At 41.2% G+C, this 288,358-nt stretch overlaps 9 protein-coding genes, 1 long non-coding RNA gene and 2 pseudogenes across 18 annotated transcripts; 7 read left to right on the top strand and 5 right to left on the bottom strand.

Moving 5' to 3' along the window:
• Positions 1–106,413: 106,413 nt before the first annotated feature.
• LOC144378035 (uncharacterized) lies at positions 106,414–115,135 on the bottom strand. The gene is made up of 2 exons (XR_013439497.1): positions 111,759–115,135; positions 106,414–107,695 (listed from the first exon to the last, which is right to left on the bottom strand). It is a non-coding gene; the product is annotated as an uncharacterized LOC144378035 (long non-coding RNA).
• Positions 115,136–115,159: 24 nt separating this feature from the next.
• Nxt1 (nuclear transport factor 2 like export factor 1) lies at positions 115,160–118,247 on the top strand. The gene is made up of 2 exons (XM_005334603.5): positions 115,160–115,434; positions 117,477–118,247. The coding sequence occupies exon 2, from the start codon at positions 117,539–117,541 to the stop codon at positions 117,959–117,961; it is 423 nt and encodes a 140-aa protein (XP_005334660.1). The 5' UTR covers positions 115,160–115,434; positions 117,477–117,538; the 3' UTR covers positions 117,962–118,247.
• A 7,136-nt stretch (positions 118,248–125,383) lies between these two features.
• Positions 125,384–127,454, bottom strand: LOC120886444 (heterogeneous nuclear ribonucleoprotein A1-like; annotated as a pseudogene).
• A 10,815-nt stretch (positions 127,455–138,269) lies between these two features.
• On the top strand, positions 138,270–151,969 carry Gzf1 (GDNF inducible zinc finger protein 1). Of its 5 annotated transcripts, none has more exons than XM_021732731.3 (6): positions 138,270–142,555; positions 145,213–146,596; positions 147,966–148,060; positions 149,650–149,817; positions 150,659–150,816; positions 151,156–151,969. In XM_021732731.3, exons 2-6 carry the CDS (start codon positions 145,227–145,229, stop codon positions 151,504–151,506), a joined length of 2,142 nt encoding a protein of 713 aa, XP_021588406.1. In that variant the 5' UTR covers positions 138,270–142,555; positions 145,213–145,226; the 3' UTR covers positions 151,507–151,969. The 5 variants fall into 5 exon arrangements, with proteins under 5 accessions (XP_021588406.1, XP_021588407.1, XP_040130069.1 ...); XM_021732732.3 differs by lacking the exon at positions 138,270–142,555 and adding an exon at positions 142,726–142,793; XM_040274135.2 differs by lacking the exon at positions 138,270–142,555 and adding an exon at positions 142,821–142,979 and having other exon boundaries at positions 151,202–151,969.
• A 3,889-nt stretch (positions 151,970–155,858) lies between these two features.
• Napb (NSF attachment protein beta) lies at positions 155,859–202,969 on the bottom strand. Of its 2 annotated transcripts, XM_005334600.5 has the most exons (11): positions 202,778–202,969; positions 183,936–184,015; positions 179,941–180,057; positions 178,040–178,086; positions 177,812–177,889; positions 171,677–171,732; positions 171,418–171,502; positions 161,884–161,988; positions 160,860–160,928; positions 160,422–160,472; positions 155,859–158,763 (listed from the first exon to the last, which is right to left on the bottom strand). In XM_005334600.5, exons 1-11 carry the CDS (start codon positions 202,873–202,875, stop codon positions 158,653–158,655), a joined length of 897 nt encoding a protein of 298 aa, XP_005334657.1. In that variant the 5' UTR covers positions 202,876–202,969; the 3' UTR covers positions 155,859–158,652. The 2 variants fall into 2 exon arrangements, with proteins under 2 accessions (XP_005334657.1, XP_077907445.1); XM_078051319.1 differs by lacking the exons at positions 178,040–178,086; positions 183,936–184,015; positions 202,778–202,969.
• LOC101960800 (small ribosomal subunit protein uS8 pseudogene) lies at positions 190,298–190,717 on the top strand (annotated as a pseudogene).
• Cstl1 (cystatin like 1) lies at positions 201,493–251,255 on the top strand. Of its 4 annotated transcripts, XM_078051322.1 has the most exons (7): positions 202,747–203,633; positions 204,845–205,414; positions 208,005–208,472; positions 209,677–209,725; positions 231,520–231,855; positions 234,813–234,923; positions 251,138–251,255. In XM_078051322.1, exons 5-7 carry the CDS (start codon positions 231,637–231,639, stop codon positions 251,225–251,227), a joined length of 420 nt encoding a protein of 139 aa, XP_077907448.1. In that variant the 5' UTR covers positions 202,747–203,633; positions 204,845–205,414; positions 208,005–208,472; positions 209,677–209,725; positions 231,520–231,636; the 3' UTR covers positions 251,228–251,255. The 4 variants fall into 4 exon arrangements, with proteins under 4 accessions (XP_077907447.1, XP_077907448.1, XP_077907450.1 ...); XM_078051321.1 differs by lacking the exon at positions 202,747–203,633 and adding an exon at positions 201,493–201,941 and having other exon boundaries at positions 204,845–208,472; XM_078051324.1 differs by lacking the exon at positions 251,138–251,255 and adding an exon at positions 236,280–238,125 and having other exon boundaries at positions 202,754–203,633; positions 204,845–208,472.
• Cst11 (cystatin 11) lies at positions 241,153–244,977 on the bottom strand. Its single transcript, XM_005334599.4, has 3 exons — positions 244,744–244,977; positions 243,731–243,835; positions 241,153–241,336 (listed from the first exon to the last, which is right to left on the bottom strand). Exons 1-3 carry the CDS (start codon positions 244,963–244,965, stop codon positions 241,253–241,255), a joined length of 411 nt encoding a protein of 136 aa, XP_005334656.1. The 5' UTR covers positions 244,966–244,977; the 3' UTR covers positions 241,153–241,252.
• A 5,462-nt stretch (positions 251,256–256,717) lies between the features above and the next one.
• Positions 256,718–260,292, top strand: LOC101964213 (cystatin domain-containing protein 1). The gene is made up of 3 exons (XM_078051320.1): positions 256,718–257,838; positions 259,058–259,168; positions 260,157–260,292. The coding sequence occupies exons 1-3, from the start codon at positions 257,638–257,640 to the stop codon at positions 260,289–260,291; spliced, it is 447 nt and encodes a 148-aa protein (XP_077907446.1). The 5' UTR covers positions 256,718–257,637; the 3' UTR covers position 260,292.
• A 2,375-nt stretch (positions 260,293–262,667) lies between these two features.
• LOC101956586 (cystatin-12) lies at positions 262,668–268,719 on the top strand. Its single transcript, XM_005334598.4, has 3 exons — positions 262,668–263,094; positions 266,348–266,458; positions 267,428–268,719. The coding sequence occupies exons 1-3, from the start codon at positions 262,678–262,680 to the stop codon at positions 267,506–267,508; spliced, it is 609 nt and encodes a 202-aa protein (XP_005334655.2). The 5' UTR covers positions 262,668–262,677; the 3' UTR covers positions 267,509–268,719.
• A 2,606-nt stretch (positions 268,720–271,325) lies between these two features.
• Positions 271,326–278,139, top strand: LOC101963932 (cystatin-8). The gene is made up of 3 exons (XM_040276227.2): positions 271,326–271,779; positions 276,727–276,840; positions 277,832–278,139. The coding sequence occupies exons 1-3, from the start codon at positions 271,549–271,551 to the stop codon at positions 277,913–277,915; spliced, it is 429 nt and encodes a 142-aa protein (XP_040132161.1). The 5' UTR covers positions 271,326–271,548; the 3' UTR covers positions 277,916–278,139.
• Positions 278,140–280,338: 2,199 nt separating this feature from the next.
• LOC101956296 (ribonuclease P protein subunit p25-like protein) lies at positions 280,339–281,209 on the bottom strand. The gene has a single exon (XM_005334597.5). The coding sequence runs from the start codon at positions 281,126–281,128 to the stop codon at positions 280,637–280,639; it is 492 nt and encodes a 163-aa protein (XP_005334654.1). The 5' UTR covers positions 281,129–281,209; the 3' UTR covers positions 280,339–280,636.
• Between the last annotated feature and the right edge of the window lie 7,149 nt (positions 281,210–288,358).

Genomic DNA, 288,358 nt, shown 5'->3' with positions numbered 1-288,358 from the left:
AAGCAGCTGAAGGTGACTCAGGGCTTGCTGGGAAGAGCCACCATCCTGCCCATGTGGGTGCTGAGGTGTCACACACAACCGTCTTGTATCTAATCAGCTCAGAGCTCACCAAAGCCTGTCTTCTTCCCATTGGTATCAGGAGCCTCAGGAGTATCCCAGAAATTCAGTATCCCAGTGTCATCCAGTCACAGACTGCATCCCTTTGCTGCAAGAGGCTCTGTACTAAAGTCAGCGTCGGGGAGGGGAGTATCTTGACCATGGAACTGAACTGCCTAGAACAATTGCAGGGTCCTCTTAATCCCCTGGGAAGAGCAGAGCACGCATCTCCCAGCCTTAGGCTGCAATTCCTTGGTGGAAACTTTCATGCTTCAGTTTCCCTCTTGTGAAATGGTAATAACAACAAATGATACAATAACAGCACCTCATGGCGTTTTGTGTAGATTAAATAACACATGGAAAATCCTTAGACCAGTCCTAGGTTATATAATAAATCATTAGCTATTGTTTGATTAGCTATTGTCACTCAAAATAAATGCATATTTCTCCAAATAAAGAAGGAAGAATGGAAGAAAGAAGGATGGAAGGGAGGGAGGGAGGGAGAAAAAGAGGCAGTGCTTTAATAAATCGATAAAACCACAGATGCCATATAATGATAAGGAGTTTGATGAGGAATACTTGGTGAACATATCTAGTTTTTTAAGGTTGAAAACACAGAAGGCAAGTCACTTCCTGTGACTAGGAATAGGCCGTCCTACCCTGGAACCCAACATCCTATCTCTGGGAGTCTGGACCATAAACTTAACATTCAGAGATGGGACCATATCCTGGCCACCATGGCTGCCTAGATGAGAGGTCCCAGAACTGCCTACTCAACTTTTTCTCAAATTCCTTCTCTCCCATAAGTTCCCTTTCTGTTTTAACTGCCTTATGCGGGTATTTTTTTTTTCATAGAAACAAAGAATAACCTGATGTGAATCCTTAACATTCCTTTATATTTTTAAGTGCTTTCTCCTTCCACTTGCATCAGTGGATGTGCAACAGAAATGTGGTAGTAATCCACAGGCTGGGAGCCAAGTTCACACTTTAGCAAAATCGTCCCTTCTCCAGATGCCCCTTTCTGAGGCTTCCAGCCCCGCTCTTACAGGATGGATTATAAGACTGAAACCAAGTTTTCTCAACAGCAAACAATAGTCCTATGGGAGACTAGAACATGGAGAATGTTTTTATCAGCATGCCAGCCTCAAAAATAGCATTTAGATGACATAATTAACTACTAAAAAATAAAATAAAATAATGAGGTCCAATCATTTTTCCAGATATTTTCCCACTCAGCAAGAATCCAGGATGCACTTTCCAAGCCCCTTTCCTCTGAAATGTGTATATTTTTGAAGGAAATGCAGCCCACTTCTTGCTTATTCATGATTCACACAAAATTCTCTTAGGGAATATTTACTTGAGGTCCAAAACAACCTTCATTTGTTTATGATTTTAAAGAAACTCCCAGAACTTAAAAACAGGAAGTCCTAGTTGGCCCAGTAGATATGGATTTGTGTTCTACGTGTTTTTGGTGATTCGGGAATTCAGCACCCGTGGTGAGATAAGAAGGGCTTTTCCAATTCACAGAGGTGTGTTGACCACCTTGGACCTGGGAGACAAGCTCTGAATTTATTCAAGTTAGGGACAGCTCCATGAGAGCAGCAGTCTGTGCTTCCGAGGACAGTTATCTGCAGGAGGGTAAGGAAGGACCAAAGCCTTCTTAAAATATCAGCGTTGATCCAGTGTCCCTACCAAGGTTTTTCCTGCAATTCCAATATCCCCTCCCCTGAGCTTGAGTAGGAAGGCATAGGACATTTGGGGATCAGCTCTTGCAAGACTAGGGAAATGTTTCATTACAGCAAAGCAGGAGATTATTCTATGCTGGCAGGATGTCCTGTCCCACTGCCAAGTAAAATGTGCAGACCAGAGAAGAGGTAACAAGATGGCCATGTGGGACTCGTGGGAAGGGAGGGGCAATTAGAGGCAGCGAGTTTGATCTTCTGCTTCTGCCATTTCCTAGCCTAAGATCCCAAACCTTTCAAAGTTCATTTCCATTATCTGTAAAATGGGAATAATTCATCTTTCTTATAAAGAGATAAAAATCAGAAACATACATCTAAGAAACCAAGCTCAGTACCTGGTGACCCTTAAATGGGTACCTTTGGCAGAGGAAAAGTCTGAAAGCAACTTCCTTGTCAATGTGACAATGGAAGCCATAACTTCTGTGGTGGTCTGAATGTTTATGTTCCCTCAAAATCATATGTTAAAACCTAGTCCCCAAAATGATGGTATTTGGAGGTGGGACATTTGGAAACCCATTAGATCATGAAGGTGGGGTGCTTGTGTTTGGGATTAGTGCCTGCTATGGTTTGAATATAGTGCGTCCTTGTGAAACTCATGTTGAAATTTGTTTGGAATTGTGGCAGTGTTAGGAGGTGGGGGCCTTTCAGAGGTAACTAGATCACTAAGAGGAATTAATGTCTTTCTCAAAGGACTAGGTTAATTCTCAGAGGACGGGAGGAGTCCTCTGACACAGGCTGCCCATTATATCTGTGTCTCCTCTACACATGCCCTTTTTCCCTCCCAATTTCCAACATGTTATAGAGCAAGATGAACCATCACCAGTAGCCAGGCTGATGCTTGCACCATGCTCTTGGATTTCTCATCCTTTAGAAATATGAGTCAAAATAAACTTCTATTTTTAATAAGCTACCCAGTTTTTAGATATACTAAATGGAACAGAAAATGGACTAAGAAAATGCCCTTATAAAAGAGACTCCAGAGATACTCTTTACCCTTTCCACCATGTAAGGAAATGCCGTGTATAAACCGGGAAGTGGGCCTTCACCAGACACCAAATCTGCCAGCACCTTGATCTTAAAATTTCCAGCCTTCCGAACTGTGAGGAATAAATTTCTGTTGTTTATAAGCCAGTCCATGACATTTTGTTAGAGAAGCCCACAAGGACTAAGACATCTGCCCTGAGAGTGTTATGGAGTTTCTGGATTAGTTTTCAGAAGATACTAGTGTGCAGGTGGGGCCTCAGGCCATAAAGACAGCCCAAGGTATATTCCTATAAGCCCTAAGCTTGTCTCGGTGCTCTCCAAGTTGGGTGCATGATCCCAAGATGGTGCAAGACAATCCAACAAGGTATGGGAAGGATATGCAGACTGTTCTCTATGTTCATTTCACTGGAATATAATAAAGACTGTTTTCTGATAATGGGTGTAAGCATGAGCTCTCTCCAGTCCAGTGTTGCAGTTTTGGAAGTCCATATACTATCGTGAGGTAAGAGAGGGAATTCCCCAGCAACTACAGGAAACCCTGAGACCCCTGCCTACAACTTGCATGCACCTGGGTGCATGAATCGACTTACATAAAAGAATCTTTGCATCGCTCTGCTAATGACTCCCTATGTATCTGATGTACTCAGGCCACTAGGTGCATGGTTATATTTTACAAAAATACGGCTACTTCTTTGGTTGATCTGTTTCCTGCAAACAAGGGCTAGTCATGATATGTAACTCAACAGAATTTCTAAAACTGCTATCTCAAGATAAAGGAAACTTTTAGTATTGCATGAGAAAGGAGCAACTTTTCAAAGTAACTTACCCTAAATAGAAATTGAAAATTTATTTTGGGGGCTTTGATAAACCTTATGCAATTTTGTCACCAACAAAAATATGTCATGTATTTAAAAAAAAAAAAAAAAAAAAAAAAACCTCTGTTCATATACTGAAGAAACTTGCAAACAGAATATTCTAACCTGTTTTAAATGCTCCCAGAGTGCTTTGGTGCATATTGAAGGTGATTGTTTTAAAATATTTTTAATGTATATTTTTTAGTTGTTGATAAACTTTTATTTTTGTTTATATGCAGTGCTGAGAATAAAACCTATTACCTCACACGTGCAAGGCAAGTGCACTACTGCTGAGTCATGGCCCCAGCCCTGTTTTTAAATATTTGTTTAAATATATAAGATGTGAGAAAAAGTGACGTCAAAAACAGTTGAAAGTTTAATAGGCACTTTTTTTGGGGGGGGGGGCAGGGCTGGGAATGGAACCACGGCCTCTGGCATGATAGACAAGTGCTCTGCCACTGAGTTATATCACTAGTCCCTAATAGTTTCAATTAAATAGTGTAAATTAATAGTTTCATTTAGTCCTTAAATGTTTCAACTCAATACTGCATTGTTGGTGAATGGGACCAAAAACATGGGTGTTGATTTAGAAAGTATGGCCAACATGTTCCCCCTTGGGTCCCTTGGGAGCCTCTTGTGTCAGATGGGGTCCTCTCCAGCCAAGGAAGCCTTTAAATTTAGGTCCCAAACTTGGTAGCTCAGACTGCTTCAGGTGTGGACCAAGATTTACAAAACCAATGAAGTAAGGTCAACCATATTACTAATACTCTAATACTATTTTAGTAAAGGAAAAAGATTGCATCTGTAATTAAACCAATTTAAATATTATTTATTTCAACTCTTTTATTTTTCTTTATTAGTTTGATGTATATTCTATTATCAGAATATCATACTTCAGTGTCATGGGTATAGAATACGTACAGATGGTTCTCCACCTACAGGATGGTTACACACCAATAACCCCGGCAGAAGTTGAAATATTGAGCAGGGTGTGGTGGTGTACACCTGTAATCCCAGCAATTCAGGAGGCTGAGGCAGGACCATAAATTCAAGACCAGCCTCAACATTTAATTTAAGGATGATTTAAGGATGATTCAAAGTGTAGAGGAGGCTGTGGGTAGGTTACATATGAGTCCTATTTTATATAAGGGACTTGAGCATCCATAGATTACATAGCCAAGCGGGATCCTAGAACTAATCCCTGGAGACAGCAAAGGACAACAGTAAAACAAATGTTCCACTTAGTAAAACATGTGTGGTCCACTTAGGCATCCTCAGATGAGTAGATGAGTGAACTAGCGAATGACTGAGGGTGAATAGATGCCCAGGCTCCCTGTCCCACTGTGGGACAGCTCGAGAGTGGGTGTTGTCTAGCTCTGTTCACAAACACCCCATCCCACGTTGTCTGTTCCTCCCCATCTCACTCCCCCAGCCCCCACCTCCCAAAGGCCATGTGGGGGGTCTGTTTCAGAATGACCAAATAGACACATGCCACCAGGTTCCAGGGGCACAGTCTTCCAACCCATGGTGCACCATGGTGTGGTCTGTGCAGACTGGGTGCTTGCTTGTTCTCCTAAAAACTGCAGAATGTGCTGTGTTATACTACAGTTCTTTGCATCATATTTTTTGGAAGCATGTGTTCCAGAGCTGGGAGAGTGAGATTTCCATTGGCGCAAGGCCAGGTACCATTTCAGAATTATCCACCTGGGTTCCCTGCATCCAAGCCACCAGTTCCAGAATGTGCTGGGCAGGAAGGACTTGTCTGACCCCCTCAGGAAATGTCTCCACCTCATCCAGGAGATGGAACTTCCTGCCACCCAACCCCACAGACTGTGGCACCAATGTGTTTTCAACTTTGTTCCTTTGGGACTTGCTACAACAGTATTGCCATAGAACAGCCCTCACTCCAAAGGAAGGAAGGATTTGGGCATGCTCTTAAGATTTCTGATCCAAGACATTGGCCTATTCATACCCTGGACCACCTGGGACTTGTTTAGTCAACTGCCCAAACACCCTTCCTGGTTCAACTCCCAGACGAGGTGTCTTCTCCTTTCCTGTAAATAAAGAAGGTCTTGGGAATTTAGGGTGAGATACCAGTCATGCCAACCTGCTCTGACCAGCACTTCCTGCCTCTGCCATCTTTCCCACCTCTGTCCTTCCTGTTACATGCCAGTCAGCCCAGATGTTAGACCAATGCTGACTCCAGTATCTCCTTCAAAGCTTCCACTACATCCCTTTCACCACAATCTTCCTTCAGGTTTCATGGCCAACCTGTACACTTGGACTCCCTGCCTCCCTATGCCTACTCCCAATCAGCCCAGTCCTCTACAACTACAAGATCCTCCTAAAACACCTGTCCAGTGGACCAGCTGTGGGACTTGCTCAGGTGCTCAGAGTCCCCACTGGGAGCCACAGAACAGAGATTCAGCATGGCATGGTGCACAGGGCTCCATTAGCCTGCCCAGTATCCTCTGGCCATATCTCTTTTCTCCTCCTGTCCAGCCCCACTGGATTCCTGGCATCCACCAAACACATCTTCATTACAAAAAGTTGTCTAAACCATGCCTGCCTGAAGCTCCTTAGGTCCTTTAGAGGGGAAGCAATGTGATGATCCTCAAAAACAATGTCCACATACTCTTCATTAATTAAGAGTATGGAAGCTAATGCACCTCCCCTTGAGCGGACTGTACTAGGGACTCAACTTGGAACACAGAACATGGCAGAAGAGATGACGTGTCATCTCTGAGACTATGACTTCCACCCCAGGTACTCCTTCTCCTCCTCTTCCTCTCTTTCCCCTCCCCATCTCCTTTCTCTTTATCACTCACTGGGGGAAAACAGCTGCCATGTCTTATGAACACCCCTAAGAAGAGTCTCCATTCATATAAAGAGGAACCAGACCTTCTCCCATGGCCACCTAAATAAGCTTGAAAGTGGATCCCAGGGTCTTTGGATGGTTTCAGCCCAGGCTTACAGTGTGAGTCCAGCCTCATCCAAGACCCTGATCTAGGACCACCCAACCATGCTGCTTCCAAATTCCTGGTACTCAGAAACTGTTATAAGATAATAAATGTTGGTTGGCTTAAGCTAGTAAGTTTTGGGGGGATTTGTTACACAACATTAGAAAACTAATTTGTTTGTCTCACATTTACTGTTGATGAAGGACCAGGCTCTATAAGGCCAGGTGCTAACTTGTTGAATGTTGATAACTTAAAAAAGGTTTCTGCTAGTAGAGCTGATAAACTCAAAGATAGGTTTTTATTGACCTATGTTATCCAGTTTTATAGCTAATTTTATCGTCTTGTCCCATCATTCTGCTATCCGCTAACTAGTTTTCACATCTTTGAAACCAGTGTTATCGGCTTGGTTCCCTCATGAATGAGCTAAACAGATATTTGACACTAAAATATTTGAGCAAGAATCATGCCCTTCTGACTTTTTACAGTTACCCTTCACATCCTGTATCTTGCACTTTGGTAGTGTAGCACCTGCAGACAAAACACCCTTCCTGGTTTCAATCTTACTTACCATACAAAATCCACTCTGTTCCTATCTAGGGAGGCCTTCCCTGAGTCCTCAAAGAAACCGCCTTTCCTTCCCCAAGTTCCCATAGCACTTTGCTCATGATGTTTCTAGAAAATTCATCCGATGATGTGCATCATGCCCATGGCCAACCCCAGCATTTGACTTCCCTTCAGGCCTTTGCTTAGGATATGAGAGCAGGTGTTTTAGTCAGCTTGTTCACTGCTGGGACTAAATGACCCAATCAGCCCAGCCGTAGAGGAGGAAGAGTTTATTTGAGGGGCTCATGGTTTCAGAGATCTTAGTCCATCGAAGGCTGCCTCCATTCCTCGGGGCTCCAGGTGAGACAGAACATCATGGCAGAAGAGTGTGGCAGAGGGAAGCAGCTCACATGTTGATCCAAAGCAGAGAGAGGGTCCACTCGCCAGATACAAATACAGACCCAAAGCCATGCCCTAATTCCCATCTCTTCCAGCCATACCCTGCCACTTCAGTTACCACGCGATTAATCCCTAGCAGGAGATTAAATCGCTGATTGGGTTAAGACTCTTATAACCCAATCATTTCTCCTCTGAACCTTCTTGCAAAATCTCACATGTGAGTTTTGGGGGGACACCTCACATTCAAACCATAACAGCAGGTGGAAGAAGCCACTTCCTCAGAAGAGGCTGGGAGTGGTCCTGAGACCTTTTAATATAAGAGGAGTCGTTTTCCCAGGAGTCATCCACCCACATGCTGAACCAAAGAGGAAAAATGAAGGTGCAGCTTAGGAGGAAGATGTGGCTGAAAAACTGGAGATAGGAGAGTGTGTTTAAAAAAAAAAATTAAGGAGGAAGAAAAATGCCCCAGTCACAGAGGCAGAGAGAGGAGCAGCTATGAAGAGAGGCAGGGGCAAAGAGGTGAGGCCAGGCCAATCAGGAAGGCCCCTGCCTGTGACCCTATCATATCTGCCTCTTAAATATCTCTGGGTGGAACCAACATGATTTTAATGAGGCATTATGTTAGTCAGGCTTCCAATGCTGAAAAAATAACTGAGAAAATCAACTTAAAAAGTAGGAAAGATCTGTTTTGACTCATGGTTTCAGCCCATGGTTGCTTGGCTATGTTGCTTTAGGCTTGTGGTAAGGCAGCACACCACGGCAGAGAGCATGTAGCAGAGAAATCTGTTCACTTCATGGTGACCCAGAAGCAAACACAGAGACAGGAAGGGGCCAAGGGTCTCAATGTCCCCTCAAGGGCATACCTCATGACCTAACTTTCTTCCCCTGAGCCCCATCTTCTAAAGTTCCCACCACCTCCCTAGTGCCACATGCTGAGCATCAAGCCTTCAACACGTACACCTTGTAAAACATTTTCCTTAAAATGTCAAATAAAGCATTACTTTTACCCTTTGACTCATCTAAACACATGCCCTTCCATTTCAGTCAGTTTTTCGCCACTATGACCAAAAGACCTGACAAGAACACTTTTAGAGAAGGTAAAGTTTATTTGGGTCTCAGTTTGCATAGATGACTGACTTCATTGCTCAGGGCCCAAGGTCAGACAGAACCTCATGGAGGAAAAATGTAGAAGAAGAAAGCTGCTCAGGACATGACAATATGGAAGCAAAGAGAGGGAGTCCTGTTCCACAAAGACAAAAATATATACCCCCAAAGGCACACTCCCAGGGACAACCCCATCAACCACACCCTACCTGCCTACAGTTACCACCCAGGTAATCCCTATCTGCAGATTAATGTACTGATTAGATTAAGGCTCCCATAATCCAATTATTTTACCTCTAAACTTTCTTGCATTGTCTCTCACATGAGCTTCTGGGGGACAACTCATATATAAACCATAACACCACCTGCTATCAATTTTATTGTCCTAAAGTTTGCACAAAGCTACAAGAACATATGTATCAGTTAACTTTTGCTGCACAATAGAACACCCCAAAGCTTACTGGCTATATAAGCTTCCCATCACTATTAAAACAAATTGACTGACTAAAGAGACCACAAATTTATTCTTTCATAGCTTCAAAAGTCCTAAGTCCAAAATGAGTCTTGCAGGGCTCAAGCCAAGGTGTTTTCAGGCTGGTTTCTTTTGAGACTCCAGGGGAAAACCCATCCCTGACCTTTTTCAGCTTCTAGAGCCTTCTGGAACTCATTGGTAGCACCACTCCAATCTCTGTTTCATCCCAATTACTCCTTGTCTTCTGTCTGACCTGCCTGTGTTTCTCATGCTTACATTGGGCCCACATAGATATTCCAGAATACCTTCTCCAGCTTGAAATCCTTAATCACTTTTACAAAATTCCCTTCACCATGTAAGTAGATTCAGGGGGTATGCATTATTCAGTCCACAATCTAGTTTAGAACATGGCTATCTATTCCTCTTGTGATTTGAGCATTTTTTTAATCCCAGGACTAACTCATGGGTCTGCTGTCAGCTGCTGGGTCAGCTGGGGCTGGCTGATCTTGGGTGGCCTCAGTGTGAACAGTCCCTCTCTACTGTTGGGGTCTCATCCTCTAACAGGCTAGGACAGGGAGGTCAGTTCAGATTCAAGGCGAGAGAAAATGAGCTGAACTGCAAGTCACATTGCAAAAGTCATGAAACAGGGAGGAGTGAAGCATTGCAGCCATTTTGCAATATTACCACAGAAAATGCCAAGATACTGCAAAATCATTAATCTATTGAACATGAAGATGTGTCATGGGCTTAGCTTACAAATAGGCAAACAAGCCCAGGAACATAAACTATCAAAGACCCCCCAAATGAGCCCCCACCCTCTCTGTAAGAACTCTCTGTTCCTGGCCACCACATGTCACATTCAGTCTACAGTCAATACCTGGTATCAGGCAGGACCGTGAACCGGCAGGTGGTTTCTGCTCCTCTCCTCCTAATCCAGCCTATCTCACCATCAAGGTCCAAACTAAACCAACATCAGGAAACCCAATCAAATCCCCCCAAGGATGCTAATCACCCTCTCCTCTATACAGGGATGTGTACCTGCATATTAACCACTGTCCAGATCCAAAGTAGCTTTTACAGGAGCCTGAGCTCAGTGCAGCTCAGAGGAATCTGCACACTCCATCTCCAACAGCGACACCGTGTGGCAGGAACAGGAATGGCAGTTATGATATGAGCAGATTTAGGTCTTTGTGTACTGGGGTGTAGAATGAAGACTTGCTCTCTTTTGTCATAAGGCTTATGATGGCTCAAGGAAGACAAATATATTCAGACATCACGCAAATAATGACAATATAATGTAGTAGGTGGAAGATAAATGGCAAGACCATATTTGATTACCCTGATAATATACCTTATATTGTGTGAACTGGTTACCCTGATAATATACCTTATAATTGCTTCCTGCACAGCACCCAAGGGTGCTCTTCCACTGAGCTATATCCCAGGTCCTTTTTATTTTATTTTGAGACAAGGTCTCTTTAAGTTGCCTAGACTGACTTTGAATTCCTGCCTCAACCTCCTAAGTCCCTGGGATTAAAAATCTGTTGTTATCTTTTTACGTTGATGTAATTTCAAGCATGAAAGATTATTAGAATAGAACAAGATAGTACAAGTACATATATATTTGTATATATACATAATCATGTATACATATATCAATTCAAGATAGTATAATAATGTGTGAGTATATTAATCTTGAAATGTTTGAGATAGTATGTTGAAAAATGTCCCCTAATTTACCTCAGTATATAGTTCCTAAGAACAAAAACAAGTATTATTATCAAAATTAGAAAATTTACATTGAGGCAATATCATTACCTAATCCACAGTCTGTATTTAAATTCTACCAATTGTCCCCTTTAATGTCCTTTTTTGGCAATATTTTTCCAATAAATATAACTTTTTAAATTATTTAATGACCAAATACATAAGTCCAGTTGACAGAATATGATAAGCCACAAATTAACAAATCAAACCTGTACAGAAATGCAAAGGAATGAGGAATTGTATGAATTGTGTAATCTGTGGGAAAGGATATGAGAATTAGAATGAAAATGTCCAGGAATTTGACCTGTGGTGAATTCTATGGTGAACCGCTAATAAACCACTAATAAACACCTCTTCAGTACCAAACCTTTCTTGTAAGTATGAAGTGTCTCCAGGCAATAAAGCAGGATTCCAGGCAAACTTACAGCAGACGCCATTCCAGAAGAGCCACACCTATCCATGTTAACCACAGGACACGAACAAGTAGAGACCAAGACAACCAAATAGCACATCAGCATCACGTGCCATTGCCCGTGTTTGCTCCAATGCAAAAGCAAGCTTCCAGCACTTTTCTGCTGCTGTCAAGAGAAAGCCAGCAGAGAATGGAGGTGAGGAGGTGGCCTGGCTGTTTCTAGGGTGCCCCAGGGGAAGGAGAGTGTGTCTCTCACTCTACACAGAAAACATGTTCTTTCTTGATTTGCCACCTACAGCATATCTCACTATGTGCCTTGTGAATATGATGTCATTACTCAAAGATAAAAATGGGATATGCGGGGATGGCTGTCTTTGCCCAGGAACAGTGTTGGTGCCAGATTATGTAACCCCTCCCATGACATTCCATCAAATATAGAAAAAAATTCACTCATAAATATGTCCACCAAGGGTTAGAGAGATTGCAACTTAAAATCATGCTGATTTGGTGGGAGAACCCATTAGGCCCAAGATGTCTCTATTGTTCCTGATATATGATTTCTGTCTTCCTGTAAATTCCCCAACCGAGACATTGTAATTAAAATCCCCTGTTACTAAACTACTGTTTGTAAAATTCAGAGCATGGGTTGTAATCATCAGTGAATTGTATAGAGCCCTTTGGTCAAATTTTAATAGATCTGAAACAAAATAGCATCATTGGTGACCCTGTACTTTCAAGAAATTTTAGAATCTCACTGGATTAAAATCACTTGTGAGTCACACTACAACTCCAGGGTCTGACACAGTAGGTATTTTTATTAATGTGCTTAATGTGTACTAATTCCAGAAAAGAAAAAAAAAATGTATACACTGAGTCACATACTTCCAAAATCTCTGATCAAAAATTACTATTTTGTCTTAGGAATTCATGTCACTCTGTAAGAATCAGGTCTGTCTATTGATATAATGTTAGTGTGATGAGAAATATATGAAGTCTCTCAGCAGTTGCAAAAGGAGAGGTATGCACAATGACTTCTTCTGGAAGTCAAAAAACAAAGTGTTGTGATTTGTAGGTCCGAGTGAGCATATTTGCCAAACCTAGATGTTATGTTTCCAGCGAGTCTGAATGTGGGTTGGTCAAGGTTCCCAGAGAACAACAAATAGGATGTATGTATTCACAGATTCATGACAAGGAATTGGCTCATATGATTATGGAAGCTGACAAATCCCAAGATCTGCAGAGAAAATGGCAGGATGGAGACCCAGGGGAGCCAAAGGTGTACTTCCAGTCCAAAAGCCTGCAGGCTTGAAATCCAGAAAGAGCCAATGCTTCCGTCTGAGTTCTGAGACAGTGAAAAGTTGTTGTTCACATTTGAAGAGCATCAGATAAGAAGAATTCTCTTGCTTGGGGGAGGGTCAGCCTTTTTTTTGCCCACTCAGGCCTTGAACTGATTGGACAAAGCTCACCCACACTAGAAAAGGCAGTCTGCTTTACTCCGTGCACTCTCATCTGAAAAGCCCTCACAGAAGCATTCAGAACAATACTTGACCAAACATCTGGATATCTTTTATCCCAGTTAAGTTAATATGCAAAATTAAACATCCCAGAGTAGAATCAATACTTTGTTTAATCTTAATCAACTTGAGGTAGTCAGCTTTTCGTTGCTGTGACAAATACTTGAGAAAAACAACTTAGAGGAGGAAAGATTTTTGTTGGCTTATTTTTTCTTAGGTTCAGTCCATGGTCAGCCTGCTCCATTGCTCTGGGCCTGAGTGAGGCAAAACATAATGGCAAAAAAGTTGAGAGAAGGAAAGCTTTTCAGCTAATAGCAGCTAGGAAGCAAAAAGAGTGAAAGGAAGAAGAAATACCCTTCCAGTGCATAATCCCAGTGACCTCCTTCCAACTAGGTCCAAACTTCTATAGCTTCCAACCTCCCAACAGTCCATTTAAGTGGACTATTTAATTATTAATCCATCAAATGCATTAATACACTGATGAGGTTAAGAGCCCTCATGGTCTAATAATTTCCTAAAGCCCTACCTCTGCATTGGAGCCCCATCTTCCTATTGCTGTATTGGAGACCAAGGCTTTAGAACATGAGACTTTGGGGGACATTCCAGATCCAAACAGAACACAAGTAATGATTGATCATTTAATTTACACAACATGTACCCAATTGTCTCCAGAAAGCATGACTGTCCTACCAAAATGAGATCAAAGAGAAGTGGGGCCAACACCTCAGAAAGTTATTTCAGAACACTGTGCAAAAGGTAACCACATCCTGGAGTCTTAAGGTCCTATAAAGGGTCTTTGGTGAGAAGCAGCACACATTCAGTGTCCAAATGGAGGAAAAATGCCAGTGGTGTCTGCTTACCTGTGTCCTGCCTAGAGAGAACTGAACTTGGGCAAGCACATAAAATTCCTATCTACATACTCAGAAAAAGGATCTAGGAGTTCTTCCTCATCAATTACTCTTATTCTTATCATTATCATATCCATTCTTTTTGTTACTATTGGCACTGAGAAGAACACTGTGCATTTTCCCATTTTCTCCCTGAAATATCATCTTGTTTACTCCTTGAAAAATATCCCTGTGGGGTAGGTATTATTGACACACCACTTATTGGGAGCTTTCAGAACTTGGGTTTCCTATCCAAAGACATGGTGGCAGTTCCAGAATTCCAATGTATTCTGGTCAACAAGAATAACCCCACAGGACTGCAAGTCAGTACGATCACTTTAGAAAGCAGTATGGAGAGTCCTTAAAAGATTAGGAATGGACCCACCATATGACCCAGCTATCCACTCCTTGGTATTTATACAAAAGATCTAAAATCAGTATACAGTAGTGATATAGGCACATCAATATTTATAATGGCACAAATTGCAATAGAGAAGATATGACCCAGTTTTGGTGCCTATCAGCAGTCAACTGGATAAGGAAAATGTGGTGGTTCATTGAGTAGAACACAACGGAGTTTTATTCAGCCCTAAAGAAGAATGGAAGTATGTCATTTGATAGTAAGTAGATGGAACTGAAGAACATTGTTCTAAATGAAATAAGCCAGACTCAGAAAGTCAAGGGTGGAATGGAAGAAAGAGACACAGAGACAGAGACAGAAATAAAAAATAGAATCTCATGGAAATAAAAGAGTGACCAAGAGAATAGAGGAAGGGGGTCAAGACAGGAAGAGCAAAGGAAGACCTTGGAAAGAAATGGAGAACAAAATCTACCAAATTACACTATGTCCACGTATGAATATACCACAATGAATCATGCTTATATGTAAGCATAATGCACTAACCAAAATAATATAATAATGATAATAATAATAATAATAGAAGGGAGAGCAATACAGTAGAGCAAGTAGATTGGGGGAAGCAAAGAGGACAGAAGAAAGGGAAAGTACAGTGGAATGAGCTAGATCAAATTACATGCATGTACAAATATGGCATAAAGAATCCCACTATTATATACAATTATAATGCACCAACAAAAAAAATTCAAAAGAAAGCACCCCCAAGCAACTCCTGCTTTCCCACCTAAAATACTGCCTAGAATAGGAAGAAAAATCACTCTATTTTATTTTTCCAGTTGAACATGGATCAGTGATGTGGTCTGTGAGATAACTAACTAGTCTTGGCAGTTGGTGCCTGTAGTTCTCTGCTCCCCTCTCAGAGCTGAGTATCCAAGGTGACTCAGAAGACATCAGCTCATTGCAAAATGAGCCAAGTTCTTTCCTTAAGCTGGTTTGAGCGAAAGCCAAAGTTGTGTTTCAAATCATTTTCTTCAATAACAAACCTTATTTATCCTCAAGTCGAGGTGTTTATTGTGAGGAAATAAGCTATGTGGGTGAAAACAGGAGCTATTGTGTTCTCACATCAAATTCTTTTTTTTTTTTGCATTCATTATAATTATTTATGCATTTCTTTATTGTTGGAAATTTTAGCCATGTCCCATTTTTCCATTAAAAATTAACACAGTGGTGAACAATTCCATATATATTTTGGGTTGCACTTTTTTTTTTTAATTTTTTTTTATTGGTTGTTCACAACATTACAAAGCTCTTGACATATCATATTTCATACATTAGATTGAAGTGGGTTATGAACTCCCAATTTTACCCCAAATGCAGATTGCAGAATCACGTCGGTTACACATCCACAATTTTACATAATGCCCAATTAGTAATTGTTGTATTCTGCTACCTTTCCTATCCCCTACTATCCCCCCTCCCCTCCCCTCCCATCTTCTCTCTCTACCCCATCTACTGTAATTCATTACTCTCCTTGTTTATTTTCCCATTCCCCTCATCAAATTCTAATTACACCTCTTTATGCGGTTGGCCTTGGCCAGGGGTTCCACAAGCCTGGGCCAGCACAGCCCAGCCAGAGCTGCTTGGAGGAAACCTTCTGAGTAAGTTCATTGGAGTCAGGTATTCCTGTGCTTATGGTCTGAAGGATTCTAACAGACCTCCCTGTCTTTTTTTTTTTTTTTTAATGTGGTACTGAGGATGGAACCCAGGGCCTTGCACATGCTAGGTGAGCGCTCTCCCACTGAGCCACAACCCCAGCCCCCAGACCTCCCCATCTTTACACTTTTCTTATTTTGTTTTGTTTTTGTTTTCATTTGTTTCCTGTTGTAATGCATTACCTGGGTCTTCTCGACATCTAGACAAATCACAATGATAATGCTATTATCAAACCACAAAGTAGCTGCCCCTCTTTTGCCTCCAACTTTCAAAAACAAAAACAACATAAGAGAATGCCCCAAACTGGGAGCAAATTAAATATTTCTAAAGCAAATTCAATATTATTAATGCAATTTAAAAGATTAAAAAGTCCAGGTCTTATCAGGGTGCTTTGGTTTCATTTCTGATTCTGATTCTATTGGATCTGGGTCCTGGCATTTAAACCTAACCTTTCTCTAATCTCTGAAATAGTTTATCTCTCTCACTTAATTTTTATACCTTCACCATATCCTTCAAAAAGCTTCTGAGAGTTCACACTAAAAAAAAATATATCGAAATGGTGAAATATACAAAAGTATAATCTTGTCCCTTGTCCCAGCATAAATAAACACACAAAAAGTAGATAATCAAAAATATTGAAAACATGGTTATTCTTTCTAATAAGAATTCTTAATTGCTCTATTAATTACTTAATATGACATTTCAAGACTTAGGAGAAGAAATCTACCAAGTTCCACACTAAAAATGTTGGAGATATGGTAGGCAAGTTTGAGTTTTCATATACTTCTGGAAGCACACCTCTGAAATGCAAGCCGGGAATGTCTAGTAAAAATGAAAACTGAGCTTACCCCAGGACCCAGCAACCCTATTCTGGAACTCTAAAAACGCAGTCTCTGAGATGCATGCACAAAGACATAAGCCTCTGGTGTGTTTTTCTAAAGCACTACTTGGAACAAGTGAAAACCTGAAATGACCTAAATATCCACCAATAGTGAAATGGACAATGTGTGATATATCCATAGAGTAGAATGCTATATATTAGTTAAAATCAACATGTTATTCACATGTTATCAACAAGGATAAATCTTAAAAAGCAAATGGAGTTTGGGGGAGAGAAGATGGAGACTTTTTGTTTAACGGGCATAAAGTTTCAGTTTGAGAAGAAAAGTTCTGAAGATGGTCGGTGGTAATGGTTGTACAACAATGTGAATTATAGAATACTACAGAACTAGACAGTCAAAGGTGCTGGAATGGTAAATTATATATTATTCCAAGACATATATTTATCATACGTATGTATATTTTACTCCAAGATGGAAATGCTAATTAACCTGATTTGATCATACACATTGTATACATTGATTAAATTTTAATACTTTACCCCATAAATAAATATACATATGGCAATTAAAATTAAAAATTTAAAAAAAGATTTAAGAATTTTTGAAACACAAAATTTTATTTATTGATAATTTAATATATTTTTCTGTATATTTTAAATATTTCACTCAATCAATTAAAGAGAAATTGACTTTTCCCTACAAAATAAAACAAAAATCAGGCAAGCAGACATCTTTTAAACTAAGGGTTGTCTGAGAATTGGACCCATTTGCTTACTTGACTGCAATATACATGGTCCCTCACTGGTTCTTGCCTTCACCAGATGGAGCCCTGTGTGGGAGGAAATACACAACAGAAGTTGAGTCCACCAGGCATTGCCCAGAGGGCAAACAGAACCTTGACAGGATGTGAGGGAAGCACAACAGGCTAAAGGAGAAGGAGGAACTGATGAGCCCAGGCAGCTGACTCCTCTGTGCCTGGCCATCCTGGGGGCAGCCTGTCCTCCTCAGCAGAGCTGAAATGGAGCTGTGACTCTTTGCTGTTTTCCCTGCTCACCTTCAGTCACTCAAGGACCACATGCATGATTCACCAGCCACCAAAGGACCTGGATTTCAGTGAAGGTAGCCAGGAAACCATCTAAAAATGAAGCCATGATGAATTAAAGATGCAAGTGGCCATTCCTCTTATTGGAAAGATCCTTCTTTAGTTGCTGTCAGATAAACATCTACATTGGGCTAGAGAAGGCAAAGAGAAGTCCTCAGTGCCCATCAGGACACCAGACCTAATATTTCCCAGTCTGAGAGCTGCCACAGCATTCCACAGCACCCAGTGACCTCCCCGTCTTCCCTCTGCAGCCCTCCACCCTCAGCTTCCAGACCTTTTCTCATTCCTGGCTGTAGAAGCAGGTGACTGAGTGACTGCAGAAGTCCCCTATCTACCAGTGAAACAGGCACAGAGGCCAGCCTGCACTCTCTCTTTTCCACTTGGGTTAATCTGGCATCCTTGTTAGACAGCTCACAACCTGATCCAGGGTCAGCTAATTTCTATAATAAGCAGATACTTCAGGCTTTGCAAGCCATTTAGTCTGTCTCAGTTGCTCAGCTCTACTGCTGTAGCATTATAGCAGTCTTATGCAATTTACAAATGGTTATCACTGTGTTCCAATTATACTCACTAAACTTGGAACCTCATAATTTTTGTGTCATATGATATTAATCTTTTGATTTATTTCCCCAATTTTTTTAAACCTATACAAAAACAAGTAGCCAGATTTTCTCCAAAAGCCACAAGTTTGCCACCTCTGGTCTAAATACCCAAAAGGATAATTGAAGCCAACCCCACAAGATGCCATGAGCTTTGATAGGAGTGACTCTGCCACAAGAAAGAGGAAAGTAGAAAGAAAAGAAATGTTAACTTTTCTACTCCTCTATGTCCAGGCTACTGGCTCATGTTCCATACAAGAGCAGCAACTAAAGCAGAAATCCCCATATTAACAACTCACTTTGCCGATGCTTCCCAGAGCCCTCATTGAAGTTATTCATTTGGTTCTGCCCACAGGTGACAAGATGGGTACTGAAGAGAAGACAGGCAGAGACATGATAATGAACTTGTCCAAGACCACAGACAGCACTTGAACACAGCCAGTCTGGTCTCAGGCTCTGCCCTCCTCACTGCCAGGTAGATATTTCAGGAAGCTCCTGTTTAGGAATATGGTATTGTCCTCAGTGACCATATATGTGCCAAGCTGAGTCACATTGTCTCTTTTCCCCTCCTGTCCTCAAGCCTCTAGTTAAGTATCACTTCTGCCCTGGACCTTATGACCCTGTACAGAAGGGGACTGATATTTCTCTCCTGAAAAGGACCAGGGACCCCCACCCCACTGCCTGCTTGGCCTTTTACCTCTGCACTATGACATCTTTATAAGAACAAACCTCAAAACAGGCCCGGCAGAACAGGTGTTACAGAACCACATGACCAAGAGGCCTTTGTCCTAGATTTATGAAGAACCAAGCAGATCTGTGTGAACAGTGAACATGACGCAGGACCACAAGACCTTTCTTGAAGACTGACGAGAATGACCAGAACAACAACCCTCTTTCTCTTATAATGCATTTCCCTGGAAATTGGAATCCCGATTTTTTTTTAAATATTTATTTTGCTGAACTTGGCCTTGACTATCCAGATGATATGTCACTGTTTATTCTTCTCAAAAATAAGACTTTAAAGCTTCATGGAACTGTCCAGGGTGAGACAATAAAGTGTGGTCCAGCCAGGACTGCAGCCCAGAGGCCCCTGGTCATCCTTGTGCAGCCAGGCTCCTGCCTTAAAGAAGACGCCTACCTGGCCCCAGCACTCTAGGCCCACACCTGGAGGGCCGATAGGGGACAGGATTTAAAGCAGCCTTCTGCCACCGGGAGGAACACCAGGTCCTTGAAAAAAGGAAGAAGGAGCTGGAGCCATGCTGAGTTTCAGGGGGTCTCATCGTAATGGCACCCCTTCTCCCAGCCTTTTATGTATGGACAAGAAGATGACCCTCTAAGTCTCCCTTGCTGTCACCTCCCATGTCAAGTCAGCTGCTAAGGCCTACCAATGTTCACTCCTAGATATGCCTCAAATCCACCCACATTTCCCTTCTCCCTCAGCTATCATTCTGCCCAGACCAACGCAGCAGCCTCCTAACCAGACCTTTCATGTCCCCTCCTGCCTCCAGGCTCCACTTGGAGACCAGAGCCATCTTAACACATAAATGGGGGGACAGTGACACCTCCCTTAAAAACTCAAGAAAAATGAAAATGTCCTTGCCTTTTCTCCAGGTGTTTGTATAGGGTGAGACCCTACCTGGGACACTGCCCTGTCTCCTGCTGGCTCCTCCTTCTCCCCAAGTCTCCAGTGGCCACTTCCCTCAGGGAAGCTCTTTCCATCCCTCAATCCCTCGGTCTTTACAGACTTTACAGACTTTCCACTTTCCTGTATAGCACTTATCCCTTCCTGTCGCCCTTAGGGTCCAGCCTCGAGAGGAGGAAAATGTCAGTGCTCAACTTGGTCCTCTGGCCCGTTCAGGTGGCTCCTGGCCTCAAGTCTGCATTTCCATGCCTGGCAGTTTTCTCCAGAATGGCAGATCTGCACCCCCACGTGCACGCACACAGCCGCCACCTGGAAGCACTCAGAAATTGCTGTAGTGAGCCGCAGCCCTCTCCAGTGTAAGTGCACAAACCCTGGGCTCCCTCGCCCTTGAAAGGACAGTGCTAACTCGTGTGTGTGTGTGTGTGTGTGTGTGTGTGTGTGTGTGTGCATTTTCCAAAAGTTTCCTCCCAGGACTGAGCTATAGTTGCCACAGAGCCACATGCTAAGTAACACACCAGTGACTCACCATCTCCTCCCCCGTCCCCACCCACCCCACCCCACGCTTCCCCTGTTCTTACCTGTGCTTTCTGGCATCACCTCCCAGGTAAATGGCTTAGTGCTAATTCAAAATCAGATTCTCAGAGTACACTCGCACCCTGGTGCCTAGCTCAGTGACAGGCACAGAAGGCCAGAGGGAGGGCTTTTGAGTTGCCTCAACACCAGCCTCTGGTCACTGCTAGTGAGAGTTGGTGGAGTGTCCCTTCTTCCCATTGGTCCCTCAGTGACCAACCTCAGGCCCTGGAGAAATGACCACAAGCCTCTGTTCACTGAAATGGTCTGTCTCCCATCCTACTCTCTTTTGATTGCCCCTTCTCATTTCCTCTTCGAAATCAAATCTCTATGCTGGTTATAAATAAACAGGCTCATACAGTCTGCTCATCAGCCATGAGCAGTCTTGTTTGGAAGGAATTCTAATTGCTCTTGAATTAATCAAATGAAGGCCAATGAAATTTTCACAACAGTTGTGTAAAGGAGAAATTCTAAAATAATGAATATGAATAAAAGCCCAATTTATGTGTGTCATCACCTCCGGTGATAGTGCTATTGTTCCATTCTACAGGTTGGGAGACAGGATTCCAGCAAAGCTGGGGCATCTGTCCAGGTCCCTCACAGAGATTTGGCCCATGTCCCTTACCACCATGCTCATGTCTCTTGTTTTCTATGTCATCATTCACTAAGAATCAGGGTGTTATGGTTTATATATGACGTGTCCCCACTCATGCATGAGGCAGTGCAGAGGTAAAATGGATAGATTATGAGAGCTGAAAAAATCAGTGGCCTCATTCACTGATATGGATTCGCTGGGTAATAACTGTAAGCTGGAGGTAGGAGGTGACTGACTCGTGCCTTTGGAGTTTCTATTTTGTCCCTGGTGAGCATAGCTCTTTCTCTCTGCTTCCTGATTGTCATGTCCTGAGCTGCTTTCCACCACCATGCCCTTCCACCACGAGGCTCTGCCTCACCTCAAGCCCAGAGCTATGGATTCAGCTGAGGTTCTTCTGAAACTATGAGTGAAAATAAACCTCTCCTGAACTGAACAAGCACTTCACTGAAGAAGAAATACAAATGGTCAAAAATATATGAAAAAATGTTCAACTTCCCTAGCAATTAGAGAAATGCAAATTAAAATTACACTGAGATTTCATCTAACTCTAGTCAGAATGGCAATTATAAAGAATACGAGTAACAATAAATGTTGACAAGGATGTGGGGAGAAAGGTATTCTTATACATTGCTGGTGGGACTGCAAATTGGTGCAACCACTCTGAAAGCAATATGGAGATTCCCCAGAAAACTTGAAATAGAACCACCATTTGATCCAATTATCCTAATCTTCAGTATATACCCACAGGATTTAAAATCAACATACTATAGTGGTACAGCCACATCATTGTTTATAGTAGCTCAATTCACAATAGCCAAGCTATGAAACCAGCCTAGGTATCCTTCAACAGGATATGAATAGATAAAGAAAATGTGGTATATATACACACAATGGAATATTACTCAGTCATAAAGAATGAAATTATGGCATTTGCTGATAAATGAATGGAACTAGAGATTATCACACTAAGTGAAATAATCCAGTCCCCAAAGACCAAAAGCCAAATGTTCTCTCTGATATATGAATGCTAACCCATAAAAAGGGAGGGTGGGGAGGGGAAGTTCAATAGAAGTCCATTGGATTAGACAAAGGGAAACAAAGAGAATAGAGGGGGAGGGAAATAGGAAAGATAGTAGAATTATTCAGACATTACTTTCCTAGTCTTGTATTTTCATACACAACCAGCATAAATCTTCATCATGTACAACCATAAGAATAGGATCCTAATTATAATGTCATACTCCACACATGTATATGCTAAAACACATTCTACTGTCATGTATACCTAAAAAGAACAAATAAAATAGAAAATTCAAAAGAACTAATTTACTTTAAGTGTAAAGAGTCCTAAAATCTTAAATCATTTCATATCCCAACATTAATTTTCCTTTTGACATGAATAAATGTACCTGAATTTCTTCATTCTGGTATAGGTATTGAAATGACAGAAATAGTTCTAACAAAAATAACAATGGCATTGTATTTAGTAAAAACATCTTTGTTGATGGCTCGAAAACAGACAAATAAATAAATAAATAACCTTTCTTACTCTTAAATTCTCGTTGGGTTTTTTGATCACAGCAACACAAAGCTGACTAAGACGTGGGGGATAAAAATGTTTTCTACAAGACTGCTAGAAGCATGAAGTTATGTGTCTAGCAGAATGTTGGAGGAGGTTGAGAGTGTCTCTGTATAACAAAATCATCAATTCATTACCCAGAACAATTGGAGGATGGGGACTCAGCACAGTGAACTACAAGCCCAAATGAAAAAGCATTCAGAAGTCACATGCAGCCACATGGTTGCTCCAAGCTGGGAATGTTTGCTGATTAAGGATTTCAGAAATGGCCCATCCTTTAAATCTCCACTCACTGATAACACTGAGCACACTGCCTTCTGCAACTCTGGGAGCTTCTACCTCCTGCTGCTCCTTCCAGGCCTTCCCCTTTTAAAAAGATTTTGGTTGTCATTTGCAGAATTAGTCCCAGGGTCAGGACTTCCAATTCAGTCAGGAATGTTTGGGCTCCACCCCTTGGCAAAGGACAATGGAAGTGGCCTCTGGTCCACCCAACCCTGAGCTGTTCAGGGGGATCTGCTGATTCTGCAGTTGCTCTCTCAGGGCTGGCAGAGGCTGGGTGTGCACGGATGACACTTAGCACAGCAGATCACATTTTATGGGACACATGCACATTTTTAATTTATCCACAGCACATTTTCCAATTTTTTTCTAATGCTTATGAGTAAAATTTTCTCTGTAAAGTTTTCATTTCAAAAGTTGTTTTTTTTTTCCTTAGTCCCTGAAATGGATGGAATTTTCACTGATAGTCAGCACTTCTCATGGTGCAGAGTGATGGGCAGTGACCCTTTTAATGGAAATATCAAGTTTTGTTCCTGCTCAGGCACTAAGAATGTGGTTCTGGTTTCCAGAACATCTTGATCATAGAAACAAAAACAGATGTATTGTTAGGAAACACAGAAGGATGACTATAATCTGCAATTTATATAGTTTTCAACTATATGTGTACAGCAAACAATATATATACATACATATATATGCAGTATATATAGGATTTTTTTCTTTTTTTTTCTTTCTTTTTTTTTGAGACAAGGATTCTCTACATTATAAAAGTTAATCTTAAAGTACTGAGCTTAAGTGATCCTCTTGCCTTAGTAACTAGGATAACAGCTGTTCATCACCATGCCCATCTATATATTTTATAGAAGGGAGGGACTAGAAAGTTCCCAACACAAAGAAGTGATAAACGTTTAAGGAGATGGTAAACTGATTATCCTGATTTGAGCATTTATTTATTTATTTTAGGCAGTGCTGGGGATCAAACCCAGAGTATGCAAGGCAAACACTCTACCACTACTCCCCCAGTCCTGAATTGAGCATTATACATTATATGCATTATGGAATCATCAAACTATAACCCATCGTATACGATTTAAATAATAATAATTTTGAATAAAAATTTTAAATATCAAAAATTATTTTTAAAAATAACAAGTAGATGTACCACCAGCATTTCTAACACAGCCTGCCTATGTAAAATCTATAGAGGTCAGGGGTCTAAAATTGTTTTTTGAAACCATAATAGTTCCCATAATTTAAAGACTGACCCCTCCCCCCACCGAAAAGGTCCATTTATTAATACTTTGTGGTGATTTCTGACTTTCATGAAAGCTGAAGTCACGAGACCTGTGCTTCTTCAGTCTCAGTCAGTTAAGCAACATCTGGGGGGTCCTGAGCTTCACAGTCTCTTGCCTCACAGGGAGGATGAGTGGACATATGTCTGACAGCTGTGGATGTTCAGAGAAGATTCTGATCTATCAGAAGAGAGAGCTGCTTAACATTGTCAGATGGATCTGGAAGGCCCTAACTCCAGGTTCATGCTCTGAGTTCCAGGCCCCATGGTGAAGGAATGAGGGGATTTCCCTAACCTCAGAAGTGATAGAGGAGCCTCTGGGCAGGGATACTAGTTCCAGATGCCCCCCAGGACCCTGTGAGCGTCCTCTCCTTGTGCCTGGGCTCTGCCCTTCCCTTGTAGTCTAGGCCATGCACAGCACTCCTCACTCAAAGGCCCAAGGTGCTGTGTCATCAGCCTAGATGGCTAGGGCTAGCCATGGATGATGACACCTTTTAAAAAGGATAGTGCAGCCTGCCATGGTAGCACATGCTTCTAATCCTAGCAAATCAGGAGGCTGTGGCAGGAGGATTGCAATAAAGCCAGCCTCAGTAACTTAGCAAGACTCTGCCTCAAAATAAAAAGGGATAGGGATGTAGCTCCAGTGTTAAAGCAACCCTGGGCCCAATCCCCAGTACTGAATACATGTGTATATAAGTATGTAACTTCTCAAAACTAGCTTCCAGAAATATTAATTATATTACAAAGGGAGGTATTTTTCTCCCCAAAGATATATCCAAGTATTACCATTGAATCCAAATATCATTACTGAAAATACCAACATTCCCATTTCTTTGAAAGGCTGTGTCATTCATTGTCTTAGGTGTGTATAGGCTCAAGCCACATTCTCTTTGCTCTCTCTCCTCCAGTGTCATTTCCACTTTTTGAATCAACACCTGTCTTTCATGGTGCTGATTTGTTCGTCTTGGTCCTTTGAGAATGCTATCCATCTGCTGGCTGTGCTTGCCTAGGCTGATGTCAGGACTCACAACAGAGGTGCAGGGTGAACCTCCCAGACACAGGCTTTCCTGGTGTTCTGCCCTCCTGGCTGCTGTACATGCAACCTTGAATCCAGTCCTCAGCTTCTCCCTGCTCTGAGATTCCACTTCAACTCCTTGAAGGATGTTTTGGGACTTCCGCTGGCTCCCTATACCCATACCCTCTGGGCTTAAAACGGATACCTCTTACTTCCAGCAAGTTCAGGGCTTCTACTTCTTCATCTTCTGCTTCTTTGTAGAGAACCTCTATGCATGCTCCCCCCTCCCTTCTCTCTCTCTCTCTCTCTCTCTCTCTCTCTCTCTCTCTCTCTCTCTCTCTCTCTCTCTCTCTGAAATCCTCCAGAACTTTTGACCCATAATAGCTTCCTATATGGAAGTTTTATGCTTATCTGACATTGTACTAGATTTTGGATGACCCAAATTCTCATCACCAATTTAGAGTATATAGCTCTACATTTTGCGAGTGGTGGAGATCTCCTGTGCATATTCTATAGTGTTTAATGACACTTCTAATTCTTAATATTATAAATAGTCTCAATAAACAACACTTTGTTATACCCTATATCATTTGTTATTTGTCAGGATAGGTCCTCAAAAAGTGATTCACTGAGTCAAACTGCCTGGCCATCTGAATTGTACGTGATGGTGGATGTCACCAACTCATCACCCGGAAAAGAGTCATCTACTTATATCCTCCATCTGGAGTGAACACATCTTCACCACCCAGTTAGGGCAACTGCTGCTCCTTGTTTTATTCTGTCTAATGGATTTGACTTTGAAATCTAATCAAAGTCACGTAGACTTAACTTGAGCTTGTTTATGATGAACCTTACGAGTCCCAGTTCTATCATCAAATGGGCCCTGAACAAATGACTGCCCCTCAGCACCCATCACCAAGTTCTTGATTCTGGCCTCTGCTGAATTCCTAGCTTGTTCTAAAACCCCTGGCCCTAGCTCTGTTAGTCTTCCAGCCTGCTAATCTGCCCTCTGCCAATCCATTGTGAACTCAGCACTCACTTCTAGTCATGCCTTCATGATCATCTGTTTACCTTCATTTTCTTATTAAAAATCTCACCTACTCTAAGAAGCATTACCACTCCAAATGTGAGAAAATCATATCTTCAGGAAGTTTGGCGACTCACTTGAAGCAAATACAGGATTTACACTCCACCCCAGCAACCTGCAAAGTCTGAACCACTGTGAAAGCTGCCAGAAAGATACCAACCTTTGCACATTGACAATTCCCATTACGGAAGAGACATGTAAATTAAGGGGCATACCAAAATATGAGTTAGATGTCAAAAACAGCCTCATAGCTAACTACTACTTCCCATTAGGTATTAGCTCTCCAGAAAATCATTATAAATGGTACAAGGACAGGATTGCTAACTGTGCGTTTGGTGATGACTCCCCAGGGCCCAGAACAATGCCTCGCACGTACTGGGGAGATGGTGGTCAAATGATACAAACTTTCAGCTGTAAAATGGTTAAGTTCTGAGAATCTAATTATAACATGGTGACTAGAGTTAACAATATTTTATTATTTGCCTGATATTTGATAAGGGAGCAGATTTTGACTGCCTGTCCAACACACACACACACAAAATAACTATGAATGATGATAGAAACATCATTTGATTTGACCGTAGTAAACAGTATATGACATATACACATATTAAATCATCACATTGTACTCCTTGAATATATACTTATTTTGTCAAATATTTTAAAATAAAAGAGCATATTCCAGCACTTCATGTGTATGTGTAGGTGGTCTAGCCAGTGTTATTCCACTGGTTGTTGAGCAAGAGTGAGCTCCCTGTATGTGGAGATATTAAAGCACCAACTGGAAATGGCTCAACAGAAATCCCAGCTCTTTATGAGTGGGTAGGCTGATCAGCATTCCTAAGCCCATTCCATAGACTTTGCCTGTCTGGTCCAATCAACATCCTTTGGGAAACTTTGCAAAAGTACAAAGGTCCATGCCCAGTCTCAGAAAGGCTGATGCATAGTTTTGGGGAAGAGCCAGTAGTGCTGACAAATGCAAACAGAAAAATCCAGACATGTAGTGTCTGCTTATTTCCATGGTGTAAATGTTCCACTGTAGCCAACTACAGGCTACCAGTAAAATGCTATCATTATATAGTAACCTACAGCATAGACATGATAGGTGACATTAACCTTAAGAGCATAGATGTAGAAAATATAAAATTGTCTGAAAACAATACTTTGTATAGTTATTACCTGTGCTCTAATAGGATTCATTTCTTTGTAAGTTTGTTTAATTGATCTTCTCATAATGGCTATGTTTAACCACTGGCTTTCATGCACAGGTCTGTGCTGGCTCCCCCATCTCCCAGATGAGCCTCAAAACTGGCTTCAAACACAGCCCACCCCACTCTACACTTTGGACACTGAATCTGAGTTTGACAGGCCCTTTCAACTTTGAGATGTAGGGCTTCTGTATTCCACAAAAAAAGGGACAAAAAAGTCTAGGTTTAAAGTAGTGTGTCACCTCCTCCCTTGGCCATTTGGGAATTTTGAGCTCCATAGGACAGTTTCCCTGTAACCAAGGCTGCCTCTTGAAGCATGCATTTCTTTGCATTGTTCCTGGTAGCTTTCATATCTTTCCCTGATCATGAAAGGAAGAGTCTAAAAATAAATCACACATCAAGAAAGTAAGTTTAAATTCCTGTGGGCAAAGGGAAAGCTAAAAGGGAATCTGGAGTAAGACTGTATGAAATCATGGGCTCTGATTTACAAACTGCCCTGTCCCAGCAGGGAGACAAGTGACTGCAGGAGGTCTGTGATTTAATGAAGGAAAGAGAGACATCCCAACCAGAAAGTCAGGGGACAGAAGGGAGAAAAGCAAGAAAGAAGGGAGGGAGGAAGGAAGTCAGACAGAAGGGAAGGAAGTCAGGAAGGAAGGGAGGAAGGGCGGCAGGCAGGCAGGAAGTCAGTCAGTCAGGAAGAACTTCCTTAGGAGCTTCAGTACATTCTGAGAAATAATACTAGATCAGTTGAGAAATAATAACTAGATCAGTTTTGCCCTACACAAACAAAAAAAGAACCTTTTTTAAAAATGATCCCACAGTTTCTTGGTTCTGAGCACTTTCATGTATTCTCCTTAATCTCTCACAACATCCCCACTGGCCAGGCCTCCTGATTCCAATTTTTTTTTTCAGCCTGAGCTCAGAAATACCTCACAGGTTGCCCAAGATCACACAGCTGACAGTTGGCCAAGACAAACCTCAAGTGAGTGCCTCTTTCTCTTCCTCTGCACTTCCTTCCCACTCCTGCTCACACCCCAGCTCTGCTGGAACTGAGGTCCTAGTGGAGAAAAAGGGGAAACCCCATAAATAGGCAGCACATCCCCGTACGCTAAGTGCTGAGGACAAAATTCATCAACGGGAATGGAGATGGGAGTCGGGATGGAAAAGTAGGGGACACAAACTCACATAGGTAGACATGTCCCCCTCGGGATGGGGAGTTCGTTTCCCTCCTACCCCTTGAAGGGGAGCTGGACTCTGTGAGTCACTTACAAAGAACGGAATATGAGGAGGGAAAACTGGTGGCTTTGCCAGGGGAGAAACATAGCAGATGCCACCTGTACCCAGTGATGCTGGTGATCAAGCTCAGTGAAGTGGGACGGGTGTCAACGTGTCCCTGAGTCTGGGATGAGAAGACACTAAACCTCCATGCTGTTCTCACCAAACCTACAATTACAAGGAAATCTCAGAGGACCCAGATGGGGGTACTCTGGGGATGCCTGCTAAGGAAACTAGTTAGGGCCTCCAGCTGGCTCTTGAGGTCACTGATAAACCCTCCTTGCAGTTAGGTATTCTCAGATTTTAAATCACAGCCACTGGTGATAGGGTTTCAGCCCAGCCTGGTTACGCTGTGTGAGCCTAAAGGCCTGAGTCCTTCAGAGAATGGGTCCGTGGGCACAGGCTGGAAGTGTAGCATTCCTGTCACTTTTCCAGGGCTGTGGAATCAGCCCATTTAGGTCCCCTCCAGGGCCCAAACTCTGCAGAGAGAACTGCTTGGCTTGGAGCCCAGGATCCTGCTTCTCCAAGGCTTGCTCTCTTCATTCTGCCTATGCAGAGAGCCCTGTGATGCTCCTCTGAGCCTCTGATAACTCCCAAATCCAGGCAGCTTACTCTGTTCTGTAGAGGGAAGTGGTTGAATGTTGCTAAAGTTTGAATCTGAAATGTCCCCAAAGACTCCTGTGATAAAGACTTGGTCCCCAGCTTGGTACCACTAGGAAGAACCTTTAAGAAAGAGGTGTGGCCTAATGGGAGATCTTTGGGTGTGCCCTAAAAAAGAATAGCAGGTTGCCAGTTCCATGTATTCTTTCTATCTTCCTTCCAGCCATTAGGTGACTGCTTTTGCTCCACCATGTGCCTGCACCCTGACACACTGCCTCACCACTGGTGCAGAAGAGATGGGGCCAAGAGAACATGGACTGAAGCCTCCAAAACTGTGAGTCATAATAAACCTTTCTTCTTTATAAACTGATAATTTCAGGGTTTTGTTACAAAAGTAGGGAGCTGACTAAAAAGTGCTTCTTATTTATGAACTTCCCAGTACATAGGAAGGGCAATGAGATAGATTAGTAGCAACTTGCAATATCAACTCTGGACTAGGCCAAATAGCAAGTGCTATCATAATGCAGCTGTTAAGAAGGAAAGTTTATGTCTGAGGTATCCAAACAGTCCTAGCACTCAGACAAGGTGGTTTCCAGTGTTTGCTATATGTGTTCATTGTCACTGCCACAACAAATTATCACAAATTTAGATGGCTCAAGACAACAGAAATGTATTCTTTCACAGTTTTGGAAAACCCCAAAGTCCAAAATTGAGAGGTCCATGCTCTCTCCAAAAGTTCTAGGGAGGATATTCCCTTGCCTCCTCTAGCTCCTGGTGATCCCAGGTATTCCTTAGTTAGTGGTGGCATTATTCTAGTCTCTGCCTTCATCTTCATAGGATGTTCTTCTGTGTGTGGGTGTCACTTTTCCTCTTATAAACACAACATTACTACTGCATTAGGGGCCCAACCTACTCCATTTTGACTTTACCTTAACTGTTTACATCTGCAATGACTCTATGTGAATGTGGTCTTGTTTGGTCACATTGTGAACTCCAAAACATGAGTTTTGGAAGGTTGCTCCTGAATCTAATAGAGTGCGGGATTTTCATCTGTTGTAAGAGCAGCTTGCTCCTAGCAGGGAAGTGATGAGATGCCCCAGTACAAAGTGACACAACCACAAGGACTTTGGGGTCAGATCCCCAGGCTCCAACCTAAGTCCTGACACTCAGTATTATTTAACATGTCCCACTTACCTAAGTAAACCTCTAAACCTCAGTAACTGCCTCTTAAGATATAGGATATCATAATGCTTAGGAAATGATGATCCTTTTAAATGCTCAATTCATGGAAAACCTGGTTCCAATCCTATCCTATCACAAGCTAGGAAAAAAAAAAAAACCCTAAGTAAAAATGTCCAGGAGCCCATGTCCTCATACAATTCATTCTGCATTTGCCATTAATAACAAGAGCAACTCAGGAAAATAAATTCAACAGTTCAGCCCCAGAAGGTTTATTTTAGACCTTTCCATCCTTTCTTTCCAACAGCTCATCTTTCCCATTTGCAGCAGGTCCTGCAATGTCACTCATCGTTGATAAGATTCTGGATGGCCTCACTGACCCTGGGAGCATTGACACAATGGACACAGAAACAGATGCTTTCATCACCTCTGAAACCTGACAAAGGTCCAGAGGAGATGGGCGCAGTCCTTTCTGCTTCCTCCAGACCCTTCCCTCCCTCCTGGCTGAAGTTCCATGAGCACCACACCTACCAAAAAGGAAGAAGCTCCATTTCCATTCAGGGCTCTGAGAGATGCCCTTTCTCACCCACCTGGAGGCAAGTGTCCCAGTGTCAGTCCAAGGAAATACAGGTCACTCTTCTCTTGAATAGCAAAAGTGTCATGTAGACAGAAACCCAGTCAGTTGCCTAAATGCACAGCATCCTCTATATGAACTGGTATTTCCTAGTGTCTACATTAAGGATACTCCACATAAGGAGTCACAAGTTTAACATTTTCTAATACTTTTTAGCAGATACCTTGCTCATCTGGGTCTGCCAGCATTTCCATTCCCATCCTGCAGGTAAGAAACTTCAGGCGCAGAGCAGTTACCCAACTAAGGTTGAAGCCAAGACTGATCCAGGCTCAGGGCCCCTATAAAGATCCTATGCTACCTAAAAAGAATTTTTTTTCCTGCCTAGTTTGTTCTGAAGGCAATGCAGCCACCCCCCCCCCAGGAGATGGGCTTTAGTTTCCGGCTGACCTCACAGGATCACTCCACAGGTTGCCACAACTTTTTATGACTATCCATGAACATATATTTGCATTTGAGGACCAAGGAACAGTGTAGTCCAGAACAGGAAGAACTGGAAACTTGGAGCAGAAAGACCAAACGTGAAGCTAATCAGTGCTGTCTTGGGTAAAATCCCAAAGTTTTTTTTTTTTTTTAACAACAGAATTGTCTTCTTTAATATATCATGAATATGTCCTATATTTTTACATGCAGCACCAGTTTAATGTTTGGAGATCTTCTGCTTTTTTTTTTAATTGGTTGTTCAAAACATTACAAAGCTCTTGACATATCATATTTCATACATTTGCAAAATCTCAAAGTTTTTAGTCTCAATCCTTTCATTGTCATACCTGCTTGGCACCATGGTGCAAAGACAAAAGTAGCATTTATATAGTCCACAGTCATACCTCCCACTGTGAACCATATAAGCAGTACTGTTATTTTCCCATTAAACACTCCAAAAGCTTCTTTTAGAGGAGAAAAGATCACATCACTAATTAGACTGAGGCTGATCTGAATTTAAGCAATTTCTGTTGGTTTCAAGGCTCAGTATCTGATAACTGCCCACCCCTGAGTTACTGAAGTTCAAAAAGAGGGAAATGACCTTCCTTTTGGGGATGAACCCAAAACGGAATTCTGAATAGACCATATATCTTTCAGTAACTCACAATAGATTGGACGTTTCTCTTCAAGTCCTACAATTTATTTTCAATGAAGCCTCAGTGCTTTTAAAGCTCCTTGTTAAACCAGTATTACTTTAGATATATGGAAAATTCACTTGCAAGCAGAGCAGTTTCGACAGTTTGTCATTTGCATCAGGAAGTGACTCAACTTCCTCTAGACCCCAGGCAGTCTCAGCTGGGAAGAGGAAAATGATTTGCTAGGATCAGGGGAACCAGCCAGATGTAGTATAATTCACTCCCTAATGGAATATATACTGATGGCTACAGGATAGGAATTTCCAGGGCAAGGGATTCCTATAAGAGCCCAGCACAATGAATGACCCAGACCAAAGATCCCTATGTATTCTAGAGTAAAATCACAAAATATTTACATCAAAGACCAAGGGTCATGTGACATCAGACTTCTCCTTAGCCACAGTGGAAGCCATAGACATACATCAGTATCTTCTCATTAAGTAATTTCCAACCTAGAATTCTATACCCAGCTGTCTTACTCCATTTGGGCTGCAATAAAAAAAAATATCTTAAAGTAGGTAATTTATAAACAACAGTAATTTATTTTTCACAGTTCTGGAGGCTGTGAAGTTCAAGCCAATAGATTAGGTCCCTGGTGAGGCTGCCTAGTTATCCATCTCCTCATTGTGTCCTTGTATAACAGACAAGATGAATGAGCTCCCTCAAGTCTCTTTTTATAAGAGTACTAATCTCATTTATGAGGACAGAGTCCTCATGACCTAATCACCTCCCAAAGTCCACCCATCTTAATAGCACTGAAGTAGAGAATTCAACAACTGAATTTTGGGAGAACATTCAAAGTGTAGCATCATCCAGAGAAATATGGGAATAGACTATAGTCACTTTCAACTGTGCAAGATATCAGAAATTTTCCTTCCTTTCTCTCATTCTCAAGAAGGTACTTGAGTTTGTACTCCATAAGACTGAGAGAATTAATCAAAGAATGTGGAAACATAGAATTTCAGAAGCAGAGAATTCCCTGCAGGAACTCCAGGTAAAGGTGCCAGGATGGCAGTGATACAGGGGAACTGGACTTTGGTCGTCAGTGGAAGAGTCAAAATTAAAAGACCATCTGGAGACTGCAGTTGTAGCTCAGTGGTAGAGCGCTTGCCTAGTATGTGTGTGAGGCACTGGATTCAATCCTCAGTACTACATTAAAAAATAAAATAAAGGTTTAAAAAAAAGACAATCTGGTATAAATATCTTAAGTAACTAGAGAAGAATTTGAAAATACATTATCAGTTTGAAAAGTCCTAAGCGAAATAAAGCAATCCCACAAAACCAAAGGCCAAATGTTTTCTCTAATATGTGGATGCTAATTCACAATAAGGCAAGGGGCACTAGGGAAGAATAGTGTTACCTTAGATTAGGTAGAGGGAAGTGATGGGAGGAGAGAGGAGAAGGTGTGGGGATAGGAAAGATAGTAGAATGAAACAGACATTATTATGCATATATGTGACTACATGACCAATATGATTCTGCAACATGTACACTCAGAAAAGTGAGAAATTATGTCCCATCTATGTTTGACATATCAAAGTGCATAAATGCATTCTACTGTCACATATAACTAATTAAAACAAATAAAATTTTAAAAAAGTAACCCCCCCCAAAAAAAAAGTACAAACAAAAACAATTATGAACTCCAAGAAAAACAAAAAGTTATATTGGGGTGGGGAAAGCAATCATTGTACACTGTGGACTCACAGAATACAGGACTTAACTGTTGTGACACAGTCATAAAACATAAACCCTGAATAGGGACTTCACCAAAACCGCAATATGACTATGCTGAGAAGAAAGTATGATGAAAATGTAGGCACATATCATCCCTGTGCGCCTTTGTGTGTGATATATGTGTGGGTGCAAATGTGTATTTATGTGTAAGAGAAAGAGAGAGAGAGAGAAGGAGGAGGAGGAGGAGGAGGAGGAGGAGGAAGAGGAGGAAGAGGAGGAGAAGGCGGCAGAGGAGGATAGAATCAAAGGTTAACATCAGCCCTGGGTTGATAAAAGTTCACCTCAGAAAAAGACCTCAGATCGTCTCTTGTTGATGACAAAAGTCTGGTTAGTAAGGATACAGTATCCACCTGGTTTGCTCAGGAATCCCTGATCTCTAGGGCTGACCTGAAGAGGAGAGGCTGTGACCTGACCCTCAACTTGGGACCTGTGATACCAGGCTGATATAAAAGATTGAGGGGAAACCAGATACGTGGCCTTTCTGTCCAGGAAACCCTACTCACTATGACTCTTCTCTGTGACAGCTATACGAATCTCATGTGGAGAGAAAGCTACTGGACTCCTAAAGGTGAAGATGCTGGACGTGCTGTTTTCCCCATCCTGCATTCTGGGAGTAAGGCAATGTGGTCAGAGATAAAAGAAGCCTATTGCTTATGGTGAGTTGAGCACCAGCTCCACTCCATCACCACTGCCATCCTGGTAAGCATCGGGTCAAGTCCCCGTCTTTATAAAGAAACTCAATGACAATGCCTAAGACAGAAAAAAAATTAAGATGTAAATCAGCATATAAATACATAATTGAAATGAAGAACCAGTTGGAAGTGAGGGGATTTGCCATGGCCAAGGAGCTAGAAATGGGGCACAGGCAGGAAGAGGGAGGGCTGGCTCACAGGTCATGCCTTGAGAGGAATTTGATTTTTAAAATAATATGTATCATAATCTTGACAAATGCAAATAGAACATTTTTAAAGACTTTTTTGAAAGACAAAAAAAAAAGAGTTATGTAAAAATATTGCAACTTTGAGTTCATGAGGCTTCAAGTGGCTTTTTAATCTCCTCTAATTTTCAGTGATTATTTGGCATTTTCTAATAAATGCTTTTCATTCTTCAGCAATTCAAATTAAAGCTGTAGAACTGAAGAGAAAAAAAAAACAGAGATAGGTCTTTGTCAACATTCTTCATTAGGCAAATGTTCCAAACAAATTTCAAAGCCTCTTTGTAACTAGATTTATCTTTCTAAATACACTTAATTCTGCAGTGTGCCATGGTGAATTTCTAAAATGACTATGCCTTTTTTGATTACCATTATAATTATTATTGGAAGACGATTCTATAATAGCCAGCTCTGTATTCTGTCAGTTACTGTGCTAAATTCTTAAATCATTTTACACAAACTTTAGCAGCAGCCTTTTGAGAATGATACCTTTTTTACCCCCATTTTACACTGAGATATTTAAAACCCAAAGAGATGAGTTCATTTGTGAAGCCCCATAAGCTGGAGACAGCAGGCCAGGACACAGAGGGGACACAGACTGCCTCTTGGTTTATGCTCCTCTGCCTCTACTTTGATATTTTTAAGTATCAGTTCATTTAACTAAACATGCTAAGAATGAATGCCGGTCATCACTATTTCCATCCTTACATGCTTTTTGAGGCCAAATCATAACCCAGAACTGAGCTACATGCTATGAGTAATGCAAGGTTTTTAATGGGTTGCCTCTCCCTGAAGGTTTGAAGATAGGTATATTGGTGTACTTGGGCTTCCAAAATAAAGTACTCATAGACTGAACGGTTTAAAATAGAAATTTATTCTCTCTCTGTTCTGGAGGCTGGAAGTCTTATATAAAGGTGCCAGCAGGATTGGTTTCTCCTAAAGTCTTTTCTGTTGGCTTGAAGATAACCATCTTCTCCTTGTGTGTTCATATGGTCTTCTCTTTTCTGAATCTGTGACCTAAGCTCCTCTTTTTAGGATACCAGTTACATTGGATTAAGGCCCACCTGTATGATCTCATTTTAATATCTTCATCATCTCTTTCAAGGATCTATTTCCAAATATAATCACATACTAAGCTACTAGGGCTCTAACACATGAGCTTTAGGGGACACAATTCAACCTGTAACACGAGAGCTTTTTCACAGTAAAAAATGTATGTTGTGTGGGAACCTCAAATGGGCTCATAAACTACAATGGAAACATACAGAAACTGAGACTCATGCCTGCTAGTTGTCAGCTCCTGATCCCAACTGCCTGGAGATCCATGTAGTCTCGGACATTCAAGCATTTTTCAAGTTGAATCAGGGCACATGATCTCAGGAAGTGCATATAACCTTATCCCTTGTCACTGAGCACCTAGCAAGTGCAGCAAGTGGATGAGGCTCCAATCTGCCCATGTGCATAGTCAGAAGTGACTAGAAAAGTTGGCTTGAGGGTGGCTTCCAAGCCAGGTACTTAGGTCTGAGTTCTGTGGCCCATCAGGTCTCCTATAGGAGCTGACAATATCTCAGACCCTTGCTGGAGTGAAAAAACTTGCACAGCCTCAGACCCCATGCCAAGGCAATCTTTCACCTGCCAATCTAACCCTTCCTCACCATGGCTTAATAGCCCATCCCTGTTCCTCTTGTCATTATGGTCCATGTAGACCTTGAGTAGGTTGTAAAAGAACAGTACTCTTAGCCCAAATTCTTATTTTCAACTCAAAAAGGCAGCTGGGACGGGGTTGAAGATCCACTAGAACCTTATGAATTTGCTCTGGATTCCTAAGTACCAAGAAGCAAAGGGCAGTTGCCCCTGAGGCCAGGATTTAAGCACTTTCCTCAGCATCCACACCAGTGCCTTTTTAATGAGATAAAAGTGAGATCACCCCAGCCACACTGACATCCCCTGGGAAGTTGTTAAATATGTGAACTCTGGGTCACCCTAACCCTCTGTATCTGACACTGGGTGTGGCACAGCCATCTGTGCTTAACAAACACTCCAGGGCTCTGAAATAACTAACATTTGAGAAATGATGTTGAACTGAGAAGAGTTTGGAAGATCTGAATTTCTCTGTTTTGCAACAACACAGCCATAGATGCCTCCCATGGTAGAACTTCACACAGAGGGCAGAAACCAAAATTTGCAGGGTTCAGTGCTTACAAAGCACAGAGAAACAGCATTTTATTTATTTCTAACAGTAAACACAGAGGTAGCTCTCTTGGCCCTTGAAAATGCAGAGACTCAAACTAGTTTGCCAGAGGCCATGCCCAAAGGAGGTTGAACTCAGGAAAAGGGAGGCTAACCACCAGGCTTCTCCTGTTGCACCGTCCTATGGAGACCAGTGCACCCAAAACTTTAATACTCACACAAACATTACCTGCGGAGCTTATTGAGGGGGGGATTCTGAGGCAGTGGGTCTGACCAGTTCCCATGTAGCCCAGGCTGCCATCTGCAGACCTAGATAGCAGCCATTCTCCACTGGATTGTGCCAGGGCAGAGCACCCCTCAGCTTAGGCTACACCCCGATCAACTAAATCAGAAATTCCAAAGAAAATTCTACTCTCCTTATTTGAGTTTGAACATCTGAATGACAGTAAGATCTTTGGGTGCCCCAGAAAGCAGGAACAAGGAATTTATCATGGGAACCATTCAGGAGGCCCACTGGGAAGGCCCAGACAAAGGATTTGGAAAATAATTGAGAGAGGAGAGGAAGCACTCTGATGAGGGCGGCCCCTGGCAAAAGGTCCCTCCACAGGGGACCCAGAGGAATCAGGAATATTGGGCCCCAGAAATCTCTGCTGAGCTCTGGAGTGGGACAAGGGGCTATGGCAGGAAGACAGCACTTCCTCAGCACTCACTGCTGCAGCTCCACTGCATTAATGTGTCAACCTAGAATGAGCTTCAGTCATCATCTTGTCTCACCCTATCCCCACCCATGATCAGGGAGTGCAGTAGGGTGGACAGGTGGAATAGGCAGTAGGTAGAGTAGGTAGTCCCGCTCCTGACTTTTAGATGCTAAGCCACAGCAAGTGCACCCAGCCTGCACGTAGGGAAGTCAGGATGTAAACTCTGCTTCCCTGAGTCTTGGATGGGGTTTTTGCAGACCTTAAACTTAGGATAGATTCCCCAAAGGCATCCTGTCCACCCACCAATGTTTTGTATAAAGAAAAAATATAATCTTTTCCTCTGTTATATTTTATCAGCAGGAGTTGCTCAACAGGAAGCTCATTGTCCCCTGACGTTGGGTTACTTGTACTTCTATTCCGGCACCCAGGGTGTTAATTCAACATCATGTCATTCAAGATCATTGGCCTGCCCTCCGTGACTTCCTTCTGGCTGCAGGGAATGTGTCACACACTGTCACTCCCAACAAGCCTCTTGCTAGAGCTAGACTGAGCTTTCTCTGAGCAGGACTGTAGTTTACTTAGAAACTCTGGCCCTAAAATTCAGGGCCATTCTAAAAAATGTGAGAGGGCTCAGCATATCCCTGGACATACAGCAGGCAAAGTGGTTGTGAAGACATTGGCCTGGAAAGAAGAGTACTAAGACATCACCTCCAGTCATTCACCAGTCGGCCAACTTAGCTTAGGCCAGCAGCTGTCTATATATTCATTCATTCAAATAGTCGTCTCTTGGTGTCCAATGGAGGTTTGTTCTAGAAGTCCCTGCCTGTGCTCAAATCCCTTATATAAAATGATATAGTATTTGCATATAACCCATGCACAACCTACCAAATCCTTTTAAAATCTCTAGCTTACTTATAATACCTAATCCCATGTAAATGCTGTATAAATAGTCAATGTACTATAATATGTAGGAAATAATGACAAGAATACCATGTAGGAAATGACATAGGGTTGGAGATGAGTGCTGAAGACAGTCAGCATTTAGCATTTTACCAATAGGAAGGTCCTTCTCAATAACAACAACTGCATTTAACTAACTCTCAAAGCAACTGTGCCTTATTAGTAAGATTGAGGTCTTATCCTTAATCAAGGCACTGTACTGCCTTTCTTTCTTACTTTCTTTCTTTTTTTTAAATTAAGGATTTTTTAACAATGTTTTTTTAGATATCGATGAACCTTTATTTAATTCATTTATTTATATGCAGTGCTGAGAATCGAACCCAGTGCCTCACACATACTAGGCAAGCGCTCTACCACAGAGCCACAACCCCAGCCCACTGCACTGCCTTTCTGAGACTCAGTTTCCTCACTTACAATCTGTAAAGAGGAGCGATATTCAACTTAAAGGGTTTGTGGTAAGAATCAAACATATCCCACCATTAAGTACAGCTATAATTCACCAATCAAAAAACATGGAAAGAAAAAAAAAGGTTAATTTTGTATAACAATTTCAATCAATAAAAAATTTTTAAATAAAAAAAGAAAATCTCAAACATAAAGAAGACATTATGAAGGTCTGAGGGGCAGAGGGCCTCTGCTCAGCATGGAAGTTGGGGGGTGAGGATTAGAAGGTAAATTCACCCGTGCTGCACTGCTCCGGTCCTGGCTGTGTCGTCCCCGCTGAGTTCTTACTCTACTGAACGCACCCTAAGTTGGCCCTGGGTATGACCATGACAACCCAGAGCAGGAACACACCTTCAGGTCATTCAGGTGGGAGTCCTCATCTGTCCCACAAGGGTCTCCAGCCACTACTCAACCCTGTGTTCCTGGAAACCATAAACAAAGGGCACAGCATCCCCAAGGAGGCCACTGAATGACTGTGTTTAAAATCACCTTTCTTAAAATACATTCTTAAGTATTTATAAGAGAAGGGGGATAGAGGCCTTTTAAGAAAGTGGTATGTATGTGAAAACAAAGGTCAAGGGGAACCTGTCTCAGGAAAGGAAATCCTTTCAGAACTGGAAAGCATTCATTAGGAAGGAGGGGTTGGAGCTCCAGGGACAGGACTAGGAGGGCCTGCAGCTCTGGGAATCAGAAGCGGCTGGAGGATGTGCGGGAGTCTGGGGGGTGGTGCACAGGAGGGACGGTCAAGCAAGGCCGTGTGTGGCACTAACATCCTGCCTATGTGCCTCAGGAAGCCCCTCGGGAGGCAGTGTTTGAGTGTAAGGGAGGCTTTTTGTCTCTTCTTTCTTTGTTTTCTTTTTCTTCCTAAGGAGGATTGAGAAAACATTTCCCTGGTCTCCAGCTGTGCAGTTATGGCTGATGTGAGAGTGAACAGGAATTAGGGACGATGTTTATTCTGCTCAGCTCTACACCATTTCCCAGCCTATAAACCTTGTGCCATGCAATCAAGAGGAAAACAAAATACACCAGCCTCAAATCCTATAGGCAGACAGAGTCCCCAAGGTCCAGAGACAAACAGTTCTTAGCCCCAGTGCCTCTATTCTGCAAAACTCATGATCTGTCCCTGGTATTTCCTCAGCAGTATGGTTCTGCCCTTTAACAACTATTTGGGGAAAGGACTTGAAGTAAGTGTGAACCATCAAAGTCTCATTCAGGGGCTTGTTTTGCAGTGTCATGTGTTTTCTGCTATCAGGACTGAATACCATTTATATCAGTAGCAAAACACTGCTGGAATAACAACATGGTTGAGTTATCATCATGTCTCCATTCCAAAGACCTGAAGTATCATGCTTGAGCCACCACTGGGGGGTGTGAACTGGGTTTACTCTCCAGGCTGCCTGCACACTGAAAATCACTGCTGTTTAGGCTGTTTTATGGTTTGAATTGTCCCCCACCAAAGTTCATGTGCTGTGAATCTCCAATGGAACAGTGTTGGGAGGCAAGGTCTGTTAAGAGTTAATTAAGTCATGAGGGCAGCTGCCCTTGTGAATAAAGTCATTATCACAGAACTGAGTTATCATGAGAATGAATTTGTTATGAAGGGGAGTTTGGCCACTGTGTTAGTCAGCTTTCTGTTACTGTAGCAAACACCTAAACTAAATTGACTTAAAGGAGGAAATGTTTATTTTTTGTTCACAATTTTGGAGGTTTGGGTCCATGGTCAGTTGGCATGTTGCCTTTGGGCCTGTAGCAAGGCAACACATTACAACAGGAGCACTCAAATAAGAGAACTACTCACCTCCAGACGGTTGGGATGCTAAGAGAGAGAGGAAGAGACCCCAGTCCCACAATCCCCTTCAAGGGCACACCCCCAGCAACTGAACTTCCTCCCACTAGGCTCCACCTCTTAAAGGTCCCACTACCTCCCAACAGCACCACAGACCAGGGCTTAAGGCCTTTGACGGTTAATAAGTGAGTCTTCTGGGATTGAAGCCAGGTCATTCTTGGTCCAGTGACAGGATTAGGCCCTTCCAAGTACCATAAGGGGTATCTTCTAAAGGCGTGAAAAGAAATCACAGGCAAACATGAGCAAAAAGAAGAACAGTGCAGAGAAAATGCATGCCCTCACATACACATATACCTGACACACCCCATCTGCCAACCAGGTCTATAATCTACTGGGGTCACTCAACCATTCTGAGACTTTATTAAAATCCAGTCAACTTCTCTTGATGGTTCTTGATGGAGTTTTAATGAATGCCCTAGGGTAATTCTTACCACCATGTGAGTTTGAAAAATACAGCCTTAGAGTCTCTAAAATTCTATGGATTACAACTAAACACCCATGGTAACCCATAGTTTCAGGTGAAAATAGATTCCTCTTAGATATTGTGTACTAAGATTTTGTACCCTGTTTCATACAGGGCAATGCTAAAGGTTAAGGACAATGCTAAAGCCTGAGGGTTCTTACCCTTTAATGTACACAGGTATTACCTAGAGATATTCCAAAATGCAGATTCTGATTCAGAGGTTCTTGGGAAGTCTGACATTCTGCATTTCTTACATGCTTCTGTGTGATGTCAGTGCTGCTGTTCCAGAGACCCCATCTTGCATGATGAGGATGTAAAGAACCCCTTTTCCCTTTCCTTGTGTGTGGCACACAGGTGAGCTGAGACATTGATCCCCTTTGTCCTTGAGGCATCAAGGCAGCTAGCCCAAGGGTGCCAGGGCAAACACCTTCATTTGCCCCAGTCATCACCATTATTTAGGCCATAAATATCTTTTTCTTTGTGTATCATGACATAATAAGGGGTTAGAAGCTCTGCAAAGACCTGTAATTTTTAACACTAATAGATACAGACTCCAGTGAAAGCAGTGGGATCCCTTGCCCTAGAAATATGATGCACATGCTCAGAAGGTCTTTCCTTTCATTTGAAGAAGTCTTTGACTGTCATTCATGGGTTATTCAGATAAAGGTTAGTACTAGGCCTATAATGTGTTTTCAACTAGATTATTTTTTGGGAAACCCTATGAGCACATTCACTCATGGCCCACTACATCCCAAGCCTCATTTTTTTAGAGGTAACACACCTCCATATTTTCAGGGATAATACCATTTCAGCAAAAAAGAATGGAAAGAAACTAAAAGTGATGCAAATTTTGGTTGTATCATGTTTCTATATATGTAGTTTATAAATGTGGGTTGTTTTATAGTCTTTTAAGGCATATAAGCACCAAGAATTTAAATCTACTTTGAGGTTTGTATACATTCAAATAAAATAGCTTAAGACAAAACCAGAAAAAAACAAAGACTCTCTCTTTTTTTTTCCTTTAAAGAGGATTTGAAGAAAATCTAAATTTGAGAAACATAGACCTACAAGCCTAGTATATACACAGGCTACCTCAAATATTCTCCTACAGCTGACTCACTGCAGGGTCAACTGCCACATAGCAGATTCCACTTCTACTTACACCAAGGTGTTGAGCCTTTCCAGGGGCCAGACCTAGAAGCTGGATCTTGTCACCACATGTTCCATCTATTTGAGCATAGAGGGCTAGCTATGTGATGTTGCCTGAGAGTTGTGATGTAAAGGGTCCAGCTGTAGCTGTCCCCCACATCTCTCCTATTGGCCTCTGGTTTCACCAGATGTTTCCAACATTAGTATCTCTTCTGTAGCAGAGAAAATCACCATGCTCAAGGAAACATGGAGGACAAGGAGCAAAGAGAACGGAGAATGGAATTCACTCTGTACGCCAAACACATGCAATCCTCCAATTACCACTAAGATTCCCATTTTATAGTCTTGAAGGCTGAGACTCAGGCAAGTTAAATTTTTCTACCAGTGAATAGAGAGCTGGAATTAGAACTCACCACTCACAGCTCCTTCTATGGTGTCACTGCAACAATGTCCATTGACACTCCAGAGCACTGTTTCCTAGAAAAATCCTGACCCGCTGGAGAGAGGAGAAGATGTTTTGAGGGGAAAGAAAGAATACTAGGAATATGAGGGAGGAAATTCTTAGAACACAGAAATGTCTCAAAGAGGGGGACAGAGGGGACAGAGCAGAAGGATGATGTGTGAAACACAGAGTAACTTGTTCATTGAGAGGACTCAGGGAGGGTTTCTCAGGATAACTTCCACAAACATTATTGTTTGATAATTATTTAGGCACTTAAACTGAGATCCATAACAGGCATAATGTAGTGCTCAGCTATATATGCAAGCCTGTTCATCCATCCATGATTTCTCCTGATACCTGCCATAGACATTGGTAACATTTGCTAATTATTTAGGCACTTATACTGAGGTCCCTAAAAGGCTTAATGTGGTGCTCAACTGTATATGTTTTCTATTCTCCCATTCATCCATCTATCCACCTATGAAGCCTCAGGAGGATAGAGAATTTGTCCGTTTTGCTTCCTGCTATATCCTAGTATCTAAACCAGGGCTTAGAGTGGGGCAGTAATCATCAGCCTTTAAGACTGTCTATTCTGCTGGGATCTTCAAGCAAACTATAAAACTTCTCATGAAATGATCATCATCCCCCACTTGAGTGAACATTGGATTTCCCCGAATGTCGGTGTTTTAAGACTCAAGACTGAGCACTTGGAATGGGCAGGAGGAGCCAAATGTGGCAGCTCCCAGGTTTCTGTCAGATTGCCAACTAGGCCTATGCTGGTATTTGTTGCTTGCAGGGTACTCCTCTGGCAAGACCCATTCAGATTTCTGTCTGTTGTAAGCAAGCTATGCCATTAACACAGACTGGACATGCTTTCCCCAGCTGGTCTTTTCCCAATGTGAGAACAACAATAAATTCACCAACTTCATCACTTTCATTGGCATTAAACTGCCAAATGCTCATGAGCAGGACAATCACAGGTTCTTTTATTCCATTTGAATCTTAATTTCTAATATCAATAATACTCAAGTCATATATCATACTTTACACAAGGATATTTGGCTACAGAACAGCTAAAAAGGGGTTAACAGTGGCTACAGGGTTTCAAGAGCCCACACTGAAAGCAAAAGCAGAGAGCAGACACAAATGCAGAAGAATGGTCAGATAAGATTACAAGCCAGTTGAAGAACTAATTCAGGGTGCAGAACTTAAGGTCCAGGTCTGGAGGGCAATTTTGAAGCAGTCTGCCACAAGCAGGGAGATAAAGCTGAGCTAAAGCCCTAAGGACAGAGTCAGGAATTTGTCACCTGAAGACTTTTTTTTTTTTTGTGACTCCTTTACCATATAATCTGATAAGAGGACAGGTCCCTATGTGCTGCCCTACCATCCTTTTAGCTGACTGTCATCTTTTTAGTTGAGCGGGTTGCATGATTTGGTGGTCTGACATGTCTAATAAGCTCACAGGCCTGAGTTCTCTGATGTGTTTCTGATTGAATTTGTTAAGTTCACAGGTGGTCATTTTGTATTAGCATGATTGATTTATTTTTCAGGTTGTGCCTTGTGATTGTGCTATGCAGCTGGGATTATTCTTTTTCAATAAATTCTGTATGTCCAACACCTGGTGGTTATTCACTTGCTCAGACAAATTACCAAGTTTTCTGTCTTAGCACTTGCATTCAAAGTGGAGTAGCTCTGGGTAAATTGCTGACTTATAAAATAGAGTAACCCAGGGCTAGGTACTACTGTTTTATACAATACAAAGTAACTGAGTGACCCAGCTCTGGCTGCTGTGATATCTTATTTCAGTTTGAACACAGCTGGCTTCCAGCTTCTCACTGTTGGCATCATCCAGTATGATGCTGTGAAACATATTTGGTATTTGTCCTCATTTCCTGGCATATATCTAAAATTTCTAGACTCTCTGAAGTGATAAGTGTCTGTTTGTATGCTAATAAGTTGGTGGGCCGATGGCAGCCCCTAGGTAGCTTCAGGAATGGGGCTTGTCTCAAAGTCCCCTCCCCAACCTCTGAGGAACCAATGACCAAGGACATCATCATGAATATGTAATGAAATCTTCATAAAAACCCAAAGGACAGGGTTCAGACAGCTGCTAGACAGCTGAACCTATGGAGACTCTGGAAGGTGAATGAGAACTCATCCACTTTCCAGCAGTGAGGTGAACCCCAACTCCATGGGGACAGAAGCCCCTGTGCTCAGGATTCTTACAGACCTTTCCCTATGTGTCTCTTCATCTGGCTTCATATTTGTATCCTTACAAATGCAGATTTTTGTGAGTTTCTTTAGCAAATTAATCAAACCTGAAGAGGGGGTGATGGGAACCACAACTGTAGCTATTTGCAGATAAACAGTGACAGAAGTGTTTGCTTGCTGCTAGGGAGAAATAACATGCCTTTTGGGATCACAGAAATCTTTTATGTTGATTGTGGTGTAGAGGCAGAAGGAGAACAGGTGCACTGTTTTTCCCAGCATGTCCTGCCCTGTTATTGAGATCTGTCAATATCTGGTTTCTTTCCAAGTTCAGCTTTGCTCTTACTTGAAGCCCCGAGTGTTAGTTAGCTTTTCATTGCTGTGACTAAAATACCTAACAAGCACTACTTAGAGGAGGAAAAGTTTATTTTGGCTCACAGTTTTAGAAGTTCAGTAATGGGCTTACTCCATTGCTCTGGGCTCAAGATAAAGCAGAACGCCCTGGTGAAAGGGTGTGTCAGAGAGAAGCTTCTCCATTCATGGCAGCCAGGAAGCAGAAAGAGAAGAGGAAAGGGTCATAAAGATGAACCCATTCAGAGAATGCCACCAGTGACCCAATTCCTCCAGCCATGCTCACCTGCCTGCAATTATCATCCACTTAAATCTATTCAAACTAGGTGGACTGGTTAGGATAGACTGATCACAGTCCAATAATTTCCCCTCCAAACACTCCTGCATTAATACAGGAGCTTTTAGGAGACACCTTATATCCAAACCATAACACCCTGCAAGTCCCCAACTTGGGATCAGCCTCCCTAGCTTTAGACATGTTAAAAATGTAGGCAAACCCCCTTCCATCTCTACACCCAGCCAGGACAATGGAATGGGAGTGAACGGGCTCCCATTCACTGAGATACTTTTTAATATATTTCCTTACTTATGCATTCTTTCTGTCTTCTCCCTTACCTCCAGACCTGTCATTTTTGTTACTGTCCCTGTTTTCTGTTTAGCTGCTTCAAGGAGTCTACTGTGGACCTAGAAACCAAACTATTGGATCTGTGACAACTGTATGTAAAACAAGAGTCAGTGGGGTCTGAGGGACAGCCTGGCAGGCTCTTCTAGAATGAATATGGATGCTGCTCCATGTACAATGGGCTGATGTCCTGATAAACTCATTATATGTTGAAAATATCATTAAGTGGAAAATGCATTTAAGATACTTAACATATCAATCATCATAGCTTAGCCACACAGTGCACTGTAGAGTGACAGTTGATTCCCCTTGTGAACCCGTGGCTGACTCCTGTACTGTTACTGCTCAGCACTACAACAGAGGATTGATTGGACCCCATATCACCAGCCTGGAAAAAGATCAAATACTTTAAAAAGCACAGATCCTACTGAATGCATGCTGTTTTACAGCATTGTAAAGTCAAAAAAATCCTAAGTCAAACCATCCTAAGTTAGGGACCATCTGTACATTAATGCCTGAAATTGAGACAACTATCTGGTAATCCAAAAGACTTTTTTACTGACTTCTTAGGTCTCAGCCTTGCTCAGGATACCAAAGGTTTACCAGTAAGTGCCCAGCAGTAAAATGGAACTTCCACGACTATTTCTCCTGATATTCAAACAAGCACTTGACACCATTTCTATGTTAGCTTGAAAAGAATAGATAATGGAATAGTATTCTCTTAAGAGAAAAAAATTCCAACACTGTATTAAGGGAAAATTATATAAAAGATAATTGGCATTTCTGATTTATATTTTTATTGAAATCATTCTCTCCTAAAGAAACTAATGGCGGTGGCTCAGAGGTAGAGTGCTTGCCTAGCATATATGAGGCACTGGCTTCAATCCTCAGCACTACATAAAAATAAAATAAAGGTATTGTGTTACCTACAACTAAAAAGTAAATGTTAAAAAAAAAAAGAAAGAAACTAATGGCGGACTGGGGTTGTGGCTCAGTGGTAGAGAACTAGACTTGCATGTGTGAAGCTCTGGGTTCGATCCTCGGCATCACATAAAATAAATAAATAATGGTATTGTGTCCATCTACAACTAAATATATATATATATGTATATATATATATATATTTAAAAAAGGAAGAAACTAATTGCATTTTATTTTTCCATTTACCACTTTTGCAACTGTATTCTCTGCATCTGCAGTGCCTATCATCTTGTATAAGTCCCAAAAGTATAATTAATTAGAATTAATTAGATGAATCCTCTCTAATTCAAATTATATTTGCAGAAGGTATTTTGTTTAGTTTGGTTTTATTTTGCTTGGTTTTTGTCAGAGTTGAGCCAAATCTCAAGAATAGGTGGCAAAACTCCAAAGCCAAAAAATACCTGAAAGATAATATTAAATTTAAAACAAAAAAAAATGTGCTGTGATGCTTTAAACACAATTTTGCTAATAGCTCCCATTCCGATTTCATTATCTTTTACCTTAATTACCCAAGGAGCTATAGAATCTATTAAAGTTCGACAAATTTCTCATTTGCGACAGTGTCCAGTTTGATCTAACTCCTAGGCAAACACCAAAATCATTTTGTTCTAAGGAATATTTAATAAGTATATGCTTAAAATGGAAATAAAGTAACATTTCCCAGATAATATTCTTCAGTTTTCTGATAAGGGAAAAGAGCCCTTTCATTTGAACTGGTCTTGAGTATCTTGGTTTGGTCAGAAAATGAGGTGCACCAGTAGATCTGAATCCCTGACCTGCACCTGACTCACCAGCTCATATCTTTGTCTTTTCCCAAAGAGATGAAGCTTCCAGATCAGGATTCAGTGGCCTATTTAAAAGAATGGCCTGTGAAATTTTGTTTTGAAACTATCAAAAGAGTTGTGAGTCTACATGGGACCCATCTCCTTAGATCCCAGACAAATCCTAAACTGAAACTGGGTTGAAGAAAGGGCTAGAAAACAACTCCATAGCCACAGAGAAATAGAAGGAAGGTACAAAGGAAAGAAGGAAGGGAGGGAGGTGGAAGGGAGGAGAAAAAACATCTACCTTGTCTCTCTTGAACTTTATCACTGAGAATTCATATTGGAAAAAGAAAGAAATTCCTGTTGATTCTCTAGGACTTAAATATCCTAGGTATTCAGGTACTGGATATGCATACAATGGATTTGAGTTTGGGTTTTAATTATGGGGGCAGCAGTGAACTGTGAAAAGAAAACTATAATAAATGTGATAAAATTTTTGTTATGAAATTTTGGAAGGAAATACCTTAAGCTGTATTCTCACAGAACAGATGTTGAGACAAGAATTGAGGCAAGTTGGTGAGTTGGGAGGCCTTCCCCAGAAGCAGAAGGGATCCCAAGCAGGGAGGATTGACCTCCAACACAAGGTGCCTGGGTGTAGAGGTAACACTGTGGACAGCCAGGACGGGTCCACCAGGACTACCTAGAAGCAGACACCCAGGTGTCTACTCACCAGCTCCCACCCCTCCCTCACTGCAATGAAAACAAGCAAATCAGACAGGGCCTCCAGGCTGAGCGCTGTTGGAAGCCATTATTGTGTTGGCAACTGCTGGGGATTTTCAGGATGGGTCAGGGATCTGGGCATGACAGCATCTGCCTGACAAGTAACTTGGACATTGCTTCTGAACCCAAAATTCTCAAATTTTGGCCCTGTTTTTCTCCTGGAATCCTCTATGTTCAGTTCGGTGTTGGATGTACAGAATTTCTTAGTAACATCGATAATGTGTTAAAGTGGAACTAATCCTGACCTGTGCCTGGTGGTCTTTAATAACCATCATTTCCTTTCCCCACTTCATGACTGGCCCTATTGCAGATGTGTGCTGGAATCAGGGTCTTCTGGGAGGACAGGAACCTCTGCCCATTCCTCCTTTCTCCCTCCCCTATCCACCCTGTTCTTAGGGGGAGTCTATGGCACATGCAGCATCACTGGATTTTTTAAATTCTTCCAAAGAAATGAGAGGGCATGGTACCTGTTTTCAGAGGGTTTAGACCTCTGGAGAGAAACGGAGCTGAGGGAGAGCGGGGGAAAGGGTCTGCTCTTCCAAGGGGACTAGGAATCTTCATGAAGGCCAGAGTTTGGGAAAACCAGGGAGAGATTTCTATGGCTGTGTTAGACCACACTAACCCTTCAGAAGTTAGAAATCAATGACAATATCATGCTGATAACCTGGTTTTCACTGAGTTGCCTGCTATTCCAGGTCTTTGGTCATGGGAGGGCAGGTGGGGTCCTCCACATGCTTTTTCTTCCTGGGCTTTGTGAATAAGATGGCTTCCTGGGGGATTTCTTTGATATCCCCTCTCAGTATCTCCCAGGGCCTGAAAGACTTGACTCGGATCTCTAACTCAGGACCCCCACTTTAGGCACCTCAGGTCCAAAGAAGAAAGTTCAGGATGGCTCACCTGAGCCTCTACAACACCCTAGCCCTAAAATAGCTGAGGGGTCCCCCAGAGTGGCCATGTGCTGGTTAATAGGCCAGGCTTAAGTGACCTGTGAGTGGGTAGGTGACTGGCCCACATTCCTCTATGCTGGGCTAAGGCTTCAAACCTAAGATCAGGGAGCTGCTGGGGAATCCCCTGCCCATCCCTGACCTGGGCTGGTTTTCCTTCCACTGGCTGTTCAATGTCTCCCTCCAACCCCAATGGCCCACTCTTGTTCTTTAGTGATAATCTTTCTACACAAGAAAGAGAAAGCCCTCTCTTTCTCTTCCTTCCTCCACAGGTTCCATGGACGACCTCTCACCTGGGACTTACCATAAAGATGCCAGACATCAGACACTTACATTCTCCCTGGGGTCCCCAAGTACTCGGAAAGTTAGCTGCCACCATCACATCCACTAGTGTACCCTTTACTGGAACCAAATACCTTTCCACTCCTAGTACAATGGTGCTTCCTCTTCTCTCCAACTCACAGAGCAGGTAGTGGTGGAACAAGAGCTCTTAGCTCCCTGGCAATCTTTGAAGACTCTACAGGTACAGAGAGATTCTGACCAGCCTTATTCTATGTTATGGTCTGGATATGAGGTTTCCCAGGAAAAACTCATATGTGAGATAATATAGGATTGTTCAGAGATGCGATGATTAGATTATGAGAGCTGTAACTTAATCATCAAATGGATTAACCCATTTGATGGATTAATAATTTGACTGAATTAATGATGCTAACTATGGGAAGGCAGGGTGTAACTAGAGGAACCAAGTCACTGGGGGTATGTCTTTGGCTAGCAGACTCCCCCACCCCCTCTCCCTCTCCCTCTTCTTCCTAGCTGTCATGAACTAAGTAACTTTCCTTCACCATACACTTCCAACATGATATTCTGCCTCAGCCTGGGCCCAGAGTTAAGGAGTTAGCCTACCATAGATAATAGGCTCTGAAACCACAAACCAAAATAAATTTTGCCTTCTCTTAGTTGTTCTTGTCAGATATATTGGTTACAGCAACACAAAACTGACTAAAACACTCTATAATGACCAAGAGTCCTTTAGTTCTCACAAGACAAAAAGTCAATCTCCTAGCAGAAAGGAAGAGACACATTGGTATGTTCCCTAGCACACAGTGTCTTGCACACATACATCCAAAATGCATATTTCTTAATAATGTATGAATAAAGAAATTAATTTGATTTAGTAGCTGTTAATAACAAATAACCTTTAACCAGCCTCATTAATTTGTAACTGTGTGTTCTATCTTTAGATCTTTCTCTAAAATGATACTTTCCTTAAATGTATCTGAGAAATCATTGTGTCTTATGAATTTTATTTCACTCATAAAAGGTATGAGTAAGTGGAAATTAGGATTCTTTAAGATAAAAATGGCACAAGATCAATAAAAATTTAGAGGAAAAAATGTATTGGCTCTCCCAATGGCAAGTCCACAGTTTGAAAAATAGGGCTCATTAGGATGCCTCCGTCCCTACAAATTGATCCCTCCCAAAGATCCCTGAGGGAAGGAGACTATTATCAGATTGGCAGTGTTAGTCACATGCCCTGTCGTGGTGAGGGCAGGCTCCTTGGTTGATCATCCCCATATGGAATCAGGAGAGGGACAACAAAGCACAAATGTCCACCCCTGGTGAAAACCTGACCCAAAGTGTATGTGTGTGTATGTTTGTGTGTCCTTGTCAGGCTCCATGTTTATTTGATAGCAAAATAATTATTCCTTTCAAATCATTTTGATGTGTTTCTAAAGGGAAAAAAAAAGATTCAAAGGTTTTTGAAAGGACCAATGTCCAAAGTGATGTCAGCAAAATAACACATGGATGGGCAATAAGAGTTTTCCTAAGTGCAAAGAAGACTAATGAGTCCCTATCTTTTAGCACTCATCCTAGCCAGCTGCTAAAATGGAGAGGGTGGTCTGTCACTCCACAAGAAACAGAGAGCTGAAGAAAACCAGGGATAATGTTGGCATCACTGGAATAAATTTCTAGACATTAATCACCTCCAATTTCAGCACACATCCACACAGCATCCTTATCTCAAGGAAAATCCTCACACCAGCTCTCTCTCTCTCTCTTTAGGGACACAGTCAACCAGAAAAATCAGCTGTGGCCATTACTAAAGGTCTAACAGTAAATAAAGCCTAGCTAGCACTTTGTATCAGAAAACAGGAATTTATTTTACCAACTAGATTCATGGCTTGAGTATGTCTCCTGAGAGGCTGTTTGGTTTAGGAAATTGAGAAGAAAACCAGAGAGAGAACAAGAAGTAGAGAAATACAGGAAATACATTGCTAGGTGTTACTGAACCTTGTGACTACTCCAATGACTGTCTCTAGATACAGCTTTTATTAGTAAAAGAATAGTTTTTCCTGCCTCATTCGCACAGAATAAATACCAAGCAACATTTATAAAGAATACCATATTAAAGGGGCACAAAGTTATTAACATCCTCCAACCACCAGGACCCCACGTATCTCAATCCTTCCATTGGAACAGTGGTTTTTCTACCAAGAGGACAATGTTAAAGGGGCAACAATGATGCTATGGTTTGAGTGTATCCCCCAGAGTTTATGTGTTGGAAACTTTATTCCTCGATACAGCTGTGTTGGGAGCTGGGGCTTAGTGGGAGGTGTTTGGATCATGGATTGGAGCCCTTGTGGATGGTTTTCTCTCAGGACTGGATTGGTTACCTGGAGAGTGGATAGTTACTCTCTCAAGCTTCCTTTCTTACCATGAATCCCTACCATTCTCTGGCATAAGTTGAAACAACATAAGGCCCTCACCAGCTGTAGCCACCTGACCTCGTATTTGTCAGCAATCAGAACAATGAGCCAAAATAAGTCTCCTTATAAATTACCAGCCTCAGGTAGTCTGATATAGCAACAGAAAACAAAGACAATGGTACAAATTAAGAGATATTTGCTGAGGTAAGATTCCATAGAAGTCATACCCAAGACAAAGGATGGTGAATAATGAAGGGACTTCCAATGGGGAAAGCAGAACAGATCATTTCAGATGATGTCACACAAACCATGGCTGCAGCCTCGTCCTACAAGGCTCTGAACAGGGAGTTTCATTTCAGACTTCTCTGAACTCCAGGCCCAGGGGCTGGGCTGTGCTCCCATAGTCAGGCTTTGCTCGGGGACTCGGGAGGATGGAGGCCAGGGAGCAGAAATACTCAGATATGAGCTCTGTGCTGGGCAGAAAAGAGTAGCTTGGTATAGATAGGGATGTCAAAAGCAAGTGAAGCCAGCAGTGGGGACCTGGAAACACTAAGGGAATCAGAAGGCTGGAGGCTGAAGGCCAGAACTACCCACAAGTGGAACTCAGCAGCTTAGTGCAGACCCTGGCCTCCAGGAGGAGTTTTGGTGAATCGAAAGACCAGTAAATAAGTTCTCCTCCAGCCTGCACTGTGGTCACACTGGTCAGTAGGAGATGAACAAAGAGGAAGGCAACCCCACAGCCTCAGATCCTGCTCTGAAGTCCCAGTCAAGGAACCCCAGTGGGGAAAGAGCTCCTGGCCTAGGATCCCAGAGTTGAGAGCTTCTCAGCAGGATACCGTCCTGACTCCCCAGCAAATCTACATGCCCCAAGAGAATTCCCCTTTCAGCTTTACTGGGGTCTTTCTTTGGAAAAGCAGCTGGTGAGGACTGGGGCTGGGCAGGGTAATACATGTTTGTAATCCCAGCAGCTTGGGAGAATGAGGCAAGAGGAACACAAGTTTGAGGTCAGCCTCAGCAATTTGGTGAGGCCCTAAGTGACTCAATAAAATCGTGTCTCCAAATTAAAAAAAAAAAAAAATTAAAGGGCTCAGGATGTAGCTCAGTGGTAATGTGCCTCTGGGTTCAATCCCCGGTACCAAAGAGAGCAGCGAGGGAGAAAGGATGAGAGCCTTGGCATCAAATTTGCATTGAATTAAACCATTTAATCTCTCTGAACTGTATTTCTGTAGTGAGCGAATAGGGACCCTGCATTTCAGGACGTGGCTGCAAATAAAAATGCATCTGTGCAGGTCATAGAAGGATTATTACAATTCTTAGTCCTTATATTATTCCCTGGGCCTGACCTGAGAGAGGAAGTCCCATATGTCGACTCTGACATCCTGGATCTCTGATATAAGGAAACCATACTGGGTACCTCTTGGAAGGAGTTTGTTCTCTTGGATTCTAGCAGAGAGCTGCTGACTGCCTTCCATGTCCAAGACACTATCCCTGCCACCAGGCTGCTCTGCAAAGCCAGACCTCAAAACCTCCCCTCACAGACTCTGCATACTCTTCACACTCCCAAGTGCCTTTAGCTGAGACTGGTCTGGTCATCCTCCAGACCTTGAAAGCCCTCTCAGTCTTTTGTTCTGGTCTCCTTAGATCAGTGGCATTGTGTTGCCTACATAGCCCTGGTCTGTCTCCAATTTACAACCAAAGAAGAGAAAACTCCATACATGGATGGAAAGGTAGAACTGTATAGGTTCCTAGAGTTTGAACTGACTGTTGGCAAAGAAAAAAAAATGCTTTTGACAGTCTTAATAATAGGAATCAGTTAAGCTGTGCTGCAGACACAAATAACTGCAATATCTCAGGGACTTAAAATAAAGAGGGGTTATTTTCTTCCCACTCAGAGACTGCTGCACACTCAGTCAGCTCTTTGGGACAGCTGTCCTCTAGGCAGCAACCCAGCAATTCAGGGGCATTAATGCAATGGCTCTGCAATGTCCACATGAGGACTTCTCTAAGGCTGCCATGATTGGAGAAAGAAACAGAAAAGCCTAAGCAAAGTCATGCCTTTGTATGACTTCCCTCCACATTTACATGCTTTCATTCATACAGAGGGGCTTCCTGCTTTGTTTCCTTATGCCCAGGAAGAAAAAGGAGAATTGGATACGAGAAGCACTTGTAAAATCTATATTCCACATATATTAGTCCATTTTTGTGTTGCTTCAACAAAATACTGGATGCTGGGAAGCTTATCAAGAAAAGAGGTTCATTTATCTCACAACTTTGAAAGTCATGAGCATGCCATGAGCATCTTCTTGGCTTCTGATAAGGGCTGCATGCTAAATCAACTCATGGCAGATGGCATTACATAATGTAAGAGTAAGAAAAGTAAGAAGATTCATGCAGAAGAATCCATACCACCAGGGGTAACCTTGCATTACAACAGACTATTCTCGTGGCACCTCATCTAGTCTTTGAGACCAACTCACTTCCATGAGGTCGAACTCAATTCCTTGAGAAAGGCATTAATCCAGTCATGAAGGTGCAGCCTGTATGACCACATTATCTCTTGAAACACCTATCTCTTATCAATATTCTTACATTAGAATTCAAATTTAAACATAAGTTTTGGCAGGGAAAAAAATGCCTAAACCATTATACCCAGAAAGAAATGGAGAATTCAATTATCCATGAGCATTTGAAAGACTGGTATGTTTGTTTTCCTCAAATAAAACTCAAATACAACTGGTATGTTTGTTTTCCTCAAATACAACACCAAAGTGGGTGGGTTTTATTTATTTATTTATTTATTTATTTATTTATTTATTTATTTATTTACCAGGGATTGAACCCAAGGGGGCTTTGCCACTGAGCCACATTTCTGGCCCTTTTTAATATTCTATATAGAGACAGGCTCTCTCTGAGTTGCTTAGGGCTTGGCTAAGTTGCTGAGGCTGGCTTGAACTCGAGATCCTCCTGTCTCAGCCTCCCTAGCCACTGGGATTACAGTCATGCACCACTGCACCTGGTGCTTCTGTTTCAGGCAGGGGGGAACCTCCTTATAGCTGCTTTTTCATCCATCCTTAAAAGAACATCCTCAGCCCTTTGTCTCTACAGAGCAGAGGGCTCAGTCCAAGGACACAGCTGAAACCCATCCCCACTATATACATTCAGAACAGACCAGCAAAGCTCAGGGGCCCCTGGCCATGGCACAGTGCCTCACTGGCAAGAGAAGGCTTGGAACCATTCCAAAATATTCACATGCTCTAGGATTGATGGTAATATTTTTAAAAGGATAACAAAGTTGATGAAATCATCCCCCATCGAATACTTCAGACAGCACACCATGCAATGTGATCACCCAATTCTATTTAGATTTTGATGCAGAGCAAGGAAAGAGAATACTGCAATACATCCATATCTTGAAAGGCCTTTGAAGTCCTCATTAGTACCCAAAAAAAGTTTCAAATTCGATTGATCTTCGAAAATGTCAAAAGGAAGTGCTTGATAACAAGGGTCAGGGTGTTAAGTAAAGAGAAAGGAATTAATCTCCATTCATTAAGAGGATGCCAAAGTGACCTTTAAACTACATCAAAGTCATCTCATTGAAGAAAAGGAGTTTGTTTTGAAGGTCCCTCACACCCACAGCTTTCCCCACACTCCCCCTTACTGGCTCCAGCCTAAGGAACATTCCCTCCTCCCTTTGTCCCTTCTCTGAGGACAAGGCATATATCCAGAGAACGTCAAACTTCTGGCCAGACTAGGTCACTCGCAATAAATGCTCCTCTCTATCTCCTACCCAGCCCTCCTCTTGCTGGGAAAGCTTAGGTCTTGTGGATTCCACTAGCTGTACTCTCCTTCCATTGCCTTAATCCCTAACTGGCCTCTGGACTCCTGGTCCTACTATGTGGAGAGAAGAAATGTCCAACTTGAGTTTCCTCATCTCTCTCCTACCATTTATTACACTACACCCCCCTCAATCCCACCTGTCCTGATCCCTCCTCCCATCCTCTCCTGGACCTCTCCTGCAATTCCCTAACACACAGCCTCATTTCTTGCAATAGTAGGTACTAGAGCCTTTCTCCAAAGCACTGTGCACCTAGATCTCTTCCCTTCTAAGCCCTCTATCTGGGTCCCAAACAGCCTTAAGCATCTTGAGGTATGTCCTGAACTTTTCTACCTTCACAGATGCTTCTGCTTCATCCTGTCCTGAGAAGGGCATGGTGCACTGTGAGCGCCTACCATCCTTCTGACTTCTAGCTAAGGTTCCCTCTCCTCTGCAGGTCCCACCACAGCACATCTGTCCACCCTCCCTGCTGGCACCATGCCTTATACTATGTTTGGTAACTGTTCCTTCTCTCCTCTGTCCTATTGGACTGAATGTGCGTCTTCATCATCTTACCTCCCACAGAGGATGAGTTTGCTTAACAAACACACAAACACATACATATATATATATACTTATACATGCACATACAGACATATGAATACACACATACATATGTAGCCTATGTGTGTACACCTGTGAGCATGAGAAAATCCATGTGTACATGCATATATAAATAGATGTATGCACACCTACACCTAAAATACATGCATACACATTCTTATAATGCACACACACATAAGCACATGTACAAATACATACATGCATATACATAAATACACACCTGCACACATATAATCCTACTCTCCCCCACTGTCCTAGCTCTTCATGTGGAAAAGTCTCAAGCAATGTGTTTTCAAAAAAGCAATTGAAAAATTACTCAGCCATAAAATACATATTTAACACTGTTTGCAAAATACATTCACGAGATTTTCTGTCTACAGCTAGCATGCTAGACACATGTTTTATTGAGCTACTCCAAAGTGAGATTACTATATGTGAAAAATAGTTACTAGATTTGGAGACTATTACAAAAAAAGAACATAAAATGTGTCATTTTTCTTGACTGTATGTTGAATGATATTTTACATGTATTAGATCAAAGAAAATATAAAGATTAATGTCATATCTTTATGTTTTTCTTTTTTAATGTGGCTACTAAAGAAATATAAAGTTACACATATGGTTCATGTGATATTTCTTTTAAATAGCACTGCTGTTATAAGCAGGAACCAGTAAACTATGGTCCCCTGCCCGGAGGCTTTCTGGAACCCAGCCATGCCCCTTCGTTTGCACGTTGACTAAGGATGCATTGAGTAGGTGCAACTGAGACCATCTGGCTGCAAAGCCAAAAATATTTACTCGTTGGCTTTTTATGAAACAGCTGACCCTAGCCCTGGAGTTATACAGTGTGACTGAGTGTGTGGATGTGCTGCTTCTTGGAACAAAATAGAAATTCATCTCTCTAATCCAGGAAGCTGTGAGAAATTCAATTCTAGTTGAACAGAAAACTCCCTGTTGAAAATTTGTGTTAAATTTGTTAGTTACCTTTAGTAGTTCAAAAGTACATTTCCTTGATAACTCAATTATCAAATGCAATGTTACTAAACAGTCAATAATTTGATCATTAGATTAGCATTGTTAGAAAATATAGGATCCTGGGCAGACTCCAACTCTCTTACTGGTAGTGTTTAACTTTATTTTTCACAGCATTTTGGTAGCAGGAGAGAAGGAACTTTCAGTGGCACCTACCACATGCTGGGGCCCCGATTGTGGAGTTGGGGATATGGTCATGTATTCTGCCACTTCATCTCATCCCTATTTTTTTTGAAATTGAGTAGATTTGAAAAATCTAGATTTTTTTTGTTTCAATTGTAGAACATAACTCTGTTGCACTGTTATTAAACAAGATTCTAGAACGAGTTTTGTGTGAGTGGAGGAAAACATGCAGGAGCTTTTCTTAGACTTCTCAGTAAAGATCCCCTGGAATCAGCCAACATAGACATTCTCCTGGAAGACTGGATGTCTCACCTTCCAGAGGTTCTTCCCCACAAGGCAGCTTCTCTACCTTCATAAACTAAGGGCATGCAGCTTGCTGTTGACCCTCCCAGCTCCTACTAAGCTGAGTGAGTGTTGCCAGGAGCTCAGAAAAGGACAGAAGGGGGAAGGAAAAGGGCTTTGCTATAGATTCTCTCTGCACTATAAGAGGGAATACAATTTGATCAGGGAAGGGAGGGCCAGAGATGCATGACCTAAAGTGAACAAGAGGTCACCCAGTTCCAGAAAGTCCTTGGCAAGAGGCAGAGCAGCTTGCTAAACCCCGCTGCAAACTATTGTTCAGCTGAGGAAACCATCTGTTGCTAACTTGGGAACAAGCTCTAACATGAAAGTACACTGTAGCCCATCCAAACAATCTGGGCCACTCTGGAAACACACTACCGTGTTTAACCCAGCCACTTGACCTCCCGTCTTCTGAATTATGGGAGGGAAGTGCTTGTCATGGTCTTTTATTGCATCTTCAGCACATTTCTCTTCCATGGAACTTGCTTCCAAACCACAGATAGAGTTAGCTGAGATTTACCCCCACAAAAGTGAGACTGTCACATGACCAGCATCCAGGGAGTCTGGGATTGGAGGAATGGACGGGTGTGCCAGGAGCCAAGCATCCTCAGGCCGTATGTTCAAGTGTCCTACCAGTGAATACCTAATACTGGATTTGAAGCTAACATTCCAAGCTCCTGCTTGATTTCTGGTGCTCCTCTTTCTCCTCCCCCTTCCAGCCTACACTTGTTCCTTTGGGAAGCAAAACTGATCCACTGGGTGGCAATGCAAGGCACCCTCATTCCTCTTTGAATATCCAGTTAAATCCCCAGGACTAGAGCTACAATTGGGGACTCCATGGAACATGTTGGAAAGCAAAAGGATATTTCTGAACCATAAACAAACGGCTTGACTTTTTGGAGAAAAGAAACCTGCAATATGATGGAAATGGCCCCTGTTCCTTGAAAACTCCATTCCTTTCCCTAGGTTAAGAGGTAAAGACTTGTGCCCTGGCCAGTAGATTTATATGTTCCCCAGCAAGTCCATTTATGTTACCAAGGAAAAATCTAAACAAACCTTCCCCCTTGGGCTGGGGTTGTGGCTCAAGCGGTAGCGCGCTCGCCTGGCATGCGTGCGGCCCGGGTTCGATCCTCAGCACCACGTACAAACAAAGATGTTGTGTCCTCCGAGAACTGAAAAATAAATATTAAAAAAAAAATTCTCTCTCTCTTTAAAAAAAAAAAAAAAAAAAAACCTTCCCCCTTCACTTGCTCTTAGTTGACTTAAGGAAATCATGCATTTTTGAGGTCACACAGCTGGGCAATACTTATTAATCTCCCACTAACTTTGCTGTAACTACTACCTCTAATGTGTGTGGGGATTATGATGGTAACAGTTGTTTAGGTGACTTTTCAGGGACTTGTAGGCCAGTTTTGTTGAAAGAAATGACTCTTCGTTAGGCCTACAGATGTCCAATGGGTGAATGAAATGGAACAAAAAGGCTTTTGGCGGGCTGGGGTTGTGGCTCAGAGGTAGAGTGCTTGCCTAGCATGCATGAGGCACTAGGTTTGATCCTCAGTACCACATAAAAATAAAATAAAGGGTTGTGTCCACCTACAACTAAAATAAATAAATGAATAAATAAGCCTTTGGCATCTCTGCCTTCATATTATTCTTTCTCATTGGCTACCTCAAGCTCTGGGTAAGATTTTTACTCATTCTGCTTGTAGACACATTCAACATTTGAGAAATGTTTTAAATGGAGCTATAATACAGGGTTAACCTGGCCTAGGCTTTTCTAGGCTCTCTCTCCTCCCACCATGACCAGAAATCCAGATGAAAGGAGGTCAGAGGTGGCACTTGAGTTCCTAGATCAGGTCATGTATTCCAAGAAGTTCTCTAATAGTGAATCACTGAATAAACTCAGGTTGTCAGCATTCAGCATTCAATTCATTTCTTACTTTGCAACAACCAATGAAAAAAGTTCCAGCTTTGGAGGTCTCTTCTGCCAAGGGAGATGGACAAATTTTTGGTAACATTTCCAGTGTGCTTCGGTTGGTTCTCAACTGAGGGCCTGGAACACATGCTTGACGCAGTATTTATCCTCCATGGCTGCAGGCCAGCAGTGTCCCCACTCTGCCCACTGTCCTCCCTTATGCTCCCCTGGCTCAGTTCATGGGCCTCTCTGCTGTCCACTACAGCCCCTTGGCTTCATATACTTTCTGTATGCCTATGACTCCCAATTGTACCTTTACCCTGCTCACCCAGAACTCTGCACAAGTGCATCTACCTGCCTGCTCAGAGACCTCTCTCAGGGATCTGTTAGCAATTCAGACTCAAACAGGAGGCTGAACTCTCCTGACTTTTCCTCATACCACTAACTTGGTCTCCCTACAACTCTCCCTAACCCAGAGTAAATGGCAACTCCAGAGTCACCAAAGGTTTGAAACCATCTTACAACAACTTTGCCCACTGTTATAGCCCGGCTGCCTACGGCCAGGCCTGGCAGATGTGTTTGTGAATGAAAGTAGAGATGAACTTTTAACAAGATATTCCCCTAGGGGCTCTGCACTGGAGTAACTTAAAGACACTCTGATTGTGAGCACAGAATCCACAAGAGAAGCATGATTTGCCTTCTTAAATGTTATTTCTTTAAAGCAAACAAAAAACTGCCTCATCTTAAATTGAGGCCAATATAGTTTAAGTGGATTTCCACAACTATTGATTGGACACTGTTTGTTATGTATGAGGCAGTGTGCCATGTGTTGAAAATACAAATAAAAAAGGAAAAGAAAGGATTTCCTAAACTGTCTCCTGGTGGCCTCTTGCTGTAGCATCCAACACATCTGAAGCGAAAGCTTGATGTGGTTAGTTTGCTATGTAACACCCAGAAACTTAGATGTGGGGGGGGGAAGTCTTATTTATTTTTTTTTCTTCTAAATTTTAACTTCATTTGTCTTCTAATGGGTGATGCATTTATGTGGTAGAACATTCATAAAGTTCAAAGAGTACACAGTGAAAATAAAGACCCTCTCAGTCTCCCAATCATCCAGTGATCTTCCCTGGAGGCAGCCCAGTGCAACCTTTTCCTTATCAATCCTTCCAGATATTTCTATTCAAGTATAAGCCAATCTATATTTTTTATTTTCCTAAATATTTATAAGTCTGACTTCAATCTCCCATCTCACTTAGCTAGCAAAAAAGTCATTGTCATTGGTATTGGGGCTGACCCATCACCTTGTGGTCACAGAAAAGACGATGGTGGGTGATCGTCACACTGGTTCCCAGGTGGGTGATCTCTGACCTTTAGCACAACATGGTCTTCCTCACCACCAAGACTCCCTCCAGTGCCTTGACACCTCCAGAGCCCCGGCCTCCAGCTTGAACCATGGCCACCTTTCCCCATGCTGGGACCCTAGTCCTCAGGGCTAACTTCTTCAGGATGCCAAAGCCACCTTCCTTTCTGAGTAGGGTGCCCATATGCTTTTTCCTCCAAACTGTACGAGGTTTTGGGAGTGATCAAGGTGCTACCAATAATCACTGTCAGGATTAGGACCAGGGTGATGCAGGACAGATGCCTGAGGTACAACATTTAGGCAGATATCAATTCTCTGGGTAGCACACAAAAGCACATTGGCATTTTCACAGCCTGGAGAGGGAGTGCCTTCCTAAGTGTGGTGCCCTGGGTATCTGTTGCCTCACCCCAGTCCTGTCCTAAGATGTGGCCTGCCTTGGCCATTCTAAGAGTAAACCCCTCCACATCTCAAACCCTTGACAGGAATGACAGCCTGATCTTAGCACTCCCAAGACCCCTCCCCGGACAGGTAGAAGCAGCGATTCTCCTCTTTCTGACCATCAACAACTCTGTACTCTCCCTAACAGAAGCCACATCAGAAAGGAGATGGCCTTCAAGTCCCTGACCTGATGGAGCAAAACTCAGCCTCCCTGTGGATCTGGGAGAGGGATGATCAGAAAGTGGAGGCAGAAATTAATATCCATGTGTATTAGCTGCCCTGTCCACTCTGGAAGTGAGGGAGGTCTGGGTCTTTATACCATGAAGATGGCAAGCACCAACCCCAGCATAGAGTACGTGACATCTTGGGTGTAGGGGACACTCACAGGGAAACCAAGCAGGAAGCAGATATGGTGCTGAGGCCCCCTTCTGGAGTGAAGGCAGTTCCCAGCCCACTTCCCTGTCTCTCACCGAAAAGTGGTCCCTCTGGGACACCCTGCTGTTTTGTCCAGTTGGAGTGGTTTGGCCCAGTTCTGTCACCTTAGAGTGGAGAGTATTTTTGTGAAACGGGTTCATGGTGCACTAGTTTGTGTGAGTCCAGTGAGACAGGACACACCTACACATGGTAGAGTTCATGAAGTGGGCTCATATCTTCCGTGAGATGAGCAGACAGGGAAAACAGAAACCTAGAATCCATTTCAAGCCAGTCCCCAAGGCTTAGGAAGCCTTCCCAGAAAGGCTGGAGCCTTGATTGTATGTGTTCCGCTTGCACCCCACAGGTGAGGGACCCCAGAAAGCAGCCCATGAGGGTTTCCTACCTTAGGAGTCACAGGCCCACAGGCCTGAACCATTGAACCACATGCTACTTCTAGGGGGAACTGAACAGAACCTGGACTGTCCTGGTCAGTTGCTCCCTATTCCCAATGGTGTGTTCCTAGAATGCTTTATGGTTTTCTTGAGAACTTCAAGTGAGAACGTGGGAAAAACTTCGTGGGTCCAAGGCCACCTAGCAAATTGTCCTACAAATTCCCTCCCTCACTTTTCTAAAAGGAGTTGTGATTCTTCTCCAAAGATGTAAACAAGATAACTCTTTGGTGACTTCCGGTGACTAATAGCACGAAACACTATCATGACATAAATCTATTCCCCAGATTCTCCTACAGGAGAGCTCTAGGGGACTTAAGAGCCCTTGGTAGCCTAGTTTACCTGGAAAGTATCTTTCCTTGATGGTCTGACCACCCTAGAACCCCAGACTTCTTCCACTCTTGCTTTCAAGAGGCTCTACCCTCCCATCTGTAGAAAGTCCCCAAACTCATCATTTCTTGTTAACTCCCATGAATCTTTTGGGCTCAGCATAAATAAACTTCTTTCCTCCAGGAAATCTTCCCTGTGTTGAAGGGCTATTGTTATAGCTGTGGCTATTCTAGCCAGCTCTTGGCCCCTGTTTTGGCATGTCCTTCAAACTTCATGGCTCCTCCAGACATACACTAAGGGTATGATATTGTGCCACAGGCTCCAAACATGCACATCACCTAATCAGGGTTATTGCCTTTTATGGCTCACTCAGAATATTGGGGGTAGGGGCAGATCAAGCCACCTACATGTCTTCAACAAAACGACAAAATCATAGAATTCGGAGGGAAATGGATGGCATTAGAGCAGATTATGCTAAGTGAAGCTAGTCAATCGTTAAAAAACAAATACCAAATGACCCCTTTGATATAAGGGGAGTAAACAAGGACAGGGTAGGGACGAAGAGCTTGAGAAGAAGATTTACATTAAACAGGGATGAGAGGTGGGAGGGAAAGGGAGTGAGAATGATATATAAGAGGAAAGGAGGGGTAAGACAAGATAATACAAATGGAAGAAATGATTTACAGTAGAAGGGGTAGAGAGAGAAAAGGGGAGGGGAGGGGAGGGGGGATAGTAGAGAATAGGACTGACAGCAGAATACATCAGACACTAGAAAAGCAATATGTCAATCAATGGAAGGGTAACTGATGTGATACAGCAATCTGTATACGGGGTAAATTTGGGAGTTCATAACCCACTTGAATCAAACTGTGAAAGATGATGTATTAAGAACTGTGTAATGTTTTGAACGACCAACAATAAAAAAAAAAAAAAAAAAAGTCACAGCAAGCTAGGCACCATGGTGCATGCCTATAATCCCTGCATCTTGGAAGTTTGAGGCAGAAGGATTGCAAATTCAAAGGCAGCCTCAGCAACTTAGTGAGATCCTAAGGACTTAATGAGGTCCTGTCTCAAATAAAAAATAAAAATGGGCTGGATATGTGGCTTAGTGGTCAAGTGCCCCGGGGTTCAATACCTGGTACCAAAAAAAAAAAAATAGCAAACATAGCCAGTTCCTTTGAAGTGTGGTTACCAGCATGTATAGCATGTATATCCCTGCTGTTGCGCTCAGTTGTGATGGATTTGAATAAGAAGCTTCTGGTTGGTTAGACAGGATGTTGTGACATGAGTTTATCATTTGTTGGCCCCAGTGCTGCCAACATGGGAAGTAGGGCCTAGTGGGTGGTATCATGGTCAGGAGGCTCCCCATTAATGCCTTGTGGGAGTGAGATTTGTTCATCACAAAGGCAAAGTTACCATGAGAGTGAATTGAAACAAATTGATACTACCTCAGTTTTTTGTCTTTTCTTGGGCTCCTGCTTGCCCTTCCATTTTCTGCTATAAACTAGAGCAGCACAGGGCCTTCATCAGAAGCCAACAAGATGCCAGTGACATGATCTTGGACTTCCTATCCTCCAGAACCATGAACCAAAATAAACCTCTAGGCCAGGCATGGTGGCACATAGTTGTAATCCCAGCAACTTGCGGGGCTTAGAGAGAAAGACTGAAAGTTCCAGGCCAGCTTGGGAAACTTAGTAGGACTCTGTTTCAAAAGAAAAAATAAAAGGGGTAGGAATGTAGCTCCATGGTAAAGTACCCATGGATTCAATTCCTAGCATCTAAATAAATAAATAAACCTCAATTCATTAAAAATCCCCGAGTCTCAAGTATTCTGCTATAGTAACCGAAAACAGACTAAAACACAAAGTAACCACTGAATGCTGGGGTCACTGGACAAAGAAGCCACACCCTGAGGCTGGGGTTGTGGCTCAGTGATGGAGCACTTGCCTTGCACGTGTGAGGCACTGGGTTTGATCCTCAGCACCACATAAAATACAAATAAAATAAAGGTACTGTGTCCATCTGCAAATTAAAAAAACAGAAGCCACATGCTGCCCAACCACAGAATGTCTTTAGCTATGTTGCCATCTGTATCAAAGTATTGCTTTCATTATTAACAATGGAGACTTCACTATCCCCAGATAATATGATAGAATTGGTCTTTTTTGGATGCCTTTCCCATGAGCATGTGCCTGTGAAAACTGATATTCCCAAGGACTGGGCAAAACATGAGAATAGAAAACTTGCATACAAGAAATAATACATCCTTTAGCTAGCATAGAGCAAAAGAAGCAGAGGCAATAAAACAAGCCCACCTACCAGAAGTTTAGAACAATCTTACCAGACCAACCAGGTGCTAAAAAGTGCCTCCCAACCTGTCATACCTGGTTTCATCCACAGCATCATTTATGTTTTAGCTTCTGTTTGACTTTGGCTGGGAGATAATGAAATGTTTGCTAATCCAGTGACAGAGAACCTCAGAGGAAAAATTTTCAAAAGAATGAAGGGTACACTAGATAAGGGAATTCCAAGGAGAACAGACACATGCAACTAACAGGAGCAGACACTAAAGACCCATCCTGTCTGTGTTTAATGAAGGCCTTTTCCTGATGCAAACAAATATGGGTGGCTTAAAAGGCTTTAATTTGAGAGCTAATGAGTTGGCATCCCTGAAAATGCTAAGGTGACCATGCACACATTGGATGAAGCCGAGGTGAGGCTGAGAAAGGCACACATTCCCTGCTCGCTGTTACACATAGACTTTGGGGATGATGGTTGGGAAGGTAGGCAGCACATCTGAAAGGATTCAGTGCCAAATGCCCATGTATTTGATGTCACCCCAGAGACTTTTGGAAAGGTCGAGATGCTTGCAGAAAAGGAACATGAAGCAGATGAAATGCCTTTTCTGCTTGGAGAGGGAGAGAAAGATTGGGGCTTAAGAGAGGTTGCCTGGCTCTAAGATGAGCCAGAGGAAGGCTGGTGTGAGCTAGGAGTCCACCTAGTAACATGATCTGGGAGAGACTATGTCAGAGCTCACTGAGAACATAAAGCCATTTCTACAATGCTGGGCTGAAAAGGCTGGGAAGCCAGCACCACCTGACCCCAAATTTATCCCATAGGTCACTGATCATGGTTTATCTGCTGTCACTGAGGCAGCACAGTGCAAGGGACAAAAGCACATATGGAAACAAGGTTGGCTGAATCTGGTCAGAAATCTTAGCACTAGCAGACCCTTGAACATCTAGAGGAGTGGGTCCGAGGTGGGCTCCGCCTTGATTCCAAGCACTTTCTCCGCAAGTAAAGTTCTCTTGCCCAAAGAGAGAAGAGATTCTGATGCCAACTTTCACCCAAAAAGCGAAGACATACAGAGGCAGGGATCTGGGAGGGAAGCTGTTCACTCTTGGCAGCTAATACAAAGCCACATGTGACAAATGTTCACCTGTGCCAGAAGGGCAGGCTCAGGTCATCCCTCGGCACTCTTCATTCTCACAGGTGTGGTTCCAAATTCCCTTGGATTTGGACCCCCACCCCAGAGAATTAGCACAACTGTGTCACAGAAAACACCAGGCAAACTCAACGTGCTGGAAGCAGGACTAATGAAGAGTGGCCAAGGGGATCAAGAGAACCTGAGTAGGCCCTCAGCTTTCAGTCTCTTCCCCATGATGCTGGGCATGGTGATGTAGTCAGAAGACCTGTGCCCAGAACAAAACTGGATTTCTTCACTCCCAGGCACCCTCCCTGAAACTGTCCTGGAGAAGTTTGGGGTAAAGCCCCTGGCAAGGTGAAATTGAGCCTCTGTGATGGAGGTGACATTGAGCCTCTGTGATGGAGCCTTCATGGTAGAAGGTAGGTAGAAGGGTTCCCCCACTTCTCTTGGAATGGTCATCTCTTTGGTGTGGCCATCCCCAGGGATTAATATCACTCATGCCCCCAAGCTGGTTCCCCACAGCCCCCACCCATCTGGATAAACTAATCAGGTTGAAGAGTCCAGAACCCAATGCTCAGGGCAGGTGTTAGGTGTGGTGGAGTGTGACACTAGGACTGATGACTTGGAAGGGAAGGGCACTTATATTCTGAGAATCTGGAAGCAGGGAGAGAGCAGCTAGCCAAGGTGCCCTGAGGACAGGCTAGTCCCACCCAGACCTTAGTCCCAGCTATTCCCAGCCAGGAGGTATTATATCACTAGGGCCCCAGATGGGGGTGGGGGGCTGGGTTCCTGGGGAAGACCTAAGGAAGAGGTAGATCATGTGACAACTTAGGAAGGAGCCAGACGTTGGGACTGTTCTCTTGGCACTAAATTGGAGCGATGGTAATGGCGTCCAGAGACCAGTGAGGTTGCAGGAAATAATGATTTCTTCCTTCATGAGCAGGTAGCTTTTAGAAGCACATGCTGAGGAAAATTAATAACAATAATCTACAGTGATAGATTACTAACTCCCTGAGAAATGAGGTATGTTTTAGTATAATATAAAAAGAGCTCCACTGGGCTGGGGATGTGGCTCAAGCGGTAGCGCACTCGCCTGGCATGCGTGTGGCCCGGGTTCGATCCTCAGCACCACATACCAACAAAGATGTTGTGTCTGCCGAGAACTTAAAAATAATAAATATTTTTTTTAAAAAATTCTCTCTCTCTCTCTCTCTCTCCTCTCTCACTCTCTCTTTAAAAAAAAAAAAAAAGAGCTCCACTGAGTTTCAAGGCAGACATGGAAGGCTTCAGTGGGTGGCACTTCTGTGGACCACATAAATCACAGTGTAGAGAGCAGGTGCTTATGTGCATATGGAAGTATGTGCATGTGCACACTCATATGAGCACATGGATAAACACATGTGTTCTGTGAGCAGGTGCAAACCTCATAGGATTTGCCAAAGTGGCTCCCTGTTCTCATGAAGAGAACCCAATGTTACATCAAGTGCTCCCAATCACTATGACTACTAAGGGCCTAGTCACAACTGAGAGGATGGGGAGGGGTGAAGGGCCTATCATCACTTTGTGTTTTTACTTTGAAAAAGTAATATGTCTGTGAATCAAAAAATCTCTCCCAGATTTGGGAGGTATAGTTCAATGGTAGGGTGCTTACCTAACATGAGTGAGGCCCTGAGTTCAGTTCCCTATGCTAAAAACAAACAAAAACCTCCTGGGTCATCATTTCAAATGGTGTCTATCCTTTTCTCAGACATGTTTCCATGGCAAGAGCACTGTCTTGGATGCCAGCTGCCTCTCATTTAACTAATATAAAATTATACCTAAATTAGCCATTATGCTTAAAAATACTTTATAACCTACTTGAGTCATAACTGCCAGTCCTTTTTTTTTTCTTTTTGTACCAAGGATTGAAACCATGGGTGCTTAATCACTGAGCCACATCCCAGCCCTTTTTTTATATTTTATTTAGAGACAGGGTCTCACTAGTTTGCTAAGTGCTTTGCTAAGTTGCTGAGGCTGGCCTTGAGCTCTCAATGCTCCTGCCTAAGCTTCCCAAGTCTCTGGGATCGCATGTCTGAGAAGTTAGTATTGATAATATGCAGAATTGGCAATCATGGCCACCCATGCTTTGCCATGAAAGGCATGGACAGATTCAGTGCAAAACTTTCCCTACTGCCACACTGTGGGACCTGGAGTTTCACCATCAAGATTGGCTTCCTAACATTTACACTGTTGGTATGATTGTAAATTAGTACAACTACTATGGAAATCAGCCTCAAAAGACTAGGCATGTAACCACCATTCAACCCAGCTATACCACTCCTCTGTATTTATCCTGAAGAATTAAAGTTATTATACTACAGCCACAGGTGCATACTCATGTTCATAGCAGCATAATTCACAACAGCCAAATCATGGAGCCAGCCTAGGTGTTCATCAGTAGATAAACAGATAAAGAATATGTGGTAAATATACACAATGGAGCTGTATATATTTATGAGTTAATGGAGTTTATGGAGTTTGCAGGAAAATAAATGGAACTAGAGGCCATTGTGTTAAGCAAAATAAACCAAACTCAGAAGGTCAAGGGTCATATGTTTTCTCTCATATCTGGAAGCTAGAAAGAAAAAAGGAAAAGAAAGGTGGAACTCATGAAAATCAAAGGGAGATCAGTAGAGGAAAGGGACCAAGGGGTGGGGGCGGGAGGTGCTAGGAGTGGCATTGGCCAAATTATATTGTTTTATTGTGTGCATGTACAAATATATCACAACAAATCCAATCATTATATACAATTCCCATCATTATATAAAAAATGGAAGAGAAAAATGGGCTGGGGATGTACACAGTGGTGAAGTACCCCTGGGTTCAATCCCCAGTACAAAAAAAAAAAAAACTGTTTCCTAAAAAGCTCAAAGGATTGGGGCTGGGGATGTGGCTCAAGCGGTAGCGCGCTCGCCTGGCATGCGTGCGGCCCAGGTTCGATCCTCAGCACCACAAACAAACAAAGATGTTGTGTCCGCTGAAAACTAAAAAATAAATATTAAAAAAATTCTCTCTCTCTTTTTAAGGAAAAAAAAAAAAAGCTCAAAGGATGAACTTTATAACCATAGTCAATCCTACTCAATGCCACATGAAGGTACTTCCTCACCCCCAGTGTGTGTGGGGGGGGGGGGGGAGGCTTCAGAGACAAACAAAGCAAAACAAGAGACCACTTTCCACCTCTGTATTCAGGAGGGCTCCACATTTGGTTAAGAGAGAAGAAAAAGGATCACCAGGACCTATAACACATGACTTTTCATATTTAAACAGAAGCTAAAGATTATAACTGACTTAATTTTGGTTCTCTTTAGGACACAAAAACACTCCTTATATTGTTTTCTGGGCCTTCATTCTTAGTCTTTATACACACACAGCATATACAAAAACATGTGTAAAGATATGTAAGCAGTTATGTGCATACACGCTGTAGCATATTCATAAGTACATGTGTGTATATATAGTTATAAAATATCATATACACATAGACAAGTATATATATGTGTGTGAACATACTATGAACATATGTATATGGTCACACACACTCATGAGCATATACGTATACACATACACAAGCATATATAAATATGTGTGTTATACATACATGTAAGTTTATACTGGTATATGCACTATAGCATATTAGGTATATAAGTGCACACACATGCACACACATACACATACATGTACATAATTTTAAAAGATCATAAAGATAAGAAACCTAAAATTCAGGGAGGGTTAGCCAGCCCAAAGACATACCACCGTGAGTGGCAGGGTCTAGATTCAGGCCCCTGGGGCCAATCCCAGGACAGAACCCATGGGAGTCACCCAGCTCCATGGACCAAACTCTCTGGTGCTGGCTGTCTTTGGAGAGGGCAATGTGGTGGCTCTCTTCACTTGACATTCTTCTGTGACATCAGATGCTGAAGGCTTTAGGGTCTCCTAAGGTGCATAAGCAGGTGCTGACAGCCCTATGAGGGTGCAAAACATATTCTAGGAATCAGAGATAGGGGCAGGTGGCAGAGATAAAGGTCCCATGTACTCTAAAGTATCCCCCCAGAGCCACAATTTGCAAGCTGTTATGGACCACACACATTTTAGTAGAAGAATAGAAGAACTTGTCATTCTGAAAGCCCCAGGCCCGACTCAGGAAGAATGTGAGCCAGGCAATGATGCGGCTTACACTTACATAGGAAGTGACCCTGTGTATCACCAGATGCCCGAAACCATGTGGGCTAGAACTGAGACTGCCCAATCATTAACACTGAAAAGGGTTGGGGAGGATCTAAGCACTGTAGCCCCCAGAACTGCCTTAGGATGAGAATTGCTAAAAATATGATTTATTGCTAATATTGTCTAAAACACAAAAAGAAAGCAGATCCCCAGGCCCAGCTGGACCTACCAGGATTCCAAGGGGAGAGAAGCCCTGTGACCTGTATGTTGAACAATCCAGATACTGTCATCCCAAGAGAAGTATGGAAAACACGACTTGGCTCAACCCTCATTGTCCTTCCTCCCCACCTGCCCTGTTTTGTTTCCAGTCCAGAAGTACTACTGGCCCCATAAGTGGGGGAGTCTAGTCCAAAGCCTGGGACCTCTGTGTACACATCGGGTGGCCTCAGTTACATTTCACCTCATTAAGCCTCAATTTCTATATCTGTGAAACAGAAAGAGCAAGGCTGACCCAGGCCTGGTTTTTAGATGCCCCATGGGAAGCAGTTAATATAAACAGTAGTGATGCTATTGCTAATGGTGTTAGTCAGTTCCAACAGGCTGAAAAGAGAAAGCATTAACACCCAGCCTGTGGTCCATGCCTGGGCCAATCTCCACTTGACTGGGGGACTTGCCAGACCACTTGTGCAGCACAAATGCCATCAAGCTGACAAATGATAATGGGAAATACCAGGACTACCAGCAATGTGCAGTTCTGCTGTTCTCAAAATTAACAGTATCAGGGGCTGAGGATATAGCTCAGCTGGTCAAGTGCTTGCCCCTCATGCACAAGGCTCTGGGTTCAATCCCCAGCATCACACACACAAAAAAAAAAACACATGGGGGCTAGTCCACCCTGATCTTAGCATCTTTAAAAATTTAGAGTATACTCAGCCTCATTTTCAACTGTTCTCTGAAAACCAGGATGGGTCACACCTACTCCTGGGTAAACATTACTCCAAACATAGTGACTGATATTGTTTATTATTACCTCTCAGTTCTGAACTGGCGGGGCTCAGCTGAACAGTTCTTACTCAGGGCCTCTTTAGAGACTTTAGTCCGGTGATGCCTGGGGCTGGAGGTACAACCAGGCTGAATGCCCAAGATGGTTATTATGGGCAGAATTGTGTCTGAAATTTGAATGTCTGAGCACCTTAGATTGTGACTTCATTTGGAAATTGGGTCTTTGCAACTGTAATTAGTTAAGATGGGGTCATCCTAGAGTAGGGAAGGCCCTAATCCAATGATTGGTGTCCTCATAAAAAGGGGGAAAATTGGACACAGAGACCCACTCAGGGAGAAGATCACATAAGATGAAGGCATAGGTTAAGGTAATGCAGCAAAAGCCAAGAAACACCAGATTCCAAAAATCCAAAGCTGGAGGAGGGACCTGTACTCTTCCTCAGAATCCTCAGAAGGAGCCAACTCTGCAGCAGCTGTCCTGGATTTCTAGCCTCTGAAGCTCTGAGGCCATACATTTCTCTCTCTTGAGCCAACCAGCCTGAGGCACTTTTTAACAGCCTCCCTAGCACACTATCACAGTGGCTCACTCCTAGGCTGACAGCTGATGCTGAAGCTCAGACAGGGCTGCTGACACAGGTGCCCACGCGTGGCCTTTCCATGTGACTCAGTCTTGCAGCCTGAGGGCTGGGCTGTGGGAGTGAGTATCCCAGGAGGAAAAGCACTGAGTGTGAGCTGGCTGGAAACCGTGAGGCTTCTCGTGGTTGCCTCAGAAGTCCTGCAGCATCTCCCTGCTGCAACTCGCTGAACCGTGAGTCCCGTGAGTCCCCAAGGCCAGACCAGATTGGAGAGAAAAGGATTAGACACCACCTCTCAGTGGTCAGAATAGCAAGGGACTTTCATCCCCCTTGAACCCACCATGACAAGCTGGTAACAAAAAAGCCATACATTTATGTGTGCATCTGTGGTGTGAAATAAGTGTTCTTATTGGCAGAAAACAGGAGAGAGATCAAAGGGGACAGCAGGAATCTACTCCTCCCATGAGGAGAGTCCACATGTGGGATTTAAACAAGTCTGTCCCCAAGGGGGAACAGAGCAACAAGGGCAACTATTTTAAGAAAAACATCCAGAGACATGAACTACAATAGAAGAAACTCCATGAACTAAAATGCAGCCTCATAGGAATAGCACTAAATAGGAATTAACCATAGAAACAGTGAAAGAGACAAAATTCTCCACAGCATTAGCATGCATTAGGGACTGCTATATAGAACACTAACAAATTGGGGGGTACGTCTTGAGATTCCAATGTTTTCATTCAATTCCTGAGTCTTGCACACTCACATCTCTATGGAGACCAGAAGGAAGAGGAACATATGGCTGCTCACCCACACCTACTGTTCCTGAGCTGGCCCATCATAAAACACAGGTGACATGCAGATCCTGTTGCCTTGGGGTTGATGTGCTAGGGGTGGAGGGATAATTTGCAGTCTCAGAGATTCCACGATGTGCTTCAGCAAGACACAAATCTGGAGCTCAGTCTTCCAGTGAATATTAAAAGACCTCTTTGTCTCCACTTATAGGGCAGAGGAGGAAAGCATGCTCCAAAGAACTTACCCACCACAGCAGTGGCATTCAACAGTGGCAAGATAAAATGCCTGAAAAACCTCCAATTCATCATCCTACTTACCCTAAAAGAGCAAAATAGGGCTAGGGTTGTGGCTCAGCGGTAGAGTGCTTATCTAGCATGTGCAAAGCCCTGGGTTCAATCATCAGCACCACATAAAAATAAATAAATAAAATAAAAGTATTGTGTCCAACTATAAATTTTTTTAAAAAATAGCAAAACATTACGTTCCATGTGGGATGGTGGAGAGGGAGCTTAAGGAAAAATGGACTGAGAATAGTTTCCCCAAGATGCTTCAGCAAGTCAAAACAGGAAGTCACTGCTAAACCCACAAAATCACTGCAAAGAGCACTATCCACCACAGGACCATGCCTCTGGTCCAAATGTAGAAAAAGGTACTGTATTTACAGCTCTGGCAAGAAGCAGGTTTCTAGAACTAATCAAGGGAAAGAGTAACTATCCCTTTCCACTTTGCAAAGCAGTGATTTGGGTAGAATCTTTCTCTGGAGATGCATCTCTCAAAGAGTACTCTTTGCTTTTTGTTCTACAGATTTTCCTGGTCAAGGCTCAGGTTTAGAAAGTCATACAGGAGCTTTGAGACCCAGATCCTCACTTATTTTATTTGTTTGTTTATTTATTTATTTATTTATTTATTTAGATTAACATTATTTCCTATATGGATTGATGGGTTTCACTGTGACATTTCCACACATGCATATATCATCTATCCCTATGCCCTCTTTGGTCTTTCCTTCTCTCCTTCCTGCCAGTTCCCTTATCCTTCCCTAACAGTTCCTCTTCTACTTTCAGGTTATATTTTATTGTTTTGGTTTTCTTTTAGTTTCCACCTATGAGAGGAAACATATAATACTTGTCTCTCTGTTTCTTATTTCACTAAGCATGATGACCTCTAGTTCCACCCATTTTCCTGTAAATGACATAATTCATCCTTTTAATGGCTGAATAATACTCCATTGTGTATACATACCATATTTTCTTTATCCATTTATCTGTTGATTGGCATTTAGTCTTGTTTATATCATACCTTGGTTACCATGAATAGTGCTGCAATAAGCACAGGTATGCAGGTATCTCTTTTGGATGCTGACTCTATATTCTCTATCTGTAAGATTTGTGATATTGAGTTGGTTGTTTACCTTCTCTGAGGAGAGACAATGGCATCTATCTCATAAATTGTTAAAAGAATAAAAAATAACAAAAACCCTTCACACATCTCATATTAAGTAGCTAACAATAATTTTTAGATGTTCTGAGGCTTCTTGTATTATAAAACTGAGCATGTCAAAGTCAATTAACTGGATACATACATCAAAGACTATACATGAAATTAGGGGATATAAATAAGCCCCATTGTACAACACATCGAAAGGGGATAGCCTCCAGGTCCACATAAGCAGATTTTCTAAACCTCAGATCCAAAATCTTCAGAAAAAAAAATTACATCTGCACTGAATACATACAGTTTTCTTGACATTATTCCCTAAACAATATAGTATGACATCTATTTGCACATCATTTACATTTTATGATATGTATTATATTAATCTAGAGATGGTTTAAAGTATGGAGGACTACATAGGTTATACGCAAATACTACATCATTTTATATAAGGGACTTAGGCATCTGAAGATTTTGGTATCTGAAGGGGTCCTAGAACCAGTTTCCTGAGGATACCAGGAGACCACAGAATACATATTTTTACACATATCTGACTTGTTTTACCGTCTTTTTTTACAAAGTCACTGACAGGTAAAGGCAAGAGATAGAAGATATAGAAGCCCTTTAAACCTTGGACATACCTAGATGAAAGACATAGGACACCAAGGCCCAGGTCTCAGATCATCTCATCGGACATCCAGGGATTCTTAAAAAAAAAAAAAAAAAAAAAACACCTGGCAGCTCAACGTCTCCACTTCAAAATATTTTTCCAGGGACCTACTTGTATCTTCACTCTCAAAAATATTAACTACATGTGAATGACATAGAACATTCAGTAACCGATTAGAAATATATTTCCTTTTCTTCAGCAGTGACCAGTGATGGGGAAGCTGATATGGACAAATTTAATCCAGGAAGGGAGCAATGGGGAAGCCCATACCTGACCCAATTGAGCTCAAAAACATACCCAGAGCTTGGAGGTTCAGCTTGTCTGGGACCCCTTAGCTCTAAGACATGACCAAAATGTGGTAGCCACGGAGATATGCTGCTCAAATCTCTCTCCAAGAGAAATGATGTTCATCCCTAGCTGTTACACCTTCAGATCCACAGAAACATTCCATGACCTTGCGCACCCCAAGTTGCTCCTATATCATGCCTGAGCATGGCAGGGTACCATAGCCAGGCCCTCCTTCCCCCATCTAGTGACCAACTGTATTCCAGGACTCCCTGCAGGAACGGCTAAATATTTCTCTTAGTCTGAAAAGCTTCCTCCTCAACCTTCTCTTACTCTCTCTTTTCACAGAAGTCAAACTGCAAGCAGCTTGCTCCCTCAATCGCTTCTCCTTGACAGGCAAGCAGTTCCCCAGCAAATCTCCCACAAGTCAGATTTGTCATCTGCTTCTCAAATTGACATCATCCAGATTCGCCTTGAGCAAGAGCCATTTTATGATGTATTATATTAATCTAGAGATGGTTTAAAGTATGAGGACTGCATAGGTCCTCCCAAGAGACTCCCAAGGAAGTCTGTTCTGCTTCAGTGTGATTAAAAGTTTCTTTATTGGATCATCACGATGCTGACAGAAAATGAATTTCTACTCAGATGATTCCAAATAGGAGAGAGAGACTTTCAGGTTTGAGGAAACAGACCTGAATGACAAGGGACTCTGGTTCCTGGTGCTAGAGGAACAGGGCTGCTTGGTGGTGTTGCAGTCCAGTGAGACGGGTGCCATGCAGGGTGCAGCCACTTTCAGGCAGGATGCTGAGATAGGGAAAGAAGTGTCACATACCTCTCCCTTCCTGCTCCCTGGCCTCTCCCTGGCCTTTCTACTGACTGAACCCAGCAGGAGGCCAGAGGCATGGAAGTACAATCTGCAGAAGGAGGACAGCAGCAGTCGGGACAGCATCTCATTCACCAGACATTTTCTGTCCCTTCCCTTGGTACCACTAGTGAGATACTGGTTATGTCCCTCATTGCTATTCTCATTTTATACCCTTGCATGACTCTCTCTAGTCCTGACTTTTACATTTCAGCTTCAGTATTTTCCCAGTCCCCTCTGGATTCAGAAAGGATCTAAACCTCCCCCTCCAACACTCCTCTCAGGATACACCCTAACTAAAGCCAGAATAAGCCACTGCCCGCACTAAGGGTGTGCCAGGGACCTGGACCCTAAAATCACCCTTCTGCATGCATACGGTACCTTGGGTGAAAATACTTGGGCAACTCAACATGTTTACCAACTCCAGAACTCTATGAACCTCACGTGCATAGCTACTGATCCTAAAAAATCCAGGACTACCAGAGCCCACCTATTTCCGTAGTGGTTTCTGGTATACAGGTCAGCCTGTGCTGGGAGCCCCGGTTCCCCCCAGAAATCTCTGAGTCAGTTATCTGGCTTCTGTATATCAGAAACCATAAAACTATTCTTCTGTTCCCTATACCAAATTGACACATAGCACTATCTGTCCAATTCAGTGCTTTGAAACCATAATAGGGTCCAAAAATATTCACCATTAAATTTTAAGACACCAAATATATGAAATATACCAAGATTCAAATTTATCCCAACGAGTCTCCAGGAAGTTGATCGCCTAACCATTGTATTCCTATGGAATGGCCACATGCCACCTAAGGCCTGGGTTTTTATCGGCAGTAGCAGCTTCACTGATGCACAGGTGCAAACATGCTGCCACGGCTCACTCACATGAAAGCTAGGGCGCTCCTGACAGAATGGGAATAAAGGACAACTGGCCCTCCACCGTTTCCTCCTCAGTGCCCTTAGTCAGAAGTGCGACATCCCAGACACTGTGACACTTACACAGGAGAATTAGGGGCTTAAAGTAACAGCAAGTTTTTTATTCTGAAAGATATATTACAACATGAGAGGAAACCTTAAAAAAAATGATGAACAGAATTCTCTGAAAGTTATTTTCCAGATATATATGTGCCACAAAAGGAAAGAACACCTCCAATCAGTTATTTAATCCCACACAGAGATATATTGATTTTCCAGGAGCCATGAGTAGGGTGAGGAGGAACCAGAACTTCCCCCACTCAACTGGCAAAAGATATATCAACCTCCCCATGGATACTGCAGGGAGAAATAACTGACTCAGAGATTTCTGGGGAGTACCAGGGCTTCCAGCACAGGCTGACCTGTATACCAGAAACCACTGTAAGAATGGTCCAGCCTGCATTTGATGCCTGCCAGGACGGGGAACTCAGTCTTCCTGTGTTGTTGAGCAGAGGGACTACAGAGTACCTTCTCAAGCCTGGCCTTACCCTGTGTGGGTGTTGAGCTGTGGACTCTGTGGCTGCCCTTCTTTGGAACTACATGGCAAGGTTGAATATAGCATAAGCCTTACAATCTTGGGAAACACAAAGGGTAAGAAAAAAAACTCTTCTTAGAACTCCTATAAGACTTAGATGAGATGCCCCCATTTACCTAGCATAAGGTCAGACCCAGCCCCTCCAATTCCCATTCCTTACCTCAGAAACCATGAGCTGATTAATCAAACAACAGGCCTGTTAACCAAACTTTGACTGAGTGTCTCTCCCTCTGAGCCAGCTCACAGCCCCTCCTGAGGACATTCTCGGACCTACCACCTGCTCACAATCATGCCAGCTCCACCCCTTGTCCCACTTCCCACCTGGCTCTTCCAGGCTGTGTTCACTCCTCCCAATAAAGGAAATTCTTTCCTAACCCTGGTGACACCCACAGACCTTAGGGTTGGAGTGTTCGATACTGCTTCTCCCCCTGCGATGAACTTTTCCAATGATGTCTCTCCTTAACAAGGCCAGATTTTCTCCACATGGCACTGCCAGTACTGGCAGTAATGACACCCTCGTGGCTACTGTGAACAAACACCTGTCATGAGCAGACCCTCCTGTGAGAACTAGCTACATTACCTCTTCGATCTGCACAGTATTTTTACCAAAGAGAAAGACGGAGAAAGAGAGAGAGAGAGAGAGAGAGAGAGAGAGAGAGAGAGAGAGAGAGAGAGAGACTCCAAGGCACCAAGTCACAGACAAGTAAATGAGGAAGCATAGAAGCCAACTCAAGTCCCTAGGAGACAAAATCTCCCCATCTTCCAGCTGTAGTTCACAACCCTCTCTCCTGAGTTTCACACCTTGTTCCTCATCACTGTTTCCCCACCCCCCCCCACACACACACTCAAAACCCCATAGCTAAGGGTAGAGCCTCCACTGGGCTTGCAGAAGATTCTGCCCAAGCGACTCCTGGAAGACTCCTCTTGCTGGAACTCAGATGTAGTCTCCTGAATCAGACAGAAGGTGTAGAGTTTCCTTCCATTTAGGAACTTCAGTTTTAAAACTCTGAGAGGAAATTGGGTGAATAAACACAGTCAAGAGGGGCATGGTTCTGTGGAGCTGAGAGGATGAAGGAAACCGGGTTCCCAGGATGATCGTTGTGATTTCACCTTGACCACTCCCCCCGCCTAGAAGTGGGTCTGCTTCCTACCTCTGACAATGGGGACACTTGATGTCCTCAACAATGGACTCAATTCTGCCTAACTTCTCAAATGAACAAGGAAATAAAAGGAATCAGCTACCACCAGTGGGCTCTCTCCCCTCCCCCACCTTCTCTTTTCCCTCTTCCTCTCCCAAATCCTCCTTTCTTTCCCCTCTTTCTCTGTCCCGTCTCAATCTCCCTTTCTTTCTTTCTCTCCCTTCTTCCTCTCTAAGCTTGCCCATGGAACCCAGCCTCCATATTATAAGGAAGCCCAGGCAACCTAGGGAGGTGCATGTGATGTCCCAGCTGAGAGCCAGTCTTCCCACAGGCCCAGGGGTAATGATGATTTCAGTCTCTAGCCTTCACATCTTCTAGCTGAGGCCTGTCGTGCAGCAAACACAGCCATCCCACAGAGCTGTATCTGATCTCCTGACTCAGGGAAAATATGGGGATTACCGTTGTCTGCAGTTCCAAGTTTTGAGGACAGGTGTTATGCAGCAGTGGACCACTGATTTAGGTATGGAAAGATGATCATCCCATTCATCAAAGCTCCAAGGCCCCTCCCACTCAAGGTTCAGCCTTTTACGCTGTGGCCAGGCTACCAGTTGCCTTATCACCTCTCAGTCTGACTCTCCTACTCTCTCTCCACCTGAATACCCCACCCCTCATGACTACCAATGACTCTCTTCTGTTTCTGGTGCCAGACCTATAGTTTTACTGAAGCCATCAATGCCCACATACCTGCCTTATTCAACCCTGCAAGGCCACAGGCCCAAAAGCAAGGAACCAAGGGCAGCCCAGTCATCGGAGATGACACTTCCCAGTCACAAATGATAAGCTGTGGATAATTATGATGACAACCAAGTGACTTCTAGAAAAATATCATTGAGTAGGATCTACTTTGAGCCCAGGAATACATAGGAATACAACATTCAACCACACTTAAGGTCTGATTTCACTTGTTCCTCCTTGTCCTCACCATGGACTCCAACTTCTTCCACTCAGGTGGTTCCAGGCAAAAAATCCTTTCACTTACCCATGTTAGTTGCCTGTTTTGCAATCTCCAAAATGCATTCCACTCACTGCCCATCTTCTCTATTCTTCATTCCCACTGATTTCCCCCAACAGATGTGACCCTCTTTTCTGAACTACTTCAAATGCTCCAAATTGCACCCTCTACCCATCATCATCACCCCTCCTGCCCTCCCACTCCACTCTCCAACACATTTCCCACAGAACTGCAGAGGAGATGACCATGCCACTTTTTCATGCCAACATCTTACACCAGTTATCAAGACTGTCCTTCTGTAAAATATGAACACACCAGAATTTTGTCCACCTTAGGGCCTTTGCACTAGCCTAAAAAGTTCCTTTTGTCTAAAAGGAACTTTCTCTACTTAAGGACCTGGCTTAAATATCTGTTCTTTGAGGGGCCTCCTCTTGACAATTCTTGACAAGTTGGGCTTTACTGTCTTACTCTCTAGTCACTTGCTTAATCTTTATGATTCATTTATTTACAAACTAGTTTGAAAGGATTCTAGGTTCTATCTAGTTCTCTTGTTTATTTCCTTCATAATATACAAGTGCATCCTAACCTTCCTCATCAATTCCTGTGTTGTGTGTATGCTGTTTGTGTCTGTTTTCTGTTTCCATCACTCAAGGGCAAGCCCATGACAGTTATTATTGTTGCCTCTCAAATGCCAAAGTACCCATGACAGTAAGTCAACGTTCAGTTATCACCTGTAGAATGAATGAGTGAACAAAAGAGTGAGTGAGTGAGTGACCAGGCATCACTGAGCAATACCAAAGATGCTGCAGAGCTTTCATTTGTAATCCTCAATTCCAGAAGATGAGCAATGAAGCAAAGTGTTGTCATCTGAATGTTTTCTATTGTGTGTGATCTCTTGGGGGACATTGACTAACGGGACAAAAATTCAGAGCATGCTACTCACAGGATAAGAGGCACCTTTCCTCCAGACTCAAGGAAGGAGGCATTGTCCTGAGTGTGCACTCTGAACACTTCCGATAGAGTGCTGACACATAGAGTCAATTCGGACTGCTGCCAGCTTATATTTTAGGGGTCTGCAGGGACAGCTGCTTCAGTCCTAGGAGTGATAAGACAAAGAGGAAGCTGACAGCCTCTTTCCTACACTGGAGACTAAGTGGCTTTGACCATGTCAAATAAACACCTTATTATGGCTGTCGTAGGCGTTACTGGACTAATAGTCAACTGCAGTGACCTGGTCACCAGGTCTCGGAGCTAATAGCTTCATTGCTTTGGCTCATGAAGCTCAGGAAAGTTAAGTGTTTTTCTTTGTGTTTGTCTCTGGGGTTATAAGGCGAGTTGGAAAAAAGAGATCAGAAAGTTCTTTCCAAAACATCATTAGGTTCTCAAAATAATCCTTGGGAAAAATAATACAGTCTTATCTGTCTTCATTTTTAGAAACAGAAATATTGACAAACACAGGCTATTTCAGAGCCCCTACATTTCGTCCATGAAAGACAGGTGATGAAACTGATTGTTTCTTCAAAGGCTGCCTTATTCATTTATTCCGAAAACACACTTGGAACATATATCCTGCATCAAGCACCAAGTCAGAGCCCAAGATGCAGGAATGACCAAAACACAGCCCTGCCCTCCACAAATTTGCTGGCAAGAAGAAGTCAAAGAAGAAAAATGAACTATCCCAAAATGGAAGAGTGGAGAGTGATAGAGGTGGCCAAGTGGTCAGATGGGCATGTTGAGGACTGAGTAAGGGTCAGCGAGAAGCAAACTCTAGAGAGGATGAATGATTGGAGGGGCTTCATTTGGGGTGGAGGTTTAGGATGTCAGGGCGGAAGGATGATGAGATTCACTAGGCTGGCCTACCCTTCTTGCTCAAGGTTTGACATCTAACATGGTTAGATGAAGAGTTCTTCCCACAGAAGCCTGGACAACAGAATGCTGCTGCTAGGAACACTCACCTTCTATAGGAACTTGGTGGACAGAGGATCTCTGACTGTCCCTCTGGAGAACATTCAATGAAGACGTCTTTTATCTTGTCATTATTTCCATATTTCCAAAGTCACAGGAAGCTCTTTCCTTCCCCTACCCATCACCACTGGCAAACATCTGGGGAGAAACCCAGACTGAGCCCAGGGCCAAGTGTTGAGGATGCAAAGGTGAATAAGATACAATCCTCTCTCTCCAGGTGCTACAGAGAAGCTGTCCTTGAAAGCCAAGCCAAGGACTCCTTTACATCCTTAAACCTTCCAGGCATAAGGCCTAACAGAACTCCAAAAGTTGTTGGTTGAGTTTCTTCCCCAGTACTGCCTTTCCTTCCCCCCTGAACTCCAGCCAACGGCATATTCACTGGGAACACACTTGCAGTAAAAGGAGAACACATCTGGGGGATGTGGGCAAATGTTAGCAAAGTTTAAACTTTTCACTATAGATAGCAGGTCATAAACTCTTTAGAAATGATTGTAACAACTTTAGAATATGGGTTGAAATTTTTTCTTTTAATAATTGCTAAATATGTAAAAAAAAACATATCATGTTAGGACATGAATGAAATTTTCAAAAGCATTTCTGGTAAATTCATGTCTTCAGAATGATAATCTTTTACTCAGAAAGAACATAAAAGCATTTGGGTTTTTTTGTCCAGAGCATAGCAATAACAATCGAATATTCCTCACAATTCTGTGGGTTACTGCAGAGGGGTATGTGTGTGTGTGTGTGTGTGTGTGTGTGTGTGTGTGTGTGTCCTTCAAGTTTTGATATAAAGAGTGAATTTGAGGAATTGGATAAATAAAATTAAATATAGACTGTCATTTTATTTACCTACTAGCAATACAGAGCAGTTGATGCTGTGTTCAAAGTACAAAACAAATGGCCACAAAACACCTTTCAGGCATTGTTATAGTGTGGATCTTAAATATCTCCCAAAGGCCCATATGTTCAAGATTTGGTCCCTAGAGAGGTGCTACTGGGAAGTGCCAGGACTTTTAAGAGGTGGGACCTTATAGGAGGTATTTAGATCAGTGGAGTTGTGCCTTTGAAGGCTATAGAACAACCCCACCCTGCCCCTTCTCCTCCTTCTTCCTTTTTTTTCTTCTTTCTGGCCATGAAGTGAGCAGTTTTGCTGTTCCTTGTCCTCCTTGCCATTGCTATCTGCCTTGTCCATCAGAGGCCTAAAAACAATGGGTTTCCCTTATCATGGACTGAAACTTCTAAGGCCATAAGCTAAAACAAATATTTTTTTCTTTATAAGCTGATTATCTCAGGTACTTAGAAATGAAAGGCTAACTAACACTACTCCAAAAAAAACTTAGTCAAGTATGTGTCTGTCTCAGTTATCTATTACTGTCTAACAAATCAACATAATAGTTTGTGGCTTCACATAACAATCAAATATTCCTCACAATTCTGTGGGTTACTGCATTCCACTAACTGATGGCTGGGCTGGGCTGGGTAGTCCAACATGGTGTTATTCACATGCATAGCTGGCAGTCAGTGATGGCTGCTAGTTGAGGAAGCTCAGTGCCCTGTAGGCTGCACCAGACTTCCACCCACCATGGAGGTCTCAGGCCCTGAGGAAGGAAGAGTGGGAGCTGAGAAGGCACTTGAGGTTCCGTATCTTGAACGTCATCACTTCCTCCATACTGTGCTGATCAAAGAAATTCATAGACCAGTCCAAATGTGAGGGTGGAGAAGCAGGCTCCATTATTTGATGGAAAAAGTAGCAATATCACATGTTAAAGAAGTCACAGGGAGATGGAATGCACTGGGGCTATTATTATATCTTCTATTACAGTGTCAGGCAAAGCATAAATGAACTTCAGAATGGAAACATTGAAACCTGCTAAAGATTTAAAGAAAGGTAGATGTTCCCCTCTAACACTAAAGACCCACTAATACCAAGGAGGTGGGCTATCAGACCCAGAGGGGCCTCTGGCACTGCTGTCAAAGCTGCACCTTTGCCACATATGTCTCAGGCTATTAAGGTGCTGACTTCAAACTCTGGAGAAAATGATCATTGGGAGCATCTCCCTGTGACCTTCATCTAAGGGGCTTTCTTACTCAGAAATGCAATTGCAAACAAACATTCATCCAGGGATTCCAAACCCCACCCTTATGGGTCAGCTGCTCATTTAGCAAAAAACAACTATGAAAAAACGTATTTTCCTGGCCTCGTTTTGGGCCAAAGGTATGATCATTCAGTCCTATTCCAAGAGAGAATCAAGTCATCCAAGGCTTCTCCAGATTCTGGCTGACCCAAACAAACATGCTGTTCTTTGCAAAGCAAAAACTCCTGTCTCTATAAGACTTTTATCTGGAGTTGCAGCATTTCATACTCCATTTCAGTTATGTGAGGAAACCTGCAGAAGATCCAAAGGTCTGAAAACCATGTCATGATTTTATAGCACAAAATATAGCCCTCCTAAGAACGTGAGCTCACCTGGAAAAGTCTGTGCAGCATGTTGGGAAGCAGCTTCAGTCTCCTGATAGTCAGGCCCTCTCTGGACAACCAGCACTTCAGCTTAGGGACATTATCCCTTATCTAAACAAGCCCACCAAATCCACCAATATTCTGGCAAGTCACAAAGAGCAGATGTTTCAGTCATCCTGAATCACCATTACTGGCAAGATTTCCATGCATGCCAACCAGGCACAGATCCAAACAACAGCAAGATAATTTCTATGTGTCTTCCCCATAATCACAACCCCATGTAATCCCCATCCCCTTATGGATCATTCCAGTCCACATGGGACAGATGGCTATCTTGCTCATAAGCATCAGAATATGAAGCCAGATAACTTGAGCAAGAAGAAAGGGAGAGAGAGAGAGAGAGAGAGAGAGAGAGAAAGAGAGAGAGAGAGAGAGAATATGAATGAGAATGAAAGGAAGGAAGGAAGGAAGGAAGGAAGGAAGGAAGGCAGGCAGGAAGGAAGGAAGGAAGAAGGAAATTTGATAGAAAGCTCTCAGAGCTAAGAGAACTGATTGGAAGTCTGATAACCACATTTTTATCATGCTTCTCTGGGTATACCACATGCCTCTGATACTGTGATGAGAGGCTTGAGGAGGTCTTTCCAGTTATATGGTATCTAAACTGAAACTTGAGGAAGAACAAGAATCTTTAGGTACAGGAGTTCAGGAAGATCACATAGATATTCTCCTTTTCTTCCTCTGTCTCCTTCAATTCTAACCAGCTCTCTTGTACTAGACTTTTAAAACCATAGAAACCAGTCTTCCAGACCCAAATGTACTTGGGTTTGTCCCAGTCTGGTCTGGTAGAAAGAGCACTCCTTTGGTAGTCGGGAAATGGAAATTTTTGTTCTGGCCCAGGACCTCAGGAATGACATGATCCAGCTTTGGATTTTAGTTCTTTCCAGATAAGGAGAGCATTCAAGTCTGTAACATTGAAAGCTACCCATTCTTATGTTCTATTTAGCAGCAAAGAATCCCAGTTCCTCCATGTACTAATTCCAGTTTTATAAAATCATGACATGGTTTGCAGAGTATTCTTAAGGAAGCCACAATTTACTGAGCATCTATCTATTCAGCCCTAGACCTTGTCCCAATGAACTTCACAATGAGACTCCTCAATCCCCACAGCAGCCCTGACCCAGAGACCCTAGACTCCTGCTTAATGTTCTAGGCTTCAAAACTTTTAGGTACAAGTTTTACCTGTGCTCCAACAAAATGACTCCAACCCTAACCCCAGAGGATAACCTTACAAGGGCCCATAGGCCACTGTAAGTAGCAGCTATGTCCCTCATCCCCTGAGGCTGTTCCCTGCTAGTTATAAACCATCTGCTACTCAGGAAAGTTCTTGCCACAGGTATACCATAATCAACATCCCAGGCTCCATCGCTATTTGGATGCCAGAGTAGGACTGGTCCCTCTCTCCAATTCCAGCACGCACATGATCCCTCCATCCCAGGCAGCCTGGCCTTTACTGAGAAGATTCCACTTGGTTCCCCCACCCCACACACTGCTGCCCTTTGACTTCTGGCTTTGTCCAGTCCCCATCCAGTAAACAGAGTTCAGATGTCATATCCTCTTCTCTAAGGACCAATAAGCCCAGTCTGTCTTCCTTCCTCCCCTGGTTGGAAAACTCAAGTCCCAGGCAGAATGAATTATATAATCTGCAGGGCCCAGTGCAAAATAAAATGCAAGGTTTCTTGTTCAAAATTATCAAAAATTTCAAGACAATGAAATTATTAAAGCTAGTTCAGGGGCTTTCTAAGCCCTGTGTGACTATATAGGCCAACACCCCAAAAAGCTGGACTCAGACCTGAGCCCCTGAATGGGCATCCATGGGTGGTAAAGAGACTCTCAAGGGCAATTCTGGGACAAAAGACTTGAGACACATAAAGGGGAAAGCTGAGAAGCTCTATGTCTATGCAGCTTACCCACAGCTTTCTTCCCTTCACACCTCTCAAAAGTGAATGGATAAAGAAAATGGAAGAGAGACACACAATGGAACATTACTCAACCATAAAAGAAGATGAAATTTTATCATTCACAACAATGCATGAACCTGAAGGACATTACATTAAATGAAATAAGCCAAGTGTAAAAAAGACAAATAGAGTGTGTTGGCCCTCATGTGTAGAATCTGAAAACATTGATCTCAGAAGTACGGAGTAGAGCAATCGTTACCAGAGGCTGGGAAGAGGGGGTAGGGGAAGAGGTTAGTCGATGGCTACAAAGTCAGATTGGAGGAATAGTTCCAGTGTTCTAGAGCACAGTCAGGTACTGAAGTTAACAATAATATATTATAAATTTCAAATAGCTAAGAGAATTTTGAATTGTATCACTACAAAGAAACATGATAAATGTTTGAGATGATAGATATGCTAATTATTCTTATTTGGTTATTACACATTTGCTCATACCTACGTCAAAATTTCTCATTGTTCCCCATTAACTTGTACAATTATTATGATTCCATTTAAAAATAAAGGGGCTGGGGAGGTGGCTCAAGCGGTAGCGCGCTCGCCTAGCATGCGTGCGGCCCGGGTTCGATCCTCAGCAGCACCACATACCAACAAAGATGTTGTGTCCGCCGAGAACTAAGAAAAAATAAATAAATGTTAAAATTCTCTCTCTCTCTCTGTCCCCCTCTCTCTCACTCTCTCTTTAAAAAAAAAATAAAATAAAATAAAATAAAATTAGAATGAAATCACCACATGATCCAGCTACACCACTTCTCAGTACTTATCCTAAAGAATTAAAGTCAGAGCAGGGCACAGTGGTACATGCCTATAATCCCAGTGGCTCGGGAGGCTGAGGCAGGAGGATCATAAGTTCAAAGCCAGCTTCAGCAATTTAGCAAGGCCCTAAGCAACTTAGTGAGATGCTGACTCTAAATAAAACATAAAAAGGGCTGTGGATATGGCTCAGAGTTTAAGCGCCCCTGGGTTCAATCCCTGGTACTAAAAAAAAAAAAAAAAAAAAAAAAAGAGTTAAAGTTGAAGCTGGCATACTTCAGCAATATATGCATATCCATGTTTATAACAGCACAATTTGTAATCATCCAATTATTGAGCCACTCTGGTGTCTGTCAACAGATAAATGGATAAAGAAAATGTTATATATACATATATATATATATATACACACTCACACACACACACACACATATATACATACACACACACACACACACACACATATACATATACATACACATATACATATACATACACACAATGGAGTGTTATTCAGCCATAGAAAAACAATGGAATTATCTCATTTGCAGGAAAACGGATGGAACTTGAGAGCAGTATGTTAGGCAAAATAAACCAAACTCAGAAAGTCAAGAGTCATATGTTTTCTTTTACATGTTGAAGCTAGAAAGGAAAAAAAGGGGGGGGAAGTGTATGGAGGTGGGGGTGGAGAGAATCTCAAGAAAATAGAAGAGAGAGCAGCAGAGTAGAGGAAGGGAACTAGGGGGTAAGGAGGAGGGAAGGAAAGGAGGAAGTACAGGGGAACAAAACTGACCAAATTGCATTGTTATATTCTGTGCATGTACAAATATGCAACAATGAATTTCACTATTACATATAATTATAATGCACTAATGTCATTTTAAAAGATTTTTTTAAAAAATAATATTTTTAAGTGCTCAGCACATGAATTTGACAATTGCTGAAGGAAGGAAGGGAAAAACTAATAAGGCAGCAGAATCAGGATGGGTGCGGGGGTTTTCTGGCTCCTTCTTCACTGTTTCCACCCTTCCCAACGGCCAAATCCGGGCTGTGGGAGTTGTTTGCTTGAGGAAACGGCATCATGTTCATTTTATAATTAGGGCAGAGTGACTATCTTTCACCCTTGCTAGGGAACTCAGGCCCCACCCTGCTCACTGAGCTTCTCTCAAATATTTTTGCAAATATCCTCACCAGGCTCCAGACCTCTCTGTACTCAACTGAAAATCAGAAGAAAAAAAAAAATCCCCAGAAAGTCTGGAACCAGAACTCAGACTCTCAGATTTGAAAGCACAGTTTAAAAGTGAGACCAACAGAAATGAACATTAAAGCCAAACTACCCACCATCCATCCTTCCCACCCCCATAGGAAGGATATTTTTGGAAGGATGCCAGTGATTTCCCTACAACATTTCTACTTGTGTGACTGTGTCCCATCAAAACCAAGGCCTTTATGAGAAGCTTTTGTGTGTGTGTCATTTATTTGGTATCCTGTTTGTTGCTGTTGTTGTGAGAAGTCTTGAGAGCAAATCACACTGGAACAGGAGGGAACCCCTCATTGATAGGCTTGGTTTACAAACTGCTCCTATTTGAGTAAATTCCATCTCTGTTTGTTTGTCTGCTCTATTCTTCTAAATAAACAATTAAGCTAACATTAGTGAGAGGATAAAATCAAAATAATCTCTCTTACGTTCTTGTTGCATCCAGATCTTGCCAGCATGGCGCCTGGGAGACGGTGCTTCATTCTGTCCCTTAACTTTGCCAACTGCACACTCAATCCCCCAAGGTGGGGACCCACTGTCTAAAAGGGCCAAAGGCGATATGCAAAGCCCACACAAGGAGTTGCGTGGAAGGCAGCAGTCAGCACCAGATGGATTCTGGTTTTTATTAAGTTTAGGCACACTTAAAAACATATATTCTTTCCTGCTAATTTCAGACACTCTCCTCTTTAAAGGAGTACAGAGTTGCATTATGTATCTAGAAGTAACTGGAAGGAGGAAGAAGGGATGAAATAGTTTGTCATAAAAATTCAGTATTCAGCCTTAAAGAAGAATGAAACTATGGCATTTGCTGGTAAATGAATGGAGCTAGAGAATATCATATAAGCAAAATAAGCCAATTCCCAAAATCCAAAGACCAAATGTTTTCTCTGATATATAGATCCTAATTCACAATAAGAGGAGGCAGCTACAGAAGAATAGGGGTACTTTGGATTAGGCAGAGGGGGTGAAAGGAGAGGAAGGGGTTTGGTGGTAGGAAGAATAGTAGAATGAATCAGACATTATTACACTATGTGCATATATGACTACATGACCAATGGGATTCTACATCACGTACAACCAGAAGAATGAGAAGTTATACACCATTTATGTATGAGGTGTCAAAAATGTGTTCTACTGTCATATATAACTAATTAGAACAATTTTTTTAAAAAAGAAAAGTAAAATAATAAAAAATAAATCCAGTAGTTGTACTGGAATTTCATCTCACAACAGTCAGAACGGCAGTCACCAGGATTACAAACAATAATCAATGCTGGAGAGGATGTGGAATAAAAGGAATATTTTTACACTGTTGATAGAACTATAAATTAGTACAACCACTATAAAAATCAGTATGGAGGTTCCTCAGGAGATTAGGAATATAACCATCATATATATATATACATATATATATATATATATATATACACACACACACATACACATATATATATATACACATACCACTATAACACTCTTTGGTGCTTATCTAAAGAATTAAAGTCATCATATTATAGCAATGCTGCATACCCATGCTTATGCTAGCACAATTCACAATAGCCAAATTATGGAACAAGCCTAGGTGTCCACCAACAGATGAATGTGCAAAGAAAATGTGGTATATATATATATACAATGGAGATCTACTCAGTCACATAGAAGAATTAAATTGTGTCTTTTGCCAGAAAATGGATGGAACTAGAGACCATCACGTTAAGCAAAATAAACCAAACTCAGGAGTTGGGGCTGGGGGTGTGGCTCAAGCAGAAGTGCGCTCACCTGGCATGCATGTGGTCTGGGTTTGATCCTCAGCACCACATACAAACAAAGGTGTTGTGTCCACCGAAAACTAAAAAAATAAATATTAAAAAATTCTCTCTCTCTCTCTCTCTCTCTCTCTCTCTCTCTCTCTCTCTCTCTCTCTCTTTAAAAAAATAGTTTTAAAAAAAGAGTCAGGAGTTGTATGTTTTCTTTCATATACAGAAATTAGAGGGGAAAAAAGGGAGCAAATGTGATTGAGATCTCTTGACACTAGAAGGGAGACTAGTAGAGTAAAAGAAAGGGACCAGGCGGAGGGAGGAAGGGGAGAAAGGGGAAGACATTGGAGAACAGTATTCACCAAACCATATTGTTATATTGTGTGCATGTATGACTCTGTAATAAACAAATTCCACATCATTTCTAATTATAAAACACCAATAAAAAACATGGGGAAAATCCAGTAATTGGCTTACTCCAAGAGCACATGAAAATCAGTTGTGGCAAACTGGTTTACTCATGGGGTGCTGGAGATGGTGACCTTTAAAGCAATCCCACTAGGAATCACAATGTGTTTAAGGAAATCCCCCAGCCTCCATTCTCCACACCACTCCTGGCAATTTGGGTTTTGTAATTCTTGATTTTCATATGATCTAAGACCTTTGTTCATCAGAACCAAAGAAGTCACAATTTTCAAACAATTATATTCTTCTTCAGTACTCATCATTTAGGGTTAAAGTCCAACAGAAGAAGAGAAGTTGATATCTGAGATTAACTGGGAGCAACTCATGTTTGGGTTTTCCCCCATAAAATAAGAGAATGGAGTGTTAACTAAATAAACTCTCATGGCATGGTGGCAGTTGTGCCCGAAGGTGCCTTCCTTCCTCGGCAGCCCATGCTGGCTGCCAAGGGTCTCTGCTGAACCCTCCTAGGTCTTTTTCTCCTTCCCTTTTTCTTTTCTTTTTTTCTTCTTTTTTTCCTTCCTTCCTTTTCTTTTCTTTCCTTCCTTCCTCCTTTCTTTTCCTCCCTCCCTCTCCTTTGCTTTTCTCTTTGTCTTCCTTCCTGTTCCTTCTTCCCTCCCTCCCTCTCTCTCCTTCCTTTTTTTTTCTTTTTTTTTCCCCTTTCATTCAAGAGATTCCATTGTATAGTAAAAATACAAAATTCAATGACAAGGGGCAAGGTCAGGTAATGGAAGGAAACAAAGGTGGGAAGGAAAGAATTAAGAATGTAATTATCCAGAGCATTCCACACATGGAGTATTCACTAAGTGGGTTTCTGATCTACTGGTGGAAACCTTTGTAAGGAACTGAGGATTGACTATCCTGGAAGCAAAAGAGTTCCCCCTCAGGTCTCCTAAACTTGAAGTGTCTCACAGAAAAAAAAAAAAAATTCGGTATCCATGACCATCAGAATATAATGTGACATGAATGCTGCTGTCCCACAAGGTATGTTTAAATCAAGGTTACTCAATCTCAATACCCTTGACATTGGGGCTGGATATACTTTGCAGGGGAGGGGGGATGCTGTCCTGTGTAGTATAGGTTGTTTCAGTAACATCCCTGACCTCACCCAACTTGCTGCCAGTAGCACCACCAACCCCAGGTGTAACAAGCAAAGACATATCTCCAGACACTGCCAAACATAGTCTGGGGGCAGAATCAACCATCTTGAGAACCTCTCATTTAAAGTGATGACCTAAAAGAACTATTTCTTTGGTGGGGATAACCCTGATTTATCTGACTCTGCTCTCCAAGATCCTATTTCAGTAAGAATTGACCACCTTTTGTTTCTTGTAAGCAGAAAACAAAATCCTAGATTCTACAGCAATCTGTTTCAAGCACCCTGGGTCTCCAGTTTGTTGCATCAAGTTTGTATCCTTTCCTGCCTTAGAAAAGCCAAGAACTCCCTCCAACACAGCTTAATCCGTTTGTTAATTCATACAACTGAGCACCTATTGCATGCAGACACTGGTCTAATAATGAGAATAAAACTAAACAGCAGAGAAACAAGCCTATCAATCTAGTGGCCAGGAAGGGAAATAGCACACAAGTAAATTAGGTGTATTCATACGACTACAATGGAAAGAACATGAAGAGATAATGGGGTACCCAGAGGAATGGGTGAAGCATGAGCTATTTTCACTAGAAGGGTCCTTTACATAGAAGTTCTCTCATCTGAGCAGAGAGCAGGATGAGGAGAGAAAATCAGCCCTGCTATTGTCTAGAGGAGAGCCTTCAAAATGCAAGAGCAGCACATGCTCTTGATCCCGAAGCAAAAACAAACACAGCAATTCTGGCTGCCACTGTGGCTGGATAGCAATGAATGAGGTACAAGAGGAAAGAGATGAGGTAGAAGAGGTAGAAGGTGTATACCACTTGCTATAATTTAAATATGAGATGTTGTCCAAACGCTCCTGTATTAATACAGAAGATGAAAATAGATTATAAGAGTTTCAACATAATCAGTGGATTAATCCACTTGATGAGTTAATAATTTGAATGGAGTTCTGGGTGGTAACCAGGCAGGTGAGGTGTGGCTGGAGGAAGTGGAACAGCATTGGGGATTATATATTTTGTCCCTGGATTATTCTACTCTGTCTTTAGGTTTCCTGGCTGCCATGAACTGAGAGTTTTCCTCTGCCATGCCCTTCTGCCATGATGTTCCAACTCACCTTAGGCCCAGAGTGATGGAGTCTGCCAACCATAGAAACTATGAACTCAAAATAAACTTTTCATCCTCTAAGTTGTTCTGGTTAGGTATTTTGGTCACACTGATGAAAACCTAACACATCATTCAAGATTTTAACTGATTCAATTTTGGCTTTTGATTGTAGGCAGGTTTGTTAGGAATAAGCAGTGAGGGATTTGGAGCAGGGGCAAGAGCAGCAAAATCTTATAGAAGGTGTGTGTTAGTTATAATCACCTGCACATGGCCAGAGTTCCCAAATAACAGTGATTTCAGTAACATAGACATTCTTCTCTCCCATGTAAACCAAATAGAGATAGGGAGATAAGGGTGACATGACCACTCCAAATTCCCTTGTAGCTTGCTCCCCTGCCATTCTAAGTTGCTGCCTCATGATCCCAGGTGGTGTTTCAGCTCCATCCAGCACATCTGCAATCCAGCCAGCCACTGGGAGGGAAGGATGCAGGGCCTCTGCAGTCTCTTCAAGCATACTTCCTTTAAGTCGTATAGGATATTCTTCTTATTTCCTATTGACCTGAAGTATATATGGAAGAGCCTGGCAGGTGCAGGTCTTTACACTGGAGGATCACAAGTTCAAAGCCAACCTCAGCAATTTAGTGAGGCTCTAAGCAATTTAGTGACACCCTGTCTCAAAATAAAAACATAAAAAAAAAGGCTAAGGATGAGACTCAGTTTTTCAGTGCCCCTGGATTCAATTCAAAAAGAAAAAAAAATTGGGGGAAATGACGATGGAGGAGGGGAACCTCTAGTCATTTTCACCTTGGGGGTTCCCACTCCTGTCCAGGAATGGGGGAGTGGGGGTAGTAATTGAGAAGTGATCAATTCTGGAAATACTTTGGAGGCGTAACTGACAGGTTTCATGGATGGATTAGTGTGGGCATAAGAATACAGAAGGCTTCAGGATTTTATTAGTTTCCTATTGCTACGTGATGAATTACCAAAAACTAGTGGCTAAAAACAACACAAATGTATCACCTTACAGTTCTTCTGAAGGTCAGAAGTCTGGCTTAGATCTCATGAAGCTAGCATCAGCTGTCAACAGGGCTGTGATCTTTCTGTGTTCCCTCAGGAAGATCTGCTTCTTGATTGTTCCAGTTTCTAGAGGCACCTGCATCCCTCGACTCATGGCCCCATCCTTGTAGCCTGTGCTTTTATCTCCCCACATCCTTCTCTGACTCTCACCTTTCTACCTGCCTCCTATAAGGACCTTTGTGATTGCTCCTGGTCACCTGTGTGGACAACCCCAGAAATCATCCCATCTCCAAACCATATCTTGATCACAACTATAAACTTTCACCACTTAAGGTGACATATTCACAAGTTTCATAGATTGAGTCCTGGATTTGGGGGGTAAGTGGTAGAAACAGAAGTTTTGGTTGAGTAACAAGGAGACTATACTTGTCCTCTGGTGAGATGGAGGAGAAAGTTTCTAGAGCGGGGTGAAAATCAAGCATTGGTTTTGGCCATATTGAGTTGAGATATCCTACTCCACACCCCATAAGAAGTGGAGATGGCTGGTCAGGTGGTTAAATCTGAAATTCTGGAATCTGAGGAGAAAATGCAAATTGGAGCTTTAGCAATGATTGAACGGAAGGTGCAACCATGGGACTGGCACTGATGACATCAGGTACAGGAAGTAAGGAAGTGCATGCAGTGCTGAGAAGACAGAAGAGAGAGGGTATGAACCGGCACAGGAGAGCCGGGAAGGACTTCTGGGGAGGGAAGCAGGCCCAGAGTGTTTCTTGTTTCTGAGTTTCACTGAAGCCTGTGAGAAGGTCTCCCTTTCTAACTTTGGCATTTCTTGTTAGGGAGCAATGCCCTTGGGTAAAGCAGAGGGAGCAGCACAGGGTGGCACCTGGGAGGGCAGATCAATCCAAAGAGTGAGCAAGAATAGCAGGATGCTCTGGGAACACCTCTTACTTTCCAGAAAAGAAGAGCACATTCACTGCACCAGGTCCCTCACTTCTCTTCAGAGTCTCTCTCTGTCTGATGTCATGTTTTCTGCAACCCCTACTGGGCAGATTTGAAAAAGATATGCTAATGCTTGGGAACTAACCTGGAAATTCCAAATGTAATCAATGTGGAGTGAGGCCTGGACAGAGCAAGCTTAAAAAGCTTTCCTGGTAATACCAAGATTGTATCCTTCCCTCCACTTCCAGCAAACTCTCCACTAAACACAGCCAAGCACAAGGCTATTTTACTATTTTCATACCTTGCTGGCTAGATCTCCTGTGCTTTCACTTTTCTTACCACATGCTAGTGAGAAAGAACAAGAATCCTCACACTGTGCTGGTGAGATGTAAAATGGTGCAACCACTTTGGGAATCAGTGGTGTTGTTCCTTATGAAATAAAATATATACTCAGTTATGAGACAGTGATTCTATTCCTAGGGGGAATTTTACTTGTTATGTTTTGGATGGGAGGTGTTCCCCAAAAGCTCACGTGAGACAATGTAAGAAGGTTTAGAAGGTAAATGATTGGGTCATAGCCTTAACCTAATCAGTGTATTAAAACCTGATGGGATTAACTGGGTGCTAGCTGGAGGCAGGTGGGGTGTGGCTGGAGGAAATGGCTCATTGGGGGTATATATTTTGTATCTGGAGAGTGGAGACTCTCTTTTTGCTTTGTGTTCATCATGTGAGCTGGATCCCTCTGCCACACTCTTCTGCCGTGATGTCCTGCCTCACCTCAAGCCCCAAGGAATGGAGCCAGCCTTCTATGGACTAAAACCTCTGAAATCATGAGTCCTAAAATAAACTTTTCCTCCCCTAAAATTGTTCTGGTCAGATCTTTTACTCATAACAGCAAAAAAGCTAATACATTTCTCAAGAGAAATGAACAGGTTGTGCCACAAAAAGACTTCTAGACAATTGTTCCCTACAAGCTTTATATGTAATGGAACAACATTGAAAATAGCCTACAGTTATATGGGCAGAGAGACCGTGGACCATCAACACCATGGGAAAACACTATTCAAAAAAAAATGGGATAAACCATGAATGCACCCAACAGTTTCATATATCTCAAAGATGTTAAGTAGAACAAATGAAACTAGATCAAAGGATGTCATGCAGTATGATTCCATTCCTGGAAAGATTGGAAAGAGATTCATCTCATCCATAGGGACAAAAACAGGTCAGGGTTGTCTGGAGCTGTTTGGTGAAAGAATGAACCAGGAAGGGTCCAGGGAACTTTTGTAGGTGAAAGAACTATTTTCCATCTGAGTGAGTGTGATGTCCATGTAGGTTCTTTTAAAGGTGAAAGAGAGACCTGAATCAGGGCTACTCTCTCCATAGTTTCCTCTACCGGTCCCATCTCTTGACCCCCTTATTTCTCACTGCATACAACCTCCAGCCTCTCTCTCCCTCACTCCCTCCCTCCCTCCCCCCCACCCCCCCTCTCCCCCCCCTCCCCCCCCCACCCTGCTCAGCCTCCCAAGCCTTTCATTTTTCTCCTCTCACTCAGCACCACAGAGGTTCCCATCCACATGAGCATAGGGCCCTACCTACCTACAACACTGCTCTGATGCCCCAACCTAAATAGTGCTTAGCTTCATACATGCTGTCCTGTTAAAGGCCTGGTGATCAGTTTGGCACCATTGGACTGATTGGGGCATAAGTCAAAATGAGATCTGGACTCCTGAAAACTGATCCTCTGACCTCTATGCAGGTGAGATCCATGGATCCCTGGCAAAGCTCCTACACTGAAAGGGTTAGGCCAAAACCAGGATTATTTCTTATTCTGCAGAAACTTGGCAAAATGTATAGAGAATATAAGGAATTGGCAGAGAGGCTATGCGTGGGAGGTAGACCAGAGGGCCTTCATTTCCAGACTCCAAGGTCCACCAAGGTAACTGGTGGAAGTCCAGAGCTTGCCCATCCCACATGCAAGAGAAATGGATAGCATCCTCTCAGCAGAACCAGGCTTTTCTTATACTGATGACGGTAGCAGCATGGATGCTCTGAGGACTCAGGGCTTTGTTTGTATATCCACTGCTCCACACAGGGTTCACAGGAGACTCAATGTTTATACCAAAAAGAAATGAAGTGGAAGCAGAGAGACACCAGGCTGGTGCCAGCCATTGGACCTCTATGAATGTTGGAGATTTTGTTTTCTCCTTTTTGGCAAAAGGACAGAGTTATGGCCACAACCTATAGACCAAAGAGTTCTTCATGTGATTATCCACTTCTTATATCAGACAGTCGGGGTCAAAACAAAATGCCTTTCTAATCAGCAGATAGCCTTCAACTGTTTAGTGTTCAAATGGCCCCTCAGAGGTACCACAACCAAGCCCGGGCGGCTGCTAGTCAACAGAGCTGGTTGTCAGGAGGATGGACCAATGCTAAATGGAGGAAGAAGAGGCCACACTGGAGCAAGCCAAACACCTCTGCACCAGTTCATCACTGTATTTGATGAAAGGATGCTCAAGAGTGATGACTGGCCTCGCTGTGTTCTCTGGAATCTGAGGCAAGTTCCTCTTGGGCCAATTCTAACCTTGAGACAGAAGTAAATGGAGTTCAGGTCTCAGGATTTAGTCAGGTCTATGTGTACCACCCAAGCCCAGCAGAGACTCACTGTACAACTAGCTGGTGTATCAGACATGAGTGACCTCTCGACTGGAGTCCTGCTCCCATTGCACTGCTCTACACAGGGACCCAAACTCACTCCTCACCCTGATTTCCTCATCTGTGCAATGAAATCATAAAACCTTCTTCATAGGACTATTGTGAAGATTTCTGCAAATTACAAAGCCATATAGTCGTCACCATTTAAGACAATAAAACAAGCTTTTCACTCAAAATCTGGAGCAACAATGTTCAGTTTGAAGCATCAATTTTCTTTTCAACAACAAAATATCTCTAATTTGGGAACTGCTGCCAGTCATAAATTCTGATAGTGCATAATGGTAAGTTTGCAATTGTTTTATACAAGTTCTTTAAAGTAAAACATCATCTGATCTGATTTCCAAATTACAGGGTTTGTTCCTAAGCAACATGCACAGGCTTTAAGAAATATTGACAAGAACAGAGAAAATCCAGGCTTCTTTTTTTAGCAGCAGTTGTGTTGGCTGAGAATAAGCTGTGATGATGAGTATGTCTGCCCCTCCATTACCATGTGCCCCCCAGCCTCAGGGGTCTCATGGAGAAAGTGATCTCCTCCTCCTTAGTGGGGACAGGGGGCCCCTGAGGTAGGCCCCAGTCCTGATGGATCATTTGCTTAATATCCAAGCTACCGTAGGAATTCATATCATGTTCACAATGTGCTAAGTCCACAGGTCACCCCAGCTGTCCTGCTCTAGGCCCAACATAACCCTATAGCTACCAGTCACTGTTTCTGCTACAAATCCCCAAGGTTCAAACACCACATTGTTACTCAGGGCCAGGATCACAGTCTCTGTAGATCCCTACCAAGTATAAATGGTCAACCTCTGCTTTGCCCAGGCCTCTTCCACACACATCCATGAGGGAGCTGCCCACCCACCCCTTCCCTGTGTGTTTCCTCAATCCAGAGGCTGAAGGCTCCATCATTACCAAGGCTCATCACCCTCCCAAACCAAGCTGACATCTTGATACGTAGAAGCAATGGGCCTTGATCCACCTGAGGTGATTCCTGTTCCTTCTTCATGCCCTGAGGATCCCAGCCTTTCCCAATCCCTTATAGATGCCAACTCAGCTTTCATCCATCCTATCTCAGGAGACACAGGCAAATCTCATCAGTCCTCTTCCTCCCTGCATCGCCCAGCTAATGACACCTGAAGCCAAACAGACCCCCATTGAGGCTCCTTAGTGCTGGTCAAGAGTGTTTTGTATCCATTTTTTTAAATTAGATGAAATCTAATTTCAGTTTCCTTGAGTTAAACTAATATCCTCTCTTTTGCTGACCCACCACCTACACCAATGTATTTATTTACGACCTTCTAAAAAGCTTAGGTCCTTGAGAGCCGAAATTACTACCTTTGCTGAATAGTTTTATCTAAAAAAATTTAAGATGCTGTTCTTGGCTCCATGACACATCTTGGATTTATTATTTGTTGCTACCATCAATGGTTTGAAATTGAGAAAATTTTTTTCCATCAAAAAAATCTGAGATGACGCCTGCTTTCACATGGCTGTACCCTATTCTCAATAGTCTGATACATACAGATCAAGGATACAGTAAAACATCATCTTATGTGATGGTCACTTTATGGTCAACATGACTGGATCTCAGGGTGCCCAGATAGCAAGGAGTAGTAGTAGTAGTAGTAGCAGTAGTAGTCGTAGTAGCAGCAATTATTATTATTATTTCCAAGTGTGTCTGTGTTTCTGAAAGGTATTAGCATTTGAACTGGTATACTGATTAGCCCACATGACCCTCCCCATTGTGTCATCCAATCTGTTGAAGGCCTCGAATTCATTTCACCTGACTGCCCAAGCCAGGACACTGAGATGACCACAGTGCTCCTGGTTTTCTGGACTTCAAAATAAAATGCGCTTTCCATCATCAGATCATGTTTTAGGCAGTGACTAACTGGGAAGATAAAGTATGTGTGTTAGTCAGCTTTTTGCTTCTGTAATAAAATACATCAGAAAATCAACTTAATGGAGGAAATATTTGTTTTGGCTCCTGGTTTCAGAGGTTTCAGTCCACAGTTGACTCTATTCCTTGAGCCTGAGATAAATATTCTGAGACAGAATATCACAGAAGGGTGTGGTAGAAAAAACTGCTCACCTCATGGCAGATGGGAAACAGAAAAAAAGAGATGAAGAAGCAGAGGACAAGATAGTTCCCAAGAGCACACCCCGTAAGGACCCACTTCCTTCAATGGGGTCCCACCTTCGAAAGTTTCAACTACCTCCCAATAGTAGTATGAATCAATGGTCTAATCCACTGATGATATCAAAGCCCTCCTGATCCAATCACTTCCAAAATCCCCACCTCTGAATATGGTTGCACTGGGGACCAAGCCTTCAATACATGAGCCTTTGGTGGGCATTCCAGATCTATACCATACTAGTATGATTAAGAGAAATGAACCCCCTCATATATTTTTATGTATCTCAGATGCTCTATAAAATCATATGTGATCAACCAAGTCCTTCTCCAGGAACCCAACCCCTGGACTATCAATTCATGTTTCCCTCCCAACTGCTTCATTAAAAGCCATCACAATAGAATTCTGGTGAATCCCCATTACCTTCCAGCATAAATCTTAAACCTGCAAGATTCAACCTGTTCATTTCTCCATAGAATCTTCCATCTTCTTTGGGTAAGGGTGAGGTACTTGTTAACATTTGCACAATAGTTCCCTTGGTTAACAAAAAAAAAAAAAAAAAAAAAAACTTGGAAATAATTTCGAAAAAATCATTCTCATTCTTAAATAAAACACCAGACCTAGGGTGAAAGAATCATTTCCCCCACCAATATCAAGTATCTCCCTCAACCATTCATCTATGCACAGTCAGGCATATTCCTTTTTGGTTTGAAACTGTTCATACAATGCAATATGAAGGAGATATGACAGCTTGTTTGAGGTGCCTACAAACCAGATATATAGCCTGGGAACTCAGATCTTTCTCTCAGGTATATCACGGAGCGCAAAAATTGGCAGTTCATCATGTAAGTGGTTTCGGCTTGTTTTGATAAATGATGCTTCATAGGCATTAGTCGTCTCTGGGAATTCCTCTCCTGCATTGCCTATTTGCAAACAAAGTCCTGACTGGTTGGTAGTTGGTAGTCATTAAGAGAAGTATCAACTCCATCACCATCTAGTTAATCCTTAAAATTTTTTTAATTATTAATTTCTGCCTACTTTGGCAAAACAACACTTTTCTTAAATATATGCTATTTTATGTCCTTGGTTTCCACTTTATATTTTTTGTACATTTTTTGAATCTTCCTAATATGTACTTTCTAATATGTACTTATAAGAGCTTTGATCAATGAAAAAGAACCAAAACAACCAACACATGAATAGACAAATAAATAATTCAGAACCTGATATCATTTGCCTTTGCCTCCCTCTAATGCCAGCTGGGTCCCATTTTTCTTGTCTTCATTCCTCTACCAAATAAGCCTTTTCAGTCTGTTCCAGAGAGGTAAATAAAAATGAATAATTCAGCCTTCCTTCTCATTTGACCTCCCCCTCACAGAACCAGAGTTCTCTTTTGTTTTCCATCAATCCCTGGTTAATAACATTACCACCCAAAACACATTCTTTCCTCAGTCTCCACCTTGCAATGGCCTACTGCTCTCATGAACTTACACTGAAGGGCACAGGGTCCTAGAGGTGACCAGCTTGCCTTTCTGTGCATCTCTGTCCATCACTTAAGGAAAATTGACTGATGGGCCTGGAAAGAAATGCTTCAGAAAATATTCTGGATGAATAATTACCAAGGGCTGAGAAATCTCTGGAGCTGGAGGCTAAAGGGGACACTTCCAGCCTAGGAAACCTGATGGCACCACTGGGTTCCTCCCGAGTCCCACACTGAAGTTGCTATAGTAACTGGATCAGTGCTTCTTCCCATCTCTGGGAAGAAGATGCTATAGTAACTGGATCAGTGCTTCTTCCCATCTCTGAGTGGTTTGAGTTCTCAGTTCTTGGAGTGTAGGGAGTCTACGGAGGGAAAGATCCTGACCACTGCCCTTCCCTGGAACTTCAACTAAAGGCCCCAACAACCCTTGATCTTTCATAGTGTCCCCTTAAATCTCCCTGACAATTTTGCTTCAGGAATCAGCCACATGTTTTGTATTTCCAGGTACTTAAGTCATTTAAGTATCCCCAGTGATTGTGTAAGCTCTGATTCACTGCATCCTTGCAATCTTTCCCGAGCTCAATTTAGCCCTGAAAATAGCTCTATTTTTCCATGCAACTTTTCATTTCCATTTTCCCCTCCTATAGAAGTATAATAAATTTCAATATTCAACAGACACATAAGAAACTATAAAACAAGGAAAATATGGCTAATTTGGCACAAAGACACCTCAGAAAAATATACAATATCATTATGATAGCTACCATTTATTAAAAACCTCTTCTAAGTTAGGCATATAAAAAATTAGTGTCGGGCTGGGGTTGTGGCTCAGTGGTAGAATGCTCAGCTAGCATAAGTGAGGGCACTGGGTTCGATCCTCAGCACCACATATAAATAAATAAATAAATAAAGGTATTATGTCCAACTACAACTAAAAATATTTTTTTTAAAGAGAGAGTGAGAGAGGGAGAGACAGAGAATTTTAATATTTATTTTTTAGTTACTGGTGGACACAACATCTTTGTTGGTATGTGGTGCCGAGGATCGAACCCGGGCCGCACGCATGACAGGCGAGCGCGCTACCGCTTGAGCCACATCCCCAGCCCTAAAAATAATTTTTTTAATTGAGGTCCTGTGCTTCTGGTTGTATCCATAGGACAAAGTAAGAACAATGGGTCAGCAGTTACTGTGGCTTTGTCTTCCATCTTCAATGAGACCTATAAATCTATATCTTCAGCCCAAATGTAATCCATGCTCAGCCTCAAGCCATGCATCACTGCCCCCAATAAGATTTCAAAGTGGCATCCATCTCTCCCCAAGTCCACCGCTTCTATATTTCCCATGTGATCAAGTAGAATCACTGTGCATGAGGTTATCAAAGTAAAAACTTTAGCTTTTTCCTCATTCTTCTCTCTCACCACCACCTGAAATCAGTCCCCAAGTCTCACATGTTTCTCTTCCAATCATATGTAATCTGTGTTATATACCCTCAAGTGTTAAACGTTCAAAAGAGCCCTGGTCTTTGATTTGTCCTCCTGCCTCCTGTAGCATCCCCAAAGTACCCTCCACAGTGTTGGCCTTGACACTGGCCTGAGCCAGCAATACTAAGGCCTCGTAACTTACTGCAGACTACTTCCAAAGATGGCCTTCAAATTTATATCATGTCCCACACGCTCTTTGTAGAGTGTGACATTCTTCCCAAGATGAGGAGTCTACAGAGACCAAACTTTTTTTTTTAATTGTTGATGGACCTTTATTTTGTTTATTAATTTATTTATATGTGGTACTGAGAATCGAGCCCAGTGCCTCACACATGCTAGGCAAGCGCTCTGCCACTGAGCCACAACCCCAGTCCCCGAGAACCAAACTTTTTAACCACCCCCATATAATGATGCAGCAGAAGGGAAGCTGATGATCAAGCTTGATCATTCATCTGTACCAAGTCTATCTGTCCCCCTAGACTGCAAGTTCTTGGAAAAGTAATTGACACGTTTATATTGAGTAAGGTACACATGGCATGTGGGAAGTCCTGAAATGTTTGACAAATACATAACAACTTTCTTTTTTTTCTCAATTAAAAAATTTATTTTTATCTGACAGAATATTTGCACATAATTCCATACATTTATACAATGACTAATAATCAAGTTGGGGTACTTAGCATTTTCCATCCTCTCAAACATTTCTCATTTCTATGAAATGTACACTAACTTCTGTGTCCCACACTGTGAGTTATCACTTACCTTCAAAGTCCACTGAAATGTCACTTTCTTGAGGAAGCAGTCCCAATTACTTCCTCCTAATCTCTTCCATATGGTGAGTGGTTCTTCTAATGAACTCTGGGGTCAGACCTGCATAAATTCTTCCATTGACTTATTTCTACAACCCTAAAGTTGCCATCACCAGTACCTGGGACTACCTGAAGGTGATTCTGGTCTTCAGTATGATGGGCCAGGCTCAGGGCAAGAAATGCTAAGAAGGTGATACCACAGGAGTAGCCCTCAAACAGCAACAAAATGGAGTTTGCAGGACATGCCACCTGATGAAATTTGAAAGGCAACTGCATCAACTACACATTTAGAAAGGCATACAGAAGAAAGAACAAGTTACCAGAAAAAAAAGGACCACAGGACATGAAATTGTGGAAGAATTCTAAAAAAAATGCAGGTGTAATTGGTACAATAAGGCAAATATTAAAAATCAATAGAATGATTACAAAATAGAGTAGCTGATTTTCTTTCCCCCAGAGCTGGAGATCAAACCCAAGGCCTCATGCATGCTAGGCAAGTGCTCTACCACTGAACTACATCCTCAGCCCTGATTTTGTTTTCTTTTAATTCCCAGGGCATATATGAGAGAGAAAGAGATATCAAAATTATAAAAGAAAAAGAGGAGGGCTGGGGATGTGGCTCAAGCAGTAGTGCGCTCGCCTGGCATGCGTGCGGCCCGGGTTCAATCCTCAGCATCACATACAAAGATGTTGTGTCCACCGAAATAAATATTAAAAAATTCTCTCTCTCTCTCTCTCTCTCTCTCTCTCTCTCTCTCTCTCTCTCTCTCTCTCTCTAAAAAAAAAATGGCTGTTTAAAAAAAAAAAAGAGGAAGAAAGTAGATGAAAAAAATAGAATAAAATTATTTTACTCAATAAAAGAATGGAATAAACTTTTAAACCAGTGAAGGTAATCCATGCAGACCTAGAAGGTCCAAAGATCCAAAAGGACTCCAGGAGAAAAGGGTATACCAAGTGAATGCTCTGGAAATGCTGGTTGAGAGGAGGATAGGATTAAGGCACATCAGCAGCAGCAGCAGCAAAATCAACAAAGAAAAACTAGAAAATCTAAGAAAAACAAAATCCTACCCCAGAAAGATAGTTAAATGGGAAGCAAAGTAAAGTGAGCATAATTTTAAAAGCACAAGAACACACAGAACTTTGAAACTGGGACATCACCCTACAAGTGGTACAGATGTCACAAGGAAAAAGCAGACTGGCCCTACAGATTGTAGCTCTGTGGAGATGAACAGTGCAGCATAGTGAGGTGATTGCTATCTATTCATTTTCAGCACTTAGATTCAATCCAGACAAAGGATAATTGTGATCGCTATGCCGAACAGAAGGTAAATGTTGGCCTTGACACTGTGAATGCAGACAGTCCTCACCATATCAGCTAAAATCAGCTTTGATGGTATTTCACCAAAGAGCCCAAATGATGTAAGCAAAGTAGACTTGTATTTCTCACTCACCTGAAAGGACCTGGCTTCATGGGGATGGAGCACCTAGCAAGGTGATATTGTCCACCCCAAGTAGAAGCAGAGGCTGCCTTTAATTTCATTTAAATTGTTAAGCCAAAATTCTGGCTTATGGTACAATCACCAAAAGTGTAGAAAGGTTTCTAGGGAAGAGCAGGTGCTTCTTGTCTAGCCCTTTGCTTTTCCTCCCAGCCCAGATCCCTGTGGGAGAGCATATACTTACCCCATTTCTGTTTTTTTTCTTAAAGCAAGTTACCTCTAAATTCTAAATGAGTTTATAATTAAATTTCTTGATTTATACACTTTAGGCAATCTTCAATAACACCAATATAAGAAAACCGAAATTACAAGAAAGTCTCTTAGCTAATTTCATTAGCTTAGGACATGACCAGTTCCTCTGGACATGGCCAGAGTTTCCCTGTGACCTTCAACAGAAATGGGATTTCTCACTGTTTGGGCACCCTTCAGAGGTCCATGTCTGGGAATAAGATGAAAATGGGAATATTCCACTCATACCATAATCTGTTATTTCAGACAGAAGCCCAGGACCTTTGTAAGGAAGTATCTTCTCAATAATTCTTCCATGGTTGGTGGGACCAGGCTGATAAGAACTGGTTGCCTGGGCTGGGGATGTGGCTCAAGCGGTAGCGCGCTCGCCTGGCATGCGTGCAGCCCGGGTTCAATCCTCAGCACCACATACAAACAAAGATGTTGTGTCTGCCGAGAGCTAAAAAATAAATATTAAAAAAAAATTCTCTCTCTCTCTCTCTCTCTCTCTCTCTCTCTCTCTCTCTCTCTCTCTCCTCTCTCTTTAAAAAAAAAAAAAAAAGAACTGGTTGCCTTGGGGGACATATGACATATTACCCAGGGGCAATTCTTTCACCCACTCATGATATCTGTCTCACTGCACACTATTCTTCCATCACCTCAAAACCATCTCTGTGACAAAGTTCTACATGCCAACCATTTGCCCAAAATGCTAAATAAGAAATTTTTGAAACTAGCACTTTAGAGAAGCTAAACAGCACAGAACAATACAAAAACTTTCTCCTAGGGAAAAGGAAGAACGTAAAAGCCCCTGTGTGCAGCCACCCATCAATACACAGGAGATACTCTTCTACATTTCCATTTTCAAATGTTTTTTTTTTAATTTTTTTATTGGTTGTTCAAAACATTACAAAGCTCATGACATATCATCTTCCATACATTTGATTCAAGTTCCATTTTCAAATGTTGAGAAAAGGAAGCAATGTTTTTGTTTCTAATGTTCAGATTCTAAGTTGATCAGAGCATCTCTCTTTACAAGTGTGAGAGCACCCTCATGTGGCAGGTGCTTTGAATAGCAACTCACAATTGAGCAGGCTAGGGTCTAAATGCCTTTGAGAATGGGAAAATCTCTGTAGTCAGGCCTCAACTAACTGCCAGAGGGTGTATAAAAATAATTCTTTACTTTATTAAACAAGACTGGGAGCACTTTGGGGCCCCGAAAGATTTCATTCTCTACTCTAGAGCAGTGGTTCTCGAAGTGTGATCCACAGACAGCAGCACTAGTATCTCCTAGGAATTGGTTAGAAACGGAAACTGCTGCTGGATCAGAAACTGAAGCTAGAACCCTGGAATTTGTGTTAATAAGGCCTCCAGAGAATTCTGACCCTCCCTCAAGTGTGAGAACTGCTGCGCTCTGGCCACAGCCTCACCCAGGGCTAGGTGAGAACACCTGGGGTTAGCATCCCAGAGCTGTCCTAAGCAAGGGCAGATAAGAACAGAAGCCTAAAAATACCCCAGCTTCTGCAACCCTGGGTGAGGTGTCTGAGGCATACCCTACATCAACCGAACTCCCCATGATTGAGTCCAACAGCCTCTGTTAACTTCTCTCCTGTGCTCTCATCCCCACATTCCAACATGTATTCCTCCTAAATAAGTGCATTGAACCACCATAACTGTCTTAAGGCTGCTGCTGGTGATCCAGCCTGGGCCCATTAACTTTCTCTCAAATTAAAACTACAGAATTTCCATGAGGGATATCCTATCCCATTAATGGTCAGTAGCTCTGCTATCAAGTCTGTTTCAGGGGCAGACAGTAATAAACCCAACCATATCTAGAGGAAGAGCCATGTCCTGGGTAAATCCCTTGGAGAGCATGCTTGGGTTCTGTATCACAGTTTGAAAAGGAAGGGAAGACAGAGGCAGTTTGGGGATGCTGCCTGGACAAGTCAAGAGTTACACACACTACTCCAGTTTGCTTGTCTAACATGTCAGCATGATGGCACAGGCACTCCAATTTCAGACAAAAAAAAAATCTTAGCCCTCAAAATGTTAGGTGATACATACAAGGTCTTGCAGGTCTGGCTGGCTCCAAGTTCCCATGTTCTTTGTTTCTCCATTCACAGATTTACTGTAATGGCTGCAAAAAGACAATCAAATCTGAACTCTAGGCCCATAGTAGGAGCTGCAGGGGCATGAGCAGCAAGGCTAAAGAAAAGTGTGGGTCCCAGAGCATGGGAAGGTGATCCAGATCCTGGACCCATGCTCTGCGTCAGGAGGGATAGAAGGACAACACACAGGAGACAAAGCACTGGAAGCCCAAGAAGGTGAACCGAGAAAGTCACAAAGGCCACCTCCAGCTGCCAGAATCAAAGGAAATGTCTGAGAGTGGGTGGCATTTGAGCTGAGCCCTGAGAGAAGGGTTTTTTTTTTTTCCCTGTTTAATAATTTATTGAGATGAAGGTCACATAATAAGAAATGAATCATTTTGAAGAAAATAATTCAGTGGCATTTAGTACATTCACACCATGTTGTTCATCCTCTACTACTTCCAAAGCATTTCCATTCCAAAGTATAACCTTGTTCCTATTAAGCTGTTCTTCCCCATTCCTTCCTGCCTACAATCCCTGCAAAATGACAATTTGCATTCTGATAAATCTCTATAGATTTATCTAGTCTGGATATTTCATATAAATGGGATCATATACTAACTGATCTTTTGAGTCTGACTTCTTTCACTTTCCTTCTTTTCAAGGTTCATCCACATTGCAGCATGAATCAGTACTCTTTTCACTTTTTTTTTGCTGAATTAAATTCCACTGTATGACAGACCATATTTTGTTTATTAAGTCATCTGTTGATTAATATTTGGGTTGTTTCCAACTTTTGGCTACTTCAAAGTTAATATACAAATATTTGTTGAGTACCTATTTTCAATTTTACATACCCAGAAGCAGAAATGCTGGCATACATGATAATTCTGTTTAATTATTTTAGGAACATCCATAACATTTTCCATAGTGGCTGCACCATTTTACATTCCCAGCAACAGGGAACAAAGATTTCAATTTCACCACCTCCTTGCAAATACTTGTTATTTTGCATTGTTTGATTCTAGCCATTACAAAGGGTGGGAAGTGGCACCTCATTAGGGTTTTGATTTATGTGTACAAGGAAAGGCAACCTTGGTAAAGGAAACAAAGCATCCTGCCCTCAGCTCACTGAGGGCAAGGATCACTCAAAATCTTATTCTCCCTCTATCCCATCTATGTCATCTGAGCACCGAGGCTTAATTAAGTTACTGAGGCCATGCCCTTGAAGGGGACATCAGGATTCTAGTTCCTCCTCTTGCTCTTTTTGCTTCCCAGTTGCCTTGAAGTGAGCAATTCCTCCACCACACACTCCTACCACAGTAGTCATATAACTACCATGGACTGAAACCTTAAGACAAAATAAATATTTCCTCTTTATAAATTGGTTATCCTCAGTATTTTGTCATAACAGGAAGCTGAATAACAGAGTCAGCTTCTAGTGGTGTTGCAGCTTCACTTGTACCTACTCACAGAAAGAACATACCTGCCTAGTCCCTGGGAGGGTGGCTCTGGTATGCATCACCGACACCTATCTGAAGTGCAGCCTTGTGAGCTGGTTCCTGTGACTCTCCCTGCTCAATGGACCCATTTGCAGATATCAGGAAGCCTCAGAAGTGTAATGAGTTCTTTGAGGTGGCATCACTCTGTAAGATCTCATGAGACCCTGTTCTCAAGGATTCTTTACTAGCAAGTGACAAACCCAGTTGATACATAAATTTAAAAGAAGATACTGTGGGCACTAGGCTCTTTCCTGGAGCCTGGGAGGAGGACCACAGCAGGAAGTTGAAGGTCAGTTGTGTTCATCAGCTCTTCATCACTGTGACCAAAATACCAAACAAATATAACTTAAGGAACTGGGTGCCTTGGTGCATGCCTGTAATCCCAGCAGCTCAGGAGGCTGAGGGAGGAGAATCGAGAGTTCAAAGACAGCCTCAGCAAAAAGCGAGGCACTAAGCAATTCAGTGAGACCCTGTCTCTAAATGAAACACAAAAAATAGGGCTGGGAATGTGGCTCAGTGGTCAAGTCCTCCTGAGTTCAATCCCTGGTACCCCCAAAAAATAATAATAATTAATTAAGGAAGGCTGGGTGCAGTGGTGCACACCTGTAATCCAAGGGGCTCAGGAGGCTGAGGCAGGAGGATCACAAGTTCAAAATCAGCCTCAGCAACTTAGCAAGGCCCTAAGCAAGACCCTGTCTCTAAATAATATATTTAAAAAGGGATAGAGATGTGGCTCAGTGGTTGAGCAGCCCTAGGTTCAATCCCTTGTACCCCCCAAAAAAATTAAAAACATGAAATTTGTGGGGAACGTTAAAGAGTCAAACAAAAACAACAGTAACAAGTAAGAATTCTGGCTCTCCTGCTGCATCACAGACCACTATAAAACTTAACAGTTCTAGCCTGGCGTGGTGATGCAGACCTATAATCCCAGCAACTCAGGAGGCTAAAGCAGGAAGATCAAGGGCAGTCTTGGTAATTTAGCAAGATCTTGTTTCAAAATTTTAAAAGGGGGGGGGCAGAGGGGCTTGGAATATAGCTCAGAGGTAGAACACTACCCCTGGGTTCAGTCCCTAGTACGATCAAAAATAAATAAATAAATAAAAGCTCTGATATGACAACAGTCATTTATTTTGCTCACAAATTTGCTATTTGAGTGGGTTCTTTTCTGCTCCATACCATGCAGCTGGGGCTGCCCAAGCAGGGATCAGAGGTCTATTACCAGGATGACTCAGTCATATAACTGGCCACTAGGCACCAACTGTTGGGTAGCTCAGCTGGCAGCTGGGTTCTAAGTACATGCCTACCGAGTGTGGGCCAGACTGTATCTTTTTATGGCCCAATCTAAGCAGTTATGTAGCACCATTTCTTCTGAACTCACATAGGCCCAACTGATTCAAGGGGGAGGCCAAACACAATCTCTTGATAGAGAGGGGATTGACTAGGCTAGGTTCCAGAAGAGCAGGTGAAACCAGAAATACCTTTGTGAGCAGATATGGAAAATATGTCACAATAAGAAACAAAGGAAATGTGATTCTGCAACCTGTACACTCAGAAAAATGAGAAATTATACCCCATCTGATTCAAATGTATGATATGTCTTGATCATTGTACTGCCACATGTTCTAATTAAAACAAATTTTTTAAAAAACATAATAAAAATTAAGGACTAGAGAGAAAAAAACAACTAGGAATCAAGGCAGCTGCATTCTATATGTGGCGGGGAGAGACCTGTATGCATGCGTTTGCAGAAGTGCGTGTTTTAATATACATGTGTGCACATGTGAGCATGAACACAAGAACATGTTCACATGTATGAGCATATGTGAGCATGCATGTGTTGTTCATGTGAGTGTGTGAGTATGTGAGTGTTCATGCATGAGCATATATGTTCTACTCCAATACTCCTTTCTCTTTGATCACATGGCCTTCATCTCTGCTCCATTTTCCTGTCTGTGCTTATGGCCATATCTAAGTTTATGGGCCTCAGTTGTTCCTATCTTCCCTAAATCCCTTTCCCTTTTTTCCATGGGAAACTTCCTCCCACATGTGGTTTCAGTGGGAGTGTTGTATAGATAGATGACACATGGCTGGGGTTAGGCCAATCCAATTCTATTTTCCAGAAATCTGATTTGAATGAGAAATCCTAGGGGCTGGAAAACGGTCATACCTCAGTCAGGACATCATAGGCCCTGAAGCTCCTGCTGCCCAGTTTTCCTGAGATCCCAGAAATCACTTTACCAATGCTGCAAACATCCCGCAGTCTTCCCATAAAGACCTTTTGGCTTAAATCAGCCAAAATTGGTATGTTCCTTTCAAATACTAATACTATATAGTTCTTATCCCACACAGAGGATACGTAACCCTGTCTGATCCCTACCAAAATCCCGATGACTGTGGCTAAGCTGGGGAGAGGGCCACCCAAGAACTAATCAGCAATAATTCCTATAACCTTCTTGGACAAAGTGCATCATCACAGGCTGGGCACACATCACAAATGGTACCTCTCCAATACATTGCCATTTAATATCTAGAAGCCACACTACCATTTTACGGATGCAGTAACTCAAGGATAGAGAAATCAGAATTCAGATTTCAAAAATCATCATCTTACCCCATAGGATGTGCTTCTTCCATGGCCCCCAGGGGTCTCCCCCAAAACTGAGTCCCCAATTGAGCTCACAGAAATATAGCCCCAGCTCAATCTGGTCCACACCAGCACTCCTGCTAGGGCAGAGACAGAAAGAGAAAGATGTGGTAGCAGAGCATTAGAGGCTGGACGGCTCAGCCATCGCTGTGAATCAGTGGGTTCCAAGTCATGTAGACTCTGACGGCAAACAATTGCTATTAAGATCTGCCCCAGAGAATGACATTGACAGTGGGGAAGATCAATCCTGTGTTTACAGACTTAAAGATCCTTAAGTCAAGCCCATCTTCAGAGCTTCCAGGGACTCTGCTTGTATAAGCAGATGTGTCCTCCTTCCCTGGATGGGCTCCACAATGCAAATAAGACCACTGGCTCCACAGCTGCTTAAACCAGGCTCATCTTCGAAAGATACCCATGTGATTTGGTGACAAATCCTACCAATTTATCGATAAGCTTGTCCCAAGATTAAAAGCCAGTTGTTGGAGGGGCTGTTGGCAAATGAAGATGTTGCTGTTGATGCAAAATGTCAAAGCTTAATTCTGCCTAACTATCGTTTTCTGGATGCTACTTTGGGCTCAGCCCTCTCCAAATGATCTTTTCTCTGCATATCAGCCCAAGGAAAATGGATTTTATTATTGTCCCTACTATACAAAGAAGATATCTGAGCCCCAGAAAGGTAAAAGCACTTGGCTCTGTCACCCTAATGTTTTAAGCCACACTAGTTATGCTGCAAGTGAATATGGTTATGCCTAACTTGGAACACTAGCTCTTGAAACTGCAAAATCCAAAACTGAGGGCTAAACCGGGCATGGTGATACTCGCCTGTAATCCCAGTGGCTCAGGACACTGAAGCAGGAGGATTTCAAGTTCAAAGCCAGCCTCAGCAAAAGTGAGGCGCTAAGCAACTCAGTGAGACCTTGTCTCTAAATAAAATACAAAAATAGGGCTGGGGATATGGCTCAGAGGTTGAGTGCCCCCAAGTTCAACCCCAGTACTTCCCCAAGAAAATAAACAAAAAACTGAGGGCAGATCTGTTTCTCAACGGTCATCAAAAGCCTGATCTCACCTTTCCTATTTGCCTCCTAATTAAAGGGTTCTCCTTCAGGATGGCCAGATGACCATATAGCACATCCAGAAGGGAAGAGACAAAGGCTCCTTTCCCAGAATTCCCTGGCAAACATCTTCTCCAGACGCAGTGGTCATTACTGGGCCTCTTACGACCCTCTATTATGCTCAGGGCCTACACTGACAGTGGTATATCTCTTAGAGACAGGGATGTCTTCAACCTCCCCAGACTAAAGAACCACAGAGGGAATAAAAAAAAAAAAAAAAAAAAAACAGGTTTCTTCCAAGAAAAGGGGGAGTGGCTACTGGGGAAGGATCATCTTAGCTAGAATGTGTAGAGCACTGACTTGGCCCCAGACCCTTGTGTTCATTCAAACAGCATTTCCTGAGCCTTTGTTGTGGGTCAGGCACAATTTTAAGTGCTGGAGACAAAAACTTGAAAGGTCCTTGCCTCCTCCCTCAAGCTACTGACTCCACTGCTTCTTCTTGTGGTTAAAGTCTATGTTTCAAATAAGACCTACGAACTTAAAAAAAAAAAAAAAAGTTCTCCCAACCTAGCAACCAGTTTTTCATATATATATATATGGATGTTTTATTTAGAGACAGGGTCTCTCTAAGTTGTTTTCAGCCTTGCTAAATAACTGAGGCTAGCTTTTTTTTTTAATATTTTTTACTTGTAGTTGGACATAACATTCTCATTTTGTTTATTTATTTATTTTTATGTGATGCCAAGGATGGAACCCAGGGCCTTGTACATGCAAGGTGAGTGCTCTAGTGCTAAGCCACAATCTCACTCTCCCAACCAGATTTTCTAGGTTTAAATTGACTCTGTGACTCCAGGCTGATTATTACATTTCTCTCAGCTTTTATTGATCAATAAAATCAGTGAGAACCATAGCTCTCCCAAAGAATTATGAAAAAGAAATGAAAAGGGGAAGAGACATAAGGAAATTTAAAGCAACACAACATACAACCTACTGGGCATGAAGTAAGTCAACCCTTTCATTTTCATTCCATTGAAGCTATGATTAAGATTATATAGGAAAATCCTAAAATCAATGCCTTGGGAGATTATAAAGCCATTTTTGTGTGACTACTGCTCTGAAGATGCTCATTCACCTTCTCATTTATTAAATAATGCAAATGTTTCATCTACTTGGTTGAAGTGGGGGTGGTGGCCTATATTAAATAACCTACCTGGTTTCTAAAGTTGTCCTTATAAATCTGAGAGCAAGGGTTCTTCCAGGAACGCAAGCAAAGGGAGTCAAAGAGACACCAAGAAAGTAGAGGTTAAACTACTTCATTTAGGCTAACCACATCCAGAGGGCTCTCTCCTAGTTTTGCAAGGAATTATTAAAACTCTTAGAGCAGGAACTAAAACTTGAGAATTATGTCTAAAGAAAAAAAAAAGTTTTTTATTTTCTAATTTTCACTTTAAAGTTTCCTAAGTCCTTACACTAAATGGTTCCTTTCTATTAAGCGTATTGTTCTTAACATTCAATAAAGGTTTAGCCCTGGTTCCAGATAAGCCAATATGCAGCTGATAAAACAGAATTATGGTAACAAGCAAGCTCTGAGCCGAAGTCAGGCGGGTTTCACAGGAGCCGCTCAATTCACAAGACATTTTTCCCTTTGGCATACTTTTGTCACTGTATAGACTCACCCACATCCTCGTCCCCAACCATCAATTCCTCTCACTTGACTAAAATTGGTTAACCTCTTTGTGCCCATTGGGATGCCAATTCTAAGTGACTTAAACTATATACGGAGCGATCGGCTCAAGTTCTGGATCCTACAGACTTCCATAGGGGCCCTGCCGGCTTCCCACTGTCGGCAAATTTCTACATTCCTGGAGTCACATCTGTTTTGCTTCCGAGCCTTACTGAGGTCATGCTGCCGACTCCCTGGATGGCATCAAGCAGTGACGTTTTACGAGTCTTAATTGGAATCACTCCATACGGCTGCGTGGAAGATAAGGAGCAGAATTCTCTCCGCACAGCAGCCAGTACACCCTCCTTAGTCTCCGCTGGCAAGCAACCTGAACAGCGCTGAGCAAGAGCGGACCCCACCACCAGTTCCGGGGGCGGGATCTGGGACACTTCACCTAATCACTCAGATAATCGGTTGGACCAATAAAAACTCGAGCTCGGATTTGCCATTGTCTTCTGGGAATGTACCACCCCGGAAGCCGCCGCTCCTTCCAGCCACACTGGGCGGAGCTAGCTTTCCGGCCTGCCCTCCCACTGGCCGACCTACTGCCAGTAACTGGGAGGTGAGAGTAGGCGGGACCGGGACACTCGCATCTGCGCAGAGCGCGGCCGGCAGCGCGCGGGAAGCCGCGGAGAGTGCGGAAGCGTTCCCCGCCTCTGAGACTCCGGCAAACCGGGCGGAGCCTCCTGGAGGAAGGGGAGGGGAGAAGAGCGACTCTTTCCGCGCCCCCGCCGAAGGCTAGCGGCGGAGGAGCGTGGTCTCTCGACCAGCCACCCCGTGACCTTCCGGGGTTGCCCCCTCCGGGAGCGCGGCCCGCGCGGGGGGCACCGGTACGCAAGTCGCCACGGACTAGGACGTCACGGCGCAGGTAGGTTGTATCACCCGCGGGGCCACACGAATGACGAGAAGGGACCTCCAAACCTCTCCCACGTGCGTCTCTCTCCCTCCATCCATTGTCAAGAATAAGACCCGGGTGTTGTCCTTTTCCACGTGGTCTTTGCACTTCTCCATCAGGCTTTTGCCTGTTCAAGACAAGCGGCAGTAAATTTGCCTTGCAATGAGAGAGTAGTTTTGCGGCCAGAAGATGGCCTGGAAGAGCGTGCATTTGTCAAGTGTTTGATTAGAAGCGACTCCCCGCTGGAAATAAGGCCTGTGCCACAGTTATACTGGTCCAGCCTCAGAGAAGTTGACTGTGTGGATGATAGGGAATCTGCACAACCTCTTACTTACTCCACTTTGCTTCACTCTTATCCTTTTCTCTTTCTGAGTCGAAATGACCAGATTCCGTAGGTAACTGAGAACCGAAAGCAAAGATGGTCATTTATTTGGGGATGGGAGGGGGCGTGGCAGATTATTAGATTGTGTTGGAAAGACCGGTGAAGGGAAAATGGGAGCCAAAAGCGGGGGTGGAGGTGAGGAAGGGGCTGGTACTATTAGGGAGGAGTGATGTGGAGGTTATTGGCTGGGAATTAAAACCAGAAATTTCCAAGCCAGCAATCCTGGAGTTATGTTCTTATGAAGTTGATTTTAAAAGTGCAGGCGTTAACAAACTAACAAAAAGCGTGGTCTTGATGAAATTTCTCTAAAAATTAATGAGCGTAGAAGTTTTAACAAGTAACAGTTCAGAGTGTTTGTTGAGGCTTAACTTTGAGGCCCATGGAGAAGGTGGAAAGAGCAATGTTCTGGGTTGGCTTTTAACTGCTACTTTCTAGGGCCAGTTCCCCCCAGCTCTTTGCCCTGAAGAGTACTCAATTTTTTCCCAGCCCTACATTGAGTCTTGATTGTTTGATAAGATGTTTATTTTTAAAAATGTTAAGGTCTTTGAAATGGAAAAATTTATGATTTAAGTTTTTAAATGTAAACATGCCAATATTGTAAAGCCTTTTTTTAGTGGAATATAATCATAGGGGAAAAGCATACCAGTTAAGGAAAAACCAAGCTTCAGAATTTTTGTGTGATTCTGGAATTGTTTTGTTTTTAAGGAAATGTGACATTTTAATTATAGTTAAAATTTATTGTGTTTACTCCTGACCCCCAGGAACCTCTATAAATTCTAAGACATCTTTCCATTGTGGCTTTATGCAACATATATGGTAGATATTAGTACCACAGAGGTTAATAATCCCTTTTAATTTCTGCTCACCCTCTATGTTTGCTCCTTATAGCATGATTGTGGCCACCATTTTGGTCCTGTCCTCATGGCATTTGTTCTCTTATGCTCTCAAGGAACCTGTTTTCTCTTTACACTATGGCCTTTTTCAGAAAAATTCAATAAAGGACTAACCAGCTGATGGGCATATGCTGTCTCTTTGGTTGGCTTTTTTTAGGACAGTGACCACTCTTCTCCTCAACATGATCCATTCTCTTTACACAGATAAACAGTTACCCTATTTTTCTGGGGGCAGTTGTACCTGTTTCAAGCCTCCAATAGAGTAACCTTCCATCATTAAAGGTACTTTATTTAATAAAACAGGATTTTTAAAAAATTCGGGCTGGGGATGTGGCTCAAGCGGTAGCGCGCTCACCTGGCATGCGTGCGGCCCAAGTTAGATCCTCAGCACCACATACAAACAAAGATGTTGTGTCCACTGAGAACTAAGAAAAAATAAATAAATATTAAAATTCTCCAAAAAAAAATTCATAGTGTAAACATGTAAGTATCAAGCTTCTTAGCACTTGATGTATGCTGTCTTATTTAATTCTCATAACTATGCCAATTGTGATAATTGTGATAGTTACATTTTTACAGTGAGTAAACTGAGGCTTATTAAATAAAGGCTATATAGTTTGAGCCTAAAGTCGTCTCTCTGCAGTTTGTAATTGTTTTGCCACCAATAGGAAAGGAGGATGGTCAGGACAAAATGAACTTTAGCATTCACATAAGTTCTTTTCAACTTTGCTATCTTACAGCCCCTGGCTCCCCCAGGTCAGAGGGGATACCCTAGCAGAGGCCACATTCCACAGATCCAGAGATGGCATCCATGGATTTTAAGACCTATGTGGATCAGGCCTGCAGAGCTGCTGAGGAGTTTGTCAATGTCTACTATACTACCATGGATAACCGTCGCCGTCTCTTGTCTCGCCTATACATGGGCACAGCCACCCTAGTATGGAATGGAAATGCCGTTTCAGGACAAGAGTCCTTGAGTGAGTTTTTTGAAATGTTGCCTTCTAGTGAATTCCAAATCAACGTGGTGGACTGCCAGCCTGTTCATGATGAAGCCACACCAAGCCAAACCACAGTCCTTGTTGTGATCTGTGGAACAGTGAAGTTTGAGGGCAATAAACAACGGGACTTCAATCAGAACTTTATCCTGTCTGCTCAAGCCTCACCCAGCAACACAGTATGGAAAATAGCAAGTGACTGCTTTCGCTTCCAGGACTGGGCAAGCTAGTGGGGGCAAGAAAGGCCTCCTTGCTCAGCCCCAGCTCTAAGAAACACCAGTCTCAAATCTCAGGATATGGAAAACATGAGTTAATTTCTATTGTTGCAGCAATACTGCAGACAACATTGTGCTGAGGCTGAACTCTTTTGTGTTTCTTGCAGCTCTAGGAGCCCTTTTCCTGAGTAAATATTTGTCATAGTTGCCTTTTAAAAGTAGTAAACTTTTCTATTTTTCTACTTGTCCAGTAGAGACCCTGATTCTGGAAGTTCTGACAAATAAAATAATACAAATATTGCTTCTTTTCCCCTTGCCTGATGAATTTAACTAGGTTTTGAGGATGCAGGAGGAGGGTTAAAGACAGAAAGCATAAGAGAAGGTGCCTGTGGGGGTGTGTATTCCTGGGCTGAGCATTTTTTTTTTTTTTTTTGGTTGTTCATAACATTACAAAGCTCTTGACATATCATATTTCATACATTAGATTGAAGTGGGTTATGAACTCCCAATTTTACCCCAAATGCAGATTGCAGAATCACGTCGGTTACACATCCACAATTTTACATAATGCCCAATTAGTAATTGTTGTATTCTGCTACCTTTCCTATCCCCTACTATCCCCCCTCCCCTCCCCTCCCATCTTCTCTCTCTACCCCATCTACTGTAATTCATTTCTCTCCTTGTTTATTTTTCCATTCCCCTCACAACCTCTTATATGTAATTTTGTATAGCAATGAGGGTCTCCCTTCATTTCCATGCATCTTCCCTTTTCTCTCCCTTTCCCTCCCATCTCATGTCTTTGTTTAATGTTAATCTTTTCTTCCTGCTCTTCCTCCCTGCTCTGTTCATAGTTGCTCTCATTATATCAAAGAAGACATTTGGTATTTGTTTTTTAGGGATTGACTAGCTTCACTAAGCATAATCTGCTCTAGAGCCATCCATTTTCCTGCAAATTCTATGATTTTGTCATTTTTTTATTGCAGCATAGTACTCCATTGTGTATAGATGCCACATTTTTTTTATCCATTCATCTATTGAAGGGCATCTGGGTTGGTTCCACAGTCTAGCTATTGTGAATTGTGCTGTTATGAACATCGATGTGGCAGTATCCCTGTAGCATGCTCTTTTAAGGTCTTCAGGGAATAGTCCGAGAAGGGCAATAGCAGGGTCAAATGGTGGTTCCATTCCCAGCTTTCCCAGGAATCTCCAAACTGCTTTCCAAATTGGCCGCACCAATTTGCAGTCCCACCGGCAATGTACAAGAATACCCTTTTCTCCACATCCTCGCCAGCACTTGTTGTTTGACTTCATAATGGCTGCCAATCTTACTGGAGTGAGATTGTATCTTAGGGTGGTTTTGATTTGCATTTCTCTGACTGCTAGAGATGGTGAGCATTTTTTCATGTACTTGTTGATTGATTGTATATCCTCCTCTGAGAAGTGTCTGTTCAGGTCCTTGCTGGGCTAAGCATTTACCAGAGGCAACTGTGTTACACAGGTGGCCAGTAATGCAGTATCCAGGGAGCCTCATGTCAAGCTGAGAGTTTCTTTTGAAATTCATGCCCACTGTCCCAGCTTGAGGTTAGACTAGAATTCCTTGGGACACTGAAAATTACCTATGCCAGGACACACCCCAGACCAACTACACCAAAACCTCTTAGTGATGGGGATTGGCATTTTTCAAACTTTCTCAATGTGTGGTTCACTTGAGGGCACATCAGAATTACCAAGGAAAGATAACTGGGCCCCACCCTAGCACCTGAGCTGACAGTTAAATGGTGAGAACAGATGAAATACTAGAATTAGCTAATAACTGGTATATATGTGAGTGGATACATTAAACTCTCACAATGAGAAAATAACTACTTTTTTTAAAAAATAGAATTAGAAGCTACTTTTACTGACTCTAGGCCAACCCTAATTGTATTTTCCAATATGAAGAAAGAAGAAAAAAAAAAAACTTTATAAAGGATCCATCACTCCTTGATCAATAGATGACAGACATCTCAAGCGGCTTTCCCAGTCAAGTTTTTTTGATAACTGTGTGCTAGATCTTGGATAGGGTTGTGAATTAGAATTATATAACAGTAATTCAGAATTGGAAAATGTGAAATGGGAAAGAATCATGATGAGTATGGTGACACAGATGGCAGTGTTTACCTGGTACCCCATTCTGTACTTAGTACTAAAGCTCAATGTTTTGAGGGACTAGGAACCCACCTTAGAGATTTTTATGTTAAAGTTCAATTTATAGCTAGGTTTGATGTGACTAAATTCTAGCCAATGATGTAGAAGCTGAAGAACTGGATTCTTGGGAATTTTGCTTCAATAGACCCTTCTTCCTTACCTCTGTACCCTGCTGCCTAGGAACAGGTAATTATTGGCAGACCACTGGCCCCAGTTCTCTTTCAGGCAAAAAGGACAGGTCAGCTACACCCCAAAGGTAGGATCATGTAAAGCTACAAGGAGGCTGGCTCCCTAGTAACTTTGTGGAACCACCAAAATAGCTCCAGTTCTCTTAGCCATTACCAGTAAGATATGGGTCATGGATTGCAGCAATAATCCCAGGTAAAGAAAAAAGATTTGCAACAACAGCAGACCGTAGTTTTAGTTTATTGTAGAGGTGGCTCTGCCATGGGATCAGAGTAGGCTGGGTTGTGTTCCTTGCACTCAAGGGTTTTCTAATCTAATCAAGTGAATTAAAATAGCAAATTAAGTACTGTCAAGTACTCTGTAATAGTATTTCAGTCCACATATAACCATGTATATTGGCTGGTCCCATAAGATTATATTGCCATATTTTTCTTGACTGGTCTTAGTTTATATGTCACACTCTGATGCTCATACAGTGAAATTGAGTATCAATATATTTCTTAGTACCTGTTCCTATCATCAAGCAACATGTGACTATAATTGCAGCTTCAAAGCCACATCTAGAGTTGTCAAACAGGTCTTACAGACTCAAGCATGACAAGCTGAGCAAGCAGTTCAGCTGAGATGATGCTAGTAAAACATGGAGAAACCAAAGTGAAGTTCCAAACAAACATGCAGAATTGTCTGATGCCCTGGGATACTGAATACTGTCCAATAGGAAAACAAAACAAAGGAGAATGGGGAAGGAATTGTGGGGAGAATTATTTGGAGGGGCATGCTGCTGTACTACAGATCTCAAAGCCCCTGAATTTCAAGGGAATCCCTCAGAGAGCTTGACATGAACTCTCTGGAGTTGTATCATTGTTTAGGCCAGAGAAGTTTCCAGATTACAGGCTTTTTTTTTTTTTTTTTTTTTTTAAGACGGTCTCCCTGAGTTGTCCAGGCTTACCTCAAACTTGTGATCCTCATGAGTCACTGGGATTTTAGGTATGTACCAGTATACCCTGCTAAAGCTTAAACTCACTCCAGATTATATCCAAATTGGCAAAACTTGGTGTGTATCTACCAAGTTTGAAACAGACCATATTCTGAAACTGATTTCTTGGTGTTTCAGGAACATTTGTATCAGTGTTAACATGGTTCACAAGGATCCCTCAGCTTTGCTAAATGTCTGTTTCACATCCCCACTCAACCCCATTTCTCTTCTGCCAGAATGAGATCACTCCTCTTCACCTACTCCCTCCACCCCATCCCTGTCTGGACCTCCTTCCTTCAACACACCCTTTCTAGGACCACCCCTGTTCCACCAGAGTAGACTTAAACAAACTGAAGAACTAACAGACATTGCTCTGTCACCACAGAAATAAGAGGAAGTAGAAGTGAAGGGAGAGGGTGAGACAGAAAAAGCCGGAAGCCTTCCCTTTTCTTTTTTCCTCAACACACCATAGGGTTTCTGAACCAAAATAAACAAGAACATGCACCAGGTGTTTGTGATCATTCTTCAGCCAGTTAGTTTTTTAAAGTTTTGATTTAGGAGAATTTAATTGTAAGACAAATCTAGGTGAAGATTTTACTATTTTTTTGTTTTTGCAACTTTTTGTAAAATTTAATTTCCTACCCTAAATCTTGTTCCTTGTTAATCTGTCTTAATAGACTTCAAATATAAACATTGTCCACTGAAATAATGTCAAGCTTTTATGGCTGGGATGAAAACAATAAGTGGAGAAAGGGAAGAAAACATTTCCAAATTTCAAAATTACCCAACTTGGTAAAAAACTTCACTTCATGGTCCTGAAATGTCAGGAATGGTGAAGGAGGAAGGAATACTGGGGTCCGAATGAAGATTCCTTCCCAGTCACCAGCTCTGCTTCTCTCAGGACCACTTCATAGTTCCCAACTGCTCTCCTCCCATCACCTGGCTCTCCCCAGTTCAAGCTTGGTCTCTGTCCCCAGGAAGACTGGGAGGCAAGTGCCTCTGATGGGTTTCGCCTGGAGGCACTGAACTGACAGATGGGTGATGGTCTTCCACCAAGTACTGAAACTTCCCCCTCAGCCCCAGCAGGCCCTTGTCTGGATGTGTTCCTGAGCCTAAGCAGCTAGCCTTCACGCAAGTCTTCATCTTCCCAGGGTCTGGGGATGAGGGGCCAGGGGCGTGACCAAGGTAGGGAGGGTGCTTCTCCCACCTTCCCTGTTGGTCTAAGGTAAATCTGCGCCCCGTTCCCTCCTGTACCCCTGGCTAAGTGGGGAGTGGGGATATACCAGCCCTCCTCAGGTGGGGGACTGCCTGAGGAGCATCAGTGGCCAGGGTCGAGGGTCCTCTGGATCTGTGCTAGGTCATCCTCCTCTTTCATCTGGGCGGGGCTTTCTCCTCTTGCATGTGGCCCTGTACTGGGCATTCCCTCTAGCGGAGATACTTTCCCAAATGTCCCCAAGCTGCACTTTCACCCCTTCTAATTTTTGCTTCCCTTACCTCCTGGGAACTTTATTTAAAAAGATCAGCCTTGGCTGCTTTGCATCTGACTGCTCTCCATTTCGTCCTCTGCGGGCATCATCTTCTATTCTTATTGTCCCTGTTCATGGTGCTGCAGTCACCCTGGCCATAATATGACCCAATAGGTTTTGATCACGTGAGGGATGCCAGATGGGGAGCTTTGGGTGGGGGAATCCCACTTAACAGATATCACAAACCTCCCCCCCACCCCCCCACCCCCCCACCCCGCTAGCTGCAGCCACCAAGCAACTAAGAGAGTTCCTTGGTGGGCACCCCCAACCCTGCTGACCGTGGCCAGGAGGCAATGCTAGGGTTACCACGCCTCCCCTAAACCCTCCCACTGGAGGGATGACATCTTCTGTCATTACAAAGTTTAGTGACTGAAAATTCCAGCATCAAGTATGCCCATAAAATCAGGAAGGATTCAAGCCAGCCCACTGATTACTATGGCTTTGTCCCCACAGGCAGCAGGACAGACCCTTAGAGCTTCCTTCAAAACATTCCAGAGGGCTGGGGATGTGGCTCAAGCGGTAGCGTGCTCGCCTGGCATGCGTGCGGCCCAGGTTTGATCCTCAGCACCACATACCAACAAAGATGTTGTGTCTGCCGAGAACTAAAAAATAAATATTAAAAAATTCTCTCTCTCTCTCTCTCTCTCTCTCTCTCTCTCTCTCTCAAAAAATAAATAAATAAATAAATAAAGGCATTCCAGATATGACAGAGGCTAATACCTTACCAGAGGATGGGATCTTCGGGAGGAAGAGACAGAACAGGGTCCTTGAGGATTCTGGAGAGTTCCAGAAGTTTGTATGTGTCTAGTTTATTGATCTTACACCCATCTTTGCTGAGATTAAGAACAACTGGGCAAAGAACTACTTTCACCCTCACTGTTAAAAGTAAACAATGTGGCTGGGATGTAACTCAGTGGCAAAGTGCCTGCCTTCATACTCAAAGCCAGGGGTTCTATCCCAAGTTAAAATAAAAAGTAAATAGTGTTTCTCAAAACTTTTCTAAGAGTGTCTCCCTAGCACGTGTGAGGCACTGTTCCATCCTCAGCATCACATATAAATAAATAGATAGATAGATAGATAGATAGATAGATAGATAGATAGATAAAATGAAGATATTTGGTGTCAGTTTACAACTAAAAAATACTTTTCCAACAAGGTAGCATAGCAGCAGTTTAAAACATTTTACGTCTTTGCTAAAACAATGCATGTTATAGCAGAATCATTAATCCTGAATTTGTCTAACATACTACAATAGAGAACATGAAGTACAGATTATACAAATGAAGATTTGTGATTTTGGTTAAAAAGGTCAATGAGGATTAACCTCAAGTGCATTTTTTCCCCTGCTCCAAAACAAACAAACAAAGATCATCACTTAGAGAAATAAATAGAAGGCATCATTGTTTCTCTGTGTTTCATTCTTTAGGTCCCCAAGCCTGCTGATCAGCTCAGGGGTATGGCAGCACAGGCCAGTCAGGTGGTAACACAACAAGGTCCTTTGTTTCTGCAGTTTGTTTGAAAAAGTCCACTCTGGTGGAACAGGAGTGGTCCTAAAAAGGGTATGTTGATGTAGGGGAGGAGGTCCAGAAAAGGCTGGGGTAGAGAGAAAGTAAGTGAAGGGGAGTGATTTGGAGGATTCTGGCAGAAGAGAAATGGGGTTCGGTGGGGGTGGGGGTGAAATGGACATTTAGCAAAGCTGAAGGGTCCTTGTGAACCATGTTAACACTGATACAGATATTCCTGAAACACCAAGAAATCAGAAAGTTTCAGAATGTGGTCTGTTTCAAACTTGGTAGATACACACCCAGTTTTGCCAATTTGGATATAATCTGGAGTGAGTTTAAGCTTTAGCAGGGCGTAGTGGTACATACCTATAATCCCAGTGACTCAGGAGGCTGAAACAGAAGGATCACAAGTTCAAGGACAGCCTGGGCAATTTAGCAAGGCCCTCAATAACTTATCAAGGACCTCTTTCAAAATAAAAAGGGCTTGGGATGTTTCTCAGTTGTAAAGCACCCCTGGGTTCAATTCTTAGTACCAAAAATTAAACAAACAGACAAATCATGTAACATTGGTCCTATTTCTGACCCTCTCTGGGTCTCAGCTTTCTGGTTTATAAAGTGGGACTAAGAGCAGCAACATCCACCCCACCCCCCCAGGGTGATTTTAAGGGTTAGAGGAGATCAGTTGCAGAAAGTTTGTTTCTTTTTTGTTCTGTTTTTTTAAGACACATTTTTAAAAATATCTTTTAATTGTAGATGGACACAGTACCTTTACTTTTTTATTTTTTATATTTTTAATGTGGTGCTGAGAATTGAACCTAGTGCTTCACACATGCCAGGCAAACACTCTACCACTGAGCTACAACTCCAGCCCTTAAGACACATTTGTTGGGCATCATGATCAGACTATCACATTTTATCTATTAATAGCATGGGTGCAAAAAAAAAAAAAAAAAAAGTCTATGTTAAAATCTTTGGAAAACTTTAGTTTCCACAGAACAGAAACTAAAATAACCCGTTATACAATTAGTCACAAATACAGTACTCAAGGGTTTTTTTTCTGTAAACGTGAATATTGTCTAAACTTTGTCTTCTTTGTAGCAGCTAGGCCCTGCCACCACTGTGCTTGGCTGAGTGCATGAAGATGTTGTAATCTATAGCTTTCCTGTCACTTCTCTGGCTCTCCTCTCCTGCTAAGCTTTGTTTCCTAGCAATTCTAAAACTTTCTCCCACTGCCATAACTACTACTGCTGCTGCTGCTGGAACCACCAGAGCCACCTTGGTTTCGTGGTTTGGTAAAGTACTGGCCTCTACCACTGTAAGGTCCAGAGCTTCTGCTTCCAAAGTTTCCACCCTTCATGGGTCCAAAATTTAATGACTGATTATTGTAGCTGCCATAATCATTCTAGCTTCCACTGCCTCCAAAATTCCTTCTGTCATTACCAAATCCATTATAGCCATCCCCCAGCCACCATATCCACCACCACCATGGCTGTCACCAAAGCCACCATAACCATTGATGTTTCCTTCATGACCAAAATTGACATTTTGACTAAAAGCACCTCCACAACCACCACCAAAATTTCCAGAACCACTATGACTTCTTTGGCTAAATGAAGCACTAGCCATCTCTTGCTTTAACAGGGCTTTCCTCACTTCATAATTGTGGCCTTTCACAGTATGGTATTTTGAATGACAATCTTATCATGGAGTCATGGTCATCAAAAGGGCTAAGAAACTGAACAGATACTTCACAGAAGAAGAAATACAATTGATCAACAAAAAATGAAAAAAAGTTCAACATCTCTAGAATTAGAGAAATGTAAATTGAAACTACACTAAGATTACATCTCACTCCAGTCAGAGTGGCAATTGTCAGGAATACAAGAAACAATAAATGTTGATGAGGATGTGGGGGGAAAGGTACACTCATACATTGCTGGTGGGACTGCAAATTGATGCAACCACTCTGGAAAGTATTAGAGAAATTCCTCAGAAAACTTGGAATAGGACCACCATTTGACCCAACTACTCCACTCTTTATTTTTTTTATACACAAAGAACTTAAGGTTAGCATACTACAGGGACACAGCCACATCAGTGTTTACAGCAGCTCAATTCACAATAGTCAAACTATGGAACCAAACTAGATGCCCTTCAACAGATGAATGGATAAAGAAAAATCACAAAAGAATATTATTCAACCTTAAGAGGAATGAATTATGTCATTTTCAGGTAAATGGATGGAACTGGAGAATATTATGCTGAGCAAAATAAGCCAATCCCAAAAAAACAAAGGCTGAATGTTTTCTCTGATATTCGGAAGCTAATTCTCAATAAGGGGAAGTGGCTAGGGAAGAATAGAGATACTTTGGATTAGATAGAGAGGAGTGAAAAGAGGGGAGGGGTTATGGGGGTAGAAAGGATCAAGGTCATAGAACGAATAGGACATTATTACCTTATATGCTATGATTACACAACTGTTGTACATTTGTTGTACATTTATATCATGTACAACCAAAAGAATGAGAAGTTACCTCCATTTATGTAAGTCAAAATGCATTCTACTGTTATGTATAAATAATTAGAACAAATTTTAAAAAGTGACAAAAGCAAAGCCCTTCTTCTTTCAAATGCCTCAGTCACTGTTTTAATAACTACAATTTTCCCTTATGTTCAAAATAATATTTTAAGTGATGTTCTTCAGTGTCCTCTTTAATGCCACCAACAAAGATCTTTTTTACAGTAAAGAAGGCCCCTGGTCTATGAGAATCTTGTGTTGAGACAGCTCTTTTTGGCTCTGTAACTCTTCCATCTACCTTGTGTGGGCTTGCATGGCTGCATCCACTTCCTGAATAAGTGACAAACCCAAAGCCCCTGGATTGCTTGGTGTTTTGGTCTCTCATTATCACATGGTTCATGAGTGTCCCTCATTGCTCAAAATGGCTTCTCAGACTCAGTTGTTTCAAAGTTCAGCCCTCCAATGAATAGCTTCTGTAGCTGTCTGGGCTCCTTAGAGGACTCTGATTTGGACATGATGGCAGTAGGGAGACTTTAAGGATGCTTTCTCTGCAGTGTCCAGGGGCAAAATGGAGTAAGCTAACAAATGTATCCCTGAAGAAAGGTTTTGGTCCCTTCCCACCCCTTGCTGCCCTTCTAAACATTAAGGCTGATGTTGGTATTAGATTTTTGTTTGTTTTTTTAGATGAAGTTTTGCTATGTTGCCCAGGCTGTTATTAAACTGTGGGCTCAAGTGATCCTTCTGCTTCAGCCTCCCAAATAGCTAGGACTACAGGTATATGCCATGGTGTTGGTATTAGGGACGGGTCTCTGGTGTAAGTCAAGTAAAGGAGACCAGCAGCAAATAAATAAGACCAACATCTACAGTCTCATCCTGAATAGCATCACCGCCACTACTAAAGCCAGAATTAGACAGGAAGTCAGTATAGATAGGCAAATCCAGTCAGGTCTGATCAACAGGCCAATTTTGAGTGAGTCTGGGAAGTTGGAGACTGTCCCCTGAGGGACTGAAATGTTAATTCTTTCAGAGCCCTTATCCAGAACCTGTCTCTGCTCCAACCTGTGGCCAAAATAACCAGTCCTAGGAATTGCCCCTCCCTACATCAAGCTATTGTTATGCCAGATTCGTGGGACCCCAATAAACCTCCAGGAGCCAAATCCGATGCAATCACACAAGAGTCTTTATTGCAAGCTGGAGCATGGACTCACAACTATTCCCGACCCAGCTGTCCCAGGGAGTGAGTCCTGGTCCTTTGTTCAGTGGGATTTTATAGGTTTTGGGGGGATACTCTATGCATCACAGCATCACACAGCAAATCATTCCATACAACGGGAAAATCAAACAACAGCTCTTAACATTGATTAGCACGTCCAATGGCAGGAACAATTTGAGTAGGGGTTATTGGTTAATACAAGAGAGGGATTCCTTTGAACTGATTGGTTTAGGCCACGAGGGATGTACATGCTAAACTACTTGGTTTCCCAACATGTTGTCAACCACCATAAACTACTTGGGGGGTCATCTGGCATCCCAGGTATTCTCCCTGTCTCATGCTGATTGGAGGTTGCTAGGGGGGTTGTTATGGGTCAGGGACACCTGGCACTGCAGACCTCTCCTGTTATTTACAGACAAACAACTCAGCAGGGAGGGTATGTGCTTAGGAGTGCTCTATGGGTTTTTCCAAGGACAAGGGTCACGCCCCCTTCCTTAGGACAGGCCTTGAGATAGAAGCTGCTGTTATTTATTTATTTTTTAAAATGGAGTCACATTAGTTTCTCACTATAAGGTTGTTAATTAATGTGTCATTGGCTGTTTCATCCTGCCCTTCCCCCTTCAGCCCATCTGTTTCCCACCTTTTGGCCCTCCCACTGAGTATTCCTGGGCCTAGTCTTTATTTTATTTATTTATTTTTTGAGAGAGAATTTTTTAATATTTATTTTTTAGTTTTTGGTGGACACAACATCTTTTTTTTTTTTTTTTTAAAGAGAGAGTGAGAGAGGAGAGAGTGAGAGAGAGAGAGAATTTTTAATATTTATTTTTTTAGCTCTCGGCGGACACAATATCTTTGTTGGTATGTGGTGCTGAGGATCGAACCCGGGCCGCACGCATGCCAGGCGAGCGCGCTACCGCTTGAGCCACATCCCCAGCCCCGACACAACATCTTTATTTTATTTTCATGTGGTGCTGAGGATCGAACCCAGCGCCCCATGCAGGCCAGGGGAGCATGCTACTGCTTGAGCCACATCCCCAGCCCCTGGGCCTAGTCTTGTATGCAGGAAGGAGAAAGATAAGGAGAAGAGGTCAGGAGAACAAAGGAAGCCTGGGACACATAGAAAGGGCAGAATGCCTGGGACACATAGAAAGGGCAGAATGCCTTGGATACCAGGAACAGCTGGTATCCTGGTATTTCTTGAGATACCAGGATACCAGCTATGGCCCCTTTCTCCTTCTCCGGGGAAGTCTATGTTATCCCCCCCGCCCCCCCCTTTTAAAATTTCATTTTTAGTTATAGATGGACACAATACCTTTAATTTTATTTACTTATTTTATATGGTGCTAAGAGTCAAACCCAGTGGCTCACACATGCTAGGCAAGTGCTCTACCATTGAGCCACATCCCCAGCCCCTATGTTACCCCTTTTTGAATAAACTGTGCTTCATATGCTGCTATGCTCAAATTTGGGACCCCCAAAAGACCACCAGAGACCAAGATCAATGTAAATAGCAAAGAGGTGTTTATTGCGAGCTACCTCTGTCCTCCACGCGCGCACAGCAACTGGTGACCCTGAGAGGCCCTGAGCCCAGGGTTTTCAGGAGTTTTATACACTCTTTGGAGAAGGCAGGGACCCCCACATTCATCATAGCATCTCTTAGCAAATCACCACACACCGCAGGAAAATCAAATAACAACTCTAAAACATGATTAGCACTTTCACTGGCAGGAACAAGTTGGGTAGGGGTGATTAGTTACTACAAGAGGGCGTTTCATTTGAACTGATTGGTTTAAGCCAAGAGGGGTGTTCATGCTGAACTACATGGTTTCCCAACACCATAAACTACTGGGAGGGTCATCCAGCATCCTAGGTATTTCCTTGTCTCATGCTGATTGGTGGCTGCTAGGGGGTTACTATGGGTACCCACCTAGCCTGACTGAGTCAGGGACACCTGGCGCAGCAGATCTCTCCTGATATTTGTAGATAAACAACTTAGCAGGGTGGGAATGTGCCTAGGAGTGCTCTGTGGGTCTTTCCAAGGACAAAGGTCATATCTCTTCCTTGGACAGGCTTTGCTCTGAGGTAGAGGCTGGTTTTTCAATGCTTGCCTCGGCATGATTCTCTAATGTTCAAACTTCCAACATGTGAGGAAGCAGAACTTGTCACTGATAAGTGGTGATATCAAAGAGACAGTCTCCAACTTGCTGGACTCACTCAAAATTGGCCTCCTTGATTTGACTTAACTCCATTTACCTATTTATACTGACTGCCTGTCTAATTCTAGCTTCACTAGCAAAATGGAAAACTTTTGTATATACTGGAGTACAGATATACTATCAATTATTAGACAAGGTGTGTAAGGGGGGTCCGGCGGGAGAGACCACACAAGAGACTGACTCCATGCAATTGGCAAAAGGGGATTTATTGGGGATCCATTCCAGCGTGCTAGGACTCTGTGCTCACTCAAGGAGGGAGAGCAGCCCAGAGCCCAGAGCAAAGGTCAAGCAGAGCTTAAGTACACTTTTTGGAGAGGGCGGTGGGCTTTGCATACATCAGAACAAATCATCATGAGGAGCTGGGAAATTGAACAACAACTCTGAGACGTGATTGGCAAATGCATTGGCGGGAACAGCTCGGGCAGGGGTGATTGGTCATTCCTATGCGGGGTACACATTCAAACTGATTGGTTTGGGTCCTGTGACAAACTGCACAGGGCCCTAGGCTAAATGGCTAGTAGGGTGTTGTCTTAACTATCTCAGGAATCTGGGTGTAACAGAGGAACTCAATAATACCTAATCTTTTACATTTTAATTCAAGCCTTCCAGCTTAGAAACTTTACCCTTTCAGGTGTGCCTCCCAACCTCATTTTTAAAATGCGTATCACAAAGACACAGACTGTAGTGGATGTTGGGGCAATTTTGCTCAACTCCCACTTTGTACAAGGTTTTCAGGGTACTTATCTCCAAGGTGTACCTCCTGTCAGATCAGGTGGGGCAGGCAGCGACCAAAAAGAGCCGCTGAACAGGCTTTATTGAGATATCACTCCCTGGCGGAACAGGATCAGACCCACAGAGGGGACAGGGGAAGGGTCTGAGGAGAAACCGCATGGAAGCTTGACCAGACTGGACTTTTATGTGGATTACAGCAGGAAGGGAAGGGCTTGGGACAGGAAAAGGTGTTTCTAGGGTCCCTTGCCCCCTTGGAGTTGGTCAGGGGAGTTGGCTGAACTCCAGGATTGGCCAGGGGTTCCTGCTGATTGACAGACATTTCCGTTGGCATCTGATTGATGTTCTTTTCAGGCGCGAACTGCTTTGTTCTAAGTTGCCACTAAGTCGCCACCACTGACCTAACACCTCCTAATGGTCCCAGTTAGTTAAAATAATCAATCCCATTGCCCCTTCAATATTATCCAATTCAGGAACCTGGGCACAGCACACAATTGAAGAGCAGAGCAGAAATAGAAATTAGGTGTTTTTTGTTTGTTTGTTTTTAAAGAGAGAGAGAGAGAATTTTTTAATATTTATTTTTTAGTTTTCAGCAGACACAACATCTTTCTTTGTATGTGGTGCTGAGGATCTAACCCGGGCCGCATGCATGCCAGGGGAGCACGCTACCGCTTGAGCCACATCCCCAGCCCCAGAAATGAGATTCTTAGTGGTTTTGATATGTGGGACCAATCCATGGGCAGAACTCCAGATCGTGGGGTTAAGGAAGCCAATATTAAATCCTGTTTAATGTGTAAGTCAGTTTGATTGTCCCTTCTGTATATTGCAATCAAAGTCATCTAAGTGATATGAATCACCACTTTACATTTACCCTACTGAGAATGGACCAAAATATTTTGCTGTACAGCATGTTGCCAGCTGCCAGAAAATGATCATTCCTGTTCAATTGTTCGGAATTCTGATTGGTGCGGGTTCTTCCTAGGGCACATAATGAAGCCAAATTTAAAGTTAGGTAGTCAGTGTAGTTAGGTAAATCGGGTCTAATATCGAGTGAAATCTAAAATGGAGGCCATGCTGACAATGATTCTGGGAAACAAACGCAGGACAACTCATGGAATGTTAATGAAGTCCTGGAAAAGCCCCTAGGCCCAAAGTCCATCCCAAAGAAATGTTAATGAACAGCCCCAGCAGATTTGAAGATAGCCCATCCCAAAGAAGTGTTAATGAAGTCCTTCCTGCCCAGATTACTTCTTTGGCCCACCTGTGTCCCACCCCTCAGGCCTTCCAACCTACATTTCATCACTGAAAGAAGTATAAAAAGGGAAAACAACTGCACTTCCATGGATTCCACCTCTTGGGTCCCCTTCTTCCTCCGGGAAAAGTCTTTTCTGCTGTCCTTTAATAAACTTCTAATTTCCGCTCTGCCCTTGCCTGGCGTGCTTCTCTGGTGTTATTCTTCAACATTGGGGGAGCAAGGACTCGTCACTGGCCAACAGCAGTAACAATATTAAAAGCCCACCAACCTTGGTCCCTGAAGTTCTGTTTGTTTGTTTCTTTGTTTTTGTGGTACTGGGGTACTGGGAATTGAACTGAGGAGTGCTCTATCACTAAGCTACACCATCAGCTCCTTTTATTTTTTAATTTTAAGACAAGGTCTTGCTACATTGAGGAATTTGGACTTGAAATTGGAATTCTCCTGCCTTAGCCTCTGGAGCTACTGGAATCACAGGCCTACATCATTATGCCTAGTCTGTGGTTCGATTTCTATGTACAGCCAGCCCTCCATAAATTCATAGTTTCTACATATGCATATTCAACCAACTGCCAACTGAAAATATTTTTAAAAATTGCATCAGTACTGAACATGCGCTTTTCTTGTCCTTATTCCCTAATCCTAAATATAGCATGACAACTATTTACATAGAATTCATTTATAGTTATTGGGCATTATAAGTAATCAAGAAATGATTTAAAGTATATTGGAGGATGTGGGTAGTTTATATGCAAATATTTATAGCATTTCACATAAAGGTGAAGCCAGACTTAAAGATAAGTAGTTAGTGTAGTTAGGTAAATCGGGAAAGATAAAGAAAATGGAGACCATATGGAGAATGGAGTTCAGGAAACCAGAACAAAACCTGGGGAAATTGAAATATTAATGTCCCCAAGACCCAGAACCCATCCTAAAGAACTGTGAATGAAGTAGCTCCCAGCAAACAGGGAGGTGCTCAACAAACCACCCCAGGCCCTTCCTGCCCAGATTACTCTTCCCTGCCCCACAAGTCCACACCTTTTGGCCTTCCCACCTGCATTCTATCACTGCAGGATAGAGGGGAACAAAGGACAGAAATGTGGGAAGACTAAAAGAAGACCTTAGATATAAAAAAGGGAAGATCTCCCCCCATGGATTCTGCCTTTCGGGTCCCCTTCTTCCTCCCGGAGGAAGTCTTTTCTGCTATCCTTTAATAAAGCCTTCCACTTTCCACTCTTGTCTCAGAGTGCTTCTCTGGTGTTATACTTCAGCGTTCGTAAACAGTGGTAACAAAGGACTTCAGCATCTATGGTTTTTGGTATACAAATGAAAGGGTAAAGTTTCTAAGCTGGAAAGCTTGAATGTAAAAGATTAGGTATTATTAAATTCCTCTGTTACACCCAGATTCCTGAGATAGTTAAGACAACGCCCTACTGGCCATTTAGCCTAGGGCCCTGTGCTGTTGAGTCACAGGGCCCGAACCAATCAGTTTGAATCACCCCCGCCCGACCTGTTCCCGCCAATGAATGTGCTAATCACATCTCAGAGTTGTTGTTCAATTTTCCGGCGCCTCATGATGATTTGTTCTGATGTATGCAAAGCCCCCCACCCTCTCCAGAAAGTGTACTTAAGCTCTGCTTGACTTCTGCTCTGGGCTCTGGGCTGCTCTCCCTTCTTTAGTGAACAGGGGGCCCCAGCGCGCTGGAATGGATCCCCAATAAATCCCCTTTTGCCAATTGCATGGAGCCAGTCTCTTGTGTGGTCTCTTTCTCCGATGCCGGACCCTAACAAATAGGTTCCTAGAACCAATCCCACACTGATTCAGAGAGAAAACTGTAAGTTTATTTATGGATGCTGATTATATGCACACACTACAATTTTCATACAAAATAATTCATCATACGTTCTTTGTGGTGACAGTGAGTCTAAATGTCCATCAGTAAGGGGTCGTTTTTTTTTTTAATATTTATTTTTTAGTTTTCGGTGGACAGAACATCTTTTTTTTTTTTTTTTTTTTTTTTAAGAGAGAGTGAGAGAGAGAGAGAATTTTTAATATTTATTTTTAGTTCTTGGCGGACACAACATCTTTGTTAGTATGTGGTGCTGAGGATCGAACCCGGGCCGCACGCATGCCAGGTGAGCGCACTACTGCCTGAGCCACATCCCCAGCCCCAAACAGAACATCTTTGTATGCATGTGGTGCTGAGGATCGAACCCGGGCCACAAGCATGCCAGGAGAGCATGCTACCACTTGAGCCACATCCCCAGCCCAAGAGGTTTTTTTTTTTTTTTTTTTTTTTTTTTTTAATTATATTGCCAAACATCACAATTGGCAATTATAAAGAATTATTGTGCAATTTTGAAAATAAGTGGCAGAATTTTTGAGGTATGAATTTTTGTGATATGAAATAAATCTGAAAGATTTATTGGTAATCAGAAAAGCAAAACTGAAACTGCAGAATATTGACATTTATCACAGGCAGTATGAAGGTACCAATAAGGGCTCAAAGTATTTTGCATTATTTTCAACCTAATTTTACAGATGAGGGAGTTGATTTGTGAGTTTTTTTTAAAAAAAAAAGAAAGAAAAGAAAAAGGATGACATTTCAGGCTTAATATATATGCATTGACTTTCTGAAAGTACTGGCCAAAACTTAAAGTATCTGGGAAGTAGCTTTCAGGATCCACCACTGAGCTTTTTATCTAGAGACAGGGTCTCATTAAATTTCCCAGGCTATCTCAGACTCCTGAGTCACTGGGACAAAGGCCTGGCCACTGCCTGGTGGCTTCTAGGATTTTAATGTGGAAACAGGGCATTCGATGTTGTATGTCTTCTTTAATATTGATGTGTGTGTGTGTGTGTGTGTGTTCTCTCTCTCTCTCTCTCTCACTATATACATATTTTACAGAATGCACGTCTTGTTTTTTCAATTAAAATTCCATTGAAGAATTAGGAATTCGTTTTTTAAAATGTATTTTTTATTCCAATTTGTTATATAGGACAGTAGAATGCATTACAATTTATATTACACATAGAGAGCACATTTTTTCATATCTCTGGTTGTATAAAAGTATATTCACACCATCCGTGTCTTCATACTTGTACTTAAGGTAATGATGTCCATCTCATTACACCATCTTTTCTACCCCACCCACTACCCTATCTAGAGTTTATCTAATCCTCCCTTGCTCCCCGCCAAACACATTATGAATTGTCGGGGTTTTTACCCCCCCCCCCTTTGCTCCAGATCTGCAGGAGAGATGGGAAAGCAGGCCCGGACCAGGATGAACCAAGAAAGGAAAAGCCAAAGGCCAAAGGCCAACTGCCCGCGCCCAACCCTCCCCTGCAGGAGGACAATCAGACAAGCCTGGGAGACCAGTCAAAGCAGGATCGCATTTATTGACAAAACACACAGCTAATATAATGTACAGGAACCAATCAGGGTAAAGGTCAGCAAGGTGGGGTAGAGTACACCCATCCTACAGGCAGTAATGGGGAGACAGGAGCTGTCCATGAGGCAGAGGGTTCTGAGCCTATCCTAAAGGTGGTTGGATTTCCCTCACAACCCACAGCAATGCCTTCTGGCTAATCGCCAGGAGCTATCTTAGCCACAAGTGGCCCCAGGAGTGGGAACTGGTAGCAGACAGCAAGTTAAGTTTCCTCTTTTCTGATGCAATATGCCCCACATTACATCAGCCGTACAATGAATCAGCCTCTTTATATCAGAGAAAAACATTTGACATTTGATTTTTTTGGGATTGGCTAATTTCACTTAGCATTATATTCTCCAACTCCATCCAGTTACCTGCAAATACCATGATTTTATTCTCTTTTATTGTTGAGTAATATTCCATTGTGTATGTGTACCACAGTTTCTTTATTTATTCATCTACTGAAGGTCATTTAGGTTGGTTCCACAGTTTAGCTACAGTGAATTGTGCTGCCATAAACATTGATGTGGCTGTGTCCCTGTAGTATTTAAGTCCTTTGGGTATAGACCAAGGAGAGGGATAGCTGGGTCAAATGGTGGTTCCATTTCCATTTTCCCAAGGAGTCTCCATACTGCTTTCTAGATTAGCTGCACCAACTTGCAGTCCCACCAGCAATGTATGAGTGTACCTTTTTCTCCATGTTCTCACCAACACTTATTGTTGTTTGTATTCTTAATAGCTGCCATTGTGACCGGAGTGAGATGAAATCTTAGAGTAGTTTTGATTTGCATTTTTTCTAATTGCTAGAGATGTTGAACATTTTTCATATATTTATTGATTTATTTTATATCCTCTTCTGAGAAGTGTCTGTTCCATTCCTTGGCCCATTTATTGATTGGGTTATTATAATTTTTTTTGGTGTTAAGGTTTTCTTTTCTTTTTTTGTGCTTGCTTCACATGCACAAAGCCCTGGATTTGGTCTCCAGTACCAATTAAAAAACAAACAAACAAACAAAAAAACTTTAATTAATATATATATATATATATATATATATATATATATGTATATATATATATCCTAGAGATTAGTGCCTATCTGATGTGCTTGTGGTAAAGATTTGCTCCCATTCAGTAGATTCTCTATTCACAATCTTACTGATTGTTTCTTTTGCTAAGAAGTTTTTTAGTTTGAATCCATTCCATGTATTGATTCTTGGTTTTAATTCTCGTGCTATAGGAGTCTTATTAAGGAAATTGGGGGCCTAATCCAACAAGATGGAGATTTGGGTAGGAATGTTTTAAGATAAGAAATGAAGGGCATTCAGGTTGAGGGGATTGCAAGAATCAGCACAATCACAGCAATTGAGACGCTTCCAGGTAGATATTTCATTGAAACATGTAGGGATTTCACAAAAAATATATTTATTTTAAAATTAAAAAATCTCCAACCAAGCTTGTAGAAATGGTGTATCTTAAAAGTTGTGATAATCTGCTCAAATATAAGGCAGATAATTAAGTATGATATGTTAAAATTCGAACACTTAAAATTGACCTTTAGTCTGATCTAAAATATATTTCATTTGATCCACTGTAATCATACAACCTGCAGCATTTTAGACCACACATTAAGGAAAATTATCCAAAGGGTAGGCGGCAGCAGTATGGTTCCACTATCAGAGCCCACAACTGATCCCAGGCACCCTCTTCCCCGCCTGTGCTCCGGATGAGAGCCACCTCGACCCCCTGCGGAGCTGCTCCTGCCTCCTTGTGCTCTGTTGCAGCCTGGGGCCCATGCCAAGCCTGAAGCAGCTCTAGGAGACCGGATAGCCCCACAGGCCGCTCCTGTGCAGGCTGTCTGGCCAGTGGAAGCGCAGCCCCAGTCAAGCGGGAACCTCGGGAGACCACCCCCAGCTCCAGAGGGACGCGGTGAATCCTCAACCCCAGATCCTGCCGACCATCAGCCAAAGGCAGGGACGCTAGGCTCAGTATGTAGATCCAACTCCTCAATTCCCCTGTGGATGTCCAAACCATTACCCCGCCACCTCCCAGTGCCTATTACAAGAATCTTGTCTGTTGGGAGAGGCCGCGGCGCGAGCCACGTGACCCCTATGCCCTAGCTCCGCCCTCTGTCTCCAAGGAGCCCAGGCTGGAGCAAGCCCAAAGTCCCAGACCCGGCGGGGAGGGACTGGGGTCTGCAATAGCTAATAGGTAGCGCCAGCTGAGGAACCTGAACCGCGCCTGAGCACCTGTGGTGAGCACGTTCTGGGCCGCGTGGCTAGCAGCGCAGCCCATTTGGGTGACAGATCCCGCAGGACAACGGTGGGAGGTGCAGGCGTTGGTGGGAGGGGCATTGGGGTTGGCATATTTCTGCATTTGTCATTGATGTAGTAAAGAATATGTTACACGTTTTCTTTCCAGTCTCTTTGTATAGTCCTTTTAAAAATCAGATCAGAACTTTGTAATATAGTGTGCATCTGCCTTTACTTGTAAAAGGGTGAGCATTTCTGCAAGCTACTAAACATTTTTTTAAAACGTTATTTTAGGGTTACATAATTTTCCAGTGCATAGAAGTATTATAAATTATTCAGCTGTTTCCACTAAAAAAAGCACACTGCAGTGAACAACTCTATGTAATTGTCCCTTTCCATTTACTTCTTCAGAATGGCAAAAGGGTAGGGACAGTTACAGGGACACACATACACACTTATGTATTTAAGTTTTTTCTAACTGCCCCTGAAATCACATTGTTTGTGTTAGTTCTTCAACATCAAACATTATGTTTAACTCTCTCTCTCTTTTTGTTTTGTTTGATGTAGATACTGGTTTATCATTGTTTTTATAGGAGTCCATCATCAGTGAAGTCTTTCATACTTTGGGAGAGGGGGATGCTGGGGATTGAATCCAGGATGTCAGACAGGCTAAGCACATGCTTTACCATTGAACTGTGTCCGCAGTCCTCATTCAGACATTTATGTGAATAGTTCTCTTGGTGACACAGGCCTATAATCCTTGCCATTTGGGAGGCTGAGTTAGCAGAACTCAAAGTTTGAGGACAGCCTTAGCAACTAAGGAAGACCCTCAGCAACTTAGTAAGACCCTGTCTGAAAATTTAAAAACTTAAATAAAAAGGACTTCGGATGTAGTTAAGTATTAAAGCACCCCAGGGTGCAATCCCCAGTACAAATAATAATTTCCAGCTGAAAACACAAGAGATACTGAGGCAAGGTTATCAATCAGCATTCAGGCAAAGGAATGAGGAGGTTTCAGAAGATGGAAAAGACTGGGACTTGCATGGCAACTTTTGTGAAGTTCCCAGGAAACTGTTTACCCTGATGGCAGTTAGAAGACCAGCAGCCTGGGGACCTGTGCAGAAGAAAGATGAGTGACCATTCTTTGATTTATTCATTCATTCATTTTAAGAAGTTTCTATATGGATTCCATCCTAGTAAGGGAGCTAGAGTCAGCTTTCTTGGGGAGGAGACAATTGGATGGAGACTAAACTCATACTTAGGAATTATCCGGGGAAGAGGAAAGATCAGAATGGAAGAGGAGCCATTCAAATGGGATGTGCAAATGGCCTGTGCCCAGGGACACATAGCCACTTCCAGACCCTAGTGGCCTAGTGGCCAGGGGAGTGTAGAGGTAAAAGACAACCATGGTATAATCAAGCCAGTAAGAACCAAAGTAGGTAGGCAAAGGCAAGGGGCCCCATTTGTGCACCAAGCTGTCTTCCAAATCACTTTTAGAATTATTGCAAACTGAAGACATGGAACATTTATGTTACTTGATAAGACCTTCTTTTTAGTTCTTTTTTAATTTTCTAAACCTATCTGACAACAGGTTTTTTTTTTTTTCTTTCTGGGCTCTAAAACTGATCTGATCTGGGCAGAGCTGGCACTCTGCAGTTTTAAATCCTGGCTTTGTACTGGCTCTTTGTGTGATTTTGGCTGAGTTTGTTTATCTCTTTGTGCTTTCTGCTTTCTCATATGTAAAATCCAGATATGCCTCCTCTTCCTCCTAGAGTTTTGTGAGAACTGACATGCTGTAGCATAATGTCTTATCCACTGTAAGCATGAATTTTTTTTTTTTCTTTTTTGGTTTTTGTTTTCATTATAGTCAACCCAAGAATGGGGACTAGTTTGGGGACAGTTGCAGGGAGGAGATGTGTTTGCAGGTGGTAGACTTCAGTAGGAAGATGAATAGCAGCAGTCCTAAATTCCAGAAAGAGTTGATACTTAGAGACAAACGGAGATAGATGGTATCAAAACATCCTCCTGAGAGCAGTGAACGACTGCAACAGGAAAGATTTCATGGGGAAGTCAGGGCAGGAGAGGGAGAAAGGTATGGGTATGAAATGAGGGAGCTTATCTGAGGTATCCACAGATTTTGTTATCCATGAGGGTTTCTGGAACCAATTTCCCCCAAAATGGCTGAGGGATGACTGTACTTATAAATCAAGCACCTAAAAGGGACTTTTAATTTAAAAATTAAAAAGTTGCACAACTCAGTAATAAAAGATAACCCAATGGGCAAATGATTAGAATAGTAATTTCTCCGAAGGGGATATATAAGTGGCCAAAAAGCTCTGAAGTAAGCAAGGAAGTAGGTCAGTTTTTGGTTTATTTGTTGTTATTTGTAGCACTGAGCACTGAATACAAGACAAGGTGAGCACTCTGCAACACAGTATGCCTTAGTACAGATTACTTTTTTATAAGACCAAAGTCTCAAAATTAAAAAAAATAATTCTGGGCCAGGCCTGCTCGAGCCACAGTGACAGACAAGTGTATTTATTCCAATTTCCTGGAATCATGGAATACATACTATAAAGAGAATCTGCCTAAGCAAAGATGCCTCCTGTCACTTATTTTTCCTTCAAATATTTATTGAAGTGGACTCTTAATTCCTAATGGGGAAATATAGTTAAAATCATACTTTCCCAACCCAGAAATCCTCCCCACACAGGTAGGAGAGGAAAAAAATATTCATTTATTTATTTTTGCAGTGCTAAAGTTTGAACCCAGGGTGGTGTTCATGCTAGCAAGTGCTCTCTATTTCTGAGCTACACAAGAAAATACTTTTAAAATTTTTGAATAAACATTAAGCTAGAAGCCAGGTATGGTGGTGTGTCTGTAGTCCCAGGAGACTGAGACAGGATTAATGCTTCACCCAGGGTAAGCCTGAGCAGCAAATCAATGTTACAGAGGGGAATTTGCCCACAGACTGAAGTGACCATGAAGATCTGCAACCACTGGTTCTTGGGATATAGCTTTCAGAATTTTAAGCAATTTGTACATAGTAGTAGGCATGAGTCTGTTATACAGAAAAGTATCAGGAAAAAAGGAAATACTCTCAAAGGAGAAAGGGAGAGAGTGGGTCATCTTAGAGAAGAGAGACAGCAAACTCCTCCTGTTCTCCTATTTTATTAGGGGTTTCCAGGGAAGTTTCCGGAGAGTACTTACTTCCCAGTTATACCTCTTGAGTTTTGACTAATAGTATTGCATGACTTTCAAGTCTGGACTGCCCATTGTTTTACCCCATGGTAAAGACTCAAGGCAACTCCCGGTCACCCCTCCTGCCTCATTCCCCTCACCCCCATCCCGGCCACTGACATCTCTAATTGGAAGCTGTTCTTAGAAGGAGGGTTTGCTTTGAATTACCCTATCTCCCTGAGTCCTAGAATCTAGCCTGCATAAGTGTCACAAAAGTTCCCTGTTCAGATAACTTGTGTTCTTCTTCCTTTTCTTTTTTAAAAATATTATTTTAGTTACACATGGATATCTTTATTTTGTATAAATAAAAATATCTTAATTTTGTTTACTTATTTTTATGTGGTGCTAAGGATCGAACCCATTAACTCACACATGCAAGGCAAGCGCTCTGCCACTGAGCCACAACTCCAGCCCTACTTGTGTTCTTATTTGCAGGGAGAAACCTTTGGGATTGCATTTCTCCTGCAGAAAACAGGTTATGGCTGAGGAATACAGTATGTTGTTGAAGGTAGTTCTAGTCATAAAGCCTAGAAAAGGCCTAGTCAGTCTTCAGAAGGATTTATACACATTTCAAAGAGAAAAAAGTACTTAATTATCAGTTGTAATAAAGTAAATGCTCAAAGAAGGTTGAGGGGGTAGAAATTAATTTTCAATAGGAAAAATTATCTCATATTTTAGTTTGTATTTGTCCTTTCACAACTTATTGGTAAGACAAGACTGAGTTTACTATTGGCGGCAATAAGGGAAATTGCGACCTCGCAAAGCTTTCACGGTGGCTGAGAACAGGAAGGCAAGGTCAGATTTTATGGAGAAGTGCAAGTTTGATTTAAGGTGGTTCTTCCATAACAGCGTTTTCAGGACTGGTGCAAACAGCAAGATTTTGTGCTAAAGGACTCAAAGAATCTTAGGGTATAAATTGTGTTTTCCATTGAAGAATGGATGGGTCCTCAGGGAAATTCCGTTACTGAACAATTAAAGAGTTCGCCTGGCTGCAGTTTCCTGGAGAAACAAGCGAAGCAGTGACGATGCTAAGGTGTGGTTCCCGGTTCCCAGGCACCAGTGGTCGACAGCAGAAACGCGAACACTACAAAGCAGAGAAGTTTGCTCTTCAGGAGTGCGCCTTGAGCACTGTCTGGTCGCAGCTCCCGCGGTACCCGTCCAGAACTCTGCGCCCGGCAGAGCCCCTCACCACCTTAAGTGCGTTTGTGTCTTGCCCCGTGTCTACTGGCGCAGTGCTGGCCTGTCCACCCAAGAACGCCGCCTCGCATCGTAATCCTGAGCGCTTCTTAGTAGAAAACCAGCCACGGGCCACAGGCAGTACCTAGGCTGTGGGGCCCGGAAGCTGCAGGTGCAGCGGATACAGCACCTGGGTATCGACAGGTAAGTGATTACGCACTGGAGACGTCCATCTGACCTTCCGCGATGGCCTCGGCCCTTGGGGCCCAGAGCACTTACAGTTCCTACAGGGAAGGCGCAGGTTTTGACTCGCCGCAGGTGACGTCATCCAGCGCGGCCAGTCAGTCGCTCCGCCCCAGCGTACGTCGGATCACGTAGCTAGATCCGACGGGCACCGCAGCCAGACGTGCGTGCGCACTGCTTTTCCCCCTCCTGCTAGGAGGTGAGGTCTGTTAGGGGCGGGGAAGAGCCCTCACCACAGCCAATCAGCGGCTCCCGCGCCAGTGTGTGTGTGCGTGTGTGTGTGTGTGTGTGTGTGTGGGGGGGGTGCGCCCCGCCCAGCCGGGCAGGCTGTCCCTACGGGCCTGTTCCAGCCAACAGTGGCCGTGTTGCGGGCGCCGGTAGGCAGGTGAGTGTATAGTCTGCAGGGTCCAGGCCGGACCCTCTCCGTCTGCCACCGCCTCTCGCCTGTCTGCGCCTCTGCAGTCCGGAGAAGTAGCAGGCCTCGGGGATGCGGGAGCGGGATAGGGGCGGCCTGGGGCTGAGGGACAGGCCGGATCCACGCGGCCCCAGATGCGTGCGTTGGAAGGCGCACGTCTGTCGGGGGAGGGGCTCGACCCTGGTTGCAGTGGTTTATTCTCCGTGTGGTCTTTTTGATCGGCCCGGGGAGTTCAGGGCGCCTAGGGCAGCGAGGTGGCTGTGGTGGTTGCTTTGGCAGCGTGGGGGTGGACGCGGTCTGAGCGTAGAGGGCGACCCCCGCTTCTTGTCTCCCGACTTTGTGTCTACCTGGAGAACCAGTATTCTGTGGACCAGCTGCGGAGAGCTGGGTCTCCCGGGGCTAGGCCGTTCCCTGTGGACTCGGGGGTCTGCTTACTGGCGTTGAGTCATATGCTCCTGCACTGGGAAGTGGCCAGAATACCAATGAATTGCAGTGGGACACTCAGCTGTCACTAGGCCGCAGATAGTCTCTGGCCATGCATGGCCAGTACCTACTCTTTATTACGCAAGTAAATTAGGAAATAGGGCTCAAAACACCTTGTTAATCGAGAAGTTGCTGCCAGGCTGCCTGTAAGGACTCAGGTTCTTTTGTGGACCTTTTGACAAGAGTTTTGGGGAAGTCAGGTCTGGTGACATGGGCATAGGCTAATAGAGCCGGCTGCAGCCTTTTCTCCTCAGGCTCGTGTTGGGGTCAATGCCAGACCTTTTGACATACTGGGTTCTTAGCCCAGCATGTCCTTTCCTTAGGCTTCCTATGTATGCTCAGTTTACTATAGAGTCTCCTTCAGGTGACATTGCACAAACCTCCTAGGTTCTGGTTTTTACATTTGCACGCTTAAAGGGTGGTCTTTACCACGTTTTGGGGGCTGGGGGCTGTGGGTAGCAGTATCACTGATGGGACAGGAGAACGGTGGGACTGTTTTTTCAGAGACAGTGACAAGTCCTGCTTTAAACATTTTGAATATGAGATGACATCTAAGTGAAAGATTAGAAGGAAGGTGTGGGGTCCTTGGGTGATGGAGACCTAGGGACCAAAGTGAACTTGGAGGAAGAAGTAGATTTAAGAGCAGAAGATTGGGCTGAACCTTGAGGAGAAAGCACATATTTAAGGAGTCTGGAAAGAGAGCTGGTAGCAGAAGAAATGAAGATTGGGTGGGGTCTCATGGAGGCTTGGGACTGCATATTGCTATGGTGGAAAGAGGGTAAAAGTAGTTTTTTTTTTTAATTTTTAAAATTTTATTTGGTGAGACTGTGTTTTGAGCAGTTGTATTTGGGTCCAGAGTCCCATTGGGCCCAGGTTCAAGTCCAGACCAACTAGTCAGTTACTCATCTGTGAAATGGGGATCATAGTGTTACCTTTGTCTGCACATAGGAACCCTCAATAACTAGCCAGCAAATTCCAGGCACAGCTGTAATGACTTAACATACTGCATTCATTGAAGATTTACAGTAACCTGTGAGCCTTCTACAGAGGAGGAGATTAAGCTACAGAGGTTAAGTTACTTACTTAAGGTAATACAGTAAAAGCTATGGAACTTGCATTATTTTAGCAGAGTAATGGTAATACAAATTAACAGGTGTTTAGGGGTGTTGGAAGTGGGGATGAAATTGTAAACTACTTTTCCAGGAAGTTTTCCCCCTGGAAAGTAGTGCTTTATTTGGATGATTGTTTCTAGTGGCAGTGTTTCTGTAAGGTTTGCTCTTAAAACAGTGGCAGCCATGTGTTTCATTGATCTTGATAATCAAATTACTGCTTTAGTGCATTCCACTAGTTATGACTTCAATCATTGGGGAAAATCTTGGCAATTCTCTTTTATTTATTTATCTATCTATGTATCTATCTATTTATTTATTTATTTAAGTTGTGGTTGGACATAGTACATTTATTTTATTTATTTTTATGTGGTGCTGAGGATCAAACCCAGTGCCTTACATGTTGAGCCACAACCTCAGCCCTTGGCAGTTTGCTTTTCATGCAAATGTTATCTTACAAAAGTGCATCAGGAAGTTCACTTCAAAAAAGAGAAGCTATGATGTTAATCAGTGTATATCCTCTAAAGAACTGAAATAATCCTTATAATCTCTAGTCCTTTTACCCCAGTGGTTGCTCATGCATAAAATAATTCTTGCTTTTGTTTTCAAAGCTGTTTTTGGAAAGATGGAAAGTGGTGCAGTTCTGCTGGAATCCAAATCCTCACCGTTTAACCTTCTTCATGAAATGCATGAGCTCCGCCTTCTGGGTCACCTGTGTGACGTCACAGTCAGTGTGGAGTATCAAGGTGTCCGGGAAGACTTTGTGGCCCATAAAGCAGTGCTGGCAGCCACCAGCAAGTTTTTTAAGGAAATGTTTCTTAATGAGAAGAGTGAGGATGGTACCAGAACTAATGTCTATTTAAATGAAGTACAGGTTGTTGACTTTGCTTCATTTCTGGAGTTTGTCTACACTGCCAAGGTACAGGTGGAAGAAGATCGCGTACAGCGGATGCTGGAAATGGCTGAAAAGCTAAAATGTTTGGACCTTTCAGAAACTTGTTTCCAGTTAAAGAAACAGATGTTAGAGTCAGTCCTTTTGGAATTGCAGAATTTCTCTGAATCTCAGGAAGCTGAGGTGAGCAATGGCTCCCAGGTAGGTGTTGCTTCAGACTCTAGGGCAAGTACAGGCCTTGATGGTGCCCACTCCAATGGCCTTGTGGATTCTCCAGATTCCCCAGCGGAGAGAATCAGCAATGGCATGTCACCTGATATGCCACTGAGGAAGTCCAAGGAGAAACTAGACAAAAAGAAAGATGTAGCTAAGCCTCCTTACCCTAAAATCAGAAGAGCTAGTGGAAGGCTGGCTGGAAGAAAGGTATTTGTGGAAATCCCTAAAAAGAAGTACACAAGAAGACTCCGGGAGCAGCAAAAAAGTGCTGAGGATGAAGCTGAGAATTATACTTTCTCCCAGGACCAAAGCCCAGACAGTGTGGAACCAGAGATGGAGCCAGTTGCAAAAATCCAGGGTGATAGTACTGGTGTGGAGTTGGAGGAAGTGCTGCCAAAAGCAGCTGGGGAGGAGGAGGAAGAGGAGGAAGAGGGAGAGGGAGAAGAGTTAGAGAAGAAAAAGAAGAGCAACTTTCAGTGCTCTATCTGTGAGAAGGCGTTTCTGTATGAGAAGAGCTTCCTGAAGCACATCAAGCACCACCATGGCGTAGCCACTGAGGTGGTGTACCGCTGTGACACCTGCTGCCAAACCTTTGCCAACCGCTGCAACCTGAAGAGCCATCAGCGCCATGTGCACAGCAGCGAGCGCCACTTTCCCTGCGAGCTATGTGGGAAGAAGTTCAAGCGCAAGAAGGATGTAAAGCGGCACGTGGTTCAGGTGCACGAGGGTGGTGGTGAGCGTCACCGCTGTGTCCAGTGTGGCAAGGGCCTGAGCTCCAAGACGGCACTGAGGCTGCATGAGCGGACACACACGGGCGACAGGCCCTATAGCTGCACAGAGTGTGGTGCCAAGTTCTCGCAGCCTTCAGCGCTCAAGACCCACATGAGGTAGGTGGCACCCGACCACTTGGCCGCCCAGGGCCAGCACCCCTGGCAGGACTGACTGGTTTGTGGGGACTTAACCATTCTTGAAATGAGTGTTGGGAAACTGAGATGGTTCTGGGATTTGGACCAGTGTGGTGTGACTGTCTGGATTGTTCATTTCTTATTTGGTTTCCTCTAAGAATGGGGAGACTGGTGTGAGAAAGTTTAGAATTCTCTTTGGAGGCAGAGAGACTCAGAGAGATGGCTCCTCAACTCACAAGGCCCTTGAGCCAGTGGAGACCCTCCACTGTCAGCCTTGACATGTCCAGGCACAGAATCCTGGACACAGAATAGAGCTGCCCTACTGCTGCAAGGGACATTGACAACCCCCACCTGGAAGTCTCACCTGGCATGTGCTGCCTACCTGTGATGGTTATAGTCCCCTTCATACTTGAAGAGTTGGGGCTAATTACCCTTATGGGCTTTCCCTGACACTTCATTTGAAACCTGGGTTCTATGACCAGCTGAGTCCCACAATCCAATTAAAGAGCTCAGTTAGATGATCTCTTCAGAACTCTTCTTTGTCTTATTAAGTTCATTGGGCTTGGAAAATGTGCTTTATGGTTAAACTCCAGCATCAGGGCAGACCATGTTTCCTGTTTGTTTTTGAACTCTAGGTGGGAGGTGGTCAGTATTTAAATAAGTTTTCTTATAGTTAATGTATACTTTCAAAATCTAGGCAAGCAGTTAAATTTTCTAACCTGTTTTAGGTCTGACTTCAAACCTAGGCCAGTCTTGGGGTGGTGACATGACATTTGTCATCTTTTACTCTTAAATAATTGTTTAAGAAGTTCTCAGTAAAGTATGGTTGATTGCTTCATCATGCTGGTTGTAAAATTAAAATGCTCATGTATGCTCCTCAGAAAATAGGTTCCTTCAAGCAGTTTGAGAACAGCTCTCCTTTTGAGACTGGTCATGTCATATTCGGAAATAATGGTAAAATTTCTGGTCATGTGGTATTTTGTCAGCAACAGTTCCTAAGGTGCTTGTGGCGGATTCTGAATGAGGAAGCTTTATCAATATTAGAGGACACTCTTTAGTGTTCTAAAATATACACCAAGGTGTGGGCTCCCCATGCTCTTGAATTATAGCATGACGTGGATGATATTCAGTGATTCCACATTGGGATGTGAACTCAAATGTGTTGATCTATTGGCCTTCCACAGAAACTGCATTTATTTTGGGATGGCGATATGGGTTCTTGACCTTTCCTTTAGGTTATTCTTATCAGGTCTCTTGGAGAAAACGATTTTTGCAGGATAGAGTGGAAATTGTATTGCAAAGTGAGCTTTGAAATACACCCTAAGTTATCATCTGAATGTTGTACTTTCAGAATTCATACAGGGGAAAAACCTTTTGTCTGTGATGAATGTGGTGCAAGATTCACTCAGAACCACATGCTGATTTATCATAAAAGGTGCCACACAGGTAAATACCCATGCTGTTGTGATTGAATGTCTTTCCTAGCTGTAGAAGGGAACTGCAATTGATTAGAAGTTGGCATCTACCAAAGTGGTCCAGGTTAAAGCCACACTATAGTTTTTCCATCTTACTGTAAAAAATGAATCAAAATGCACCTGTTGTCTGCAGTGCTCATGTGCTTGTGGCCATGGCCTCTATACCACCAGGAAATAGGATCTGGCATATCGGTCTTAGATGTTGAGAGGTATAAAACAGTTCTTACTGGTGGCATAGTCTAAAATTCCATTTCCCAGAATCTGCATGAATAAATTGCTTAACATATGAAAAAAGCTATATGCTGTTATGGTTGCTCTTGCTACTTTTTAATAACATAGAATTGGAAACAACCTGATTGTCCAAATTAATGTAAGGAAATGGTTCAGTAAATTCTGGTGAATCCATTCCTTGCCTCATAACTTGACCATTCAGAATAAGGACTCTGAATGGCATGAAAAAAAAAACCTAATGGACTTGGTTGTTGAATTTCAAAATGCTCAGTTAATAAACTCAGTTTCTCCCAACTATATTGAAAACCTGCACATAAAAGAAGAAAATAAATTACAATATGATAAATTGTTGAATTAGGTGGTAGGATAATCTCCTATTTTCCAAAGTCTTTTTGATATGATTTTATCATATGAAGGAGAAAGTTCAAATTGGCTTTATTCTGGTTTAACAGTGACGAAGAGGTTCAGAATTTTGTAAACTACACAAATGTTTACAGAATCTAACTGTTGTGTACCATAGTTACTCTAGTAATCCAGTTCCTTCCTGGCTTACATGTTTCACTTCTAAGCACTGTCATACAGGCCTCAAGTTCAGATGCATGCAAGACAGAGATGAGGTATTTCATGATGTAGAATGAGTAGAACTGGTGTCTAATGGAAGCTGGGTGGGGACAGTGTCAGGACACATCAAAAGAATAAATTAGAATTGGTCATTTGATGTGACTATTCATATTAAGCTTTTATTAAAGCCAATACTTTTATTTGGATGTTTGTGAAATCAGGGGCACACCTACAGATGAATACAAGTTGTAAGAATAAAGAATTTAAACTACAAAAAATGAGATGGTATTGAAGATTTTATTGTCCTGCAGTCCAGTCAATTGCACTTGTTACTCTAGAAGTTACATTTATAAATCCATGTAAACTTCTCCTTTTATCACAAAAAAATTCCTCTTAAAAGGAGAGGAACTTTTCTATCAGACCTATTCTGATAAAAGTACACAGAAAGTGCTTCTTTGAAAACAATCCAAAAAGTCCTCCAAAAAGAAGTTGTGAAATTATTTTCTTGTTTAGAATGACATTTTAAAATGTGAGCTGGCTGAATGGTAACTCTTTAACCAGTCTAGTGGAATGTTTCTTGGATTTCCAAGGGTATTTTATACTGACTTTCAGCAAGTAGCAAGCATCTTATGTGAATAAATGTTTTATAATGGTTTTAATTAGAAAGTGTAACATGCTGCCCACCAAGGGTTTTGAGTGTGGACCTACTATTCCCATGCATTTTGAAAGCCTGTATTGTTTCTAATTGTATTTTGTCTTTTCATATAGGTGAAAGGCCTTTTATGTGTGAAACGTGTGGCAAGAGTTTTGCTTCTAAGGAGTACTTAAAACACCACAATAGAATCCATACTGGATCCAAACCCTTTAAATGTGAAGTATGTTTCAGGACTTTTGCCCAGCGGAATTCACTTTACCAGCATAATAAAGTCCATACAGGTATGGCTGCAGGGTCCCAGGGAAGGAAGGGAGTTTGGTTCAGCAAGAAAAATAGCTGCAATTTTTTAGATTTACTAGAAAAGCTTAAGGAGAAAAGTGGCCAAACTCTGTTATGTCACAGCATTTTCTTTTTTTTAAACTGAGTTTTTAGCTGGGTGTTGTGGTACATGCCTGTAATCTCATCAACTCAGGAGGCTGAGGCAGGAGGATCACAAGTTTAAGGCTAGCCTCACCAATTTAGTAAGACCTTGTTTCAAAAAATAAAACAGGCTGGGGATGTGGTTCGTTGATTAAGTACCCCTGAGTTCAATCCCCAGTATCCTTCCAAACATTTTTTTTCCCCTAATTTCTGGTTCTGAGAAACTGGAAAGTAGAAGAACTTACATGGGCAAATAGGGGACAACCAAGTTCCTTTGCTGTGTGGAGTTTTTACTGGAAAGGGCAGGCACCTTACCCATGAATGAATATTTCAATATGGATATTCATATTTTAGTATAAATAAGGATAATGATCTATTAGTGTATATATACAAACGTACACAAATTCAGTTAATAGGGGATTTGCAATTTTGTATTTCTTTACTGTGGAAAATAATTGTCATTTCTAAAGATATAACAGCTGTGGGAATGGATTCTGGTCTGTTTTTGGTGTTGGCATAAACTTGATATTATAGTCAGTTGGCATGTCTATGGTTAGCCCCGGAATTACTAGCTTTGTATATGTGGGAATGTTGAGGTTTTCCTGGGGTCTGCAGACAGACTTTTCTGAAGTGTATTCAGAATTAACTTCAGAAGGTGAAAAGGTGAGATCACTCAATAGTTTTGTTCTTTTCCTGCCTCAGGGGAGCGGCCCTATTGTTGTGACCAGTGCGGGAAGCAGTTCACCCAGCTCAACGCCCTCCAGCGCCACCATCGTATCCACACTGGAGAGAAGCCATTCATGTGTAATGCATGTGGACGGACATTTACTGACAAGTCCACTCTCCGGAGGCACACCACAGTAAGAGATGGAATGGCCTATTTGAGAATAAAACACTGCTGGTCCTTAGATACATAGCCCTGAACAGCCAGAAATACCTGACGTCATTTCCCAGTAAGGGTTAGAGGCGGCAACAGCTCAGGTGTTCTCTGCAGTGAGTATAGAGTGAACAGAGTTCATGGCAAATATCCAAGTGACACTGGTGGTAAGCAGGTGTTTTGCAGTTAGAAGATTTTTCACTGCAGGGGAAACTAATTTTAAGTTGGAGAGAATCTTGATTTGTACTTGTTAACAATGTATCTGTAAGTCAGGAAATATACAGACACATGAAGTGACTTTTGTTTTGTGTTTGATTTGTAGATACACGATAAGAATACTCCATGGAAGTCTTTCCTTGTTATTGTAGATGGTTCACCCAAGAATGATGAAGAACATAAGATGGAGCAGCCTGATGAAGAATATGCATCACCCAAACTTCCAGATAAATTGCTGTCTTTTGCAGAAAATGGCCATTTTCACAACCTGGCCACAGTCCAAGGTGGTGTGCCTACTGTGCCTGAGAACAGTTCTGCTGACATAGTCTGCAAGGTGGAGGACCCAGTGGTGTCCCAGGACTCTCTGCTTGCCACCACCATCAGTGAGCTTAGTGAGCTGACTCCACAAACAGACTCAGTGTCCACACAGCTTCCCCCATTGACCAACATGGAGTAGGAGCTTGAAGTTGTGTGCCAAGCAGTCTTTGTGTGTGATAGTTATACTCCAGATGATGCCAGGGGCTAAGAAAAATAAATGAGTGTGTGCAAAGATGCGGGCAAGAATGACCTCTGCAGATATTCCCAAACTTCTACTAACTTGCACGTCTTTATCACAGCATTTTTAAAAGCTTTCCCTTAAAAATCCCGATCTGCATGATCTCGATTACACTTTGTTGACAAGACAGTTAACATAAGCTCCCTTAATTCTGGTGTATGCTATATGCGCTAATCATCCTAATGCTTGATCCTCTTGATATTTAGACCACTGCTTGTTATAATTGCAGAGTACAGAGATCCAGCTCATGAAATTACTGTTATGGTCTTCCTGGGCTCACCCTGCCTTATACTTCCATGTGTGTTTACTTCTCTTGATTCTTTTGAGGTATTTTTCTACACTGAAATAAAATTGGGACCAACTATTTTCAGCTGTTTCTTCCTTGTTGAGTTGAAGCAAATCAGATTTGCTCTGGGGACCCTTGAATGGGACTGAAGAAATGGATTATTGTATTTATTCCTCAACCCTCTATCTGTAGGCACGAAAAAAGGAATGACAAATTGAACACTCACAAAACTTTGTATATCTCTCTCTACTCATAGCACACATAGAGCAAGAGAGTTTGTCATAAAATCAACTTTTGAAATGAAATGTGGCTGTTCAGTTTCATTCCTAAAATCTGGATTAGGTAAGAGCTATCCTACCAAAGAGTCGAGCCAACTGTAGTATTTTTTTGCAGAGTTGTGAAAAAAAAAAGGAAGAGGCTTTAGAAAGCACTAGAACATTGGGTAGTTATTTACAAATAGCAAAATAAGGTGACTCTGGCAGATCTTAGAATGCAGAGTATTAGTATTTTTGCTAGGTTTTCTGCCATTTCTGTAATTTCCAGAAACCCAGACTTCCTCGTTTCCACATCAGGAGATTGAAACAATTGCCACAAATCTGCTTCCTTAGGAGCATGCAAGAATCTGGACGGGACCAAAAGCCTTGGCACATTCATCTCAGATTATGCCTTAATGAGCAGATCATACAGAACCCCTAACTGCCTTAGAGGCTCCTTTGGCTGTCTCATGCTGGACTTATTTTATTGCTTGAAAAAATTCACAATGAAAAGAGGATTCTGTTGTTATTTGCTACTCCTGACCTATGGTTCCAGGGCCTTGGGTGTGTGGTGTGTGCTTGTGAAATGCTTTGCTTCCCATGTAATCCTTAAACATTCATTTTAAGAGCACTTTGAAGGAGAATTCTCATTTCCTACTTGCTTTCCCCCTGATGTTAATTTATTAAATTCACTGTGAAAACATTTTGATTTTCCAAGAGAAAGGTACCTTGTTCTTACAATGAAGACAGAGCTGCACTATGACAAACTGAGGGACGGTTTCTTCCTCACTGCTCATTTCGTGTTAACATGTTCAAGTAACTAGTGAAGTCACCTTGGGGTGTTCAGGCGCTGTTTCACACCTGCTCTTGAAGGTCACAAGACTGAATTCTCCAAACTCAGTTATGACCACATCATCATATCCTAGTTATGTTTACAGAATCAAAATAGTGACTGTCATACAACCGTTTTTAATATTGGAGAAGGAGACTGAACCTGCTCAGCCCATGTACTGTTTATGGAATAAAGTCATCTTGATGAAAAGGAATTTAAAATAGTTTATTTTGTTACCTACTGGAAGAATTCTTGTCTTGAATTTCTTTAGAAGTTCTACATGAAATTGTTGTGTTAATAAATGTCTGCTTTGCTAAAGTAGTTCTGCAGTTCTAAGTGTATTGTATTATAACAGGGTCTATAGAAATAATATTCATAAGATTCTTAGCTGACACAAATATAATTTGCTTACACAAATGAGAAATCAGGATGTGTAAACCTTTATGTAGTAGTCTAAGAATTAATATTTTATTCCATAGTAGTCTTTAGAATTGAGGAGGAAACACTATCTGTTGCTCAGATAAAAGCAGCTGGTGTCCTGCTAGGGAAGGTATAAGTACAAGGTTGCCTGTTGACTAGCTCTTCAATAGATTATAGTAGATATCAGAGATGACTTTTTTTTAAAAAAATTGTTAGTTATTGATGGACCTTTATTTATTTATTTGTTTACCTGCGGTGCTGAGAATCGAACCCAGTGCCTCAAACATGCTAGGCATGCTAGTACTCTACCACTGAGCCTCAACCCCAGCCCCTAGAGATGACTTTTAACTACACAAATTTCTTTACCCCCTTCCTGGAAGGATATAGGATATGTAAAAACACAGAACTCAATAAAACCTACAGAAGACTTTGTAGGGAGGGAGTCATCTTCTCTGTGTCAATCCAAGCATAGCCACATTGAGTACAAACAAGGCCACTCAGTATGTCAGTCCAAAGCATTTAAGAAGACAGTGTCTGGATGCTGGTATGTAAGTTGCTTCTAAAGGATGTCAAATAAAGGTTATTGGGCTTGCGATGTGGCTCAAGTGGTAGCACGCTCGCCTAAAACTAAAAATTAAAAAAAAAAAAAAAAAAGTCATTGAGGAGGTGATCTGGTACCATTCCAACCATTTTGTGTGAAATAATACTAGCCCGAACTCCGCAGGGCTCTGCAATCTTTGGTTTGATCAAGTATTTTATTGTATAGAGTTTGGAAGTGGGGGGAAACCTCATAGAATTTGGCTGTTGGTAAGATTCTCCAAATTTAAGTTATTATACCTTAGTTTTAGCCTGTTATAACTAATCTGTCATATACTTATCATACGAGGACTTCAACATTTTTGGAAATCAATGGCATTCACTACTTGGGCAGTGAAGTCACTTATTTCAGCTGGGAAGAGTACTCGTGCAAAGGGTTTTGTTCACATGCAACTGAACAGGAGCAGATGGAATGGAGAAGGCCAGAGCCATCCAGCATGTCCCCTGAACAGCCTCAGAAACCATTCACTATGACCATCTGTATAGAACTCTGATGAAGGTGCACAAGATTTCTGTTAGGAAACTGACTCTGAAAAGACACATATGGAAGATTAGACTTTCAAATGTCAACTTCTCAGAATTATTGGAATGGTCTGTTCTACCATTCATTTTTTAAAAATTCACTTTGATTTAAAAAATACATAAATATATGTATTTATAAATATATGTAAATATATATATATATACACACATAAACGTGTGTGTATGTGTATATATGTATAATATATATTTATTGTGGTGCTGGGGATTGAATCTAAGAGTATTATACCACAAAACTACATCCCTAGCCTTTTATATTTTGTTACCAAGTATGGCCTGGACTGTAAAGTCCTTCTGCATCAGCTTTCCAAGTCATTGGGATTACAGGTATGTGCTGCTGTGCTCTGCTTGTGAATATGCTCTAGGACCCAAAGTTAATGCTCCATGACAGGATGATAGGATAAGTTGGCTTATACTGTCCCCCACAGGTCCTCTTCCTTCCCAGAACTTCAGGTCCTAGTGGTCACTGAGCATGACCCTTTCCCAGAGGCATCTACTGTCCCTGTAGAGATACCTGTAAGATTCAATTAAATGCCCACACTGCCCAAATCACCTTACTTTCTTGGGGAGGCAGGGGGCAATCCGGTTTTGGGGTCCCTTTATCTCGTCCAGCTTAACAGTTTTCTGGCAAAGAGATTCCTCCCTCAACTTTGCAAGTAACTACAGAGCCCAAAGGATTCAAGAAGGATGAGAAGAGGAAGTCAGCAGTTATTATGCACACTTAGTGTCTTGCATCAACAAGAAGGCACCATGGCTTCCTTCTAAAAAGATCACCCTGGGGATGGGGGCTGGGGTTGCAGCTCAGCGGTAGAGCACTTGCCTAGCTCACTTAGCACCACATAAAAATAAATAAAATGAAGGCATTGTGTCCTTAAAACTAAAAAAATAAAAATAAAATAAAAAAGCTCACCCTTGAGCTGAGATTGTGGCTCAGTGGTAGAGCACTTGCCTAGCATGTGAGGCACTGGGTTTGATCCTCAGCACCACATATAAATAAAAAGCTCACCCTGCAAAATCACTGCAGTGCCCCAAGGTGCCATCAAGTGACTGAGGTTCAGAGGGCCTACAGAATATTAATGGCACAGCCTTAGACAATGACAGGACAATTTGAAGGAAAGGAAGCTACTTTTTTTTTTTTTTTAATTTTTTAAAATTTTTTAGTTCTCGGCGGACACAGCATCTTTTTGTTGGTATGAGGTGCTGAGGATCGAACCCGGGCCACACGCATGCCAGGTGAGCGCGCTACCGCTTGAGCCACATCCTCAGCCCCAAGGAAGCTACTTTTGATCTGTGTCAATTTTGCTAAGAAAAACTAGTCAAAATATTACTCATAATTTCCACTTTATTTACTGTACAGGTTCACATAAAACATATTCTTTCTGCTAGGGTAGGTTTAATGTTACATGGTTAGTTTTCATAATGTAATCCCCTGCCTGAGAGCAACTCAGGACGTCACAGGGCAGGAAGCCTGCTACTGGTCACACCACAGCGGGCAGGTCACGGGGGCATGCTGTGCTGCCAGGTCCTCCAAAGAAAGTCACAAAGGTTTGGATTTGGACATTTTAAATGCATAATATCAGAAGGAACAATAAATGCACAAGGGCTGGTGCATAGACTTTGGTTATAGTGACACCACCACACATGGTCACAATTGTGCAAAAATACTGTGTTCAGATCATTAAATAAAAAAGGAATTCACACAAGCTTATATAAAAATGTTGCCACAAAAAGCAAAGCTTTCCTGTAAGAAATTTGAACTGACTTCAACTGTGAACTAACCTAGATTTGTTAAAGTACAAGAACTGTTACATAAATGATCATTCTATTTTGTTCATAAATAACTACAAGTGTAGAAAGCCTAACTTCTAGGCATCTTGAGACATGCCACTGTACTTATGGGACATTTGAAGAAAGTGAGTTTGTACACTATTGTCTGGGCTCTTCTGATTTTCCTTTTGTCTTCTAGCAGGTTTGTTATTAACATTATAATTACTTTTGTTTGTTTAATGTGAAATATTAAAAACAAAAATTGTTTCTTAACCCAGACACTGATCCCAGAATTTGTTTTAATACAAACAAGAGACTCTCTGATCAGATAGCAAAATGCTACAAACACTATTTTTTTTTTTAAAATGCCTCTTCTTCAGACAGGAGTCAGTTAGGGGACCATGCTGAAAGTTAAACGGTTGCCCTGAAAGGTATCACTTGGTTTTTACTTTAAATGATCAGACCAGTTCTCTTTTTAACAAGTGGACACACACTTCTTGAATAGTGCTGACACAACACACTGGCTGGTATTCAAATGCCTTCCTCCTAGAATTGACTCAGACCCAGAAGACTTGAGCTAAAGAACTACTCCCAACACCTTGTTTTCACAAATATCATGTGGTGGGCTGAAGAACACATTAGGTACAACAACAAGAACCAATTCTAACATGGAGTCAAGAAGCACCAACAGGCTCACTCCAAATTTAGTTTTCAGAGATAATCAGTTTTTACTTAAGAACCCCAGATATTTTAAACCAAGAGGGAATCTGCATTGGCGTCTGGAGCCCATTTCCTCCACTGACATCACTGAGCTTTCTGCTTTCCCAGGACACCTAATGCATATAACCACCATGTTGGGTCACAAAGTCTTTGCAGCTCCCTTTTGATGGGCCCTTTCCAACTTGATCTCCCGCATTTCCTCTTTTAACCTAGACTGACACAAGCTACTCACCTATCCTCAAACTCTCCTCATTCAGCCCCTGACCTGGTAATATCCATTCACTTCTACTCAATCACATTTCAGCAGTCGAAGTGAAGGGGCCATCCAAAAATGAGAACACCATTGCAAGACAACCTACTATTTTGACAAAACATAGGAAGTTTCATATCACTGTCACTCATGGCAGCAGCACAATTTAGAAAAGACTGTGAGTTATGTCTGGCAACATATGCACCTCAAACAAATCATTTCAGCATAAAATATACAAAGAAGATTCAGAAAACAAGACCATTTCTATAGTACATTATCTGCATATAAAGTAACCAGGGATCAAGTTCTCAAATCAAGAGAACATATATATGTTATGTAAGTCAAGCAAGTAGGACAGAGATCTATCAATGAAAAGCCAAGTCTCCTCAGACACAGGGTTCTTGCCCAACCAGGCAAGAACTTCTGTGTCATGCTGAACCCACCTAATCTACATGTTGAACAGGCGAATCACAAATATTCTCAAGCTCCAACTGGGATCACCCATCCAGCCCTGATCAAGATTCACACAATCATGGTAAATAGGGCAGCTCAAGGGAAGCTCAACAGCTCAGTGTGGGTAAGTAAATACATATGAAAATGAAGAAAAGGATGTGACCTTTTATGCAAAGGTAAAGAAAGGGATTTCCACCCCAACTAAAGGTGGGTAAAGAAAAATTCTATCTTTCATAGATCTTACATATTTGAGTGTGTGTGTTCAGGCCAAATTATCAAGTCCACCTGGACATTTATCCATATACAAAAAAGTACTTACCAGAGACTTCTTTTCCTCACAATGCAAGTGATGCCAACAAGATCCCAGCTGCTCTAAAATTTATGCCATGCATATGTGAGCATACAGAACAATACAAAAAGCAAAGAAACTTGTCACTAGCACCGTCAAAATAATCACAGAACAGAAATAAACAATTTCTAACGAAATTAAAAACGCATTCCTAATAACTACCTGAACTAAACACACACATTTAAATACATCTAGATGCCCAATATACAGAGTATTTGCAAAGCATCTCTTAGAACAATTGGATAGAGGACTACAGTCCAAGAAAAAAGACATAAAAACATGTGGCAACATCAAACATAGGATCTGTAAATATCAGGGATAAGATTCTGAAGTTCTTCTTAAAGAAAACTCTGGGGATACTGACAAGCATGAAATATACTTTGGTTATCATAACCACATGAACAGGAGGAGCCTCCAATTTGACCATTTCACAGTAACACAGAAGTGGTGAGCTTGAACAATACACACAGACTGGCTCAAATGCAACAAAATGAAGCCATTAAATGGGCATCCCATAAAGATCACTTGGCCCTAAGACAAAACTAAAGGAGTTAGCTGCATGCCACAAAGACAAACATTTCATTTTAGGTCTCCATCTCCTTCCCCGTCCCCTTGGATGGACTTTTTGATACGAAGTAACATGGTAGTCAGCCACTGATCCAGGCGTGATATTGAGTCAAACTCCTTCACCTATTTTAAGGAAAGAGGAACAGAGATTATTCCATGGAAATACATTCAATCACATTTCAGCAGTCAAAATGTGTATACACATATTGAGTATACATTCAAAGTGCAAAACAATGAAATAAATACTGGATGGAGTATACAATTCTTTAAAAAAACAGTGTTTTGAACAAAGCACTGTTCAAATATTTTATAACAACCACCAACAATCTTCATTAGAAATTATTCATTCTAGTTTATAACTTTCTTCATTAAAAGTTTTTTTTTTTCCATTATCCTGAGACCATTTAAAAAAAAAACTTATTTTTTAGGACTGGGGTTGTGGCTCAGTGGTAAAGTGCTTGCCTAGCACCCGTGAAGCACTGGGTTTGATCCTCAGTACCAAATAAAAATAAATAAATAAAATAAAGGTATTGTGTCCATCTAGAACTAAAAAAGTATTTAAAAAATAATAAATAAAATATTTATTTTTTAGTTGAAGGTGGATACACTATCTTTATTTCATTTTTATGTGGTGCTGAGGATCAAACCCAGTGCCTCATGTGTGTTAGGCAAGTACTCTACCACTAAGCCAAAGCTCCAGTTCCACCCTGAGATTATTTTGATGGTACTAGTGACAAGTTCCTGTGCTTTTATATTGCTCTGTATGCAAACACACACGGCAAAAATTATAACTGGAGGAGTACACTCAATGTGATGGAAGAAACTGTATGTAGCATAACAATTAGAAAAAACATGGAAAAGTTTAAAGTTCATAGAATAACATAACTGCAGAGATAGGAGGTATGGAAGTAGAATTCCTTTAATGCATTTCAGTGCATTACCAAAGAATAAAATAACAGGATGAGATTAGTTTGGGAGGAAAATTTAAATAGGAAAATATTCTTTTTCCCTATAACTTCAGGGATATGATGAACATATAAACAGAGGACATTAAGAAATCCACTTGATTCTAAACATAAGACAGCAAAAGATGGGAGACCAGGAAGAAGACAATCATAAAAAACAAAACATGCCAGGCACAGTGGCACATGACTGTAATCCCAGTGACTAAACAAACTGGAGCAGGAGGATCACAAGTTCAAAGCCAGCCTCAGCAACTTTGTAAGGATCAAAACAACTTCATGGGACCCTGTCTCAAAAAATAAAAAATAAAATAAAATAAAAAATAAAGGCTGGGGATGTGGCTCAATGGTAAATCACTCTTGGGTTCAATCTCCAGTACTAAAACAAAACAAAACAAAAAACTATATTTGTGTTATTTTATACCACAAATATAAAAAAACCCAGTATTTGGTTTTTATATTTTCAACTGTACTTTAACTAAATTTACTTTATACTTACTTATAGATAATTTTCAAAAATAAACATTAAAATAGCCATGTAACAGTATGGGACATTAGCCCCTGAAGTAGCCTCAGAGCTATATTAGTTATGAGCATAAGTCAAATAGGACTAAATACTATTGGAATTTCAGCATGGTGCTTGGTTAAAAGACTGTAGGCTGTCTGACTTGTGAGATATATAACACATTACTTGGAAAACACAAATGGAGGTATGGAACTAAAATCACATTTAAATAAAAGTCTAGAACTCACACAATGAAAAAGTTTCTGTAACATAAACCTTCAAAAAATATATCATATTCCAAAGGTAAAACTTACTGCTTCAGTGTAAGCTTCACTGTTCTGTTCTTCATGAGCTTCTAGAAGTTTCTGGAGACATTAAAAAAAAAAAATGAAGAAATTAGGTTGGCTAAGGCCAAAAATGTCCCATTTGTAAATGGATACTTCAACCCAGAAATAGCCGTGGTATCATACTGATGTTGCCAAGCATCTTAAAAAGTTGAAGAAATTTAAGTATAAGAATTATCCAAATTAGGGGTCTAGCTTTTATATTAAAATTTTCACATTGTTTATTTCAGAACACAGCACTCACATCGTTGAACCTCATGACATCTGAATACCTATTATGAAAAAGCAGGACAATACCAGGCCCCCTTAGCAGATTTATTAACTAAAATTTCATTTTAAAGCCAGTCCCACTTACGGTGTTGCAAAGTTTTTTTTTTTTTTTTTCTGTAAAGTTCTGTTATTACTTACTTTCAATAATTTACATTCTCTTGAATCAGTAAATGCTGGAAACATTTCCTCATATTTCTCAAGGGCAAGCTGAGGGAGGAAAGACCACTCATCAGTGTCAGACTTGCTAAACTAGGAAACAAGATTTCAATTTTCTATGTACTTCAGTAAGATTTATCTACAATCCCATTTAAATGTTTAATAAGTCAGACCCAACATCAGAATCAACACAGAAACCTATTTATTTTTGAATTTTCAATTTTAATTGAGAATAAATTTCTAAACTTTTTTTTTTTTTTTTAAATTAGGCTGCTGTGAAGACATTATGGTCAAAATATAATTCTCAAAAGGTCACAGCCAGGTGTGTGTTCATCCATTCATGGGAGAACACTGTATAAACACCAAATAAACCACATTTAGATTACTGCTTGAGGTTGAAGGACTCTAGAATATTTTTCTCTCAGTGGCTTTAATTCTGCTCTTCAGTGAACACCAAGGCTGCCTGGGTCCTTGCCTTTGTCTTCACTTTGCATTTCTACTTTTTCCAATTTGCATTCCAACTCCATTTCTAAGAAAACTTTTCCTTAAAAGAACATTATTCTACTTTAATTGTCTCCCTCTTAGTTCCCTAATTCTTTTCAAAAGCAAAATTACTTAAGAAAATTTTTAAGTACTGTTTTGGTAGCTGTTAACCATAAAATTTTTATTATTATTTTTTGGTACAGGGGATTCAACCCAGGGATGCTTAACCACTGAGCCACATCTTCAGCCCTTTTTAAATATTTTATTTAGAGACAAGGTCTCACTGAGTTGCTTAGAGCCTAAGTTGCTGAGAGGCTGGCTGGCTTTGAACTTTTAATAATCTTCCTGCCTCAGCCTTGTGAGCTGTTGGAATTACAGGTAGGCGCTACTGCACCTGGCCAAAATTATTATTTTTTATTTGCCCAGTTTAATCTTGCTACTACTAATACCCACATGAAATGACATCAAGAACAACAGAGTACCTGTTCTCAAGGATAAACCATATCAGAAAAAGACTCCTTACCTTGGCATTCAACTCATCTACTATAAAGTGACAGAGAGCTGCTTTAAAGAAGTAATCTTTTGCACTGTACTTCAACAGAGGATTATCCATAGTATTTGCCCCAACCTAGGCACAGAAAATAAGGTTAGATTTAAAAGTTTTACCTTCTTATACTAAACAAAATAATTCTGTTCATCCATCTATCACTTTTTAGAAAATATTTGTGCATTTTATGTTAGTTTAGCCATGGAATACATTCTTTTAACCCAATGTCAAACAATAAAAAATTTTATTAGACAAGTGCCATCCTGTGGAAAAAAAAAGACTCAGAAGAAGAATTCTGCTTCCAGGAAGATGAAGATATATTTTCTCTTATTCTTCCCACTAAGCACAACTAAAAGCAATGGTCATTTTATATAAAACAAATATCTCTGAAAGGTAAACAGAAGACAGCACATCAGCTAGGACCCTTGAGATTAAAGGGAAACACAGCAATGGGTCTTCTGGGTTTTTTATTTCCTGATATTTCAAATATGGAACTGAGAACCCAGAATTGCCTATAGGACAGACAAAAAAAAAAAAAAAAAAAAAAAAAAGGATACACAAACGCCTGCTTCCTCTAGACAAAGGACTAGGAAAGGTTCAAAAGACAATATTTAGACAATAAGCACTCTCTTACAGCCACGCACCACAGAAATGTTATGGCCCCATCCCTACTTATATCACCAAAGGTTGAAGAGGGAGCCTAAATGTCCATTCCTGTATGACTGTATGGAATAGCCCCTAATCCTGCCAGGGTGGTTTGTGAGACAAAAGAGAGAATACAGATTTTATTCCCACCTTCCACCTCCCACAGAAGCAAAGAAAACCACATGAGGAGACTGGAGTCCACCTGCACCCCGCAGGATCAGGGTGCCCTCCAACTGCCACTGGTGAAGAGGTTTAGTGGAGGGAAAAGACTCCCATTATCATCAAAACGGCGCAACCTCAGTATGATGCTATTGGAGAACAAGTATTGAATGAGGAATGAGGGTCTCCATTCATATATTAATGGAGGCCTCCTGGGGGGCCTAAAGTTTTACCTCCACCAACATTACCCCAACCTTCTGCAGGCAGAGGAGTGTCAATGAAGGCAAGCTTTTTTCTTTTTTGTTTTTTAAAGAGAGAGAGAGAGAGAGACAGAGAGAGAGAGATTGAGAATTGTTTAATATTTATTTATTTTTTAGTTCTCGGCGGACACAACATCTTTGTTTGTATGTGGTGCTGAGGATCGAACCCCGGCTGCACACATGCATGCCAGGCAAGCGCGATACCGCTTGAGCCACATCCCCAGCCCAAAGGCAAGCTTAGTGCGGCCCGGTTCGATCCTCGGCACCACATACAAAAATGTTGTGTCCGCCGATAAATAAAAAAAAATAAATATTAAAAAAAAAATTCTCTCTCTCTCCCCCTCTCTCACTCTATCTTTTTTTTTTTTTTTTTTTTTTTTTTTAAAGAGAAAGTTTAAATAACATTGAGTATTCTGACATAATATGAAAATTGCTGGGCTGGGGCTGGGGCTCAGTGGTACAGCGCTCGTCTAGCACGTCTGTGAAGCACTGGGTTCAATCCTCAGCACCACATAAAAATAAATAAATAATTAAAGTCATGTCCATCTATGACTAAAAAATATTAATTAAAAAAAAAGAAAAAATGTTATAATTATCTAACAAAAAGTTTTGGGGCTGGGATTGTAGAGCATTCGCCTAGCACAGGTGGAACTGGGTCTGATTCTCAGCACCACATAAAAATAAAGGCATTGTGTTGTGTCCATCTACACCTAAAAATAAATAAAGATTTCAAAAAAAAAATAAATAAAATAAAGATTAAAAAATTATCTAACAAAAGTTTTAAAGAGGCCCTCACAAAAATACTTCAACAAGCAATTACAAAAACTGGTGAAAATTTAAAAAGCAATGACAAGACAAAGTAAAGTCACAAGAAAAAAAATAATATTAAAAAAAGCATGGGAATTTTAGAACTGATAAACTCATATATATAAACCGTGTGGGTTCAACAGCAGGTTGAATGGATAAAGGAAAAGAATCAGTAAACGGGAAGACAGAATAGAAATTACTCAACAACAGAGACCAAACAACAGACATAAGACAGAATGGGGGAAAAAAAAAAGCAGAGTATCATGGCCCTATGGGACTAAAACAGGGTCTAACATTTGTGTTACCTGAGTCTTGGAAGGGGAGGAGAAAGATAAAAGGGCTAAAAAGTATCTTAAGAAATAATCACTGAAAACTTCTCAAATGTGGCATGGAATGTATAGCTACATATTCAGGTTTAAGACCAAATAATATAAAACCAAAAAGATCCTTCCCACATCACATAATAATTAACTTCTAAAACCTGAAGACAAAAGAAAAAATCTGAAAACAGCCTGAGAAAAACATCTACCTAAAATGGGAAAAAAGCCATTTGACAGCAGTTTTTTTTGTCAGAAACTAAGGAGGCTACAAATTGCATATTTTCCAAACTCAAAGAGAAGAACTATCAACCCAGAATTATATACTCAGAGAAAATATATTTCAAGATTGAAGGGAAAAATCAAGATAATCCCAGAAGAAAAATTAAGATAATTTGTTGCCAGCTGATGTACCTTAAAATAATGGCAAAGGTTTGTTTTCTCAATAGAAAGGAAGCAATGAAAGAAGGAATCTTAGAACAAGGGGAAGGAAGAAAAAACACAGGAAACAAAAATGTAAGTAAATATAATAGCTTTCCTTCTTGAGTTTTCTAAATTGTGTTTTATAGTTGAAGCAACAATTCTTTTACTGAAAGATGTGGTTCTAAATATATGCACAGAAAATTCATAAGCCATATATATTGAAGGGGGAGAGCAGAAGAACATAAAATGAGGTAAGATTTCTGTATTTCACTGAAACTGATAAGACTGTGACAATTTATGTAAATATAATATAATACAGCAACCACTAAAAGGGCTTTTCCAAGAAATATATTCAAAAACACTATAGAAAACAACAACAACAACAACAACTCCACTCTAACCCACAAGAAGGCAGGAAAAAGAGAACAGAAACAAAAGGAACAAACAAAATCCCCTGGGGGGGGACCCCAAAACCAAAATCCCCTAGGACAAATAGAAAGGAAAACATAAAATGGAAGAATTAAGACCTGATATAACAACAATTACATTAAATATGTATAATCTAAATACACAAACTTAAAGAGAGAAATTAGCAGAGCAGATTTAAAAATATGACCCAACTATAAGGAACTCAAAAAATTTACATTGATTATAATGACATAGGTTGAAAAAAGGGTAGAAAATGTTATTTTTTAGTTCTTGGCGGACACAACATCTTTGTATGTTGTGCTGAGGATCGAACTGGGCCGCACGCATGCCAGGCGAGAGCGCTACTGCTTGAGCCACATCCCCAGCCCAAAAGGGTCAATTTTCAAAGAACAAAATATGCAACACAAAGACTACAGAACAAAAGATAAATTCACAATGATAGCTGGAGACTCCAACCCGCCCCCATTCTCAATAATAGGTAGAACTGATATAGTGAGGGACCCCCCGTGAAAAACAGAGTTCCATAGGATTAAGTGGTTAAAACCTCTCAGGGGAAATGAGAGAATCAAACTAGATCTCAGCCTTATATGGTTAACAAACACACTAGTAACTTAGAAATTAAATAAAGTGAGCTGGGTGCAGTGGCACAAGCCTGTAATCCCAGCGGTTTGGGAGGCTAACTCAGGACTGTGAGTTCAAAGCCAGCCTCAGCAACAGTGAGGAGTTTAGCAACTTAATGAGACCCTGTCTCTAAATAAAAAACAAAATAGGGGCTGGGGGATGTGGCTCAGTGATTGAGTGGCCTTGAGTTCAATCTCTAATACCAAAAAAAGAAAAAAACAATAATCTCCAAGGCTATGAATTAAGATAATTTACCTGGAGACTGGAAGCTATGTAAAGGTAAAATTTCTAAGCTGATTCTAAGCTGCAAGAGTCTGAGTTAAAGTGTAAAAGACTGGGCATTGTAAAGTTTCTAAATTGAAAGGCTTGGGCTAAAAAAAAAATAATAGGCCAGGTATTGTTAAAATTCCTCTGCTACCCCCAGAACCTGTAATCTCTGTAGTTGTTAGGACAATACCTGAACTGCCCAGTAAATATTTCCATTGATTCCCTGGTTGTTTATTAGCTAAGGGCTCCAAGTAGCTTGGCACGTAAGCATCCAGGCTCCAAAACCAATCAGTTTAAATGTGTACCCCGCTTAGGAGTGACCAATCACCCCTGCCCAGATTGTTCCCACCAATGAATGTACTAATCCTGTCTCAGAGTTGTTGTTCAATTTTCCCACGCCTCATGATGATTTGTTCTGATGTATGCAAAGCCCCTCGCCCTCCCCAAAAAGTGTACTTAAGCTCTGCTTGACCTCTGCTCTGGGCTGCTCTCCTTTCTTGAGTGGGCACAGAGCCCCAGCATGCTGGTTCAATAAAACTTCCCCCTGCTTATTACATGAGGCTGGTCTCTTGTGGTCTCTTTCTCCGACGCTCCACCGGACCCTTACAGCTAAAAAGTCACCTCAGCTATTTAGACTTTTTTTTCCTTTTTTAAAAAAAGAGGAGAGGGAGAGAGAGAATTTTTCTTTTTTTAATATTTATTTTTTTTAGTTTTTCGGCAGACACAACATCTGTTTGTACGTGGTGCTGAGGATCGAACCGGGCCGCACGCATGCCAGGCGAGCGCGCTACCGCTTGAGCCACATCCCCAGCCCCAGCTATTTAGACTTATACAGTCATCAGAAATACTTTAAAAAGGGTCAAATCAGACAAAGTCATTAACATCAAACCCAGGGAGAAAGAAAAACAGCCTGCTCTGTTCTACAAATAATACTGAGTACTTTCCCAAGTGATAAGGAACAAATGTATGTGTAGACTAGTCACTTAAGTTACCTTTACCTTATAATACTCAGTCTTTTGTGTGGAGACTTAAGGTAGTAAAAAAGTATGCAACACATGAAGAAGAATAATGAAGAGTGCAGGCACAACTGAAGTACCAACTTTAAATGTGATGATATCAAGAGACCAAGTTCCTGTTAACCCAGTAGATGCCATAAAAGCTGCACACATTATCCTTTGCTTGAGCCAATCTAATAGTCTGCCCAATGTTGTTTTCCTTTTGGCTGCAGCAGAAACCTCCAATAAGAAGGCTTGTTCTTGTGACACTGCCTTTGCCTGATTCTTCTGGTAGAGAACACAAGAACCCACCAGGTCAGGGACAGAACTAGAAAGAAAATCAGCATGTATCCAGAGTTCAAGGATACTCATCAACCAACAAGATCTGACCAATATTGAGAATAGACTGCCCAGCAACAGTACACCAAAAACACATGGCCAAGACAGACCACACTCTTGAGCCCAGAAACAACCCATGATACATAAAAATGAAAACCACTAAAATGTGTTCTCCAGTCACATGAATCAAACTACAAATCAACAAGAGAAAAGACTAAAGGAAGATGTCCAACATTTGGAAATTAAATAAATGATCCATGAGTTAATGAAATCCCAAAGGAAATAAGTTAAAAAAAAAAAAAAGAGTCAGAGTAAAAAAATACAATAATGAATCAATCATGAGACACATTCAAAGCAGTGTTGAAAAGGTATTTGAAATCAGTAAAATGCATACACGACAAAGAGGAGAATCTGGAAACTAAGCATCCACTGAAATGTTCAGGAAAAAATAAACAAAAGAGCAAGATAAATCCAAAGAAAGTATCAGAAAATAATGAAGACAGAAATCAATACATAAAAACAAAACAACAGAGAAAAATCAACAAATTCTACCAAATGTTTAAATAATAATATCAATCCTTTACAAACTCAAAAAACAGAGAACACTAACTTATTCTGACATCAGAATTCTGTTGATTCCAAAACAAAGACATCACAAATAAAGAAAAACTAAAGATCAATATCCTTTATGAATATCCTCAATAAAATATTAACAAACTAATTCTTGTAGCTCATGAAAACAATTGCTTACCATGGCTACACAGTAAAGAACTAATGTTGCCCAAAGAGAAGACTAACATTTGCCTGTAGCTCCTGTGACATTACCTCTAAGCTCTGGAAATGTTTTGCTAAAAATAGTGTCACTATTAACCTGAGAGACTGAAATAATGTGGTTCAGGCCAACCTAAAAACTCAGTATACCAGATTCAGGTAAACCTCCTTAGTTGACAACAGCCTAAGTGCATTTCTCCCACATCGATGTCGGGAAAAGTAAGGGCTATCTACACAACTCCACTGGGAGAAGTCAACTAGAACTGCTATATCTGGAGCTCTCTGGAAACATCCCATGAGATTCTCCTTTAGCAGAGTTTAACCTGTATCATTCTGCTGTAATAAACCATAACTGTGATTATAATAGCTTTCAGTGATTTCTTTTTTTTTAATTTTTAAGTTGTAGATGAACACAATGTCTTTATTTATTTATTTTTATGTGGTGCCCAGGATCGAATCCAGTGCCTCATATGTGCTAGGCAAGCACTTTACCCCTGAGCCACAACCCCAGCCCCGCTTTCAGTGATTTCTGAGGCCCTTTAGCAAATTACTGAATTTGAGGGTATTCTTGGGGACACTGAAAAACTTTGCTAAGGAGGATTTGTCCAAGGAATGTGAGTTTGGGTCAACACATGAAAATTACTGACATATGCCTTATTAATGAAATGAAGGACAAAAGCTGTTGCTTGTCTCAATAAATGCATAAAAGTATTTAAAAAATATAACATCCTCTAATGAGAAAAAAAAGAAAGCGGAACAAACTAGGAATAGAAGAGAACTTCCTCAAAATGATAAACATCAATTTTTAAAAACCCACATCTAACATCATACCTAATGCTGAAAAACTGAAAACTTTTCCTCTAAGATAAGGAATAAGACAAGAATGACTGCCCTAGTCATTTCTATTAAATATTGCATTGGAGATTACAACCAAGGCAGTTGACAAGAAAATGAAATAAAAGGCTTTCAGATTCGGGAGAAAAAGTAAAACATCTGAAGATGAAATGGTCTTATACATAGAAAATACTAAGAGATCCACAGAAACATCTATTGGTGCTGACAAGTCCAGCAAGGCTGCAGGATCCAAGAATAATATGCAAAAATCAATTATATTTCTAAATGTTCTACAAAGGAAATTAAGAATGCCATTCCTTTGCAATAGCATCAAAAATATACTTAGGAATACATTTAACTAAGGAAGTGCAAAACTTATACGCTGAAAACTATAAAACATTTTGAACAAAATTAAAAATCTAATTAAATGGAAAGACGTTCAGTATGGGCAGACTTAATAGTCATAATGACAATACACTGTGAGGGTTAATTTTTTGTTAACTTGAATACACTACCAGGCACCCAGATATTGGTTAAACTTTATTCTAATGTATCAGTGAAGGTGTTTAGATAGGATTAACATTTGAATCGGTACAATGAGTAAGAGAGATTTACCTATTGAAGGCCTGAATAGAATAAAAGCTAATGAGTAAAGGATAATTCATTTTCAATGCCTGACTGCCAGAGAGCAGAGACATTAGTATCATGCATTTGGACTCAAATTTGGACTGGAACTTCAACTATCTGCTTTCCTGGGTCTTCAGCCTCATGACTACATCTTTTCAGCTTCCATCATCATGTGAATCAATTCCTTCAAATTTTCTCTTCTCGGGCTGGGGTTGTGGCTCAGTGCTTGTCTAGCATGTGTGAGGCACTGGGTTTGATTCTCAGCACCACATTAAAAAATAAATTAAATAGAGGTATTGTGTTCATCTATAACTACAAATATTAAAAAAAATCATCTCTCTCTCCCTTCTTTTTCCTCCATGCATATGTATGTGTACAATAGCATAACAATCTTGAGAAAGAACAACAAAATTATAGGACTGACAGTTCCTGATTTCAAAACTTCCTCTAAAGATACAGTAATCAAAATGAGGTGATACTGGTATAATGGTATACAGATCCCAGAAATAAACTCATAAACTGCTGAAATAATAAAGATGAGAGTTGTAGGACCATTCAATAGCAAAGTCTATTCAACAAATGGTGCTGGTGAGCTGGAATTCCACGTACAAAGGAATGAAGTGAGATGCTTACCTAATATGCATATAAATAAATTAACTAAGAATGGATCAAAAACTTAAACCTAAGTGCTGAAACTATAAAACTTTTACAACAAATCACAGGGCAAAACTTCATACCATTTAATCTGGCAATAATAATCTGACATCAAAATCACAGACAACAAAGGAAAAAAACAGACATATTAGACTTTATGAATACTAAAAATGTTTGTGCATCAAAAGATGACTAACTGAGTAAAAATGAAACCCACAGAATGGGAGAAAACATTTGCAAATCACCTATCTGATAAGGCATTAATATCCAGAATACATAAAGAACTCTTAAAACTCATTACCATATCAATCCAATCAGAAACTGAAAAAGGACTTATCCAAAGAGTGAAAATCAACCTACTCAATGAGAGAAAATATTTGTGAATTATATTATCTAATAGGAGTCAATACCCAGAATATACAGAGCTCAAAAAAAGACAACCCAATGAAAAAGTGGGTAAAGGACTTGGCTAGATATTTCTACAAATATAACAATGTTCAATAAGCATGCAAAAAAGATGTTCAACATCACTAATCATTAGGGAAATGCAAAACAAAACCATAAGGAGACACACTCATTAGGAGAGCTATTGAAAAAAACAAGCACTGGTGATGGTACATCAAAACTGGAATCCTTGTGTTAAGACTGGTGGTAATGTAAAATGGTGCAGCCACTGTTTGAGTTTCCCTAAAGGCTTACCATATAGCCCAGCAATTGTAATTCCATCCCTAGGTATATAACCAAGAGAACTAAAAACATACCCCAGAAAAACTAACTACAAATGTTCACAGTAATATTCTTCTTCTTTTTTCTTTTTTTGTGGTACTAAGGATTGAATCCAGAGCCTAGGCCATGCCAGGCAAGTGTTCTACCATTGAGTCATATTTCTAGCCCCATGGCAGTATTTTTTTTAACAGCCCCAAAGTGGAAACATGGTCATATTCCAAATGTTCATCAACTGATGAGTAAACAAACTATAGAGTATCACTTTCTGTGATAATGATGAAATATTGACATAGGTTACAACATGGATGAATCTTGAAAACAATATGCCAGGAATCAGTCACAAAAGAACACATGTTGTGAATTCCATGTATATTAAAGGGCAAATCCATAGAGACAGAAAGTAGATCATATTTTCCTGGGACTGGGAAGAGACTGGAATAAGGTACTGGGCTGATTTTGGGATTCTTGATTTAAACAGTTGTAATGGTGATAAAACTTGGGAATATACTAAAAATGAATGAATTTTACTTATTTATATATATATGAATGATCTAAGTAAAAAGAAAAATGAAATATAAAATTTAATTAAAAAATGATCATGAATGGCTTATACTGAGGAGACATGAGTATTCTCACCTGCTCATAGATCTCAATGGCTTTCTGGTACTGTTCAAGTTGTGCAGCATATGCTGCCACCTTCAGCAGACACTTGTTAGCTGAGCTGAAATCAACAACCAGAGCAGAGTAAATAACAGTCCAAAGGAAAAATAAAAGATGTGTATGTTTCAACCCTGGTATACTTGCATTTGGTACAAAGACACTAACATAGTATAATGATGATTTATCTTTTTTTCACACATAATAAAACCCATATAATATTAAAAAAACCACTTGCCTGTTAGATTCTTCTCCCTTGTAATAATCTGCAGATTGTTCATAATGTGCAATAGCCTGAAAATACATATATTTTACTCACATTTGTAAATTAACTCAAAGAGTTGCATTTTACACTACATCCCCCCCCCCCCCATAAATCAATCTATTCCAGTGGTAAACCTTTCACAATTCAGCCAACTTTATTTAGGGATTGCACACCTCTGTAGGGCTCCTGGCAGAAGAATGCTTTCTATCCATTAAAATCTTTCCTTCCACCATAGCAAACCAACTTTTCTAGCCTCCACTGCAGACAGAGGTGGCCATGTGACTAGTTCTCTCCAATAAAATATAAACAGACATGCTGTGGCCACTTTCAAGCTCAAGCCATATATCTTACTTTTTCTAAATCCTTCTCCAGGTCTTTTCTACTTCCCATAAGTAAGAATGGCAATCACTAAGTCCAGAATGACACTAAAGTCAGACTTCCTATATTGATATTGGAGTGATATTAAAGAAGGCAGAACTCTGCTTCCTAAATATTCTTAAAGGGAGAAAACATTCCATGCCTAATGTGCCCATCACTGCCAAACCCATAATAGCTATACCGGATTGCTATTTTGGAAAGATATGAAATTCCATTATACTTTAAGTCTACAGATATTATTGTAGCACAGATTACTCTAATGCCATAAAAGTCTTTTTTTTTGGGGGGGAAGGGGTACTGGGAATTGAACCCAGGGGTATTCTACCACTAAGCCACTTCTCCAGCCCTTTTTATTTATTTACTTTTAAATTTTTGAGATAAGGTTTTGCTAACTTGTAAAGAATCTGTGGTCCTTGTATTTTAGTCTCCTTAGTCACATGAGTCATCTTGAACAACAGTGTGCCTTCAATTTAAAACGTGTGACACTCAATTAACCATCAAGTAGAAAGGAAACAGAGATTCCAAGCCAGAAATCTAGAAGCTCTTATAATATTGTGGTAGAAGATTAAGGAAATTAAGCAATAAGACAGTTCAGAAGGTAAAACAGGTGTCTATCAGAGCCTGAAACTCTATGCAAAGTCACTGGAAAGAGATACATTATGATGTATGCTGCTGTTTTCAGCAAGGTTTTAGATGTATAAATCCTGGAAAAAGCAATGACTTCTACATATCAAATGGCAAGAGGTAAGTATGTACAAGGCTTTAAATCAGGAACCTAGCAACCTTTTTCTGTAATAGATCAGATAATAAATATCTTGGGGTTTGTGAACCAAACAACCTATGCTGCAACGATTCAGCTCTCCTGTGGCAGCATGACCAGGAACAACATATACATAAGATGTGTGTCTGTGTTCTAAGGAATCTTTATTCATGGACAACAAAATTTCTAATTCACATTATTTTTATGTGTCACAAATGCTTTTCTCCCAATGATTAAAAAACATAAAAATCATTCTTAACTGTGGGCATATAGAACACAAGTGGTACATTTGCAGGTCCCTGTCTTAAATGACAAAGGTTTCCCATTAAGCCTAAAACAGGGAGCAAGCAGCATGCAAAAATCAGATTAAAGGTGTTGCCTTCCCCAAAACTGTATTCATTATTTTGATGGCATCAGGGCAGCTCCTCATGGGTTAAGAAACAGGCATAGGAATAATAAAACAACAGGCTAGGGAATTATGTTAGAATTCCACTTTGGAATAGGGAGCTGACAAGAAGCAAATAGAACTGGCCCATAAAGTCCACAGGCTTCTGCCTTCCTGCAGGAGGTAGTGTAACTACCTCTGAGCAGAGCAACTCTGAAGTAACAGGAGGTATGCGACAGGGCCAGCACTATCCTAGTATCTGTATTATGGAGCATTCACCTTGAATAATTTTCAATAATTATGTTTGAGTCTACTGTTTCTGTCATTAACTATGCTAATTAATATGCTCCTGAACAGATTTTTCTCAGTGTTATTTATAATAAGAATAACTAGATACAACATAAGTGGTTAGATATGCTGGGCTATTGGACTATGATTGAAAGTAAGGAGTAGAAAGTATTAAGATGGAAAGTTCTTCATAAAATACTAAGTTTTAAAACAGTTATCAAGCTGGACATGTTGGTGCATGTCTGTAATTCCAGTGACTGGGAAGGCTGAGACAGAAAGATCTCAAGTTCAAAGCCAGCCTCAACAGTGGCAAGGCACTAAGCAGCTCAGTGAGACCCTGTCTCTAAATAAAATGCAAAACAGGGCTGGGGATGTGGCTCTGTGGCCGAGTGTCCCTGAGTTCAATTCCTGGTAACTATCCTCCCCCACAAAAATCCACCACAGTTATCTGGGGAGTGATAATGTCCAAATTATATTGTTATATTTCGTTCATGTATGAATATGTAATAACAAATCCCATCATTATGTACCAATGCACCAATAAAATATGTGGGGAAAAAACCCTACAGTTATCAAAGAACAGATACACAGTGATCTTCTTCTTCTTCTTTTTTTTTTTGAGAGAGAGAGAAAATTTTTTAATATTTATTTTTTAGTTTTTTCGGCGGATACAACGTCTTTGTTTGTATGTGGTGCTGAGGATTGAACCTGGGCCACATGCATGCCAGGCGAGTGTGCTACCGCTTGAGCCACATCCTCAGCCCCACTGTGATCTTCTTTTTGCAAGTGTACACTCATACAGAAGTGTCTGGAAGAATATATTCCTTTGGAACACTTCTCAGAGTTATCATGTACACACAAGTGGGATTATCTAGTTGAATATACATCTTCACATCTTCTTCCACTGCAATGTAAGCTCTGTGAGAACAGGTACTGGGACTATTGCTCAATATTATATCCCTGAGCTTACTATAATGCCTAGCACATGACAGGTGCTCAATGAATAGATGGTAAGGGAATAAATGCAAATGACATCACAAATAAAGGTGCCTATTAAACTACTGCCAATATTTTGATTAATATGAAGTACCAGAAGAAGTTGTTTTTTTTTTTTTTAAAGAGAGAGTGAGAGAGAATGAGAGAGAATTTTAAAAAATATTTATTTTTTAGTATTTGGCGGACACAACATCTTTCTTTGTATGTGGTGCTGAGGATCGAACCTGGGCTGCACGCGTGCCAGGCGAGCGTGCTACCACTTGAGCCACATTTCCAGCCCAGAAGTTTTTCAATAAATATGATTAGTAAAACAAAAACCATCTTGGGCTAGAGGTGAAGCTCAAGCTTAAGAGTGTGTGCTTAATTAGCATGCACAAAAGTCCTTTCCCACCCCTCAAGAAAGTCTTTTTAATTGTCTTCATTCTCTGAAGTGTTTAGCATCATTTCCCGTTGAAATAAATTAAGTCATGAAAAACATAATCAAGTCTTTCTACAAAGAAATACTCTTCCTGGGACAGAGAGGAGAGCATTTGTCTTCCTAGTTCTTATCAGAAATCAATGATAAGGGTTGAGCTGAGCCATATGGAACAGCTGCATGGTGGTGGTGGTGGTTGTGGTGGTGGTGGCAGGGGGGCAGTTCCAGGGGGAAATGTACAAATGTTGGGAATTTGATTTAACTTAATATTATTAAGTAATGCGAATGGCTGGTACAGCAAAATGTTAGCACTGTAAACTACAACTACATATATTAGTAAAAGAAGACTTTTTTTAAAATAATGCTAATTAAACTAATTATCGAATTCATAATTTTGACAGAGATTAGACTTGAAAGGAAAACATGCATATGTACTGCTTCCACAGAAAAGTTTGAAAGAGGTAACTGTATATAATCTTTGGATATTTACATTTAGTGTGGAACTTTAACATGTATTAAAGTTTACCAGGCACAAATAGATTCTTAAATACTAGAAATCAGTTGTATCTGATAATTTCACGTTTAAGAGTCCACTGTGTGGGTGAATAGCCTTAAGAAGCTATTCTTTCAGAACAAATACTGTCAAACAAGACCTACCATGAACCTGCTGTGTGCTCAGAAGCTAAAAAAGAAATGAGTCATAGTTAAGAGATCACCTAAAGGAAGACTTATTTATTATGTGGTTCAGTGTTTTACTTTATCAAGTTGAGACAATTGAGTTTATGAAATTTCAAACTTCACTCTCCAATAGCTAAAACTGTGAATGAATCAGTGGACGGACACTGGAAAGAATTAAAAGAGAATAAATTCATTTGTAAAAATTTCATATAAGTTACATTAGGGTAATTCGTTTTAACAGGAAGGACATATCAGTGAAAGAGGGTGCCACCTACTGGTCAATCCTCAGAGTGGCAGGGACACTGGTGTAGGTTTTCAGAAGCTGCCAGCACTAATCAGGTTTTTAATTTTTTAATTTATTTTTTAAAGAGGAAAAGAGTATGCCATGGATCATTGTATTCACCCTTAATTTTATGAAGACCATATAGTGAAGTCAGTGTCAGACCATGCTCTGGTGGCAGAAATGGCATAATGCCAATGTCCTGGTCTACTAGAGTACCGAAACCAGGAAGTACCCTGCACATTGCCTGACCTCGAAAGACTCACTCAACCTCAATAAAGATACTATGCCCATCCCAGACTCTGACCAAAGAAAGACCCTAGTCATACCAGACATGTCTCTTTCCTGACTCATCATTAATCCCACACCAGGGAACAACTAAGAGCTTGGGTCCAAGCTCCATCACCTTCCTCCGGGATTTGCAGATAACTTTCCAAAGAAGGTTCACACACCAATGCACAGGATGGCTCTGATGTGATCAAGATCAGAGTGATTTCTCAAGTAAGATGGCAATTATAGGGTAGGGGAGGCTAAAGAATATTATGTAGCAAGTTTTGAACTAAATAACCAAAAAGGTGGATGTCAGCATGAAGTCTGAAAGGCAAATGTGAACCACGAGAGTACAACTTCTATACTGCCCCCAGGACTCTTCACGAGATTACAACTTCTATACTGCCCCCAGGACTCTTCCCCAGTTTGCTAAGCCAGACACTGGGGCATAGTTTTCATTTAACAAATGTTTATTTAGAGTCTACTATGTCCAGAGTTCTGGGCCCTTTGGACCTAATAGAAAAGCAGAGACAAAACTCTCTGTTGATTTAGGCACTTAGTCTAGTAAAGGGAAAGATGCAAGCATAAGGTAGAGCATGATAGAAGCCACACCAGTGCTGCAAAACAAGAGAAAAACTTGAGAGAATGTGGGCAATCTGGTTAAGTATTCCTGATGGGCTGGAGTTATAATTCCAAATAGGTGGTCATGATAATTCTCATAGAAAATGTGATAAATTAACAAAAATTGAAAGGCATGGGGGATGTTAACCACGTAGACATGAAGGATATGAGAAGTTAGCCATCAGGACATCTAAGGGAGAGTTGTTCAGGAAGAGGAATCATCACTGCAAAGGTCCTACAGCTAGAGCAGGGGAGGAGAGTAGAGAAAGGAGGTTCCAGAAGGGCATGAGGAGCATAGGTGGGGTGGGAGGAGTAATTCAGCGGGGCCATGAAGACTACATGCAAGATTCCAGATGTTCCTGAATGAAGAGAGATCCAAATAAAGATTGTAGCCATAGAGAAACAGAATTTGATATACTACTGACAAAGATCACTCTGGTTACTCTGCTGCATGAGGGCTCAAAAATGAGGGGAAGGAGGAAGTAGAAGCAGAAAACTGGTTAGAAGGTTCCTGCAGTGATCAAGTAAAGCTGGGGAACAATAATGCAGTGAGAAGAGCTGAGACTCAAAAGCACTAAGGACAGTGCCCACAGAATTGGCTCATAGGTTGGATGTAGAGTAAGAGAAAGGACAAGAAAGCCCTCCATTTAGAGGGAAGCAAGGTGGGGGCAGTAGCACTTTAGATCAAAATCCAATTTCAGATCTGCTAGCTTTGAGATGTTGCTGGATCCAAGTGGAAAAGCTAGCAGCAGGCAAGAGCAGGTAGGAATCTGTAGTTCGGAGCAAGCTCTCGACTACACAGATGATATTCAAGCAGCTATGCTGAGTGATTGAAAGAGTGTACAAATAATGGGTAGTTCAATAAATCTAACCAGCTCTTGTGTGTTACACACTCACTCCAGGAAAGCAGTCACACCCATGAAGTCCCTAGGAAACCCTCTGTATACAACTGAAGTCAGCTAGGAGAGGAGGGCTCCTGGCATCCAACTCTCCACTTGCTTCACATCAAGTTATGCGGAGCTATGACTAGTGCTTACCTTCTCAATGTCTACAAGCTCAGTCTCATAGATCTCAGCAATAGTGATGTGATGCTTGGCCGCAATTGTAAACCTTCCCTAGGGGGGGAAAAACCAGTGTCACACACATATTTTACCTATTTGAATGCCAATCATTTTGGGAACAGGAAAAAAATAAATAAAAAGATACAACTCTAAGCCATCTCAAGGACTCCACCCCACAGCCGCTCAAGCAATGTAATGTCTTACCATGTCTGTGTAAATGTCGATGGCTGCATTTAAGCAGTTGATAGCCTCTGAAGCGTGGGCATTTAAGAAAAACAATGAAAAATCCATTCAGTCAAAGAGGGTTCAGGTGAGCCTGTCTTCTTGGCTGTTGTTAGAACGTTAATGAGGTACAATTTGGGGTGAAGGGTGGGCAGGTCAGTTAGTGAGAAGTAAATACTAATCATGCACAAATCTAGATACACCAGCATGGCTTTGTTCCTGGCAGCTACAGTATAACTTAAGGAGGTGTGGCTGGAGTAATAGTGGCTCATAGTTACTCTCAACCTTAAAGTGAGGACTGCATTCAGATGATATACTCTGTTACAAAGAAAATAAGACCATAGGGATTGTCACCAAACCCACAAATTATATCTGCTAATAACTAAGTGTAAATGTATTCTTCATTAATATTGTATGGATATATACTAATTTTGGAAGACAGTATCACTTCACAAGAAAGATCATTTCAATAGTTTCTATTCTTCATGGTTTCCAAATCAAAAGCATCTTGAAATGCCTATTCAGACAACTCTTAAGTGAAGTTAAACACTGTGTATAATGCATAAAGATGTTAAATTTTGGTATACTAACATATCTGGAAAAGGAATAAAAAAATCCAATAAATGATAATGCTAATAAATCATATTTTCTGAAACAGCCAAAAATTTTTCCCTCTCACAAAATGGCAGTATTTATACTGCTGGCATGTGATTGGCACCTTCAAGTTTATTGTGTTTGATCTAAAAGAGGCAGCAATGAGGAAAAGTTTGACCGAAGAATTAGAAAAGTAAACAAAAGTTAAAATTAATTTCCTTTAAGCTATGTAAAAAATATGAACTCACTGTTATATCTTTAAAAATATAGAGAAAGACATTTGTCTATAGTCCCACTCAAACTAAGTATCAGTATTTGATGAACTTTTCTTTCCAGTGTTCTTGGATCCATTTTTATGTGCATGAACGTTTTTCAAATATCTAGGTCATGCAATATTGGATTGGTCTCATTGTGGTTCTCCCCCCACCCATGTGGTTCTTTAATTAACATGTGAACATTTACCAAGGATTCTTTGACTCAGGAATTTTAATGCCTGCATCATATTCTAAAATATTGATGCACTGTAGGTCTACCACTCTATCCCTACTGTTCATGTGGGCTGTACGCAGCTTTTCACTTTTGGAAAAAACTAAACTGTGATTACCCTTTACACAAAAGCCCTTGATATTATCTTATTTCTTTATGACATATTTACAAAAGTTGAAATTTGTATGTTAAATAAGATGGGACTACTGAAAGCAAAAAGGGTGCAAGGCTATCCATGCACATGGGTGGGAGATAAGTCATGAATACTTTTAATTGCTAACTATACAACCTTTACAAAAATTTACCACTTTATCTAATTTCATTCTTTGCTCAAAATAAATACTTTGAAAAACAAACAAAAAAACACACACCACAAATGAATGCTGTGTGATCAAGAGATGTTTTTATCCAATCTCCTCAAACTGTATCTTAAAACTCACTAAATATTAGGAGAAAGGAAACATTAGAATTTCCCTACATGATAAAGAACATATTTTGTAAAATCAAGACAATAGAAGTCTTAGATAAAATTAAAGGTAATTTCCAAACAATTCTCCAAAATACATAAATGGAACTTAAGAAAACAGTATTGATAACTAAATAGCCAGGATAAATTTAAAATATTTTCTCTTCATAAAAGCCCCCAAATGATTAAATAATAAAAATTTCTAATTGTCAAAATTTCTGTATTATTCCTAAATACAAAAATTTCCTGTAGTAGGAATGAAAAGGACACACTGACTTTGATATCGAAGGCAACACTGGCTAGTTAGTTAGGCAGAGAGGGAGATGGGCTGCCTCACCTTGAGGGTCTGCCTTCTTGTAAGCATTCCCGGCGTCCACAAAGCTAGTAGCAGAGTCATGTTTGCTCTGAAGTTGCATGTGGAGCTTAGCAGCCTGACAAAACGCATTTCCTGCAGCTAGAGAAGAAAATGCCATAGTTAAAACACAGAAGAAAATACCTCCCCCAGAACTGCCAGATAAGGACCCAGAGAAGGTACATTTTCCTGAATTCCAGTTAGAGGCACACATAAATATGGCCAAGCACTTCAAGTATTTATTAAAAAACCAACAAAACAAAACAAAAACAAATTAAAAACAAGTCAAAAAGTGAGAGAGTTTCTCCATCTCAGTTTTGGTAGGCTTGCCAAGTGCCTCTGGACAATAAGACTCCAATCTCTGACCTGCCAATCAATGACAATAGCCAAGACCTGGCCTATTCATTTCTATTACAAAATCATAAAATAAATATGGACAAGGGGCTTACAGTTATAAACAATTAAAAAAAGGAAAACACTGAGATAAAGATTATTTACTCATGTTTCAATAGATTTAGTTATCATTGTTGAATCTGCTCTACTAGGGAAAGCATGATTAAGAATATTAGTCATAAGTAGTATCCATTGCTAATGCTAAACATGTTTTAAATTTCTTTGTAAGATAAAAATATCCAATTCTGCTAAAGTTTCAGCTGCATCCCTCATTCCAATCCCCTCTTCCAGAGGTAAGTACATAATTCTCAGGTGGGTTTCTAAACTTCCATCCTAGGGAAAAGAAGCATACAAACTCTGGAGCCAACCTGCCCCCGTTCAGATCTTGCTCTATGTCTCTGTTTCCAATAAAAAGAGTACCCAGAAAGAAATGGGTATTGTTATGGTCTAAATGTTAAGGAATCTCCCACCAAATTCAAATATTGGAATATAATACCCAATGTGATACTATTAAGACTTGGGCTTTTAAATAAGTGATTAAGAGGCTTTTTTAAACAAGTGATTCAGTCACAAGGGCTGTACCCTCACGATTAGGATTAATGCCCTTAAAAAAGATGCTGTCAGGAGCTGAGACAAGAGGCTGAGGCAGGAGGATTACAAGTTCAAAGCCAGCCTCAGCAACTTGGAGAAGCCCTAAGCAATTCAGGGAGACCTTGTCGCTAAATAAAACATAAAAAAGGGATAGGGATGTGGCTCAGTGGTTAAGTGCCCCTGGACTCAATCCCTGGTACCCTGCCCTCCCTAAAATGCTGAAAGGATGTGACATGCTCCTTTCTGCCATGTGAGGATGCAACAAAAAAGTGCTATCTTAGACGGAGGAGAGCAAGCCTTCACCATACACTAAATTTGCTGGCATTTTGATCTTGGACTTACTCAGTCTAAGGAGCAGGAATAGAATAAAGGAGGTAATCAAAGTGGATGCTGACCTCAGGGTTGGAGCTGGAACTGGAGCACCCCTATTGGGCTAATGGCAAATTATGAGGCCTCAGGGGATCCCAATGAGGGCCAAGGCCATTGCCAGGATTGTGGGAGGTACCTGGGGTACTTAGAAAAGCAGCCAATTACTGACTAGCAGTTCAGGAATATGCCAGTTGAACAGTAGCTTTGAGAGCTTTACCTTCAAGAATGTAGAAATAATTAGACCTAAGTACAGTGCTTAGAAGGGCATGGCTCAGGTTATGCCAGTGTTGGACATTTCTATTATTATAGCAAATCTATCCTTAGATCACTGCTTTGGCATGTTTAAATGTTATTGTTTCTTACAACTTCGCTCTGCCCCTCCTGCCAGCATTTCATTTTCAATAATTTATGTTTACTGCCCAGAATTAATCATGTTCTATCTTTCTCTTGCTGAATGTAATACCACAATATTAAGGCTTTCTTGAGTAACTCGATTTCCCCAGATAATAGTAAGTGCTTTAATTTTATATTTTCATGTTCCTACCATCTCAAACTAGCAGCTGGCTTAGTTTTTCACTCTGAGCACTCATTTCAATTGATACTAATAACGGCAATTCAGTCTTGCCAGAATTGTAAGTATCATTAAAAGAGCATACATTAACATGACAACTTCTAGGATGTCATTCAATTTCTCAGGCTTAAGTTTCCTCATTTGCAAAACTGGCCTAATACCTGTCAGTAAGATCTCTCAAAAGATGAATATCAAAAGCATTAGCTTAATCATTATAAAAGAACTTTTTTTTAAGAACTTTTAAAATTACAAAGAGATGCAAGAGGTGTCATGACTACTACCACAGCAACATGGGTTTAACTTCAGAGCCTAATATTTACTAATTCACTTCACAAACATACCAAGAACCCATTATGTTGCAGACACAAATCTAGGCCCTGAGATATGGCAGAGATTAAAAAAAAACACAAACACTCTGCCTTCCAAGGTTTACATTATAATGAGGACCACTACATAATAAAACACATAAATATGAATGATTAAAACACCACATAATCTATGTATTTTTGCTAGACAGTGATAGGGCACTGGAGAAAAAAAGGGAGTTTCTAGGAATAAGGAGATTGTTATTTTTAAAAGGCATGGCCAGAGAAATGCTGGTTAAGATGTCATTTGAAAAAGAACCTGAGGGAAGCAGGGATAGGTCACATTCTATTTAGCAGAGAAGTGCAGACAGAGAGAACAGAATAAGTAAAGGCTTCAAGATGGAAGCACAAGAGGAGTAATCAGGATGAGGTCAGAGGTGAAGGAGACAGTACCTGAAGGGTGATAAGGAGGTCAGCTCTTATTTGGAATATAAGCTGATGAACCTCAAGTCATTAAGACAAACTAGGAAAGTGCAAATGCATGGAGATGTCAGGTGGACTATACAGGGTGCATCACCACAGACAACAGGCTGGGGGACGGGCTACACTAAAAGCCCCCATAGTTATATAAATGATAAATTATATAACTCTTTCTGAGATGAATTTTTCAAAGAGTAGACTATCTGCTTACAAGATAAAATAAATAACTGGTCTTCTTTGCTAAGAACACTTTCAACCTATATTATAGGATTTGAAAAAAAAAGAGGGGATTCTGGGACAATACTTTTTTCTTCTCCATTTTTACCTTTTACCTAAAGTCTACCTATAAAAACTAAACTTATAAAAGAACTTCAGAGCCAGAAGGAACCTTTCAGATTTATCTAACTCAAAAGCATTTTCTCCTTTGAAATAATTTAAAAATTGTATGCCTTTAAGGGAAATGGGAAAACAAGTTGCTTATAGAAGGTAAGAGAACCACTTTCCTGCACACTGAAGTTATGAGCCACAGCTAGAGACCCACATTCCCTGCTCTGGTCTAAGGTTATCTCCATCTTCATTCAGAAATACATTATTTGGCCTTGAAATGTCTCTGTTTCAAGGGGAAGTGAAATGAATTTTTTTTTTTTTCTTTCTCAAACCAGTGTTAGAAAGGACCATCTCCTTTCAGGAATGAAAAGAAAAATCCTGCTAATTCTGTTATGTGTGATTTCACTGAGTAAAAGGAATTACTAAAAAAAAAAAAAAAATCCATGGGGGTTATGAGAAGATCCCCAACTCCCCCCATAGCAATTCTTGATGGGCTCACAATCACTTATCTCAGAGTAGGTAATGGTAAAAAATTCCCAACTAATGCTTAGATAAAGAAAACCAGGCAATTGTATTTATCCCACCTGTTTTCAATGAGTTTCACTACAACTTTCATTCCTTATGGCACTGTATGTATTTGAGCACATTAGTAAAAAACAAAGATTACTCTTCCTAATTCTATGCAATTTTAATTCTTTCTAGTTATTACCACAAGCCTACTATATTAGGTGGCTTATAGAAACTAAGATAGATACTGTCCCTGTGCTTCAACTTCAAGCCAGGTTTCAAGCTTGGCTCACTTAGATGGCAGTCCTTGCAGGACTGAGATGGATCTCCGTGGCATGAAGTCTCAGTCTTTCAGGGAATACAAAAAGCCACTTTCTCCACAAAATGATTTTAAAGTATTTGTCTAAAAAGCAAGCAAACAAAACATTTGTACATACCACTCCAATTTTTAGCCATCTTGAACATATTTGCAGCTCTGGTATACATTTCACAAGCCTCTTCTATTCTTGTGTTTCCTCTAAGAAAAATTTAAACATGAGGTCACATTTAATTCTAACAACCATCTACATCCCTCATCCTCCCTCCCTCAAGAAACAAGCATTTAATGAGCACTTAGTATGCATCACACAAACATTAGAGGATCTTTATAACTGTTCAGAGGAGATACTCTTACTATGCCCATTTCTGGTAAGAAAACTGAGGTATACAATGGTAAAGGCACTGCCGAAACCCACATAGCTCAAACCATAAAAATGAGTCTCAAATCCAGATCAGACTGAATCCAGAGTCTATACCCTTAACCAAAGTCCTTTCCATTTAGAAAAACTCAAGTTGTCTATCAATCTGAGTAATTACAAGTAATTTTCCCAAAGGAGACTGAATTTTGAAGGATTAAGATACTTTTACCTTATCATTCAAGAGTTTACCACTATATTTGTTCAGATTTAAAAATAAAAATAAAATCTGAAGCCAGATGACAAGTGCCATGCTGTATTACCTAAGTGCCATGCTGTATTACCTGCCAGAGGTAAGCCCTTCTCTAATGTAGAAGTGGCCTCAGCATAGCCCTTACTCAATACAGAATTGCATTTTGCAATATCCTGACCACAGGGTCCTCCATTGCTGCTTAAATACGCTCAGTTCTGGAAAATCATTCACCACGTAGCTGATTCCACTGAGGGACAGTTTTAGCTGCTCAGAAATTTCTTCTTACATAAAACCAAAATTAATCTTTTGTAATTCCCCCTAGTTTCCTAATTCAATTTTGCTTTTACTAAGCTAAAGTTACTCTATAAAAGACAGTTACCTATCTTGTCTATCCACATTATATAAATATAAAATAACCAGAGGAAAATCAAGACCCAGTAGACCCTAACTGTACAGTACACATAATGAAAAACTCAGAGTGGAGTGTAGACATTAAGGACTCAGATAGGAGAGGTCAAGGCTGACCTAAAGATTCGACACAATATGAAAATGAATGAGTGCAAACATATGTGCCAGGATCTTAATAAGCTCTGAGCTCCAGCTGAGGGCATGCAGCTCTGTGCCTGTATGTGTCCTGTTGCAGAGTCAAGGCTGAATACACAGGGAGGACCAGGTGTGACTAACCAGATCTTGAGCAATAACTAATTCTTTAACTTCTTTGTGCCACAGTTTTTATACATGAAAACTGAGGTTATTATGAGAAGCAAAAGAAATAATACACATATAGGTGCCATTACAGAGTTTCACCCAAAGCATGTCCTTAATCAGTGTGGTTATTATAAACTAGATCCATGCATTGAGGGTATAAAAACCTTTGGGAATATTTGTACATCATTCACCTCATAAGGAATATATATGTATAAAGAACCCTTACTAAATAATAAAAACCACCCAATTTTAAAACAAGCAAAAGTCTGATTAGACTTTTTTCCAAAGTGTATACTAGTGGCTACCAAGGACAACATCATGTAAGTCAGTATCATTAGCTATCAGAGAAATGCAAACAAAAACCACGTGGGCAATACCACTTGGCTTCCTTGAAGACGGCTAGACTCAAATAAGAGGAGTCTTGGGGGAAGATTGGGGGGAAAAGAACTCTCATGTAATACTGGTAGTAATGTAAAATGGTGGAGTCATTTTGGAAAATGGTTTGGTAGTCATTCATAAGGTTAAACACTGAGTTACCATGTGACCCAGTAATTCTATCCCTATGCACACATCCAAGAGAAATAAAAACATAAATGCACACAAAAACTTGTACACAAATGTTCACAGTAACACATGCATCATAGTAGTCATAAAATGGAAACAACCCAAATGTCCATCAACTTGATAGAGGACACATAGGCAGGAGCAGTGGGAACATGAGGTTAGGAAGTAATTCTGTAAAATGGGCCCATGTGCTGACCCCCACGGGCTTTCACCTGCAGCCCTTGCATGGCTTAAGTGGATAGGATATGTGTAATGTTTCTCAGCAACCTACCTGCTATCTGTAGGAGAAATGCAGGCCCTGAAATGCTATTAAGAACACAAGTTACTCTAAAGCAGGAATTTTTATGACCTATACCCAAGACTAGAATCCAGAATTCAGAAATATAAGGATAATTCCTCCTAACCACATAATCTGTAAGAACAAGTTCCAATTAGGACTTGTCAGCATGCGCCCAAAGTGACTTAAGAGTTATCACGGCAATGGGGACTTGAAAGTCTGATGTCATCCTGCTGTCAGTCAAAAGTAAAGAGATGGACCTGGGTGTAAATGACTCTCTGGAAACTTCCATGGGGAATAACGGTGACATGACGAAGAGTTCCATTTCCCCAGATGTGAAGACTGAACCCCAGGCAACACAGAAAGTAAAGGATACAAACATTTCTCCCTGGAGGAAGAAGGGGTCCAGAGATGATATATAAAGAAGTGGTATGTCCTGCCCCCTTTATATATTTTAGATATTTTCTGCTTTCCTGCCCTCTATTCCCTGCCCCCCTTATCTTTCTTTTTTCCTCTCCCAATCCTGGGCCAAATAGTGGAGTGAACTAGGAAGGTAGCAGCTCTGGAGGCATTAATTAACAACTCTTACAATGCCCAGCAGGGAGAACAATCTCTGAGGCAGGTTGGAGGAGTAGGGGGAAAGGGCTATGGAGATGTCAGCATTTGATTTCCTTTCCTTTCCAACCAGCCTCCACCTTCCTGATCAGACCAAATTATTTATTATCTATACTGACTGTCTTTTTGTCCCCTGGCTTAAACGGACTCTCAGTAAGACTGACACACCAGGAGGCAAGCTGTCCCCTTCCTCTCTGAGGACCCACTCTCTAACCCTCTATTCCTTCTAATAAACTTATGCCTGTTACTCTCAGCAACTTGTCTGAAATCTTTCTGACTTGATCCCAAGTATTGGGGTTTCAACAGTGGCCTTTGAGCTGCCTCAGGTTCCTGGAAGTTCCCAGCCCTGTAACAAACTGATGAATAGATACATAAAATGTGGTATACACATACAATTAGAATATCACCTGGCAATGAAAAGGAATGTAGTTCCAAAACATGTTACAATAAGGTTGAGCTTTAAAAACATACTAAATGAAAGAAGCCAGTTACATTGTGATTCCACTTGCATGAAAGGTCTACAGTTGGCAAATCTATAGAGACAGAGTGGTTGTGTGGTGCTATGGTTTGAATGTCTTTATCCCTTCTAAAACTCATGTTGAATTTATTTAAGATGAGAGATGAGGCCTAATGAAAATTGTTTAGATCATTTTAATAGTGCTCCACTTTACCTTTTGAGTATAGCCCTTGCTACTTATTTTAAAAGGAACATTTTTCTCTCTCGCCCCACCCCCTCCCTAACCCTGGGGGCAGGGTACAAATGTACCCGGTGTTATCTGTGCTCCACTGAAAGGAGATGTCACCAGAAGACCTAGGAAGTGACTATCTCCTAAATTAACAAATGAATTTCAACACACCATCAAGTACACCTGGGACCCCCTATAAGGGCATACCTGGAATGTAGCCTTTGAAGAGCTTCTTTAAAATAAGCCCACTGATTTCTCTGATGGGTAGAATCACAGCCTCTAGGACTGAAGTCCCCTGTCTTTCTCCTTTGCTAGCAAAGCAATAAACCTTCTTTTTCCTTTTTCTCAAAACCGTGTCCTCATTATTGGATTGGCATTGGGGACAAGGACCAAGCTTTTGGTAAATTCATGATGAACGAACTAAGCTGCTATACAATTGATTAAGTCACTACATAAAGGGCTTGTGTGAGTGGGTTCTCTTCCGCTTTTCTGCCATGTGAGGACATAGCAAAAAGACTAAGACACGTAGTACCTTGATCTTGCACTTCCCAGCCTCCACAATTGTGATATAAAAATTTCTGTTCTTTGTAATATTACCCAGTTGTGGTGAGCCGTTCCTGCGGACTGTGGTCGCCATTACATGATGGTGCTGGCTCCTCTGTGGTCTGTGAAGGACAACTCCGTATCAGAGAGAGTTGGCGAGTTGTTTTCTAACACCCTGTGAGAAGGGTCCACGTGGCAGCTTCGCATTGGGGTTCGCGGTGCTTTATTAAGGCTGGGAGGGGCATCCGAGGATTATTAGAAAAATATCAAGGGCTTGAATAAACTGCTGAAAGAAGATTCCTGAGTCGCGTCTTCCTTGCGGGCAAGGGGGTCGTGACACCCAGTATGATTACAGGAACACAAAACAAACTGACACACCAGAGCTGGTGGTGTTCAAAAAATGTATGTGTTTAAGAATGACAGCTAGGGGGTACACTGTTTCTTTTTGGGATGAAATTGTTGTGATGGTTGCAGAGCTCTGGATATACTAAACAAACAAACAAATCCCTGGACTATACACTTTAAATAGATAAATCATATGGTATGTGAACTATATCTCAATAAGTGCTCCCCCCACTCCTCAAAAACATTTGGGGTTTATATTGCACAGGGAATGACAGGGGGGCCACAAGCCACACCAAAAAGGATGCATCAGAATAAGAAAAGCTTTCTCTCACACTTTCATGTTCCCTTTTTCTCCATTTCAAGTCTACATATATAAAAAAACAATTAGCCAATAGGTTTCCCAAATGGAAAGTTCCTAATATGAGAGTCTTCTCAATCTTAGCCATAGCTCGATAGAACTAAGGAAGACAATCCTCTTGCTTCTTTCTTTCTTCCTAAAGAGTACCAGGAATCTTGAACTGCAATTACAGTGCAATCATTCTTATTAAAAGTTTCTAAATAAAACTAGCTTAATTAAAATGTACATTATCCTCCTCTAAAAAAAAAAAATTAAAATCCACTATTCCAAATCATTAAGATAGACCCCTTGAGGGGGAAGGTATAAACAATGCTGATTTTGTCTTTCCTGTCCTGCTTCTCTTCTGCCCTGTTATGTAATTGGTAAGAACACTGGGTAGATTGTGAGTTCTGGATCTGTAGAATGAAGTATGGTGGTCCTTTTGTTTTAAGCAGCAGCTCCAATGTTTAATAGCATTTGATAAGGAAATTGGAATTCTTAGAGTAAGCATATGATGTGAAAACACCAAGAATTAATCCAGAAACGAGTATACGAGAATCTGTGAAATGCCTGTCACTCACAACACCCTTTGCCTCAGTTTCCTCTTTCCTGTGGTAGGATCATCACGTTACAGGGCCCTTGCAGGATGGCAGAGATTATGTGAACTGCCAATGCTACTAATGATGCCAACAACCTCCCCTCACACTTGGACCTGTCTGCACCCTCTATGTCCCCTTGTTGCTTTGGCCCTCCTCATTCTTGTACTTGCCCATCAGTTACATTTTGTATTTAAAGACCACTCTGTACAAAAGCCTGTGATCACAGGAGCAGCCCTGAATCTTCGCACCCACCCCCACTGGCTGGAGTTAATATTCTGATTCAGTGTTGTATCTCCCTTACAAGAAAGTAAGGCAGGAATTTTTGTCTGGTTTACTCATGGTTGTATGCACTGTCAGAGCAATTTGGGATTGATAAGTATTTCTTTCTTTTTCTTTTTTTTTTTTTTTAAGAGAGAGAGAGAGAGAATTTTAATATTTATTTTTTAGTTTTCGGTGGACACAACATCTTTGTTTGTATGTGGTGCTGAGGATCAAACCCGGGCCGCACGCATACCAGACCAGCGCGCTACCTCTTGAGCCACATCCCCAGCCCTGATAAGCATTTCTTAACTAAAGAGAAATTTTGGCTTAAAAAAAATAAAATAAAATGTACATTATCCTATTATTGTTACCAAAAGCTCGGGCCTACCCCAGATGCCAATTCATGACATTTTAATAATAAGGACATGGTTTTGAGAAAAAGGAAAAAGAAGGTTTATTGCTTTGCTAGCAAAGGAGAAACACAAGGGAGTCCAGTCCCAGAGGCTGTGATTCTGTCCATCAGGAGGAACAGAGGGATTTTAAAGTAACTCATCAAAGGTTGCATTCCAGGTGTGTTCTGGTAAGGGGTCCCAGGGTGCTCTAATGGTATGTTAGATATTCACTTCTTAGATCCTTTGGTAGATATCTTCTTCCTGTGGTGGGTGTGTTCAAGGACAATTAACTAGGGAAAGAAAAAAGATAACATTGTCTCTCTAATCCTGTCAGGGAGGGGAAATAGAAGAAAAAAATATGTCCTTTTGAAAATAAGCCTCAGAGCAGCAAGGGCTATATATTCAAAAGGATAAGTGGACCACTGTGATATTATTTTCAGAGATAGAATGAGCTAAGAATATTAAAATTTATACATTATGCTAGGTTTTATACCTGATATTTTCACATTATGTCATTTTCATTATTATAACAACCACAGCTTTTGTGCCGCCATAATGGTGCGCTTGAATGTCCTGGCTGATGTTCTCAAGAGCATCAACAATGCCGAAAAGAGAGGCAAACGCCAGGTCCTTATTAGGCTGTGCTCCAAAGTCATCATCCGGTTTCTAACTGGATGATGAAGCATGGTTACGTTGGCGAATTTGAAATCACTGATGATCACAGAGCTGGGAAAATTGTTGTCAACCTCACAGGCAGGTTAAACAAGTGTGGAGTGATAAGCCCCATATTTGATGTGCAGCTTAAAGACTTAGAAAAATGGCAGAATAATCTGTTCCCATCCCGTCAGTTTGGTTTCATTGTATTGACAACCTCTGCTGGCATCTTGGACCATGAAGAAGCAAGAAAACACACAGGAGGAAAATTCCTAGGATTCTTTTTCCAGGGATGTAAAACATTCATATAATAAAATGCCTCACTCGACTCTCTTTCTAAAAAAACCAAAACAAATAAACAAACAACAACAACAACAACAAAAGACACCATCTCCATTTTAAAGACAAGAAAATGGTATTTGGAGGTCAATGGCCCACAGTGGTTACCAGCCTAGGACAGCAGTACAGGCTAACTCTCTTGACTTCAAAGTTAGTGATTGCTAAAAAATATTAAATGACCCTTGAAACAGAAGTAGTTTCACTTTAAAAATACCAAAGAAGATTTACTTGTTTTGAACAGAACATAATTAAACAGAACATAACTATAAAACTTAAAAATAAAAATGTATTTTTGAAATTACTCCAATTGCTTTGCTTTATATATATGAAAGCTAGTTTTTTAAGTATTAAGAACAATATTCAGAATTAAAATTTAATTAATCCCATTGATTGCTATCTATAGAGCCCCACAGAGGGTTAGAAGATCTTGAAGACAGAAATGACACTGTGAAAGAACCTATCTTATAAGGTAATATAATGTAATCACATGGCACTAAATTGACACTTAGAAAGCTAAATTAAGTGGTTTTTGGTATTATGGAATTCTGACCTTGAACCACCATTACCCTGAAGCTAAAGTGGAAAAGCCCACTCAATTTCAGAGGCAAGGCAGACTCCCTCTTTTTGATCACGCTTATTGAGCAAATACTTGACTGAGATCAACACCTGCCAGAAAAGACTCAGGAAAGAAATACTTTGCCCACAGAGAGAATGCTGAGGAAAACACATCAAACTTCAGGGACAGAAGTGGTCTATGAGAACACATCCAACCTCACTATATTCCTCTAATAAACACAGCTATCAAAACAAATTAATCCTCAAATACTCTGAAGTCTTGATTTTACCCCATCCTGAGTAATCACTGTTTTGGAGCACTGTATCACACTGGCAACTATAGTACATACTATTTTAAAACCGTGGGTGGGAGGAGGAAGGTATCAAAGTAGATGGGTTGGAATTAATGGCACACACATAAGAAGATGTACCTGTAAGAAAAAGGTGACAACTGCAGAGGCAGAAATAAAGATGCCTCTAAAATCACAAGACATCAGAAGTAGAAATATCTCAAAGGGTACAATGACAGCATTGTGATGATATGCATGTAGAACCAGAGAAAAAATTCAGCTCTATCATTAGGTACCCTGAAGGAATGTCAGACCATATCAAAGAACTAAAAATCAGGAATCACTGTTAGTAGTGCGTGGGACACAAAATGAGGTACCCTACCACACAAGATAGTTTCTTCTCTTCATTATTTACCAGCAGTGTCTCCTTAGCCACTAGGATAATCTCGGGTTTAGGGGACCAGCATAGGGCCTGCCCAGGCCACATGACAATGCTGACTGCTTAGTAGTACCGGGGTGGAAAAACCTGTCCACACTACAGTTTTTAAAAAGTTTTCCATATGTCCCTCAAAGCAATAAGGAAATATAGTTAAGTATTCAGAACTAGAGAGAGAAATTAAAAATCTGTTTAAGTATTTATTCAATGATAGAATCAACTCCAAAAGCAATTTATTTTCAGTTGATGCTTTATTTCTGTAAATCACACTTGATTATTTTATTTCTGGGTTTAACATATTTCAAAAGAGTCTAGTTTTTTCATGAGATAGAAAAAGTAGAGATTTTTGCAGCTGGGGAGATTGTGGCTCCAGGGGAACACTGTAAATAACGGCAGAAGGCAAGATATGGAAATCAACCTAGGTGTCCATCAGTGGATGAATGGATAAAGAAAATGTAGTAGATACATATAATATTGTTCTACCATAAATAAGATAAATAAGTCAGGCACAGAAAAATTAATATGTGTTCTCATTTATAAGTGGAAGCTAAAATGTTGATCTCACAGGAGTGCGGAGTAGACCAGTAGTTAGCAGAATTTGGGCGGTGAGGATTGAGAGAGGATGGCTAATGGGGTACAGGTGGATAGGAGGAATAACTTCTAATGTTCCACAGCTAAGTAGGATTTAACTCAATATTTCAAAAAAGCTAGTAGAGAGGATTTTGAATGTTCTGAAACAAGGACAAAATTTTAAGATGACAGATATGGAATACCCTGATCTGATCCATTATATTGTCTACATGTATTGCAATGTCACATTGTACCCCATAAATATGTATGAGTGCAAATTAAAAATAAAAAATATATATTTTAAAAAGGTAGGCAGGAGGGAGACTCTTCAGAATGCTAATATGAATTCTTAAAGACTGTTACCAGAAGACTGAGGAGCTTTTGAAAGTTCCTTTGTCTTTTCATTAAATTGATGATATAGAGGCTCAATGCACACTAGCAAGCCCAGGGCCCCAGCTTTAGTCTGACACTTCAAATGTACAGTCATTTATCAGCTGCTTGTTCTCATAAGCCATCAGGATGAAGATAGGAAGAGAAACACTACCTGGCCAGCAGCCAGCACTGTATCAGTGAGGTGAGCAGCTCTCAGTGATACGCCTTGGATTCTTGGATTCAATTCTGAGAACATTTCACTTTGTTTATGTAAGAAAAAACTAATTATAGATTCTCAGACACAGGAAACAATCTGAGACATTTAAGGACTGTTTGACAAAAAGTACCTGTGTTGAGACATAATTTCCTGAAATAGTTGATGAGAACAGGTATGTCAAAGAAAGTTAGCTGGACTTTACTTTGGCAACAGTTCCAATGTTTCAGCTTGATAGGTAGAGCAGTCATTTTTTTTTATGGAGGGAAATATAGACTGGATCCAGTAATAAATAAAATCAGGATAAATACATAAGAAAGCTAAGAGTAGCAACTATCAGGTGAACTTAGAAATGGCTGTTGCACACAACTTAACAGTAAATTTTAAAATATATATATATATATATTTAGTTTTTGTTGGACCTTTATTTTACTTATTTCTATGTGGTGCTGAGAATTGAACCCAGTGCCTCACACATGCTAGACAAATGCTTTACCACTGAGCTACAACCTCAGCCCTACCAACAGTAAATTTTAATGTTTATAAAAATTAAATCTTTGAACTAAATTTTCAATATTTAAAAAATAATTGTTGATTTTTCAATTTCTGGTGGGGTTCTTTTTTTTTTTTTTTTTTTGGAACTGGGGGTCGGACCCAGGGCTTTACGAATGCAAGGCAGACACTTTGCCATTGAGCTACATCCCAGCCCTGATTTTTCAATTTCTAAAGGATGATACTGGCTAAATACACAAATACTAAACCAGCAGATCCAACAGAGCCCCTGCTAAAGTCAGGAGGGAGTTGTGGCCAAAAGAGGGGAGTACAGAAGAGTCCTTGCAGTGGAGGTTCAGTGACAGTATTCCTTACTGAGGGTTAGTCCCATCACAGTGAGGAAAGACCAGGAGTAAGACCTGGAGGGTTGGAGCACTACAGCTGGAAACTGAAGAAGGGCCTTTGCTAAGGGTGGCCATCTCCAGAAGACACTGCTTCTGGCACAGAGGGGTCAACTTACAATGAGGAAGCTGCTCTATGAAGCCTCGCAGTGAAAGGAAGGCAGGCAAACAATGGAGATAAATTCAGAATCTTTCCAAAAGAAAGGCGTATCAAAACTGGAAAACACCCAAGCCTCTACCCACCCCTCCACATAACACCATTCAGCCCAGAAATTGCATTTAATTGTACTAACAGAAAAGAGCAAACTCGGGGCTGGGGTTGTGGCTTAGTGATAGAGTGCTTGCCTAGCGTGTGCGAGGCACTGAGATCAATCCTCAGCACCACATAAATGTAAAATAAAGATATTGTGGGGCTGGGGATGTGGCTCAAGTGGTAGCGCGCTCGCCTGGCATGCGTGTGGCCCGGGTTGGATCCTCAGCACCACATACCAACAAAGATGTTGTGTCTGCCGAGAACTAAAAAATAAATATTAAAAATTCTCTCTCTCTCCTCTCTCACTCTTTCTTAAAAAAAAAAAAAAAGATATTGTGTCCACCTAAAACTTAAGAGTAAATATTAAAAAAAAAAAGAAAAGAGCAAACTCAGAACCTATGAAGTCACTCAAATCCCTCATCTCCCATCTTAAAAACCTATGCTAATGTAGGCCTGGGAAACTTGACAACATTTAACAGAAAAGAGAAGCAGTATTCACAAAAGCTACCATCTATGAAGTAAGAAGGAAAACTGCAGCTGACAAAAATGTACTTCCCAAAACAACCACAAAGCAGAGGAAAACAACAACCCCATATGATTTAAATATTTAACAAAATCTTGCAGATATAAGTACATCATAAAAGTAAAAATATAAACTCAGACCAGAAATGTACAAAAAATAAGATGAAGTTTTGTTATACATTCTTGAAAGACAGATAAAATCATCTCAGAAATGAAGTCTTTATTTTATCTTAGAAAAGAATAGGTTCTACTGTTATAGAGGAGAAAAACGAAAACAACCAAGTGAATGACAATTAAATGAAGGGAAAAGAAACACAGTACAAGAAACACAACTAAAAGCCATTCTGTAAGTCTTAAAATAGCCAAAAGTATACCAAATATATCAATTGGCTTTTTTAGACTTGACACAACAACAAATAACCCCAACATCTCCCAAAGGTGTATCTTGCTCACTTTCCTGATTACTGCAGGCTGATTATGGCTATTGGTTCTTTCTCTAAGTGTCACCATTCTTTATTCTGGAAAGTATCTATCTGGGATATATTCTTATTTTCTTACGAAGCAGGGGTGGGAAGGAAAACCCATGGCAGCTGCCTTGGTAGTCCCTATACTTTGGATCAGAAGGATCACCTGTCTCTTCCACTGATACCTCCTCAAATCAGTCACATGGCTTCCACAGGCTCCGAGGGGAGAGGGAGCTGGCCAGCACAGAGCATGTGGCAACTGGACAAGTTATGATCCTCTTACATAACGCAGTCCTAAAGTAGACAAATACAAACTACAAGAAAACAGAGATTACTATCCTGAAATCAGACAAAGCAGAATTTGAGCTTCAAAGCATTAAATGCGATAAAGTTCACTTCATAATGCTAAACATAAAATTAACAAAATTATACATATTAGTTGTGAATATGTATGTATCAGAGCACAGTAGTTATTTTCATAAATCAGAAACTACAAAAGATGCAAGAATCAAAAAAATAATTATAGGAGACATTAATACATCCCTTTATTCCAAAGCAGATTAGATAGATATATAAATACAGACAAAGAAGACACAGACAATATAATCAGTAATTCGATTTTACAGATCTCTATCAACCTCTGATAAGAGAATATTCACCCTGTCATTCATGAAACACAAACACATATTAGGTGGCAAAAATAAAAAAAATCTCAAGAAGTTGTCTAATCATAATAAAGTAAAACCAGAAATTCGTATACAAAAAAAGGCTCTTCTGCCTTAAACAACTGATCAATAACTCTTGGATCAGAGGGAAAACAAACCAAAATGAAGACATCATACATAAAGATCTACAGTTTGTAAATAAAACCATAAATATTTGGATCCATACTAACATGGAAACAACAAATTAATATCTCTTTCCCAAAAACAGCCTGCAGGAAAAACAAAAGAAAGTAAAATAAAGTTGAAATAAAGTAATAAAGGTAAAGCAGAATTTTATAAGGCAGAAGACATGAAACCAGTGGAATAAATCAAAATACTAATTGGAGAGAAAGGATCAAAAGAATCAAGGAAAAAGAGAGGAAAGAGTGACAAGATACAAAAATAAGAGTGACAAGAACTATTGAAATAGAACAGTTGTAGAACTCTGTAAGTAAAGTTTTAAAAACTTACATAAAAATTTTCCTAGAAAAATACTTTATCAAAACATACCTCAATACAAATAGAAAAGTTGAACACTCCAAATTCCAAAGAAAAAACCAAACAAACAGAAAGTTACCAAAGAAATACCACCAAAACACTCAATGGTTTCACAATAAGTGGATTCTACTCCTACATGTTATTTGGGGGGCCCTGAGGGGTACTGGGGATTTAACTGAGGGGCACTCAACCACTGAGCCACATGTCCAGCCCTTTTTTTATTTTTATTTACAGACAAGGTCTTACTGAGTTGCTTAGGGCCTTACTAAGTTGCTGAGGCTGGCTTTGAACTCATAATCCTCCTGCTTCAGCCTCCTGAGCTGCTGGGATTACAGGTGTGCACCACCATGCCTGGCTCCTCCATTTTTTTTTTTTTTTTTTTTTTTTATGAGGCACCTGTAACATCAACATTACAACCTGATAAAGACTATACACCAAAAAATTGTTAAGTAAAACAAATTTAACCACAGCAGTAACTCTAAAGGAGCAAAAGGTTTACCTCTACAGATACTGAAAAGGCCTTCAAAATACAACAATAATGCCTAATGGAAACAAGCAGTAAAGCAGGATCAACAGATAATTGCTTACCATGAAAAAATAATTTAAGCTAAGAACATATTGATTTATTAGATTTCAATTAAATTATTATTATTTACACTAAGCTGCATTTAAATACAGAAATAGTTATTCTGAAATTGTACTTCCAAGTTTCTTCACTGTGAACCGTATTAGTCCCTAAAAATTACTTGAAGGTACAAAATGCTTTACTGACTTTATCATCTAATCAAATGAACACAACGTAAAGGTCTAAAAATAACATGTAAAGTCTCCGATAACTAGGGTAATCCAGTGTCCTGGACACTCATTAATCAGCATAGATCCAGAATTACAGGTTTAAATATTGTTTATATATAAAAGGGAATGTCTGAAGATTGAGAAATAACTAAGTAAAATCAGAAGGCCAAAGAAAAAATGGAAATCATGTAAATTCTGTAACATTTTCAGTATCGATATTGATGAAGAAATTATAAGTAGAAATGTTCTGAAATTTTTTAGAATTATGACGGTAACCATCAGAAGAGGGAAAAAGAAAAAAAAAAGAAGAGGGAAGATTGTGGAAGAATTTTACTGTTCAACTGAAACCCTTTACACTACTTTGTACCTTTCTACTATGTGCAACTACTATGGTACACCCTTTGCTCTTAAAGGAAAACACAAAACAAAACAGGATTAACATTAATATATTCAGTCTCTCCACCAACAGTGACCAAGTGCCTAGTGCATGCCACAAACTAGGTGAGAGTTAGGACACAACAATCAAAGAGGACAGACTCCCAAGGAGCCATACACCATCACTGTGAGATCTCTCTTCAAAACAGACTTCCAAAACAAGAGATACAGCAAACAATGCAAAGCTGCAAACAGAAAAGAGCCACTGCAGAGAACTTATGATTTGATATACAAATTGTAACTTGACATAAAATCAGAAAACTAAATGATTATAATGAACAGTTACACAGCTCTGAGCAGCTGACTAAGCATTCTCACACCTCATTCAATCCGAACAATGACTATCCCTCTGCCCATTTGAAAGCTAAAATAATCAGAAGCTCCAAGTTTAACTTACTAAGCTTTGGTCACTAAAATAGTAAACTAGAGCCAAAGTCCATGCATTATCTTCCCACATATAATTTGTATTCTATTTCTTAAATATAATATATCTAGCATGTACATTATTCTAGTTCTTAAATTATAAGAAATATACATGTATTGGCTTATACTATATCACTTGTCTCTATAAATAAATCTGAAATTAATGATTTTTAAAAAATTCAATCTACATTTGAATATGAATCACAACTTGAGAAAGACTTAAATGTTTTATGAAGGCTACCATATGGTCCATTATATTGTGGAAAAACTTAGATATACAATCTTCATTGAAAAAGCCTAGTGAAGAATACTGATAAGAGCTTACAATGCTAAGAAATATTCTCAATTTTTACAAATCGCTTATAGATTGTAAGGATCTTCAGTAAATTTACAATGACACTGCCAGATTTTTAGCTTTTTAAAAAAATAACCTCTGGGATTGAGAACACTGAAAAAAAAAAGGGGGAAGATAGCATTATCAGGAACATCTTTCCACTGTCATTCTTAAGTACCACTTTCTTGATATGCATTGGTAAGGTTACTAATCCTCAATCTATGGTCTCCTAGCAACAAGATGGTAAGCTTGTAAAGAGATCTTTCCAATTCAAAACTCTTACTGTCAGACTCAGGCCAATTTAAGATCATACTAGTAATTCATTAAGATTCTAAATTAGAATTTGAAATTAACTACAAAATTCCATAGCTCATTTGTGGCAACAAATTAAATGACAACACAATTCTTTTGGTAGCAGTTTCACTATATTATACTACAGCCTTCAGAAAAAGTAAGGTTTGATTCCATAGCTACAAAAACATTATTTAACTAACTTGCAGTCAAACAGAAAAACAGAACACTAATTAACAGTGGTTTCTTGCAATTTTGCATCCCTTATAGGGGGATTGCAGGTAGTGGGGAAGGGGGAATCTTTTGGGAAAGAACACTGACACCTTGCCTACCAAGCAGACAAATAATGGATTTGTGTATTACACACAGAACAATTATTTGATGTTTTCTTGTATCGATGAATATTTTTATTTAATTTTTCTAAAAGCAACAAAAAAACAAGAGCTATGGAATAGCACTGAGAATACAATAATGCTATAAAAAGCAGTGTGGGTGGGGGGTAAATACTGAGTAAAGGAGGAGGTGAACTAATGAAAGGCTTTAATCTGCAGTTAGAATATTAAGAATATCTGTGATATGTGAAGAAACCTGCAATATGCCAAGTATCTTTTAATAGGCGCCACCTCTTCAAAGTAACACCTATCCCCTTGAAAGCACCAGCTAATCAGTTCTTAAATATGTGAGCTCTGCTGGTGCTCAGGTCAATATGTGTGTTATTAATTCTGTGTTGTTAATTCAGGAGTATGACAAAGAGACAGACTATAATATTTTAAATACAGGATAATGGGGAGGAAGTCAGGGTAGAGTGACACATATTCCAGTCAAGAAAGGTGATGCTTACAAGAACATATGATGCCACATGTAACAAAGGACTCTAAACATTTAAAATTGATATAATATCTATATAATAAGATATATATCTTAGTCTTTTATTTATTTATTTATTATTTTATTAGTTGCTCAAGACAATACAATGATCTTGACATATCATACATTTGATTCAAATGGGGTATGAATTCTCATTTTTCCACGTGTACAGATTGCAGGATCACATTGGTTATACAGCCATGTATATACATATAGCAATATTAGTGTCTGTTGTATTCGGCTGCCCTCCCTATCCCCCCCCCCCTCCCCTCTCCTCTCTCTACCCAATCTACTGTGAGACATTTTTCTCTTTTTTTTCCCTTCCTCCTCACACCATCATATATGTATTTTGTGTAACGATGAGGGTCTCCTTCCATCTTCCGTGCAATTCCCCTTCTCCCTCCCATTCCCTCCCACCTCTCTTCCCTGTTTAGTGGTAATTTATATCTTAGTCTTTCTATTAAAATAGTGAAACTAAGTCCAGTTTTTTACTTCAAGTAATTATATAGTATTAATAAAACTCATGAAACTCCAAGTATTATTCTTTCCCAGAACTTTTCAGGAGTCAAATATCACTGGATATAACACAGTCCCCAGAACACAAACAACACTTGCATGGTACTTCACCTGGTTAGGATTTTCAGGTGTTTATTTCACTAAAAGGTCAATGACCAAGTCTTTGGTTCTGAAATCTTGGGAAAGTCACTTAATCCATTTGGCCCTATGCTTCCTTGATAAGTAATGAAGTTGACAATATTTTAAAGTTTTGATAAATATGCACATTAATATTCCCTTAATCATCTCCAAATCCACGGTCTAAATGTTTTACAAACATAAACTTGCTGATCCTCACAAATTAGAACATGTACTAGTCATATCCCCATCTATAGCAGAGACTGAGGCACAGAAAAGCAAACCAGTTCTCAAAGCTAGGATAATAAACTGACCAGCTGTGCCTATGTGTCAGACACAGAATGCAACAGCTTTTGTGCCAACTGAGTATAAATGATGAAGTTTTCCTATATGGCCTGACAATAAGACAGGGTAACAACAGTCAAAGAGATGTTTCTTTAAAAACAAAAAGGTTCTTAAAAATACTTTTTAGGATTTTTGGCTCAAGATTTGACCTACTTTTCCAACACAACAAAATACCTTTTGACCAAATGGAGTTTTTGTATTGAGACAAGCATTCAGCACTGTCATGCTTTTTCCTCTGCCAAGTACAAATTCTCGCCTGCAAGCATATCCTGATTTAATACACTGATCACCTCCCAGTGTGAGAAGCTATGGCATTAAATTTTATCTGCATAAATTTTAAATGTTTTGTGAATTGAAAAAGTGTTATTATTTGGCATTAGTACCAAATACTAGTCAATACTCTTAACAACTTTAAAGGAGAAATACAATACATAATTTATAGCCATATTTTCAACCCACATATCACACGAGAGATTTAGAAACCAGCTATGTGTCCTTGAGGACAGGGCCTCTTTTCTTTATGAATCTTTACAGGCTGCACTACCAGGCACTGTATAGAATCAGGCTGGCAAAAAGAAGTCAAAACCTATTGAGTGTGTTTTCTGAACTAAGAGTGCCAATTGAATTTGTATAGAAATAAAATTGTGTCTATAATGCAACGGCTAAATATGTATACCACTGGTCCTTCTCAAGAATAAAAATTTGCTCTCGGTGATGGCAGAGGATTTTTCATTTTCAAAAGGAAAAAAAGAAAGCATGCACACACAAAATTTCTGCCACTGACATCTTAAACAGCTGAATCATTCACAGAATCAACAACCCAGATTTCTTCAACAAGCTGCCAGTGCAACCTCTGCTTTTCAAGAGGTCTGAATTTAAAACCTTCCCAAGGACAGTGTGGAAGAATTACAGGAAATTAATGGGATTTCCCAAAAGATCCTGACTTAAAATAAGAGCTGCGTTATCCTTAATCAAACAGGAGGCCCTGGCTATGAATCAATCTTTGGCAAAGGAAAAATACTATGCTGAGGAAATGCATTTCTCCATCCAAGAAGTATCTACTAAATGACCATTGGGCACAAGGCCCCTGGGCAGAGGCCAGCGGTTGCACGACCGCTTGGAATGGGGGCTCCACCCCTTGCACCCCAGCGGACAGCCACCAGACTCTTGGGCAGGCGCCAGGATGAGTCCCCTGACTGCCCCTCCCTCGACGCCACTATCCAATGTGGGCTTAAAGGCGGCCAAAAGCAAAATCCCACCCGCCACGCCAGTGGGGTCCTTTGCCAGCATTAGCTACTGAAGGTATGGGTCCCTGCGCACCAACGCGCGGCCACCTCCGGGGCCGAAGGGAATGGGGAGTGGGTACCCGGAGGTCTCTGGAGGGCAGATGGTGGCTGAGAACCTCTGGGGGTTTCCAGGAGTGCTTGGACTCCTGGAGAACCCCAGGGGTTCTCTGCGGACGTGTGGGGGACTAAGGGCCCCTAAAAGGTTCTGGGGATTCCGAAAGCGTGGCGTGTTGAAGGCTCTGAAGTATGCGCGGAGACTGGAGATCCCTATGCACGTTCTAAGAACGCAGGAGGGGGTCTCTAGAGGGAGCGTGGGGTCAAAGGGTCCGGGTGGGCGTTTGGGAGGACTGAGGGAGGCATTGGGGGTCCTAGCAGGGTCTTCCTGGCCCTCCAGAATGCCCCAGTGCTCTTCATATCCAAGGGGCTTCTCTGGAGGTCATATAGGGCCCCGGGTTCACTCTCCAGGACCCAGGGAGACACCGAGGGCCTGAGGAGAGTATCTAGAGGGCGCATAGGGCCCCCAGGAGCCTATAAAGTGGCACTGGAGGCCAAGAGGGGTCTCTGGAAGGCATGTGGGGCCCAAAGGTTCCGGGAACGTTCTGGGGGCCCCACGGAGGATGCTGGGGGCCCCAAGGGGTTCGCCGGAGGTCACCTAGCACCTCGGGGGCGTTCTGGGGGACTTAAGGGGTCGCTGAGGATATGAGGGGGTTCTCTAGAGGGCTTTGGGAGCTGAGGGCTTTCAGGTACGTTCTGGGGGACACAGGGAGCGAGTGGGAGACTCTGCGGTGGCTGCCGGCTGGGGAGGGGGCCCGGTACGGAGATCCCTTAGGGCACGCACACTCTGCTGCTCACCCGAACAGCCCTCGGAGAAAAGAGTGGGAGGCTTTGACTCGCTTTTCGGCCTCCGCCATCAGCTGCACCGCCTCTCGTTCCTTCCCGGCGTTGTCCATGTCAGCCGCTGCAGTCCACTCAGCCTGCTCCGGCGGCTCAGGAGCGCCCGCGGCGCCTTCGCCCTCTCTCACGGTCGCGGGAACGCAGGCGCGGGGCGCAAGGCCTTTTGGGATTTGTAGTCCGCGACCCTGCCCTGGCTGCGGAGACGCGAGAGGCTCGACTACAGTTCCCAGAAGGCCGTTGGGCAAGGCCGGGTGCCGGGTTTTCAGACCGTTGACTCCCCAGCTCTGGAGCTGGGGGCGTGGCCCTAGGGAGGTGTCCGGAGCCTAGGTGGACTTGAATGTTTTAAGAATGGGGAGTTGGAAAAGGACCTGTGGCTTCCTGTAAAGATAACTTAAAACATACAGCATCAGGATTCCCTGCTCAACTTGAGATGGACGAAGCAATTCTCAGCCTCCTGCAAAACGAAGTCTAATGCAGCCACTGAGAGCAATTTCATCAACCATGTGATGCCCACCCCACAACTCTCCAAAATAGGAGTAACAGCTGGCGAAGTTATTTTTATGTCTCAGAACAAGACGTCTAAGAATGCTCATCTTCCTGATATAAATTCAAAGTTGTTTCTGATTTTCTCCTAACTGCAACTTTTTGTTGGTCCTTTCCTCCTTCATTAGAAATGAATATATGCCATATTTGTACGGTCTACTTTTTATTGACTGAATTCTATTAAGTGGATGTGAGCCCTTGAGTGTTTTTATCCCTTACATAATGCCTGCCACAGAGGGTGGATCTCCTGGAACAAAATCCCTATCTGCTGGTAAGACTTATAATCTCCTAAGAGAAGTATCCATAGATAGCAATACTGTGCCAATGGTTTCCAGGATTGTTCCAGAGGGAATTATTTCTTAACATAATTTCTAGGCCATTTGTGTTTGGTAATGCTAAAGCAGAGATGGTAAAGCAAACATAAAAATCACTTATATTTAATTTTATATCACTTTTATATCAGAAATGAGAATTTATGACAATTTTAAGCTATTAAATAAATACACTGTGGGTTCTGGTAAACAAAATTTACATAAGAAAATGAAGCCTGTTTTTACAAAGCAAAGCAAGAGGGGCCAAAACCTTAGAAGGAAAAGTTAGTAAAGCATGTCACTAAGTCCATACACCACAGGACATTCTAGAGAGAGAAGGAAATCTCAATTCTTTGTGGACAGCTTATTTGCAGTTACTATGTGCATTATAATGACTTTGAAAAACTGATTTGTGTGTTTTGGAGCAGAATTTGTGTGTTTTGGAGCAAAATAGGGGAAAAGGCGGGAAATTGGAGGTGGCAGTAAATTCATGAGCAAAGAGAGGAATGGCTGCAAAAAGTGGACAGAGGCATCTGCAAAGTAGAGCAGTATATGAGCATGTTGGGCCAACTCAAAAACTCCCAAGTTATTACTGTGTTGATCAAAACAGTTCCCAAGGGCTGGGGATGTGGCTCAAGCGGTAGCGCGCTCGCCTGGCATGCGTGCGGCCCGGGTTCGATCCTCAGCACCACATACCAACAAAGATGTTGTGTCCGCTGAGAACTAAAAAATAAATGTTGGAAATTCTCTCTCTCTCTCTCTCTCTCTCTCTCTCTCTCTCTCTCTCTCTCTCTCTCTCCTCTCTCCTCTCACTCTCTTTAAAAAAAAAAAAAAAAAAAACAGTTCCCAAATCTGGCTCAACAAAGAAGCTATGCTGGATATTCAGAAAATACTGATCCCTAGACCACTATCTTTTAATGTCAGTATCTCTTGGAGTTGGAGTGCAGATTTAAAAAAAGAATTTTCCACCCCTAATATAGGGAGTACTTCTCCTTTCCCCACTATGCTGGAAATGGAACCTAGGACCTTACACAAGGCAAGTGCTGTACCACTGAGCTGCATCCCTAGCCCTCTACCTCCATCCTGAAGATCACAATTCTAGACTCTTAAATCTGTAGTCAGCAGAGTTTGTTGTTTCCGATTATTTACCTCATTCTCTTCTTTCTTACAGGAAGTCTATGGGCACTTTCTCCTACTGGAATATCATGGCAGCTGCACATGTTGGAGGAAATCACTTACATCATGAGTCAAGAGAAAGACAAGAAGGGCCATGGATCCCCCAAACCCCTTTAAGGGAACGACCCCAATGATCTAAGGACGTCCTGCTAAGACATATATCTTAAAGGTTCACAATGCCTTCCCAAAGCACCTCTCTAGGGTTCAAGTGTTGAACACATGGACCTTTGGGGGACAATGATTAGAACTATAGCATCTTGACTTATAGCTCTGGACATTTATTAAGAAAAGAGGGGAATAAGCTTCAGTCATTTTCTGAGATCAAGCAGGAAAATACGCACCTTGGACAAGGAAGAACAAAACTGAGCCTGCTTACCTTTTCCCAGGAGCAGATTGGGGTGGACACATAGTCTCTCAGTCTGAATCAGCACACAGGAGGCTACATTAGAAGAAATGTCCACATACCCATTCCAAGGGGTTGTCCACAGAGGCAGCACTGAAGCCCTCTAAGAAGACCTCTCTCTTAAGAGAAGCAGGGTCAGAAAATGGCCTGTGTGGGTCACAGGTGTGGCCATCTGCATGTGTTCTAGAAGGGGAAAGAGGATTTTTGGCATATGGGTGCTGCAACCTGCAAGCCATTAATTTTGAAATTGGCAAAAAGCAATGGGGGATAGAGAAACGACAAACAGATACACAGAAAAGCTGGGGCTGGGTGGTGCTTCATCCCATGATGAGGGATGCATGACCCAGAGCTAGCTCAGCACATTTATTATATAGGTTTTAACATCAAGGGGGGTTTCTGTGAGAAAGTTTCTTCAAAGCAAGCAGTCTGAAGGACGAAGTTCTATTATAATTGTCTTTTTGTGCTCATAATTCTCTACCCCTGGCAGCTGGTGTCTGAACTCAAGGTCAAGACTGATAGTCCCTTGGCTTGCACAAAACTTCCTTTAAGCAGGATGTCACCATAGCAACTGGGCAGTCTTAACTTGCATCTTTGCACAAGAAGTTCCCAGTGCAGGCGTGCCACTGTGTGATTCAAATCACACTCCTGACAGATGGATATACCTTTTATGATATTGAAAGTTATAGGGCATCACTTTCTACACTGAAACAAGTTGATAAAGCTTACAAACATTCAAGCAGAGATAAATCAACACCAACTCTGGATAAGGGCCAGGGAATTTCAACAGATTTGTAGATAGATTAAAACCATTGGTAGGTGAGAAAGTCCTCACTATGTCCACTCTGATTATGTTGAGCAAGTTATAAAGCTGGAGCCCCAAGGCTGAGGAGCAGCCCTCCTCACAGTGGTCTTGCTCTCCTGAGGCTACTGCCAGAGTCTTCAGCTGCCCCCTTTCATGACATTTCAGCCTTTGTTTTGGCTACAAATGGTAGAGTGGCTCCGTGCCAGACCATTCTAAAGCAGTGTGCTATGCTTGAGAAAGTAGGGAAGAATAGAGTCCATTCCAAAAGGTTATTCATTCAAAATCATTAAGCAACACATTAATGAAAATAAATATCTTCCATAAATGTGAATAAGATTGTGCAACTTTTTAAAAATATTTTTTATTATTATACATGAATGACAGTGGAATCCACTTTGACACATCATACATAAATGGAGTATAACTTCTCATTCTTCTGGTTGTACATGACGTGGAATCACACCATTAACGTCATCATATATGCACATAGGGTATTAGTGTCCGATTTATTCTACTATCCTTCCTATCCTTATTCCCCCTCCCCTCCCTTCACTTGCCCTCTGCCTGATCCAAAGTAACTTTATTTTTCCCTAGCTCCCCTTCCCTTATTGTGAATTAGCATTTGCATATCAGAGAAACATTCAGCCTTTGGTTTTTTGGAATTGGCTTATTTCGCTTAGCATGATATTCCCAGCTCCACCCACTTACCAGCAAATGTTATCATTTCATTCTTTAAGGCTGAGTAATTTCCACTGTGTATGTATACCACATTTTTCTTATCCATCTGTTGAAGGGCAGCTAGGTTGGTTCCATAGTTTAGCTATTGTGAATTGAGCTGTGTATATATAAATATTGATGTGGCTGTGTCACTGTAGTATGCTAATTTAAAATCCTTTGGGTATATATGAAGGAGTGGGATAGCTGGGTCAAATGGTGGTTCTGTTCCAAGTTTTCTGATGCATCTCCATACTGCTTTTCATAATGGTTGCACCAATTTGCAGTCTCACCAGCAATGTATGAGTGTACCTTTTCCCCCACATCCTCACCAACATTTATTACTGCTTGTATTCTTTTTTTTTAAGTTGAAAGGATATGACTAATTGAATATTTTTAAAAATTTTGAAATTAATGTACATTTGATTTTTAAAAAAATTTGCATTAGATTACTATAAAGCAGATTTACATACAACCATAAACTGAAGAAAATGCAAGAAAGTTTCCATGTGATACTAACAAAGGAACTCTTTCCTTTATCGTAAAAAAGTAAACTTTTAGAAGCTAAAGCTAGCTTTATAGTCATGCAAAATACTAACAGTTTAAGCAGAAAGTCTTTATTTTTAAGAAGAAAATAACATTTTCATTTTCTATACTTGACCTAAATTTTAATTCTGTCCAGTAGAACCAAAACCTCCTGAATCCCTTTCAGTGTCTTTATCTGGATAAAAAAAATCTCTTCACAAATGAGCTGTGCTATTTGATCATCCTTTTTTACTTCAAACTTTTCTTTGCCAAAATTAAATAACACAACACTAACATTTCCTCTATAATTTTTATCTATGACACCAGCTCTTACATCGATGAAGTGTTTTGCAGCCAAGCCAGGACGTGGAGCTACTCTTCCATAACACCCAGAAGGAAGAGCTATCTGAACGTCTGTTTTCACAAGGGCTTTCTCCATAGGTGGTATTCTATAATCATAAGCACTGTACAGGTCATAGCCTGCAGCCCTCGCTGACCCCGGGTCAGGGCTATGGTGTGCTCTGGTGGTAGTAGGTAGTCACACAAAGAGGAGAGTTTGCTGAGGGAAATGGGGGTTACTTCTGGGGCAGCTTCGCCCTGGGCCATTATTCCTTGCTTCAGATTGTTGTTGCTTGTATTCTTGATAATTGCTTTTCTGATTAGAGTGAGATAAAAATCTTAAGAGTAGTTTTCATTTGCATTTCTCTATAGGCACTAGAACAGAGACCCTGAGCTTAATAGAAGAGAAAGTAGGCCCAAATCTTCATGTCAACTTGGAATCCGACTTAACAAGATTCCTAAAGCATAAGAAATAAAATCAAGAATCAATAAATAGGATGGATTTAAACTAAAAAGCCACTTCTCAGCAAAGGAAACAATAACATGAAGAGAGAGTTCATAGAATGGAAGAGAAGTTTTACCACATGCACCTCAGATAGAGAGCATTAATCTCCAGGATATATAAAAAACTCAAAAGAAGCTTAACACCAAAAAACCTAAATAACCCAGTCAATAAATGAACAGACACTTCACAGAAGAAGAAATACAATTGATAACAAAGATTGTGCAGCTTTAGAAACAGAATTTAATTGTTTTGCTTACAGTGAATTCTTTTTATTTTCTTCATGGACTTGCAAAATCCCACAACCTATGAATGGCAAATTTCAGAGGAATAATTAGGTATGTCTTTTTTAATTGAAAACTTTTCAAAACATCATTAATTTGCTTGTGTGTATTTGTGTGTAGGGGAGTTGATATTTTACATTATTTCCAAATTGCTACAAATAATCCCAGATGCAGCTTTTAAAATATAATTTAATATTTCTTTTTTTTTTTGCTGGGGGGTATTGGTGATTGAATTCAGGGATTACCACTGAGCCACATACTCAGCCCTATTTGTATTTTATTTAGAGACAAGGTCTCACTGAGAATTGCTTAGTACTTTGCTTTTTTTGGGGCTGGCTTTGAACTTGCAATCCTCCTGTCTCAGCCTCCTGAGCCGCTGGGATTGCAGGCATGCACCAACTTGCCTGGCTTAATTTAACATTTCTTTAAGAAATTATTCTGTAAAATTTGGACCAAATAAATTAGAAAAAGGTAAACTTAAATATTCATAAGTATCTTAGATAAAACATAATAAATAGTAAATACATGAAAATACATATTATTTATATATTGTCATTGGTTAATGATATTCTTTTTATTAGTTGGTATAAAAGTCTATTAACAAATTTGAAGTTATCTTGGTGCTTTTAAGGATGGCAAATAGGAATATAATGAAATAGACAATTTAATATGGTATATTCTAAGATCTTTCTCATTATATTTAAGATAGATCTTCTCAAATCTATGGTTCTGAGCTGCAGACATAATTGCTTAGAAAGAAAAGTGATTTTTTTCCCCCAGGCCCTTTAATTTTCTTTCACCTTATTATTTAATGTTACAAAGAAATTTTTTGGGAAAAAGATATTCACCCATAATTCTACATAACTATTGAGAGTGTTTTCATTTTTAACATATGTATTCTTATCTTCATGCATCAAACTTCCAAATATATACTCATTATTAAGGTGTAGGTTTGTAGGTTATATTTTTTGTTTATGAAGCATGTTTTTTGTGTTGCTATAAATCTTTGTAATTTTAGTCATGTGCTACATAACAACTGTTATGTTTTGGATCTGGACTATCTCCCAAAGCTATATATGTTAAAGGCTATTCCCTAGCATGGTGCAGTAGTGGTGGTAGAAACTTTAAGAGGTGAGGCTTAGAAGTTCTTAGGTCACCGAGGGTGTGTTTTTTAAGGGAATAGTTGGACTCATCCCCTTCCTATCTCTCTCTTTGTTTCACTACTTGCTTCCTGCCATGATGTGCTACCTTGTCATAGACCCAAAAGCAGTGGATCCATCTGACCACAAACTGAAACCTCCAAAATGGTGAGCCAGAATTAACCTTGTGTCTTTATAAGTTAATTATTTCATTCTAGTAATAGAAAAGTTGACTAACACAATGACATTTTGGTTAATGATGAACAACATATGTGACAGTAGTCTCATAAGATTTATATTGCCTAGTAACACTGTAGCCATCTTAGCTTGTGTAACTATATGATATTTTCACAATGACAATTTTCCTAATGACACATTTCTCAGAATGTTTTCCTGTCATTAAATGACATGTTAGCTTTTATCACCAATACCCCCCAGCAAAAAAAAACAAAATTTCTAAGAAAACAAATTTAAAAGGATGAAATACTTATTTTGGTTCATGGTTCAGTTCATGGTCACTTTTTCTGTTGCTTTGGGCCTATAGTGGCATAGTACATCATAGAAAGGAGTATGTGGAGGTAAAGACTGTTAACGTCATGGCAGCTGGGAAGCAAAAAGAGAAAAGGGCCAGGGGGTCCCACTATTCCCTTCAAGGGCATGCCCCCAAAGACCCAATTTCCTTCTACTAGGGCCTATCTCTTATAGGTTCCACCACCTCCCAGTAGCCCCTCAGACTCAGGATATTTCATTGTCCAAGTCATAACACGACACATGACTAATTGTTAATTGCCAATGATTGAATGCTTTGCATTTTACATAACCCTTTCCCATTGTGTCATGTTTGAGTTGTATCAAATTTGGCTCTTATGGAAAATATTCACATTCGTTCTGAAAAGTGAGAGAGTTTACTTAGCTGGACCACACTGTGCCAGGCTTATTTAATGGGTAGTACTGGCAATCCTTCATAGTCAGTTGGAAACTGAGTCAATGTAAACCTGCTCTGCATTGCAGTTACTAGCTTTGAAATTACAGCCTATCATTATTATTCGTGGATTACATATTTGCAAATCCACTTAAGTATATTTGTAATCTTAAAACCACAACTTTCGATGCTTTTACAGTCATGCCTGGATATACTCAGAGTGGTGAAAAACATGAATGTTCTGACACATACATTCCCAGCTAAGGTCACAGTGTTCTCTGCCTTCTTGTTCCAGTTCTCATACTTTTAACAAGTGTCCCTTTCACATTCTGTTTAGTACCATTTTTTTCCTTTTTGGGATTTTATGTATGGGCTTTCTGTATCTCCACCTTGCAAATGGCAGAATGTCGACTTCTCATCCTTCATAATTGTGTGAGCCAAGTCCTTAGAATAAATCGCTTCATATATACTTATGTACAAACACATGTGCATGCACACACATATATGTACACATGTACATGTGCAGATGTATATACACACATATGCACATGCACACACATACATATATGTACACACACTTATTAGCATGTACATACACTCAGGGATGCACATTCATATGTATATGCACAGGTGTGTGCATATACTCATGCATACACCCACATAATACACACATGCTCATATATATGTGCACACATGTATAGCCCATGTGTGTATATGCACCTGCATATTACACACATGATGTATATAACCAAATATGCATATACATATGCATATATGTACACACTTCATGTACGCACACATACATGCATACATCCATCATATGCACACAAGTATATTCCTACTGGCTCTGTCTCTGGGGAACCCTGACAAATACACCTACTGTATGCTGCTTTCTACCTCAGGACTGTTGAGTCCTGTGATATCTGATTGTGTTTGGCCAACAAAGGGCTCAGGTATAAGAAAGAGGAGAGAAGGTGAGTAAGGTCAATATTTCTCCCCTGGTTCTTTTACGGTGTGGCAAACCAGTACTTTCTGACTCTGATTTTTTCCTCTGGTCCCCTCATTCTTCAGTCCAAGGACTGCTGGCCTGGCTGCCATGGCTGCAGTGAACTGTGGTTCCCTTGCACCTACATCATTGTGCAGACATTCTGTAAATAAGCACTCCTGAACTTGTCTGTTGCCAGTATACCTCTGTTTACTATGGAGACCCTGAGTGACACATTCCTCAACTCATTGAACGAGGCCAGTGTGACTTTGACACTTAAACTAGAAAAGGACAATATGGAAAAGGACAATGGTAGGGCACCCTTACTCATAACCATAGATACAAAAAATCTGAACTATATTTTAGAAATCATACTACGCACAAAATCCAGAAGGATTATAGACATAAATGGGTAATGCTAAACTTTAAAATGTTTGAAAGAAAATATAGGAAAGTAGCTTTAGTGAAACAAGCTCTATGACCTTGAGTTCCTAAATGAGACATCAAAAATGTAAACCAGAAGAGGGGAAAATCAATATTTTCACTCCATTAAGTAAAGAACTTCTTTCTACCAATGTGCCATAAATAAAATGAAAAGACAAGCTACAACCCAGAAAAAGATATTTGTAACATATATACCCAAAGGAATTTATCAAGGCTGAAGAAATCCACAAATCAATGGCACACAAACAACCAAATAGAAAAATGGGCAAAGGCCTTGAACTTTCAGATATAGAATATTTCAGTAAACACTTTGCCTTTTTCTACTCTGTCTGCTCTTTGCCTTGGTGAGATGGTCATCTGCTCACAGAAAAACAGAAAGATAGTGGCAGAAAGCAGAAGCAATCCATGGAACCTCCTTTCCTTTTATTTGCTTTCAAAGTGGGACCTAAGGGAACATTTAAAATCCTCTTTTCTTGCTGTTTTGAAATATATGATAAATTGTTATAAATTGTAGTCACTGTGCTATAGAACACTAGAAAATATTCTTCTTATTTACCTGTATTAAAAATTTTTTTGTGTGTGGTGCTGGGGATTGAACTCAAGGCCTTGTACATGGGAGGCAAGCACTCTACCCACTGAGCTATATTAATTATTATTTTAATTGTACATATTAATGAAATACAGCATGATAATTTGATATACCTATAAAATGTATAATGAGCAAATCAAGATAATTAACATTTCCAACTCCTTATCATTAATTTGTGCTTGGAAACTTCAAGCTTCTCTTTTTTAATTATTAATAAAATATACAATAGGCTATTGTAAAATGTAGTCATCCCACTGTCCTGTAGAACACTAGAACTTTTTTCTTTTATATAACTGTATTTGGTCACCTATTATCCAAACTTTCTCTGTCCCCCTCTGTTGTCTCCTTTATCAATCTCTAATAATCATTATTCCATATTCAGAGTGATTTTTTTAGAAGCATCCACATATGAGAAATACTTACCTTTCTGAGTTTGATTTATTTCACTTAACACAGTGTCCTTCAATTCCATCCATTTTGCTGTTATGTATAGAGCACTATTTTTTTAATGGATGAATAATATTCTATTGTATATATGTACCACATTTTCATTACTCATTCATCCATTAATGGGCACCTAAGCTGATTCCATGATATAGCTATTGTAAATAGTGCAGCAGTGAACATGAGCATACAGTGTCTCTTTGATATGCTGATATAATTTCTTTTTGATATATGGATCCTATAGTAGATTTATTTTTTGGAGGATCCTCCACACCATTCCCCTTAACAGCAATACTAATTTGCATTCTCATCAGTAGTTCCTTTTCTCTGCATCCTCACCAGCATAGGCCTTCATTGATGTTGTTGTTTACCTGTATTTTGGTAACTGTCATCTAACTTTGCTCTACTCTTCCTCTCCCTCCTCTTCCCAGCTTCTTTTAGTCCCTAGTCTCTTTTCCTTTATAAGATCAGTATTTTTGGCTATCATATGTGAGTGACAACATGTGGTTATTTCTTCTTCCACCTCTGGCTTATTCCACTTAACATAATGTATTTTACAGGTTCCCAACACATAGAAATAATAAACTTGATGCTAACTACTCTGATTTGATCATTACAAATTATATACATGAATCAAAATATCACAGTTACCCCAAAATGTCTAATTATTATACCTGATTAATTTTTTAATCAAAAAGAAAAGGAAAAAAAAGAACCTAATTTAAATGGAGTAACCTGTTTAGCAGCTAGCGAGTCATCTTGTATTGTGGAAAACATCTGTGTGAAGAAAATAAAAAGACAAGATGAAGAAGATGACCTACCAATAGCCCCTCCACCCTGTGTGTCCTTTTCCATCTCATATAACCAGGGAGAAGCGCAGCACAGTGAGAATGTTTGACTTTCTGAGCCTTGTGATTTCTCAGGTTTCTGAGTCTGGAAAGAGAACACATCCGCTGGGCTTCTTGAGGCAATGCCAGCTTAAGCCATCTGTAGCACCACCTTGTCGTGTTGAGGTTCTGTGTCCCTGCTGCTGGCTTGCTTCTCAGGACCTCAGGGCATTTTGAGTCAAGGTCAGCCATGTCCTTCTGCGGCAGCTCCTGGGACAAGGACCACGGCTGCCTTGGGGACTGCTGTTGGCAGCTTGAGCAATGCTCTCCACAGCCACACCTTGGAATACTCAAGAGGGTCACAGATTGTGTCTGCTGTAGAGTGGGTCACAAAGAGGATTCCTTCATGTCTGTGCTGTATCCAGGTCAACAATCACTCTGCTTATCCAGAACAGGACTGTTCAGGGGACAAAAAAGAATTGGTCCAATAGTACTATGTTTAAAAAAAAAAAAAAAAAAGAGGGTAAGGAGAAGAAACCAACTGAGGCCAGGACTAATTTGTTTCCTCAGAGTGAAAAGTCTGCAGATATCAGATGTTAGTTTACAAAACAAGTTACACCATGACCCTTCTCCCAATCCTGATGCCATATGTACCAGTGAAATACAGTTGTCTCTTGGTATCCATGGTTATTGGTTTCATAGATATGGATATGTAAAATGACATAGTATTTGCATAGAATCTGTGTACCTCTTGTATATTTTAAATCATCTCTAGATTGCTTATAATACCTAATGCAATCCAAATAATTGCTATTCTGTGTTGTTTAATGGATAATGATATGAAAAAAGTCTGTGAATGTTTAGTACAGGTGCAGTTTTTTTCCAAACATTTTCTATCCACAGTTGGTTGAATCTGTAGATGCAGAACTTGCAGATAACAGAGGTCCTATGTGCTATTAGAATTCATGGCAATAGCAATGGAGATGAAGGGGAAGGGGTACATTCACAGGGAATAGTATGAAGCCCCAGTGCAATTCCACTTGCGTTGCTTTCTACTGGTAGTTCCCCCTTCTTATTGGAATAGCTGATGCAATCAATATAAATATGAGATCTGATGTGTGATATTCATATAAATATGAACTCTGATATGCTTTGAGCCCTGAACTTGTGCATTTTATAATGTAATTTTCATGACCATTCTATGAGGTATTTATGATTGCTATTTATGCCAGTTTTACAGGTGGGGTAACTGGTAAACAGGTAAAGCAACTGGTCAATCTGCAGTAAAAAAAAAAAAAAAAAAAAAAAAAAAAGCCTACTCTGATACCTAGCTCTCCTCCCCTCACAAAGGTCCACAGTCCCCAAAATCTAATGGATCTAAATGTCTAGACAGGCTGGCTGGAAAAGGAATGCTGTATACAGATACCTCTCCTGGAACATGACCAGGAACCTTGGCATTTCCTGGAAATTTTCCAATTTTGGGAGCAAGGGCACCCCTCTCAAGTTTCCAATCAGAGGTGTAACACAGTAAACAACAAATTTTGACCATATTGATGGATGGTTCTGTGCAGACCCAGGAGAGCTCATTCAAAGTCAAGGAGAAGCCTCTAGGGGTGGGGAGGGACAGCAGCAATGACAAGAAGGATAGGTAGTTATCTTTACCTGCACATAAAGATATTGAGCAAATTATGTGCAGGTACAAAAATGGCAACACGAATCCCACTGTTATGTATGATTTTAATGCACCAATTTAAAAAAGCTACATCCAGGAAACTCCCTTGCCTGCAGACTACTCAGCCCACACAGTAGAGTTTACTAGCCCACAGTGATAAAGCACATTAACCCTCTGTTGCCTGTTTGTTTTATTCTGGGAACTGGACTGATAAAGAAATCTCAAGCAAAACCAACTGAGGCAAAACCACAGGGTTGTGCAGCTCAAAGAGTGTCCCTTCAAACTCAGACATTTCATCCACACCCCATGCAGCCAGCTGGGGGCTTATCTAAGATAAGTCCCATCCACTTGCCACTATGACTGGTCCAGCAGTGGCCCAGTTACGAGGTTCAGCTCATGATATAGAAAGCCCAGGTTTTCTGGATGCTTGGGATATATAGTCCCTCTTTCTTAAGATATAACTCCCCATGAGGTAGGCTGACTGGGTGATGTGGCAGCAGATGATAAGGTGGTGTGGGCAGACAAATAAGGGTGGTTTTGGTGCCTGCTTCATTGTTCTTAGACATGCACTTACGGCTTCTGACAAGGTCAATTTTTTTGTGCCTCAGACTCTAAGGCACCAATAATGGTGGTGGCAGGAAGACAACCCCAGGCTGAGTGTCTATTCCATAAGAAGCACTGTGGTTATTGCCACACATAATTTCACTCCTCCATCCCTCCATCCCACCTGCCCACTCATTCATTCAAATCACATTATTGAGACATAATTGGCCAATAATAAATTGCATATATTTAAAGTGCACAATTTGAGGACTTTTAACATTTGCACATCTGTAGAATTATAACCACAATCCCTAAACCAAACATACTATTACCTAAACTTTCCTTTTACCACCTTGAACTCCTTTCCTCTAGTCCCTCCTCATTCTATACACAAGAAAACCTCATATTTCCTATTATTTCATTTTATTTCCCCCTTTTTAATTGATAATAATAGGGATCCTATTTTTCATGAACTTAACAAGCATACTTAGATTACCCTTATTCTGTAGAAAGCCTCCGGTCCCCTACTTTCCTGTTACTCCATGACCAGGCAAAAGATAGGTTCTTTATTTTTCTCTTGTTCTAAGGACATGACAAACGATTTACCTTTAGCCCATGCACATAACTGACTATGCCTACAATTTTGCTTTTATTCCTAGACATCTAAACCTTCTCTTTTACCTTTATTCCATGGAAACTGTCAGATCTCATATTTTTCCCTATTCCACAGACATTATCAGGCTTAATATTTTCCTTGTCATGTGTGTATACAGCAAATTCTCTTATTCTCCAAGAGTCATTCATGTGTATAGTTAGGATTTTTCTCATTTTCCCTGGACATGACCTATGTGCCTGTAATTGCCTTCCACATGGACACAGCCACAGCCCATTTTTTTTCCTCCTTTTCCATGGACCTAATAAGAGCTCCCTATTTTCCACTTGTTCTACGGTCATACAGACCTCACCTTCCCTATGTCATATGACACAACAAGGCATATATTTTCCTCCCTTCATATAACATGAACAGAACCTTACTTTCCCCTTTCTCTTGTACATGATCAAGCTCTTAACTTCTTTTTTTTTATCTCATGGATATAACCAGTCCTATATTTCCCTTTTATTCTATGAGTATGAATAGCCTTCATATTTCTTCTCATTCCAGGATATAATTAGGCCATCATATTTATCTTATTTCATGTCCCTAATTAGGAATTTCATTTTACTATTGTTTTTTTTTTTTTTCAGAGTAGAAATTAGAAATTTATTAAAGGACAGAAGAAAAGACTTCTCCCGGAGGAAGAAGGGGACCCAAAAGGTGGAATCCGTGGAAGTGCGGTTGTTTCCCCTTTTTATAGTTCTTTCAGTGATGGAATGTAGGTTGGAAGGCCCGAGGGATGGGACACAGGTGGGCCAAAGAAGTAGTCTGAGCCGGAAGGACTTCATTATCACTTCTTTGTGATGGGCTATCTCCAAATCTGTTGGGGGCTGTATCCTGGGCTTCATTAACATTTCTTTGGGATGGGCTGTCTTCAAATCCGTTGGGGGCTGTTCATTAATACTTCCAGGTGGACTTTGGCCTAGGGCCTTTTTGGAACTTCATTAACATTCCATGAGTTGTCCTGTGTTTTCCCTGAGTCATTCCCAGCATGGCATCCATTTTAGATTTCACTCGGTATTAGACCCGATTTACCTAACTACACTAACTACCTAACTTTAAATCTGGCTTCATTCCCCCCTCTAATTTGGGAACTCCTTACTGCTGTAAGGAAAGGGGGCGAAGAAAATCTTTCTGGCTTCTTCAGGTTGACAAAAGGGCGATGTCAGGGCAAGCAGTTTGGAGTCCCCTTTAAAAATATCGGGTCTATGAGTGGTCCATGCTAAAAGTCCAATTGAGAAGTAATAGGCTGGAGGGCCATTCGAGTGATGGGTGGTCTATAAGAGAAACAAGAATTCATTAGTACTGGAACCAGATTGATGCAGCAATAAATGCCATAGTACAGAAATATGCCAATGAGTATGATGGCAAAGACAAAGGCTAACAATGTTTACCACCAGGAAGTACCAAGAACCAGGAGTTAAGATATTGTTTCCATGATAAAGTTGCTGAGGACATGGCTTCTATCTGAGCATGTAAATCTTTAAGGATATTTGTCATATTGCCAGAAATGTCAGCGATGTAAACACAACATTTAACTTTTAGGGTTACAGATGTTCTTTCCCTTAAGGGATAGTTTAATAATTTAATATCATCTGATCTTGCAAAATCCTTTTATTAGTATGACCTCTGTGTCTAAGAGAAATCTTTAATTTTGTTACTTAGGGCTGGATAATCATACTAGCAAACATCAAGCCTACCTGTGTAGGTTAGGAATATCTGTGGGCCTTAAACTAAAAACTATTATCAGGCATTCCTACCTAAGAATCTCTTTTGCAGCCTCCAGTTTTACTTATTGTTGGAGGTTACATTTAATTATTATAATTATTTAAAAATGTCCAGGAATAGCTATGTTTTGGCTTTGACTGTCTTTGCTAAGTGTTTAAGATGAAGCAAGTCAAACTGACTTTGTTTCCATCTATTGTTACCAGTCAGCTGAATTACCCTGGGGAGTCCTCGGGAACTTCACAGCAGCTTCTCAGTTCTGCTAGTGCCATTTGCGCTAGGATGGGTCCAGGCCTTGCTTGACCATGTGGCTTTCCTCAGAAGCATCAGGGATGTCTCCCTTCTCTGATGACCCTCCTCTTCACAGCAAATGCACTGATTGGCTTTCTGTCCTCCACTGGTCTCATTAATCTCCCTGATCAGGAGGTTATGTGGCCTAGAGTTGCAGAGCCCTTTGGAGAAGACCCTATCCCCTGATTCAGACTGACTCAGAGGGCAAGAGCCAAATATTGGTTTTCTTGGCCCCTTTAATTTAACTTTAATTTTAAAACTTAATCTTAAACATCTAGCAAACAAACTTCAACAGCCTTATGCTAAGTACTGGGCTTTAGTACCTATCTCTCTTTCCTGTAGGTGATAACTCCTTATCTTAAGTTAACCCAGGTTGTGAGTTTTTAAAACAGTACCTCTTTAAAACATTAACAGGCAATCCTTAGACCATCTAAAAGCAAACTACAAAACAAAACTAACTAGGATAAAAACATATTTAGTTTATGTAATAGCTACCTTGAATTCTGGCAGAGTTATACATTATAATCCCCTGTTTGAGATCCTGGCAATCGTGACAAAAACCAACTTTTGGACACAACCTTAAATGTACTGAAATTTGGCCTACTTCTTTCATAGTCACTTTCACATACAGTGGGATGGGACATAGAGCCTTATCTCAAGGTGGGGCTCTTCATGCAGTCTCTCTTGGCAGATAGACACACTTGACAGAAACAGTCTTAAATACTATAGTTCTGAAGCTGATCTTTGCTTTTTGGACATCATTTTACAAAGCCTACATAAATTGCTGTTCAAGTTTACATGAATATTAGCTAACACAACATAATATCACATCTAAAACATGAATTAAAGAAAGGCTGAAAGCTTTTAACCTTTTGTAGAAAAGTAGCAAAGTACTTTTGTGTTTTGCAATAAAACCTTTACATAGATTAGGCTCTCATTAACTTAAAAATACATTTAAATTGTATCTCAATGTAAAAAGTAACATGGAACTTTACATAACTTATTGATAACAAGTCCAGTTATAGAACACAAATGATAAATAAACTTCCAACATGTTTTTCTTTTAAGTCTAAAATTACCATACAATTTTAGAATACCAGCTTGATATAATGCTCTTTCTAAAGCTTCTATCTTACAGACTGGTATATCTGGAAGACATGAACACATTAATGGCACCAATTACATTGATGTTTTTATATTAATCAAGTTTAGCTTTTAAAGGAATAACAGCACAATTCTCTAAAACAACAGCACTTGTTTAACCAGCTGTTTAATTTCTTTAAGATTACTTTACTCAAAAACTTACACTTATAACCAACTTCCACAGACCTTCTTTATCATTTACTTAAACCCTCTTAATTTTTACTCAATTACATAGACTTTCTTATCCAGAAACACATTTTCCCTCTATTAAATCCATATCTAGAACCTTCTAGTTTCTCTTTCATCTGTTAACCTCCTTCTGTTCACATCTTGAAACAATACTTGTAAACCTTTGAATCTGAGCAGATTATTTTATAGACATCAACGTTTTATTAGGGCCTTTTTTGAACACCTAGAAAAACTTAAAAGCTTAATTTTAAAGACATCTTTACTTTTATCTGTTTACCAAATTTAAATTGAGCCATTTGAATCACATGAATCAAAGATATTTGGATCCATTTTTAATTTTTCATGAGCGCTCCTCATCTGTCAATTGTCATATCACTGCATGATATATGGACATACACACAGACATACCGACACACAACACGTAATACAAGTATAACACATAACACAAAAGGCCTTGCAGATTTCTCAGGTGAAATCTTATTGCAATGTTAAAAAAAAAAAAAAAAAAAAAAAAAAAAAAAACTCCAGTTGATCAAAAATAGAACTTATCAGAAAAACATTAACTTGTCTGTAGGAACAAAATCATGAGCTCAAAAAAAAAAAAAAAAATACAGAATCTAAGAAAAGGCAAAAAGTCCTAGAAAAAATTGACCAGCCAGTAATTAGTAAATGCCATACAATTTACTCTTTGGTTTAATCTAGTTTGAGTTCAGGTAAAAGACACTTTTACTCTTTTTTTTTTCCCTTGGGCCTGAGCTCCAAGCTGCTTCTGTTTGCATATCAGCGTAAGCCCTGGCTGAGGTCTGGAAGGGACTGGGAAAACCGGAATTCTGACCAGAAACTTTATGCCTAAGGCATTTTCACCATAAGTCACAATTTTCAGGTTTGGAAGTAGAAATAGGATACAATTTACAAAATTTCATCTTTATATCTTCCTACACTAGAAAAACGTGTTCACACAAAACTGAAAATAGGATCTTTCTTGATAATATAAAAGACACCATCAGAAGAAGTTCCTTTAGGATCATTAAGCTACTTTCTTTGTTCTGAAGTTTCTAAAGTACATTAAATCACCTGGAAAAAATCCACACACTACCATGTATATCTAAAATTATATTTGAAAATTCCCAAGACTGTTGCTAATTAATGTCACTTTAGTAAGCCAGACCAATGTTTTAATTCAACACTTTTCCTAAATCCTACACACTGAGAGAAACAGATACCAAATCATAATTTATTATCCTTGCCTAAATCAATGCACTGTATACCTAGTGAAATCTCCTTAGGCTACCCAGTTCAAAAATTGATGAAAAAATAAAACAATGATTGGGAGTTACTTGCCAACTTGGTAGTAGAGTTCTTTTAATTTTCTAAGTATTTAAGTTCTCTGGCATGAACTATCTGAAATCACAAACTAAACAATTACCTAACCCTAACTTGACTGCAAGATTATGCAATGCTTCAAACTCATTTAGATACCAGATATTAGTTACAATGAAACATCATCTTTTAGACACACATTTAACCTAGATTATCCTTAAGAAACAATCTATAATAACCTTTAAAACCGACCAGATAAGAAAATATCTCTCCAGGTTTTGAACTTTCATTTAATTATGACTCCTATCAGTGGCACCTTAGATTTCCTATGAGTGGACCAGATGTTCTCACATAGGGTCTCAGTGTGACTGACTTTACTGCATTTAGGTGGAGTAATCCTTGCAGTGCAGAGAAAGAATGAGGAAATTTCCCCAAAGCAAAAAAGGCTCTGGCAGCTGCTGGGAATTCCTCAGTTTCCCCTTTCACTTGCAAGATTAGCTCCTTTGAATAGATCCAATCCCAGGCAATCTGGCTTATCTCCTAACCTTCCAGTAGAGTCAGTTTTTATTTGCCTTAGGTCTTGAAGGGGGAAGGGGGTATGTACTTTGATCAGCCCAAATTTTTCTCTGATTCTTTTCCTCAGTGAGTCCAAGATTTTTTCTCTCCATGGCAGATATCATAGCTAAGTCTACTTTACATTGTTGGCATAATTTAGGATTTTCCCTTAGAGCAAAAAAATCTGAACATAACACCATTTCCTTTTTGTAAATTTTAATCAAACTGTAAAAAGATATTTTCCTCTGGTGGCCAGGTTTCTCCATCAGAGAGTTTGTATTGAGGCCAGGCCAAGAAAATGAGGCGCTTGTTCTTGAGCGTCTGAGGGTCAAATTTATCCCAATTTTTCAATACGCAGGCTAGTGGCGCACCTAGCGTATTGGAGAGAGAAGCTCCTGTCTGAGTGAGGAAAACAGGACTCAGGCACCCATGCTGCACCGGTGAAAACTGTTCTCCTTAGGGACGTCTCCCTAACTTTGAGCTTCCTAAACGGTCCAGAAAACCCGTCTCTCACCTGGCTTTGCCAAGGGGTTTCTGGTCCCCTTTAGCAAAGTGCTAGGGTCTCAGTTTGCCCTGTGCCAAAGACCCTGGGAGGATTCAGACTTAAGGGCCTTACTGCTTTCCTCCCGACCACTAAAAACCCATTGAATCGTGTGCTCTTTGTCGCCTTTGCTCTGTAGACTAGCAGATTACCAGAGTTGATTCTAAAAAATGCTTCTCTTAGCAGCTTAAGGAACACAGCTCATTTTAAACATTGGGTGGTAAAACAGACTATTGAAAGTTACCTATGCACCTTAGGGAACCTGGGCAGATCTTACTAATTATCCCATGCCTTTTTCTCAGTCCTACAACCTGAATTGCTAACGTTTCTGACCTGCGAAGGAAGGGAAGCATCCAGGAGGAATGGATGCGGGGTTGGGAGTGTTGCATGGCCCATACGGAGGCAAATGTGATTGGGGCTTTCTCTCAGTGCCATTCATCTACCGATCACCCTAGATACCTCTGGGGGCTGTCGGAAGGGGGCTCAAGAGAAAGGAACCTTTGGAAACGTCTGAGAGTAGCCCAGACCGGGATTCCGCAGTTGTTCCAAACTCCTTCCTCCACCTCCATGCATCCGAGGCAGATCGGGATTCAGGACACTGTGTACTCACGCCAATTGCTCTCCAGGCCCAGACAGAAAAGTTGGAAGCGGCTTTGGCAGAACCCAACATGCCTGCTCTGTACCGAACAGGTGATTGAGAGCTGCCTAGGCCGAGAAACCTCTCACCCGAGTCTTGTAGAGTGGCGGCTGCACTAATTGCGTTTAAGTAGCCGACGGGTGCCCACCTTACCTCCAGAAAGAAAGAGAGAAAGATGCACCTCAAACAGACATGGGGTACGTAGAGAGGCGCTTACCTCGGTGTAGAATATCTCGGTATGGGACCTCCAATATGTTACCGCTGTTGACCGGTGACGAGTTCTTGCTCCCTGATGTTGAAGAATAACACCAAAGAAGCACGCCGAGGCAAGGTCAGAGTAGAAATTAGAAATTTATTAAAGGACAGAAGAAAAGACTTCTCCCGGAGGAAGAAGGGGACCCAAAAGGTGGAATCCTTTACTATTGTTTTAGTCAGTTTTTTCACTGCTGCGGCCAAAAGACTTGAAAAGAACAACATAGAGGAGGGAAATTTTATTTTAGGGCTCACAGTGTCAGAGGTCTTAGTCTATAAATTGTCAATTTCATTCCTCAAGACCCGAGGTCAGGCTGAACATCATGGTAGAAAAGTGGTGGAGGAAAGGGGCTCAGTACATGACACCCGGAAGCGCAAAGATGGGGGAGGAGGGAAGGAAAGAAAGAGGGAGAGGGACAGAGACAGACATGAGGGGGGGAGCTCTCTCCACTACAAGAAAGTATTCACCCTATAAACCCTAAAGTCATATCCTCATGACCCACCTCCTCCAGCCACACGCTACCTGCCTATCGTTACTACCCAGGTAATCTCTATCAGATGACTAATGCACTCATTAGCTTAAGATTCTCATAACCCAATCATTTCACCTCTAAATTTTCTTGCATTGTCTCTCACATGAGCTTTTTGGGTACATCTCATAACTGTAACACCTCGTATTATGTGCTAAAAACATGCCACTTCTTTACCTGTGTTCCATGAACATGACCAGTTCCCCTATTTTTTTCCTTCTTACATGAACATGACCAGTTGCTTATTTTCTTCTCTTACAAAAATAATCAGGCCTGATATTTTTCCCTTTGCATGGATTTCATAAGGCTCAATATTTTCCTCTTAATTCAAAGAAATGAGCAGGATCCTTCTTTTTATCATATGTCTCACAATCCATGAATATTGCCAGGGTCCATATATTATTTTTATTTTCAAAGCCTCAGACTCAAAAATTCAAAGGTTGAATGTTTTCTCTCATATATGGAAGCTAGAGTAAAATAAGGTAAAGGGAGAGGGAAGGATAGGATAACATAAAGGGAAGATCAGTAATTTAGAAAAAAGGAGATCAAGAGGCAGATTGGAGAGCTAGGTAAGGGGAGGCAATGCAGAATGAATTCTTAAAACAACAATAATATGTGTCTATATAAACATACCACAGGGAAATTCACCTTTATATGTAGGTAGAAAGAACCAATCAAATATAAATAAATAGAAGAGGGAATGAAAGTCCAGTAGAGAATGGGAGAGGGGAGGGAGGATAGAAGGGAAAAGAGGTACCATGAACTAAAATTGGATCCCATGCATGTATGAGTTTGTCAGGATGAACCCAACTACTGTTTGTAACTATAAAGCTCTAATTAAAAAAATACAGAAAGTAAAACAAATACACAGTATGCTACTCTCAGAATGAGGTAGTAAAAGAGCTTGATAATTTCCTATCTAGTAATGATCAGGGAAAATAAACTTGTACTCTGGGGAAAAAGGAATGATGGTGTGCAGACTTTGGAGAGGGCAACTGGATAATACCTTCTTCTAGAAATTTCTAACAATTTCATCCTTAGGAATTTATAGTATAGACAGATCCACAGAGTGGGCCCAGGTAAGTGTACCAAAATGCTTGTTTGGGATATTGTTACAACTATCGTCCTGAAATCAACCTGATTATGTATCAATAGGATATTGAATAGATAAATGATGATATATCTACACAACAGAAAAAATAATGAGGTTCCTCTTTTCCACATTTAACCATGAGCATGGAAGCAGCTCTTCCTTTCCTTCTGTATTTGGACATTGAATTGCTGCTGAGTTCTTCCTTATTCCACAGATAGAACCAGGCCAGTGGTTTCTCCTTTATTATGTGGTTTTTAACCAAATTTATTGTTTCCCCCTAGTGCCATGGACTTTACTAGAATTCTATTTTCTTCTTATTTCATGTCCATAGAAAAAGATAAAGAAAGGGACCTTAGGCTGGGGATGTAGAGTGCTTGCCTAACATGTGCAAGGACCTAGATTTAATCCCCAGCACTACAAAAACAAGAACAAAAAAAGCTCAAACACAAATAACAACAAAAATAGGAGTTGGGGCTTCTGTCATTTCCGATGTTGTTTGGCTGTGGCAGCAGGTCAGTCTCTGCCTCTGTCTTTACCTCCCACTAAGGCTGGAGATCTGCTGCCACAATCCCAGGAACACCAGGAGTGACATGAGACGATCTTCTTTTGTTTTCCTCATGTGCTTTCAATATATATTTTTTTCATTTAAAAAAATTTTAACTTGTTATATATGACAGCAGAATGCATTACAATTCATATTACACATAGAGAGCACAATTTTTCATATCTCTGGCTGTACCTAAAGTATATTCATACCATTCGTGTCTTCCTACTTGTACTTAGGGTAATAATGTCCAACTCATTCCACCATCTTTCCTACCCCCATACCCCCACCCTTCCCATCTCTCTCCTTTTCCCCTTTGTCTTATCTAGAGTTCATCTAATCCTCCCCCACCCCTCTACCACCACATTATGGACCAGCATCCTTAAATCTGAGAAAACATTCAGCATTTGTTTTTTTGGGATTGGCTCACTTCACTTAGCATTATCTTCTCTAACTCCATGCATTTACTTGCAAATGCCATGATTTTATTCTCTTTTAATGCTGAGTAGTATTCCATTGTGTATATGTACCACAATTTCTTTATCCATTCATCCACTGAAGAGCATCTAGATTGGTTCCACAGTTTAGCTATTATGAATTGTGCTGCAAAAACATTGATGTGGCTCTGTCCCTGTAGTATGCTGTTTTTAATTCCTTTGGGTAAAGACCAACGAGTGGGATAGGTGGGTCAAACGGTGGTTCTATTCTCAGTTTTCCCAGGTTTCTCCATACTGCTTTCCATATTGTCTGCACCAACTTGCAGTCCCAGCCAGCAATGTATGAGTGTGCCTTTTTCCCCATGTTCTCACCAACACTTATTGTTGTTTGTATTCTTTTTTTTTTTAAAGATAGAGTGAGAGAGAGGAGAGAGAGAGAGGAGAGAGAGAGAGAGAATTTTTAATATTTATTTTTTAGTTCTCGGTGGACACAACATCTTTGTTGGTATGTGGTGCTGAGGATCAAACCCGGGCCGCACGCATGCCAGGCGAGCGCGCTACCGCTTGAGCCACATCCCCAGCCCCTGTTTGTATTCTTTTTTAAAAAATATTTTTTAGTTTTTGATGGACTTTTATTTCCACTCATTGTATATGGTGCTAAGAATCGAACCCAGTGCCTCACACGTGTTAGGCAAGCTCGATATCGCTGAGCCACAACCCCAGTTCTGTTGTTTGTATTCTTAATAGCTGCCATTCTAACTGGAGTGAAATGAAATCTTAGAGTAGTTTTGATTTGCATTTCTCTAATTGCTAGAGATGTTGAACATTTTTTCATATATTTGTTGATTGTATGTCTTCTTTTTTAAATATATATGTTTTAGTTGTAGGTAGACACACAATATTTATTTCATTTTTATGTGGTGCTGAGTGAACCTAGTGCCTCATGTGTGTGTGCTAGGCGAGTATGCTACCACCAAGCCACAACCTCAGCTCTGTGTATCTTCTTTTGAGAACTGTCTGTTCAGTTCCTTGGTCCATTTATTGATTGGGTTATTTATTTTTTTTGGTGTTAAGATTTTTGAGTTCTTTAATATATCCTAGAGATTAGTGCTCTATCTGATGTATGTGTGGTTTCAATACTTCTTTTCAAAATTTTTTAAATTTGTTCTTTTTAGATATACATAACAGTAGAGGGTATTTTGACATATTATACATACATTGAGTACAACTTATTCTAATAGGATCCCATGCAGTTATACATGATATGGAGTTTCACTGGTCATGTATCCATATATGAACAAAGGAAAGCTATGTCTAATTCATTTTACTGTCTTTCCTATTCTCATCCCCCCTCCCTTCCTTTCATTCTTCTTTGTCTAATCCAATGAAATTCTATTATCCCTCTCCCCCCAACCATTGTATGTCAATATCCACATATCAGAGAGAACATTTGGCCTTTGTTTTTTTGGTGATTGGCTTATTTCTCTTAGCATTAAAATCTCTATTTCCATCCATTTACCCACAAATGCCATAATTTTATTCTTCTTTATGGCTGAGTAATACTCCGTCGTGTGTATATACCACATTTTCTTTATCCATCCATCTGTTGAAGGGCACCTGGTTAGTTCCATAGCCTGGCTATTGTGAATTAAGCTGCTATAAACATTGATGTGGACGTGTCACTGTAGTACACTGATTTTAAGTCATTGGGGAATGTACCAAGGAGTGGGATAACTGGGTCAAATGGGGATTCCATTCAGTTTTCTAAGGAATCTCTACTCTGCTTTCCATACTGTAGCACCAATTTGCAGTACCACCAGCAATGTGTAAGAGTACCTTTCTCCCCACATCCTTGCCAACATTTATTATTACTTGTGTTTTTTATAATTGCCATTCTAACTGGAGTGAGATGGAATCTTAGTGAGATAGAATCTTTGTATTTCTCTAATTGCTAGAGATGTTGAACATTTTTTCATTTATTTTTTGACCATTTGTATTTCTTCTTCTGTGAAGTGTTTGTTCAGTTCCTTTGCCCATTTATTGATTGGGTCATTTATTTTTCTGGTATTATGTTGTTTGAATATTCTGGAAATTAATGCCTTATCTGAGGTATTGGTGGTAAAGATTTTCTCCCATTCTGTAGGATCTCTGTTTATGTTCTTGATTGTCTTTTTTTTTTTTTTGCTAGGAATAAGCTTTTCAGTTTGATACCATCATATTTATTGATTTTAGATTTTACTTACACTTTAGGAGTCTTGTTGAAGAAGTTGGTTCCTAAGCCAACACGGTGGACCTACATTTTCTTCTATTAGGTGTAGGGTCTCTGGTCTAGTGACAAGGTCCTTGTTCTACTTTGAGTTGAGTTTTGTGCAGGGTGAAAGACCAGAGTTCAATTTCATTCTACTACATATGGATTTCCACTTTCCCAGCACCATTTTTTGAAGATACCATCTTTTCTCCAATGTATGTTTATGATGCCTTTGTCTAATATGAGATGACTGTACTTATGTGGGTTTGTCTCTGTGTCTTCGATTTTGTTCCATTGGTAGAAACCTTCTTTTTAATCTCTTCTTTGAATATGCCCAGGGTCTATACCTTCCTCTTTTTCCATGGAAATTACCAGTGATTCATTTTTCTCTTAATATATAGACAACTAATTCCTAAGCTACATCCTCCAACTCTTAAATTTTTGAGTTTGAGATAGGTCTTGCTAAGTTGGTCAGGGCCTCTCTAAGTTACTGAGGTTGGCCTCAAACTTGTGGTCCTCCTGCTTCAACCTCCTGAATCACTGGGATTATAGGTGTGCACACAACACACAGATTCTAACTGTCATATTTTCTTTTTAAAAATTTGTTCTTATTAGTTATACATGACAATAGAATGCATTTTGGCATATTACACATAAATGGAGTATAACTTTTCATACTTCAGTTTGTACTCAATGTAGAATTACATTGGTTTGTAATCATATATGCCCATAGGAAATAAATGTCTGGTTCATTTACTATTTTTCCTATTCCTATTCCCCCTCCCCTCCCTTCATTCTCCTTTGTCTAATCCAAAGTACTTCTATTCTCCCCACCACCCCTTATTGTGAGTTAGAATCCACCTATTACAAAGAACATTCATTCAGCCTTTGTTTTTTTGGGGATTGACTTATTTCACTTAGCATGATAATTTCCAGTTCCATTCATTTATCAGCAAATGACATAATTTCATTTCTCTTTATCGTTGAGTAATATTTTATTGTGTATATATACTGTATTTTCTTTATTCATTCATCTATTGAAGGGTACCTAGGTTGGTTCCATAATTTAGCTATTGTGAATTGAACTGCTATAAACATTGATGTGGCTGTGCCACTGTAATATGCTGATTTTAAGTCCTTTGAGTATACACCAAGGAGTGGGATAACTGGGTCACATGGTGGCTCCATTCCAAGTTTCCTGAGGAATCTTCATACTGCTTTCCATAATGGTTGCACCAATTTACAGTCTCATCAGTGATGCATGAGTGTTCCTTTTCTCCTATATCCTCTCCAACATTTATTGTTGCTTATATTCTTGATAATTGTCATTCTTATTGGAATGAGATGGAATTTCAGTGTAGTTTTAATTTGCATTTCTCTAATTGCTAGAGATGTTGAATATATTTTCATATATTTATTGACCGATCTTATTTCTTTTTCTGTGAAGTATATGTTGAGTTCTTTTGCCCATTTATTGACTGGGTTATTTGTATTTTGGGTTAATTTTTTTGAGCTCTTTATATATTCTGGAGATTAATGCTCTATCTGAGGTTCAGGTGGCAAAGATTTTCTCCCATTCTGTAGTCTCTCTCTTCACTTCCTGGATTGTTTCCTTTGCTGTGAAGAAACTTATTTTGATTTCATCCCATTTATTGATCCTTGATTTTACTTCTTGATCTTGAGCAGTCTTGTTAAGGGAATTGATTCCCAAGCTGACATGATATAGATTTGTGCCTACTTTTTATTCTGTTAGGCACAGGGTCTCTGGTCTAATGCCTAAGTCTTTGATCCACTTAGAGTTGCTAACTCCCATATTTCTTAAGCAGATTTGTTTTTAATACTTTTAGCTTCATGTTCATGGGTTTTCTTATACAACTCACTGAATTTTAATTGTCCTCTCTGAGGTCTAGAGTTCATCAGATGCGTCCCCGATTTCTAGAGCATGCTGAGATCACCCAGATCTGAGATGAGGTGAGATAGATAGCCTCACATATTATTTGGAATCTTTTTGCATCTGTTTTCCAGTAGTTGTCTTCTGCTCTGGCTCAAGGAATTCCAAAGCTTCCATTTCCACTGGCTGGATATGTCCTGGCAAGGCAGGCTCCAGGGTCAAGGGTGGATATTGTAATGGTCCTGGAAGGATTTTCACAATGGAGGGTGGCCTGGTTTAGGGGCTAGTTGGGTCCACAGATCACAAACATAAGTGTGTGCATTCAGAGCCAGAGAAAAATCATATAGATGTTTTCTGAACACCCCTACAAAAGCCTGACTTGGGAACAGGTTCTTTACCTTTATCTACTTAGTCACCCATGAGTCTTTTCTCCATTCTTGTGTTACAGACAAAGAAATAGAGGCTCAGGGAGATGAAATAACATTCCCAGAATCCCTAGTATGGGACTTTAGTTCAAGAAAATTGGATAATGAGACTTGTGCTTCCCCTGCCATATCATGCTGATTCTTACAGATCAATAGTTTTATTTAGTTTTGGACATTTTAATTTTTTATTTTGGAACAATTTCAGACTTCCAAAGAAGTTGCAAAAATAACATACAGCCTTGTCCTATATCCTTCATGTCCCCAAATGTTAACATTTTAAAATCACAGTACAATGATGAAAACTAAGAAGTTAACAAATGACAACATATTAACTATTTTACAGCTTTCATTCACATTTTATCAATTATCCTATGATCATTCTTTTTTTGGAGAATCCTGTTCAAGTCTCGCATTAATAAATGTTTTAAAACTAGGATGTTCATTTGGGCTTCTGGGTGCAGGAAAATTTAGGGCTCTGTAGGATTTATTTCTTAATGTGGCCCACATATTATTCTTCCCTCATAGGGAGGGTAGGATTATGTCACAAAACTCCATTGGGGATGGCAAGAGTCAGTGCCAGCGCCTGCAAGTACAGTTAGACTCAATAGGCAGAAATCTGTGACAACTGCATGGCAAGGAAAACCTGTCTTTAGAGGAAGCACTCAGAATAGTTGATGGCTTGGTAAGACTCTGGAAACCCAAGGTGGGTATGTAGAATGTACTGCTCCTCATTAAATGTAACTGATTCCTTATATCTCAGTTTCTCCTTGTTAAATGTAACTGATTCTTTATATCTCAGTTTAAATATTACCCTTCTATGTCAGTTGTTATTGAATAACACTGTCCTGGTCTGTGCTGGAGTTTTCTTGCATGTAGGCAAGGAAGGAGGCTTTTATACCTCAGGTTTTTGGAAACTTCCCTTGCCTGGGACTGTGTGTTGTAAATGGGTAGAAAACTGACTGGTGTGGGCTGAGAAGCCCTTCAGGGAGATTTCCTTGGCTGGCCTCCTTCAGGACCTGAGAAGGACGAGGCATGGGTCTTGATTTGTGTTTAAATGCAGGCAAGCCGTCTTTCAGGAAAGGCTGTTGGTGAGATCCACCTTGGAAGAGCAAGAGAATTGCAAGACGCTGTGTACCCTCACCTGTGCCAATTGAGAGGAGGTTTCTGAGGCTGAAAAATGGGCCTCAGAGCCTGGAGGACTCCCCTGCTGTTGCTGGTTGGCGTGGTGCTGGTAGCTGTACTCGGTCACTTTGAAAGGTGGGAGGGCTTCCAGAATGTGTCCATGAGCAAGAACAATAGGAACTCAACACTCAGCTTCTTCATTGATTCCTACAACAACGCCAGCAACGATACCTACCTATTTCGAGTACGGAAGCTAATTCGAAGTCAGATGCAGGTTTGTGCCTTGGTTTCTCTAGACATTTTCAGGGCCCCCATCCTTGTATTCGCCAACACATAGGCCTTGTGATGAGGCTCCCAAAAGAAGCAAGTGACAGTGACTCCAAATGGGGAGCAGCTTCACTTGGAATGGGTGCCTTTTAGAGTTGTTTACCTTGGTCATGCTTTCAAAATACTGGTCTGAGGACTGGAATCAACCCTTACTCCCTTACTCTTGGTCAAAAGCAACATGTCCACAGATGTTCCCTACTGCTCTTTCCAGATGATAATAAATAAGGATGTTTCTGTTTTTTAGAAGCGTTTCATTTGACAAATGCAAACATTCTACAGGTTTCTTCTTCCCCCAAATAGTTTTTCAGTGTCTAGGGTTGTAGAATTTTAGATTGGGTTTTCTGTGTTCTAGAATCACAGAAGTCTTTTTGAGACAGGAAAGGTGGGAGAGGTGGGAGATAGACTTCAATTACGTTGCCTCCTGTTTACAAGGTTTTAAAAATATAACAATTGAAAGATGATAAAGTAAAAGGAAGTTGTTTGAAAACCACTTTTAATTGGTGTAACCTTCGCTCAAGTTCAGATGATAAATTATGTAACTTAGGACAAAGACAGTATGAGGTCTTATTTTAGCCAGATTGGGAAAAACTAATTGATTAAGGGAAAGATCTCTAGCCAGAGAGAAATGCAAGCATTTGGTAGAGGGAAGATTAGCTAGGCAGAAAGGCAGGGTGTTGTGGTGGGCAGTGTTAGTGTGATACACAGGCTGTCCTCTTATCACAGCGTGGACATTCTTATGGGTCCCTGTCAATTACATGCTTCTACCGCCAGATGGTAGTGTTCTCATTTAACTTGTTGTCTTGGATCAGTTTCCCAAGGATAAAACCAAGATTCCAAATCCTGACTTGTGAGATCAATCCATGATCAATAGTTAACTGTTAAAGAAGACTTTCTAAACAATCTTTCTGTTTGTCATTCAAAATGATAAGCAACAGAACAGGTTTGCCTCTTGATAGCTGAGTAATCTTGGAGACAGGTCTCCGGGCAGATTTGATTGTGAATGCCCTTGTGAGTGTCCCAATACCTTACAGAGTATTATAGCAGGTTTGTATGAAGGGTTGTCTGGGTCTGAGCTCTAGGTATCCTTTCTGATTTTGACACTTAGCTCTTCCCCACTGTGGGTTTTTGGTCAAGTGTCATCTCAACTCTGCCATTATCAGTTTCCTCACCTGTGAAGTGGGTCAGAATAAGAGGGAAATACTTAGCATAGTGTTGACATCTAGTAGCACTTGTAAAAACATTTGCTGTTATTACAACCATTTCTTAAAAATCAAGGCTAAGGGGCTGTGGCTGTGGCTCAGTGGTAGAGCGTTCATCTAGTGCATGCAAAACCCTGGGTTCGATCCTTAGCACCACATGAAAATAAATAAGACAAAGGTAAAAAAAAAAATCAAGGCTAACTGAATAATACTTCGCACACTGGATTGTTAGTTAAATATATGACCAGAATTGTAATTTTTTCGTATATACAGAGAATATGATGGTCAGGGTGACAGTGTTTGGACAGCCCTGCAAGAGGCCAACTCATAGTTGGAAATGCCGTTTGATGACCAGCAGAGGAGCATCTGTACCCTGGGGTGTTTCAGTGAATATTGGAACTGGGGTCACAGTATTTCTTTAGGCCGATATACCTGAGGCCCTGCCCCAAAATTTTCTAGCGGAGTCTTCCAGGAGCAGAATGGACATGCCCTGCTTCTACAACCCCAGAGAACATCAAGTTACTTCATTTGATTTGACCACTGACATTTGGGAAAGAAAGCAGGGGACTCCTTGTAGCATTTTCCCTTACCAATTCAGAGCTCTCTAATAACCTGGGGAATCCAGCTCAGTTCCCAACAGGAAACAATAATCATGTAACTCTACAGGCCTCAATGTCTCATTTGCAAAGTAGATTAGAGTTTTTCTTCTGCGTGTGGGATCTCCCTGTCCACAAAGACCTTTCTTAACCATCCTCCCTTTAGTCTTCACAGGATTAGACTTGATCATGAGTAAAAGAAGACAAAGGACAACCATAGGAAATGGCCGTGACTTTGCCTTCCCAGTAGCTCACATATTTACCACATTCTCTTCCTTCATTCTTGTACACCCCAGAAAAAAACGGATTCAGGGAGTTGGAAGGATCATCCAAGTTTAGAGATCTTAGGAGATAAAGCCAGATCTCCTGTCTTCTCTTCTCTGGCTCTCCCAACTCCATAGCTGCTCCAGAGTAATGTTCCAGATACTTTACTGAAATATTAAATAATTTATAATTTTAAAAAATTTAAAATGTATTTTGAATGCATTAAGTGAATTACATGCTTCCCTTTAGTGCACATAACTAACTCCACAAGAAGGCATAATGGTTATTTGGACTCTGTAAGTGAAGGAAATGAGGCTGTTAAGTAACTTGCTCAAGGTCACAGAGTCAGTAAATGGGGAGTGCATGCCCCAAATCAATTTTGATTCTGAAATCTATTTTTAGCTATGTGCTAAACTCTCTCTCTCTTCAGATTGACCAGGCAGGAAGGGGAGGTTAGGTGGGGAGGAGATGGCTGTAGGGACTGGGAGGACACAAATGAGACACTGGCTCTCTGCATTATGAAGATGGTATGTGACCACTTGGGAGTGGTTTGTGGTTGCTAGGCAACCCAGCTTGCTGCCACTTCCTTTGTCCTGAATATGGATGAGAAACAGAAGATAAGCAATCTATAGCTGATCCAGGGGCCAAGAATTGGGGGCTCACCAGGAACCTTGGGTACTACTGAGACTTGTTAAGCCAAGAGGAAGAAAGGAGCTGAGTTTTGGATGGGTGAGCTATGGGAACAGGAATTGTGGCTCTGGGGATTCAATCCTAGTTCTATCCCTTCTTGGACAGTCTCAGTCATTGGATGTATAGAGTTGAAACTAACAGTTGCTTCTCATCAGCTGACAACAGGAGTGGAGTATTTGCTTACTGTGAAGATCAGCAGGACCAAATGCAAAAGGAATGAAACAAAAACTACTGACTGCCCCCTGCAAAAAAAGAAGCTGAAAAAGGTATGTGATGGGAGTCTTTTGAGAGGGACCTGAGATCAAAGAGGAGGTGGAATGAACATTTTATTTATTTATTACTTTTTAGTGCATTACAGTTATACATAATAGTGAGGTTCATTTTGACATATTCATCAATGCATATAATGTAACTTGCTCTATCTCAATCTCCCAGTATTTCCTCTTTCGCTATCTTCATCCCTTCCCTGATCCCCTTCCTATACTCTATTCTCTCCCTCTTACTTATTTATGTATTGTTGCATTATAGTTATATATACACAATTGGAATGCACTCTGATATATTCATACAGGGTCAACTTCATTTCTCAGTGCTTCCCTTTTCTTCTCCTACCTCCTGGTTCCCTACTTCTACTGTACTTCTATTTTCATGAGATTCCTTTAAAAATTTCTTTTTTCTCTCTAGTTTCCATGTACAAGAGAAAATATTTGACTCTTGACTTTCTAAGTCTGGTTTATTCCACTTAGCACGATGTTCTCTAATTCCTTTAATTTACTTGCAAATGACATAATTTTATTCTTCTTTATGGCTGAGCAGAACTCCATTATGCATGTATGTTTCATTTTCTTTATCCATTTGTCTATTAATGGGCACCTAGGTTGGTTTCATAGCTTGGCCATTGTGGATCATGCTTCTATAAATATTGGTGCGCATACATTACTACATTGTGCTGATTTTAGTTTGGAAATGAACATTTTGAAATGTACTCATTGGATGTTGGCAGCTTTTCCAGCTGTGAGGATTCTGCTGGTTAGGATGCAGCCCTGGGGCTGCCTAACACCTCCTGAGACACCTGGAAGAGGGAGGAAGACTCTTTGATTAGGTAGTCTCTCTACTGGGCAGCATAGTTATGGCCCAGGCCTTCTGTCACCTGGCCTCCACTCCCACCTGCCTAGCCCTCTCAGAAAGCAGTGTTTCCTTTTCCTTGGGGCCCTTGTTCAAGTCTGGACTCTTACTTTCCAAGTTGCTGAGGATTGTCCAATCTCCTCCTTGTCTTCCAAGTTATGCCTGTCCCTTTCTGCTTTTCCTGGTCCCTAAGTTTGTCCCTTCTTCAAGCTGGCAGATATGAGAATCTCTCCCTGTGCCTGGGTGTAGGTGTACAAGTGGAGGACAGGAACATTGTCATTGCCCCTTGCCATCATTCCTGGATCCTGCCGGGTTATCCAGGTGCACCTGCTATGGGCCCCCAATGGCTAGACTGGTGTCCTTCCCTCTTAGTGCTACCAGCTGACTGTAGACAGTTACTCCCTGGGCCCACCAGGGCCTGAGGGGCAGGAGCCTTCTTTTTGCCCTTGAAAACTATTTCCTCTGTAGCTGATTGTATGTTTTTTTCCCTTTCACAGACTTTGATTTGCCAATCTTTGATATACACAGTGCCCTGGGTGCAGTATTACCAGCTCTGGAACAGCTCTTGTCTGGAGAAATGAGCTTTTGTGCAAATATCTTCGATGAGTCCTTTAATGGCTACACTGTGCATCAGCTGCTATAAAGTTCTAAAAGGCATTGTGTCCTTCACTGGGGTCTCATTACACCCACATGCATGCTCACTCACCCTTACTACCTAGACTTTCAATGACACCCACATTAACACACCCACATACACAATCTCACTACTTGCAAACACATGGACATACTTGTACATATGCACACATACCTTCACACTCTCACCCCTACACTCATCCCTTCATTTATATGACTCACACATATTCCGTGGTCTTTAGGGTCTGCTGCAGTGGTCTTTGAGGGAACCTTGCCATTCTTTACCTCAGCCCACCTCTTCTGACTATTCTGGATTTAGGAACATCCCCAACCTCTGTTCCAAGCATGGGAGAGCCCTGTGTTCTCCCTGTACACACACCACACCATGACTCACACTGCGTGTGTGTCTCAGGTCCCCAGGAGCAAACTAGGTTGGGTGAATCATTAGAGGTCTCAGAGGACTAGTGTCAAAACAAAAAGCAAAACAAAATCATTAGAAAGAAAAGGTGCATGCATGGGTGAAGTCTACACAAATCAGGTGGAAGCTTGCAAAATCCTCTCCCAGTGCCATCACATGGGGACAGGCTTAATCCCCAGCATTGAGCTGTGATGACACTTATGAAATGTCATGTCCCAGAGAAGCAGGTTAGAGATCAGTGCCCATGGTTTTTGTTGGGAACTGGTCCCAACCTCTGAGTGTGTCAAAATTCTAGACTCCTAGGAGAGTAGATGTTCAGCATAGACCTCATGGTCTATACAGACAGTCTGGACACATTGAGGCCCTCTGCTCAGGTAGGGAGAATTGGCATCACTGGGGGGAAACTGTTTACCCTTTATGTCTTCAGACTTTAGCCAAAGTCAGACTTCCCAGCATCCTTTCTAAGAATGACAGTTCAGGGGTCTGGTTTGCCTCTGAGCATCCAACATTTACAGTGACTTATCTCAGTGGGCTTCTCCCTCCTATAAGTCCTGTAGAGAAGGTACATGCTAGACCCAACCTGGGGCTGAGAGCAAGCCAAGTGTACCACATGACTCTGTGGTCTTCTCTCCTGCCAGAGAGGCCTGGGGGAGAAAAGGAGATGGAGGAAAAGAGGAAAAGCTGGTGAAATCATTGTGCAAAGGTCAGAAGCATCCTGCCATGCAAATCTAATGCCATGGGGGGCAAACCGGGTGCCACTCACAGGCCTGCTGCTCTCGCCATCTAATTCAATCATCATGACAACCTATGAAATGGCTTTCCAAGGAGATTTCCTCCATGATGCAAATGAGGAACCTCCAAAAGCAACCTCTGTCTCGATTCTAACACCCTGCCTTGGTTGAGATAACTGATTAAATTTTTGGAGATGATTTATGCAGTATGTATTCTCTTGTTTTTTGGTTTCTTTCATTCAATATATATTTTGCAGGTGTTTGTACTTATAGTTCACTTTTATTATGGAGTAGAATTCCATTACACAAACAAATCACAGTTTATTTTCTGATAATGAATTTTCGAGTAGTTTTAAACTTATAAGAATAATAGCTACTTGCAATAAACATACATGTATGTATGTATGGTGGACATGTATACTTGTTTCTGTTAGTATGTGCCTATAAGTTGAACTGGTTATTACGAGGATGCGCATGTATTCAGCCTTTAACAGTTTTTGCTCAATACCTGTTTGTAAAGTTTTTTCCTTGATTGCCTTTTTAATATTACTAAGTGGTTGATTTAAGCCTCTAAGACCTATTTATTTTATATCTTTCATTTACATGGTTGGTCTAATTGTTCCATTTCTATTTTTGTTTTATATAATTCCATATTAGCTCTCTATTCTTTTTATAATGTTTTACTAAACTTTATGACATTGATTTGAACATTCAAAAGTGAGCTTTGCCTGCCCAACCTGCCCACTTTGCTTTTTATTATTGGCAGACAGGAAGGGTTGGGCATAAGCAGACCGCTGTGAGGCAAAGGGCCTGTGGTCTCTTACTGGGTATTCAGAAGCAGCACAGCAGGCTCTCTGGGATGGCATGGGTCTGATATCTGGATTGTGGTGGTAGTTACACAAATGTACACATGTAACAAAATGACAAACATACACTGTACTAATGTCAACTTCCTAGTTATGATTTTTTTCTATTATATAAACTATAACTACCAGGGATAACTAGATGAAGGGTCCAGGGAACTTTTCTGAATTATCTTTGTAATTTCCTATAAAAATAAAATAAATGAGAAAAAATAGTTTAAAAAGAATCTTCAAATATGGGCTGAAAAATCCAAGAGATTAATGGGCATGAATGTCCCATCTCTTTTTCCCCCCAAAGATAATAGTCCCTGCCTTGGGGACAAAATAGCCAAAATACCTGAAGAGCATTAGTTACTGATTGATATTAAATTACTATCACTGCTACTTCCTATTACTAGCTAGCATTCGTTTGAATACCTGCCTTGTGTTAGAACATGGTATTATGCAATTTATGTACATTATCATCTTTAATCTTTGTAACTGTTTCGTGAAGTAGGTCCTGCTTTTTTCAAACTTGCTGATATTTTAGGTTAGTATCATTGTTGGCAGAGGGGAATTTCACCTAGGACCCACATGAAACAGGGCCCTGAACCTTCCAGAATTTTGATAGAGAGTAGAAGCTAAAGTTTCTGTTATGTGAGAGGTCCCAGCTATCCTGTTGTGGCTACTATGCCTCACAGTTTACACTGCATATGTGCAAGGAACATTCTGCTGGTACTCTGCTGTATCCTTTCAGCCTTTCTCTCTGTGCATGCCAGGTCAACTTCCAAGTGCCAGCACCTGTACCCCTTTATCTGCAGGTACTCTCTGCTGTTTGCTGTGCTGTGGAGCAACCAGGCCAGAAATACTAGGGAATTAATGCCGTCTAGGAGCTACCCTCAACAAATACTGACTGGAACCACTGGATAATATCCCAGTTCCTAACTTCCAACTCCCTTAGATGAATGTTCTGTGTTGTGTGTGTGTGTTTTCAGCCTTTGCTAGAGGCTTGGGCATTAGATATTCCTTTCTACTGGATGTGAAGAGGACAAAGGTGATCCCACTGAGTTGCCGGCAGCTCTCCTGAGACCATATGGAAGAAGTGAAGTGGGAGGAGCCTGCTGACAATGTTTGAGGCCTTGAGTCAAACCATCGGGTAGGGGGGACATTTATGCCCCACTGTTGTCGAGCCATCATGAAAAGTGCTATGATTTGAATATGGTTTCTTTCCTCCTAAACTTATATTGACATTTAATCACCATTGTGAGGTATTAAAAGGATCATTTGGGACTTTTGAGAGGAGGTTAGGGCTCTGTTCTCATGAATGGATTAATCCATACATGTGATTAACAGATTAATCCATTCACATGATTAAAGGAATAATTCATTCACATGATAAATAGATTAGTGGGTTCATGAGTTGTTAGTGGGTTATCTTGAGAGTGGCTCTGCTATAGAAGCCAGTTTGATAAAGATCTCTCGTGTACTCTATAGCTTTCACCTTGTGATACCGTATGCCACCTCCAGGTGTTGCCAGTAGGGGGGTCATCACCAGATCATGAGTTTTGATCTTGGAACAGAAACACAAGTCAAAATTTGCCTTTTTTTTTTTTTTAAATAACATACCCAATCTATGATATTGAAATATTAGCAACAGAAAACAGACTGAGACAGAAAGCATATCCCCTTTAAAATGGCATTGCTGATTTTTCCCTGCCTTGATCCTTCCTCTCTGGCAGAATTAATCTGACAGTCTATGTGGGAAAAATAAAATGGGCATTGTATCCCATTTCCTCTTCCAACAGGGAGCATATATTTTCCTTTGCTCCTACAGCAGGAATACGACAGAATTCATGGAAAGACCAGCTCTGATCCAGTGTTGCTGGTGTTATGGGGCAGAAGTCTAATTATGGAGTTTGGTGGTAGAAAGTACACTTGCAGGTGAAAATGAGGTAGGTACATCTATCTCTCAACCTAGAGCTAATCAATAACAAAAGTCTCATATTTCTTTATTGTGGTTTTTCTCCTTCTTTCACACATTTTTTGTTTGGTACTAGAGATTGAACCTAGGGGTTCTTAACCACTGAGCCACACCCCCAGCCCTTTTTTATTTTAAGACAGGGTCTTTCTAAGTTGCTTAGGGCCTTACTAGGTTTCTGAGGCTGGCTTTGAACTTGTGATTCTCCTGCCTCAGCCTTCTGAGCTGCTGGAATTATAGGCATGTGCCCCTCTGCCTGGCTCTCTTTGTTTCACATTTCAGGTGAGGACAGGGGTGCTCTTCACTAGGCTCCTCAGAGATTCCATTATGAGACACACTTGCAAATATCCCTGGGCTGTTGATTCAAGTTACCTGAGGGCTGGGGATGTGGCTCAAGCGGTAGCGCACTCACCTGCCATGCATGTGGCCCGGGTTCGATCCTTAGCACCACATACAAACAAAGATGTTGTGTCTGCCGAAAACTAAAAAATAAATATTAAAAAATTCTCTCTATCTTAAAAAAAAGTTACTTGAAACATTTTCCCTTCTGTTTAATCTCCTTATCTTTTCCATCTTATTTTAAAATCTAAAGACTCCTGCTTGATATAAGGATAAGGCTGAAATTCTTTTGTCAGGCAAGGCAGAAGAAATTATTCATATTACTTCATTTGGACCCCAAAATTGTCCTGGTCCAAGACACTCCACATCATATTATTATGAGCTGAAGAATTTAAGAAAAAGAGAGTAGAGTCACAACCATGAAGACCATTAAAGGAAACAGGTTGACAAATATTTATTGTCTACTGAAGATTACTGTTGGTTTCTGGACCATCAAATACAGTGACCACAGGTGTGTGCTCCAGGGCATTCAGATGTTGCTGCAGTTTTTGCCCAGAATTTTGTAGGTTTCAGTCCAGGGTATAACAAACACTGAGAAGTAGCAGTGGATTTTCTAAAACAAAAAAACAAAACCAGTACTTAAGGAGATTAACATGCAAAGTGAAATTTACATGCCAGGGAGAAAGAAGGGGATATAAGATCTAAGGACAGGGAAAACAACACCACCTTGTCGGGTCTCACAACTAAACACTCAAGGTCACTCCAGGTGAACTGGGCTGCATGAAATAAACACACAGAGACAGACAAATACCTTTTTATTTGGGTCCTGTGATGGTTCCTCCGACCTTAGGGGTCCATGGAAAGAGAGAGAGGAGCACGTGCTTGAACCGTTTTATTGGGATGAAGCCATTCAAATGAGGCGAGGGATAGGATTACAAGGGAACAGGTGAGTGTAGCTCAACCCCTCTGGGTGCCACCTACTCCTAGGGCCACTCCCACACCTTATTATCCACACAAGGGAAAAGCGTGAGTCAAGAGTCATGACACTACAGTATCAGACTACAGTGATCTTTCAGATCCCTGTGGTACATCAGGACTTAAAGGTGTGTGCATCTGGAGTGGCTTCCCACACCGCCTCTCTAATCCAGATCTGTGTTTATATTCTTGATTTCAGTCATTTGATAGTCATATTGCTGGAATCATTTCAGAAAACATCCATTTATGATCAGATTTGAAGAATAAAAATGAAGTGTTTGCCCAGCCATTGTTCACCATAGGAACCACTGATTGTTTTTCCTTTTCATTTTTACTCGTGGTTTTTACTCTATACCTTCTCTTACTTGGCCTCCATTGATTCCCTTTCTTCCTTTTCTTCTCTCTCCCTTCCTTCCAACCATTTATATCCTTCCATTCATCTACTCATCTGTTTATCCATTCATTTATACAAACACACTTGCAATTCCATTCAATATCCATTCATTTTCCTTCCTTCCATCTATGCATCTAACTTCCTTCCTTTCACCCAATCCATCTATCTTGGTTTCCTTAATTTGTCCATCCATCCATCTATGCATATCGTTATTTTCTCCTTGCTTTCTTTTTATCGTTTCCCAAGTTTCTCTTATTGTTTACTCCATTTTTATTCCATAATGATAATCAATATTTTAAATATATTTTTCATATGATTGATTATTATTTTTTAGGAGGTCTAATTCTGTTTTTCCTGCTTTTCACTTGGAAGCCTAGATGTAAAGAGTGAGGCTTACTTTTACATTTTTCTTAAAATAGAACTCAGCATACTAACTCCACCAATTCAGTCTCTCTAGTAAGAAAGTTTGATTTTTAAAAATTTGACTTTACTGTTAGATTAAATTATTCTTTACAGAAATTTTATGATCTTCCCCAGGGAAGAACCAAAGAAGACTTCCTTGCTAGATTTTGAAGAATTATACATGTAGAGCATGAGAAGGGAATCCAGGGATGGACACATTTCTGTGTTGAGAAACCTCAGACTATTATAACTAGGGTGACCACATAATTTATGAATCAAGCAAGGCCATGATATAAGCAAAAGGATATGCTATTAAATGATTCTATTAAAAAGTTGTCATAAGTCAGGACTCTTCTAGGCAAGGAGGGATATACAATTATCCTAGATTTAATTCTTTTGGATGAGTAAGAGATCTGGAAGACTTCTGAGACAACCTTCCAGGTCTTTCTGAACAGAGAACTGACCCTAACTCTGCACACAGTAGTGATGGTGTGGGCCAGTGTCTGCCCAGCCTCCTTCAGGCACACAGTGCTAAGCAGGAATGAAGCATGCTGATGGCTGAGCAGACTTTGGGGCAGGAGGCCACTCAGCATATCATACACACATGGGCTCATTCTCCCCAACCCAGCTCTGCCACTGGCCGAATTATTTTCAACTTGTTTTTTGGTCTTATGCTTGCCAAACACTGTTGGTTGAAAGGAAGAAGGACAGGAGCTCAGGAATTGCACATTCTTGGTGTGCTGATGTTCAGATATTCAGCAAGCGCTGGGTCCCTCTGGCTGCTAGAGTTTTACTAATAATTTGACTGTTTCCTGTCCCCCTGCAACTTAGCCATCTCTACGGCTCCTCTGGACCACTTCAGCCTCTTTATAATCCTTTCAGCAACCAAAGAGTGATACCTTGGTCATTCCCATCTTTGCTTTTTCTCTCTGAGAAAGAAGGTATTATTCATGCATTCTTTTCAAGCAAGCTTGAATGAATTTTTTTATATATTTATTTTTTAGCTTTAAGGTGGACACAATATTTTTACTTTATTTTTATGTGGTGCTGAGGATCGAACCCAGTGTCTCACGCATGCCAGGCTATCGCGCTACTACTTGAGCCATATCCCCAGCCCCTCAAGCAAGCTTGAATGAGTCCTAAATAGTTCTGCCCTTCTGCCCCAACCTCATCATACAGAAAAAAATAACCTACTGAAAATGAATTCTCTCTAAGTGAATGCGTTTTACCAAGTACCTTGTAAAGTTTCCCATTTTGAATTTCACAGTTGCCCATCTCTGGCTTCAGGCAGACAGTTCTCTGCATCTCCACATGTGCAAGGATCTCCATATGGTCGGTTATCTGTGGGCATCAAGAGACAAGGAGATGCAGAGCAACCTCTTCTCCCTTCTCTGCTGTTTCTGCGTACAGACATTCATTTATACTTTGTTCTAGACTGATTGGTGGTCTCTTCTTGTGTGATGCCTTGCCTCTTTTTGTCATTCAAAAATACACCAGAAGCCACAAGAAACACTATGTTTCTTGCTTCATAAGCAAAGTTCCCCATTGTATAATAGAAGTGATGCAAAGGGTTCAAGGCAGAAATCTGTAAAGTTTTTCTGGTAAGGGATAGATTGTAAACATTTTAGGCGTTGTGAGCTATCTAGTCTCTGCTACAACTTGTCAGTTGTGCAGAGAAGCATTACCACAGCCAGGTGGTATATATGTGTAGGTTTGGCTGGGCTTCAAAGCAACTCTATTTTCAAATGCAGGCAGCAGGAGATTTGGCCCTTGGTGTATAAATTGTTGACCATTGATTATTTTTTTTAGTATCTTTAAAGAACAACTTCGTTCATTCTAGAGAATGTATATTTCTTTTAAAATGCCTGCTTCACGTGAATATACTGCACATACAACCAGAGATATAAAAAATTGCGTTCTATCAGTGTAATAAGAATTGTAATGCATTCTGCTGTTATTTATAAATAAAAATAAAAAATTAAAAGATTAATATGCATGAGGATTGAAACATTAGAATTATTCTGAAAGAACAAGCAATAATTGTTTTGCATTATCAAGTACCATCTATTGGCCCCACTTATACTTAAATTTGGAGAAGGATCTCAGTGAGAAATAAAAAATTATATTGAAAAAAAAATGCCTGCTTCATGTGGCACTAGATTTCACTGGAGTAGGACACACACCCTGTAGTATCAGTGGGTCCCTGGAGGTTGGGTGTGGTGAGGAGAGGATGGAAGCCACTCACTGACCTTCTTCTGGATCTTTAGGACTCGAAGGATCCTGAAGTTGTATGTGTCATCACTTTGCTTGTTGTATTCATTGTTGATGTACTTTAAGGTGTCTTCTACGAAGTTTTCCACTGCAGATGCTTCCTGGATACTTATCAAGGATTTCTTTACTTGGTAGGTGAAGGCCACCAGGGACATTAGAATGGCCAGCAGGAGCTGCGGAGACTGCCAGAGTCTGGCCATCCTCCTTTAGCTAGATAGGAACAGGAAAAGCCCACTCCCAACCCTCCCAGGAGCCAGCTAATCAGACTGGCAGCCCCATCTGCCCTGGCTGGATTTAAAAGCAACCCATGGTGAACACCCACACTTCACCTCTCCTCCTCCTTTCTCTTGCCTGCTCTGGGAAGAGTGCAATGATTGGCAAGCTCACTCCACTTTCCGTCATTCTTTTCTTATAAGCTCTTGTTTTACACACACACACACACACACACACACACACACATACACACACACACATTCTCTTTTGCAGCTGCTTTCTCAGCAATACACACTCTTCTGTGGACTTAGTACATTTGTAATGGAAACCAAGTCAGGAGCCTCTGTCCTCTGAGCTCACTTGAGCATGTTCTGTAGGAAGTCTGGAGTACAGGAAATTATGAAGACATGAGGGTATTGGATTCCAGGAAGCAAGTCAACACCAGGTGGGCCTGGGAAGGAGGAGTCCCTGAAGGTAAGGTCTGTACAGAAAGCATTCTCCAAAGAACAAAGGAATAGGTGACCAGACAGAAGAGTGTGAAGTCAGAAAGGCTCACCTGTGAGGCCAATGGCACCTGTCCCCAAATCCATGTTTTGGAGGAGGATGGGGCGAGAAAGAGACCAAGGGAGAGGTTCTATATTCTCAGGAGGGAGAGGCAAAAAGCTTTCTACGTGGAAACTGCTCTCAGCAACATAAGACCACATGGGAACCCCAAGCTTGGTGTCCAAGTGGAGAAGGAAGAAATCTTGTAGGAGAAGGCTGGCACTCATGTCACTGGCCCTCAGTGCAGGTGCCAGCTGGATGCACTGTTAGGTATTATTACTAAGAAAGCCTTTTGAGGTGTTATTTGGAAGGATATAATTCAATGATGTGTAGTGACGTTTCCTTCCTGTGTGTGGGAACCCAGGGGAGAATGTGGGTGAGTACAGGGAAGACTTACCTGGGAGGACAGGATGCCTGTTCCAAGTGTTGTTCTTAATGATCAGCTTGGTATTCCCATGGGTGGAAGGCCCCATGACAAGGAAACAGCATCTCTTTCCTAACACTTCCCACCTAGCCTTCCTTGCAGACACATATAGTAATCATCTACTTATCCACACTGATGCTAACACAGACACATGCCTGTCTTCAGGCATGCCACAGACAGGCACATGTGTCTACACTCCTATTCCACATACACACCTACACTCATACTGACACACACATACAAGTGCATATCTACACACAGACTTGTGCACCTACACCCTTGCTCCACATCCATATCTACACTCACACTGACACACCCTCACAGACATGGCCCATGTACACACCCACACTGACATACACAAGCACAAAAGATACACGGAGACACTCAACCACCTCAATCCCACTGTAATAGGTGAAAGGATCTTTGAATTAAATACAAAGGAGAGATGGTATCTTAGAGTGGTTTTGATTTGCATTTCTCTGATTGCTAGAGATGTTGAGCATTTTTTCATGTACTTGTTGATTGATTGTATATCCTCCTCTGAGAAGTGTCTGTTCAGATCCCTGGCCCATTTGTTGATTGGGTTATTTGTTTTCTTGTTGTTTAATTTTTTGAGTTCTTTGTATACTCTGGATATTAGGGTTCTATCTGAAGTGTGAGGAGTAAAGATTTGTTCCCAGGTGTTGGGAGCTGGCGACCGCACCCTGAAAATGGCGCTGGTTTCCTGCTTCTGCTTCTTTAGCAGTTAGAGTTGTTAGAGGTAAACAACTCCTTGTAAGGCTGTGGGGCTGGGCTCTGGCCTGCTTCTGCTGTGCTGTACCTATTAGACTTTTCCATGTGGTGCTAGTTCATTGGCGGGGCTGGGTACTTAAGCCAGGGCAGACCGACCGCTCGCGCTCTTTCCCGTTTTCTCATCATGCTTCAAGGGTCCTGAATAAACTGCTGAAAGAAGAATCCTGTGTCGTGTTTCCCTTGCTGGCGAGGGGTTGCGACACCCAGGATGTAGGCTCCCTATTTACCTCTCTTATTGTTTCTCTTGCTGAGAAAAAAGGAGATGGCGAAAGGGCTGAGGATAAGAAATACCCTTCCAGGGTACACCCTCAGTGATCTACTTCCTTCAATTGTGCCACATGCCTATGGTTTCCTTCACCTCCCATTTAGCTCTCAATGGATTAATCCACTGATGAGGTCAGAGCCCTCATGTTCCAATCAATTCCTGAAAGTCCTACCTCTGAACATTGCTGCACTGGGAGACATTCTAGATCCAAACCATGATACCATATGACCAAGAAATAAGTAAAATGATAGTTAAGACACAGAAGGATTCATTCTATGAAGAGCTGACTTAGTTGGGAAGGGTCACATTTGCCTTATTTGCTATTGGGAATAAGCAAATGATGAGTGGAGCCCCTGCAGCTGTATTGGAAGAAGAAATAAACTAAGGACAGAGACTAGCTCTGAGAATGGAACAGCAGAAAGATGAAAGGAACTTGGTGCCTTGTGCCCTCATCAGTTTTTGGAGTCACCATTCCAAGCCTATATTGCTATCCTAACTTCTTTTATAGAAGAAAATGAACTCTTGTATGTTTAAGTCACTTTATTTTTGGCTTCTGATTCTCATGGCCTCATATGACCAAAACATGATGAGATTATTGTAAGGTGTTCTAAACAATATTTATGAAATTTTGTCTTCTGTTCTTTGGTCTAGGGTGTCATGGCAGAGACACATTCATTAATTATCTCTTGCAGAGTTGCTACAAGATCAGAAATAGTATATATAAGCATCCAGCATTGGTATTTCATCATGGTTTTAACATTTGTCTAATTGATAATGATGTGGAATTTATTCCCTATTAGTCAATGATCACTTTATGATTTTTTTTCTATTTATAAATTTTTGTTAAAGTGTCTGTTTTTGCCTTTTGACCATTTATTAATTGTTTTTTAAGTGCTGAGTTTTAAAGATTGTTTATATATTCTCTGGACACAAATTTTCTCTGGGTATGTGATTTGAAAGTGTTTTCTCATGGATGGAACTTGAGAGCATTATATTGAGCAGAATAAACAGACTCAAAGTCAAGGGTTGTATGTGGAAGTAGAAAGAAAATAGAAGAGAGAAAGAGAGAGATAGAGATAGAGATAGACAGAGAGAGAGAGAGAGAGAGAGAGAGAGAGAGAGAGAGAGAGAGAGAGCAAGAGCTCATGAAAATAGAAGGGAGACCAGTAGAATAGAAGAAGGGGGAAAGGAGAGGGAGGAGGATGAGAAATGGGAGATAAAGGAGAATGAAATTGACCAACTCACATACACACGTTACATACAAACATGCAACAATGAACCCCACAAATTATGTATAATTATAAGGCACTAATTAAAAAAGAAAAAGAAAGTATTTTCTCCCAGGTTGTAGCTTGTCTTTTTATTTAGCAGTATTTTTATTAGAGTAAGGATTGTGGTTTTGGTGTCTGTTTGAAAACTTTTTGCCTAACTTCTATTCATGAATCTTTTGTTCTAAAACTTTTATCATGTACTATTTTTTGCCTGTTACTTCATTTGGTGTTAATTTTTGCATAAGTTTTGAAGTTGAGTTTGCAGCTCATTTCTATTGTGTGTGGAAGCTCACTGGTTTCAACATCAGAAAGACTATTCTTTCTGTACTGAATCATTATTTCAATAATGTCAAGTATCAGATGGGTCTGCTTTATTTTGTTTTGACTATTCTATTTTGTCCTGATATATGATCTATCATTTTTGTTGTTAGTGTTTTCATGGAAATGTCTAAAAATCTTTCATGTATTTTAATTCAATTGTTCTGATATTGGAAATTGGCCATTAATAGTAATTCAACACATAATGTATACACACACACACACACACACACACACACACACACCGGGAGAGAGAGTGAGAGAGAGAGAGATGGAGGGAGGGAGAGAGAGATCATTGCAACATACATTTGCAAAGATTTGGAAATAACATAGATATGTTCAACAACAAGGACATAAAATAGCACATTTTTATGCCTTGATACAATGCAATATTATACAACATAAGATAGAATCATAAATAACTTTCAACTTTAGGAAAATGCTTGTTTCCTAAGGTTAAGTTACGCACAAATCAGAACACAAGTTGGAAAAAACACAGTCCATGAGACGGCACCACACTGAGCTGCTAGGAAGGCCTGCTATCTGCCCCAGTGAGTCATGCCCCAGCCTTAAGAGAGACACCAAGTTCTTGGGCCAGATGCTAACTGCCACCATGCAATACTTATAGCCACCTCAAGGACCGCCTGATGGCACATTACCAGCTGCCCTGATATTACCACTTTGATCTTCCTGGGAAGCCACCACTGCTCAGAGAATTGCCTCTCAAACTGCTACTAAGGAGGGCTCATACCTTGTCCTGCATGCTGAATAATTAAATTGTTTAAAACTTTTGATTACCACCCCCCTTTCACAAAGAGACTTCTAGGATCAATCCCGTTATACCTCACACCCCCATTTCCTTTATGACTTACCATGATCTGATGGATGCTCATCCTCTTACACCTTTGTCAAATACCTAATTGCACCCAGTTGTCTAATCTCTTCATCTTCTCCAATTCACCATCTTTCATTAGCAAAATCCCTCATTATCTCCACTAGTATTCTGAAAGTTCTCTTCCCTTTCTTGATCTAACTGAAACTTGGCTGGCCCTGTAGAACAAGCTTAAACTTTGATAAATAAAATTTTTTCAGAGGCCATTGATTTAGATCAGGCTCTTGCACTAAGCACCAACACACCAATCCTATATGGAGTTTTATCACAGATGTGTTTTCTCTTTGTATTGGGAGTGGGGTTGGTTCATTTGTCCTACTCTGGGGAATTACTATCCTGAGGATAGGCCAAGACCATAGGTTCAGAGTAGAAAACACTGTAGAGACTCAGCCCTTTGCTGCTCACATCCTTGTTTAATGTGCATGGCAGATCTGTTGTTGCTCCAAAAAGACCGTGACTTTGCTTGAGGCTTTCTCTGGCCACAAGGCTTGTTTGCCCACATGGAATAGGCCAAAGGTGCCAGTAATTTATTTTATATACCTATAAGCATCCTCTACAGGCAAGAACCAGGGAATCAGCATCCCAGCCTCTGTGCAGTTCAGATGGGCCACCTCCAGAGCAGGTACTCTGCACAGTCTCCTTGGGCTCCCCATTGGGAAAGAGCTCCAGGTGCCCAGAGTCACCTGCTCATTAACACATCCTAAGTGGGTTTTCTTCCTTACCTCTCATTGTACTTCCTGCGCACTTTCTGTTGACAGAGCATGGAGCCTTCATGGGCCGAATGCTAGGCCAAGCTTTGTGCTCCCTTCTGATGGCCCTGAGGGACTTTGATAAAGCCAGAAGCACCACATGGAGCAATGCCTCTGCATCTCCTTGTATCTCAGCCTTCTAATCTGCAAAGAAATGACCTTTGTCTGGATTGAAGATATTTGCAGCTGCAGTAATGTGTAATTCTTTCTCTGAAGAAACAAGATATTTTCCTATTGCTGAATGTGCAGAGCTGGGTCACAGTACTACAACCTGGATATATCTGTGCCTGCATTTGATGTCCTGCTGGATCACCTCTTTGCCTCTCTTACTCAACTCCAAATGCTGAGGAGACTGCTGTGTCCCAGCACTGCAGCATTACTGATTTTTTTTTTTTTTTTGGACAGTACTGGGGATTGAACTAAGGGGTGCTCTACCACTGAGCTACATCTCAAGATCTTTTTATTTTTTAAGACAGGGTTTTGCTAAGTTGTGGAGACTGACCTTGAGCTCATGATCCTCTTGCCTCAGTCATACTTCTTGGGATTCTAAGCATGTGCCTGGAACACTGCTGAATATTGGTTTTTTTTTTTTTTTTTTAGAGAGAGAGAGAGAGAGAGAGAGAGAGAGAGAGAGAGAGAGAGAATTTTTAATATTTATTTTTTAGTTTTCGGCGGACACAACATCTTTATTTTTATGTGGTGCTGAGGATCAAACCCAGCTCACCGCGCCTGCCAGTCGAGCATGCTACCGCTTGAGCCACATCCCCAGCCCCCCTGAGTTTTTATTTATTTATTTATTTATTTATTTATTTATTTATTTATTTATTTATTTATTTTAAAGAGAGAGTGAGAGAGAGAGAGGGGGACAGAGAGAGAATTTTAACATTTATTTTATTTTTTCTTAGTTCTCGGCGTACACAACATCTTCGTTTGTATGTGGTGCTGAGGATCAAACCATGGCCGCACGCATGCCAGGCGAGCGCGCTACCGCTTGAGCCACATCCCCAGCCCCCCCCTGAGTTTTTAAATGTAAGTTTTATTTTAAAAGAATCCCAAACTTGCAGAAAAATAATGACAATGTAAAGAGCTTTTCCCTCTGAAACTTCATGGGGAAAGAACCTTTTCTAGCTTACTAATGAAAGGACACAAAGTCACCTGTTACATTTGGCCTTCTTCCATGAAGAATACCATCTCAGTCTTTCCTTGATACCTTTGAAAGGTTATTATATTCTAGAATCTCCTTGAATTTGTATTTGTCTAATGCACACATGAGGATGGCATCCTGGTACAAGTGATATCCCATAACAGAAGTAGGTTCTTGATTCCCTCTCGGTTTGTGCTCCTTGGCCTCAGTAAGTGACACCTTCCACATCTACTGGAAGCCCAGTTTCAGGTTATTTTTCTCTGCAGACCTCCAACTGCTTTGTTCTCCTTCCTGAGAACTAGTTAAGCTTGATAAAAGGAACCTCTGTTTACTGGGTGCTGTGCCAACTGTCTCAGTCCCTCCCAACTTCTGAAGTAGTAACAATTAGAACTTTGAGAACTAAGGGACAGAAGTGTCCCTGAAATGAACACATTTATCCATCAGTTTACCATTCAGGGGCATCGTTGAAAGTGTGGGATGGGGCAGGGGACGAGAGACCCATGAGACTTGATATGAGTTCCTTGGCCATTTGGACTCCAGGAACGAGTCAATTCTGTTTCCCAGCACCTACCTTCCCTTCCAGTAAATTTCCTTAAGCCACTCATAAAAGAATTTTGCCAGATTCCAGAAAGAAAATTCCTGTTTTTTCAAATGATGAAATATATACATTGATGCTTGATCCTGTTTCTGATTTATGGATGCATTAATCATTTATGGATGAATGATTGAAGAAAAGCCATTAAGAAAAAAAAACAACCACAACTTTTTTTCAGAGCACTCAAAAGGAAGCACTATCCTAATACCAGATAGCAACTCTATTGTGTTCTCCTGGGTTGCAATTCTTCCCTGGCTAAATGATGATGTCAAATGTCACACAAGAATCAGGCACCTGGACAGAGGGTGTTCTGAGAAAGCTGAACAACTCTGCCAAAGCTCAGTGAGCAGAGAAGCTCCCTCCAGAGTGGCTACCATTAGCCCCCACTGCTCCTGGACAACACAATGCTTCAGAAATATCTAAATATCCCAAACAGCTGGGAGGCCAGAGTAGACCAAGAAGGTCAGGAATGGGGCTGTATTTGGTAAAGGACATTTTTTCCTTTGGTCTCTCCTACCCCATCACTGCCAGACTGAGCAGCAGAGGACAATGCTAAAAGATGTTATAAGTATCAGCTTGCCCTTCAAACCATGGGCTTCTCTGTTGTGATTCTGAATTCTCCTGAGCCCTTTTGTGGTAAAATACAAGTAACATAAAATTTGTCATTTTAATAAATTTTAAGTACAGTTCAGTGGTATTAAACACACTATCATTGTTGTGCAATCACCTCATCATCCAACTCCAGAATTTTTTCATCCTCTCCAGTGGAAACTCTATACCCATTAAACTATAACTCCCCATTTCTCTGCCCCCACATTAGCCCTTGGCAGCCACCATTCTACTCTCTGTGTCTGTGAGTTTCACTGCTCTAGGTACTCATATAAGTCAAAGCATTTAGAACTTATCTTTTTGTGACTGGCATGTTTTACTTAGTATAAATCCTTTAGGTTCATCCACAATGTAGTGTGTATCACAGTTTCCTTCCTTTTTAAGTCTGAATGGTATTGCATTAGACATAAATGGCACATTTTGTTGATACTTTTATCGATTGATAGACACTTGGGCTGCTTGCAACTCTTGGCTATTGTAAATAATGCTGCTATTAACATAAGTATACAAAATATTTTCAATTATGAGCCTCCCTGACAATGAAGCCAAACCCAGGAGAACTTCTGGGAGTTCCCACAAATCCCCCAGGGACCTTAGCCAGGAAGGCCTCTTCTTTGCCCTTGAATCTCCAGAAGATCTAGACACATAATCCTGTCCCTGGGGTCCTGGACAGTCATTTGATCGACAAAAAATCTTTTGCCAGGACCAACCTCAGAAGCAGCAGCTCAATTCAGCATGTCCTGATCTCCTTGACGCTTAAGTCCTCTGACCTAAAGTTGAAGGTCAATTTAAGTTGACCTGAGGACCCAGCCTGGTGTCCATGGTGAGAACTCTGGCTGCAGACACTAATCACTGCGCCTGGGAGAGACATCATGGTGATGGACACTTGCCTGATGGTGAACAGTCTTCTCTTTCTCCTGCCTGACTCAGAGAAACTCCTGGAGAGGCAGAGAGGAGAGAGTGGGAGGGTACTAGGGGTAATAATGAAGATAAAATGCTGTGATTTTCATGGCATTTTAATTTTTTTATTTAACGGAGGGGATTAAAAGTAGAAAAACTTGCATCTGCCAAGGAAGAAAGGCTGGGGTAAATATCCCATGATTTCAGCTTAAATCATCAAAGGTCAAATCCTAGGAGTAAAAATGAACTAGAAATAGACCACTTTAAGAAGCCCAGCTTTGATGTTTCAAATAACTAAAAGAGAATATTCAAAAACCTAGAATTCTTTTTTTAATTGATTTTTTAAAAATAAATACAGTGGAACACATTACAATTCATATTACCCATATAGGGCACAATTTTTTATATCTCTGGTTGTATATAAAGTGTGTTCACACCAATTCGTATCTTCATACATGTACTTTGGATAATGATGTCCATCACATTCCACCATCATTGCTAACCCCCTGCCCCCTCCCTTCCCCTCCCACCCCTCTGCCCTATCTAGAGTTCATCTATTCTTCCCATGTTCCCCCTCCCTACTCCACTATGAGTCAGCCTCCTTATATCAGAGAAAACATTTGGCATTTGTTTTTTTTGGGAGATTGTCTAACTTCACTTAGACTTATCTTCTCCAACTCCATTCATTTATCTGCAGATGCATGATTTTTAATTCTCTTTTATTGCTGAGTAATATTCCATTGTGTATATATGCCACATTTTTTAATCCATTCATCTACTGAAGGGCATCTAGGTTGGTTCGACAGTTTAGCTATTGCGAATTGTGCTGCTATAAACATTGATGTGGCTGTGTCTTTGTAGTATGCTGTTTTAAAAAAAAACCCTATAATTCTATAGCCAGCAAAAATATTCTTCAACTTAAGCCAAAATTAAAGCATTTTCAGAAAATCAACAAGGAGAGAAACCTCAAGAATTCCAAAAGATGAAACTGATTCAGAGTATGTTTTTTTGTTCAGAGTAGACCACTACAATGAAAACCTCTAGATAACCTGAAAATTTAATAGTACATTTGTGTTTTTAATAGTATATTTCTAAATGACCCATGAATCAAAGAAAAAAGTAATAAAGGAAATAAGAAAATTCTTTGAATTCAAATATAATAAACATACAATATATCAAAATATACAGGATGCAGCCAGAGTAAGGCTTAGAGGACAATTTATAGTCTTAAATTCATTAGCCATGAATGGGGGACACCCAGAAGAGAGAAAAAAGAAATTTGGATAATCATGTCAGACAGGGGCTTTCCTGGTAATATTGTTTAGTGAGAAGACAACTTTAGGAAAAAGCTAAAAGATATATCAACAAGATCCAAACAAAAATAAATACAAAAGAGAGTTCTTTAGAGGGAAAGGGAAATGATCTCAGGAGGAAGCAAAGTAATATTGAAGGAATGTGACAGAAGGTCCATATGTAGGTAAATATGAATGAATGGTGAATGTATAAAATAAAATAATATTGTTTTATTGGCTTTCAAATGCACTCATGCATGCATAACATTTTAGTCCATGATGGACCACATATGCAATAGTGGTACTTTAAGATTATCTAGCTTAATGAAATTGTAGCCATCTTGTTTTGAGTAAATACAATCTGATGTTCACACAGTGATGAAATAACTTAACAATGAATTTCTCAGGATATAAGAATAGTGACGAAATCCCCAATGTTAATTGATGCACAGCTGTTTTAAGAATTTAAATGCACCATGGCAATAACATAAACTACTAGAAAAGCACAGTTTTAGTCAGGGTTTTCGCTGCTGTGATTAAAAGACGTGAAAAAAACAGCATAAAGGAGCAAAAGTTTATTTGGGGCACAGGGTTTCAGAGGTTTCAGTCCATAGATGGCATACTTCATTGCTCTGGGCCCAAGATGAGGCTGATCATCAAGACTGAAAGGTGTGATGGAGGAAAGCAGTCAGATCATGGCAATCAGGAAACTGAGAGAGTTCTGCTCAACAGGGACAAAATATATACCCCAAAGTCATGATGCCAGTAACATACCTCCTCCAGTCACACTCTATCTGCTTATAGTTACCACCGATTAATCCATTTGAGTGAACTAATGCACTAATTAGATTAATGATCCTATCGTTTCATCTCTAAATTTTCTTTCATTGTCACACAATGAGCTTTTGGGGAACAACTCATATCTAAATCATAACAAGAGCAAAGGAGGTATAGTGACTAAGGGTCCCCCTACATCCTCGAAGAGGTAAAAGTACTTATTAATCGGAGACTCAAGTCAAAGATACTTGTTATGATCACTAGAGTTATGCTCACTAAAGGAAGAGTAAAATTGAGGACTGGGATAATAGACATGAAGGAAGAAGTGGAATTATAAAAAGATCTTGAATAATTGAAAGCAATACAAGAAAGAAGAAAAGAAGAAATAGTGACAAATAAGATGAATAGAAAACAAGTAGTAATATGGTGGATTTGAACCCAAACATTGCAGTAATAGTAATATTAGTCATCAGTTATCAGTGACATGAGCAATTGGAAATGGAACAAATGCTCCAAATAAAAAACTCTTAGCGGATTGAAAACACTTCTGAAAACAAAGACAGATATTAATTAAGATACCATTTAGTAGTAAAAATATAGGTTAAGTCATATCATAAAAATACTAATCAAAGCAATGTAGATATACTTAACTCAGATATCAGATAAAATAGACCTCAAAGCCAGAAGCTTTACTCCACATTAAAAATATATTTCTCTCTTTTTTTCAAACTTTATTTTTATTTATTTGTATGTAGTGTTGAGAATTGAACCCAGTGCCTCACACATGATAGGCAAGCACTCTACCACTGAGCTACAACCCTAGCCCTGAAGATACATAGTGAGATAATGTTCAGCCACCAAGAAGCTGTGACAGTTCTACTTGTATAAGCACTTAGTGACAGAGTATCAAAATATCGAGAGCAAAATTGTCAGAAAAGAAGGAGAGACAAATTCATAACCAAACCCATAGAGATTTTAAGACTCCTTAGTAAGTCTCTTAGTAAGTCTGGCAGAAAGGAGACCAAAACTATACCAAAGCTAATCCCTACCAAACAACTCAATAAAACAAAATAAAAATAAAGGGTGTGTGTGTCGGGGCGGGGGGGCGGAGGGAGGGAACACACACACACACACACACACACACACACACACGCACATATATATAAAACAAAATGGCTTTTCTATGTAGATATCTAATTGTATACCAAAAATATACACTGTTTTTGAAAAGCATAGAGAATATTGTTCATATTCCAAACAAAAAAAATTCAAAGAAGAGAAGTTAAAGAATGTTCTTTGCTCACAATAGACTTCAGTTAAAAGTTGATAAAAGATAATTAGAAAATCAACTATGGTTGAGAATAAAACAATACAACTATTATAGCCCACAGGTCAAAAAGGATATCTGTGGAAATGTTTAGAAGTAAGGGAAAACTAGGAACTGGCACCACAGACAGGGAGGATGGAGCTAGGTGTACCTTCTGGCAGAGGAGAGTCAGGGCATGGGGAAGATGGCCTCTCATAGATCCCCACACCCCCAACTCTTCATCACTCTTGGCTGCACACCCTGTACTCCTTTGAGCCCAGCTGGTGGTATGGGCTGTAGTCAAGGTCATGAACAGAACTGACAACGGCTTCAATTCCCCAGGAATGGGCTCATCAGTGTTCCTGGGAGTTCTGTCAAACCCTGGCAATCCTTGCCTGCACTGTGCAAGGGCAAGCAAGGCAGGCACTGGGCCTCCAGGAATGGGGAGCTTCCCTAGGAGCTCTCTGGTGGACCTCTTGGGAGCAGTCCTGGAGATATACAGGCTGCAGGCAGGTATTTTGTATGCATGCCCTTGGGTGGGTTCAAGGCTATGAAAAATGTGACCTTTGCTCTGCCTTCTGCTTGGTGATTACAGGAGGGAAAAGCATGGGGGTGAAGATGAGGTGATGGATAGAGGTGCTGATGAGAAGAAGGAGGTCAGAGCCTCTGGTGGGCAGGGCTAATGTGGGCTCCTGAGCTGGGGAGGGCGTTGCCGGCTACAGCTGTCACCTCCTTCTCCACCCATGTATTCCTAGCCTCCAGGGCTGAGGCTGAGGACAGCCATGTTGTGGAAGGTGCCCCTGCTTATGGGACTCATTGTGCTGGGGACCCATATCTGGACCATTAAAAAGGAATTTGTAGACATTAGTAAGAATCTGGATTATTTTGTGGCATCCGTGGAGTTTGCTGTGGCTCAATTCAATGATGACAACGCGGAAGAGAATACATACAGGTTGCTAGAGGTTGGAAGAGCCCAAAAAAAGGTGAGTGGCAGTCACTGTGTCTGTACCCAAAGTATTGTCTCCCATTAAAAAACCTGACCGGGTGGAATGTCAGCAGGGACTGACCAGGAGGGTTTCACATCTGCAGCACTCTCCTGTAGCCGAAGGTCTGCAGACCCATCCTCCTGCTCAGGGACACACTTTCCCTGATCTTTCCTGTTCCCTTGATAATGCCTCCTCCTTGGACTGATTTTTAGCTGTAGGCGCTTGGATCCACAGGAGCCCTCAGCACCAACCACTGCTTAGTATTGGAGCTCAAGACCAGCTCAGTGTGTAGAGTCCAAGCAAGGAGGGAGGGGCAGATGTGAGAGAGCCATGTGAGTGCTGTTAGTTTGCACACTAACAGTAACTGGCGGTAACTATTACAGTATTTGGCATGAATGTGTGAGTGTTGTTGATCTGTGTTGGGGCATGAGCATGCGAATGTCTGGTGTGCATTGGGCATGAGTGGATATCCTTGTCATCTACGTGGAATACTGAGTCCCTGACTGAATCAGGTTTTTAGACAATTTCCAAGTCAGTCCAGTGAGATGTATGTTCCACCCTGAGAGGATTTCCTAACTGGATTTGTTTTCTTTCTAACTTTTAGTAATTTCTGAGTTTTCATGGACTTCTATTTAAGGAATTAAAATTCATTTTACAAAAGAATGGTGCACATATATTCTCGCCTCAATGAATGTTTGCAAGAGGAACATTTTTTACGTGGTCAGCCCCGACATGGGAAACAACATTCATGACCTCCAAGACACCCATGCTCCAGTTTAGACTTCCTCCACCAAAGAGAGAGTGCCATTCTGATTTCTAATAGCAGGCTTAGTCTTACCTTTTTTTCTTACTCTATGCCAAACGAGTCACTCAGCAGGCTTTCCCTATTTCTGGGTGGTGCTTCTTAGTCATACTTTTGAGAATAGTCATATGGTCAGGTATAACTGTAATGTGTGCAGGGCCCTTGTTGTATAGGATTTGATTGTGTGAATGTGCCACACCCTGTATACCTATTTATTGTTGCCCTATGTACTACCACATCTTAGCCATTGGGACAAGTATTAAGGAAAGACTCTAGTCTTAAGTTCACTTAGGACACATTTCTACTGACTTACAGAAATTGCATTTGCCTTCTTTTCTACTTGGTTCTCTTTTTTATTTTATATTCACAAAAAGCAAATATTTAGCTGATCATTTTATCATTTCTTCTTGACAGACATGGACAATGATATTTTTAATGGACTTGGATATGGGCCGTACAATTTGTAAAAAGCATGATGAAGACACTGACAATTGTCCTATGCAAGAAGGCGCAGAAGAAAAAAAGGTTTGAGAGAAAGCATTGTGAATCCTCGGGGGAATGCAAAGTAATATCAAGAAGGCCTTTGGGTGGAGCCCTAAGGAAAGTTGTTGGGGTAGTCCAGGGACAGAATGAGGGCTCCTGACCCCTCTCCCACCAGCTCTCAGGGCTCCCATACTGGCTGGAAAGGGGGCATCTTAAATAGACAGAGCTTGGTTCCCAGCCCTGGGAGCAGCCCTCTGCTCACAGATTTACTGGCTGACCACAGGCAACCTGCAGACATCCGTGAGGCCTTGGTCACAAGATGGAGCCCTTCCTGTGGTCCCAGCCCCGTACCTTTCTGAAACCCCTGAGGTTCAGACAGATGATGTTCTCCCTGTGGTCCTCACTCTTCTTTTGCTCATGTCTGGGGACTGGAGGACTGATTAGTTATCTATTCACCCACCTTTCCTTCTTGTAACTGGGTTGTAAGGACACTTCCTGGTGGGCTTGAGTTCTGATGTGGCCATCCTATGACTGACATGTGATCCATGGGATGTGGGAGCTTCAGGATGGTTGTCTGTCAGAGGTATGCCATCAGTGGGGGGTCTCTCCCTCCAACCAGCATCCTTGCAGGCAGCCTCTGGGGTAGGTTTGTGCTGCTACTCTGTTTGGTGGTGGCCAGCAGGACCGTCTTTCAGTGTGGGTCTGTCAGAGCACACAGCATGGGGACAGATCATCTGTCATGATGTGTATTGGAGAGGCTCTGAGTGGACTGGATGCCTCAGGAGGCAAGGTGTTGGCCTTCAGGCAGGTGCCCCCTTGGTACCCCTTGCGTTCATGTTGGGTGATGCATTTATCAACTTCTGCCCATTTTTCTGGTGGATACTTGAGTTTTATGAGCCTTGTACCAGGTGAATGTTTATACTTTTTTTTTTTAAATTGGCTTTTAATGCATCTCAAGACTCTATACATGCTAAATGATCTCCATGCATTACATTTTTCTGATATATGTTACAATTATTATTTCTTCTAGGTGCGCTGTACTTTTCATGTGGATGCCCGGCCTTGGTTTTCCCAGTTTACTCTTCTGTACAGCACCTGTACAGGTGGGGAAGGGGCCCCTGGCTTTTCACAGCAGAAATCCCCTCTTTCCCTAGACAGTCTGTAGTCCTAGGCTTGTGCAGTGTCAATGCAATTAAAGACATCTTTGAGTACATTATGGGTCCCTGAGCAGTTTTAAGCTCTTCTGTATTGCTTGTTTGCCAAGAATGTCACCATTAGCCATAAGCAATGGAGAATCTATTATAATTATTACATTACCTTGGCTGCAGGTGCCGAGTGTTGAGTAAATCAAACTTCTCAGTTCATGTGAAGCAATTCAGGCAGGGGCCACACTGGTTGGTTTGTGTACCCATACATTCATTCATTCTCCAATTTCTCCATGTTCCTCACCCATCTATTTAAAAGGAATGTTAAAAAATTGCCAGTGAGCAGCCATCTGTGTTCCCTCTGCTTCCATCTCAGGTACCAGGCCCACAGTGGGTGGCTTTTCTGCAGGGAGGCCAGTTCTATGCTCAGAAGTAGAGGGAGGGTATCAACACTGACAGTAGTCTGTCCTTGGGGACATGTCAGGCTTCCTGGCAGGGATAGGAAATAAAACCATTAAATCCAGGATCCTGGTGAGAGGGTTTCAAGCACCTTTCTTAGTAACCAACAGATTGACAGAGTAAAAAAACAGAAGAGACATAAAAAATTTAAGAATCCATTAAGCAAATTTGATTTCATATTTTGGGACAACTTAGAAAACCTATTTATTTATTTATTATTGCATTATCATTATACATAGTAGTGAGATTTGTTGTTACATAGTCATACATGCACACAATATAGCAATAAGTTTGGTTTATATTTGATTTTGTATTACACAGACCATTTACCCAACAACTGCAGAGTATGAACCTATAGAAGTTTATCAAAACTGAACATCTTCTGGTTCATATACCACATCTTGATAAATTTCAAAGAACACTCTCTGGCCACAGTAAAAAATTAGGTAGACATTAAGGAGAGAAATATTTGATAACTTTAACTGCACATCTCTATGTAATATAAGAGCTAGAGAAGCAATCCCCTTGCAGACTAAGCTACACATATTAAAACCTTCTGAAGTAACAAACGTGTGGATGTTTGTTGATATTGGGCTTTGAGGGACACGTAATAGGTCTGGAAATGCACATGCTGGAGGGTGGACAAGGCAGCCATCAATGACTTCGGTTTCCATTGCAAGAACCAAAGAATTCCTAGTTAAACCTGGAGAAAAATAGAAGGAAGGAATTATAATAAGAATGCATGAAAGAGGAAACAAAGGTGGATAGAAAGGATCAAGAATTCCAAGTCAGTTCTTCAGAAGGTCTAATGAAATGATTAACTCTTGGCAAAAGAGATCTAGAATTGGAGAAGACTACCTTAATCTACTCCTGCAATGAAGAAGGGGCCTCTTGCAGATCAGGCAGACCTCAGAAAAAGGGATGGTGAAGATAAATAAGAATTGGAAAGTTGCAGCATCTTGGGTGGGAGGAAGCAAGGGGGTTCACACATGCTTTGAAGCATGGTTGTCCAAGCAGGGACCCACTGCATTCCTCAGGCCCCCAGGCTGTTAGTCATCCATTGATGTGTCAGGCCGCCTTGGAAGATTATTTCCTCCCACCCATAAGTGTAGGAAGTTGTTCATGATTGTGGCCATCATTCTATCCACACTTCCATCTCTTCCTGCATCAGCTCCAGTCCTTCTCTTACAATATGTTTCCAAAACTGGGGCCCTTGTAAGGATTATCAAGGTTCAGGTGTCCTGATACCACAAGGCAGGGAAGATTGTTTCATTGCTCAGCATCCTCACTCTTATTGACAGCCTTCTTATCTTCCCAGCCTGTTTCATTGTTTCCTCCCAGAAGTCTTCCCAGGAGGAAGGAAGGGCATGCATAGGTCAGTTCCTTTGAGAAGAGCCTGATACAGTGACACATGAAGGCCAAAGAGGCAGAGCTGGGTGAGGATACATGTCAGTCTATATAAAACAGAGTTGCCCCTTCCCCAGTTTCTGCCTCTTTCTTAGGCCCATGGCTGGTTATCCATGTACATCCTTGAGAGCTACTACATTGAACTTGGCTTCCCTTTTGCCCTGGGAGTCTTACAGCCCACTGCCTTTGCTAAGCAAAAACATGGACAGACCTTAGATAAGGAAAGGGAGGGGCTAGGTGACAAGCAGGTACCTGAAATTGTGGAGGAAATGATTCTCCTAGCCCTGATGCTGGCTTCCTGCTTTGTACCCTTCCGAGGCTCCCTGAGGGCATGGACTGTAGTCTGGGTCATAGACAAATCTGGTGCTCACCTCAATTCACTTATACTCAGGTTCCACCTTTACTCCTAAGAGTTTCATGGCTCTGCCAATCCTGGGATTCAGGGCTGGGCTGTGGCTGGAGGAGTTGTGCAGGCAAGGTATATGTTACGTGCATGCCCACAGGTTGTTTTAGGGCTTGTGTCACCATGGAGCAGAAAATATGACCTCTTGCTCTGCCTTCTTTCTGCTTAGAGATGATGGGAGGAGCAAGGTTGGGGAGTGGAGAGGAAGCACTGGACAGAAACACTGGACAAAGGGAGGCAGTCAGCAGCACAGGATCTCTGGTGGGCAGGGCTACGTGGGATCAGAGTTGGCAAGGGAGTCACTAACTGTAGCTGCCACCACCCCCTGCACCGTGCCCCTCGTACTGACGCTGGCAGCCATGTTGTGGAAGGTGCTCCTGTTTGTGGGGCTTGTGGTGCTGGGAGCCCACCTCTGCAGTAACAGATTTGTAGACATTGACAAGACCAAAGAGTATTTTGCTCTTTCTTTGGAGTATGCTATATTTTGGTTTAATGAAGCCCTGGACGATAAGTTTGCCTACAAATTTCTGCGGGTCCGAAGAAGCCAGCGTGAGGTGAGTGGCCAAGTTTCCCCTATAGTGCCCACTTTTTCTCTTGAGACCAGGAGCAGGGTGGGGTGAGAATCCTAGGTCTGAGAAAAGAGCAACTGATTTTTTTAATTTGGTAAATGTTTAAAAAAATAAATAATAAGGTATAATTAAAAGACTCCAACATGTGTATGTGTGTGTATGTGTATGTGTGGCCCCTGAAAAGAAGGGCAGAAGGGAGGAAGACAGACTAAAAGAAATGTATTAATGTCTGAAACTGAGCTCAGGAGGACTGATTGGATGGGCACTGTCCCATTGCTCAGCAAGGCTGAAATGCCCTATGCTAGGTAATTGGTGACTTGAATGAAATAACATTCATGCAAGAAATCAGTTGTGTTTCACCACAGACTCCCACTTTCTTGTACCCTACACACCCCAATCATACACGTACACACTAATTTCTCCCATCAACAACACCTCATGCACATGTGCCAATCATACCAATCGCACTCTCGCATGTATCCATGCCTGACACACATTACCAACACTCATACACGCAAGAAGTCAGTCGGGAAGTCGGTAACGGAGATGGAGACAGACAACAACTTATCTTCATGGGACTGCTATGCTGGGTAAAGGCAGTGGAAATATAGCCCCCCAAATCCATGAGTGAGATAGTGGGAAATAGGGCAAAATGGGTCAGTGTAATGATACAGGGTTATGGGAGGTCAGGAAGGTTGGAAGGTGGTAACTATTTGGATGGATGGTCAGGGAAGACCCCTCTTCTATGGGCAGGACTAGTCATGTGGAGTATAGGGCAATAGAAGTGCTCACAGTCTCAGGGATATTCCTGGGAGAGGATGAACCAGATGTACTCAGGAGGATGCCTGAAATTCCATGGACCTTTGTCTCTGGGAAGGAATGCTGAAATGCAAGTGTGCAGGGGGATCAGGGTGCTGAGGAGTTAGGATGCTGAACTTGGAGTACAGGAATCCACTGGATGTTACCTTCCAATGAACTAGCAAGCTTCTTTTAGATGCTAATTGTGTGTCAGTGGCCTGCAGTGCTCTCAGGCAAGCTTGAAGCAAGTATGAGCCCCTGGTCACCAGGAGGTAGGCAAGGGGTAGATGTGGGGTATGCTGATGTGAGTGGAAGACCTGAGTGAAGTCAAGGAGGGACCCTACAAGTTTGTCTTAAATACAAGGGATGGGACTTTACCAACTGAAAGCCCAAGCAAGAAGATGGGCGGAGGGAGATGGAGAGATCTGGGTAGGTTACAGCACATTGAAGAGTCCTAACACAACCCCGTGGAATGGTCATAAAGGTGGTAGGTTTTGGGGGACAGATTGGCCCTGATATTTAGGTGGCATCAGCATTTGCTGATCGTAGGCTTTTCCAGCAAGATCTGTTTTCGTCCCTTACTGCTTTCTTTGAATAAAATAGTGACAATGTCCAATAGTAGGAGTACCCATGCTCAGAGCATTGTCCCCACATAAAGAGCCCTGAGCTAGTGGCACATCGTCAGGGACTGATGAGGAGGGTTCTATACCTGCAGCATACTCTTGCAGCCTTAAGCTTGTGGACCTTCCTACTTGCCCAGGTGCACACTTTCCTCGGCTTTTCGTATTCCCTTGGGATGCCTCAACCTTGGGTGATCTCAGCCCTCAGCCCTGGGGACCACAGGAGCCTTCAGCACCAACCTCTTCACTGCCTCTGCTGCTGCTGCCCAGCTGTAGAGCCCCAGAACTCAGTTTGTGGGGGCTGTGCAAGAAGGGAGGGCCATAGATGAGGCAGCGTGTATGAGTGTGGTAATGTGTGTCAGGCATGGATACATGTGAGAGTGTAATTGGTATGATTGGCATGTGTGCATGAGGTGTTGTTGGTGTGAGAAATGAGTGTGTAAGTGTATGATTGGGGTGTGTAGGGTACAAGAATCTGGGAGTCTGTGGTGAAATACAACTGGCAAGGATGTTCCAAAAAGGTAGGTTCCCACTTAATTCACAGAGAAAGACTTGGAAATTGTCTCTCATTGCAGCACCAGGTTAGCATTTTTTCATATTGGACCATTAGAGTGAGTGCTTGTTACATGCAAATTTGTGCAAGTTGAAAATGGCTAGTAGGGGCAGCAGGGAAATAGAGTGGCAGGGAGGTTCCAAAGACAAACTCCTGCTTAATTCACAGAGAGGGCATTGGGAATTGTCCCCAGTAATTCTGACCCTAATGTGTTGGGCCTGAGTGTGCGTGTGACAGGCATGAGTGTGCATCGTTGTCACCTGCCCCTATTCTTAAGTTCCTGAGTCATCAACTTTCTAAGAAGCAATTTCAAGGTCAGTCGAGTGAAATGCATGCTCCACCCTGGGAGGATTTCCTGTTTAGTTTTGCTTTTCCTTCCTGTTTGGGTGCTTCCTGAATTATTATTGACCTCTAGTTATGGAAATGAAAATAACTTTAAATAAATTATTTTTTTGTAAGGCCACAATATTCTTTTTGTAAGACCACAATAAATATTTAGAACAGCATGGGGCAATTAATATATACTTCCACAAATGTATGCCAGCTGTTTCTGTGCATTTGATACCCACCTGAAAGACAACTTCCCAGCTCCCCATCATCACCCATAATTATGATTTTCCCCTTTTTACTGGTGTATTGTAATTATACACGGCACTGGGAGTTGTTGTTACATATTCATACATGCACACAATGTAACAGTATCATTTGGTCAGTTTCATTCCCCAGTACTTCCTCTGCTGCTCTATGTAAAATTAGTCATTCAGCATTCCTTCTCTGTGTCTGGCTGATGCTGCTTAGGCACAAATTTGAGAGTAGTCATTTTGTCCGTCATGGTTGTAGCATATGAAGAAGGGTCGTTGCTCTATAAGATTTGATTGTGCAACGTGTTACACCCTGCATATTCATCACCCTGACCATGGGAAGCCAGGGGAAGAGTGCTGACAGAGGACTCTCATGTCTTCTTTAGGTGTATTTAGTATTTAATGGGCATTTTTTTTGGTGCTGGAAGCAAAACCCAATGCCTTGTGTATGCTAAGCATATCCTCTACCACTGAGCCATACTTTCAGCTTAATGGACCTCTTTTTGTAGGGAAATGGAGAATTAAGAAGAAAAATTGAAATAAAAAAGAGATTGTAGATGATATGTATATCTTTATTGACATGCATATGAATATTCACATCTTTTGTTCCTTTTTCTATTTTTTCTCTTTGTTTATTCATTACAACAAGGTATTTCATAATAGTTTCTGCAATTTCTTCTTGACAGCTATTTAATTGGACATATTTAATAGACGTGGAGATGGGTCGTACGATTTGCAAAAAACATGATGAAGACATTGACAATTGCCCGTTACAAAAAGGCGCAGGAGAGAAAAAGGTTTGAGAAAGCATTGTGAATCCTCGTGGGAATGCAAAGTAATATCAAGAAGGCCTTTGGGTGGAGCCCTAAAGAAAGTTGTTGGGGTAGTCCAGGGACAGTATGAGGGCTCCTGACCCTTCTCCCACCAGCTCTCAGGGCTCCAACACTGGCTGGAAAGGGGGCATTTTAAACAGACAGAGCTTGCTTCCCATCCCATTCCCATTTACTGGATGACCACAGGCAACCTGCAGACATCCATGTGGCCTTGGTCATGAGATGGAGCCCTTCCTCTGGTCCCAGCGCCGTACCTTTCTGAAACCCCTGAGGTTCAGACAGATGATGTTCTCCCTGTGGTCCTCACTCTTCTTTTGCTCATGTCTGGGGACTGGAGGACTGTTCAGTTATCTATTCACCCACCTTTCCTTCTTGTAACTGGGTTGTAAGGACACTTCCTGGTGGGCTTGAGTTCTGATGTGGCCATCCTATGACTGACGTGTGATCCATGGGACGTGGGAGCTTCAGGATGGTTGTCTGTCAGAGGCATGCCATCAGTGGGGGTCTCCCCCTTCAACCAGCATCCTTACAGGCAGCCTCTGGGGTAGGTTTGTGCTGCTACTCTGTTTGGTGGTGACCAGCAAGACCGTCTTTCAGTGTGGGTCTGTCAGAGCACACAGCATGGGGACAGATCATCTGTCATGATGTGTATTGGAGAGGCTCTGAGTGGATGGATACCTCAGGGTGATGGCTTCTAGGCAGATGCCCTCTAGTGAGCCCTAGCATTCAGGTTGGGGAATTCAGTAATTTCTGCCCATTATGCTGGTGAATCCTTGAGCCTTATGAGCTCTGCTCCAGGTGAATGTTTTTGCTTTTATGTTCTTTTTTTCTTTTGCTTTTGATGCATATTGAGCCTCTACTTACTACATGTTAAATGATATCAATGCATTGTAATTACGTTTAACAATTTATGCATTGCAATTTTTTTTTCAGGTGCGCTGTACTTTTATTGTATTTTCCTTAGCATGGATGACCAAGTTCAACGTCCTGAACAGCACCTGTTTGCAGACATAGACAGGGAAGGGATCCTTGGCTATCCACAGCAGAGGTCCTTTCTTTCTCTGGAGTTTGACAGCCTTTGGTCCTGGGTCTGCGCAGCACCAGCACAATTAAAAGTATCTCTCACAGCACCTTCTGGGTCCTTGAGCTGTTTTGTACCTTCCTGTATTATTTCTTTGCTATGGATGTCGCTGTCAGTGACAAACAATGGAGAATTTATCATTGTTATCATTATTACCTTGGCTCCAGGCGCAGACTGGTAAGTTCTGTGAAGTAGTTCATCCTTCATTTGACGGTTCCATTCATTTATTCTTCCATCACTTCATTCATTCATTTATTCATTCTCTAATTTCTCCATGTCCCCATCCATGCACTCAGAAAAAAATGTAGAAAAAATTTTCAGGTAGCAGCAACTTACATCCCCTCTGCTTCCATCTTAGTGATGAGGCTTACAGTGGGCAGCATTTCTGCCAGTCCCAGGCCAAAAAAATGGGGGAGGGTAACTGAGACTCACCAGAGCTTCTGCCCTCATAGATATCACAGATTGCCTGACTAACAAGAACATCTTCTCCAGGGCTGGAAAGACAGTGGCTTTTAGCCTCCAAGTCTGCACTTGCTCTCCAATGCTTGGGTTCACCCTTTGGGGCCATCCTAACTTCCACAACTGTCAGCATCACCTATTTTCCCTGCCTCAGAATGGAATGGATGGGTGGTGGTCTTCCCTCTTTTGTCCTAGGTCTCTGGGATTTCAAGTTGGCAGAAAGCCCGCCTCTTCCTGAATGACCCATTCCCATGAATTGTCATAGTGTTGCCAGGACAGAATTTTCAGAAGAATCTCTGGAGAGTGTGACCTGGGAAGGGAGGACGGGAAGCCAACTTCAGGCCCTGGGCTATGGGCTTTCATCCTTTCCCCAAGGAAAATGGGTCCTGGAGAGAGAAGTTAAGCAAATAGTCTCTAGGCTTTAGATTTTTGACCCCATAACAGTGAGTTTTGAGCTTTTAGAGCTGTTTTCCTGAGTTAGATTTTCACCTGCACAACTAGTTTCCTGACTGGCCAACCCCAGGTCTGCAGTCTCTAATGATTAAGTCACACTAAATGTTCTGCTATTATTACCTCTCATTAAGACCTTTAAAAAGTAGACCCCACTTGTAACCAGTTGCCGTTTTCTACCCTGCAAATGTGCCATGTGCCATTCCACCAACACTTAATAAAGACAGCTTGCCGATCTGTTTGAGTTATTTGTGCTTATAAAGGATTCCCTGTCCTTCCAAAGCCCATTTGATTTCTTGTGAGGAAAGACAGAAAATATATAAATTCACCAATACGTAACTGCAGGCTATGATAAATGATAGGAAAGTAACGAACAGCATGAATGAATGAAAACAAGAGTAACTGAGGGAACTTTAGATGGGGGAGGTCTCTGTGGAAATGGAATGTGTGTTGAGACTCCCAGGGTGGGCGGGTCTGTTCACGGGGCTGGGGAGACACTTCTAGCAGAGGCCAGGCCAATTTTCCAGGAGGAGCTTGGTTAGCTAGTTGTGGAAAAGCTGTCAAAGACAGGATTGAAGAGGCCAGCACACACAATACAAGCATGGTAATTTTACAAATTACAAAAAATATAAATAAAATGAGTCAGTTAAAAAATTTAAGTCAAGAAGTCCTTTTAATAAAAAGCATAAAATCTAGTAATGATAAAAGCTTTTGATAAATTGGGGTACCTCGAAAATTTAAATACTCTTACAAAAAATATTAAAAACAAAAATCCAGTCTGAATAAATTCAGAAGATGGAAGATGCATTGAAGAACAGTCTTGTTGCACACATACAAAAATATAAATTACTTTAAGATTCCTCCAAAGCTTTTGAAATTATTTTTAGAATGGGCAAATATTACACTAGGAAAAATGGGTAAAAAAAGTGAGAAATTACGAGAAGAATTACTGAGGAAATGGTTATCCTCATACAATAATACAAATAGTGCAAATAAAATCAATGCAACATAATTATTTTTCTATCCAGTTGAGAAAGAATAACTAGGATGAAGGCAAAGATGTGGAAAAACAAGAATTGTCACAATTCAGTACCTCTCTGCTCAAATCATAATGCTAAAACCAGATCATCCATATCAACCGGTTACTGGTTAGAAATGCAAACTGTTGTGCCCTGCCCCAGACCAACTGAATCAGCACTTACACTCTTTTTCTTTTTTGTGGTGCTGGGGATTGAACCCAGGGCCTGTGCATACATGGCAAGCACTCTACCAACTGAGCTATATCACCAATCCAGCACTCACATTTTAACAAGATTCCCAGGTGCTTCCTGTGCACGTTAATATTCAAGATATATATTTGTCAGTAAATAATAAATTTGAAAGCATATGAAGCTTTTGCAGTAATTCCTCATCTAGATTTTTGTGTAATTTCTCAAAGATAATAAAGTTTTCATAGTAGTATTTTTGCCCACAACTGAAAATGAGAAGTAACCAGTCTATTGATAGGGAGATTTAAATATGTGGTATATTCACAATCTGTAATGTTTTACAACCTGCCTGGCAGATTTATGCCTATATGTGGTTACTATATGTTGCCCTTCCTCATAGTCAAAAGAGCATCAGTCTTTGCAGCTTGGGATGAAGGCCTACCTATGTGTCTCTCCAGGAACCTTGCTGGGCACTGATTTACTGGGCACAAAAAAACAGAATCTCTGGCAGTTTGAGGGATGCTGCCTACCTCCTCCCTCTAAGACCTAGGCCTCAGCATCAGGGTGAGCTATGTACCCCTAATTTTGGCAGGATAGGGAAGGGAGGTGCAAGACAAATGGAGTCCAGAGGCCAAGCATTTAGAAGGCTGGGATTATTGCACAGGTGGGCAGAAGACCCACAAGGGGCCCTCTACTTTGTGGGAAGTACTTGCCTGCTGTCCGTATCCCTCTAACTACTGGTTGGATCCGAAGGCCACAGGTGGGAAGGTAAGGGGTGCCCTCCCTAAGGCAAGGTCACAAATGCTGGATTGCATCACAAAGTGTGGCTCTCGTGCAGGGCCTGGGCTCAGAAAGCAAAGACAGACCCACAGAGCCCCTTGACCAGGGCACAGGCACACACTGAGAGTGCTGGAGTCTCAGAAGAACTACAAGCTGGCTCAGTCCATCAGAGTCCAATTCCACAAGGACGAAGAAGGAGCCTCACAGGTGAAGCAGGTTGGAGGGTCAGAGGACTGGGCCAGGAAACCTTAAGCTAACAATTTCATAGTCCTGTCCTACAGCACTGAGATATAGGTAACTTGTGGCAGGCATGGGATAGGACACATCAGCGTCTATCTGGAGGAAGTTCTCCTTAGAAACACAGACCACACCTAAGATAGAAGGAGAAGGGGAAGACTTGTGTCAGAGACTGGGGTGCCATTAGTGCCATTCGTGAGTTTTCTTGCACAAGGAAAGGGATAGTTCTAAGGATGACCCTGATGGTTCACTGACTAGGAAAGAAAAATCCTTGTTTTGGTGAGATCCTTGAACTATAAAAGTTATCAGAATCAAAATAGAGTTGCTTTTGTCAGACACTAACCAAAACACATGCATAGATACATACATACATACATACATAAAGCTGGGGGGAGGTTTAAGAAGGAAGGGATCTCATGTTTGTATGCCTGGTAACAAAATTATTCAACAAGACTCTGCAAGAACCACAATCTTTCACAGAGCTCACCACAACCTTATGCAGAAAATATTTCTGGAAGATCATGTGTCCCATGACAGCCTAACCTTGGACTGATGTCACTTGTTATTGATTTTTGTAGCTCAGGTTTTGTTTCGAATTTTCGTATGTCCTTCTCATTTTGTTTTTAAACACCTGTCTTTGTCTTAGCCTCCTTGAATACACCCACAGTTTAGCATGGCCCAAGCATTCCCATTCCAAGACTCTTTTTATCCCCAAATAAGCTTAATCCATCTTTAGAGAAGCTTTCTCTATATGATATCTAGGTTAATACAGGCCACTCACAACTCCAGCCCTGAGACGACGAAGAGAAGACGAATTTGTGCCTTTTGATTGAGGGACCATGAACAGACAGTTGTGGCTTTTCCTGCTCCTTCTCACCATTCACGTGGCCCTTGTGGTCAGTATTGATGAAGCCAAGAATCAGATAAAGGTATTGAGGGAATTCAAATCTATCAGTAACTCAAATACCAACGTGAGACAGTGCTTGTGGTTTGCCATGCGAGAATACAATGAAGAGAGCGAGGACAACAATATTTTCATCGTCACCAGGATACTGCAATCCTATCTGCAGGTGAGATGCTTTTTTCCAGATAGTATATTTGCATACGGTGGCACAGGCTGAAACCAGACTGAGAGTGGGTATATGAGAAAAATGTTGAGATGTACAAAATCCAAAATATGTGAGTGTTCAACAGTATATACACCAACCTAGTAAACAGTAACAACACAAAGCACTATCTATATATGTTTGGGATTTTGTTCTAAGCTCTTTGCATATCTTAATTCATTTGACCCCAGAACTTTTTTTTTTTAAATTTTAAAAAAATATTTATTTATTTTTAGTTTTTGGTGGACACAACATCTTTGTTTGTATGTGGTGCTGAGGATCGAACCCAGGCCGCACGCATGCCAGGCAAGCGCGCTACCGCTTGAGCCACATCCCCAGCCCGACCCCAGAACTTCAAATCAAATGTTAATGTGTTTACTAAGGGTGGGAGATAAATGGAGAACCATGAATATTTTGCAATAATACTACCACAGGCAACTTTTTGAATCTGTCCACATAATGTGAAATATGGACTTGAAGTGAGGTACATGGCACTGTTGAATACATAAGCTAGTAAGTGCCTTTTCTATGTTATTTGATTTTTAATTCAACGTTTATTTATTACAGATAAATATTGGAGTCACATTGATTTTTCTTCTTATAAAAATGTGCCCTTCTTCACAGGGTTATGAGTTGTTCAACTCCAGAAAGCATTGCTTATGTGAATTTCAATAGGTATGGTGCTCCCTGGAGTTTGTAACATGGTGGAGTTTGTAACAGTTTGTAACTGCTCTGTCCTATGAAAGACTGTAAGTGTTGGAATGCAGCTGACTGTAAATAGCAACCTCAGTCAGATGGTTGGTGGTCTTGCTTGAAATTACACTGTGAAACTTGTAGGACTCAGTCATAAAGGCATCCAACAGAAAGGTCACTATTGATGGAATTTATGTCTCATGCCTTGGGAAAACACAGCATCAGCACTGTATTTCTAGAACATTATGCTGGTGATGTAGCACCCTTTATTGATCAGGTACACTCCAAAATCTGTCTCTGAATGGATTTGGGAATTCTAGGTGGTCTTTTGGGATAAAGGAATTGATCCTGGTCTTGTCACTTTGCCAGTTTCCTTCACAGTTCACTTTCTTTGGTACTCAAATAGCACGTGAATTCAGCACTTTTCTCAGAAGCCACTTTTGCACCAGCTAATGTAGATGGGGTGGCATGGTAGATACAAATAATCCCAGTCCTTAGGGAGCCAGAAGTCCAATTGAAAAAAAAAAGAAAACCCTAAACGAGGAATTGGGGTTGTAGTCTCTGTTCTGGTGGTATGGGACACAGGCGTGTAGGGTGTCAGGGGAAGTCTTTAGACAGTGTTTTTCACCCGAAGATCTTATAAATATCCTACTGTGCAGGCCACGCCCTCACCAATAAGAGGAGGATCTCTGGGTGAGACCCAGGTCTCAGTAAGTGTTAAATCCCACTAGCTGATCCTGTCATTCCTGAGAAGCAGAATGTTTCTACATGGCTGTTGGTGGGACTGGTAGGAAAGGGAAGGGACAAGATCTGAAGGTAGAGTGAGAGTCAAACAGAGGAAGGAGGTTGGTGGGAGGTGATATATTCTGGGTTTCCCCAGAAGCACAGCCTAATGGCTAGAATTCAAGGGAAGATTATTTAATTTTTTGGGGGGAGGGCAGTGGTCATCCCAGCAAGTACCAGATTGTTAGAAGGGAAAGCAGACAGGGTAGGGGAAGGTGGCCAATACAAAGGTGAGTTGATGGCTGTGTGATCACCATGAGCAACTGGGTTTGGTCTCCCTGGATGATTCAGGAGACATGCAGAACCCACCTCAAAGTTGGACCCATTTATAGGTGAAAAAGCTGGGTTATTTATCCACCAACTCACACCTATCATTTGTTGAGAGCTTCTCCAGGAGCCCTTGTCTTCTGGTGGCAGGAAATCCCAGGCAAGAGCTATAGTAACTGGTGGCATATTTGGAAACAGGATGTGGCATGGAGTACCACTCACCACATCCACTACAGAAGGGGAGCAGGGAGGATCTGCGGGTGCAGGGGTGAGGAAGAGCAGTCATACATTTTAAATGCTTCTATAAGGCTGCTGGGGGGACTGGCCAGAGAGGTAGATGGTGACAACACCACACTGGGTGTTGAAGGCCATGATTAAGATTTTCACTTTATCTTAGCTGCACTGAAAAGTCAGGAAAAAAAACCAACAACAACATGAGGTCATGGAGTTCTTAGGATTCGTATGATCTAATTTGAAATTTAAAATGATCACTCTGGTTAGCTCATTTTTAGAAAAGGATTGTGAGGATGTGGTGAGGATATTCACGTGACTAGACAGTCCAGCCTCCTGGCATTAGGTTTGAATTTCCCTGTAGTCAGCATGTGGGAATGCCCTTGGGCTTCTCTGGATTGGTAGAGATGGACAGGCAGTGCAGCCCTTTGGCTAGCAATGCGAGCTGTGGTGCCAGGATGGCTTGGTTTGAATTCTGGATCAGCCACTAGTTAGATGTATACTCAGCCTCTCTGCACCTGTTTTCCTTACCTGTAAATAAAAGGAAGTGACATCCTCACCCTAGAAGATTGAAGGTTAATTGAGTTATTGTATGCAAATCTCTGAGACCAGTGTCTGGCACAAAGCCAGCTCTTGGTGAAGGTTAGCAAGTATAGTTACAGGTTGAAAAAGTCTTACATGAAATGCTTGGTACCAGAAGTGTTTCAAGTTAAAAAGAAATTAATTAATTTATTTTAATTAGGTATATATGACAGCAGAATGCATTTTGTTTCATTGTACACCATTGCAGCACAACTTTTCATTTCTTTTTTTTCCTTTTTTTTTTAAATTGGTTGTTCAAAACATTACAAAGATTGCAGAATCACATCGGTTACACATCCACATTTTTACATAATGCCCTATTAGTAACTGTTGTATTCTGCTACCTTTCCTATCCTCTACTATCCCCCTCCCCTCCCCTCCCATCTTCTCTCTCTACCCCATCTACTGTAATTCATTTCTCTCCTTGTTTTTTTCCCCATTCCCCTCACAACCTCTTATATGTAATTTTGTATAACAACGAGGGTCTCCTTCCATTTCCATGCAATTTCCCTTTTCTCTCCCTTTCCCTCCTACCTCATGTCTCTGTTTAATGTTAATCTTTTCCTCTTGCTCTTCCTCCCTGCTCTATTCTTAGTTGCTCTCATTATATCAAAGAGGACATTTGGCATTTGTTTTTTAGGGATTGGCTAGCTTCACTTAGCATAATCTGCTCTAATGCCATCCATTTCCCTGCAAATTCCATGATTTTGTCATTAAACTTCGTAATACTCCATTGTGTATAAATGCCACATTTTTTTTATCCATTCATCTATTGAAGGACATCTGGGTTGGTTCCACAGTCTAGCTATTGTGAATTGTGCTGCTATGAACATCGATATGGCAGTATCCCTGTAGTATGCTCTTTTAAGGTCTTCAGGAAATAGTTCGAGAAGGGCAATAGTTGGGTCAAATGGTGGTTCCATTCCCAGCTTTCCCAGGAATCTCCATACTGCTTTCCATATTGGCCGCACCAATTTGCAGTCCCACCAGCAATGAACAAGTGTACCCTTTTCCCCACATCCTCGCCAGCACTTGTTGTTGTTTGACTTCATAATGGCTGCCAATCTTACTGGAGTGAGATGGTATCTTAGGGTGGTTTTGATTTGCATTTCTCTGACTGCTAGAGATGGTGAGCATTTTTTCATGTACTTACAAATTTTCATTTCTCTGGTTGTACATGATGTAGCATTGCACCATATGTACAGTCATACATGTACCTAGGTAATGATGTCCATATCATTCCACCATCTTTCCTACCACCATGTCTCCTTCTCACCCCTCCCTCCCCTAGTGTTTCAGATTTTTTAAAAGTATGTTTTTAGTTGAGAGATCTTGGGGATAGGATCTAAGTCTAAATATGAAATCCATGTACAACCTATACAAATAGCCTCCTGAAGGTAACTTTTTAAATGATTACTTTAAAAAAATTCTTAGTGATGAAGGTAACTTTATACACTATTTCTGGTGCACCTAAATTTTGACTGCTACAAATCATGTGAGGTCATACGTAGAATTTTCCACTTGTGGTGTCAGGTCGGTTCTAAAAGGGACTTCTTTTGGGTTAGGGATGCTCAACCTGTATCCACAGGGAGTCCTGTCTATGGCAATGTTAACTTATATGAAGAACTTGGCTTGTTCTTGATGTCGTCTAATCAGCTTTTACTCTATAAGGCAGGCTACAGTCACCTTTGCTCATTTTTGGGAGGTTCAGATAAAATCGAACCCAACTTTATTGAGGCTTGGAGTCAGCAATAAGGAAAGGTCTGGTAGAGAAAGGTCCAGACACCCCTTCCTCTCCTGCTCTTAACATTTTAAAATCAGGTAGAAGGAGATTCAAATGTACATCTAGAATTGACTTTACGTTATACAATTATTAATTAAATCAGTAAATAACGATTTCTTATCATAAACCAACTGTTGCTCAACATTAAGGACCATGTGCTAAGCTAGAGGAAGGAGCATTGGGTGGAAGGTTTCATAGGAATCTGAGGAGGGTATGGGGAAGGGAGGGGGGCCCAAGGTAGCTGAGGAGGCTGTTCTTCATAGGGCCCAGGAGAGTTTATGGTTCTGGAGTTCATTCCCTCCTTCCCTTGCCCTTCACAAAACTTTGGGACCAAAAATAAAATCAGAAGGTCTTTTCTTCAAGGAGGCCCCAAATTGGAAAAGGAGTCTTTCCCTGCAAACTAATCCAAACAGAGGATATTGTCCTTTCCCTAATGACAGGTTTCGGGGGTGGTGGTGGTGTGGAGGGTTGGGAGGAGCAAAAAGTGACAGGAATTTTTGTGTCTGCTAAAACTTAAAAAAAAATTAAAATAAAAAATTTTTGAATAAAATTACATCATTGCTAATTGACAGATCACAGATCGCATGGAATACTTAATTGAAGTTGAAATTGCCCGCAGCACTTGCAAAAAGCCTTTAAACAATGAAGAAGACTGTGTAATTCAGGAAGACTCTGACCTGAAAAAGGTAGGTGTCAAAGCAACCATCTGTGAAAGTCCTGGAGATTTCAAGTCCCATCTGGGTTTATCAAGGCCTCCAGGTGATCAGAAAAACTTGAGGTGCCCAGACTCTCTCTTGGAGGTCTGAATAGCTCCTGGTATTCATCCCCAGATGGCCAACCCTGTGATTTTTAAGGTAAAGGGTGAAGGACCCTGAACATGGTCTTCTCCTTGATTCTCCCCTAAAAGACAGCAGGTCATCAATTCCACTCTAAAGAAAGACATCCACGCACTCAACTATCATATAACTTAATATACTAAGATGTCCTTGGCTGCTGTCTATCCATCTCTCCATCCATTCACCCATCATCCATCATATCATTTATCCATTATATATACATGTGAAATGAAGAGGAGGGCTCTTTGGAACAAAAGATACATTAGGCTCTAGAATCTTCTAAATTGTTCTTTGATTTTTTTATTAATTTTTTTAGTTGTAGATGGAAACAATACCCTTGTTTTATTTTTATTTATTTTTATGTGGTGTTGAGGATCTAACCCAGTGCCTCACATGTAGTGGCTCTACCATGAATCCACAACCTCAGCCCCTCTAAATTGTTCTTTTCCAATGAGTTGTTATTAGATAAAATTTATGATTTTTTAATGATTATTATTTAATCATTAAAATAGCATATATTAGTTTATATATAATATGGAATTATTTCATTTACATTGTAGGAAGTGTTCAAGAGAATTAAAAATAGTCAACTTTTCATCTAATCTTCCACCAAAATGTTATTAGTGTTAGTGTTTACTGTCTACCTGGGGTCAGCATGGACCAAAAATCTGTCTGGGGAACTGCTGATGGTGGAAGTCTGCAGCCTCCAGCTTTGCAGTTTCCTGCGGGACCCATCTTTTAGGGTATTCCTAATCTGACATCCAGCAACAGGACAAATTTTTTTTCTTCTTATTTTGGCATGTTACTGATTTTTGTTGTTGCTGTATTTTTTTTTTTTTAGGCAGAAATATGCAGCTTTTTGGTAGCAGCACTTCCCTGGAATGGAGAATTCATTGTGCTAAAAAAAGAATGCGAAGATTACTGAGGGTATTTTGGAACATCCATTCCACCACTGCCTGTACCTTCTCCCAGTAATAAAGGAGCAATGGCAGGATAATATTGTCATCAGTACTATAGGAGATAAACATAAGCTGTAATGATAAGAACATTAGCACAATGTAAACCCAAGACACTAATTTAAAAAAAATTTTAAATCTATAAATAAGTTGCAGAAAGATCAGTGGAGTAGAGGGATGGGGAGGGAGAAGGGCTGGGGACTGAATTATAGCAAATTATATTCCTTGCTTTTATGATTTTGTCAAAATGTATCTAATGTTTTATAGAACTAGAAAAGAATCAATTAAAAAAGCAACATGAAGTTGAGGGTATACTGTGTTGGATCCCCAGTTGCTTTCTTTTCAAAAGAAATTTACATAAAGGCATAATTGCTCTGGCTTCAGTCAATAGATTATATTATCTTTTAAACCAAACAACCTGTTATCTGTTGTTGGGAAATTTTATCACCTTTATATACAAGAAGATTCCAGGACTCAGGCCAATTGGAATCTGTTAATATGGGCCAAGATGACCTAGAGTTGGCTTTTGGCATGTCATTATTATGGTAAAAGTTTAGCCCATGGGTTTTGCTTGGATACTTGTAAGACCATCACAGTGTAGACTTGAGTCTGAGGCAATCCTGTTGTCAGTCAAAAGTCAAGAGGTGCACCTGAGTGTGACTATAAGGAAACTTCCCTGGGACCTCCGATAAATCCGGAAGATGATGGTGGTGGGGCTGTCTCTCTCCTCTCCGAGGGCCTATTCTTACTCTTTCTCCCTTGACAGTGTCCCTTTTCCTTTTCCTTTTTCTCTAATAAACTTCTTTCTGCTACGATGTGTGACTCTCTTGAAATTCTTCCTGCAGGGTCACAAGCACCCATGACTTGCACCTCTGTGGGTTTCCTCCTCTATATCAAACTCTTCTTATGCATATCCCTTGGCTTGCCATTTTGTTTTTTAGTTTCTTATTGTGTGGGAGGTGAAAGATGAGCTCTTTCCTGGCATCATGAGTGGTCTCTCACCTTTAGACGGCTTGATGGTTCACCACTATGGTTAAGTTTGCCACTCAGGAGCCAAGAACAGAGTGAGATCTGCTTCCATTCTCCATAGAAAATTGGAGAAGGAGACTCTTTTTGATTGAAAAAATTTATTACAGAGTTCTGAACCCAGAGAGTGCTGACTCAATAGATTTCTTCTAGGTACCTCCTTGGGCCTGAGGCTACTTCTTGTCCGATGGCTTTGAGTAGAGAAGTTTGTTGGGGGGCGATCCTTGAGACCCAGTGGACCAGTAGCCTTCTCCTCGAGGTTCTCAGGGGATCTGTGTGACTTGGGGGAATTTTATTTCTTCTGTGGATGTCAATAATGGTCACAAAGAGATGGCGGAAGAAGGTGAGCTGTATATTGTTCAAATGTGACTGTGGGGATCGGGAGGGAGGAGAAAAAGGAAGTGGGCCAACAGGAAAACTAGCAGGAGATAAAATTCCTTTGAAGAAAGTAATCACAAAACATTGATGTGTCTAATGGGGAATTGTTTAATAGTAGTTTGTTTTGCAAGATGAGAAAAGTTTTGAAGATGGGTTGCATAACAATGTGAATGTACTTAACCACTACTAGATTGTACACTTGAAATGGTTAAGATGGCAAACTTACGTTGTATGTAATTTGCTACAATTAAAAAAAAACTAAAATAGTGTATTTTATTTCACAGTGCTACAGATTGAACCTAGAGCCTTGTGTGATTACTTAAACATAATGTTGACTATGATTTCAGGTGGCCAAGTATATTTCAAATGCAGACAAGCATGACCAGGTTTTACCTCTCTGGCCTAGTGAGTGATGAATATGTAATGAAGAGTGTAATGTTATTCTGCCCCAGACAGAACAATTTGGGGAAGCCTTAAAACCAAACAAAACCAACCAACCAAACAAAAAAAAACCCCCCAACAACTACAAACCCCAAAGCATTTCCTTTTTTTTTTTGTCATCTAACTATCAAATATTTATTTCTCTTTATTTAATCCTCAAAACAACCCCATGAGGTAAACACTATCATTTAGAACACTAAAGCACAGAAGAGTAACTTGTCCAAGATCACAAGGCAGTAAATTTCAAGTGGTAGAACCAGGATTCAAATCCAGACAGGCTGATGCCTGGGTCCATGATCCCGCTGTAACATATGCTGCAGAAGGGGAGAAACCTGAGCTTGCAGAATTCCTGACTGAGCCCAAAGCAGGTGGCAAACAGCCAACCATGGATCTACATAGATTCAGGTCACTGCTTGAAGATTCTTATTCACTAGATCCAACACCATCCTGAGCCTATTCTTTCTCTGTATCCAGCCTATTAGCTCTCAGGGGGCAAAAGATAGGGACTTCTATTCCTTTACTCCCACTTCCACAAAGTGGGCCAAGGTTCATCTGACAAATGGGCAGAACCTTTATTTCCTAACTCTAGACCTCCATTAGAAGGCAGGTCAAATGTACTGTAGGCTGAAGGCAAAGCCCTTCTCAAACAATCCAGAAATCAGCAGAGACCCCCACACATGGTGTTCTTCATAGCAGTCCCTTCCAATAGGCCAGACGGAAGGGGCAGTAGGATTTCTGTGGACCCGAGCTGTGTTGGGAATGGTGAGCAGTCAAAGGGGGGTCTCAGAAAAGGCACAGCCATCTCAGATGTTCAGACCTAGAGAACAGCCTGGTTTAGCAGGTCTTCAGGACTGGTTGTCTCGAGGTGGTCTTCGGGGTCGGGGGCCACAACTGGAGCTGGGAATGGAGCCCAGGCCAGGGGGTGCCCCTGGGGGCTGGTAGCCACACTCACTAGGGTCCAGGGGGTCCCGGCTAAGCAGTACCCACACTGCAGGCACATTGCGACGTACTGTGAGGGGGTCTAAACCTGTGTCAGGTGAATTTGGGACCCAGCTGTCTTCAGTCTGCAGGAAACGCAGTTTGGTGAGCTGATGCAGACCTGGAACTCGACGCTTGACAATCTCAGCGCAGCTGACCGCTTTCCCTGCAGCCCCGCCAGAACCTGAAAACACCACATGTCGTGCACTGCCTCCCTCCAATCGACCCAGTGCAAGTCCCAGCAGGTTTCGAATTTTGCTGCCATCTCGCACCCGCATCTCCAGGGTGTCAGGAGGTAGCTGGGGCATTGGGGAAGGTGCTGGAAGCTCTATAGAGCCAGCTTTCCGGTAGTGCTCCATCCTGCTTGCTGTGTTATCTGTGACTCTCACTGCCCACCAATGCTTCCCAAAACAGAGTCAACATTTTCTCTGGGGTCCCTAGGATAGGGCTAAGCAGCCTTTGCCCCCAAATTATCAGCGTCGATCTACATCAACCTAGAGTACTCAGAAACTCAGGGGCAGAGGCTCGAGAGGAGGGCTGCGCGGGCCACTCCGGGCCACCTTTGGCCGTCTCCGTTGCCTCGGGCCGCTTCCAGGTCCCGAGGGCTACTGCAGCTAGGGAGCAGGAGTCCTCTCGGGCTACCTCCAAGCGTCGCCACCCTGCTGGTACCAGGATCTCACCTCCCAAAGCATTTCTTTAAAAAGATGTTTTCTTAAAACTATTTCTTTCTCCTCTCCTAGCTATTTCTCCAATCGGTTTCTCTTTCTAACATCCTTTGTTTTGGTATTCATAATTTCAAAGACAGCTCTCTGTAATGCCTTCCCTCTCCTCAGTTTTTGAAATAAAACTTGTTTATCCAAAAAGGAGATGCAGATGCTGGAACAATGTTTTAGTCAGCTTTTTCATTGCTGTGCCCAAAAGACCCGGCAAGAACAATTAGAAGAGGAAAAGTTTATTTGGGCTCACAGTTTCTGAGGTCTCAGTCCCTAGATGGCTGACTCCATAGCTCTGGACCTGAGGAGAGACAGAATATCATGGTGGAAGGGCATGACGGAGGAAAACAGCTCGGGACAGGCAATCAGGAAGCAGAGAGAACTCTGCTCATAAGGGACCAATTATAAATTCCTCAGGCAGGACTCCAGTGACCTACTTCCTCCAGTCACTTCCTACCTACCTGTAGTTACTGCACTGTTAATCCCTGACAGTGGATTAATGCACGAATCATAACCCAATCATTCACCTCTGAGAATTTTGGCTTACACGTGAGCATTGGGGGATATCTCATATCTAAATATAACACTCCAGGAAGTCCCGGTTCTTTTTGCTGTAATAAAGAGGCAATAGGAAAGAGGCAAATCTGTAAGATTCCTGTCTTTTGTTCTAATGTACCCCTCTCCACTCTTTGCTTTCCTCATCCCAGAGCCTTCAAATTTTTTGTTTCAAAAATTTCTTTTCCCTTCCTCCAAAGCTGGCTTTGAATAAAATCTATTTTCCCACCAATTCGACTTCGAAGTTGGAGCAGCAAGTAGTGTAACTTACCATTTTCTGCCCTGGGGGGTTATTAATGCCATCCAGTTATAAGGCCATGAAACTGAAAAGTATGGGTTCTAGGCACAGGGCCTTCACCACCTAACACCTCTCTGTGATAGGGAACAGAGAGACATGAGTGGGGGAGATGTGAGATTAAGAGGATAATTCCATGAAGAGGGTCTACTGTGCTCACCCCCATATGTTTTCTTTTAAAAAGCAATTCACCTGCCATGCTGGCTGGCATACATCAGTAGGATATGTCACATTGTTCAGCAGACCACCTGTTATCTGCAGGTGATATGCAGGCCCCTGAAAAATTCCTCTCTCTTCCAATAAGAATAACAAAGTTTACCCTGATGGAGAACTTTTGTGGACTTTATACCAGCTAGATTCCCAAAATCAAAGAGGATAATTAGTAACAAAACTTCTTAAATTCATAAGAACAATCCCAATTAGAAACAGACAACATGGGCCAAAGTGACCCAGAGTTCTTGGGCCATTAGCATTATCAAATCTTCCTGCCATGGGATAAGACCACGCAGGTGTAGTAGGGACTTGGAAGTTTGATGCAATCCTGCTCTCAGTCAAAAGTCAAGAGGTGGACCTGGTGGGTGACTTTCCTGGGACCCTTAATGAAACAGAAGGGCAGGAAGGGCACACCTTGGCTTTCCTCTCTGAGAGGACCCACTCTCCCCCTTGGGAGTGTCCCCCTTTCACTTTCCTAGCCCTTCAATAAACTTGTGCCTGCTGCTCTGAGTGATATGTCTGAAATCTTTCTGATGTGATCTCAGAAACTGGTAACACAGGACCTCTGCCCCTGCTGACACTCCATAATGTCTCTTTGCTCTGTAACCTCTGCTCTCCTATGACCAGGGGAGCATTAGGACCTCCTGCTTCCTGGGGGACTGGGAGGGGTGGAAGCACTGAGGTGGGCCTGCATGGATATCCTAGGAGGGGGCTTTCCTCGAATATGTGGCTGATGCATTTAGACCCATTAGATACTATTTGTTTTGTCTGCAAAGGAGTCAGGGACAACCATCAAGACCTGGGGACAGATTGCAACGCCCAAGAGTTGGGGAGAGTGAGGCATAGCCCCAACTTCATGATACCCTCCATCATGATTCTGTGGGACTCTGTGTGGTAGAGGCTGGGCAAAGGATGACATGGTGCGGTCAGATTCTAGGACCAAACTGTGGCTCAGTGAAGGGGAAAATTCCATCCCCGGCCCCCATGCTATGTGTATTTCTTGCTCTCTGTTACTCTGAAGAAAAAATCATTGGAAAAACAAAAATCAGCCTGTGTTTTTTTTTTTGGGGGGGTGGGGGAGTGGGATGGGGGTTGTTGCTGGGGATTGAGCCAAGGGTCACTTTACCATTGAACTACATCTCCAGTTCTTTTTATTTTTTGAGACAAATCTCACTAAATTGTGGAAGCTGGCCTCAATCTTGTGATCCTCCTGTCTTGGCCTCCAGAGTCACTGGGATTATGTGTGTCCTTTCACCAGGCAAGCATGAGCTTTTTTTTTTTCTTTCCTCCACATTTTTAACTGGTGCATTATAGTTGTACATAATTAATGGTGGAATTTATCACTACATTTTAGTACATGCACACAATATAGCATTATAATTTGGCCAATATCCCTCCCAGGCACTTTCCCCCTCCTTCCCCTCCTTTCACTCCCTGGTCTGTTTATTCTCTTGATCCTCCTTTGCTTTTCATATAATCACAGCATATACTTTTAATGTCATTTTTTCCCCTTTGAATATATTACACTCTTGTGTAGGAAACTCACAGTTGGTATTTCTACCTCTGTATCTTCAGGTGAATTTAAAATCTTATTTTTATAATGGATATTTTATGTTAGTGTTAGATCCTTCTGAATTCTAGAATAATATCTATCTGCATATGTATTACATATAATTCACACATGTATTGCATACATCACCTGAATATTAACTGAACTATAGTCAGCATTTTCTTACACCTTGGTGTTGGGTTGCATGGGTCTCATGATTCTTATTGCCCAGCAACTCTCTGTTCCAGGAGTCTGCCATGGAGGGACCCCCTCAACAGGCTTCTGAGCCTCTTGGCCCTTATTTGGGTTTGGCTAATGTAGGGCATGGGAGCAGCAGGGGATCAGAAGGCATCTGGAGCAAGGACTGGGTATTTCTTCCTGACTCTGGTATCTGCCAGGTGGCCTCTCCTGCAGCTACCGCAATTTCCAGTGAGTGCAAGAGGCAGAAAAATGGCCCTAAATACGTCCACAATCCAATACCTGAAATCTGTGAATATGTTCTGTTACATGGTGAGGAGAACTTAAGGTTGCAGATGAAATTAAGATTGTTAATGGGCTGATCTTAACGTAAAGAAATTATCTAGATGGGCCTGGAATTCTTTGAAAGATGGGAGAAGGAGGCAGGAGAGTCAGGGTTGAAGTGACTGGGGTCAGAAAGACTGCCCTTGTTATGGCATTAAAGACGGAAGGAGACCACAAGCCAAGAAATGAGGTCAGACTAGTATTGCTGTATGTATATATGTGACTATATAACCAATATGATTCTGCAAACTGTATACTCAGAAAAATGAGAAATTATGCCCCATTTGATTCACATGCATGATATGTCAAGATCATTGTACTGTTATGTTCAAAACACTAGAAAAATTAGGGATAACAGCAACTTACCTCAACATTGTAAAAGCTATATATGCTAAGCCTCAGGCTAGCATCATTCTAAATGGAGAAAAACTGAAGGCATTCCCTCTAAAATCTGGAACTAGACAGGGATGCCCTCTATCACCACTTCTTTTCAATTTAGTTCTTGAAATACTAGCCAGAGCAATTAGACAGACAAAAGAAATTAAAGGCATAAAAATAGGAAAAGAAGAAATTAAATTATCGCTATTTGCGGATGACATGATAATATACTTAACAGACCCAAAAGGGTCTACTAAGAAGCTGCTAGAGTTAATAAATGAATTCAGCAAAGTGGCAGGTTATAAAATCAACACACATAAATCAAAGGCATTCCTGTATATCAGCAACAAAACCTCTGAAATGGAAATAAGGAAAACCACTCCATTCACAATATCCTCAAAGAAAATAAGATACTTGGGAATCAACCTAACAAAAGAGGTGAAAGATTTATACAATGAAAACTACAGAACCCTAAAGAGAGAGATAGAAGAAGATCTTAGAAGATGAAAAAAATGTACCCTGTTCATGGATAGGCAGAACTAACATCATCAAAATGGCGATATTACCCAAAGTTCTCTACAGGTTTAATGCAATGCCAATCAAAATCCCAATGGCATTTCTTGTAGAAATTGATAGAGCAATCATGAAATTCATATGGAAAAACAAAAGACCCAGAATAGCAAAAGCAATTCTAAGCAGGAAGTGTGAATCTGGAGGTATAGCGATACCAGATTTCAAATTATACTACAGAGCAATAGTAACAAAAACAGCATGGTACTGGTACCAAAACAGGCAGGTGGACCAATGGTACAGAATAGAGGACACAGAGACCAATCCACAAAATTACAACTTTCTTATATTTGATAAAGGGGCTAAAAGCATGCAATGGAGGAAGGATAGCATCTTCAACAAATGGTGCTGGGAAAACTGGAAATCCATATGCAACAAAATGAAGCTGAACCCCTTTCTCCCGCCATGCACAAAAGTTAACTCAAAATGGATCATGGAGCTTGATATCAAATCAGAGACTCTGCATCTGATAGAAGAAAAAGTTGGCTCCGATCTACATATTGTGGGGTCGAGCTCCAAATTCCTTAATAGGACGCCCATAGCCCAAGAGTTAATAACAAGAATAAACAAATGGGACTTACTTAAACTAAAAAGTTTTTTTCTCAGCAAGAGAAACAATAAGAGAAGTAAATAGGGAGCCTACATCCTGAGAACAAATCTTTACTCCTCACACTTCAGATAGAGACCTAATATCCAGAGTATACAAGAACTCAAAAAATTAAACAATAACAAATAACCCAATCAACAAATGGGCCAAGGACCTGAACAGACACTTCTCAGAGGAGGACATACAATCAATCAATAAGTACATGAAAAAATGCTCACCATCTCTAGCAGTCAGAGAAATGCAAATCAAAACCACCCTAAGATACCATCTCACTCCAGTAAGATTGGCAGCCACTATTAAGTCAAACAACAACAAGTGCTGTCGAGGATGTGGGGAAAAGGGTACACTTGTACATTGCTGGTGGGACTGCAAATTGGTGCGGCCAATATGAAAAGCAGTATGGAGATTCCTGGGAAAGCTGGGAATGGAACCACCATTTGACCCAGCTATTGCCCTTCTCGGACTATTCCCTGAGGACCTTAAAAGAGCGTACTATAGGGATACTGCCACATCAATGATCATAGCAGCACAACTCACAATAATTAGACTGTGGAACCAACCTAGATGCCCTTCAATAGATGAATAGATATAAAAATGTGGCATTTATACACAATGGAGTATTATGCAGCACTAAAAAATGACAAAATCATGGAATTTGCAGGGAAATGGATGGCATTAGAGCAGATTATGCTAAGTGAAGCTAGCCAATCCTTAAAAAATAAATGTCAAATGTCTTCTTTGATTTAAGGAGAGCAATTAAGAACTGAGCAGGGAGGAAGAGCATGAGAAAAGATTAACATTAAACAGAGGTGAGTGGTGGGAGGGAAAGGGAGAGAGAAGAGAAATTGCATGGAAAGGGAAGGAAACCCTCAATGTTATACGAAATCACATATAAGAGGTTGTGAGGGGAAAGGGGGGGGGAAACAAGGGAGAGAACTGAACAACAACAGATTAGGTAGAGAGGGAATATGGGAGGGGAGGGGAGGGGAGGGGATAGGAAAGGCAGCAGAATTCAACAGTCACTAATATGGCATTATGTAAAATTGTGAATGTGTAACTGATATGATTTGCAATTTGTATTTGGGGTAAAAATGGGAGTTCATAACTCACTTGAATCAAATTATGAAAGATGATATGTCAAGAGCTTTGTAATGTTTTGAACAACCAATTAAAAAAAGATCATTGTACTGTCATGTGTAACTAAAAAAGGAGATGTAATTGGCATCATCAATAATTTAAAGAAGCATAAAATGTTATGTTATGAAAGAGGAGTGGAGCTGTAGAAGATCTTTTATGTTTGAAGTTTAGTTGGAATGAAATTTAAATAAATTATTATAACTTACAACAAAAAGAAATGAGGTCAGTCTCTAGAAGCTGGGAAAGTCGTGGAAATAAATTCTTTCCCAGAGCTTCCAGAAGGAATGACATCTTACCCACACATTGATTTTAGTGAGCAAGGCCATTTCTTTTTTCTGATTGTCAAAACTGTGAGACAATAAATTTGTGTTGTAAGCTGCTAAGTCTTTAGTATTTGTTCAGCAGCCAGTGGGCTTTGTGACCACAGCTCCCCATCACACTGGTGGTAAATACACCTCTTAGCTTGCTGACTGTGGGTCTTTTCCCTTTTTTAGTTGGTTTTCCTTAGCAAATATCCCTTCATTAACACTTCTCGGGTATTCTGCGGGGGCTGGAATGAGAGAAGCAGTTCACAATGAGGAGTTTGAAATGGTCCCTTTGCTTCCTGAGCCCTTGCATCCTCTATCCCGAGCCAGTGCCAATCATCTTAGTATTGTTGCAAAATCATGGCCACCAGCATCTTTGAGTCTCCGGTCCTTGAACTCCCCAAAACGCAGAAGATACAGCCATAGGGTAGTTCACAAGATGAGATCCAATTCTGCCATTTTCGAATTTTAAGGTCTTTACCATGTAGCTCAACACACCATTGCCCACCTACTTCTTGAGGGAACAAGGTGCCCGCCTACCTCAGGCAAGGGTGGCTATGGTTCAGGGAAGAGTGGAGGTGGATATGGTGAAAGATTCAGTGCTGTTTGTGTGGGAAGCAGTGTTTTTCCTCCCAGTCTGAGCTACTGATATATTTGGATACTTGCATTCATGAGTCACTGATGGCATTGGGCCAGGGCAATGGAGACAGATGGCAGAGTGGGTAGGAGAAGAGTCCTGGCCTTT

The sequence above is a fragment of the Ictidomys tridecemlineatus genome, chromosome 5, assembly GCF_052094955.1.
Source record: "Ictidomys tridecemlineatus isolate mIctTri1 chromosome 5, mIctTri1.hap1, whole genome shotgun sequence".
In the NCBI taxonomy this organism is placed as follows: Eukaryota; Metazoa; Chordata; class Mammalia; order Rodentia; family Sciuridae; genus Ictidomys; species Ictidomys tridecemlineatus.
This window is presented reverse-complemented; position numbering and strand designations above follow the sequence as displayed.

What these genes read in the sequence shown, in the direction of transcription:
- Nxt1 (XM_005334603.5), top strand. Translation starts at nt 117,539, where the DNA reads ATGGCATCCATGGATTTTAAGACCTATGTGGATCAGGCCTGCAGAGCT.
- Gzf1 (XM_021732731.3), top strand. Translation starts at nt 145,227, where the DNA reads ATGGAAAGTGGTGCAGTTCTGCTGGAATCCAAATCCTCACCGTTTAAC. An exon ending in GCATAATAAAGTCCATACAG is followed by an intron (nt 149,818 to 150,658) that starts GTATGGCTGCAG and finishes TTCCTGCCTCAG; the next exon opens with GGGAGCGGCCCTATTGTTGT. An exon ending in CTCTCCGGAGGCACACCACA is followed by an intron (nt 150,817 to 151,155) that starts GTAAGAGATGGA and finishes TTTGATTTGTAG; the next exon opens with ATACACGATAAGAATACTCC.
- Napb (XM_005334600.5), bottom strand. Translation starts at nt 202,875, where the DNA reads ATGGACAACGCCGGGAAGGAACGAGAGGCGGTGCAGCTGATGGCGGAG. An exon ending in TTTCTCCGAGGGCTGTTCGG is followed by an intron (nt 184,016 to 202,777) that starts GTGAGCAGCAGA and finishes AATTTTTCTTAG; the next exon opens with AGGAAACACAAGAATAGAAG. An exon ending in AAGGGAGAAGAATCTAACAG is followed by an intron (nt 171,503 to 171,676) that starts GCAAGTGGTTTT and finishes TGTTGATTTCAG; the next exon opens with CTCAGCTAACAAGTGTCTGC.
- Cstl1 (XM_078051321.1), top strand. Translation starts at nt 231,637, where the DNA reads ATGGGCCTCAGAGCCTGGAGGACTCCCCTGCTGTTGCTGGTTGGCGTG. An exon ending in TAATTCGAAGTCAGATGCAG is followed by an intron (nt 231,856 to 234,812) that starts GTTTGTGCCTTG and finishes GCTTCTCATCAG; the next exon opens with CTGACAACAGGAGTGGAGTA. An exon ending in AAAAAAAGAAGCTGAAAAAG is followed by an intron (nt 234,924 to 251,137) that starts GTATGTGATGGG and finishes ATTTTTTCTTAG; the next exon opens with TTCTCGGCGTACACAACATC.
- Cst11 (XM_005334599.4), bottom strand. Translation starts at nt 244,965, where the DNA reads ATGGCCAGACTCTGGCAGTCTCCGCAGCTCCTGCTGGCCATTCTAATG. An exon ending in TCCTAAAGATCCAGAAGAAG is followed by an intron (nt 243,836 to 244,743) that starts GTCAGTGAGTGG and finishes TGATGCCCACAG; the next exon opens with ATAACCGACCATATGGAGAT. An exon ending in AAAATGGGAAACTTTACAAG is followed by an intron (nt 241,337 to 243,730) that starts GTACTTGGTAAA and finishes TTTTTGTTTTAG; the next exon opens with AAAATCCACTGCTACTTCTC.
- LOC101964213 (XM_078051320.1), top strand. Translation starts at nt 257,638, where the DNA reads ATGTTGTGGAAGGTGCCCCTGCTTATGGGACTCATTGTGCTGGGGACC. An exon ending in TTGGAAGAGCCCAAAAAAAG is followed by an intron (nt 257,839 to 259,057) that starts GTGAGTGGCAGT and finishes TCTTCTTGACAG; the next exon opens with ACATGGACAATGATATTTTT. An exon ending in AAGGCGCAGAAGAAAAAAAG is followed by an intron (nt 259,169 to 260,156) that starts GTTTGAGAGAAA and finishes TATTTCTTCTAG; the next exon opens with GTGCGCTGTACTTTTCATGT.
- LOC101956586 (XM_005334598.4), top strand. Translation starts at nt 262,678, where the DNA reads ATGACCTCTTGCTCTGCCTTCTTTCTGCTTAGAGATGATGGGAGGAGC. An exon ending in TCCGAAGAAGCCAGCGTGAG is followed by an intron (nt 263,095 to 266,347) that starts GTGAGTGGCCAA and finishes TCTTCTTGACAG; the next exon opens with CTATTTAATTGGACATATTT. An exon ending in AAGGCGCAGGAGAGAAAAAG is followed by an intron (nt 266,459 to 267,427) that starts GTTTGAGAAAGC and finishes TTTTTTTTTCAG; the next exon opens with GTGCGCTGTACTTTTATTGT.
- LOC101963932 (XM_040276227.2), top strand. Translation starts at nt 271,549, where the DNA reads ATGAACAGACAGTTGTGGCTTTTCCTGCTCCTTCTCACCATTCACGTG. An exon ending in TACTGCAATCCTATCTGCAG is followed by an intron (nt 271,780 to 276,726) that starts GTGAGATGCTTT and finishes GCTAATTGACAG; the next exon opens with ATCACAGATCGCATGGAATA. An exon ending in AAGACTCTGACCTGAAAAAG is followed by an intron (nt 276,841 to 277,831) that starts GTAGGTGTCAAA and finishes TTTTTTTTTTAG; the next exon opens with GCAGAAATATGCAGCTTTTT.
- LOC101956296 (XM_005334597.5), bottom strand. Translation starts at nt 281,128, where the DNA reads ATGGAGCACTACCGGAAAGCTGGCTCTATAGAGCTTCCAGCACCTTCC.